At 42.6% G+C, this 266,060-nt stretch overlaps 10 protein-coding genes across 17 annotated transcripts; 5 read left to right on the top strand and 5 right to left on the bottom strand.

The window, feature by feature from the left end:
- Positions 1-32,293: 32,293 nt before the first annotated feature.
- On the bottom strand, positions 32,294-58,083 carry rrbp1b (ribosome binding protein 1b). Of its 5 annotated transcripts, none has more exons than XM_014131126.2 (29): positions 57,865-58,083; positions 53,876-54,559; positions 52,187-52,338; positions 49,991-50,113; positions 49,309-49,461; positions 48,842-48,960; positions 48,520-48,673; positions 45,143-45,281; positions 44,687-44,865; positions 42,367-42,404; positions 42,159-42,269; positions 41,685-41,762; positions 41,167-41,236; positions 40,857-40,985; positions 40,636-40,676; positions 40,328-40,415; positions 40,144-40,236; positions 39,752-39,844; positions 39,311-39,409; positions 38,955-39,044; positions 38,373-38,465; positions 38,190-38,261; positions 37,923-38,015; positions 37,550-37,657; positions 36,916-36,981; positions 35,952-36,035; positions 35,290-35,370; positions 33,534-33,677; positions 32,294-32,801 (listed from the first exon to the last, which is right to left on the bottom strand). In XM_014131126.2, exons 2-29 carry the CDS (start codon positions 54,522-54,524, stop codon positions 32,763-32,765), a joined length of 3,378 nt encoding a protein of 1,125 aa, XP_013986601.1. In that variant the 5' UTR covers positions 54,525-54,559; positions 57,865-58,083; the 3' UTR covers positions 32,294-32,762. The 5 variants fall into 5 exon arrangements, with proteins under 5 accessions (XP_013986601.1, XP_013986599.1, XP_013986600.1 ...); XM_014131124.2 differs by lacking the exon at positions 57,865-58,083 and adding an exon at positions 57,299-57,558; XM_014131125.2 differs by lacking the exon at positions 57,865-58,083 and adding an exon at positions 57,299-57,555 and having other exon boundaries at positions 37,550-37,633.
- Positions 58,084-76,943: 18,860 nt separating this feature from the next.
- On the top strand, positions 76,944-78,816 carry pet117 (PET117 cytochrome c oxidase chaperone). The gene is made up of 3 exons (XM_014131136.2): positions 76,944-77,165; positions 77,620-77,772; positions 78,251-78,816. Exons 1-3 carry the CDS (start codon positions 77,070-77,072, stop codon positions 78,254-78,256), a joined length of 255 nt encoding a protein of 84 aa, XP_013986611.1. The 5' UTR covers positions 76,944-77,069; the 3' UTR covers positions 78,257-78,816.
- Positions 78,251-86,052, top strand: LOC106564774 (cysteine-rich protein 2-binding protein). 2 transcript variants are annotated; one of them, XR_006757985.1, is made up of 10 exons: positions 78,251-78,536; positions 78,863-78,984; positions 79,296-79,417; positions 79,654-79,835; positions 80,204-80,629; positions 81,058-81,656; positions 81,924-82,057; positions 82,577-82,752; positions 84,414-84,630; positions 85,483-85,691. XR_006757985.1 is itself a non-coding variant. In XM_014131135.2 (10 exons), exons 1-10 carry the CDS (start codon positions 78,278-78,280, stop codon positions 85,654-85,656), a joined length of 2,385 nt encoding a protein of 794 aa, XP_013986610.2. In that variant the 5' UTR covers positions 78,251-78,277; the 3' UTR covers positions 85,657-86,052. The 2 variants fall into 2 exon arrangements, 1 of the variants encoding a protein (XP_013986610.2); XM_014131135.2 differs by having other exon boundaries at positions 84,440-84,630; positions 85,483-86,052.
- Positions 86,053-87,391: 1,339 nt separating this feature from the next.
- On the bottom strand, positions 87,392-103,655 carry dzank1 (double zinc ribbon and ankyrin repeat domains 1). Its single transcript, XM_014131130.2, has 21 exons — positions 103,347-103,655; positions 103,125-103,241; positions 102,789-102,942; positions 102,400-102,529; positions 101,967-102,015; positions 101,356-101,462; positions 100,863-100,945; positions 100,628-100,745; positions 100,089-100,202; positions 99,749-99,841; positions 98,636-98,758; positions 94,704-94,868; positions 93,974-94,217; positions 93,222-93,325; positions 90,448-90,531; positions 90,112-90,229; positions 89,565-89,659; positions 89,036-89,119; positions 88,633-88,760; positions 88,229-88,303; positions 87,392-87,882 (listed from the first exon to the last, which is right to left on the bottom strand). Exons 1-21 carry the CDS (start codon positions 103,384-103,386, stop codon positions 87,714-87,716), a joined length of 2,394 nt encoding a protein of 797 aa, XP_013986605.1. The 5' UTR covers positions 103,387-103,655; the 3' UTR covers positions 87,392-87,713.
- Positions 103,656-103,808: 153 nt separating this feature from the next.
- polr3f (polymerase (RNA) III (DNA directed) polypeptide F) lies at positions 103,809-109,422 on the top strand. The gene is given in 9 exon segments (NM_001146458.2): positions 103,809-103,956; positions 104,421-104,538; positions 104,693-104,760; positions 104,871-104,938; positions 105,310-105,422; positions 105,599-105,742; positions 106,097-106,204; positions 106,614-106,805; positions 109,214-109,422. Coding segments are annotated over 9 exon segments (945 nt in total). The 5' UTR covers positions 103,809-103,900; the 3' UTR covers positions 109,292-109,422.
- A 1,131-nt stretch (positions 109,423-110,553) lies between these two features.
- Positions 110,554-114,324, bottom strand: rbbp9 (retinoblastoma binding protein 9). The gene is made up of 5 exons (NM_001141870.2): positions 114,159-114,324; positions 112,548-112,590; positions 112,348-112,453; positions 112,161-112,246; positions 110,554-111,147 (listed from the first exon to the last, which is right to left on the bottom strand). Exons 1-5 carry the CDS (start codon positions 114,252-114,254, stop codon positions 110,924-110,926), a joined length of 555 nt encoding a protein of 184 aa, NP_001135342.1. The 5' UTR covers positions 114,255-114,324; the 3' UTR covers positions 110,554-110,923.
- A 2,012-nt stretch (positions 114,325-116,336) lies between these two features.
- LOC106564776 (zinc finger protein with KRAB and SCAN domains 1) lies at positions 116,337-146,696 on the top strand. 2 transcript variants are annotated; one of them, XM_014131138.2, is made up of 5 exons: positions 116,337-116,838; positions 126,772-127,062; positions 145,597-145,802; positions 146,029-146,148; positions 146,396-146,696. In XM_014131138.2, the coding sequence occupies exons 1-5, from the start codon at positions 116,583-116,585 to the stop codon at positions 146,480-146,482; spliced, it is 960 nt and encodes a 319-aa protein (XP_013986613.1). In that variant the 5' UTR covers positions 116,337-116,582; the 3' UTR covers positions 146,483-146,696. The 2 variants fall into 2 exon arrangements, with proteins under 2 accessions (XP_013986613.1, XP_013986614.1); XM_014131139.2 differs by lacking the exon at positions 126,772-127,062.
- Positions 146,697-152,885: 6,189 nt separating this feature from the next.
- LOC106564778 (GTP-binding protein 2-like) lies at positions 152,886-163,639 on the top strand. The gene is made up of 12 exons (XM_014131140.2): positions 152,886-153,302; positions 153,811-153,837; positions 154,010-154,194; positions 154,405-154,516; positions 154,906-155,103; positions 155,369-155,543; positions 157,542-157,761; positions 158,733-158,868; positions 159,229-159,287; positions 159,735-159,906; positions 160,701-160,865; positions 161,476-163,639. Exons 1-12 carry the CDS (start codon positions 153,087-153,089, stop codon positions 161,668-161,670), a joined length of 1,860 nt encoding a protein of 619 aa, XP_013986615.1. The 5' UTR covers positions 152,886-153,086; the 3' UTR covers positions 161,671-163,639.
- Positions 163,640-209,490, bottom strand: LOC106564779 (apoptosis-stimulating of p53 protein 2). 2 transcript variants are annotated; one of them, XM_014131141.2, is made up of 18 exons: positions 208,918-209,490; positions 191,356-191,503; positions 190,701-190,814; positions 185,015-185,091; positions 184,814-184,915; positions 183,704-183,881; positions 182,930-183,111; positions 181,260-181,424; positions 180,368-180,602; positions 180,010-180,126; positions 179,242-179,357; positions 178,229-178,583; positions 177,190-177,953; positions 170,179-170,316; positions 169,514-169,647; positions 168,934-169,100; positions 168,499-168,698; positions 163,640-165,931 (listed from the first exon to the last, which is right to left on the bottom strand). In XM_014131141.2, exons 1-18 carry the CDS (start codon positions 208,942-208,944, stop codon positions 165,890-165,892), a joined length of 3,261 nt encoding a protein of 1,086 aa, XP_013986616.1. In that variant the 5' UTR covers positions 208,945-209,490; the 3' UTR covers positions 163,640-165,889. The 2 variants fall into 2 exon arrangements, with proteins under 2 accessions (XP_013986616.1, XP_013986617.1); XM_014131142.2 differs by having other exon boundaries at positions 180,368-180,581.
- Positions 209,491-219,183: 9,693 nt separating this feature from the next.
- On the bottom strand, positions 219,184-229,326 carry LOC106564780 (proteoglycan 4). Its single transcript, XM_014131144.2, has 8 exons — positions 229,180-229,326; positions 228,174-228,385; positions 227,885-228,050; positions 224,886-225,830; positions 224,628-224,693; positions 223,537-223,629; positions 221,969-222,864; positions 219,184-221,823 (listed from the first exon to the last, which is right to left on the bottom strand). The coding sequence occupies exons 2-8, from the start codon at positions 228,366-228,368 to the stop codon at positions 221,737-221,739; spliced, it is 2,448 nt and encodes an 815-aa protein (XP_013986619.2). The 5' UTR covers positions 228,369-228,385; positions 229,180-229,326; the 3' UTR covers positions 219,184-221,736.
- Positions 229,327-266,060: the final 36,734 nt, after the last annotated feature.

Here is a 266,060-nt window from a genome sequence, read left to right as displayed (position 1 = left end):
ACCAGGGGAAAAAAAATCCTAGACCATCTTTACTCCACACACAGAGATGCATACAAAGCTCTCCCCCGCCCTCCATCTGGCAAATCTGACCATAATTCTATCCTCCTGATTCCTGCTTACAAGCAAAAATTAAAGCAGGACGTAGCAGGGACTCGCTCAATACAGGAGTGGTCAGATGACGCGGATGCTACACTACAGGCCTGTTTTGCTAGCACAGACTGGAATATGTTCTGCGATTCATCCAATGGCATTGAGAAATACACCACCTCAGTCATCGGCTTCATCAATAAATGCATCGATGATGTCACCCCGCTCCTCCGCTCTCTCCACTGGCTTCCAGTTGAAGCTCGCATCCGCTACAAGACCATGGTGATTGCCTACGGAGCTGTGAAGGGAACGGCACCTCCATACCTTCAGGCTCTGATCAGGCCCTACACCCAAACAAGGGCACTGCATTCATCCACCACTGGCCTGCTGGCCCCCCTACCTCTGAGGAAGCACAGTTCCCGCTCAGCCCAGTCAAAACTGTTCGCTGCTCTGGCACCCCAATGGTGGAACAAGCTCCCTCACAACGCCAGGACAGCGGAGTCAATCACCACCTTCCGGAGACACCTGAAACCCCACCTCTTTAAGGAATACCTAGGATAGGATAAAGTAATCCTTCTAACCCCCCCCTTAAAAGATTTAGATGCACTATTGTAAAGTGGTTGTTCCACTGGATATCATAAGGTGAATGCACCATTTTGTAAGTCGCTCTGGATAAGAGCGTCTGCTAAATGACTTAAATGTAATGTAATGTAAATGTAATGACAACACAGCATGGTAACAACACAACATGGTAGTAGCACAAAACAGGGTACAAACCAGGGGCGGAATTCCCGGGGGGGACACGACCCCCCCATCCTGGGAAAAATATGATTTGTCCCCCCCAATATATCGCTGAAACATAACTATGTAATTTAAATAATATTAATAATACGCAATGAAAGCAATTGTGCTGATTATAGACACTTAATAGCGCGTTTTTAAGTTTCAAAAGATTGCGACACCCCCACCCTTTGCCTCACAATGGTTTGATCCACTACCAGTTCCTTAGCTTGCTAGGTAACGTAGAGGTCGTATCTACTGTCTGAAAGGCACTCAATGCACGTAACTGACGTGAGGTTAATCCAGTCAATCGCGCATGCAGAGCTAGCGCGCAAATATTAACTATTTTAAGCTAGCTAGTACCTATTCCATTTATGTGGCCTCGTCAAAGATGGAATCTTTGCTATCGTCAATTTATTCCGAGATCAGCATGCAGATGATGTAAATTAGTGCTTCAAAGTCCCTGTGATAAGGTTAGCGATAAACTGAAATCCAAACTGAACAGAACTACACTCTCTTCTAATTTAGCTTTTGCAACGAGACCATTAAATATATTTAAGACAATGGTCTTAAATATATTTAATGGTCTCTTTGCAAAAGCTAAATTGTCGCAAGGGAACTTTTATTTATTTATTTTATTTCAACTTTATTTAACCCGGGTAAAAAAGATTATAGCAAACACCACTGAAACGGAATTGGTGCTCGCTAGCTTTGCAAATTCAGCTATTGTTGGAAGCCAGCCAATATGAAACAAACGATTAAAATTACAAAAGGTTGCAGCATATGTTGTGTAAATGGTGAACTCATACAGCTGTCAACTCTTGTCATTTTAATCCGTTTCACATTTGCTAGCTACCTTTTAGATCGTAGTCCATATATAATGATAGAAGATAAGATGATAGAAGCCCATCTCCTACTGTAAATAACCTACACACTGTGTGTGTAGCCAGCCAGCCAGGTAGAAAAATGGCAGAAAAAAGACGGACATCAGAGTATTTTTCAGTACACCAAAACGCAAAGTAAGAACCCTAGTAGCCTAATATCTCAAAGACTAGTTGATAAAATGTTAATAAGAAAGAAGTGAAATGCTAATAGAAATGTTTCACATTGATGTCATTAGGCAGAGCAGGCAACAGATGGCACACAGACAGCAGAGTTGGGGACAGATATGCAGGGACAGACTGGCAGACAGGGAGTCTCAGGTAAATTTGAGTCTTTGTTTGGCAACATTATGAAAGGTTCTATTTTTTTTTTACTTGTAAAATAGGGACATAATTGGAAAATGCCATAGATACCCCCACTCTCAACTTAAAATGGTGACTGAACTAAGATTTGTTTAAGGCAATGGTATTGCTGTTTTGATTAATTGTGTAGTTTTGGGTACCGGTAGTTAGGAGTACAGAATGAAATTCTGAACATCATGGCCAATACAGTCATTCAAGGCATTGCAGCTGAGATTAGGTCTCTTCCGATTTGTACAATTTTCAGTAATTGTTGATGGTACTCAAGATGTCTCTGGTGCTGAACAGGAGAGTGTCTGCCTGCGTTATGTTGACCATGACCTTGTCCCTCACGAGGAGTTTATTGGGCTAGACAGGGTGTCGGAGACAACAGGCGAGGGCATTGCGAAAGTGGCAACTGATGTTTTGTTGAGGCTTAATTTGCCCATGTCTGGCTTACGTGGGCAGAGCTACGATGGTGACTCTAAACATGGCAGGAAAATACACAGGTGCACAGGCAATTGTGAGGAGGCAGCAGCCTTTAGCCCTCTATGTGCATTGTGGAGCACACTGTGTAATCTGATTACACAGGCTGGCTGCACAGCCTCCCCACTGATCCGGGATTCCCTTTCTTGGGTCCATCAGTTAGGTGTCCTCTATGGCCAGTCAGGAAAGTTTAAGAGCATGTTTGAATCAATTGCCACGTCCAAAGATACAAATCTGACCACCCTGAAACCCCTATGTTCAACGAGGTGGACTGTGCGGAATACTGCTATTAGAGCTGTGCTAGGGCAGTATGAGCGGGTACTAAGCAGCCTAGAGGAGATGGCAAAAACTGCATCCAAGACAGCTTCAACTGCCAGTGGCTTATTCGAGCACTTCAGCAAAGGCAAGACTGTGTTGGGCCTCACACTTGCCTCTGCTGTTCTTGGAGAGCTTGAATGTCTAAACATTTCACTGCAGAAGAAAACTCACTGTCTCTGTCTCTGGTCCTCAGGAGGCTTTAGTACATGACAGTGCACTTACTAATTATTTCATGTTATTTTATTTAAAATTGCATACTTTGTGTGACATACTTGTCCATAGCTGCTGTTTGAAGAGTTGAGACACAGACTGAAGGATATTTTGGTTGATTTATTTGGGTTATTCATTGAAGTAGTTATTTTGCTTTTAGAACTTTACTTATTTTTAGCTTTTTGTTCTTGTAAAGCTATTGTAGTAGACTCAGGCCAGTGGCACATATTTAATGACTTTATAAATGTATCAGAAAAAGTAAAATTAAAAGGTCAATTCAATACGGAGAACAACTTTGTGATGTTACTCAATGGAGATTATTTTAGACGAGATCACACCATGTTCATTGTATTTACGAAAACTGCACCCATACAGTGTACAGTACCATTGCCACCTACTGGCCTTTCTTGGTATTGCTGGTTGTAAATACAAATACCTGCAGACATACTGGACTGATAAGGAACACTGCTATAACTATTATTAGTAGTAGTATTATGATGATTTAAACATTTGAACAAGTTGGGACAACCCTTCTGTTAACTACTGTACCTATCAATTATCCAGTAGTAGTAATTATGGTTCCTCAATATACATTTAACATATTACAACATAAACTATGTGTTACAGCACTACTTTTGGTGTCCCCCTCAGGAATTGCTCTTGAGAAAATGTAATGTAATTGTCCCCTCCAAAGTTGATGTCAGATTTTCGCCCCGGGTACAAACATTGTTGGGCACAGGCAACAGTACAAAGGGCAAGAAGGTAGAGACAACAATACATCATGCAAAGCAGCCACAACTGTCAGTAAGAGTGTCCATGATTGAGTCTTTGAATGAAGAGATTGAGATAAAACTGTCCAGTTTGAGTGTTTGTGAAGCTCGTTCCAGTCGCTAGCTGCAGCGAACTGAAAAAAACAAGCGACCCAGGGATGTGTGTGCTTTGGGGACCTTTAACAGAATGTGACTGCAGAACAGGTGTTGTATGTGGAGGATGAGGGCTGCAGTAGATATCTCAGATAGTGGTGAGTGAGGCCTAAGAGGGTTTTATAAATAAGCAACAACCAGTGGGTCTTGCGACGGGTATACAGAGATGACCAGTTTACATAACAGTATAGAGTGCAGTGATGTGTCCTATAAGGAGCATTGGTGGCCGAATGGTAAAGAACCTCTAGCCACTCGAGAGCACCCTTACCTGCCGATCTATATCCATAATCTAGAACGGGTAGGATGGTCATCTGAATCAGGGTTAGTTTGGCAGCTGTGGTGAAAGATGAGCGATTACGATAGAGGAAACCAAGTCTAGATTTAACTTTAGCCTGCAGCTTTGATATGTGCTGAGAGAAGGACAGTGTACCGTCTAGCCATACTCTCAACTACTTGTATGAGGTGACTACCTCAAGCTCCAAACCCTCATAGGTAGTAATCACACCTGTGGGGAGAGGGGCATTCTTCTTACCAAACCACCTGAACTTTGTTTTGGAGGTGTTCAGAACAAGGTTAAGGGCAGAGAAAGCTTGTTAGACACTAAGAAACCTTTGGTAGTTGGTGCGGGGCAGTCTGAAATAGACTTAACTCTAGCATTGGTGAGTGAACACTGACCACGGGAGAGGTGATGACCCAAATACAAAACCTAAGATTGGCACAACTGTAATTTATTTTTGGATGCGATGTGGCCTTTGTGTGCTAATGTTTGTAATACCTTGTGATGTGTAATACTTAATGTGTGTTTCTCTGCTCCTAGATGCCACCAAGATGTCATCCATATAATGCAAACAGGTACTGACTATCCTTGTGCACTCAAACAGAGAAAAATGCGCTACAGAGATATATTACAGAAAACCATTCTGCCTCCGGGTGAACTGATGACAGGATGGTAACTGGGTTGGGTACCACGGGATTAACTGGGATTACCACATTATTTACAGATCTCAGGTCCTGAGCCAGGCGCCACTCATTTCTTAACAGGAAAAATGGGTGTATTGCAAACACTTTTGGTTACAAGCAGTTTACCCAGTGCCAGCTGTGATTGAATAATTGGTGTAAACCCTTCTGTTGCCTCCGGTTTAATAGAAGTTTCTTCTTGGGATCAACATTACACTATCAATCCATTTTCATTGGAATGTTCTGTCCATAAGGTTTCTGGCACGTGAGACGGAATAGACTGGGAGGCAGTGTCATGACCCCACTCCTCCTGGGGGAGTGGTTCAGTTTGCCTACTTACACATTGGTTCAAGACCTCATTGTTTGAGATGTCAACGAAAACTCCATTAGGGGTACAATAAATTGTAGCATTAAGTTTAGTCAACAAGTCTCTACCCAACAAGTTAAATGGTTGAGTAGGTGAATACAGAAAATTATGTTCAACATTCAGTGGTCCTATTGAACAGGGTAAGTGTTTGGTTAGGGGCAGGCCAATTCCGGTTCCACCAAAAGTGGATGCAATGGCTCCCGTATCTACCAACATAGGAATTTATTTTCATTGTTTTTTTACCATAATGTTTGGGCCAGATTGATCTACTTTAACCTGTGGATATTGTTGTGTTAAGGGTGTTGTTTCCCCTGGGGGGCATCCCTATTGTGGCTGGTTATTCCTTTAATTCTTGAAGTAGGCTCTGAGTAACTTGGCAATTATATTTTTAGTTCGAAGGTGTTTTAAAAGCATAGAACATTTGCCAATGTTTGTCTGAGACTTTATTTACATGCAGGCTATCCAATTCCTGTTAATATACTCTTCCAACACTATTTTTCACGTGATTGTGTGTAAACCAATCCCTACTATCGGAGACACAATGTCAATCAGTTTCCTTAGACCCTCTGAACCAATTTCCTTAAGTGTTACTGTGCTGCCATTGATCAATGTTAACTCTGGATCAATTTCCTTAGATCCTCTGAACCAATTTCCTTTGGTTCCTTCGTGAACAGTTGAACCTATGTGATGCTCGAGGGGGTGCGTTCCTGCAGATGCAGGAATGCCCACATGCAGGAACGCCCCGAATTGCGGGATGTAGTTGCACACTATTGATTGGGTTGATTGATTTTAACTAGCTGAGTTAAATGCCGAAAATATGATATTCGCAATGTCACCAAGCAAAAAAACAAAACAGCAATAGCCACTACAATATCAAAACATGATAAAAGATGGTAGCGAGAAATCAACTATACAACCACTAGGTGTAATCGTATCCCCACAAATCAAATTGATTTAAACAGTACTTGACAGAGTTCACTGGCTTGATGCACTGCTGTAAAATGTCACTATTGCATATGATTGTATATTAACCAGTGGCGGTTGGTGCCGTTTAAGATAAGGGAGGACAAAAATGTTTTTTCATGAGAATGGCCTTATTTCCATTACAGCATATTGGATGACTGTCATTCATATTCCATTCACCCTGTTCAATGTAACAGTGATATGTTTAGGCTACTACATGATACTCATGAGGTTGTTACAACCTAGCCTATGAATCAACGTTTACAGGTCGAGAGAAACATTTGCACACTCTTGCTTGCATCTAGCTGATATAAGGTGTAATAATAAACAGTTGCAAACAAGAGTTTCTATTGGACAAATTCTGGTATTTTTATCATTTCGTTCCGTTTTTCAACAGAAATCGGCAGAATGAATACACCCCTGATCACGCGTAAACACAGTTCACTTTCATAGCAGCCACGTTGTATTCCTTCTCGCATCCCTCCTCTCCAATGCACAACACGTGTGAGAACAGGCGAAAAAACCTTTCCAAGCCAAACCGCTACATACAGCCTACATCGTTATCACCATATTAGCTAAAGTAACATCATAGTCAACAATCATGCAGTAACTTTAGTAACTATGACAAATTCCAAAGGACGTCCTCCAACCTATCTAACATTAGTGTACAGTCAGTAAGCAGTTTAGCACTTACACCGGCGGGCCTCAGTGGCAATAGATTAGTAAAACCAAAAGCTTACCTTGACTTGGAAGAGTTATTGTGTTGTGTTTTGGTAGTCATAGCCAGCTAGCTAACATAGCATCACTCTGTTTTTGCAGGCTAAACTAGCTGGCTGCATTTGCTAGCTAAGTAAGTGAAACTCTCTCTCTTGCTTCTCCTTCATTTTGGAATAAATTAATTTGTTCAAAACTGTTCAACTATTGTCTTTCTCTTTGAGTCAACTTTTCACCACATGTTATGTACTGCAGTGCTAGCTAGCTGTAGCTTGTGCTTTCAGTACTAGATTCATTTTCTGATCCTTTGATTAGATGGACAACATATCAGTTCATGCTGCAAGAGCTCTGATAGGTTGGAGGACGTCCTCCGGAAGGTGTCATAATTACTGTGGAAGGGGGTGAGAACCATGAGCCTCTTATATTTTGTATTGAAATCAATGTACCCTGAGGAGGACGGAAGCTAGCTGCCCTCTGGTTATACCATGGTGCTACCCTCAGAGTTCTGTTGAGGCTACTGTAGACCTTCATTGCAAAGCAGTGTCTTTTAATAAATTATTTGTTGACGTGAATATATTTCTAAAAAGGATAACTTTAAATGTTTTACTATTTTTATTTTTAGGAAATTCAATGAGGAGGATGGTCTCCCCTTCCTCCTCTGAGGAGCCTCCACTGTATGAAACAACAATCCCTAAGATTACTTTCTTGCTAATAAGTTGATAAATTGTGTCCCTACCTCAACATTGCCGTGTTCATATGCTATTCAAAAACGAACATCTTGCATGATGCTAGCTAAATAGTTAGCTAGCTACACTGGGCATGAAAGTTTGCTGTACAGTCATGGCCAAAAGTTTTGAGAGTAACACAAATATTAATTTTCACAAAGTTTTCTGCTTCAGTGTCTTTAGATATTTTTGTCAGATGTTACTATGGAATACTGAAGTATAATTACAAGCATTTCATAAGTGTCAAAGGCTTTTATTGACAATTACATGAATTTGATGCAAAGAGTCAATATTGGCAGTGTTGACCCTTCTTTTTCAAGACCTCTGCAATCCGCCCTGGCATGCTGTCAATTAACTTCTGGGCCACATCCTGACTGATGGCAGCCCATTCTTGCATAATCAATGCTTGGAGTTTGTCAGAATTTGTGGGTTTTTGTTGGTCCTTTTGTGGCAGGGCTGAAATGCAGTGGAAATGTTTTTTGGGGATTCAGTTCATTTCCATAGCAAAGAGGGACTTTGCAATTAATTGCAATTCATCTGATCACTCTTCATAACATTCTGGAGTATATGCAAATTGCCATCATACAAACTGAGGCAGTAGAATTTGTGAAAATTAATATTTGTGTCATTCTCAAAAAGTTTGGCCATGACTACACCACCGTACACCGCAAATTAGTTTACATTTTCTAATGTTAGTTAGCTATCTACTAGCCAATATTGCTACTTTGATGTACAGCAAACTCTTATGCTTGGTGTCTGCTAAATGACTGGGACATTTTGGAGCACACTTATGGATATGTTAGACACATAAATGCATCTATGTATTTCCTCTGTAAACTGATTTGCATTTCTGCGGTGAGGTTGGGCTAACTAAATGAGAAATGGCAATCCAGGAGAAATGGAAGTACAGCATTCTTTGTGATATCAAATACCTTATTTTCTTACACTTTAAGATTGGGTATGCAACCAAGCTCACGTGAAACCTGTGCAGGACCAACAATTTCAGTATGGACCTCGCTTTGTGGATGGGGGCATTGTCATGCTGAAACAGGAAAGGGCCTTCCCCAAACTGTTGCCAGAAAGTTGGAAACAGAATCGTCTAGGACAGGGGTGTCAAACGTCCGGCCGGCTGGCCGGATCCGGCCCGCTAAGGGGTTTAATCCGGCCCGCGAGATGATTTTGTAAAGTATAAAAATGAGCTGCAATTTTTCAATAAAAGAAACTGCTGTTCCAATTGCGTCCACTGGATGGCGCAATAGCAATTGTGTTAAGCAAGCAAACTGTTTATACCGGAGCAGAGCAAGTAGGTCAAGCAAGTGCAGCCAGTCCGGATGAGCTACTTTGTTTTGCCCGCGATATTTATTACGGCTTCTACTTTTAACATTATGTGCTTTGGCACCCTCATTGCCCCAATATGTCTCTGTCAAAAAAGAGAAAAGTGGACGCAGAGTGCAGTGTTCCAAGAAAAATGGTCATCCTCCTATTTATTCACGGAATTGAATGGGAAAGCTGTATGTTTGGTGTGTTCACAGCATGTTGCAGTGCTGAAAGAGTATAACCTTCGTCGCCACTATGTGTCTTCATGCCGAGAAATATGACAACTTTCAAGGACAGCCTAGAAGAGAGAAGGTGAATGAACTGTTGGCAGGTCTGAAGAAACAGCAGCCTGTGTTTACTCACAGCCGAGACATCAGTGACGCTGCAGTGAAAGCTAGCTACCTCATTGCTAATGAAATCGCAGTGGCTTCAAAACCATTTAGTGAGGGTGAATTTGTAAAAACATGCATGATGAAGGTCAGCTGAGATTGTGTGCCCTGAAAAGCGCCAGGCTTTTGCAAATATCAGCCTGACAAAACACAGTTGCAGACAGGATTTCCGATCTTTCAGTGGATTTGGACAGCCAGTTGAAGCAAAAAGTAAAGTCATTTATTGGGTTTTCAGTTGCAATTGATGAAAGCACGGACATTACAGATGTTGCACAACTGGCCATTTTCATCCGCGGAGTTGATAACACATTGACCGTCACCGAGGAGTTCGTGGAGTTGGTGCCGATGACATATACAAGGACAGCAGCTGATATTTTCACCACACTCGTCGGCACGCTGGACAGGGTCGGAGTGGACTGGTCCCGTGCTGTCAGCCTGGCTACAGATGGTGCGCCCTCAATGATTGGGAAAAAAGCAGGCGTTGTGACAAAGTTCAGAGAGAAAGTGCAATCTGCAAATGGAGGACGTGATTTTTGGACTTTCCACTGTATTTTGCACCAGGAGGCTTTGTGTTGCAAGTCATTAAAGATGGATAACGTCATGAAGGTGGTCATCCAAACTGTTAATTTCATCCGATCCAGAAGCCTGAATCACCGTCAGTTTGACAGCCTTCTCAGAGAGAAAGACCACATCTATGGCCTGCCATACCACACTGAGGTAAGATGGTTAAGCCGAGGTGCTGTGCTTAGGCGTTTCTTTGATTTACGAGAAGAAATTGAACAGTTCATGGAAGAAAAGGGCAAACCAGTGTTAGAATTTCATTCTGCAGAATGGATGCAGGACCTTGCATTTATGGTGGATGTTACAGAGCACCTGGAATAACTTGAACAAACAGCTGCAAGGGCGCAACAAAGTCGTCACGCAGTATTATGACAGCATACGTTCTTTCAAGTTGAAGCTGTCATTGTGGGAGACGCAACTCGCCGGTGGTGATGCAGCTCACTTACCCTGTCTGAAAAATGTGTGCACGACCCAACATGTGGCAGACATGAAGCGGTTCAAAGATAAAATAACGGGACTGTTACGGGAGTTTGAGCAACGCGTTCAGATTTTTGTTGAACTGGAGAAAGACTTCAACGTTTTTTGCTCGCCATTCACCGTGAATCCCTCTGATCTGCCCGTCAATATCCAACTTGAAATAATAGACTTGCAGTGTGACTCGGATATGAAGGGCAAATTTGCCGCAGCTGGCTTGGACACATTTTATCAGAATCTCTTGCCAGGTTACTCCAACCTGACAGCCCTCGCTGGAAAACTGTTGTGCATGTTTGGAACCACATATCTTTGTGAGCAAGTTTTCTCTGTAATGAGCATAAATAAAACAAAGCTGCGCTCAAGGCTCACGCACAAGCACTTGAATCACATCCTGAAGTTGGCTGCCACTCAGGATGTGACGCCTGATATTGATGCGCTGGTGAAAGCTAAAAGATGCCAGGTATCAGGAGTCAAATAAACTATGCAACCCCACTTAAAGTGCTGCATGAGACACCCTGATATAGTTCTTTGATCTATTTCTGTGAATCACTGAGGCATTGTGTGTTTGTGTGTTCTTTTTCTTTAGAATTCTCAAATAAACTTGAGGTGTTTTATGATTAATAGTGATGTTGTGCTTGTACTATTGTGGGCACACTGTCCTCAGGCTCCAGCTTTATGTTTTATGTTGATCGTATTAAAACAAAGAAAACAATCTGAAGTTGTTGTTTTTAAGTTATATATACCATGATTTTACCGGTCCGGCCCACTTGGGAATAGATTTTCCTCCATGTGGCCCCTGAGCTAAAATGAGTTTGACACCCCTGGTCTAGGATGTGACTGTCTGCTGTAGCGTTAAGATTTCCCTTCACTGGAACTAAGGGGCCTAGCCTGAACCATGAAAAACAGCCCCAGACCATTATTCCTCCTCCACCAAACTTTATAGTTGGCACTATGCATTCGGGAAGGTAGCATTCTCCTGGCTTCCGCCAAACCCAGATTCGTCAATCTGACTGCCAGATGGTAAAGCGTGATTCATCACTCCAGAGAACGTTTCCACTGCTCCAGAGGCCAATGGCAGTGAGCTTTACACCACTCCAGCCGATGCTTGGCATTGCACGTGGTTAGGCTTGCGTGCGGCTGCTCTGCCATGGAAACCCATTTAATGAAGCTCACGTTTAACAATTCTTGTGCTGACGTTGCTTCCAGAGGCAGTTTGGAACTCTGTAGTGAGTGTTGTAACCAAGGACAGATGATTTTTCAGCAATCGACGGTCCCGTTCTGTGAGCTTGTGTGGCCTACCACTTCGGGGCTGAGTCGTTGTAGCTCCTAGATGTTTCCACTTCACAATAACAGCCCTTACAGTTGAGCGGGGCAGCTCTAGCAGGGCAGAAATTTGACGAACTGACTTGGAAAGGTGGCATCCTATGAAGGTGCCACGTTGAAAGTCACAGAGCCTTTAAGTAAGGCTATTCTACTGCCAATGTTTGTCAGTGGAGATTGCATGGCTGTGTGCTCGGTTTTATACATCTGTCAGCAACGGCTCTGACTGAAATAGCCAAATCCACTAATTTGAAGGGGTTAGTGGATTTGTATAAAACAGTGTATGTAGGACGTGACCTGCAGGACTTTTTGCCACATTCAACATAAAAAAATATAAAGGCAAGTCTGTTAGTGACAGCCCTTTCACAGACTCTCCTTCACAACCAGACAACCAACCATTCCACTACTGGAGTATCCCCAGCATCATTCAGGCTGGGATAACATTTCAGTTAGTCAATAGGTCTCTGGTATGCAAGCTGCATCTATACTGACTATACCGAACACACTTAATTTTAGTGGGGAAAAGAGGGTTGAACATACAGTTGAAGTCGGAAGTTTACATACACTTAGGTTGGAGTCATTAAAACTCGTTTTTCAACTACTCCACAAATTTCTTGTTAGCAAACTATAGTTTTGGCAAGTCGGTTGGGACATCTACTTTATGCATGACACAAGTCATTTTTCCAACAATTGTTTACAGACAGATTATTTCACTTATAATTCACTGTATCACAATTCCAGTGGGTCAGAAGACTACATACACTAAGTTGACTGTGCCTTTAAACAGCTTGGAAAAATCCAGAAAATGATGTCATGGCTTTAGAAGCTTCTGATAGGCTAATTGACATCATTTGAGTCAATTGGAGGTGTACCTGTGGATGTATTTCAAGGCCTACCTTCAAACTCAGTGCCTCTTTGCTTGACATCATGGGAAAATCAAAAGAAATCAGCCAAGACCTCCACAAGTCTGGTTCATCCTTGGGAGCAATTTCCAAATGCCTGAAGGTACCACGTTCATCTGTATAAACAATAGTGCGCAAGTATAAACACTATGGGACCATGCAGCTGTCATATAGTCAACACCACAGCCACTGCTAGCTAGCCAACTTTACCAACTAGCAGTACTGTAGAAACTAAATACATTACAACAGAACGATTTGATTACTGTAATGTTAGCTAGCTACATAGTTGTCTTTGTATCAAAGATAAAGGTGTAGTACAGAGAAGCTAGCCAGCTACATTTTCAAACAAAGTCAACAACGCAGCCACTGCTAACTAGCCAACTTTACCAGCTAGCAGTACTGTATCATTTTAGTCAATACGTTTTTTGCAACGTAAGTTTAACTTTCTGAACATTCGAGATGTATAAGTCCACTTGTGTAGCTAGCAGGACTGACTTTGTGTTAGCTAGCCAACGTTTAATTACTTCTGCGTTATGAAAGGAACTAGACACGGACACGAATGATCCATTGGTAGTTTGTTGTAACCAAGTATTGGTGCTAACCGTGTGTTATTGGATGCTAGCATGCTAGTTAGCTACGGCGTCATAGGATACGGTGCACTGGGTGGGTTTCACGGAAGAATACTGTACCAAGTTATCTAGCTGAATAAACTAAGTTTGAGCCTATTCCTGGAAACATTGAACCACTGTAGTTTACATCAATTATAATTTCTAAAGTGGAAGTTGGAAGAGTTATATTTGAGAGTTTCAGTGAAAGGTTAGTGAGGGAGGCCCTGCTCTCTCGCTTCCCCAGTTGTTTAGTTAATTTTCATTCCAATCTCCTTTGCATTAGCGTAGCCTCTTCTGAAACCTGTCAACTATGTCTGTCTATCCCTGTTCTCTCCTTTCTGCACAGGCCATACAAACGCTTCACACCGCGTGGCTGCTACCACTCTAACCTGGTGGTCCCAGTGCGCACGACCCACGTGGAGTTCCAGGTCTCCGGCAGCCTCTGGAACTGCCGGTCTGCGGGCAACAAGGCAGAGTTCATCTCAGCCTATGCTACCCTCCAGTCGCTCGACTTCTTGGCGCTGACGGAAACATGTATTACCACAGAAAACACTGCTACTCCTACTGCTCTCTCCTCGTCTGACCACGTGTTCTCGCATACCCCGAGAGCATCTGGTCAGCGGGGTGGTGGCACTGGAATCCTCATCTCTCCCAAGTGGACATTCTCTCTTTCTCCCCTGACCCATCTGTCTATCTCCTCCTTTGAATTCCATGCTGTCACAGTCACTAGCCCATTCAAGCTTAACATCCTTATCATTTATCGCCCTCCAGGTTCCCTTGGAGAGTTCATCAATGAGCTTGACGCCTTGATAAGTTCCTTTCCTGAGGATGGCTCACCCCTTACAGTTCTGGGTGACTTTAACCTCCCTACGTCTACCTTTGACTCATTTCTCTCTGCCTCCTTCTTTTGACCTCACCCTCTCACCGTCCCCCCCTACTCACAAGGCAGGCAATACGCTTGACCTCATCTTTACTAGATGCTGTTCTTCTACTAATCTCACTGCAACTCCCCTCCAAGTCTCCGACCACTACCTTGAATCCTTTTCCCTCTCACTCTCCTCCAACACTACTCACTCTGCCCCTACTCAGATGGTGTTGCGCCGTCGCAACCTTCGCTCTCACTCTCCAGCTACTCTCTCCTCTTCCATCCTATCATTTCTTCCCTCTGCTCAATCCTTCTCCAACCAATCTCCTGATTCTGCCTCCTCAACCCTCTCCTCCCTTTCTGCATCCTTTGACTCTCTATGTCCCCTATCCTCCCGGCCGGCTCGGTCCTCCCCTCCTGCTCTGTGGCTTGACGACGCATTGCGAGCTCACAGAACAGGGCTCCGGGCAGCCGAGCGGAAATGGAGGAAAACTAGCCTCCCTGCGGACCTGGCGTCTTTTCACTCCCTCCTCTCTACATTTTCTTCCTCTGTTTCTGCTGCTAAAGCCAATTTCTACCACTCTAAATTCCAAGCATCTGCCTCTAACCCTATGAAGCTCTTTGCCACCTTCTCCTCCCTCCTGAATCCTCCCCCCCCTCCCCCCCTCCTCCCTCTCTGCAGATGACTTCGTCAACCATTTTGGAAAGAAGGTTGACGACATCCGATCCTCGTTTGTTAAGTCAAACGACACCGCTGGTCCTGCTCACATTGCCCTACCCTATGCTTTGACCTCTTTCTCCCCTCTCTCTCCAGATGAAATCTTGCGACTTGTGACGGCTGGCCGCCCAACAACCTGCCCGCTTGACCCTATCCCCTCCTCCTCCAGACCATTTCCGGAGACCTTCTCCCTTACCTCACCTCGCTCATCAACTCATCCTTGACCGCTGGAAACGTCCCTTCCGTCTTCAAGAGAGCGAGAGTTGCACCCCTTCTCAAAAAACCTACACTCGATCCCTCCGATGTCAACAACTACAGACCAGTATCCCTTCTTTCTTTTCTCTCCAAAACTCTTGAGCGTGCCGTCCTTGGCCAGCTCTCTTGCTATCTCTCTCAGAATGACCTTCTTGATCCAAATCAGTCAGGTTTCAATACTGGTCATTCAACTGAGACTGCTCTTCTCTGTGTCACGGAGGCTCGCCGCACTGCTAAAGCTAACTCTCTCTCCTCTGCTCTCATCCTTCTAGACCTATCTGCTGCCTTTGATACTGTGAACCATCAGATCCTCCTCTCCACCCTCTCCGAGTTGGGCATCTCCGGCGCGGCTCACTCTTGGATTGCGTCCTACCTGACAGGTTGCTCCTACCAGGTGGCGTGGCGAGAATCTGTCTCCGCACCACGTGCTCTCACCACTGGTGTCCCCCAGGGCTCAGTTCTAGGCCCTCTCCTATTCTCGCTATACACCAAGTCACTTGGCTCTGTCATATCCTCACATAGTCTCTCCTAGACACACAATTAATCTTCTCCTTTCCCCCTTCTGATAACCAGGTGGCGAATCGCATCTCTGGTAGACATATCAGTCTGGATGACGGATCACCACCTCAAGCTGAACCTCGGCAAGACTGAGCTGCTCTTCCTCCCGGGGGAAGGACTGCCCATTCCATGATCTTGCCATCACGGTTGACAACTCCATTGTGTCCTCCTCCCAGAGTGCTAAGAGCCTTGGCGTGACCCTGGACAACACCCTGTCGTTCTCCGCTAACATCAAGGCGGTGACCCGATCCTGTAGGTTCATGCTCTACAACATTCGCAGAGTACGACCCTGCCTTACGCAGAAAGCGGCGCAGGTCCTAATCCAGGCCCTTGTCATCTCCCGTCTGGATTACTGCAACTCGCTGTTGGCTGGGCTCCCTGCCTGTGCCATTAAACCCCGACAACTCATCCAGAACGTCGCCGCAGCCCGTCTGCTTCCCAAGTTCTCTCACGTCACCCCGCTCCTCCGCACACTCCACTGGCTTACAGTTGAAGCTCGCATCTGCTACAAGACCATGGTGCTTGCCTACAGAGCGGTGAGGGGAACGGCACCTCCGTACCTTCAGGCTCTGATCAGTCCCTACACCCAAACAAGGGCACTGCGTTCATCTACCTCTGGCCTGCTGGCCCCCCTACCTCTGCTGAAGCACAGTTCCTGCTCAGCCCAGTCAAAACTGTTCGCTGCTCTGGCACCCCAATGGTGGAACAAGCTCTCTCACGACGCCAGGACAGCGGAGTCAATCACCACCTTCCGGAGACACCTGAAACCCCACCTCTTTAAGGAATACCTGGGATAGGATAAAGTAATCCTTCTACCCCCCCCAAAAAAAAAAAGATATAGATGTACTATTGTTAAGTGGTTGTTCCACTGGATATCATAAGGTGAATGCACAAATTTGTAAGTCGCTCCGGATAAGAGCATCTGCTAAATGACGTAAATGTAAATATAGCTTAGGAAGAAGACGTGTTCTGTCTCCTAGAAATGAACGTACTTTGGTGCGAAAAGTGCAAATCAATCCCAGAACAACAGCGAAGGACCTTGTGAAGATGCTGGAGGAAACGGGTACAAAAGTATCTATATCCACAGTAAAATGAGTCCTATATCGACATAACCTGAAAGGCCGCTCAGCAAGGAAGAAGCCACTGCTCCACAACCGCCATAAAAAAAGCCAGACTACGGTTTGCAACTGCACATGGGGACAAAGATTGTACTTTTTGGACAAATGTCCTCTGGTCTGATGAAACAAAAATATAACTGTTTGGTCATAATGACCATCGTTATGTTTGGAAGAAAAGGGGCGAGGCTTGCAAGCCGAAGAATACCATCCCAACCGTGAAGCACGGGGGTGGCAGCATCATGTTGTGGGGGTGCTTTGCTGCAGGAGGGACTGGTGCACTTCACAAAATAGATGGCATCATAAGGGAGGAATATTATGTGGATATATTGAAGCAACATCTCAAGACATCAGTCAGGAAGTTGAAGCTTGGTTGCAAATGGGTCTTCCAAATGGACAATGACCCCAACCATACTTCCAAAGTTGTGGCAAAATGGCTTAAGGACAACAAAGTCAAGGTATTGGAGGGACCATCACAAAGCCCTGACCTCAATCCTATAGAAAATGTGTGGGCAGAACTGAAGAAGCTTGTGCGAGCAAGGAGGCCTACTAACCTGACTCAGTTACACCAGCTCTGTCAGGAGGAATGGGCCAAACTTCACCCAACTTATTGTGGGAAGCTTGTGGAAGGCTACCCGAAACGTTTGACCCAAGTTATACAATTTAAAGGCAATGCTACCAAACACTAATTGAATGTATGTAAACTTCTGACCCACTAGGAATGTGATGAAAGAAATAAAAGCTGAAATAAATCACTCTACTATTATTCTGACATTTGACATTCTTAAAATAAAGTGGTGTACCTAACTAACCTAAGACATGGAATCTTACTAGGATTATATGTCAGGAATTGTGACAAAACGGAGTTTAAATGTATTTGGCTAAGGTGTATGTAAACTTACGACTTCAACTGTATACACTACTAGAGTAGCTGACTGTTGTATTATGGTTGCTTTCCTGTGACTTGGTTACGCTACTGTGTGCCTGTGTCAAGAAAAGCATGTTATTATATTTTGTGGCATTGCCCATTGTTGATATGCTGTAAGTGTGTGAATGAGATTAAAACATGAACACACGTTGACAACTAGTTGGCTTCGGCTGTTCAAACACAGAGGCATGGCAGTGCCACTCATAGTCCTACTTCCACTGACTGTACAAAACCTTAAGACCACCCTCCTAATATTGAGTGAAGTTTACATTCATCATAAATATTCATAGTTGATATTTCCGCATATTGTATCTTTGTGTTTACAGGTCTCTGTATCCATGCTTTAAGATGTCCTTTTTTATGATCAAATTTTTATTGAATTCACACAAGACTATTTATACAAATTAAAAATAAAATCTACATAACACACAGTCAACACCACACAATGTTATACATGCAGCTCCAACCCATGAAAAATCACAGAAGTAAAATACAATTGAATGTAAAATGTGGTCAAGCCTCCCACCCATCTCCTACCAACAAGCCTGTAACAAACTTCTCAAAAAGTAGAGATAGTCAAAAACAAACAAAATGTGTAAGTAGTCCTCTGCCATAAGGGACCACTGGTAGGCTATCTCTGATCACTGGTAGGCTAAATGGTGCTATTATGCATTACAAATTAACAATATTCTGCAAAACATTCATCCAGTAAATTGCAAGAGCTAGCCCCGATTTCCACCATAACTCCACCATGACCATATCCTATCCCAATCAGAGGTTAATCCCATCCTCTCTGACTCTGTCTCCCATACAACCTCCATGTGTAATTTCTTATATTTCTTCCCTATAAGTGTGTCCTATATCTCTGCTACTGTACCTATCCAGGCTGCCATTGGGTGTTCTGACAAGGGCATATTCCAGGGTACACCATAAGCTTTCATTGCTGACCTTAACTGCAGATACAGAAAGTATGAGGATCCTGGCAGGGAATAGTCGTCTTTAATATCCTGAAATGTGCGCAAGCCAATCTCACTATGAATGTCCTTCAAAACATAAACATCTTTTGAAGACCACGAGGCCTGTGTGAAAGGATGTCCACCTGTCAATAAATGGAAATTGTTCCATAATGGAATTTTGTCTGATGACCTATGACCTTTTCCACCCTCTTCCATATATTCAAGGAGTTCAGAACTATGCTGGCAAACCTAAGATATGTTCAATCATCCTCAGCAATTACTAACTCTTCTAGTCTATGCGGTTTAACCAGAGCAGATTCAATAGCTCTTCAAGGTAAAACTGATTGACGATCCATCCACACTCATAATGCTCTTATTTGAAAAGCCCAATAATAGAAATTGAGATTCGGAACAGCTAATCCTCCTGTGCATTTCGACGCAGCAAAGTAGTGAGTTTGATCCTAACCCGCTTTCCACCCCATATAAAGTTATGCATGTGCTTTTTTTATAAACGTTGGAGGTGGCGACAAAGGGATCACGAAGAATAAAAAGTTAACCCGGGGCAAGATATTAATTTTCGCTGTGATAACTCTGCCCTGTAATGATATAGTTAGATTAGACCACCTCTGCAAATCCGCCTTCATTTTTTGCAAAAATGCCACAGAAATTCTCTCTAAAACATTTTTACAGAGTAGGATGTATTTTAACCCCCAAATAAGTAAAGCTGGTGCTTATTGGTACAAAAGAAGGTGACTGAGCATTCTTAGCTGCTTAATTTATAGGAAATATCATAGATTTGGTTAAAATATATATATATATCCACCCAGCTCTGTAGACTCAAACAACTGAAGTACATGAGAGAGAGAGAGAGAGGACCCAACATTGGAGAGGAACAGAAGGATGCCATCCGCATAAGGTGAGATAGTGTAGACTCATAAATTGCAATTGGAGAGAGAGTCATATTAAAAGCAGTGGGACATAGGACAATCCTTGTTTAGATCTGCATTTTAATGGAAATGGAGACAATTTACAGCTGCCAGTAGGGTCGTTATATAATGTTTTTATCATAGAGATGAAATTAGGGCCGAACAAAAACCATCCATAAATATCCCCATTCTAACTGGTCTAATGCCTTTTCAGCATCAAGTGACAAAACAGTGCAGTCATGAGGTAAATTGTCAGCAATGTCAATAACATGCAGTAACCTGCGTACATTATGTGCAGCCAATCTCCCTTTAAAAAAGCCAGTTTGGTCATGGTGTATTAACTTACCAAGAGATCAATACGCAAGGCCAATACTTTTGCATACAACTTTGCATCCCTACAAAATCAGGGAGTCAAGGTGGTAACTATAACATTCATGCGGGCCTTTTCCCTTCTTCAGTAACAGAGTAATTAAAGCAATGTTCTGGTCTCTATGGAGTGACCCAGTCTCAATAGCATAATTAATGGAGTCCAAAATCAGGGGACCAACTTTATCCCATAGAACCAGATATAGTTCAGGGGGGATCCCATCAAGCCTGGGAGATTTCCCTTTTTGTAGAGTCCTGACCACATCCCCTAGCTCTTCTAAGGTTATGGGTTGTTCCAGTAGCTCACTGTATAATAAATCCAATTTAGGTAAAGCCAAATTTTGCATAAATAAATTGCACCTTTGCATATCAAGTGTAGCTTCTAAAGAGTAAAGGGCACTATAAAAACGTAATTTATTGCTTTATGCTCTGTGACTACTTGCCCATCACTTGAACGTATAGCATAGCATTAAAACACTCTCCTGCAAACCGCCTCACCAATTTAAAAAATAAAAGTATTATTTACCTCAAATCTGAAATCCACAACAGAAGCTAGCCAGAGGTTAGCCAGTTCACTGGCTAACGTTGTAGTTCAGCTAGCCACGGTTAGCGGTCCTCAGCTATCCATTAGCTCGAAAAGCTATCGCCAATTTTTGTACAGCGTGACTCAGACCAGAGCTTACCGGACCTATTCTCTCTCCATATCCCCGGATTTCTACCACAGGCTCTGGACATTTACACCTGGATCTTGCAGCTAGCTTGCTGCTACCTGAGTGACTATTGGCAACGTTGGTCCCGGAGTTAACATAAATTATTCCGGAGCTAGCCAGCTGAAGCGTTTCATCAGCCACTCCTGGGCTATTCCGGAGCTAGCCAGCTGAAGAGTTCCATCAGCCTCTCCTGGGCTACAATCACCTATCCGGACCCGTTTTACTGCCGATGCGGAGCCCCACGACTGGACCACCGACATTATCTGCCCGAGGGAGTTATCCAACTGGCCCCTCCGTCGCGACGTAACCCGAATGCCCATCTGCGGCCCGCTAATCGTTAGCTGTCTTATCGGCTGCTATCTGAATCGGACACTTTTCTTGGGCCACTATAATTAACTATTTTGCCAATTGGACTGGTCCCCCCTACCACACGGAACCCCATTAATCTACAGACGGAATCGCACGAGGTGGCTAAAAACAGACCTCCATCTTCTACCAGCTTGCTATCTAACTCTCACTGGACCCTTTCATCACTCGGCTAAGCATGCCTCTCCTTAATGTCAATATGCCTTGTCAATTGCTGTTCTGGTTAGTGTTTATTGGCTTATTTCACTGTAGAGCCTCTAGCCCTGCTCATTATACCTTATCCAACCTCTCAGTTCCTCCACCCACACATGCTATGACATGTTCTGGTTTCAATGTTTCTAGAGACTATCTCTCTCATCATCACTAAATGCCTAGGTTTACCTCCACTGTACTCACATCCTACCATACCTTTGTCTGTACATTATACCATTAAGCTATTTTTTCACCCCCAGAAACCTGCTCCTTTTTCTCTCTATTCCGAACGTCACAGACAACCAATTCTTATAGCTTTTAGCCGTACCCTTATCCTCATACTTCTCTGTTCCTCTGGTGATGTAGAGGTGAATCCAGGCACTGCAGTGCCTAGCTCCACTCCTACTCCCCAGGCGCTCTCTTTTGATGACTTCGGTAACCGTAATAGCCTTGGTTTCATGCATGTTAACATTAGAAGCCTCCTCCCTAAGTTTGTTTTATTCACTGCTTTAGCACACTCTGCCAACCCGGATGTCCTAGCCGTGTCTGAATCCTGGCTTAGGAAGTCCAGCAAAAACTCTGAAATCTTCATCCCTAACTACAACGTTTTCAGACAAGATAGAATGACCAAAGGGGGCGGTGTTGTAATCTACTGCAGAGATAGCCTGCAGAGTTCTGTCCTACTATCCAGGTCTGTACCCAAACAATTTGAACTTCTTCTTTTAAAAATCCATCTCTCTAAAAACAAGTCTCTCACCATTGCCGCCTGCTATAGACCACCCTCGGCCCACAGCTGTGCTCTGGACACCATATGTGAACTGATTGACCCCCATCTATCTTCAGAGCTCGTGTTACTAGGTGACCTAAACTGGGACATGCTTAACACCCCAGCCATCCTACAATTCAAGCTTGACGCCCTCAATCTCACACAAATTATTAATGTACCCACCAGGTACCACCACAAAGCCTTAAACACTGGCAACCTCATAGATATCGTCCTAACCAATTTGCCTTCTAAATACTCCTCTGATGTTTTCAACCAAGATCTCAGCGATCACTGCCTCATTGCCTGCATCCGTAATGGGTCTACGGTCAAACGACCTCCACTCATCACTGTCAAATGCTCCCTGAAACATTTCAGTGAACAGGCCTTTCTAATCGACCTGGCCCTGGTATCCTGGAAGGATATTGACCTCATCCCGTCAGTAGAGGATGCCTGGTTATTTTTTTTTTTAATTCCTTCCTCACCATCTTAAATAAGCATGCCCCATTCAAGAAATTTAGAACCAGGAACAGATATAGCCCTTGGTTCTCCCCAGACCTTACTGCCCTTAACCAACACAAAAACATCCTATGGCGTTCTGCATTAGCATCAAACAGCCCCCATGATATGCAACTTTTCAGGGAAGTTAGAAACCAATATACACAGGCAGTTAGAATAGCTAAGGCTAGCTTTTACAAGCAGAAATTTGCTTCTTGCAACACAAATTCAAAAAAGTTTTGGGACATTGTAAAGTCCATGGAGAATAAGAACACCTCCTCCCAACTGCCCACTGTACTGAGGATAGGAAACTCTGTCACCACCGATAAACCCACTATAATTGAGAATTTCAATAAGCATTTTTCTACGGCTGGCCATGCTTTCCACCTGGCTACCCCTACTGCAGTCAACAGCACTGCACCCCCCACAGCTACTCGCCCAAGCCTTCCCCATTTCTCCTTCTCCCAAATCCATTCAGATGATGTTCTGAAAGAGCTGCAAAATCTGGACCCCTACAAATCAGCCGGGCTAGACAATCTGGACTCTTTCTTTCTAAAATTATCTGCTGAAATTATTGCAACCCCTATTACTAGCCTGATCAACCTCTCTTTCGTGTCGTCTGAGACTCCCATAGATTGGAAAGCAGCTGCTGTCATCCCCCTCTTCAAAGGAGGGGACACTCTTGACCCAAATTGCTATAGACCTATATCCATCCTACACTGCCTTTCTAAGGTCTTCAAAAGCCAAGTCAACAAACAGATTACCGACCATTTTGAATCCCACCGCACCTTGTCCGCTATGCAATCTGGTTTCAGAGCTGGTCATGGGTGCACCTCAGCCACGCTCAAGGTCCTAAACAATATTGTAACCACCATCGATAAGAAACAATACTGTGCTGCCGTTTTCATTGACCTGGCCAAAGCTTTCGACTCTGTCAATCACCACATCCTCATCGGCAGACTCAATAGCCTTGGTTTCTCTAATGATTGCATCGCCTGGTTCACCAACTACTTCTCTGATAGAGTTCAGTGTGTCAAATCGGAGGGCCTGTTGTCCGGACTTCTGGCAGTCTCTATGGGGGTGCCACAGGGTTCAATTCTTGGGCCAACTCTTTTCTCTGTATACATCAATGATGTCGCTCTTGCTGCTGGTGAGTCTCTGATCCACCTCTACGCAGACGACACCATTCTGTATACTTCTGGCCCTTCTTTGGACACTGTGTTAACAACCCTCCAGACGAGCTTCAATGCCATACAACTCTCCTTCCGTGGCCTCCAACTGCTCCTAAATACAAGTAAAACTAAATGCATGCTCTTCAACCGATCGCTGCCTGCACCTGCCCGCCTGTCCTGCATTACTACTCTGGACGGTTCTGACTTAGAATATGTGGACAACTACAAATACCTAGGTGTCTGGTTAGACTGTAAACTCTCCTTCCAGACTCACATCAAACATCTCCAATCCAAAGTTAAATCAAGAATTGGCTTCCTATTTCGCAACAAAGCATCCTTCACTCATGCTGCCAAACATACCCTTGTAAAACTGACCATCCTACCGATCCTCGACTTTGGCGATGTCATTTACAAAATAGCCTCCAATACCCTACTCAACAAACTGGATGCAGTCTATCACAGTGCCATCCGTTTTGTCACCAAAGCCCCATATACTACCCACCACTGCGACCTGTATGCTCTCGTTGGCTGGCCTTCGCTTCATAATCGTCGCCAAACCCACTGGCTCCAGGTCATCTACAAGACCCTGCTAGGTAAAGTCCCCCCTTATCTCCGCTCACTGGTCACCATAGCAGCACCCACCTGTAGCACGCGCTCAAGCAGGTATATCTCTCTGGTCACCCCCAAAGCCAATTCCTCCTTTGGCCGTCTCTCTTTACAGTTCTCTGCTGCCAATGACTGGAATGAACTATAAAAATCTCTGAAACTGGAAACACTTATCTCCCTCACTAGCTTTAAGCACCAGCTGTCAGAGCAGCTCACAGATCACTGCACCTGTACATAGCCCATCTATAATTTTAGCCCAAACAACTACCTCTTCCCCTACTGTATTTTTTTATTTTATTTATTTTATTTTGCTCCTTTGCACCCCATTATCTCTATTTCTACTTTGCACTTTTTTCTACTACAAATCTACCATTCCAGTGTTTTACTTGCTATATTGTATTTACTTTGCCACCATGGACTTTTTTTGCCTTTACCTCCCTTATCTCACCTCATTTGCTCACATTGTACATAGACTTATTTTTCTACTGTATTATTCACTGTATATTTGTTTTACTCCATGTTTAACTCTGTTGTTGTATGTTGTCGAACTGCTTTGCTTTATCTTGGCCAGGTCGCAATTGTAAATGAGAACTTGTTCTCAACTTGCCTACTTGGTTAAATAAAGGTTAAATAAAATAATAAAAAATAAATAAAAAATTAATTGATGCCTTAGAGATTGCTTGCTCTGCGGCTGAAGCAGAATGAGTCTAAGGTCTGTCCCCATCAAAAATATTTTTTCTGTTTAGTTCACTGCATAATAAATTCAACTTTTTGCAATGAGTGTGCATTGAATTTGCCTCTCAATGCTAGGAGTTTATTTGATCCGTCTGCTCTTTCTCCAACGGTCAACCTCCTACATTAAACTCTTCCACGAATAAGCGATACACAGAGATTGAGGCGAAGAAAATGCTATACAATTGCCTCTGATAAAACATTTAGTTGCTTCCCATAATGTCTATGGACTCTCACACTGCTCCCTATTGATGGCCAAAAAATCATCCAGCTGTTGATTAATCTACGTAGTAAATCCTGGGTTCAACAACAAAGAATGATTGATTGAAAAGCCATCTACGAACTCAAGGATACTTATTAAAAAGGGTTATTGTGCACATCACAGGAGAGTGATCAGATATAAAAATGAGCAAAATCTCCAATGTTGATATATTTTCGATCAGTGTAGGTGTGACAAAACTATAGCAAATTCTAGAATATGATCTATGTCGAGAAGAGTAAAATGACTTAGCTTTGACCTGGTCCTTATGAATCCACCATAGGTCTATTAAATTCAGTTCTGTAATAAATGTTCTCAGAGCAAGGGAGCAGGAAGAGAATCCTGACTATTTGAGGATCTTTCTGACGCTGGGTTAATCGTTGCATTAAAATCTCCCCCCACCATGAGATGACTGTCATGGAACTGTTGCAAAAAGTCGGTGATGGAAGCCAAGAACATGCTGTCATATTCATTTGGGCCGTAAATTGAAACTAAAATAAGTTTTACATGATTCACGGTCACCTATACATAAACAAATTGCCCCCACAAGAATCATTCCCTGGGAGCTCGACAGAGATCTGGAGTTTTCTATCCACCAAGATCAGTACTCCCTTTTGACTTATTTGCAGCACATGAATGGGCAATTAGTTTATAGTGTCTGTTTTGGAATCTGTGCTCATCTTTATCCAGCAAACGAGTTTCCTGAATCAATGCAATGGATACTTGGTTGCTGTGTAGATTTTCGAAACATCATGTTTGATTGGTGCATTCAAACCCATTAAATTAAAGCTCACCACATTCAAATCAGTCATTGGGATATGTACATTACATTGACATCAGTGAGTAGCGGGCATGGCTGTGAAAGTGAAACAGTAGCTGACCAAAAAGATAACAAAACAAAAACAACGCATGTCCTGTAATGACTAACATAGGCATGAAGTGTTGACAAAAACAACTACAATACAACAAAAAGTGCAAGCTGCCAGGGTAGGTTCCCTAAAGTTAGCAAAACACAAAATGAACTCAAGAGTTGTGGCTTTTCTTTAAGATCCTAATGTTGTTTGTTTTTGTATTAAGGGCAGACAATTGGCTACATGTATTCCACATTTTCGCAATATCAGAGCTTGCAATATTGGGTTACATGAGTTTATGTGGCCAAATCCCCCTCCAGCCAGGCACTATTCTGCACTGTTAGAGTTAAGGGGGTGTGTCACAATATCTATAATTTTAACCACATCTGCCGTAAAATACTTTGCAGTAAAATATGTTGTTTTGGCCACGAGAGAAAAATGTAACCATTTGCACAATCATCCTAAAATTTCATAAGAAATGAAGTGATGTTTATTTAATTAAATTTGTTTTACAGTAGCCTAATGTTATACTATGCTATTATATTCACTTCTGTTATGTTGAATACTCATTATGTGATCATGCTTTGATCTAACTTTATTAAACGAGCACAATTCACCAGAGTAGCCTGTTCTCTATGAGTAGAGCAGACTGCGGGATTCTCTACTTTGCGCACACATGCGCAGAAGATTTGGGACCTTTAGTTATCGGGAAGAAAGGTCTGGAAGCCACTCCAAACAGAAAATGGGGGGGTGTGAGAAATTGAAAAGAGCCCATTTCAGTTTGCTTTGACCTTTTTACTATTATGTTTCAACTTTTCTTTTATCATTTTCACTTTACAATGACCTTTATTCATTTTCATTTTCACTTTACGATGACCTTTATTCATTTTCACTTAACAATTTCATTGTGGTGCAAATCATGCCCACTGTTATGAAAATATTAATGCGTTGATCATTTTTGCATTTACATTGAGCATTTAAGCATTGCATTTTCAATGTGTCTTAAAAAATACCACAACAAATTTCAATTCCAGTGTGCAGGTAGTGCTTATGCTTTCGAAAGATAAGACAAGTAAAGTGAACATATACAAACAGGTTAAAAAAAATATTATAATAATATGACTAAAGCAAAACACAACACACACAGAATGGGTAAGATGTACAGTTTCATTCCAGTTGACCTTCAACAGTTCTCTCCATAAAGAGGAAGAGGTCATTGATCAGACACAAACCCTAATCCCACTGATTCTCCATGTTCTCAGTGAGTAGTGACCATTTGTCCACAAATTGTTCTTGCTTTAACCTGAATTTAAAACATACTTTTTTCCATTATGTAATTCTTAGAAATGACATCCACTCCAGCAATGAGAAGTATGTGTAACAAATACCATTCCATCCTATCGAGCACCATGTCCAACTTGGCTCTAAGAATGGCTAACATAGAATCTCTGGTCAATTGAAAACAAAACAAACAATCAATCATATTAACTCAAATAATTAATTCTGAATGAAAATTCAGACAGTTTGGCTAACGTTACCTTATCAATCCAGTATGACAGTCTCTGTTAAACTAATGCCAGAAGGGCTAGACCATTTTTTTGTTGGGTGTGCTTGACACACAAAAATACTTTCTTAATAAAAAAATTAAAAAGGTGAAATGGCCGGGGTGCCAAGGGGCTCATAACATAAAATATGTATATATATATATATATTTGCACAATTTCTTTGTCATACTAATCTATAATGAGTTTTTGGCTGATGAGTGGGCAATGACAGAATTGCTGCAGCAAATGTCACAAAAAAACCTGCAAAATCCTGGATGGACTGATATGCACAGGCCCTAATTTGCAATATAGCCTAAGTTGTTACCTTGGCTTTTATAACATATAAGGCTTAAGCAGGCAGAAAACAAAAGAAGCACAGAATGACAGCAGAGAAGATGCTGAGACAGATAGACAGCACAGCAAGGAGGCAAACAAAATGGCTAGAGCAGAGGCACTGCCTTCAGACATTTCCACAGTTTCTTGTGTCACAGCCTGAATTTAAAATGGATTAAATTGAGATTTTGTGTCATTGGCCTACACACAATTATGTTTTTAGACATTATTACAAATAAATTAAAGCTGAAATGTCTTGAGTCAATACGTATTCAACCCCTGTGTTATGGCAAGCCTAAATAAGTTCAGGAGTAAACATTTGCTTAACAAGTCACATAATAAGTTGCATGGACTCACTCTGTGTGCAATAAGTGTTTAACATGATTTTTGAATGATTACCTCATCGCTGTACCCCACACATACAGATAATTGTAAGGTCCCTCAATCGAGCAGTGAATATCAAACAGATTTAAACTCAGTTGCCGGAGAGGAAGAAAACCACTCAGGGATTTCATGATGAGGCCAATGGTGACTTTAAAACAGTTACATAGTTTAATGGTTGTGATAGGAGAAAACTGAGGATGGATCAACAACATTGTAGTTACTCCACAATACGAACCTAAATGACAGATTGAAAAGAAGGAAGCCTGTACAGAGAAAAAATAAATAAAAAACATGAATTTTTTGCAATAAGACACTAAAGTGAAAACTGCAAGACGTGGCAAAGAAATATCCTGAATACAAAGCGTTATGTTTGGTGCAAACACATCACTAAGTACCAATCGTCCTATTTCCAAGCATGGAGGTGGCTGATGGGTATGTTTGTCATCGGCAAGGATTGCAGAGTTTTTTTTAGGAGAAAAAGAAACAGAATAGAGCTAAGCACAGGCAAAATCCTAGAGGAAAACCTGGCTCAGTGTGCTTTCCAACAGACACTGGGAGACAAATTCACCTTTCAGCGGGACAGTAACCTAAAACATAAAGCCAAATATACACTGGAATTGCTTCATTGAGTTAGCGACGTGTACAGTGATGTGGGCTGGTGTGGATAAAATGCCAGGGACGAATTCTTGTCCCAGTCTGCCCCTGGGTTAAACTTTGGAACTCATCAGGGTAAAACACTAAGGTAATACTTTTGTTGCTCAAAATGAGTAACATGATCCGATTACTTTCACTTCAAACACCCAGATTTTTTTTAAACAATTTTTTTAGACGTGCACCTAATAGGATTATTTAATTTAGTTCAATTTGGAGACTAGTGAGAGCATGAAAATCCTATAGTTCAAATGTTCTCTTCATGGTCTGTGTGAGAGCATACACAGGGTTGGTTCCATACTAACTTTTTCCCAATAACTAATTTTGGTCACACCAAAATTCACACAATAGAAAAATTAGAAGCTTAATCGTATTATAGAGTGATTCAAAGTCCTTCATTAAAGAAGTGGTCTTTTGTACTTCAGCTGGTAGCGCATGGTGCTTGTAACGCCAAGATAGTGGGTTCAATTCCCGGGATCATCCATGTAAGCCTGCATGACTGTAAGTCACGTTGGATAAAAGTGTCTGCTAAATGGCATATATTAAGTACTACAATTTTATTTATTAGGATCCCCATTAGCCTACGGCCACCAATGGCGACAGCTAGTCTTAAGGTGCATTCGGAAAGTATTCAGACCCCTTGAATTTTTCCACATTTTGTTACGTTACAGCCTTATTCTAAAATCGATTAAATTGTTTTATTCATCAAACTACACACAATACCCCATAATGACAATGCGCTGTTCATCTTTACCTCAATCCTGACTAGTCTCTCAGTCCCTGCCGCTGAAAAATATCCCCATAGCATGATGCTGCCACCACCATGCTTCACCATAGGGATGGTGCCAGGTTTCCTCCAGACGTGACGCTTGGCATTCAGGCCAAAGAGTTCAATCTTGGATTCATCAGACCAGATAATCTTGTTTCTCATGGTCTGAGTCATTTAGGTGCCTTTTGGCAAATTCCTAGTGGGTTGTCATGTGCCTTTTACTGAGGAGCGGCTTCCGTCTGGTCACTCTATCATAAAGGCCTGATTGGTGGAGTGCTGCAGAGATGGTTGACCTTCTGGAAGATTCTCCCATCTCCACTTAGGAACTCTGGACTCCATCGGGTTCTTGGTCACCTCAATCAAATTTATTTATAAAGCCCTTTTTACACCAGCAGATGTCACAAAGTGATATACAGAAACCGAGCCTAGAACCCCAAACAGCAACCAATGCAGATGTAGAAGCACGGTGGCTAACAAAAACTCCCTAGAAAGGAACCAGGCTCTGAGTGGTGGCCAATCCTCTTCTGGCTGTACCTGACCAAAGCCCTTCTCCCCCAATTCCTCAGTATAAACCAGTGGTTGTCATGCAATATTTTACCATCAAAATAGGGTTTATTAATTTGGGGCTAATTCACCACCTGAGGAAGAGGTGAGCTAAATTCCTAACTCTAAATATAGCAATGTAATTGATGTCTAACAGTACATTTCATGTATAGGCCACCGTGAATGGCCTATACATAACTCAATGGTTCATAAATATAATGTAGACCTACAGAAAGCTGGGACTCTTCTCTTCAACCGTAACAACAGTGGTTGCTTTCAAAATGGTGTTTTCCCAGTGATTACATTGCACAATCAGAAAGTATCTTTCTCTCCTGCTACTCAGAGCACAGAAAGGAGAGTGTACTGTAAATAGAATAAACTCTGTAGGGGCCATACTTGCTTAGACAATGGTCTAAAATGGCTAGCTGCTAGCTTTTCTCATAGGCCAAACCTGGCCAAAATTAGCTATGATGCTTAGGATGGCCAGCTGAGCAGAAAATGATATCCGGTAATGAATAAACCAATCAGAGACCTTAAATGGTAGACCCACCATCCAATCGCATTTGTTCAACAGGTAAATTTGGCCACCAGAGGCAGATTGTTAAACCATCCAACTGCTTGGTGTAATTTGTTATCCATGGTTTAAATGGTATGTGCCAATATATTTTTTACATGATGTTCCTTGACTATGCTACAATAACACATTATTACTGACATCGTAAAAGTTGAAGGCGATGACTCATGCTGTTGTCAAATACAAGTAATTTACCCATTACTTCTCGCCTGGAGTGGTGGAATGATCCACTGAAGTGATGTTGACATATGGCGTCTGCGAGTTTGAATACCCTTCGGGGAAAGATTATTTTAAAAGGAGAAAGCCCTCCACTGCTGGTCCATGAGTGAAATATCACAAATATGACGAAGTAGCAGATTATCAAAATGCTTATAAAACCTTGTACAATTAAGTACTTTCACCTATATTCATCGTAGTGACATTTCTGTATTAGGCCTGTGTTTTGGTCTGAGTGACTCCAAGAAGCTCCTTTCATTATTGAAACACTACATGTTGCCTGCTCTTCGATTCACAATACAACCACAATTAGTGTAGGCTACACTAAATGTTATAGCAAGGAGGATACTATCTGGTGTGAATGTGTGCAACGTTCAACCTATATCAACACCATTTTTGGACACGATAGTTTAAATCGACGTTAGGCTAAAGTGTCCCTAAACGGTGTTATTAGCTGTGCTAGCGTATATCATGTCCGTCAATTGTAATAGACTAGGCCAGTTAGTCAATAGCATGTGTTACAGGAAAGCACGATCAGATTTACTGCATCAGCTTCATAAAATTGTGAAGCAAGGAGGCCAGGTTGGAAGAACAGCTAGCGATTTTAGATCCTCATTTAAACCATTGGTCTAAGCATGGTTCACAATTCCGTGTGGAGTCCAGACAACTGTGTGCCAGGTGGATTTGTTTTGGAAGCCTTATCTATTCATTCAACCAGTTTGAATACAAAAAGACATCACCCACCCTTGGAGGACAATATAATTTGAGTTGAAAACATGTGAGAAGTCTTGAGGGGTCACTAATGACAGCAATGCTGGAAAAGTAATCCAACTAAGCAAATTACATTACTTTCTGTGGGGAAATCAGGGTTGATTATTAGTACTTTTTTAAAATAAGATTATGTAATCCATTACTACAGTCTCCATTATGTTAGCTGGAAAGCAAACATTTAATGATTTCTCAATCACACGCAGACCAGAATGGACCCCTGCCCACGGGAACGTCTAATGTAAAATCCTGAACTTTCCCTTTAACATATAGTACAGTCTAACTGCATATTGTGTGTCTCAAATAATTCCTCTTTTCCATAACGCATTTGTGCAATAAACAGTAACACACCCAAATAGATCTATAGTTTATTTGTTACAAATTCTCACATTTGTCAGCAGCCCACTACGTAAAATATAAGGCATAACATTGTATTGCGTCTGCGTACCATGAAATAACCTCCCTTTCCAATGTCATACAAAAAGGACAGGCAAAAGGACAACAAGAAAGTGATTGCACTAGTTGCTGCACGTTTAACGCACAGGCAATTCCCCTTTTCAATAACACTGAACCGCTGCGTGTTCTGGGAATGTCAGGACAAATAAACAAAAGTTCCTGACAAAGCCAGAGACCCCTCAATTGATTGTTGGTTCCAAAATAATAATAAAAAAGGCATACAATATTGAAACGCTTCTGAACTCCCCATCCCTTAACAAAATGATCATTTTTGACTACAAACTACAGTAAAAGAGAAAAGAGGGGAAAAAAGGAATAAGTAAAATAATGAAGGCATTTTGGAAAGTTGTGGGATGTTCATTTGGTCTTAGACGGATGTCCCTTCCTTTGATTGCTCGGGCTCCTCCTGGTGGAGAGAAAGTACCAAAAACAAAGGACTTTAAATAATCACTGTCCAGAAACATTTAAAGATCATCTGATAAATAGTAACAGCCCTAACAAGTCTAAGCCACTGACAACTAGAGATGTACAGTATACCAAAATAGTGTTCTGACATGTTATTCAGCTTTTAACCACACCTCCTAAGCCTGTTATGCACCTTAAAAAAAAGGTACACTACATGAACATCAATATGGAGTTCCACTTCACAATAACAGTTGACCGGGGCAGTTCTAGCAGGGCAGAAATTTGACAAACTGACTTGTTGGAAAGGTGGCATCCTATGACGGTGCCACGTTGAAAGTCACTGAGCTTTTCAGTAAAGACAATGTTTGTCTATGGAGATTGCATGGGTGTGTGCCCAATTTTATGCAACAGGTGTGGCTGAATCCACTCATTTTAAGGGGTGTCCACATACGTGTGTGTGTGTGTGTGTGTGTGTAGGAAAGGCGTAATTTCCTAAGTCGGAATCAGGCCTCTACAGCAAAGTGCATACTTCTTGGATCTGCAGAGCATTAACAAAGGCCCATTATACTCTGTTGAATATAGCCACATACCACCAAAAGAGTTGAGCCCCCTACCCCCTATTCAGTTGAAACCCAAACATGGGAAAGGGGTTTTCCATGAAAGACCCACACAGTGTAGGTCTAGGAGCTGTGGTGGGCCTGCTAAATAAGGTGGTGCAGTGTGGTTGGCCTACCTTCCCAACAAGTTGGCCCTGCAAGGTTTTGACGGTGTCCCGCTCTTTGACGAGCTGCTCCTGGGTGGCCTTAAGCAACTGCTGGAGCTTAGTGGCCGCCTGGCCAAGGTCCTTGGTTAGCTTCTTCTCTTTCTCCAGCCTCTCCTGGATCATTCAGACAACACACAAAATAAAGTTATTCTAATTCTTAAAATATTTATTTAAATATCAAAGGAGAGTGGAGGTAGCCTAAAGATTAGATAAGTAGACCAGAAGCCAGAAGGTTGCATTTTTATTGGTAATTGTCGTATTTATTGTGAAATTACCAATTGGAAATGATTTGTACTTTCTGGTTATTACTTTTAATCATTGAACCAAACTGGTAACAATTGTGACCGAGAAGTAATTACCAGGTAATTAGTGGGGCAATACCCCAATTTCTTTTTTTTACTAAAAGCTGCCGGACTCACAATGGCAACTATGAATTTGGGATTTGGCATAAAGCCAGCAATTTCCCACCATGCAGTGGGGAACAATCACGGTCTTCAGAGAAGGCCTAGGGATCTATAAAAATGTATATTATTTTTCATCCTTACAGTAATTTTAATAATATTCTGACTTAATCACTTCAGTTTGTGTTAAAGAGAAGGCTTAATCCTGAATATAATTTTTTTATCCAAATCAGGTTTTTTGGGGTTCTCTGGATAGAAAAATCTAGCTCAGCCAGCCATTGCTTAGGCCTTTAGAAGCAGGACATAAGGCCTCTGCCATTCAACTGTATTAGAGCAGAATTTTGGAGTGACAGTGGAATGAACCAATCACATGTTGACTTGCAATGTGTGGGCCTTTTTTATTTATTTTTTGATTGAGAGAAGGCCTAGACATGTTACTACTGAGAGTGCAAGAGGTAATGAATTCATAATGGTTACGGCAATACACTAATAGGTTATCGTCTGCCAGAAAAACTTAAAGAACAGAACGAGAGAAAATAACCAGTGTTGCAAGCAGTAGTTTTCCCTCGCTAACGCTAGTAACAATGGGAAGTAATAGCTGGTTTATTCATTTCATTTGGGACCTGAAATGGTTGTGCTTTTGTATTGGTATGATTTCATGGGGCCTACTGGAGTGAATGGGCTGCTTAACCGTTAAACATTATTTGATGCTGTGTGAGACTGCTGTCGCCCGTCTGTATATGTTTGACCAAAATTCTCTCCTTCAGCGCCATGCAGTGCACAGGCATTACAGCCGCTGTCCTTTCAGCACCATGAGCCTGTCACCTTTGATTTGTCGCTATTGGTGATAGGTGTTGGCTACTATAAGTTGCGTAAACAGTGCAATATTTTATACTGTTTGTCATGTGTCCATGCTGTGTGTACGGCAGCCCAAAGCACGGCCAGGCCTGTTTGATTAATTCCTAAAGTCATCAAAAAGTATTGCTCTTCCTTCACTAGAACGGTCCGATTACAGAATATATAATGTTGGGCGCATTAAGTGATGCTATGTTTTCTGTTACTTTCTAGATTTTTTGGGTTTGATAACGTATTGGAAGATTTTTGGTCCCTCTGAAGACCTAGGTCCTATAGTCACGGTTCGCCACTGCCACCACCACACAAGCAGGTCCAGTTTGGTGTGCCATTACAGAACCATGTCGGAGTCTGTTGGTAGCATATTTGAGTCGGAAGCAGCTTTCCTAAGCCATCTAATAGGATGACCTATGAAGTCCATGTCGGTGAGAGAGGTAGAGAGTAAAGGAATAAACAAAGACGGGGGTAAGCACCTTGAGTTCACCTGTGGAGCAGTCTCCTGCTGCCTTCATTTGGTCCATCTGTGTCTGTAGGTCAGTCACGCACTTCTGAGCCTGCAAGGAGAGAGCAAAAAGATTTGAGAGCAAAGATTAAATAAACGGTCTTAGATAGAAATAAAAATGCCTTTGGCAATACATCGCAAACATAAAGACTGACAGCCAAAGGATGTTGGGAATAACATAAGAATGTCCAATTCACATTGGACAATAAAGTTGTACTGTATTGAGAGAGCTGACTGAATTAAAAAAGCTGTACGATTACTGTGCTCATCCAGATGTGATCACTGGTGCCCAACTAACGATGAAAGATGCAGCAGAAATACTGTGGGAATGCATTAAGTAATAGATTGAATCAATTAACACTTATCTAATGTTTTTTTTTTTTTTTAAGGACATAGGAATTCTAACCTTACATGTTTATTTTTTTATTTAGGACAGCACAGCTGAAAATGTAGAGATGGAGACAATAGGGGCATAGACAAAAGGGTGGCCGAGACAGGGCTATATGGGGTTGGGAGTTTATACTTCTACACCAATCTCCGGCACCTCTAACCTCATTCTTACCATGTCAGCTGTATGCTCGCTATATTGCGATTCGAACTTAGTTTCAGCAGAATGTCTTTATTATGACTTACCTGGTCAAAGTCAACGGCCAGCTGCTGTCTCATCTCTTCCTCCGTTTGCAACTTGTTTGTAACCTGCTCCAGCTGGGTTTGGACCTGAGATAATACACACAAACAGGTCAGCCAAATCACACCCCCCAGATAGATCACATTTGGGGGGGGGGTACCGTAGGACACAACGTGGTGGCGTATAGGCCAGCCCTACACCACAGTGTGCAGAGGCTCACCCAAACGGTTAGGTTAGAACAAGTAGACTCCTGAGGGGCAGTCTCTGGTTCAGGTGAAACAAGCATCAACAAAGACAACCTCACTCACTACTGAGCTCTGGCATTTTGAAAAATACATTTGAAGGGTGCTAGCGTTTGGCTGTTTCCCCCTCCCACAAGTATTACAACAGCCACTGGTGCAGCACCTCAGAGCATAGCACAACGCCAATGTCAACTCAGTAAACAAACACACACGCATACAGTTTCATGCAAGGAGGACAACAACTAGAGTTAAAATAGGCATTTTCGTTGCTGTAAAACGTTTGTTTTAGAAAGCACATACAGTGTGGTTAGTGTATAGCAAAAGCTTCTGCCTTTGAGAACTATCAGACTGAATAGGTGTGGTGTGATTCTGCTGCCTCTGATTTGAATGAAGTCAAATATGTGTCATAATATAAATATGATTTATTGTATACGGGCATAATTAGTGTGCCATCATGCCGCACATTATTATTTAAATACGGGTTGGTCTCTAATATGCGAGTGAACGGTTTGCAAGTGAACACTACATTGGTAGGGTGCCCTAGCCGAGTGCTTAAAGGGATATTACAGCCGAAAATGAAGATGAGCACCACAAATCTGAAAATTACACGGTGCTTATCGTTTCCATTCAGGATTGCGGCTTGTAGTCAGTTCAATGAATACATTCTGAGTCTGATAGTTCTCAGCTAGCTTGTGCAGGGTGCACCCCGTCTGTCAGGCACCCTGACCTGTGTTGACTCGGAGGCCTCCTGGCTCTGCACGTGCTCCGTCGTCTCGCTCAGCTGCTGTCTGACCTGCAACAGGAAGCAATCTGCCGCTCAACACAAAGGCAATGTCGCAATTCTCCAATTATCTCTCCTTCCTCCCAAAGTGTGCACTTGTTCACTTCCCTGATTTGAAAAGAAATGACTGGTATAAGAAATATGGTGGAAACTCCCACTAGCCAATGCTTTTAGATTTGTAGGATGTAGTGAACAAATGCACCCTTCAGGAGGAAGGAAATATTATTGGGACGCACCCAAAGCCCTGGGTCTCCCTCAGTAGGGTGCTTTCACTTAACATACTGAACATTGCAGATAGAAATAACACAAATTGAGCGGTCATTAACTCTACAGATCATCCTATCAGAACGTTGCGCCCTTCTGAACTCAGACTGCTGTTCACAGAGGCCAAAGATCATTGCCTCTAAGGGCGTAATACAGTTGGTAGAAGTGACCACTAATACAAGATCAGATATTTTCATAAGCATAAATGGCAAAGGTTAGTGTAATCTGATCCTAGAGCTGTGGTTGAGGGAAACTGCTGGAGTGGAAATTGCATCATTTTATGGCACTAAAATGGCGACTGGCGCGTCAAACCTACCACAGAAAGTTCCTTGGCCTGCTTCTGTGCTTCCAATTGGGCAGTCTCCAGCTGGCTCTGGGTCTTCGTTAACAAGGCCTTCAGCTGCAAAGGCATACAAGATGTAGACTGTAGCTACAAGCAATCAGTGGACAACCCAAGTAGCAAATAATACATATAGGTGGATGTTAACGATGTAAAATCTGTGTTTAGACAACTGTATTGCCACACTTGGAAGACTAGCCCCTGGTGGGCTAAAAGAGATCCTAATCCAAAATAAAAATCAATGAAAATAAAAGCTTAACGTAGGTTGTGTCCTTTAGGCACAGACGACAACGTGACAATGACAGAGTGAAAACATCATGACCCAGGTGTAATGGCGTGTTTGGCCTACCTGGGCGACCTCCTCGGCGTAAGTTTGGCTAAAGCTGATGGACTCCAGCTGTTTCTCCAACTGGGCCTCCAGAAGCATCACCTGCTCTTTCAGCTGCACAAAACACAGGATAATAAATCACTTTTTAATATCAAACTAAAACCAATCAAAAAAGGTCTTATTGGTTTACTTGAGTCTGTGACTGGAAGTAAATCCAACAAATATTAAGGTTTAGATTGAGCTCTGTATACACCCATCCCCATCCCAATACCGGTACTAAAGCTCTACCTGGTCTGTGCTTTCATTGTTCATCTTCATATCCTCTGCAGCTTGCTGCAACACCTTCACCTGATCCAAAGCCTGCAAGACAAAATAGCTTTTAACTTCATATCAAGTCATCTTATAGGAAACCATCATGTCTGCTGCTATTCAGTAAGACCAGAGAGAGAGAATTTAAGAAAAATAACTCACTGCTTGCCCTTGCTCCTCAGCCTCTACGATTTTGAGCTTCCACACGTGCTCCTCTTCCTCCACACTCTTCTGAAGGTCTTTCAGCATGCCCTCCTAAAGGAAGTGTGATAATGTGGGAATGCAGTTATCATAATACCTACTTCTAGGTGCAAAGCAGGAGTACAAGTATGTTAGTGGGGCTAGTGATTCTTGCCTGTTTACTTTAATAAAGCTTACACATTATTCATGTCACTCCATCTTCTGTATTACACATTCTATTCCATATAAAGTGCACATAGTAGGATATAGGGTGCCATTTAGGGGACACACCAGGGTTTTATCACAGACACCAAAGTCAAGCTGTGTCCCCCTCATACAGACTGAAGTTGGATGGAAAGTCAAGTGTTCATTTTAGTCATTTAGCAGACACTCTTAACCAGAGCGACTTACAGTAGTGAATGCATACATTTCATTTCATTCTTTTTTTTCGTACTGGCCCCCCGTGGGAAACGAACCCCCAACCCTGGCGTTGCAAACACCATGCTCTACCAACTGAGCCACAGGGAGGACCATGTTCACATGCAGGACCATAGATTGACTTACCGTTTCAGCCAAGACAGTTCTGTACTGCTCACACTCCGCCTGTAGTGTTTTCTGAGACTCCTCGGCTTCTCCAAGTTTTGACAAAAGCTCCTAAAGAGAAAACAAGCACACAGTCATGGCTGTCTGGGGCTCATCTGAAACACCAGGGCAGGAAAAGCTAAGATGCACTTTTGTTGTCTGTTTTCAGAGACAAACATGTAAGTAATGGTCAGCAGTAGGCAACTAAATGTCTTGTTATAGCAACAGGTGTAGAGGAACCTCTACTGGTATTTTGAAGCTGTCCAACTTTACAATAATGTTGGTCGCTTCAAAATGCAATGTATACACTATACCGGGGTAAAACACAGGGTCCTCACCTCAGAGTCTGTGGGTTGCAAATTCTCTTGCTGAACTTCTTGGCTCTGTGGAATTTCAGTAGCCTGTGCTTTCTGGATGAGTAACTCCAACCAGTTATTCTGTAAAGAATAACATGCATCTTATGGTTACAATTAGTGATTGAGGCATTTTAACTACAGAGCTGGAAAGAAAATGGCTGCTGGTATAATCATGTTTAAGGGGAATTCCATTTACAAGTTTCCAGAGTGATTTTATTTTCCAAATCCATTCCTGTTAACATAATATATTACTGACCACCCTGTTGGTAACGTTTGGGTATATAAATAAGGAATGAGCTCCAATTCAGACTAGCAAAGGGTATCCACACTTAACAAGCTTTGTGGCGGAGAATAATCATTTGAAAAACAATACACTTTCCAATTCCAAGTCTGTGTCGGCGATTGCAAACCCAACTAACTTACCTGCTCAGCTCCTAAAGAGACGTCAGGGCAGATCATCTGAAGAGCCTTTTGAGCTTCTGTCTGGAACGAGCTCAGTGCTTCCTCTGCGACGCGCTACAAATAGATGCAAAGTATCATGAAAGCCATCAACACAAACCGTATTCACAACAGTGTTTGTCAATGGGAGTGTAGCCAGAGTATTTAGCTAGAGTTCAATCAACCTTAGTGCCAGACATGTTGCTGTCTTTGAGCATTTCATTCATGAAAACTTGAATTCTAGTTCCAATTTTAGCCATTCAGATAGCCTTTTTGGAAATTCGGAAGACCCCTGACCTCCTATTGGCCAATATTGATCAGGAGGTAGCACGAAGCAGAGCGCATATATAAGACTCTGGGTGTTGCATGCCACTGACCTGCGCACCCTTCGCCACAGCCAGTCTTTCCTCATTCAACTTCTCAGCAGCGGTCAAGGCTTCCATTGCCGCCCAGTTCTTTTCGCGGAGATCCTATAGGGTAGAGCAGAATTCAGCTAAGCTAACACAGTCAAGGGGCAACAAGCATACCTCTCTTTGAGCAAGGCAAAACCCTCAAACTTACATTGCTTTTGTTCCTAACTTGTTCCATTTCCTCCTTTAGCCTTTGTAGCTCCTCTTCCAGAGATAGCATCTGGGAATCTTTCTCAAGGCTGAAAATATAACACTCATTAGCAGGGAAGTGGGAAAAGTCCATATCAATTCCAGTACCAGTTCTGGAATTGAAATTCATTCCTATGGGGAAATACCATATCCAATTCAACAGACTGGAATAGACCCCAACCCTGCTCATTCAATTAGACAATGCATGCACTATGGGGTCAAATAATACACCTCAAGTGCTTAATTAAAGACTTAGGAATGGACACATACCATTCAAATGGCTGTTCGGCTTCCGTCTCACTTCCGGACTCCTGTGTTAGGGAATTGAAAGAATATGCATAGTTCAAGTTGCCAAAGGTTAAGTTTTTCATCTGACAAAAGCACATGTATAAAACTTACATTTTACACAGTAAGACTAAATCTAGGCCTTACAAAGTAACAGTAAGGCTTAACACCAAGCACGCATACACAGGAGAGAATAGAAGACTTACAGCGTTTGCACTCTTCCCTTGCTCCATCTCCTCTCTCAGCTGTTTGAGCTCTTCCTCTAACGAGGCCACCTGGCTCTCCCTTTCCTTCAGACTGCTCTGAAGCTGCTCTGTGTCTGCTGGGCTCTCCACCTGCACAACAGATTCAATACAATTCAAATAACTTTATAATACATTTGTCCCATGAGGGAACTTCTGCTGTGGAATGGAACATATAGTACATACACAAATATAGGATTGTAAGAGAGCAATGTTGAATTTGAACTCTAAGTTGCCAACAGGTTTGCTAATTTATAGCATCGGTGATCTTCACCTCCATCTTGGCTCTCAATGTCTGCAGTTGCTCTTCGAGGGACGTCACGATGCTCTCCTTTTCCTTAAGGCTGACATGGGAAAACTGAGTTATTAGGTTGTGATACAGTAAGACAGACTTATTTAAAGCACTACATAGTAGACAGGGCTAATCAATTATTGTCCGAGAGGGCCAGAACTAAGCAAATGTTGTTGCAGATAAAATTGTCATGAATAGAGCTGATGTGATTCCTTATCCTTTGTGTGTACATAGTGTTACTATCTGAACATTACACAACATTGTGTTCTATTGAACACTGCCCTGATTTTATTCTTCAGACTTGGGACACCAGGTGAGTGAACTCACTGTCTAGTCAATGATAAACTAACCAATTAACAAACACAGGCAGTACTTCGTCCCTAGAGGGCCAATAATTGAATAATAGGCTTGTCATTGGAGATTTGTGCTTACCGGCTAAGTAAAGTGAATAGTTCCTAACAGAATTAGAACCGAATAGAAATAGCAGATTCCTCCCATACCTGTTCTGTAAGAGTTCGATCGCTGCCGTGTTGTCGAGCTGTTCTTCAACAGATGATTGCGCCTCCTCTTCCTTCACACTGATGTGCCAGAAAAACAAAACTTTGTTTTTAAACATTTTATGGAATGATTATGACTTCAGATTCTTGACCATATTTGATTGTTTTTGGTTTTGGGCAGGGCAGGGATCCTTCCCATTTGTTGGTCTACATAAGTCGATAAAGCACCAATAAACTTTATTTCCCGAAGAGTGGGAATTCCAACTTTTGTATTTATATATGTAATAGAACAGAGACTGTAGTATAGTTATAGACAGACAGCTAAGTGAGATGAGACAAGATGTGTAATAATAGCAGTAGGGAGCGGAATTGGAACCCACAAGGACACAGTTGTAGACATGCGATGAGGACTGCGGCGCTAACCACTTGGCTTAACCAACCCCAGGCCACATGGTGTCCCAGTAAAAGTGAACATACCCGTTGACCTGTGGATCCTCAGTCTGGGAAGATTTCACCAGCTCCAGTTCAACCTTCAGCTGTTGGAGCTCCTCTTCTAAAACGGCCACCTGACCTTCTTTGGTTATCAGACTGAAAGAGGGAGAGAAATAAATATCCCCATTCGGTAGAGAAAGTTGGATACGGAGATTCGATACATGGTATCTAACAGAAATATGACTCAACGTACCTGTTCTTTAGCTCTTCAACCTCAGCGGAGTTGTTACCCTGTTTAGAAACAAGATGGATAGACTAAACCTCTGAGCATGACGTGTGGTTTAACACTAGAACCTCTGGGCCACGAGGAACCCCCCTTCAAGCTAATGAGCGGTCATTCTAACAATGTAATATTTCATATACAGTATACGCAACAACAAAAAGTTAAAGGCCTTATGTAACATTGCAACACATTTTTAAAACAAAATAGCATTTTCATTATTTTATGTTACTGTAGGTAGGCGGTGTGTGTAAAAAAAATTAAGTCATTCAATTTTATTTGTGGAGTGCCTTTGTTACAACTATGAAATGGAAAGCATGTTGGAACGCGGTAACAGCTTTTTATGACAAAAAAAATGAAATAACCCAAACAGCTAGACGCACGTTCGTCGAAACTTGCTTCAATTATGAAAACATCATAGCTTGATAAAGTCGAAAATCAGCAAGCAATAATGGCATTATAATGAATATGTATTTTGCTTGCGATGTAAGGGATATGCCCTCAGTGTTTACATGTTGTGCTGATAATCGGCCCGTAGCACTGTCGCCGGCTTCTTCTATCCAAATGGGTGTGGTCCCTTACGCTCTCCTGTCTCACCGTTTTATCTGGTGGTGGCGCGCACACCTGCTCAGTGCGCACCAGTCTGGATTTTTTACGCTTAGGCGTCTGAGGTGTAGGTTCAGGCTGAAGCTCAGAATAATAAGACACGTCATGATTAATTTCTTCCACACCATAAATCGTTTTCAGATTTTGTAGCAATGCTAACGCAGCATGTGCAGCCATTCTTGGTCTTCTTGCCATTGTAAATTAAGCATGCATTTACTGTGTACTCCAAGTAGACCAGAGTAGACTGATAAGAGTGCTTGGAGTCGGTGGACTGATATTGGGTACATAGCATTTTGAGATTAGATCAACGCAATAGAATGGCCCGTCCTGTTCTTCATATACAATTGGTACATCGTACACTTCCCCTCGCTCATCAACTCACCCATTCTCCCACATCATACTTTACTTCATTTATATAATCTGTTATATGTTCGAAATTAGCGTTGGTATAGTTTAGACAGTGGAGGCTGCTGAGTGGAGGCTGCAAAATATTATTTTGAACATAAGCCGCACATGTCTATAAGCCGCAGGTGCCTACCCGTACATTGAAACAAATTAACTTTACACGGGCTTTAACGAAATACGGCTTGTAACAAAAAAATTATAATTAGCAGTAAGCTTTAGTTGTCTTTTTGCACTGAGTCAATTCCTAACGCTGCCGTTTCCAACGTCTTATCATCGACTCATTAAGACCAAGCTCCCGTGCAGCAGCTCTATTTCCTTTTCCAACAGCCAGATCAATTGCCTTCAACTTGAAAGCTGCATCATATGCATTTCTCCGTGTCTTTGCCATGATGAGGGTGACAAAATGACTACCGTAATCAGAATGATGGGAAGTTTGAGAGCGCTCGATTTAATCTAAACAGTAAACAAAAAAGTTGTTTGACCTTAACCCGTTTGGCAATTTCATTGGTCTAATGAAAGCTTCATGCCGCCAAAAAACTGAGCACGTCACAGAATGTGTTTTTTTGGAGAAATAAAATAGAAAGCGGGAAAAATCCACGCACCTGATTACACATAGAAGTAGCCTGTGCGCAAATGTTTCTGATTTCTGATTATTTTTTTCTTCACCTCAAACAGCAAGTAAACAAAGTCTGTTTTTACATCCATTGAGAATGACAATAGTTCAACATAGAATATTTGAAAAATCTTTCCAGCGATCTTCTTAACGGCAAATTACTCTGTGTAATCATTAGGCCTACATTTAAAATGTGTTTAATTAGCCAACCATTATTATAATTCCTGTGCATTAAACACCTCCATTTCCTCCAAAACAACAAAATTTGCTTGCAATACAGTTGATCAACCACCAGAAGTTGTGAATACTCATGATCTGAGATTTGCGTGGACATGCGCACACTTTCGTCCAAATTTCAAGAATAGATAAATACCAACCTTCGCGGGAAAACTGGCGCACACAAGGTTGAGTCTTTTTTGTGTGCATGCACCTTTGATAAATGAGGCCCCCGAGCATTGACAAAACAGGTAGATCTGAAAGTATCGGAATTGTAAGCAATATGGGTACAGCTCCACCTGTACTCTGACAGGTGGAATGTCGGCCATCTTGCTTACACCTATCCAAATCATTTCCGATCTACAAGACTGCTTAGGGGTTGATTTGGAATTGGGTCTACTGCCTAAATTATTTGCAGCTGAGGGAGAAAAAAAACAGGCCCTTGGAGATTACATTGGTGGCAGTGGGGGTCTCGGTAACACCGTCCGTCACAGTCTCCTGCTCCTTGGGGGGAGGTTCTATGGGAGACTCCAGTGGGGCAGACACTACTGCCTGTTGGGCCTTCAGGTCCTCCAGCTCGGCAAAGTGCTCCTTCAGCTTGGCCTCCGTGGTGGCCATGCGCTCCTGGAGCTCTGTGGAGATCAAAGTTTTATTCAATTCAAAGCCAGAGCCTAGTCAGACATTTTTATAAATCCATACAAAAAAAATGATTAAAAAAAAGAGAAATTTGCCAATGAGTAGAGAGTATGAATCTAAAAGCAAATCTAAATAATAAGGTATCAGGAACATAGCTGTCCCACTTAGTGCAAGGCTTTTCCTGTGATGTTAGGGTTAAAATAGAGGTTAGAGTGACTGGGTTAGCGAGACTAGCACGTTATATGTAACCAGTGAGAGGTGGGGTCCACTGACCGGCAAAGGCTTTGGCCTCCTGTTGAGCCTGGTCTAGTTGGGCCTGCATGGTGTTGATGGTGTCCTGGGACTTCTGGAGCTTCTGGCTCACCTCCTCCAGCCTCTGCTGCCAGGCCTGCTCGCTCTCCGCCTGGCACGCCTGTGGATGAGCATGGCAACAGCTTATTACCAGGTGCAATGCATCTATTATGCATGCATATTCCTTATATAAGATATCTGGGGCTGTTCCAGAAAGCTGTATCAATGACTTTGCCAAAAATGCCTTGAAATACCTTAATCATTGGGAAATATAGACTTAAAAATACTTGACAGCAACAACCAATATACATATTTAGATTTCTTAATCAACCAGGAAATCAAAAGTTAATTGTGCTTGCTTAGCAAAGTTAGCTGGCTAATATACCTGCTTTCTGGAATACCCCACTGTATGACCTGGGCCCAGTTTCCAAAAAGCATCTCAAGGCTAAGTTAAATCGTAAGAACATTGGTCCCAAAACCATTGTTAAAGTAGCACTTAAATGCTTGTTAATAACCGACTGCCTTAGACCACGTGTAGAACAGCTAAGTGAGCCTTTAGAAAATAAAGTATTTTCGCTAAACATAGAATCAAGGCGTTTATCGGTTTCTCGGAGACCACCGATAACTTCAGAACGAAGTGGACTACAAATACAACGCTGCAAAGGATAAAGAGATGCTTCATATTCAAACCGAGATGAATGCACTAAAATATAAATACAGACTGGTACACCACACCAGTCAGGGAGTGACATGGCCGTGGCTTGCTATATAAAGCAGGCAGACAGGCATCAAGGCATTCAGTTACGGTTCGATTGAACGTTAGACTGGGTAAAACGAGTGACCTAATCGATTTTGAACGTGGTATGATCGTCGGTGCCAGGCACGCCGGATCCAGGATCTCAGAAATGTCCACCCTCCTGGGCTTTTGACACACGGCAGTGTCTAGGGTTTCCCGAGAATGGTGCGACAAACAAAACGTCCCGTGGGCGAAAATAACTCCTGTTGATGAGAGCTCGAATTGCAATAATCTTGCAACCTAACAGGCGGGCCATAAACCTGCCTGGTGTCAACGGTACAGGCTGGGGGTGGTGGTGTACCGCCGTCCAAACTGCAGCAATTACGCGATGCCATCGCGTCAGCATGGACCAACATGCCTGTGGAACGTTTCGGAATGTAGAATCCATGCCCCAAAGAACTCAGATCTTTCTGGAGGCAAAGGGGGCCCGACTCTGTACTAGACGGGTGTATCTAAAACTGGTCAATCATATTCACATCAATTTCATGTTCATTCAAATCGGCTTCCGTTTTGCCAATTTTAGGCTACCGTCTTTCTGCCTCAACATATTTCATGACGCGTAACGTGCGCAATGAGCTGTGTATTATTATAGGGTAAGCATTAGAATAAGCTGCCTCAATATTTGCAGACATAGGTGATAATACATCTATAGGAGTTAATCCATCGTCAGCATTGTGGAATAATTTCTAATGTTAATCCTTCTAACCCCCCCCTTAAAAGATTTAGATGCACTATTGTAAAGTGGTTGTTCCACTGGATATTTTAAGGTGAATGCACCAATTTGTAAGTCGCTCTGGATAAGAGCGTCTGCTAAATGACTAAAATGTAAATGTAAAAATGTTAAGGTAAGAAACGGAGAAAGCTGAACCTTTCTTTCCATCCTATCATGCTCCAACGACGCACCTAGTTAAAGTTCTAGCCTAAAAGAAATGTGAGATAATGTCTAGATGCTTTTTATAGTGAGATAATGTCTAGATGCTTTTTATAGTGGAGATCAAGTTTATAAATTGCCTGGTTGGGTTGATGAGACAGTGGATTGTGCAGTCAGATGGAACAGAGTAAATAAGCGTTTTAACATCAGATTTAGCCGGTGGTAATGTGTGGAATAGACAGGAATACGGTTTTAACCAATCAGCATTAGACCCATCCGTTGTATAATATGTCATAACAGCTGACATAACTTGCCATAAACTGTTATACGGTCGTAACACATATAGACCTGATGTGACATACAGTATATTGCGTTATTTTATGGCTGGTTATGACACCTACATAAGAGTGTCACAACCCACAAAACCTACCACACAAGGCAAAACATTCCATTACACCATACATGTGTCAACAGTACGTTTGTTATATATACAAATTTAAAATAAATGTACCATACTAAATTAACATTGTAATTGCTCACATATTGATGTAGGACAAGACACCCTCTTTTTGACTGATGATTGACATAAGGGCATGTATGTAATAGGCCTATCTGGCTTATAGGATTCTGACAGTCATAATGCTTCTTGTCAGTGTATTTTCTTCATCCAAGTATAGTGGCACAGGACGGTCACAATATTTCATGACAGTGTCATACTTTATTTTCTACAAGTTGTTTAAAATATGAAGAAAAAAAGTGTGACTAAAGAATTCATTACAACAAAAAAGGATTTAACAAACTTTCAAATGAAATGAAACTTCTTGGCAGAAACGTTGACACTTAATTAGGTGTCATAACCCTAAAATAACACAATATATGTCTCAACAGGTGTAAAAACATGGGTAATGATAGTGTTATTACCATATTATGACAAGTTATGCCAGCTGTTATGGCATATTATGACAAGTGTTACTGCGGAAATCGACTCTAGGGGGTTAAGTAGTTTGTAGTAGTTGTAGATTAGTTGGTAGCCTGGATGTCAGTCTGTGCATGCTCAGTCAACTCAGTTGTTTGACATTACATCGACAGGAGTTGACAAAAGCACAAACAGACTGGAATCAAAGCTATAATTTTGCAAAGGAGTATAGAAACACAATAAGTGAAAAATATTTTGTCTCCATTCTAAAAGATGTATGAATAAAGTTAGTAAGGCACACTGTAGCAAAACAGAGAATGGAAAACAAAAATATCTGTAATTATGCAACACATTTAACTCACATTTTCTCCCTACTTGAACACGCCTCAGTTGTCCACATCTGTTCTAGATTAAAAAAAACTGACTGACCTTAGTCCCAAATTAATTGACACCCATGTCCTCATGTTGTCCACCACTGGACCAGAAGTGCACAGATGCATGTGAACTGAATTGACTAAAGCCAAGGTTTTCATTTTGGGCCCAAATCATGATGCCGAGTTGTTACATTCTCAACTTGTTTTGCACTCCCAACTTTTAAATCATACAATGCATACTTTTTTCCCCTTCCAACAAAACAAGATAAAACAGGAGGAATGCAAGGCCACACCTCTTGCTCAACTGTTGTCCTCCATTGTGGTTGGATCAAATGAAAGGTTATAGGTCTCTTGGGTGCAGTGGAGATTGGGGGGGGGGCAACTTCACCCTACTCCGCTCACCTTGAACTGGGCAAGTTGCTCCACTGAAGCTGCCACTTTGGCCTCCAGGCACTTCCTGTGCTCATCGTCAGCCTGCAGGGCTTCTGTCCTCTCGCCCAGGTCCCGGTTCAGACGAACACAGTCTTGCCTCAGCTTGGCCAGCTCCGCGTTCTGCCTGGAGGTGGAAAGAGAACAGTGAGAGACTTGATGACTTATTGGGAAAAGTCCAGGTAGTTCCACCCTATTTCACTCAATTTGTTTACATTGGGTGCCCACTGAACAAGACTCAGATTTCTCCATAGAATAGAGAATAGGAGTTGTATTGTCAATTTCCCCCATCTACCTGCTCTCGGCCTGGCTGGTGGCCTGATTGAGGGCGTCTCTGAGGATGGAGTTCTCCTGCTGCAAGCGGGCCAGCTGAGCGACTGGGCCATTGTCCAGCTGCTCCTGCAGGCTCACTATCTGTATGGAGGTGTTGGAAAAAAACATTTACATACATTTTTTTGCAGACAGTTAATAGTTTCTCAAATGTTTACCTAGGGGTCACAATATGTTATTACTGTCAAATTCAGAGGCTGCTGTCAATATCACACAAAAAGGAAATGGTGGTAGCAGAAGCTCCATATTCAGTCAAGCACAGGAACATTGTGGAACGTTCAGATGGAAACACTGTGTAGAACAGACATGCCTCTGATGTGGAGTCAGGACTCAAGTAAGCTCTATTCATTGCATTTCTGTCAGGACTGTTCAGTACATTTTTAATCACTTCACCTGAACACGACCCTGATGTTTATGGGGTCGCGAACTGACCTTGAGGTTGAGCTGCTGGGTCTCAGCCACGTGGTCCTGGTAGGAGGCCTGCATGCGAGCCTGGAGGGCAGTTATCTCCTGAGTGTGAGCACTCAGCTCTGAGCTCAGACGGGTCTCGACCTTCGCCGTCTTCGACTTCTCTGCACTCAGCTCCTGTGTGGACATTGGGGATCGTTAGTGACATCAGCGAAAAACACTTGGTTAATGTCGGTGTCCTGGGGTGCACATTTTTGTTCTGCCCCTTTTTTGGGGTTTGTTAATCTGTTACTCTTCCTGAGTGTTCCAACAGGCACAGTGTGAGCCAGTGGCATAAATACCACAGGGAGATAGTTACTGTAAGCACCAGCTACCAAATCCTGGCCTACTGCACTGAGGCCAAGACCTGTTTAAGATGCTACCTAGCCCAGTACTAACACAGTTAATTAAATTCATCAACTTATCATCATGCGGTTTCATTAGTCAAATAAGGTGTATTATATTGTACCCTGTGCCTGGAAGTCAGTAGGATGTTTGTTTAACCAATTATCTCTCCTTCCTCCCAAAGTGTGCCCTTCACTGATTTGAAATGGCACGACTGGTATAAGAAAAAAAGGTGGAAAGTACCCAGTAGCCCATCCAATGCTTTTATATTTGTGTACACTTCAAGAAAAATAAAGATATTATTGGACCTGTGATCTTTTACCTTGGTGAGCTCCCTCAGTCGATTCTTGGCGGCAGTGACGCCCTCCTGCTCAGTAGACAACTGCTTCTCCTTCTCCTCTAGCTGTTTCTTCAGGGCAGCTGTGGGATCCCCCTTCTGAGAGGCCTAACCAATACGACACAGGTTGATCACCATTGAATCGGCTACAGTTGATGTTAAGACAAGCCAGAGAAGGACTACACCCCAAATAGCAACCTATTTGCTATATAGTGCACTACTTTTGACCAGGGTCCATAAGGCTCTGGTCAAAAGTAGTGCACTATAATCGGGAATAGGGTGCCATTTGGGAGACAGTCAATTTAACCTCTCAGTTGGGAAATATCGGAACAAAGGTGCTTCCAAAACTACTAGGAAAATGAAACTTTAGAATATTAAAATAATGTGTTAAAGTGAGAAAGGCTAGGGTGGGGGGGGGGAAGCTACAGTGTTCTTACTTGAAATGTTGCTAAGCTTAATTAATTCAGGCTTCTGGTGTTTAGAAGTGTGTGTGATGACTGTTTAACTCAGACAAAAGATATTCCATGTACAATCATGTCGGAGTCATTTTAATCGTAGCCAAGGTTTCTCAATCTTGTCTCAGAAAACGCCTGCTCCTTTCTATTTATGCATGTATACAGTGCATTCGGAAAGTATTCAGACTCCTTGACTTTTTCCGCATTGTTACATTAGCCTTAGTCTAAAAATGATTAAATTGTCCCCCCCTCATCAATCTATACACAATACCCCATAATGACAAAGGAAAATCAAGTTTTTAGATGAAAAAAAACCCTGAAACATCACAAGTATTCACACCCTTTACTCAGTACTTTGTTGAAGCAACTTTGGCAGCGATTACAGCCTTGAGTCTTCTTGGGTATGAAGCTACAAGCTTGGCACAACTGTATTTGGGGAGTTTCTCCCATTCCTCTCAAGCTCTGTCAGGTTGGATGGGGAGCGACGCTGCACAGCAATTTTCAGGTCTCTCCAGAGATGTTCAATCGGGTTCAAATCTGGGCCACTCAAAGACATTTAGAGACTTGCCCCGAAGCCACTCCTGCATTGTCTTGGCTGTGTGCTTAGGGTTGTTGTCCTGTTGGAAGGTGAACCTTCACCCCAGTCAGAGGTCCTGAGCGCTCTGGAGCAGGTTTTCATCAAGGATCTCTGTACTTTGCTCCGTTCATCTTTCCTTCAATCCTGACTAGTCTCCCAGTCCCTGCCGCTGAAAAACATACCCACAGCATGATGCTGCCACCAACATGTTTCACAGTAGGGATGGTGCCAGGTTTCCTCCAGACATGACACTTAGGCCAAAGAGTTGAATCTTGGTTTCTGAGTCCTTTAGGTGCCTTTTGGCAAACTCCAAGCGGGTGGTCATGTGCCTTTTACTGAGGAGTGGCTTCCGTCTGGCCACTTCACCATAAAGGCCTGATTGGTGGAGTGCTGCAGAGATAATTGTCCTTCTGGAAGTTACTTCAATCTCCACAGAGGAACTCTAGAGCTCTGTTAGAGTGATCATCGGGTTCTTGGTCACCTACTTGACCAAGACCCTTCTCCCGCAATTGCTCAGTTTGGCCGGGCGGCCAACTCTAGGAAGAGTCTTGGTGGTTCCAAACTTCTTCCATTTTAGAAATGGAGGCCACTGTGTTCTTTGGGACCTTCAATGCTGCAGAAATGTTTTGGTACCCTTCCTCATATCTCAGCCTCAACACAATCCAGCAGACATTTTTTTGCTTGGTTTTTGCTCTGACTTGTACTGTCAACTGTGCGGTCTTATATAGACAGGTGTGTGCCTTTCCAAATCATGTCCAATCAATTGAAATTACCACAGTTGGATTCCAAGTTGTAGAAACATCTCAAGGATGTTCAATGGAAACAGGGTGCACCTGAGCTCAATTTCAAGTCTCATAGTCTGAATACTTATGTACATAAAGGTATGTTTTTTTTTTTGCAAACATTTCTAAAAAGCTATTTTCACTTTGTCATTATGGGGTATTATGTGATGAGGAAAAAAATGTATTTAATACATTTTAGAATAAGACTGTAAAATAAAATTTGAAATAGTCAATGGGTCTGAATACTTTCCGAATGCACTGTATGCCTGCATTTCTACTAAAGGGAATGCGGAGGTGGCTTGGCCACGGGCCACTGTTTAATGCTTGCGTGTGTCAGTCAGTGTCATTCTGGAGGGGAATACTGTACCAGTTGCCAGGAGTTGAGGCCAGCCTTGTCACTGAGCACTTCAATGAGCCTTTGGGCCTCTCCCTCGCTGAATGTCATGCTGCTCACAGTAGACAGTAGAGTCTTGTATGGCAGGAGGAGGGGAGCATCAGCAGAGTCGACGGCAGCAACCACTACAAGGAGAGAGAGTGAGTTGGATGATACGTGTGCCAGGTAGTTCCCTATGTCAGGGGTTACAGGCTGAACTACTTGCCTATCATTTGGATGACTTAATAGTTTATAAATTGAATAATAAACATACTTTCCTATAACTTGGATGGTTTACTTTATTACTTGATGAATGACCAGTTTGTAACTTTGATGAATTACTTGATTGTTTCTTACTTGTATGAGTTACTGTAGACTAGTAGTAAACAAAAAATAAGTTGGGATGGTTAGAGGGGGAGGTCTTGGGAGAATGAAGGGCCATGTGATCTTCAATTCTATACCGAACAAAAATATTAGAACGCAACATGTAACAATTTAGAAGATTTTGCTGAGTTACAGTTCATATAAGGAAATCAGTCAATTTAAATAAATGTATTAGGCCCTAACCTATGTATTTCACATGACTGGGCAAGCTACCCCATGGGTGCACCCCTCTGACGATTCCGCAGGTGAAGAAGTCGGATGTGGATGTCCTGGGTTGGCGTGGTTACAGGTGGTCTGTGGATGTACGTACTGCCAAATTCTCTAAAACGGTGTTGGAGGCGGCTTATGGTAGAGAAATGAAGATTCAATTCCCTGGCAACAGCTCTAGTGGACATTCCTGCAGTCAGTATGCCAATTGCACACTCCCTCAAAACTTGAGACATCTGTGGCATTGTGTCGTGTGACAAAACTGCATATTTTAGAGTGGCCTTTTACTGTCCACAGCACAAGGTGCACCTGTGTAACAATAAGGATAAAATCTTCACTGTCAGTGATGTAAACAAATTTGTGCACGAAATTTGAGTGAAATAAGCTTTGTGCTTATGGAACATTTCTGGGATCTTTTATTTCTCCTCATGAAACATGGGAACAACACTTTACATGTTGCGTTTATATTTTTTGTTCAGCTTAGATGACATAGGGTCTAATCCACAACCAGAACCCATTGCTTTCAATTGGCCTTTCATCATAATACCAATGCTTCACTAGAGAGACACTGAGCTAACAACTTCCTCTAGGAATGCAGTGGTTGTTAGCAGGGCTGGGGTAAATTTCTAATAGAAAAATCTGAATTTCTAATTCAATAATTGAAAAAAAAAACATTTATTTTCAATGACTTCTTGATTAACATAAAAAGGAGAATCTATTCATGTTAAGTTTTTTCATTCCTAAATATTAAATTAACTTTCTGAATTGACTTAACTGAATTTGGCAAGTATCCTAGTGGTAAAGAGTGTTGGGCCAGTAACCGAAAGGTCGCTGGTTCAAATCCGAGCCAACTAGGTGAAAAATCTGTCAATGTGCCCTGAAGTAAAGCACTTATCCAAAGCAACTTACAAGATCAATTAGGGTTAAGAGCATTTGCTAAATGACTAAAATACCAAAACATTTAAAATGTCATTCGAATTGACCCCAATCCTCATTTATAGAGTACATGAATTGCAATAGTTTTATATTAAGAGTTATCATATAAATAAAATCAAGTAAAAATGTGATCAAAGCCAATTATTTACTACCAACCTGACTCAGCCTTTGCTTTGGATTTTTTCTTCTTAGCAGGTGCCTCAGCCTTGAGCTCCTCTGCCTTGGCAACGGGTGCGGTGGGAGTGTCACTGGACACTGGAGTGGGTGCGGCAGTCACCGGGGCAACCTCAATCGCCACAGGTGGCACGACCATGATGGGCACTTCCTTGGCGATGGTCTCCGGGACGACGGTAGGCTTGGCAGGGGCCGGCGCCACTTTAGCCACCTTCTTCTTCTTCTTCGGGGAGGGGGCAGCGGCCTCCACGGCCACTGGGGCAGCACAAGCGACCATGACAGGATCCGGTGTAGCAATGGGCTCTGGTTCAGGTTCAGGCTCGGGGGCAGCGAGAGGCTCGGGTTCGGGCTCGCTAGCGGACTCTGCGACCGGTTCTGGGAGATTGCCGTTGGGCCGCTCTTCCTTCTTCTTGGCTTTGCTCTTGTTCTCCAACGCCTTCTTCTTCTTATTCTTCATAGAGAGCTGGGTCTGGGCAGACTTGCCCAGCTCATGGCGGTGCTTGGCCAGGGCCTCCTCGTACGATGTCTCCTTCATGGAGAGCGTGGAGACCAGAGCAATGCCGATGGCGGAGACTACCATGAATCCACCAAAGACCATGAAGCCGAGGGTTTGGGGGTCGTAAACGTCCATGCCTTTTCCTTCTTTATCTTGTCCCTCCGCAAAGCCTAGCACAAAACAAAGTAGAGGTCGCGATTAGCTAGGTGTCAAAGGATGCGAGCCATAATCATCAAGAAAGTCACAACATAATGTTTAGTAAATTGGTTCAATAACGGCCAGTTCACGATTTAGTTTCCCCCCCTCAATATATTTATCAACTACCAGAGTGACATTTCACAGAGAAGGATCAATGAGTTAGCCAGCTAACTTCGGTAACCGCTAAAATGTAACTCCTTTTTTCTGGTTTATCAAGAATGCTGATCTATGGCGATATAAATTAAAATATTTGTGGTTTCAGAATATTTACAAGAGTTACACAAGCAAAAATAAGTTGATGCTGGTAGCAAAACGTCCAAAAATGTGCTCGCTCATGTGTAGTAATGTTTAAAGCCTTCATTTATTTCGAAAAATGTGTTGGCTGGCTCACTGATGTAATATATTACAATGATTAGTCAAATAGGAAAATCACAAGCAGGAGTAGAGATGGCACGCATGAGTGTCTCGCAGAAGTTGAGAGGTTCATACCAGTAGGCTATTCGTCCCATGCGGTGCAGGAGATGACAGACACACGAAAGGCACTCATCACAATAAATATACATTTTACTGAATCTGTAACCCTTTGCATACTTTTCAAAATTAAGTAATTGATTATCAACCTAATCTAACAGTCACCTACCTTTCCATTGATGAATTTATTGGGATTTTATAACAGTAACCAGATTCTTATAGTTTAGGGTTAGGCTTTCTTCTTTTACTGGCTCAGTTTTGGTAGGAGTCTTCGAGGAAAGGTTAACATTGAGGGAATAATGTTGAGGATGGGCAAAAATAGGGATAGGGTTTATGCGTCTCACACACTCCGGTCACTACATTGGTAAAGGTAGACCAAATTTTTCTGGGTAAAAACAATCTCTCCATAGCTATACGACCAGCTCCTGAACTTCTAGTAGGGTTAAAGAAAAACAGATGTCTGAGAAAAGCTTCACAGCCCTTAATTTCTCCCCTGGACAAAAAGCTGTTCTCACAGAGGACAGAGAGTTCAGCATGCAACTTTTCATCCACAAGAGAACTCATGTTAAGCAACATCCTCAAAAGACACATATACCCACCCCGCCCCCCTTCCCAACTACGTTCATGTAAAAAAAAAATGCACTTTGTCTCCAGTTTACAGAGGATACACCTGTATGCAGTTGCACTGCACAAATTCCCTGTGAGTTACTTGACCAGGAACCATTCCGGAGAAGGAGTCCTTCAAGAGTGGGCTTTCAGCTACTCATAGGCCTGAGAGGCAATGCTGACTCTATACAGTCGATAAGGTCTGTGTACCAAATGGTACCCTATTCCTTATGTAGTGCTCTACTGTTGACCAGGGCCCTCTGTTCAACAGTAGTGCACTACATAACGAATAGTGTGCCATTTAGGACATAAACAAGGCCTCAGGTGAAGAAAAAAATGCTGACTCTAAAGGAGTGAAGACTTTAATGCTTTCTCCCTCTTCAATAGTCAAATACTCATAATCAAATCAGAAAGCAATAGTAGCAATCTAATGGAATACAAGCATTTGTGTATCCATTCTAAAACTGATACTTTGGGATAAAATGCTTTAGTGTTGAATTGAAAATTACTTGACAAGATGATTCGGAGGCATTCGATCAAACTGAAATAAACTCCTAAAGGAGCAAACAATTGATTTACATCAACATTAGCCTATAGATAAATAGGGTCACTGATCAATCGATCGGTTTTGTAATAGGCAACAACTAGTCATTCTAATAATGCTATGAAACAAAACCTAAACACGTGGGTGTGCACTGTCTAGCTACAGATTGTTACACCAGATAATGTGATTTAACCAAATATTTTTGGTATCCATTACTGGGAGTTGCACGGAGAATTTGACAATACTATTTTCATTCTCGATTCAGCCAAACATGCATCTTCTAAAATGTCCGTGTCCAGTTGCAGATGGTGGGTTTGAATTTAGAAAGTGCTTCGCTATTAAAACAAAAATGTTGCTCCATGAAGTCATCCAACAATATGTACGCCGCCATCTTGTCCATTTCAAATCTTCTCTTAGACCAAGACAGGTAAGTCTCATCATGACACTTTGGGGTGGACCCACCTGTCTCAATCAATGGTAGAAAAATATCGGTACTACAACAAACAGTACCTAACCTGTCACTCCCAGTAATGGATACCAAAAACCATTGGATAAATCACATTATCTGGTGTAACAATCTGTAGCTAATTATTCTAATGTAAAAATGCCCAACGTATCAAAATACACTACAGACATTTACCCTAACTGTAGATAATGCGGAATTCTCCAGAGTGTACAAGGGGCTACGTGTCTCTACAAACAATTAACCCCTTGTGATGTACCTCTCTTGTTATGTAACAAGAAGAGTACAGTTGCCCTAACGTTTCTACCTATAGTCTACTTGACCACTTGCCAGTTTCAAAGTTTATTGGCATCATACAACATACAGTACCTCAAATATGCTACCCATTACAGTTAAACAATTAATAATTTAAAAAGCGTTGTAGAGAATATTATTGAGAATAGGTTTATGCAGTGTTAAAACGTTTCACCACAGGCAGGCCTACGTTATATACTGGTCCTTATTCTCTTATGTAGTGTTTTAAGTTTTAAAACATCTAGCATCCCCTCCACACGAAATAAATGTAAATGGACAATTTGTTTTAGTTGCCTCTAGCTAAGAAAACTTAACTCCAGTGTCCTTACTTACGTGTCCTCCAGAGACGGCCTACAACCATCATTAGAGCCCGTTGATTGATCACTCATTGACCGCAGCATCTCAATGCGTTTGATGTTGAGCCCTTTAACTCAAGAATATGAGCGAGGAGATAAGGCTATCCCGATACCGTCAATACAGCCATTAAAATGCATCTCAATGCTAAACGTATGATATTTGAGACGTCACTTGGTCAGACTATTTAATATAAAACATATACATTAGTCTGGGTCTACAGATGCAGTTCATTAGAATAGGGCACCAAAAATGAGTAAAAAGTAGGCTTCCCCAAACATTAATCAATACTGTCTATTCTTTCAACCCGAAAAGATCAAGCAACATTGTATCATGAAAAGTAACAATAGTTCCGATGTCAAAGTTTCAAGAACATATTTTTTTTTTCTCGATGTGAAAAATTATCAATTCATTTTCCGACACGCATTTGTCTATTCGTACGAGGCTGGGTTACGATACAACTGTTCCTTACACTACGCTCAGTTAAGACCATTTCCTATTCTTTTTAAATGATTCATACATTTTTTATATAAAGAATCTCTTACCCCGACCACCAATGTTCACTCTTTCTGAATAGCCGCTGAGTGTGGAGTCGTGGCACTTTCTCTGAGCTGGCGAAAAGCCATCCCGTTGCCGAAAAAACTAATTTCAAAGAGCGATTTCATTGGGTAGAGGGAGATCAGTCAAAGGCATTTAAACTATCCACGTCATTTTTAGGGTTTCAACTAGTTACCACAGCCACAAAGTCAATATATCACCAAAAAAAATCATGAAAACAAAAATATATTTTTTGGTCTTAATTTAAGGTTAGAGTTAGGCATAAGTTTAGGGTTGAGGTTAGGGTTAGGTTTAATCTCAGATTTTAAAAAGATAAATGGTAGAAATAGGCGGGGTTTATGACTTTGTGGCTGTGGTAAGTAGCGAAGACTGTTTTAGGCTGCACGAGACAAAGGAGGCGTGACTGTTCAATAAAGCCCGACTTTTGGGATTTGTAGTCTCAAATCTAGGTCTCCGTATCTATTTCTGTTGGACTGTTCCATCAGTATCTATTTATCTCTCTCTCTCCCACACACACACACACTTCACTCTGTTCCCTCCTATTTAAGTGAACCTGAATACCCAAGTACTATGCATATCCACATAGCCCACATGCAAAAACACCTGTAACAATATACACATTGCAACACACACACACACCTCACCTACACCCAACTGCAGACACACACCTTCAAAGCACAGCACACATCCTTGACATGTGTTTGCTCCCAATTGTAAGGTAAACACAGTTAGGCAAGCAGGCCAGGTAGAACCGGGAAACTCTTGGCACCAGTTAATCATTATCATCGGTTTCCAAACACAACAAGGAGTACTGGCATTGGACCTTTCTTGCTGGGAAGAAAGTAGAGTTGTATTAAGAAAAAAAACATGGCAACACTTTACTTGAATAGACTATCTACAGACAAAATACTATATCCACAGATTCAGAGTCAGCTAATCAAGCAAGCCATACTCAATGTCTAATTCTACCTAAGTCAGGCGAGAGAGATGACTGTAGGCCTACTAATCAAACACAACACAACTACTTTTTGGAGTGGTAAGATATCTCTAAGATGTCTGTGACATAAATTCCTGGATGTCAACAGACTTGCAGTTAGCATTTACTTTACCAATGTTGTCCCATTGCACCATAAGTAGCATAAGCAGTGGCGGATTTAGGTACAGGCGACATGGGCAGCAGCCCAGGGCGGCATCTTGCACGGGGCGCCCGCACAAAACATTTTGGAATGGTGACAATTGCATGATCTGTTTTCTACCGCTCATTTGCACGTCACATCAATGATATCATGTCTTACACACATCGGCTGCGATGAGTGTGATCACACAGTATTCCAGAACAGCTGGTGCTGTCACGCATGTTTCAGTGGTATTTGCCTCGAAGCGAGCATAGCAAGCATTTAGCTTGTCCGGTAGGCTCGTGTCACTGGGCAGCTTTCGGCTGTGCTTCCCCTTGTAGTCTCTAATGGTTTGTAAGCCCTGCCACATCTGACAAGCATCAAAGCCAGTGTAGTATGATTCGATCTTAGTCCTGTATTGATGCTTTGCCTGTTTGATGGTTCGTAGCGGGATTTCTTATAAGCTTCCGGGTTAGAGTCCAGCTCCTTGAAAGCGGCAGCTGTAGCCTTTAGCTCAGTGCGGATGCTGCCTGTAATCCATGGCTTCTGGTTGGGGTATGTACGTACAGTCACTGTGGGGACAATGTCATCGATGCACTTATTGATGAAGCCAATGACTGATGTGGTGTACTCCTCAATGCCATCGGAGGAATCCCGGAACATATTCCAGTCTGTGCTAGCAAAACAGTCCTGTAGCTTTGCATCTGCTTCATCTGACCACTTTTTTATTGATCTAGTCACTGGTGCTTCTTGCTTTAATTTTTGCTTTTAAGCAGGAATCAGGAGGATAGAATGATGGTCAGATTTGCCAAATGGAAGGAGAGGGAGAGCTTTGTATGCATCTCTGTGTGTGGAGTAAAGGTGGTCCAGAGTTCTTTTTCCTTTGGTTGCACATTTAACATGCTGATAGAAATTTGGTAAAACAGATTTAAGTTTCCATGCATTAAAGTCCCCGGTTAATAGGAGCGCCGCCTCTGGGTGAGTGGTTTCTTGTTTGCTTATGGCGGAATACAGCTCATTCATTGCTGTCTTAGTGCCAGCCTCTGACTGTGGTGGTATGTAAACAGCTACAAGAAATATAGATGAAAACTCTCTCGGTAGGTAGTGTGGTCTACAGCTTATCATGAGAAACTCTACCTCAGGCGAGCAATAGCGCGAGACTTCCTTAGATATCGTGCACCAGCTGTTGTTTACAAAAATACATAGGCAGCCACCCCTTGTCTTACCGGACGCCGCTGTTCTATCCTCCGGTACATCGTATAACCAGCCAGCGGTATGTTGATGTTGTCATCGTTCAGCCACGACTCCATGAAGCATAAGATGTTACAGTTTTTAATGTCCCGTTGGTAGTTTAATCTTTCACTTTTATTGTCCAAAGATTTCACATTTGCTAGCAGAATGGAGGGAAGTGGGGGTTTATTCGATCACCTACGAATTCTCAGAAGGCAGCCGGACCTTTGGCCCCTCTTTCTTCACCTCCTCTTCAAGCAGATCACGGGGATTGGGCCTGTTCCCGATGGAGCAGCGTATCATTCACATCGGGCTCGTCAGAGTCATGAAAGGAAAAAGAGGATTTTGCAAGTCCATGTTGAGTAATCGCAGTCCTGATGTCTAGAAGTTATTTTCGGTCATAAGAGACGGTAGTGGCAACATTATGTACAAAATAAGTAACAAACAACGCAAATAAGCAAACAAACAAACACAATCATCTGGGGGCATGTAAACAGGTCAACATTCACAAGGATTACCGACGGATTACCAGGACGTGTACTGCTTGTATGCGCTGACCAACTGGCAAGTGTCTTCACTTCACTTTTCTGGTTTGTGTGAAATCGTTAAGAACAATATAAAACCAGTCTGCACACCACCAAGGTATATTGGTTTAGTCTTCACTCTTGGTTGACAATGTTGGGGGATGGGTAATGTATTGATGCTCAAGTGACAAATCAACACAAATTTGTTTCTATTTGTCTTTGTTACTTCTTTTTGATATTTATTAGTCTTATTTTTGTTTATATTTTTAAATGTATATAGTTTTAAATGTTAGGATTATTTATTTGTGTTGTTCCAAATGTCTGAATAAAAATTACAGTTAGTACAAGCTAGAACCGCCACTGAGCATAAGCCATCGGTTATCACCACATACAGTAAATCTGCAAGATCGGCTGTCTGATGATAGTCAGTTTTGGGCATTCAGAAATCATTTGTGGAGCACTATCCAAAGGAAGTGGGACAACATTAACTTTGAAATCCAGTACAACAACATCCCAGAACTGGATATGGTTGTGTTGCTACAGTTGCTCAAATGTTGTAGTTCTTTAATACCAGTCCAGCCTGAAGTCTGGGATTGAGTACACTGGACTGAATGACATTTTTATTATTTTTTATTTATTTCACCTTTATTTAACCAGGTAGGCTTGTTGAGAACAAGTTCTCATTTGCAACTGCGTCCTGGCCAAGATAAAGCAAAGCAGTTCGACACATACAACAACGCAGAGTTACACATGGAATAAACAAACATACAATCAATAATACAGTACAAAAGGTCTATATACAGAATGTGCAAATGAGGTAGGATAAGGGAGGTAAAGCAATAAATAGGCCATGGTGGCGAAGTTGTCCACAGGACATTGTCCTGTGCACCCTTCCCTTAACTCTAACCTTAGCCAGCTAGCTAACGTTAGACACCTTGCTAGAATACGTAACATTGTAAATTTATAATATTCGTAATATATAATACGAATTGTAATTCGTAACATAACATACAAAATGGGTGATGGACATCCAAAAATGAATACATACCATAAGAAACGTAGCATATCAAACTGAAGTACTTGGGAGTATGGCTGGACGGTACACTGTCCTTCTCTCAGCACATATCAAAGCTGCAGGTTAAAGTTAAATCTAGATTTGGTTTCCTCTATCGTAATCGCTCATCTTTCACCACAGCTGCCAAACTAACCCTGATTCAGATTACCATCCAACCCATGCTAGATTAATTTATAGATCGCAGGTAAGGTTGCTCTCGAGTGGCTAGATGTTCTTTACCATTCAGCCATTAGATTTGGCACCAGTGCTCCTTATTTGACACATCACTGCACTCTATACTCCTCTGTAAACTGGTCATCTCTGTATATTTGTCACAAGACCCACTGGTTCGGGCTTATTCATAAAACCCTCTTAGGCCTCACTTCCCCCTATCTAAGATACCTACTGCAGCCCTCATCCTCCACAAAGAACACCTGTTCTGCCAGTCACATTCTGTTAAAGGTCCCAAAAGCACACATCCCTGGGTCGCTCCTTTTTTCAATTCACTGCAGCTAGCGACTGGAACGAGCTGCAAAAAACACTAAAACTGGACTGTTTTATCTCCATCTCTTCATTCAAAGACTCAGTCATGGACACTCTTACTGACAGTTGTGGCTGCTTAGCGTGATGTATTGTTGTCTCTACCTTCTTGCCCTTTGTGCTGTTGTCTGTGCCCAATAATGTTTGTACCATGTTGTGTGGCTACCATGCTGTGTTGTCATGTGTTGCTGCAATGCTATGTTGTTGTCTTAGGTCTCTCTTATGTAGTGTTATGGTGTCTCTCTTGTCGTGATGTGTGTTTTGTCCTATATACAGTGGGGAGAACAAGTATTTGATACACTGCCGATTTTGCAGGTTTTCCTACTTACAAAGCATGTAGAGGTCTGTAATTTTTATCATAGGTACACTTCAACTGTGAGAGACGGAATCTAAAACAAAAATCCAGAAAATCACATTGTATGATTTTTAAGTAATTCATTTGCATGCATTTTTTTGCGAGTACTATTTAATGAAGTTGCCAGTTGAGGACTTGTGAGACATCTGCTTCTCAAACTAGACACTCTAATGTACTTGTCCTCTTGCTCAGTTGTAATAAACTTGGATTAGCTAACACAACGTGCCATTGGAACACAGGAGTGATGGTTGCTGATAATGGTCCTCTGTGCGCCTATGTAGATATTCCAGCTACAATAGTCATTTACAACATTAACAATGTCTACACTGTATTTCAAATAGATCAATTTTATGTTATTTTAATGGGCTTTTTTTTTCTTCTTTTAAAAAAAATGACATTTCTAAGTGACCCCAAACTTTTGAACGGTAGTATATATATATATATATATATATATATATATATATATATATATATATATATATATATAATATATATATATATATTTATTTATTTTTTCAATCCCAGCCCCTGTCCCCACAGGAGGCCTTTTACCTTCTGGTAGGCCATCATTGTAAATAAGAATGTGTTCTTAACTGATTTGCCTAGTTAAATAAAAAAAATGGAGTGTCTTGGTTTAAGTATAGACTAATACGAAATGCTCTGAGACCAAGTTGGCCTACAAGCTTTCAGAATACTAACAGCTACATTGTGCTTGTTGTCTGCATGCTTTCTTATCTGCCTATAGGCAAACTGTACCTTCTGTAGTGACCTTTTCTCTAGTTCCATTACTCTAAAATCACCCTGTATAGGTTTCATTATTAGGTTTTATGATGCTGACATGTGGTTAGATGCACCTTGTATAGTTCTATATTACATTAACTTATGTTTCATAGACATAGAGCAGAGTCCTGGACTTAATTGCACTTAAATCCAGACAACTGATTTAGATGCATGGACATGTTTTTATATACACTGAGTGCACAAAACATGACATAGTTTTCTCCTGGATTCACCTGGGCAGTCTATGATCCCTTATTGATGTCACCTGTAAAATCTACTTCAAATCAATTTGTATTGGTCACATACAGATGGTTAGCAGATGTTAATGCGAGTGTAGCGAAATGCTTGTGCTGTCACGCCCTGATCTGTTTCACCTGTTCCTGTGATTGTCTACACCACCTCCAGGTGTTGCTTATTTTCCCCAGTGTATTTATCCCTGTGTTTCCTGTCTCTCTGTGCCAGATCATCTTGTATGTTAGTCAAGTCAACCAGTGTGTTTTTCCTGTTCTCCTTTTGCGTTTCTCTTTTTGAGAGTGTTTCCGGTTGTGAACCCTGCCTGTCTCTGGACTACTTTCCCGCCTGCCTGATCATCCTGCCTGCCCTGACCTTGACTCTGCCTGCCCTTCAGTGCCTTTTGGACTCTGAACTGGGTCTCGCCTTGTGTCATGATAGTGCTTCTAGTTCCGACAGTGCGGTAATATCTAACAAGTACCTAATACACACAAATAAAGGGGTGAATGAGAATATGTACATATAAGTATATGGATAAGCGATGGCCGAGCGGCATAGGCAAGGTGCAGTAGATGGAATAAAATACAGTATATACATATGATGTGACACATGTTAACATTATTAGTGGCATTATTTAAAGTGACTAGTGATCCATTTAAAGTGGCCAGAGATGTAGGCAGCAGCCTCTGAGTTAGTGATTGCTGTTTAGCAGTCTGATGGTCTTGAGATAGAAGCTGTTTTTCAGTCTCTCGGTCCCAGCTTGATGCACCTGCACTGACCTCGCCTTCTGGATGGTAACGGTGTGAACTTGGCTTGGATGGTTGTCCTTGATGAACTTTTTGGCCTTCCTGTGACATCGGGTGCTGAAGGTGTCATGGAGGGCAGGTAGTTTGCCCCCGGTGATGCATTGTGCAGGCCGCACCACCCTCTGGAGAGCCTTGCGGTTTAGGGCGGTGCAGTTGCCGTACCAGGCTGTGATACAGCCTGACAGGATGCTCTCGATTGTGCATCTGTAAAAGTTTGAGTTTTGGGTGACAAGCCAAATTTCTTCAGCCTCCTGAGGTTGAAGAGGTGCTGTTGCGCCTTCTTCACCACAATGTCTGTGTGGGTGGACCATTTCAGATTGTCTGATGTGTACGCAGAGGAACTTAACTTTCCACCTTCTCCACTGCTGTCCCTTCAATGTGGATAGGGGGGTGCTCCCTCTGCTGTTTCCTGAAGTCCACGATCATCTGTTTTGTTGACGTTGAGTGAGAGGTTGCTTTCCTGACACCACACACCGTGTGCCCTCACCTCCTCCCTGTAGGCTGTTTTGTCATTGTTGGTAATCAAGCCCACTACTGTTGTGTAGTCTGCAAACTTGATGATTGAGTTGGAGGCGTGCATAGTCACGCAGTCGTGGGTGAACAGGGAGTACAGGAAGGGGCTGAGCACGCACCCTTGTGGGCCCCCAGTGTTGACGGTACCCTGCCACATGCGTCTCGTGTCTGAGCCGTTGAATTGCGACTCCACCATGTCCCTGTACTGGCATTTCGCTTGTTTGATTGCCTTACGGAGGGAATGACTACACTGTTTATATTCGGCCATATCCCCAGACCTCTTTCCATGGTTAAATGTGGTGGTTCGTGCTTTCAGTTTGGTGCAAATGCCACCATCTATCCACGGTTTCTGGTTAGGGTAGGTTTTAGTAGTCATAGTGCGTACAATATCTCCAATTCACTTCTTTATAAACTCATTCAACGAGTCAGTGTATAGGTCGATGTTGTTCTCTGAGGCTGACCAAAACATATTCCAGTCCGCATGCTCAAAACAATCTTGAAGCATGGCTTCCGATTGGTCAGACCAGGGTTGAATGGTTCTCTTTACTGGTACATCCTGTTTGATTTTCTGCCTATAAGACAGTCGGACCAAGATGGCGTCGTGGTCGGATTTGCCAAAGGGAGGGCGGGGGATGGCTTTGTATGCATCTCGGAAGTTAGAGTAGCAGTGGTCGAGTGTATTACCCCTGCATGTAGTGCAATCAATACGCTGATAGAATTTAGGTAGCCTTGTTCTCAAATTTGCTTTGTTAAAATCCCCTGCTACAATAAATGCAGCCTCCGGATATATGGTTTACATAGAGTTCAGTGAAGTTCCTTGAGGGACATCTTGGTGTCTGCTTGAGGGGGAATGTACACAGCTGTGACTATAACTGACGAGAATTCTCTTGGTAGGTAAAATGGCCGGCATTTGATTGTTTGGAATTCTAGGTCGGGTGAGTAGAAGGACTTGAGTCCCTGTATGTCGTTAATCATGAAGCATACACCCCCACCCTTCCTCTTCCCAGAGAGGTGTTTATCTCTGTCGGCGTGATGCATGGAGAAGCCCGGTGGTTAAACCGATTCCGACAACATATCCCGAGAGAGCCATGTTTCCGTGAAACAGAGAATGTTACTTTCTCTGATGTCTCTCTGGAAGGCAACCCTTGCTCGAATTTTGTCTACCTTGTTGTCAAGAGACTGGAGGCCGCTCCATCTGCCACTTCTGCGGCACAGTTATTTTGGGTCGGCTACTGTGATTAGATCCACTGTCCTGGTTGGTGATCCGAACAAGGGATCCACTTCGGGAAAGTCGTATTCCTGGTTGTAATGTTGGTAAGTTGCCGTTGCTCTTTTATCCAATATTTCTTCCCGGCTGCATGTAGACTTAAGATTTCCTGGGGTAACAATGTAAGAAATAATACATTAAAAAAAACTAAATACTGCATAATTTCTTAAGAACTCGAAGCGAGGCAACCATCTGTCGGCACCATCTTGAAGTGGAAGATACGGGTTAAAGAAAGATTTTTAAGCCTTGAGACAATTAAAACATGGATTGTGTATATGTGCCATTCAGAGGGGTGAATGGGCAAGAGAAAAGATGTATGTGCCTTTGAACGGGGTATGCCAGGCACACCGGTTTGAGTGTGTCAAGAACTACAACACTGCTTTCCTTTTCATGCTCAACAGTTTCCCGTGTTTATCAAGAATGGTCCACCACCCAAAGGACATCCAGCCAACTTGACACAACTAGGGGAAGCATTGGAGTCAACATGGGCCAGCATCCCTGTGGAATGCTTTCAACACCTTGTAGAGTCCATGCCCCGACGAATGGAGGCTGTTCTGAGGGCAAAAGGGGGTGCTTTCTGGGCACTTGTTAAACTACATTTGGGATGGATGAAGGATAAATAATTCAAGAACTAGCTTTTCTGTTCCCCCTTAGAAGGAAAATGTACTACTAACATAGCTATGTGTACACATTTTATAACACAGGGTTAAAGTTTACACCCAAGAATGACCGGAACAGTGAAAAGCAAATCACTTACTGTAAAAGTAATTTGCCCTTCTCAACCACACCACTGATGCAGTTATCAGTCAAGACTCTTAAAATACATTTTCTATCAGCAAAGATACAAAGAGAGCAGATTACCGTCCAGTGATTAAACCACTGTAATTTAGACCTGATTGAAGAAAAGGCAATGATTGATTTTGCCCCCCACACCCCCTTTGTCAAAACTCCCCAGTCATTGGGTGACCTCATTCATGGTGGCATTTCTCAGGTATGTTTTTGCACACGTCACAGTTTAACATAACTCCCCATATCTGACCATGATCGCAGAAGATAAATAAACAAATTTGTGCAACAGGCTATGTTTGTGTTATACTCAATTGGGTTTTTAAAAAAATGCTGTTGTATACTTAAACTATTTACTATATACACTACATATACAAAAGTATGTGGACACGCCTTTAAATTAGTGGATTCGGCTATTTCAGCCACACCCGTTGCTGACAGATGTATAAAATCGAGCACACAGCCATGCAATCTGCATAGACAAACATTGGCAGTGGAAATGCCTTACTGACGAGCTCAGTGACTTTCAACGTAGCACCGTCATAAGATGCCAACTTCACAGTTCATAAAATGTCTATGCCCCAGTGAACTGTAAGTGCTGTTATTGTGAAGTGGAAACATCTACGAGCAACAACGGATGTCGATTATGGCAGCCCCCCGCACCTCTGTGATTCAGAGGGGTTGGGTTAAATGAGGAAGACACATTTCAGTTGAATGCATTCAGTTGTACAACTGACTAGGTATCCCCCTTACCCAATGGCAGCGAGCTTTATACCACTTGCTTATGGTGATCTTAGGCTTGTGTGCGGCTGCTTGGCCATGGAAATCCATTTCACAAAGCTCCCGATGAACAGTTCTTCTGCTGACGTTGCTTTCAGAGGCAGTTTGGCACTCGGCAGTCCCGTTCTTCGAGCTTGTGTGGCCTACCACTTTGAGACTGATCCACGTCTTCAGCGCCCGGGGAACAGCAGGTGAACTGCCTTGCCCAGGGGCAGAACGACAGATTTTTACCTTGTCAGCTCAGGGATTCGATCCAGCAACCTTTTGGTTACTGGCCCAATGCTCTAACCATTAGGCTACCTGCCGTTGAACTCTGGAGCAGTGGAAATGCGTACTCTGGAGGGATGAATCACACTTCACCATCTGGCAGTCCGACGTACGAATCTGGGTTTGGCGGATGCCAGGAGAACGCTACCTGCTCGAATGCATAGTGGAAACTGTAAAGTTTGGTGGAGGAGGAATAATGGTCTGGGGCTGTTTTTCATGGTTCGGCCTAGGCCCCTTAGTTCCAACAAAGGGATGCTACAGCATACAATGACATTCTAGATGATTCTGTGCTTCCAACTTTGTGGCAACAGTTTGGGGAAGGCCCTTTCCTGTTTCAGCATGACAATGCCCCCATGAACAAAGCGAGATCCACCAAGAAATGGTTTGTCGAGATCGGTGTGGAAGAACGTGATTGGCCTGCACAGAGACCCGACCTCAACCCCATCGTACACCTTTGGGATGAATTGGAACACCAACTGCGAGCCAGGCCTTATCGCCCAACATCAGTGCCCGACCTCACTAGAGTTCTTGTGATTGAATGGAAGCAATTCCCCGCAGCAATGTTCCAACATTTAGTGGCAAGCCTTGCCAGAAGAGTGGAGGCTATTATAGCAGCAAAGAGAGGACCAACTTAATATTAATGCCCATGATTTTGGAACAAGATGTTTGACATGCTTTTGGTCATGTAGTGTATGTAAGGTAAAGTTGTGTGTAAGAAGTTAACCTTTTTAAATTGTTAAATATGTCTAGTGAGATCTATCTCTCTTCAACATCAGATTTGCAACTTTTCTGTTCACAATCAAGATCTGTCTCTTTACACTACACAAGTATCTCTCGGACCTTGTTTGTGTCGTCATAGTAGTGTAAAGAGGCCATTACTATACATGGGACAGGCCTGGCATACAGACCTACCTTTGTGCTGAGTACATTGACACAGCCTAGCTCCCTCCCTGGGCCTCCCCGGGGCCATAGTGTGGATGACGTGCCACTGCCCTACTGGGGTAGATGTGATGTTCAGGGGGGTGAAAAAACAAACATGTTTGTGGGACCATTTTCCTCCTCCCTCTCTGCTCTCTCTTCTCCTCCCTGCAGAACTGGTAAACCTTTGCACCTCAGACTGTCATTCCACTTTAGAAGAGAATCTGTATTTACACTGATAAAGAGGTAGATTTTCATTGTTGTTAAAATGAACCTGAAGGAGAGGCAGAGTGAGAAATGCACTGTATGAGGGATTGTGGGTCATCAAAAGGTTTTCTAAAGTTGTTTTACAGTAAACATCCAGGGAAAAACACTTGTGTCCTGAACAAGCGTGGTCTGCAGTTAATTTAAATGTTTATGCAATAATTATGAACTGATTCGGCACGTAGACCTCACATACTCAGGAATAGACCCAACACTCCACATTTCTCTGATAGAACCTGGGAAAACAGATCATTGGGAAGATCATTTCTATTTCACATTTCTGAGGACTTTTTTTTTTTTTGCCCAGAGGCTACACCATGGTACTTTACATGTTTGCTCAGCATGTTTGCTTGAAAAACATATTGGAGACTCCTACTAGTTTCTATAATTTTTGGTGGGTGCAGATGGATGCCAAAAGATACACATACCAACAACAACAAAAAAAATCACATAGAAATGTATATATTGCAGGTTAGTATTGAATGGAATCATGAGAAAAGAAGTTGGCCTATTTTGTAGTGTGTCATTATTTAAAAAGATATTTGCAACAGTGGAAATTTGGAGTAGGTTTATTTGTAATCAAGTTCGCCCACTCCTAAGTGATATCCTGCCAAAAGAGAAGTTTGCATAGTGCAAACATGTGCCAAGAACACAATGACCAAATACGGTTGATAAACCGGTGAAACGTCAGCCAGAAGTCCCAAATATGAGGCAGGATTTTGACTCTGTATACAGTACAGTACATGGGTCATGTTCATTATGCACCAAATGGAAAAAAACGTAAATGCTCATTCTCATGTTCTGTTGCAAAACGTTTTAAAGAGCATTCCATTGCATGCCCTCATAAACATGACCCAAATCCCTGAGGCTCATGTGACATCTGGTAATTGCACTTTTAGGAAGTTAAATAGAAGAGAGATATAGTTGGGGGCGGTCAAATATATTTGCTTTAGATGTCACAGGCGTGGATAACGCAAGGGAAAAGTTACCCCCCCAACACAAAAAAGCAAAGGTGAGCAAACCTCTGGTACATAAATTGCCCTAACATGCCAAAGGCTTGTCAAGACAAGAGAAAGTTTAAGGTCTGGTGTCATCTTAGTAAAGTGTCTACTTAGTGACTGCTTCACAATCCTTTTTGAATATTAGATCAAACTTAATCTTTTACCAACAAACGCAACAATAGTAGAGGGAACGGTTCATTTAGTTTCTGTATGAAGCACTTTAGCAACTCAAAGTGTGATTCCATCTATCAATTGGGCTACATCCAAAAACAATATTTACCAAAGTCATCCTGAAGCAAAAATAATTATTAGATGCTGCAACATCAGTCTTTGCAAGCAAAAAGTATACTCTTTCAGGAAAATGCTGAGTTCCTGTAGTAGTGTGATTTGGAACATTATGTACTGTGCTGAAACGGCCACTTAGGGTTTTAGCTCAAGACACATTGAGGGGAGAGAGGGGTATGTGGGATACATTACAGACACATTCAAGCAGAAAACTGAATTATAGGTAAAATGGGGTAAACCAAAATTACATCTCAGACCTATCCTTTCAAAATTCAGTCAGAGCAGTGTTGGATATTCTGGACGGCTGAGTGCATGAATGAACATTGTTAGATAGGAGAGGGGAGGTGCTGTACATTCTTCAACTTTTCCCCGAAAGTGAGTTGCCACTGCTGCGTTTTATGTACATTATGTACATTATGTAATGTTACATAATGTGCAGAAAGGGGAGCTCCTGTGGTTACATGTACCACTAGAAGCTCATGGGATAGGAGCAGTGATAGGCAAGAGCCAAATTTGAGGTCTTGTGAGCGGGAACTTGAACATTGTGCAAGTTTACAGTGAACACAGTCTTAGACAGTAGCTAATAGGCTATTGTGGTTATTTGAGCATAATGTAGGCCTACCAACAAAACCAATGGCGCAAATCACATATTTTCACATGGAAATTGCTTTTATAAAAGTTTTTACATTATGAAGGGCTTGATGTTAATTAACGATTTTTACTTGGTCTGTGACACCATGGGCCAAATAGGTGACTGTAAATTGTATTGTGTTGTAAGATGTAAGAAACCACTTTACAAAAAATATTTATTATTACCATACAGATAATTAGACAATGTACAGTAGGCTACCCCTCTGCCTATTGGCTTATTTGCATATTCAAGCCTGTTTCAAAATACAACACTGCTCCTTTAATTAAGACATGAGCGTTTTACCTGACTGGCTTTTCAAAGACAGCTTGAAATGTAGCCTACACGTTTTGTAGGAAGCAGTAACACCCCATTGCTGACCTATACTTATCTATAACTGGGCTAATAACTCGCTAACTAGCAAAGAATATCAACAAATGTGCACACGTGGGGCTTGTGCGCTCTGATCTGGGCCCTGTTTCAGAAAGCGGGTTTAATGTCAACTCAGAGTTGAAGGAAACTCTGGGTTTTCGGTTTCACAAAGCCAGTTCAGCTTAACTCTGAGTCAGTTACTATGGCAACATACTCCGTGAAGCTGCTCGCTCTGCTCGCTGGCAGGTTTTCTTCAACTAACCCGGAGTTTCTCCTCTTTAGCTGAAGCTTGCAGACTGAAGGTGTCAGACATGGCGTTTCTTTTTCTTGAAGAGCCAGTTGATATTGAAGCACATACACCGCAGAAATCTCAGTCGGGAAAGGGTGATCAGACCCCGCTTGGAGGTTCTATCATTCCCCGACGATTATCCGTTTGAACGTTTCTCTGCACAATCGATCATTCATCTGAACAATATTCTCAGCCCTCATATCGTTCATATGACACATCGTGGACATGCTCTCAGTTTGGAACAAATTCTTTGTGTTGCACTTCGTTTTTTTTTGCCAACAGGAGTTTTCTATAACATCGGTGACACTGAGCATGTTTCCAAGGCAATCAATCGTCTGTCGGGCTGTCAGAAATGTGACTCTTGCACTGAAACGTTTACTATACACTTTGTGGTGTTCAAGTCACAGACCCACAAGACTCTCAAAGAAGAATTCCACAGAATTGCAGGCATCAGTCTAATCAATTATTTATTTAGTATGAAGCTAATCAGTTAATTTTATATATTTTACTGCTTCCATGTGTGATTGGCTGCATAGATGGCACTCATATTCCTATCACAGCTCCCTCAGCAAATGAAGGAGATTATGCGATAAGTCTTTCCACCGCATTAATGTGCAGGTAGGCCTAAATAGTAGCCTTTAGCATTCCAAATGAAAGATACTTCACAATACCACTACTGCAGCTAATTACTGTTCTGCACTGTGAAGATTATATGTGATGCAGCCCACATCATCAGCAATGTGGAAGCAAAGTGACCTGGGTCTGTGCATGACTCGCAAATGTTCTGTGAGTGTACACTGAGCGCTAGATTTGCCCATGGTGAGTTATATATATATATCCTATGATAATCAATATTTTTTCCCCACCTATTGCAACTGAAAATGTACACTCGTAATATCATAGGAGATTGATGGTTACCTGCTCGGTGACCGAGGGTACCCCTGCCAGCCCTATTTGCTGACCCCTTACCCTGATCCCGGCCCGCAGCAACATTATTTGCCTCACTGCAGGACATGAGCCAAGGGTAGAGATGACCATTGGGATGCTCAAGGCCCGGTTCCAGTGCCTTCATAATCTCAGGGTCACCCCAGAAAGGGCATGTGACATTATTGTGGCATGTGTGATTCTCCACAACATTGCCACAATTAGAGGAGAACAATGTCCTACTCAACCAGTGAACGATAATGAGCCTGACCACCCCACGCACCAGATGGAAGAGCAGTCAGAGACACAATATGCTACCATCATTTCTGATGGACCCATCACCTCCCCAGTGTCAAATAAAGACAATGCCTTTCTTTTTATGAAGGCGTCATTATTTCCTGCCAGTGCAAATGCAGTACAGTAGTTAATATTCATGTTGTTCAACCAAGTAAAATCATCCACCTGTGGGCACCTCACCCACCTAACTGATGTGCCACCTGTTGTATTTTTAAAAAAATTATCTGCAGCCTTGTGGTCAATTTCTAAATTACATTTTTTTATTTGTTTCTCTAAGTACAGCTGTTTCACAGGGAACTATAGGAACACAAAAAAATGACATTGAATTTCACAGTGCCAGGTCTACTTAGTTTCATTGTAAGTCATGGGCCAATGCGGAACAACATCTTACTGAGGTAAGTTGTACTGTGGAGGTAGATGGACCCTCTTCCTCATTGTAATTTCCAGCATTGCTCTGTTAGAGAAAAAGGTGCACGTTTTATTATGGTACAACACTATCATCAACTGTTAGCTGTTATTTTTTTTTACCTCAATAGCCCTCTCTGTAGCTTCCCACTCTGTGGCAGCTGACAAGGTGTCTTCATCATCCTCCTGTAATGAAAATGAACAATGTTGGTGTTCTACTCTAACCCATTATGAAAAATCTGTGGAGTACTAAGAGTACTTACAACTGCATGGAGGTCTGTTATGGTTACACCATCAGTAGCTGGTAAAATATGAAAATTAGACAGTTAACTTCTTACGGCTGAAATCCCGTTAACGCGATCGATATGACAACAGCCAGTGAAAGTTCAGAGCGCCAAATTCAAAACAGCAAAACTCTCATAATTAAGATACCGCAAACATACAAGTATTATACACCATTTTAAAGATTCTCATTAATCCAACCACAGTGTCCGATTTCAAAAAGGCTTTACAGCGAAAGCCCACCTAACGATTCTGTTAGGTCAGCACCTAGTCACAAAAAAAAACCAGCCATTTTCCAGCGAAAGAGAAGAGTCACAAAAAGCAGAAAGAGAAAATGAATCACTAACCTTTGATCTTCATCAGATGGCACTCATAGGACTTCATGTTACACAATACATGTATGTTTTGTTCGATAAAGTTCATATTTATATCCAAAAATGTCAGTTTACATTGGCGCGTTATGTTCAGTAATGTTTTGCCTCCAAAACCTCCGGTGACTTTGCAGAGAGCCACATCAATTTACATTAATACTTATCATAAACTTTGATAAAATATACAAGTGTTACGCACAGATTTAAAGATGCACTTCTTCTTAATGCAACCGCTGTCAGATTTCAAAAAAGCTTTACGGCGAAAGCAAACTTTGCAATAATCTGAGTACAGCGCTCAGACATCAAAACAATCCATTCAGATACCTGCCATTTGAGTCAACAGAAGTCACAAATACCATTATAAATATTCACTTACCTTTGATGATCTTCATCGGAATGCACTTCCAGGAATCCCAGTTCCACAATAAATGTTTGTTTTGTTCAATAAAGTCCATCCTTTATGTCCAAATACATCCTTTTTGTTCGCGCGTTCAGTCGAGTAATCCAAATGCACTGTGCTCGCGCAGTAAGTTCAGACGGAAAGTCAAAAAAGTTATTACAGTTCGTAGAAACATGGCAAACGATGTATAGAATCAATCTTTATGTTTTTATCATAAATCTTCCATAATATTCCAACCGGACGATTCCTTTGTCTTCAGAAATGAAAAGGAACACACCTCATGGGAGCGTGCACGATTGAGCTCATGTCATTTTCTCAGTCATCTGACTCCATATGCTCTTATTCTCTCCCCATTCACAGTAGAATTATGAAACAACCTTCTAAAGACTGTTGACATCTAGTGGAAGCCTTAGGAAGTGCAAAATGACCCCACAGACACTATACTGGATCGGCAATCACTTGAAAAACTACAAACCTCAGATTTCCACCACTTCCTGGTTGGATTTTTTCTCAGGTTTTTGCCTGCCATATGGGTTCTGTTATACTCACAGACATCATTCAAAGTTTTAGAAACTTCAGAGTGTTTTCTATCCAAATCTACTAATAATATGCATATCTTAGCTTCTGGGACTGAGTAGCAGGCAGTTTACTCTGGGCACCTTCTTCATCCAAGCTACTCAATACTGCCACCCATCCATAAGAATTAAATAACTTTACCCAGAAAAGCGCCCCAACTAATTTGAATTTTGTTTTTACAACAGTGTGCAGGCCACATCCCAACTTCAAATATATAACTCGGAGTTACCTTAAAATAGATTGATGTCTGAAGGACAACTAAGAATCTGAAATAGTAACAGCAGTCAATTACAAAGAATTGTACCGCTACAAGAAAATCAGTGTGCCAAGTAGTGTCTAAGATGGATGGGTGGGAATCACTGAGGTAACACTGTGGCAAAAGGATGAATGTACATAGATTATTAATTTGAATAACTAACCTCTTATGTAGGCCCTTGTGTCCCTTTTCAGCCCTCAGCCTTTTTTCTATTGGCTATAATGTCCAGTAAGCACAACATTTGGAGACTTGTATGTATGAAGGAATTTAGGCGTTACTTTTAAATAGACAATATTAAAATACTGGCAGTGTTGGGACGGCTGCAAAATCGAACTTTTTTTTGCTTAGAAAATTTCACTAACTACTTAAATATATCACATGTTGAATGTAGCCACTGAATGCTGTTTAATTAGGTAGGGTAGGCTAAACAACATCACAATTGCTTGTAATGAAATTATACCTTACCTGTTTGAAGTATATTTTTATATTTCATCTTCAGTTGATGCCAAGTACGTTTTCTGCCTGTTGGATTGCACCTGCATAAATATTAAACACACACACACACTATATAAAATGTTGAATAAGTGGAACACTCGAGATACAACTTCTTTTTTTTTTTTCAATTAATACTCACGCATTGACTCGGTCAGCAATTTTCTGCCACGCCAGCTCACGTTCTTTGGCTGCTGCTACTGTATTGCTTTTTTTCTTAAATATATATTCATAATCTGCATACGCATTCATTAATATTGATAACTCCACTAGGGAGAAGTAGGAGGTTCGAGCCATTTTTTTCTTCTGTGATGATGAATCATGTTATCTGCGTTCAATTGATGAGGGCTTTTTATCTCCTCATGCACGTGCTTTACTCAGGGTTAATTTAATTCAGTTGATTGAACTAATCGTTATCAGCTGTTCTGAAACCGAAAACTCAGAGTTTGACAGCTCAGAGTTCGTCAACCCAGAGTTCAGGTTTAAACTGAGTTTGTTAAACCTGCTTTCTGAAACAGGGCCCAGGTGCGACAAAACCAGGGCCTGTTGATAGTGTTAAGGCAGAGCAGTGCTTTATTATGGACAGACTTCTCCCCATTTTAGCTACTGTTGTATCAATATGTTTTGACGAAGACAGTATACAATCCATGGTTACTCCACGCAGTTTAGTCACCTCAACTTGCTCAATTTCCACATTCATTACGACCTTTCCCAAATACAATGTTTATAGTTTTGGAAATATTTAGGTCTAACTTATTCCTTGCGACCCATTCCCGAACCAACTGCAGCTTTTTAAGTGTTGCAGTAATTTCAGTCGCTGTAGTGGCTGACGTGTATAGTCATCCGCGTAATATCGACTCACTGGCCTTACTCACAGCCAGTGTGGATCACATTTAGCCACTTATGCAACTTATATTGAAGACTTAACACATTTTGTATGATATTTTGCATGACTTAATTCGTGTTTTATGTCCAGAATATTTGCAAATTATTATTAATTGCATAAATGTTTAGAAAGTCTATTACATCGATTTGTTCGACTATCTCCAGATTCGGTACTCCACTCTACAGCCTAAACTCGTCGACCTCGACATAACTGAGATGTCCTGTGCTAACGTTATCCAAGTCCTAGTTTAGCAATTCCCTTTGTCTCCCCAACTACATGCAATACTAGATAGCTAGCTATGTCTACAACCTCTAAAGTTGTACTGGGCGTTTCTGTGATACTTACGGTGAGCACCGTTGCAGGAGTGCATCTCAAGCAAAACTGGGACCAAGAGGTAACCAATTAACGTTAGCTAGCTAGCTACTAGCTAGCCTACGGACCAGCTCAGTTATTGTACACTCCAATTCCTAGATAACGTTAGCTAGCTAACTAGCAAGAAGTCATAGTAGGGTACAGTGTGGCCCATTCAAAAGTCCGGTGAAACTTAGCTAGCTACATTGAGAAAGTTGTAAGCAGAAACATTACCTTTAGCCAATGTTAGCTAACTAGAGTTAGCATCTTCATACTTTTCTGCTAGCAGACAGCTAACGGTAGATGGCTACATGCAATACTAGATAGCTAACTATGTCTACAACCTCTAAAGTTGTACTGGGCGTTTCTGTGATCCTTACGGTGAGCACCGTTGCAGGAGTGCATCTCAAGCAAAACTGGGACCATGAGGTAAACAACACCTCTAGCCATAATTTTAGACAGCTTTTACAGTGGTCTTTTTGTTTGTTCTTCATCAGAGACTGCATGCGGGAGTACTTAGAGACATTGAACGTTTGGAGAGGAAGAGAGAGAACCTGCGAGTGCTCGAACAACAAAGGAGTCTGACCAAGGAGCTCAAGGCAGAGCGCGACAGGAGAGAATCAGGGCAGCAGGGCTCAGACCAACCCCAGGCATAACAACTTCTTTGACAGCCTTCACAATTGTTATATAGCCACGTGTAGTGTAGTATGGTTAATGTACGTGTTGAAATATTGATAAAGCAATGTAGTACACCATAGTTTGTTTTCGAACTGGGCTGGGCTGTTTTTATGCAAATTGCCTTTTACAATAGACATCTTTGTAGATTCTCTGGCCAATGATTAATCAATTACGGGTTTGGAGGAAACGTAAACTAGCTGACACTGCAGAAGCCATTGCCACCCTTCTGGATAGCTATTGATTGTCACTGGTTTTGAAAAACATATAGGGCTATGCGTGGCATGCAGTTCGTTCCCTCAAGGTAGGCTATACATAGTGTTTAGTTAGGTAGTAGGCAACGCTATGATTTCTCTCATAGATTAAGGAATCCCTGAATCATACTGCTTTTATTAGAAAATGTCCTTACCCAATTGTTGCTGGTAAAACTAAAGCTCTTCACTCTCTACCCAGGAGTAGACTGTCTGACTCCACCTGGTTATGATGGAAAGTGGTGGTGAGCAGAGGGGCCAAGTGGAAGATGAGGCAATGTGCACCTCTGCCTCGGAGGGGCTAGAGGAGGGTGAGGTGGAGGGCGAGACGCTGCTCATCGTGGAGTCGGAAGACCAGGCCTCGGTGGACCTCTCGCACGACCAGAGCGGTGACTCGCTCAACAGCGATCTGGGGGAGGATGCCGAGGGTGGCTGGAACGAGGACATGGCCTTCTACTGCGACAAGTGCCACAAATGGATCCCCATCGGTGAGAGGAGGGCCAGGCAGCCCCTGGGGGAGAGAGCGACCTTTCCCTGCGACGGGGCATCGTTCTTTCTCAATATCATTTAACAATTGCAAATTTGTCACTACAATTTGGACAGAGTATATTTTACGCTGTTATTTCTTCTGTAATTTCAGTGGGGTTGGCCTTTTCTGTCCATCCATAGATATTATAAAGGGCTGCTGTTCAATATTTGGATGTCATGTCGTGTCCTGTTGCACCGTACATGCTTTTCAAATAAAGAATGAGAATGAAATGAACAGAATGCCTTGTCTCTTAGCAGTCTTTTTATTCTCATCCCCACCATTCAGCACAGCTGCACGGAGAGCAACCCAGCTACCTGAAAGGAGACAACTTCTTCAAGTTCACCTGCTATGACTGTACAGAAGATGTCAAGGAGACCTTTGAGAGGATGAGACTCACCTGGCAACAGGTACATGTGCCACAATGAAGCACTTTGGCAGTTTACAATAAAGAACTGATTTGCAGTGCAGCTTACGTAAGATAATAAGAACATGAACAGGGTCAAAAGAGGAACACCTTAATACAAACGTATGGGGCAAGATCCTTATCTAAAGTATGAACAAGTATAAAATTGCAGAGTACTATATAGTATATTGCTGTAGACTTATTCATTGATTATATTTGTTCTGGGCAACAGCCCTCTGAAATGAGTACTGAACGAATGTCATATTATTTTCCTGGTTATCACTGCAGTTCAGTGTGTTTTCTGTTTTATTTCAGGTTGTTATGTTGGCCATGTACAACCTTTCGTTGGAGGGCACGGGGCGTCAAGGCTATTTTAGATGGAAGGAGGACATCTGTGCCTTTATTGGGAGACACTGGACCTTCCTACTGGGCACCAGGTAGAAAGAAAACAACCTTAATTAGGTTGTCAGTTGGTAAGGTTTTGATAACAGTTTGCATACAACCCTAAAAATGTAAACAGAAAACCTGATAATTCTTCAGTCAATTATCAGAATATCAAGAGCGGAAATATTGGAACTTGACCCAACCTTTGTGGAAAGAAGGGCTATGTTTGAGTTATTCTTTACAAGTCTAGTATTTTGTAAATGGATAGTTTTTGATGCTTCACCTGCAGAAAGAAGACTTCCACGTGGTGGAGCACGGTGGCGGGCTGTTTGTCGGTGGGGAGTCCCACGTTCTTCCGCTCAGGGGCCCAGGCGTTTGGCGAGCCAGGCTGGTGGAAGCTGGTGCAGAACCATCCACCCACCCTGCGCCCAGATGGGGACAAGTCCTCGGTGGCCTCCCTAAAGTCTAAAGGTGAACTGCAGAACACTCATAAATAACATACGTTTTCACATTTTAAGACACAACCAAAGGATTATTTTATGTGTTAAATAGACTTATTTAGGAAAAGTCAAGGGGGGACATGACTTTAAAAATGACAGGGATATTACAAATGTTAAATTATTGTTAGAGGTAGTTAACCCTAAGCAGTTTGCAGAATTATGCAAAGTCTGTTGTGTGAATCAATTACATGTTTTTGAGGGATAACCAGCTACTGTTGAAGTGGAGTCCAAATAAATTCACCCCTCCAGGCGACTGTACATGCATGTGTTTTTGATTGAGCATTTAGAGCCCTTTTTGTTTAACCATTTTTGCTTAGCTGGCGTTTGTTACTTTCTCAGCCGCCTCCAAGCCAACCCTGGAGCCCATCATCACGGTGGAAGGCTTACGGAAGCGCGTGGGCCGTAATCCGGTGGAGAGTGCCATGCAGCTGAAAGAAAAGCGCTCACGCACCCACGAGGCCAAGGACATCCGGCGGGCGCAGAAGGAGGCGGCGGGGTACATGGATCGCAGCACCTCCTCCACGCCTGTCAAGTTCAGCGGCCGTGGCGGTGGGAGGCGACCCGACTTTGTCCTGGAGAAAGGTGAGGTGGTGGACTTCTCCTCAATGAGCTCCTCGGACCGAACGCCACTCACCAGCCCCTCGCCGTCGCCCTCTCCGGACTTCTCTGCACCCGGCACCCCCGCCTCCCACTCAGCCACGCCCAGCCTGCTGTCGGAGGCTGACCTCATCCCTGACGTCATGCCACCAATGGCGCTCTTTCACGGTAAGAAGTTGGGGTCCCTTGATATTGGAATTTTTAGTCTAGATAGAAAATGAAAGGAACCATTCAAAAAAACAGTTACTGTTTTAGTGGTAAGTAGTCCAAATTTGGCCCACGTGCAAGATGAGAAATGGTGTCAGATAGCATTTAATACCACAATGTAAGATTCGTGGGTGGGCCAACCAACAAAAAACGTCAACAATGGAGCAATATTCCAAGGTGCATTCCATGCCAATATCAATTTATTTCTAGGATATACAGTATCTGTCTGTAGTGCTATAGGAATGAATTACTTTCTGTGAGAACAACATTTCATAAATCATATTCCTCAAAAACGAAGTGGTATTTAATTAGTTGAAATGATCAGTGAATGGCTGGAAATCTCACAGAATGTATTGTTAATATTTCCCATTTCTGATTTGAAACTCCAGATGACGAGGAGCTGGACGGCGAAGGCTTCATCGATCCCGGCATTGAGTACATCCCCTCACCCAGCATGTCCCTGGGCACTGGCACCCTTGTCGTTCGCAAGAAGCTGCGACCAGGGGCACACATCAAGCAGGAAGCAGAGAGTGATGAAGAGGAGGGCCGTGGCCGGGACGATGAAGACAACGAGAGAAGGGGGCACAGCAAAGGCCAATCCAACGTGGCCAGGGGGGCGTGGGGTGGTGGGGAGAGGAGGAGGGGAGTCCTAACAGAGAAGGGGGAGGGTTTGCCTCCCTCAGAGCCCCGGTTTGCCCCCCTCAGCCTTTATGAAGAGCGCGTGCTGCTGCGGTGCCTGGAGGTCTGTCCGCAGGCGCTGGCAGTGACTGCGCAGGCCAAGCGGCTGCACAGGAAGCTACTGGTGAGGCATGCTAAACGTCAGAGAGGGCTCCCCCTGTTGGACATCGATCAGGCGGTCAGCGCCACCCTCAGTCTGGTGGGAGGGGTGTACGGAGCCCAGGAGGGGGGACAGGGCCGCTACGGGGGCTCCGGCACGGGGAAGTACCGCACCACCAGCCAGGACCTCCGAATCCTCGACCGCTTCCAGGTACACCTTCACTACCACGAGCACAGATGGCAAATTCGTTCACAGATCACACACACATGTATGCACGCTCTGTACTCTTGGTCGCTTTCGATAAAAAGTCTGCTTTGTGGCATTTATTATTACAATTATATTCCGATTTGTTATGAGCGGTCACGAACTAGAAGAACGAGAGGAATGGTTGGAATATTTCCAAACACATTACATCACATGCGTGATACATCTTTTGCTTCGATCACATGTCTATGGAATGCATTTGATCCCTTTTAGACAACGGTGTCCAGCAGAAGAGGGTACCACCAGCCCACAGTGTCCTTCTGGCACCGGATCATGGGCTTGGACGCCAGCGTAGACCAGGGCATCATCAGCCCGTACACCTCCCGCACTCTCAAACCCTTCATAAGGTATGCCACACGCCCTTACCTCCTTCATGAGGCACACCACATGCAGCCTTATACCCCTAATATGGTAAAAGACAGTTGTGACAACCTGACCTATGACATTAACCTGTAATTAAACCCTGATACTCAAGGTGAGGTATAACAATCACAGCATGGAAGGAATCAATATTATTGTGGCTCTATTCATGCCGTTATTCTCTGTTACGTGCAGTATGTAGCCCTCCTGAACATGCCCCTGAATGTGCCCAATATCTTTATTACATTCAGATTGAAATGCATTGTGAAGAATAGTCATTCCTCTCTGACACACAAATAAAAAGATCATGTCGCCTCTATTCATGGCATTTGTTTTCTATCCAATCTCCTGGGTCATATTCACTAGACACCACATCGAGAGAAAAAAATGGACTGAAACGGAGAGTGACAATTTGAACTTCTCCAATAAGAAACTTGTTTTTGTTGCGAATTTTTTTCCATTGCAAAACGTTTTGCTACGGTGTGCACTAATGAATCCATCACCAGGAGGGACTACGAGAACAAGCCTATGAAGCTGAAGCTGTTGACGGAGATCCGTGCCTACCCACACAGGAAGGACCCCCTCTGGGACCCAGATCCAGAGGCCCCCATCGACTACTGTTACGTCCGGCCCAACCACATCCCCTCCGTTAACTCCATGTGCCACGACATCTTCTGGCCAGGTAGGTGACTGAACAGGGCCTTACTATCATGTTTTATTTTTTATTTGACTTTATCATTTTTACATTTCAGACTAGGGCTGGTCGGTATACCGTATTTTACTAGATACAGGTATTTATGCACATACCGGTTTGGGTTTTTACTTTACCTTGTATAACGGTATTTGAATGTTTGGTTTGTTAAATGTGATACGCGGTGTGTAACATCCATTTTTATAGTTTACTCTGCTACTTGAGTCATCCCTCTCCTCTCTCTCTCCATGCTGCTTTCCACACAGACATAGTCCCAACCCCTGTCATTCAAGGAACATTTGTTATTGCTTGACCACGAGACACTTTCGTTCAGTCTGCATGGTCAATGCAGCACATGCAACATGTTGATGACAACGATGTTTTCACTTTGATCTTAATAAAAATCCACAAGTGTTCTATAATTACAATATTAGTTTCTGTTTCTGCAAACAGCTAGGTTGTATTTTCTTAGCAAGTTAAGCTAAATCGTGTTAGCAACTAATGCTAATCGCTAGCTAACTATTTAATAAAAGTACTGAGTCAGCGCAAACGTAGCTAGCTAATACAGCATGATACCAGTACTGGTGGAGGCTTAAATAAGCATGTTGTTTGTGCAACAGTATCTTTAAATCAAAGAGGAATAGGCAACGCATGAATATGTTGGCTATATGAATGAAGATTTAATGTAGCCAAAGATTATAGGGTCCCCTAGAAAACACTGAACATCACTTTGGTTCCTTCCTACCATATCACAAAAACTCGTAAATGGCATTTTCACTCGTTGTCATGTCAAACAACACTGTATTCAAAGTGCCCACTATTATTTATATTGTAACTATAGAATTATAATAAACATCATATTTGCATGAATCCAAAAGTTCACCCAAATGTTTTGCTCTAAATCGCAATTGCAACATTTGGTTAAAAATAAGGCCTAGTATTTTTGCCCATATTGCGGCAGTGTGGAAAGGATCTCAAATGAGGGTAGTAAATGCAGAAATTGATGGAAATACAGGAAATTATTTTAGGGTGAAGTTGAATTGAACAGTATAAAACAATCCGAATGGAGATAGACCCATTGAAATAATTTAGAATATATGTGTTGCCACGCACTACTCATGAAGCAAATTTAGAAATTTTATTCATCAAAAACATAAAATACCGTCCAAAATTTGAGAAATACCTTGATGTGATATTTTGGCCATGTCTCCCCGCCCTATTTCAGACTGGGAAATTAAAAAAAATTAAGTCTGTCAGATGTTTCCAGACCTCAAGTTGGCTAGTGTTGCGTTATGTTCATGTTCCAGGCCATTGGTTGTGTAGATCCAGCTATATGCCTCAATGCCAAATGAATGGAAAAGATGAGCACCATCTAATTTCCAGAGTTTAGTCAGTGCTTATCTTTTCCATTCATTTGGGGTTGAGGCATATTGCTGGATCTTCACAACCCATGTTGTGGGACATGGAGTCATCTTGACATTAGACTACTTTTAAAACATCTGACAAACATTGATTTAAAGTGTTGAAAGTGTAATATTCCTTTAAATATGTTCGTGTGAATGCAGATGGAAACATTGTCCTTGTAAAATAAATCACATGGAAGCATACAACATTGTGCATATTTATTCTACTTTAAAATATTTCCCTCAAAGTTTTAGCTTGACGGCTCTCTTATCAGGCGTGGATCTCTCCGAGTGTCTCCAGTACCCAGACTTCAGCGTCGTGGTCCTTTATAAGAAGGTGGTGATCGGCTTTGGGTTCATGGTGCCGGACGTGAAGTACAACGAGGCCTACATCTCCTTCCTGCTGGTGCATCCCGAGTGGAGGAGGGCTGGAATCGCTACGTTCATGATCTACCATCTCATTCAGGTATGATAACACAATAATAATAACTAAAAACAGCAATTAAAGGGTCACTATACTATTGTCTACATAAAAAGTGGTGAAGCACAGCTTTTATAGAGACTCTAAGCCACATTGTGTAGAGCCATACTGCCATCATATACATGTCATTGTAATATACACTGAGTGAACAAATCATTAGGAACACCTGCTCTTTCCATGACAGACTGACCAGGTGAATGCTATGATCCCTTAAGGATGTCACCTGTTAAATCCACTTCAATCAGTGTAGATGAAGGGAAGGAGGTCAAAGGAGGATTTTTAAGCCTTGAGACATGGATTGTGTATGTGTGCCATTGAGGGTGAATGGGCAAGATTTAAGTGCCTTTGAACGGGGTATAGTCGTAGGTGCCAGGCGCACCAATTTGAGTGTGTCAAGAACTGCAACGCTGCTGGGTTTTTCATGCTCAACAGTTTCCCATGTGTATCAAGGATGGTCCACCACCTTAAGGACATTCAGCCAACTTGACACAACATTGAAGCATTGGAGTCAACATGGGCCAGCATCCCTGTGGAACACTTTTGACACATCAAAGAGTCCATGCCCCAACGAATTGAGGCTGTTCTGAGGCCAAAAGGGGTTGCAACTCAATATTAGGAAGGTGTTTTGTACACTCGGTGTAAAGTTGCTGTACTGGCGCTTAGCTTTTTAGACCAGAACTAACTTGACCCTACGGCTAGAAATAACTATAAATAAATAAATAAATAAATAACCGTAAAATGAACTTAAATTGTTTGGATTGATCTACAACAGCACAGGTTAAGTGGTTGAAAAAAGGGAAGATGTCTTTTCAGGCAAGGTTCTCTTTTCCCCCACAGACCTGCATGGGAAAAGACGTCACTCTACACGTCTCGGCCAGTAACCCCGCCATGCTCCTATACCAGAAGTTCGGCTTTAAGACTGAGGAGTACATCTTGGACTTTTACGACAAATATTACCCGCTGGACAGCAAGGAGTGCCGACACGCCTTCTTCCTGCGGCTACGGCGGTGAGACAGGAAACAGGACAGGCCAGTATTCAAGCCATAGAAATATAATTACTAGAATGGACAATCCCAAGTAAATGAACGTTCCATTGGTGAACTGGTAGCCATATTGAGTGTACTAGTCAAATTGTCGTTGTCTATTGTAGGGTTTGTATTTCTATACAGGCAACCAGTCAGAAGGAGTAAAAAATACATCTGGAAGTGCCTGTGCTATTCAGTGTAGCCATTGTATGTTACACCGTTTCTTTGGTCATTATATTTGTGAGAATCTATGGTGAGGTGTATTTTTGTTGATCCACAGAAGAGACTGAAGGACGATATTGTATTGTAATTTTGTACACTCGCATTTCTGAATAATTCTGCAGCCCAAGTGGCAATTATATAAAGAAAAAAATCACTCACATTCCGAATTCTGTCTTCATTTGCTTGCTGGAACATACTGTACAGTGAGATCCAAAAGTATTTGGACAGTGACAAATGTTTTGGTTCTGTATTCCAGCACTTTGGATTTGAAATGATACAATGACTGAGGTTAAAGTGTAGACTGTCAGCTTTAATTTGAGGATATTGTCATCCATATCGGGTGAACTGTTTAGAAATTACAGTACTTTTACTCCGTAATACTAACATAATTGACAGAGTGAAAAGGATGCCTGTACAGAATAAAAAAGTATACAGCAAAAAATGTGGCAAAGCAATACATTTTTTGTCCTGAATACAAAGTATTATGTTTGTGGCAAATACAACACATGACTGAGTACCACTCTCCAGCATAGTGGTGGCTGCATCATGTTATGGGTATGCTTGTTATCATTACGGACTGGGGATTTTCAAGATAAATATAAAATGGAATGAAGCTAAGCACAGGTAAAATCCCAGCGGAAAACTTGTTTCACTCTGCTTTCCACCAGACACTGGGAGATGAATTTACCTTTCAGCAGGACAATAACCTAAAACACAAGGCCAAATCTACACTGGAGTTGCTTACCAAGAAGACAGTGAATGTTCCTGAATGGCAGAGTTACAGTTTTGACTTAAATATGCTTAAATCTATGGCAAGCCTTAAAATGGTTGTCTAGCAACAACCAATTTAACAGAGCTTGAAGACTTGTATAAAGAATAATGGGAAAATATTGTGCAAAGCTCTTAGACTTACTGAGAAAGACACTCCGTTATAATCGCTGCTAGAAGTGATTATAACATGTATTGACTCGGGTGTGAATACTTATGTAAATTAGATACTTCTGTGTATATTTTTCAATAAATTTGCAACAATTTCTAAAAACATGTTTTCACTTTGTAATTATGAGGTATTGTTTATAGATGGGTAAGAGAAAAATATGTAATCTATTTTAAATTCTGAGTGTAACAAAATTTGGAATAAGTCTACAGGTATGAATACTTTCTGATTAAGTGAATTTGTCAAAATACTTTTGGTTCCTTAAACTGGGGGGGACTATTTACAAAAAGTTATGTCATTTCTATGGATGAAAATACCCTAAAATTAAAGCTGACCGTCTACACTTAAACATCAGTTATTGTTTTATTTCTAAGCGCTGGAGTAGAGCCAAAACAACAACAAAATGGGTCACTGTCCAAATACTTTTGGACCTCAGTGTACATGCCTCTTAGAACTAGTGTTAGTTACTATAGCTAGTAGTATGTGTACCATTATTATTATCATCAAGTACTATATTGCGCATCTGTATTCAAATCTGTCAGTGAAGGCATTGGTTCAATTGTTTTGTTGGTATTAACAAATTAGCAATTTACAAGAAATGGGTGTTTTTCCTCAAAGAGTTGTAGATGTTTGTAGCACTACAGTACATAAAGTTGGGGTAAATTCCTTATCAATCACATTTCTGGAAATTATAATTGATTAACAGAGATTCAAGATAATTGATGAAGGGTCAATTCAGAAAATAAGGCCACCATGGAGAAAAGGGTGCATCCCAAATGGGACCCTGTTGCCTATTCAGTGCACTACTGTTGAGCAGGGCCCATAGCAGTGCGCTATAGGGAATAGGGTGCCATTTGGGGGCCGCACACAATTCTCTCTTGTCATTAGAATGCATCTAGGCTTGGGTGAGTCCTGGGTTTGACCAGTCTGTCTAGCATGCCCTGACCCATCTTAGCAGCTAGTAGAGACACCAAAGGGCTGCAATCTGAAGTGACCGCCAAGTCATAGGCCGTCAGACCTCTGTCGTTCTTCTTCCGAATGCTGGCGTTGCATCTGGAAGGATTGGGATGGGATAAATGAATTGACCCTGGTTATGTACAGCAGGGTTTCCCAAACTCAGTCCAGGGGCCCAACCTGGGGGCACATTTTGTTTTTTGCCCTCGCACTACACAGCTGATTCAAATAACCAACTCCTCAAGCTTTGATTATTTGAATCAGCTGTGTAGTGTTAGGGCAAAAAACAAAATGTGGCCCCAGGACCGAGTTTGAGAAACCCTGATGTACAGTATTTTGGAAATAGTAAATTCCTGATATGGGCTATGAAATGGCTTGGGGCTGTCCTACGTGCGTGCACTAAACCGGAGCATGCAGATAAAGTATATAGCTGGTAGTCTCTTACCCTAATAGTGTCTCTGCACACCGTAAGCCCTTACTCCCAAGAGCAGCAGCCTCATGCAGAGCGGTGTTGTTCACCCTATGAAAGAAGAAAGAGAGAAACGTAACCTTTTTTAAAGTGGAAAGACACGAGAACGACAATCCCAGGTCCAACACCTTAGAGTATTTTCAGCATGAAATTTATACCGGTGCGATTAATGGTTGGATGCAGCTCATGCACATGTAAAGGCTGCTACACACTACGCAGACGGAGCTTAGTTTGCGTAGTTTTTGTGCCGCTGAATTGTTTAGAATGGACATTATACGGCGCTCCGTTCGCGTAGTGTGTAGCAGGCTTAAAGTAATAGCACTTCGGGAGACAACTTCTGACAAGATTCTCCGGGGAACTGTAGGTGCAGCACTACTTACGGCCCAGACTGCAGGTTGACGTCAGCTCCCCTTTGTACCAGCACAGGGAGGACCTCGTGGTGCTCGTGCAGCACAGCAACAACCAGGGCAGGGTGCCCATCGCACCCCTGGCATGAGGGATCTGCACCCTGGCACAACATCGCAATGTTAGGGGCAATACAAGCAGGGAAAATTAGATTATTTTTTTACCATGCTGACCCAAAAGCTGCAGTGCTGGCTGTGATATTCCTTTCACATGGATGTAACAAGATTCCAGCAACTCTGGAATCTGTGCAACCAGGTCAGCGTAGTACAGTTCGGTTCGGCTATATCAGTCGGTGTAGTTATTTCATGGTCCTTCGAGAACGAATCTTAACTAGCATCTCAATATGAACATTCCTTTTACCAGCTTTGATTAAGTTACCACATCAAGCAGTTGCTGGACCACAGAGATCTCCCCCCTCCCGTCTGGGCCAACTTCCCTCAGAAGCAGACTGTCTTTGGATGGCTTGGAAATAAAAAATAAATTATTGTCATAACAAATTAAGCTCATTGGACATTAACACCATTCACTTACAGTTAGATATGCAGTGACCTAGCAGTATTGTGAATGTGTGCATTGAAACAGATCATGCCCGTGAAATAATGCAGTTGGATTAAACTGAACTGCACTGCGGAAGGTTTGCACTTTTCCAAGGGCACAAACGACTGTAAACAAAAGTATAAAGCTATGGCTCGGTCCAGAAACAACCCCAATCCCTTAAACCCTCGGTACCTGTGGGGATCTGAAAGGATTTGACAGGGAAAAGCAATATGCCTAAAGTCCTACCAAGCCTATTGGAGAGCCGGATGGACCATATGTGATCCTCTCAGATCTCCACAAGGGCTTGGGGTTGTTTCTGGGTTGTTCCAAGTCCGAGCCAAAGCCTCAGCTAAGAAAATGTCCAACTCACAGGCGGTTTCTGTGCAACGTCAGAGGTCCAGCTCTGACTGAGGTTTTTCACTGTTCTCCTGGAAGCTGCAGACTTTGAGGTAGCGTTCTCACTCCCTAACAGCAACATCACAGCCAGACAACATGAATATACATAAAACTGTACCTAAAATAAATTCACATGAATATAAAGAATGATCTAAAACAAATAATAAACCGATACTTCTGAGACGTCAACGAATAACTATGGGTAGTATTCTGGCTTAAGAGTCAAGCATTTAGTGTCGGATTCTGGTGTATTGGTCTACACATGCCCCATGGCGACGGGGGTCAGGCATGTAAATTTAGTAAGTCTCTTGTAAAAAAGTCCTCTAAAGTAGAATAAATAAAATATTGCGTAATTGCGTCAGATGCTCAATTAGGGTCTGGCAGGAGAGGTTGAGAGAAAGATATTAGCGAAGTCTCCACCCCCCTAAACAGAAACGTAGTCTGTCCCCGAGAGATAAGTATAAGATAGACAGTAGATGGTATTAATATCTCAAGTTGAAATAAAAAGTAGGTAGGTTTACCTTTCTCACCCAGGCTGGTCTGTCTGGCTGATAGGCCGCTCATGCCTTCCGTCACACTGCTGAGGTTCTGGTTCTCTGATAGGATAAGGGGCTTCTCAGTCCCGTCTAACTGACAGGACTAAGAAAATATTTGTTGTGGGCCTTATGTTTGGCCTGAAATATGCTCCAGACAAGACAGAAGAATTTACTAAAGGAAAGATTTTACACAGGACAAGGAATCCCACAATATTTAGCAAATTAAAAGTGATTGACGGGTGACATGTTACAATGTATAACAGAAATGCCAATTTAAATATGTCCATTTCAAAGTGTCATAGCATAGCAAAAATGAAAGACCTTAGTTTTTTCAAGTCCGGCAGAGACAAAGTTGATCCTCAAACTGACTTCATAGTTGTCCTCCTGGATCACAGCTGAAACCATCTGAACCGAGGAAAAAAAGAAAACAAGAAGCACATGAACATGAACATACATCAAAGATCTTTTTTTCCCCCATTGTCCTGGGGATAAGGAATACTTTTATGAATACCTTCTTAGGGACATTTGCATGAATTGGAACCAATGCTACAGATAGTGTTTGGTTCCAGATAATGAAAACACCTTACAGATATAATGTGTTGTAAGACTTGTCATAAACATCTATGACACCCCTCCATACAATTTTGTCATATCCAATTGGTAGTTAGTCTTTTTTATTTATTTTCTTATTTAAAAAACACTTTTTTACTGAATATTTGAAACATACAATATACTTGCAGTGAATCCGCTCAATAACTACATCATACCAGTCATCCAACAGATTCCCATTCAGAGCGATACACAGAAGCATCCAGAGTCAATGCCCTGCTCAAGGGCATGTTGACCAATCTCCCACCAGGCCAAAAAACGTGAACCCGAACCCTCCAAGATCCCCCCCACAGTTCCCCAATAGCTGTCCCTCAACCATTCGAGACCTCTCCCACAGTCCCCCCCCAGGAAGAAAAATAAATAAAAAATACAATTAATTACATTCCCCATCCCCCAATGCACCAATTACAGTCCAATTACAATCCAATTACAGTTTTGTGCCATCGCTGCAACTCCCGTACGGACTCGGGAGAGGCAAAGGTCGAGAGCCGTGCGTCCTCCAAAACACAACCCCGTTAAGTCGCACTGCTTGACACAATGCACTCTTAACCCTGAAGCCAGCCGCACCAATGTGTCGGAGGAAACGCTGTACACTCGACACAGCCCTGTATCGAACCAGGATCTGCAGTAACGCAGCTAGCACTTCGAAGCAGTGCCTTAGACGCCTGTGCCACTCGGGAGGCCAACACCCTTTTTTAATGTCTTAGTGACACTAATGATCTTATGATGATCCTGTCTAACTTACAGTTATAGAAATACAGTTGATGTCGGAAGTTTACATACACTTAGGTTGGAGTCATTAAAACTTGTTTTTCAACCACTCCACAAATTTCTTGTTAACAAACTATAGTTTTGGCAAGTTGGTTAGGACATCTACTTTGTGCATGACACAAGTAATATTTCCAACAATTGTTTACAGCCAGATTATTTCACTTATAATTCACTGTGTCACAATTCCAGTGGGTCAGAAGTTTACATACACTAAGTTGACTGTGCCTTTAAACAGCTTGGGAAATTCCAGGAAATGATGTCATGGCTTTAGAAGCTTCTGATAGGCTAATTGACATCATTTGAGTCAATTGGAGCTGTACCTGTGGATGTATTTCAAGGCCTACCTTCAAACTCAGTGCCTCTTTGCTTGACATCATGGGAAAATCAAAAGAAATCAGCCAAGACCTCAGAAAACATTGTAGACCTCCACAAGTCTGGTTCAGCCTTGGGAGCAATTTCCAAATGCCTGAAGGTACCACTTTCATCTGTAGAAACAATAGGTCGCAAGTATAAACACAATGGGACCACGCAGCCGCCATACCGCTCAGGAAGGAGATGCGTTCTGTCTCCTAGAGATGAACGTACTTTGGTGTGAAAAGTGCAAATCAATCCCAGAACAACAGCAAAAGACCATGTGAAGATGCTGGAGGAAACAGGTACAAAAGTATCTATATCCACAGTAAAACGAGTCCTATGTCGACATAACCTGAAAGGCCGCTCAGCAAGGAAGAAGCCACTGCTCCAAAACCGGCACAAAAAAGCCAGACTACGGTTTGCAACTGCACATGGCGACAAAGATCGTACTTTTTGGAGAAATCTCCTCTGGTCTGATGAAACAAAAATAGAACTGTTTGGCCATAATGACCATCGTTATGTTTGGAGGAAAAAGGGGGAAGCTTGCAAGTCGAAGAACACCATCCCAACCGTGAAGCATGGGGGTGGCAGCATCATGTTGTGGGGGTGCTTTGCTGCAGGAGGGACTGGTGCACTTCACAAAATAGGAAGGAAAATTATGTGGATATATTGAAGCAACATCTCAAGACATCAGTCAGGAAGTTAAAGCTTGGTCGCAAATGGGTCTTCCAAATGGACAATGACCCCAAGGATACTTCCAAAGTTGTGGCAAAATGGCTTAAGGACAACAAAGTCAAGGTATTGGAGTGGCCATCACAATGCCCTGACCTCAATCCTATGGAAAATTTGTGGGCAGAACTGAAAAAGCATGTGCGAGCAAGGAGGCCTACAAACCTCACTCAGTTACACCATCTCTGTCAAGAGGAATGGGCCAAATTCACCCAACTTATTGTGGGAAGCTTGTGGAAGGCTACCCGAAACGTTTGACCCAAGTTAAACAATTTAGGCAATGCTACCAAATACTAATTGAGTGTATGTAAACTTCTGACCCACTGGGAATGTGATGAAAGAAATACAATCGGAAATATATCCTTCTCTCTACTATTATTCTGACGTTTCACATTCTTAAAATAAAGTGGTGATCCTAACTGACCTAAGACAGGGAATTTTTACTAGGATTAAATGTCAGGAATTGTGAAAAACTGAGTTTAAATGTATTTGGCTAAGGTGTATGTAAACTTCCGACTTCAACTGTACTTAAAGGTTCATACAACCTAATAAAACATTCTGTATCTGTTTGTTTTTAGTAAAATATTACCAAGATTATAGCCCGGATTAGTTATGAGAGAGGCTGGTCATACCCGGCCCATGCGAGGCTCCCCTATGAGAGCTCGAAAGTCAGTGTTGTTCTGAGTGTAGCTGCGCAGGTGAGCACACACATGGTCCAGCTGCTTCCTCCAGTACCCTGGAGAAGAGTGAGAGAGCGATAAAAGGGAGAACGAAAGTGTCAGAGACAGTTTCTAAAAAAAGAGTCCCCAGCATTTATTTTACTACTTCGTGGTGCAAGCAATAAAACAATAGAAGAGGTTCCTGCCTTTCCAGGGAGTTTTTCCTAGCCACTGTGCTTCTGCATCTGCATTGCTTGCTCGTTGGGGTTCTTGGCTGGGTATCTGTATAGCACTTTGTGACAACTGCTGATGTGAAAAGGGCTTCATAAAATAAATGTGATTGATTGAGAAAGTGGTCAGCTCTGTAGCGTTGGTTAGTGCTTGTACTGTATAACCTTCGTTTTTGCAGTTGTCTTACTAACCCTGCCGGGAGGCCTGGGCTTTTGGGGCACAAAAACATTTTCTCGCCCTGTTCTTTTGCCCTGTAACCACATGGTCGCCAGTTCAAGCTTCACTGCGGCTTTTCTCCCTCTATCGCTACAGTAGGGTTAGTTGTGCTCTGGGATAACGTTTTCCCTAGGAACAGATCTAGGATCAACTTCCTCTCCCCCAATCCTAAACTTAACCATTAGTGGGGAAAATGCTAAATTGACCCAAGGTCAGTATCTAGGGGCAACTTCACCCTACACCAGTTAGCAGTTATTTATGCACTGGCAAGCGGTCACCTCTGCCTGGGCTTATAGCTGTGAGCAGTGGTCTGCGGTCCCTCATCTGCTCCTGTCTCCTCAGCTCCAGCGCCACCTGCTGGCCCTTCCTGTGGACTTCAGTGCCCGACGGGTAGAACAAGCCCACCGTCTGAGTCTGCTGGTCCGCCCGTGCTGGTGCCAGGGCCAACGCCACACCGGGGGAAACGGAGGAGGGCACAGCCTGCCAGGTGGCAGTGGCACCGTCAGAGGTGTGAGTGGACATCTGTTGAGAAAGAAAGAAAGAAAGAAAGAAAGAAAGAAAGAAAGAAAGAAAGAAAGAAAGAAAGAAAGAAAGAAAGAAAGAAAGAAAGAAAGGGGGAGGAAGAGTGATAGACAGAGTGAGGGGTGTGAGAAATAAGGAGAGATTGAGAAAGATAGAAATGGAGAGAAATGTTTATTTATTTAATTGTGGGAAGGATGGCTCTAACAAAACACTCAGAGAATGTACCACTGTATCACATTTGGTGACTAAGAGTGCGTGCACACACGTGTGCCCTTTTAACAAGGGTTATTAGAATCAGGGTGGGGCTCAATATCATTTCAATTCAGGAAGTAAACTGAAATTCCAATTTTCCTCAATGATTCTCTGTGAGAAGAATATAGAATTGGAATTTAAGTTTACTTCCTGAATTTACTTAATTGAAATGAAATTGACCCCCCCCCCAACCCTGTTTAGATATGAGTAAATATGGTAAGGTGAGGGACATACTCGCTCCAACTCCAGTTTCCCCCCCATGGAATAGGCAAGGCTGGCACGTGACTCCCCCCTAGGTGGCCCCTCGAGAAACACCCCACAGGAGCCACAGAAGTTGGCATAGGGGTGGCTGCTCGCTCCGCACCGGGAGCAGATCAAACAGCTGACTGAATGGCCAGGCTGGCAGGGATGGGCACCAGTTTACAACAGAGAATAAAATGGACAGAGGATAAAAGGTACACTTGTGAAGAAAATGTGTGTGCTTGCTTCAGCTGTCTAAAAGTATGTTTATTGTAGTGGAAGAAGTTTAAATTGCTAGAGGCTAATGTTAACCTGGTGGAACCAGTCTCATTTCGGTGGAAATCGGAACTCCAATTTGAGCAGCAGCAGCTGAAAAATGAGCTCCTACAAATATTGAAATTTACATGGTTTTTAGAGTGAAGTACATCGGAAAAAGCTAAAGAAAACTGCAAGACTGAAGAGGAGAAAAAACAAGCAACAAACAAAGAAGATAGGCTTTTGAAAAATAACTATTTTTCATAAAATTGTAGTTATCTTAGCTAGCTGAATTGTTTACCAGTTGCTAAGCAGTTGCTAGGGACTCTTTTGGAAGAAGCTAGCTAGCTAACGAAGAACAACAAAGAATATCTAGTTAACAGAAGAAAAGAAAGAGAAAATCAGGACAGAAGAAAAAGGATATCAAAGTGAAACAGTTCTCTAAAGACACGAGACAATAATACAAGAAACAACACTTCTGTAGCTTGTCAACTATGTGTCTGTCTATCCCTGTTCTCTCCCCTCTGCACAGGCCATACAAACGCTTCACACCGCGTGGCCGCTGCCACTCTAACCTGGTGGTCCCAGCGCGCACGACCCACGTGGAGTTCCAGGTCTCCGGCAGCCTCTGGAATTGCCGGTCTGCAGCCAACAAGGCTGAGTTCATCTCAGCCTATGCTACCCTCCAGTCCCTAGACTTCCTGGCGCTGACGGAAACATGGATTACCACAGATAACACTGCTACTCCTACTGCTCTCTCTTCGTCTGCCCACGTGTTCTCGCATACCCCTAGAGCATCGAGCCAGCGGGGTGGTGGCACTGGAATCCTCATCTCTCCCAAGTGGACATTCTCTCTTTCTCCCCTGACCCATCTGTCTATCTCCTCATTTGAATTCCATGCTGTCACAGTCACCAGCCCTTTCAAGCTTAACATCCTTATCATTTATCGCCCTCCAGGTTCCCTTGGAGAGTTCATCAATGAGCTTGACGCCTTGATAAGTTCCTTTCCTGAAGATGGCTCACCTCTCACAGTTCTGGGTGACTTTAACCTCCCCACGTCTACCTTTGACTCATTCCTCTCTGCCTCCTTCTTTCCACTCCTCTCCTCTTTTGACCTCACCCTCTCACCTTCCCCCCCTACTCACAAGGCAGGCAATACGCTTGACCTCATCTTTACTAGATGCTGTTCTTCAACTAATCTCATTGCAACTCCCCTCCAAATCTCCGACCACTACCTTGTATCCTTTTCCCTCTTGCTCTCATCCAACACTTCTCACTCTGCCCCTACTCGGATGGTATTGCGCCGTCCCAAGCTTCGCTCTCTCTCTCCCGCTACTCTCTCCTCTTCCATCCTATCATCTCTTCCCTCTGCTCAAACCTTCTCCAACCTATCTCCTGATTCTGCCTCCTCAACCCTCCTCTCCTCCCTTTCTGCATCCTTTGATTTTCTCTGTCCCCTATCCTCCAGGCCGGCTCGGTCCTCCCCTCCTGCTCCGTGGCTCGACGACTCACTACGAGCTCACAGAACAGGGCTCCGGGCAGCCGAGCGGAAATGGAGGAAAACTCACCTCCCTGCGGACCTGGCATCCTTTCACTCCCTCCTCTCTACATTCTCCTCTTCTGTCTCTGCTGCTAAAGCCATTTTCTACCACTCTAAATTCCAAGCATCTGCCTCTAACCCTAGGAAGCTCTTTGCTACCTTCTCCTCCCTCCTGAATCCTCCTCCCCTCCCCCCCCTCCTCCTTCTCTGCGGATGACTTCGTCAACCATTTTGAAAAGAAGGTTGACGATATCCGATCCTCGTTTGCTAAGTCAAACGACACCGCTGGTCCTGCTCACACTGCCCTACCCTGTGCTTTGACCTCTTTCTCCCCTCTCTCTCCAGATGAAATCTCGCGTCTTGTGACGGCCGGCCGCCCAACAACCTGCCCACTTGACCCTATCCCCTCCTCTCTACTCCAGACCATTTCCGGAGACCTTCTCCCCTACCTCACCTCGCTCATCAACTCATCCTTGACCGCTGGCTACGTCCCTTCCGTCTTCAAGAGAGCGAGAGTTGCACCCCTTCTGAAAAAAACTACACTCGATCCCTCCGATGTCAACAACTACAGACCAGTATCCCTTCTTTCTTTTCTCTCCAAAACTCTTGAACGTGCCGTCCTTGGCCAGCTCTCCTGCTATCTCTCTCAGAATGACCTTCTTGATCCTAATCAGTCAGGTTTCAAGACTGGGCATTCAACTGAGACTGCTCTTCTCTGTGTCACGGAGGCTCTCCGCACTGCTAAAGCTAACTCTCTCTCCTCTGCTCTCATCCTTCTAGACCTATCTGCTGCCTTTGATACTGTGAACCATCAGATCCTCCTCTCCACCCTCTCCGAGTTGGGCATCTCCGGCGCGGCCCACGCTTGGATTGCGTCCTACCTGACAGGTCGCTCCTACCAGGTGGCGTGGCGAGAATCTGTCTCCGCACCATGCGCTCTCACCACTGGTGTCCCCCAGGGCTCTGTTCTAGGCCCTCTCCTATTCTCGCTATACACCAAGTCACTTGGCTCTGTCATATCCTCACATGGTCTCTCCTATCATTGCTATGCAGACGACACACAATTAATCTTTTCCTTTCCCCCTTCTGATAACCAGGCGGCGAATCGCATCTCTGCATGTCTGTCAGACATATCAGTGTGGATGACGGATCACCACCTCAAGCTGAACCTCGGCAAAACGGAGCTGCTCTTCCTCCCGGGGAAGGACTGCCCGTTCCATGATCTCGCCATCACGGTTGACAACTCCCTTGTGTCCTCCTCCCAGAGTGCTAAGAACCTTGGCGTGATCCTGGACAACACCCTGTCGTTCTCCACTAACATCAAGGCGGTGACCCGATCCTGTAGGTTCATGCTCTACAACATTCGCAGAGTACGACCCTGCCTCACACAGGAAGCGGCGCAGGTCCTAATCCGAGCACTTGTCATTTCCCGTCTGGATTACTGCAACTCGCTGTTGGCTGGGCTCCCTGCCTGTGCCATTAAACCCCTACAACTCATCCAGAACGCCGCAGCCCGTCTGGTGTTCAACCTTCCCAAGTTCTCTCACGTCACCCCGCTCCTCCGCTCTCTCCACTGGCTTCTAGTTGAAGCTCGCATCCGCTACAAGACCATGGTGATTGCCTACGGAGCTGTGAAGGGAACGGCACCTCCATACCTTCAGGCTCTGATCAGGCCCTACACCCAAACAAGGGCACTGCGTTCATCCACCTCTGGCCTGCTGGCCCCCGTACCTCTGAGGAAGCACAGTTCCCGCTCAGCCCAGTCAAAACTGTTCGCTGCTCTGGCACCCCAATGGTGGAAAAAGCTCCCTCACGACGCCAGGACAGCGGAGTCAATCACCACCTTCCGGAGACACCTGAAACCCCACCTCTTTAAGGAATACCTAGGATAGGATAAAGTAATCCTTCTAACCCCCCCCCCTTAAAAGATTTAGATGCACTATTGTAAAGTGGTTGTTCCACTGGATATCATAAGGTGAATGCACCAATTTGTAAGTCGCTCTGGATAAGAGCGTCTGCTAAATGACTTAAATGTAAATGTAATTGCTGCTTTCAACATTCTGTTTTAGTGAAATGGATGGAAGGTTGAATGGATGGAGGAACAGATGGTTGGGGCAAGTAGTATGCTTACCTTGGAACCGCACCAGTCACAGAAGCGTGCATCCGAGTGGTTGACCCGGCTGCACTTAGAACAGGACATCATCTTGCCTGCTCCAGATGGAAGTGGCGGGGCACTCTGACCACCAAAAACAGCCTAGACAGAAAAACGTCAAAAAACCTACGGTAGCACCTTGACTTCTCAAGAAATGAAATGAAATCTAAATGTGTACAATCACAACATGTAGGCCAACATCTGATAATGCACAAGAGTCCCTACGTCTCTCACAGAGTGGGTGCTGGAGAGCTACTGGATGTGCAGGGTTTCGTTCCAGCCCATCACTAACACCACTGACACCACTAGACCAAACTGAAACCATGACTAGATCATTATTTGAAACAGGTGTGTTAGTGATGGGATGGAACAAAAGCCTGCAGACCCAGTGGCTACGTACTAGTAATAGTAGGAGCGGAATGGGAGAAACCTGGTTGTATAAACTCCTCATGGTAGTTCACGCTCTCAATATGTTGAGAGAGATACTTCTCAGAAGGTAAGTGTGATATTCAACTATAAAATGTTCGGAGTGTAGTTACATTAAACTGGCTGTCTGGAGCATATTATACAATAACTAATGTATATATGTACAGTATATATGTTTTATTGTCACATACACCAGATAGGTGCAGTGAAATGTGTTGTTTTATAGGGTAGGGTCAGCCATAGTACAACGGCGCCCCTGGAGCAAATTAGGGCTAAGTGCCTTGCTCAAGGGCACATCGACAGATTTTTCACCTTGTTGGCTCGGATATTCCAACCAGGCAGCAACCTTTCGGTTACTGGTCCAACGCTCTAACCGCTAGGCTATCACGAAAATCTTATGTCTCGCAAACTAATGTGACCGCCCTCTTGAAACGCCCTCTTGAAACGCTAGCTGCGCCCTTGAAAGGCTTGTAATTATATGCTGCGGGTGGAGGTTTTTCAACTTGAGAAGAGAGTTTACCCAATTCAACTTGGTTACATTTTTTCGTAGTTTGCTTGCTTTCTGACTGATTTCATACTACAACAAAAACCTAGGCATTTATACAAGTCTAAACTAAGCCTAATAAGGATAATTAGGCTACTATAATACAATCAATGAGCTCTTACAGTGGGTGGCTGCAGTAGTTTAGTTTCACAGGTGACACAATTTGAGATATGCGGAGGGTTTCCGGTTCCACATGACGGACAGATCACCTTGTTCTACAGCACAGAAAAAGGAAGCGAGTGGACAGGTGTACACACACACACACACACACACACACACACACACACACACACACACAGAGAGAGTGCAAGTGAAAAAAACAATCCATTTACACTGCTTTGGATTGAAAAGGTAAATGTTAACACACCTGCAAATAAAGTATTCTATATTCAAACATGTAAATGTGCAAAGTCACAAGGTGTTTGAAAGCAGAGTGTTTGTGGCAGTAAACTTGATATTTACCTGGAGTCTTAAGCTGGCCTGAGGCTGGAGCTGGGGGCTCATGGGGGCCTCACATACCACACATGTGGGGGTGTTGACAGGCACCATTGTTTTACAGTGGACACACAAGCCCATCTAAAAACAAAAGAGATCCCCAAACCTGGGCTGGTAAACATTGAATTGAAATGCCAGAACGAACACACAGGCCAAATTGAACAAATAATTGAAAGGCCTGAATGAACATACAGACCTGTTATCCTTGGGTGACTTAAGGGGGGAAAACTACTTAAAACACTGAATAACACTAAACTGCATTTCAATTTGCAGCTATATACTGCAATATTCAAAAGTATATCCAAATCCTTTTTGTGATTTTCCCTGAAATCATATTATTTTGTGGTGGCATTTTTCTGCATCTTAAAACAAACACAGTAATATTAAACTAATGTTAAATGCCACACTGTAAAATGTGCATACAATCAAAGAGTAGGCCATCAACAAAATGTTAACAATAGTAGCAGTATCAATAGTAGAAGGTGGTTTTAGGACTGGGGTGATACCTGTCCACCCTCTGTGGGTGGCAGCCTCTGGCCTGGCACAGGCAGCACAGCGGTGCCACACTGCAGACAAAAGCGGGCAAAGGGGTCTGAGGGGCGATGGCTCAAGCACTTCACACACCTGGGGAAAGGTAGAAGTTGCGAGAGATCATTCGCTTCTCCATTAGAAACAATCTTTGTCTCATGCTTTTTCGCTTTCTTTCTCTCTCTCTCTCTCTCTCGCTTTCTGTTCACTCACCTCAGAAAGTCTGTCTCCCTTTGGATTCTTGACATTTGAGTGCTGGTTAGGTTTTTGAAGGGACTGTCTTCCAAGCTTGCATTCTGAAAGACCATTTAACACCAAATAATTAATGTTCTGTGGCGTTCTAAGTAAGGAGCTGTATTTGCTCATATCATTTGATAATCTATGGAAGGTATGACAATGACCATAGGCTAACTTGGAACACCAGGGTTGTGGGTTTGATTCCCGCATGGGTCACAATGTATTTGTTAACTCTTAGCAGATTCTGATAATTGACTATATTACAACCAGTCACCATCATCACCGTAATAATGATATAATATAATTGATAATATAAATATAATTATAAACCGGGTGGTTCGAGCCCTAAGGGCTCTGCGTTGGGTCGTGCCTAAGAACAGCCCTTAGCTGTGGTATATTGGCTATATAACACACCCCCTCGGGCCTTACTGCTTAAATAATATTCACAATATATTTTTGGTGAATGTACCAGTGTCTGAGAACGATGTGAAGACATGGGCTCCGGAGCAGGGGACACAAGCCCTAGACGGCTGCTGAGGAACCGTGGACCTTTAGGGGGCCAGTAGGTCTTTGGCACTAAAGAGGACACACACAACTATTACCAAAACGTACACGCTCTTACACTGCATAACATTCATAAACTATCAAGAATCCACTTCATATTATAAAGGGTATTACTGATAGCTTATGAATGTTATAACGTTTATAAGAATTATATGAATCTCCATATATATAGTAAATGTCCGTTTGACTGTGTTCGCACCACAGAGATCCTATTCTAATTCCCAATTCTATGGTATGCACTGACACAGCAGCTTACACTTGTTGAGATAAGCATTTAGAAATGCTGATATTGAGTTTATAACAGTGTTTCACATTGCACATGAATATGATATTTAGCACTTACATTACAGTATGACAGTTGTATGGTCAACTGTACACAAATATTTTTGTGACACTAATATTTTTATAGGGCAGGGGGAAATAGCTCTTTAGAGGAAATTGGTATTGAGCTATCTTTGTGATGTTGTTTAGGCAGTGTAAATTGCTCATTAGTAAAGGTTATTAAATTAGACATACCTTGAAGCTTCAGTGAGGCATCTCCAGAACCGTTCGCTGTCCCCATCTCCTGTGAGAAACAGTACAATACAATAGACCCACAGTAACAGTATACTCCGCTTCCCCTCAGCTTGTTCAGAACACATATTGATACAGATGACAACACATTTGTTTGAATGATTCATCATTGTAATGTATACAGTTTTCATGAGAATGCCTTAGCGCTTGATGTTGCCTAACATGCAATAACAGTTGTGTCAGTTATGTCACGTCATTGCTAGGCTTCCCCAGAAAATCTGTGAAGAAGCATGACGTTTTAGTAAAGTTTTAGAGATTCATAGCAAATTTAATGCAGACTGGCAATGTGACATATCTTGTCATAAGCTGTCGTTACATGTCAAACTTCACACGACATTGAAATGAAGTGTTAGCATGCAAATATGCCTGACTATACCTGTCTAGGGAGGTCTCGTTCGTACTCCTTCAGAAAGTTATCTTCCTTGTCCTCAATGGAAGGTGGCTCGTTTGAGGGCACATACTCCACCAGAAATAGCTTGGTGACAATGGCACTCTCTCGACCATCCCTAAGGCAGATGAACATAAGGTCATTTGCAGTCATCAATTATCCATAATAGCAATTATTATAACATAACAGCACCAGACCTCAGTCAAATAAGCATTTAGGGTACCCTTGATTTTGCTTGGAGTTTGCACTTTTGGGACTATTATGTTGATTCAATTGTACAGGGAAAACTAAATAATATTTGACCCAAGACTGAATGGCAATGAAACAATAAATGTCTTTGTGTGATTTATTTTTGTAGAATCCTTTCACAATCCAACCTGGTGATAGCCAGAGCTTTGACTGACACTTTGCCCTCAGGTAAGCGTATTGGTCCGCTATACTTCAAAGTGCTGTTCTCTCCAAACCCTGGTCTCTTCGTCACCTCTGGTTTAGTACCATCCAGAGTGTAGTAGATAGTGACATCTGGGGTATCTAGGCAGCAATATATGTTGTTTGTCAAAAACCTTTGAATATAGGGCAGGTGTTATCTATCAGTGCATTGTGGATCTCATTTTTTTAAATGAAACAATGTTCAAACATAAAAGTGGTACATAATATATATTAATGTTTACTCTAGCAACATCCACACATTATGGATACTCGCATGTTTTCACCTGATTTGAGCTCAACAGGAGTTGTGGTGTCTATCTCATGCTTGGCTTTACCAGGAGGTGGGATTCGAATCGGTATGATGAGAGGCACCACAATGCAACCGGCTGCCATATTCGGTCCTATAATAAAAATGCATTCGGCTATAAAAACCTTTTCATCAGTCCATTGCAAAAGTGATATGTTTTATTATAAAATGTTTAAGCGGGATAAAAGCGTTTTTCTACCTGATATAGATGCGTTGATCAGTGACCGCTGATGTTTCATTTCCTACTCGAGGCAGCAACGGAGAAACATTCTCCTTAGCAACCACCACAGCAAATGGCAGGATTCACAATGTTTTCATTGTTTATTCTCAACTTTCATTATATTTGTTATCATTTTGCAATTCCTGAAATACTTGTTGAACTTTGAATGCTCGCGCCATAGAAATGTAATTCACTGCATTCTATGCATGTCTTGCAGGCTCTTTCATTATATTCAAGTCAACCATTATCTTAGCCTCTTTGTTATTGTTACAAAATACACCGACTGCTTTGCTATCACTCACTAAATGCAAAAATACTGATGACAATAGGCTGAGGAAAGAAATCTAATTACAAATGTATTGAACTACAGTGAAAAGTATTTTCTACAGGCAATTTCCGGCCTTCTAAATAGCCAACCAAATGCGACTTGGACCCAAAGTCACATGTTCAAATGTTGATTAATTGCGTTGCATTGCTAGCTAGCTACCTACCTAACTAACTAACTAACATACAATATTTTACAATTCTCCACGATGGCGGATGTGAAAGTAAAGAAAGAATCCACAGATCCCGTAGACATTGAAAACAGGTTTGTCGCTGTCAAGAAGGCCCTAGCATAGGCTAGCTCGCAACCTAGTTAGCTAGGTAGCTGTATATTTTCACTTGCTCAAATGGGCTACATTTGACCAACTATAGTAGCTAGCAAGACTTAGACCAAGGGACTTTAGCTACTTTTAAATATGCCGTATACAACTAAACAAAGCTGCTAAAGAAGGCGTTTCAAATAATTCAACCATGTTTTTAATCCTAAACTCCTAGACCCACAAGTTTGACAATGACAGTTTGATTCATGTAGCTAGCTAGCTAACTACTGTATAATACATGAACTAGCTACTGTAATGCTCGTCATCTACTAGTTAGACTAGCTATCTAGCTACGTCAATCATTATTTCTGAGTAAGCAGTAAGACATAGTTAGTTGAATTTATAGTAAATCTGATGTCCTGACTACCTAGGTTCCTAACTAACGTTAATGTTATCCTCTATTATAAAGGATAAAGGCACTCTGTCAACAGTTCCCTCATGGAATAACAGACCAGGTGATCCAGAATGACATGCCTCATTTGGAGGCTCAACAGAGAGCCATGGCCATCAACAGACTACTGTCATTGGTAAGTGGCACAGGTGTAGCCGTGGTGCCAGTCCGTTTCTGCTCTCTTAACGACTCCTTATGAAATTGTCATGCCAATAGGCTCAATAGTTCTGGTTGATAGCGCAATGCTGAGGATAAGAATAATGTAAACAAGTTTGTTTTTGTGCACAAAGGGTCAGTTGGACCTTCTACGAAATAGCTCAGGACTTCTATACCGCATGAAGGATGCCCAGACAGCAGGGTAAATGTCAGCATCATCATTTAACAATGTTTTTTAAAGGAAGCCTTTAGGAATGACTTTTATTTTTGGATGATTGGTGACATTAACTGTGTTTTTATTATGTCCCAAAGCAAAATGAAAGGCTCCGACAATCAAGAGAAGCTGGTGTATCAGGTCATTGAGGATGCAGGAAACAAAGGTAGGAATTTCAGAGGGGTCCTGTCCAGACAACCCCTAGCCCCTGTCCCCTTAGGTAGCCTACTTGGGTAGATCAGACGGAATTGGATAGGTATAAGCTAGTCTAGGTGACTAGGCTAGGTGACATTTTCCCCATATTGTTTACATCTATCCAATCCTCTCAGATCTACCCGAGTGCTATGGGGTAAGAGATGGGTGTTGTCTTTGGATGGGGCCATCAAGTCCATTCAACCCTGGCCAACTCACCGAGTTCACACTTGACATTTCACACTTCACAGTATCCACAACCACATTATTTTCCGTTAGTGTATTTCTTTGTGAAATGTTCTTTCCATTTGTATATTTATGAACGGTCCTCTTGCATTTACACAGGGATCTGGAGCAGGGACATTAGATATAAGAGCAACCTTCCTCTGACAGAGATCAACAAGATCCTCAAGAACCTAGAGAGCAAGAAGCTGATCAAGGCTGTGAAATCAGTGGCTGTGAGTCGCGCTTCAAACACAAAAATATTCTGAGATGCATGTTTTAAAAACCAGCGATAAATAATTGAATCAAGAAAAGCACCACTTAATAATATGAATGCATCCAGCAGTCATGCCATCCAAACTCTGTATAATTGTTTAGTCTCACTTATGAGTTATTATTGTTGTTTATCCAGGCGTCAAAGAAGAAGGTTTACATGCTATACAACCTGCAGCCAGACCGCTCGGTGACTGGGGGAGCCTGGTACAGTGACCAGGACTTTGAGTCTGAGTTTGTGGAGGTTCTCAATCAGCAGTGTTTCAAATTCCTTCAGAGTAAGGTGAGGGGTCCACTGAATGGGAGTGGGACAACTGTCTTACAATGTACAAGTCACTGAAATTAAAAGGGTGTGTTCTGTACTGAACATTTTTGGAAATAAGCTACTAATTACACTGATTTTATATGAGCACATCAACGTTGGGAACAGTAGATTATGCCTTAAAGAAAAACTTTACGGCTTCTGGGGCACTTGCATTTGTTTTGGAATGCACCCTACAATTATTCCAATTCCAAACGGAGTGCTGGTTGACATAGCCAGAAACGACTCTGGCTCTTAGTTATAGGCTATCTGGTAACCAAGAGTTTACTAAGACATAATTTCTACGGTCATTTTGGTTTGTTTGTCACCCTCTAGGCCGAGGTGGCGAGGGACAGCAAGCAGAACCCCATGGTGCAAAGAAACAGTTCCTTTGCCACCTCTCACGAAGTGTGGAAGTATATTTGTGAACTTGGCATCAGCAAGGTGAGACTGCTGCTGGCTACATTCTGTTTGGTTTTGACTGCAATTTTGTCAAGTTTTTACAGGTAACGGACAAAGTTGTCAAGACTAGGGTGAAATCCTCCACTGGTTGGTTAGGACCGGGGCATATTTGTCCATACTTAGTACTATTTTCACACTATTGACCAAACAGAGCTGTACTGTCTGCACTGGCCTGGTTATGAATCTGCTATAGTTGCAGGAAATGGTCCGGAAAGGTCCATGCAAAAATAAAATGTCAGTCAACAAAGTATGGTTGGTACTCTGTACAAATAAGGTGAAAAGGGTACAATGTGAGGGGGTCAAATGTAACAACTGTCTCACCTCTTTAGCATACAGTTGCGATGTATTTCCTATGGAGGTTGTAAGTCTGAATATTGCACTTTGTGTACAGGTGGACCTGTCTATGGAGGACATTGAGACTATTCTGAACACACTCATCTACGACGGCAAGGTGGAGATGACCATCATCGCGGCCAAGGAGGGTACTGTGGGCAGTGTGGACGGCCAGATGAAGCTGTACAGAGGGGTCAACCCCATCATCCAGCCCACGGGCCTGGTCAAAGCGCCCTGTGGCCTCTGTCCGGTGAGCCCCCCTTCACAGGCAACAGCAGCCAAGTGGCTCAGTTTCAATATACATACCAGCATATCACTTGGTATTAAACATCGCATTGGGGATATACACTGAGTGCACAAAATATTAGGAACACCTTTTCCGTGACTGACTGACCAGGTGAAGGCTATGATCCTTATTGATGTGACTTGTTAAATCCACTTCAATCAGTGTAAATGAAGGGGAGGAGACAGGTTAAAGAAGGATTTTTAAGCCTTGAGACAATTGAGACATGGATTGTGTGTGTGCCATTCAAAGGGTGAATGGCAAGACAAAAGATTTAAGTGCCTTTGAACAGGGTATGGTAGTTGGTGCCAGACGCACCGGTTTGTGTTAAGAACTGCAACGCTGCTAGGTTTTACACGCTCAACAGTTTCCTGTGTGTATCAAGAAGGGTCCACCACCCAAAGGACATCCAGCCAAGTTGACACAACTGTGGGAAGCATTGGAATCAACATGGGCCTCTGTGGAATGCTCTTGATACCTTGTAGAGTCCATGCCCAGATGAATTGAGGCTATTCTGAGGGCAAAAGGGGGTGCATCAATATTAAGGTGTTCCTAATATTTTGTACACTGTGTATACCAGTGGTCGCCAACTGGTCGATCTTCATGGCATTCCTAGTCGATAGCTAAATATTTCTGTAGAAAAGCCAACGAACGATAAAGGCTTGCGCTCCTTTTTTAAAATTGTGTTGAGCTGTTGCCGGTAGGTGCACTTGATTCAAAAGTCCTGTGCACCGGGTAAGCAAAGTGTTCCCGTGAGACAAACTCCGCCTACCCGGCGGACTGGCAAATCTGTGACTAAATTGAGTGTACCTACTGCACTGCCCAATCGGATAGCTCAAATCACCGTGGCTACAGAGCTTCCCTGGCCATAGCCAAGTTTAATAGGCTGCTAGCCTACGTAAGATTGAATCACTTTTAAAACCATGACCACAGAGAGACTGTCAACGAATTCAGCAAAAAGCTGCTGTTTTTATGAGTGAGTTCATGTTTAAGTTTATATTCAGCACTGTCACTGTTTTTATTCAACACTATTACAAAACGCGCTTCTCGATACTTCCGCTCGGGCTGCAGCTGCAATGAATGAGTAGCCAAGTATTGATAGTCCTGCGTTTTTTTTTATTATTATTATTATTATTATTAGCAGCTCGTCGTGTCGATTTTAAGATTAGGGAATATTTAACTTTCTCTGGTCATAGGAACAACATGAATTTGTGCATGAGGCAGATGCAGTGCGACTTGAGTTTTGCCATCTGGTGGAAGACTGTCCCCTCTCTCTGGTCAGTCTCACCGGAGGAAAGGAATGAGAGAGCAGGAGGTTGGGAAAAATCTTTTTGAACGGTCATCCAACTCGGAAACTCGGGCATCTTTCTTGAGCTCCGACTTTTCGACCTGAAGATCACTGACGTCGTGATTTGATCTCGTTGACCATCAGATGCAGGTATCATCAGTCCAGTAAAATAAAAAAAGCTAATTATTTCAATTCATGCTCCAGTGCCTCACAAGTGCTAAACCAACTGATCTCTTTTGTTATCAAAGCTCGAGTTTTGAAATATAATATAGTCTGATTAACAGTATTGGCAGGCCAATCATATAGCCAATATGCTGTGATAATGTATTAGGCCTACTGCCCAAACCTCATTCTTACAAAACTGTTTGTGAGGTTAATGTAAAAAAAAAAAACATCTGAGGAGTAGATCTCAGTTTGCTTTTTGACTGCGAAAGTGATCTTAACTCAGAAAAGGTTGGTGACCACTGGTGTATACTAACACTGAAACTACATCACTAGTGTTACGTTTTCCTTCATTAGCGTTGTTTATAGTTTGCTACACCAAAAGCAGCAAACGGAGGCACAAATCAAAAGCGCCAGCCACTTTATCAGTTGAGAATGCTTCAGAGACACGTAAACACACATACACTGTATAGTTTGGCTGTAAGTGGTATGCTAGTGTGGACATTGGAGTGCCCAGTCCCTCGTCATACTAGAAAGGCATGTTTTGACCTTGGGCTGGGCAGAAAGAAAGCAGACCTGCAGAGTTCTGATCCTAAATGTTTTACTATTTCTATTCAAAGTAATTCACCTGTAGCCAGATAGCCAGCAGGAAATGCTAGAAAAAGGTAAAGTAAGTATGGTGATGCAGGAGCGTACTTTTTTTTGAAACCTTTATTTAACTAGGCAAGTCAGTTAAGAACAAATTCTTATTTACAATGATGGCCTATCTGGGAACAGTGGGTTAACTGCCTTGTTCAGGGACAGAATGACAGATTTTTATCTTGTCAGCTCGGGGATTCGTTCCCGCAACCTTTCGCTTACTGGCCCAACGCTCTAACCACTAGGCTAGCCCCTACTAAATGTATTTCTCTCCCTCTTCTCTTAGGTGTTTGATGATTGTCATGAAGGAGGCGAGATATCCCCCTCTAACTGTGTGTATATGGCAGAGTGGCTGGACTTTTGATCAGTGACTTGGCTTGTTTAGTTTTTTTTCCTCTGTGTTAAAGTTTCATGTATAATTTTTTTTTCTAGCAACTTTTGATGCATCTGAAGATATTTTTATTTATACAGGGCTTAATAAATATTTTAAGACTGACTGAGAACGTCTACTCTCCTTGGGAATGTAACAAGCTCAATTGTGTCCTGCCGCTACATTTATCTATTCTTTAAAAAAAATATATATATATTTAACCTTTATTTATGTGGCACTCATGAGTGGTGAAGATGGACAAGTTTTGCAAAAGCATTCCTTTTGCTCTGGGAATAAACAGAAGTTGTTTAACTTCTTCAGCACACATCTTATAACATAGCATTGTTATATTAGAAAAAGCCTAAAGCATTTTGTCAGACACATTTTTAAACCCCTTGTGCCAATGTGAATATTACCTGTAGCAATAGCAATCATACAGCTGCCTACATTGCAGTTATGTAGATATCATATTGATGAGCCTTCTTAGCTTCAAATGTCAAGTCAGTCATTTTAGTATCTATAGCAACTATAGGGCATTTCATTAAAAGTAAATCACAATTGCAGGTAAAACTTAGAATTATCTGCAAAATCGTGTCAGATGCTCGATTAGAGACTGGGTAGAGATGTAAGAGAAAAGTCTCTACCCCCTTAAATGGAAACTCTCAGCCAAACACCTCAAACCAAAGCTGTTAGTGTAATGTATTCGCAATCAAAATGTGTCTGCAAGAACAAATCACTCGAGGCAACTCTTAAATAGACTGAGCGTTATGACGTTGCTACAAAGCCCTTGCTTACAGGTTGAAAGGTCGTGCTTCAGACAATCCCATGCTTGTAATCTTGGAAGATTGTTGGGAATATGAAGTATTTCAGAGGGGTTTTGGCTCGGTGATTGGAAAAAGGGTAGAGGGGAATGCTATCAGGGATCTGGTAAGGCTGACTGGTATGTTGCTTCATGTCTGAAGGCCTTAGGTGGATCTCAATCTGATTGAAGAAAATGAGTGGTATGATGTAGATCATTTGGGTACACTAGATCACTGTAATCAGTTTTATTTCTGTTTGGCAATGTTGGATTGAAGGGTCCCAATAGCATGTGTTTTTATACCAGAGTTCAATGTTAGCCTGTGCAAGTGATTACCCTAATGTTTGTCTGTAAATTCTGTTTGAGCGCAAGCGCCAAGACCAGAGTGGACACATGCTGTTTGTCACAGACTTTTTGTGCCAAAACCATCAACATAGTTAAGGGATGGAAACACATTGTCTTTTCGCACAGCATTTTATTTACAAGAAGCCAGTTTGATGGGAACTCACGACTGTCAGTAAAATGTGCATTTGTGGGTGAATCTTAATATTTGCTGAGCTCTTTCAACAAACTGCTGGAAACACAGGTGAATCAAAACTGGCGAGTCTTCCGTAGAGCACTCAAAGTAATGCAGCAAAAGATAAGCACATTGATGACTTTGAACTACACTTGATAAATTGGAATCTCCATCATATCGTAATTATAAGGGCCACATGAGGATTCCCCAGAGGGACACAGAGTGAAGGGAGCAACTTAACAGATATTCGTATTTGGGCTATTGTCTTCGTTGCTTGTCATTTTCCAATGGCGGACAACTCCGCTGCTTTTTAAGCAGCTGCCATCAGCTTTCGCACTGCGTCAATGAGCTCAGGGAATTGTTTGTTCTGGAAGTGTCCTCGGTCTGTGTATTTGTGCAGCACCGCGCCCAGGCCCTCGGCCACAGCTTGCTGCTCCTCCCAAGGCAGGAAGGGGTCATCCGTGGAGCCAAACTGAACGATGTGCCCAACGTTTCTTCTCATTTGCTCCCACTCCCATGGTCGGCCAAAATATCCTGAGTGAAGAGATACACAGGGAGACATAACGGTGTGCTCCAAACTCTCTACATTGCATTCGCATACTATCAGATCATTAAATTATATTGATGGGGTCTCTGCAATGTCAAAAACTACTTCCACATTTGCAGGGATCGGATACAGATCTGATTGGTCTCATATCTCTACAAATGAGAAAATGGAGTTGTACATTAAACCAGTTACTTTACGATATGATAATCTGCACAACCCGACTGCAATATAGGCATACTGGGATGCAGCCGCTGTTTCAGTGACTTGAGGTGGGGGATGGATAAACAAGTGGTGATTTACATTAAACTGGATTTAGGGACACTTGACTGCAGCTTTTCTGTGGCGCTCTTGTATCCCAATTCAGAAATGAACACTAGGCTAGTCTAAACACCTGGGTCCAGTTTTTCAGAATCAGAATGATCTGGATTCTGTAACCCCCTATTTTGCTTTCCAGGATCAGATCAACCTGGGTGATTTGGAGCCAGAAAATGGTTGGATAGGGTTATTCTGATCGAGACATGAAAATGTCAACATCACAGAATCTGTATTTTCAGTGCTTTGAATAGGCCTACACCTTGCCATGTACTGGACAGGCAATGTTACTACAGATGACTAAACTACATGAATAAAGATATTCATATAAATTATGGAGCTTGCTTCTCTTATCACTTGTAAGTACATGCTTTTATTTGACACTGCTCAATACAACAACTGACCACATACCTATACTGCAGTCAATTTAACATAATGGAAATATTTAATGAAACCTTTTTTATTTCTCTGAAATTCCACTATTGTAATGCCTTTCACCTTTCTAAATCTACCCTTCTAGTGAGATCAAGATTATCCAGATTTTCATCACTACACACCGAATGATCAGAATCACATTTTTCAGTTTTGAAATACCCAATTTAAATATTTAATCCAACCTGAATCCAATTAGAAAAGTGGTTGTTGTTGTTAATTGGAAGTGACACTGGTAAGAAATCTGTAAACTCACCACTCTCTCTCTCATTCTCATCTCCCAGGTCAGAAGTATAGGCACCCACCAGAATGAGGCCATACACCTTGTGTGTTTCTGCATACCTGCATGGTACCACAAAGTTAGGTATAGTAACTTTCCAACAAACAAAAAGGAAGAGTTTGCATGAGGAATATCCTCAAATTCTTTGTAATCACGATCCTACCTCATGGCTGCAGCTGCCCCAGAGCTGTGGCCAATGATGACAGTCTCCTCATCACATTGGAGCTCCTCCTGTATGAATGGCAACCATATGCTCTCTCTGGCTGTCACTAGAAAAATAAAAATACAGTACTAGCACCTCACAGTAATGACATTGGAGGCCCAAAATGAATGGGTTTAAATACTGAACTTCATTCTACATACCTGGGTCAGGCATGTTGCTCAACAGGCAGGTCATATCTGGAATCTACAGGACAGCAAGTTTACTATTAATACCAAATGAAGTATCAGTAAGTAAAGGTTGAAAATGGGCAATTCCACACCAGGATAGCCCAAAAAATGTTTGGTATTTCAGATTGTTATGGCAATTCTCACATAGAAACTTCTTTGGTAGGAAGGATGTTATGATTTTTCCATTTGCATCACAAACCATTTCGGAGAAAAGCATGATGAAGAAAGTGGCAATTTTAGGTCCTTTTCGACCTATACCGCTCATAAGACCCTATGATCCGTGAACTGCACATGATACAGACATCTTGGTTTCATTATACTCCATATTTTAGAGCATACTATAAGGAGTATGTGGAAATTCTGAAACGCAATTTTTCACATTAGTTTATTCAACATTGGAAATATTAATATCTCAAAAGTACCCTTTTTGATATAGCTAATTTTTTGTTTGAAACAATATACTCTTCAAACACGTCACATTTCCAGAGTGGGTGCTTTGCTACTCTTAAAGATATGACCCATTTTATACATAGGTCATTAACCAATGTCAATTTCTATCATATTTCAGCAAATCACCAGGAAGTTCCCTTTGAATTCATTCAATGCGTCATAACTTCAAAAGTAGCTGAGCACCCACTGGAAATGTGATGTACTTGTAAAGTATATTGTTTTAAACAATAATGTCTAAAAAAGTACAAAATCAAAAAGGGTACTTTTGAGATATTCAAATTTTTTATGTTGAATGTATTCAGGTGAAACATTTTATTTCAAAATCTAGGACATACTCCATCATACTCTTCCATCATATAATTCTCAGAAATTATTTGGGATACAAATGTAAAAAGCATATCAAACATTCTTCCTCCAAATGAAGTTTCTATGGAATAATTTCCAGAACAATCATAGACCATATCTCTTCCATGCATTGCACTTGTCAATTAGAACCCTGTATGAAGGATATCCTCCATCCAAAATGCAGGGCTCTGTATAGAGCTAGCTTATAATGTGATATCTGAGAAATCTAGGCTAGTTTACAATGTGATATGTGAGAAATATAGGCATTTGTGGTAATCTGTCACTGAATATAATAATTCATTATTTGGTGTGTATTAATACGCATGTGTGAATTTGATTATTATAAATGTTTTAATCCCAACTCCCCTAGACAAAGCCACCTTGCCATTCCATAATTGCTGCTGTGGCTACTGCTGGCTAGCATGAGGATGATTTTCAGGAAAATTAAGTATTTCAATCTTTTCCATGTACCATATCTCGCACTGACACAATGCTGTCTTAATGTAACCATGATTGCGTACCGACGCCCATGAGCTCAGTGTAAAGATATCTTCATCCGAAAGTAAAACAAGTGGTTCCTACAGTTTAAAGTTCATGAGCCATTTATAAGTTATATTCTTCTTGATGTCTACATATCATTACTGTAAAAGTCCAAAAATGTATGTAACAAGCAGAGTAACCAATACATAAAACAGTTGTCAAAATCATAGGAGCCACTGTACGCACATCCCGTGTTGGGAGCATGCGGGCGCAAGCTCTTAGACTTTCGCATACTTTAGCAGTGCGCACCTTATTTATCTGTTTTTTGGCCCATCCATACCAATTGGACCGCTCTACATCTCCAGCTCCATTTCCTGGGACAATTATCGCTTTCGTCAGTGGCATTTTCTCTTATCCACGTTGTCTTCTGTCGATGTTTGAAGACACTTCCCTAAACAATGCTGACTGAGTAGTCATATGACTTTAATCAGTGCATGTTCGAGTGAGTCAATTTTGCGCAGCGAATGGTTGCGTTCCAGATAGTCCATAGAAATATTAGAGGACTCAACCAGATTTAGCATGTACATGGCCATTGAGGGCTTCCACCATTGAGGGAGTTCGACTAAGTGCACCCGAAGACTTCGCCGTCGGCCAAAATGGGGAACCTGGCTCATGCCTGGGAGGCAGCCCGGTTCTGAAACCTATGCAATCAACGGTCTGGGGCATTAATCGAACCCCTTCATTTTGAAGTAGTCAACTGGTTGGGAGCGATCAGCCATTGATCCAAGCATCGTCTTAATCTTCAAATGGTGTGCTATGGTTTGTAAATGGATGTAAGCTATATCAACGCCATTTTGTGGCCACAATAAATTAATGCCACACAAGATTTGGTTCAGGACTCCAGCACTGCAGGTGGCCATAAATCACCAATATTAGCTTTACACTTTTTTCAAACACAAAATAAGAAAATGGGCCAATGCAGCCGTTTTTATTTCAATATCCAATTATTTATAGGCAACAATTAAGTACCGTACTGTGAGTGTTTTCAAATAAAATTGTCAAAAAGAAACAATTTAGCAAAGAGCAATTTCTCAAGCAAATATTTTAGCTAGGACTCTCTGGGAGTGGTCTGAGTGGGGAGGGGAAAACTGAAAACCAGCTGTTATTGGCAGAGAGGTTTGGAACTCTTTCATATTGGTCTATTAACTAATTTACTGCCTGGTGACATCACCAGGCATGCCAAAACCACATCCCACCAAAATGGACAGACATTTTAGGTTGTCTTTTCAAACAGCTCTTACACTAAACTGGCATTATCCACATTTTTACAATGTCACAGTATTATTCCAACCTCATAGTGTGGAAATGTATATAAAACATAGGTAAATCACATTTTTGACTGCACTGGGCCTTTAAAATGGACACTCAATGGCGCTGCCCATGCTGTCACAGACACAATAATGGCACAGATACAGAGATAAGACCTCTTTCCATCAAATGACAAAATAATTATATAATTCCATCACAAATTACCAATTATTTCAACCATACATTATGGTAGTCATACAGTAGATCTAGAATACATTGGTATAGGTTCAAATAAACTAAAAATTCCTGTAAATCGGCTATTCATATGGAAGTTTAGTTGCTAATTGTTTGTGTCACATTTGGACTTGATTTTTGGGCTGTATTTATTTTTATTTAACTAGGCAAGTCAGTTAAGAACAAATTCTTATTTTCAATGACAGCCTAGGAACCGTGGGTTAACTGCCTTGTTCAGGGGCAGAACAACAGATTTTTACCTTGACAGCTCAGAGATTCAATCTTGCAACCTTTTGGTTACAAGTCCAACGCTCTAACAACTAGGCTACCTGCCACCCCTGTATTTAAATAAAAGTAAAAATATGGTCACATTTTGTATAGGGAACACATCTTAAGGTACTATGCCCTTATTAATCCAACATAGAGACAACATACTAAGAGTCTGTTTCTTGTGTAACTTGCCCTTTATTAACTATTAGTACACCTTTATTATGGCTATAAGGTTATTATGGATTGACCAATAAATACATTACTTATAATGTTTGAATAAGAAACACTTAATTAAGGTATACTAATAATACATAATAAATGCCTTATTAGCTATATACACACTTGCAAATTAGAAAATAGAGGCGAATATATATACCTTTTTTAATCTTATTTGATGTATCATCATCTTATATTAATTCCATATGTTTTAACAATGTAATGTGTGTTTAAATGTATCAATCGAATTTGCATTAATCAACACATGTGTCTATATGTACGGAGTATGCTTCATAATGTCATATTAATCTTAGAAAAATAAGTATTTGAAAGCAATATACTTTTCTGTCTGAAAATATAACGACTTTCCTCCACTGCGTTATGCACTCCAGTCAGCAGATGGCGATGTGTGTCTAGTAGTGGACTGCACTGTTCTTTTGGCTGTTTCGAATACAACAACAGATCCCACCTCGGTAGCTTGCTGCTATCCGTCATTGCCGAAACTTTCTAAGCTTTTTAGACTATTTCGGTATACTAGTCGCTGTGTGTTTTAAATACACTTTTGTCATATCTAGTAGTTACCTCGTGATTTCATATGTTCATATTAATCAGCAAGCTGGCAGACACCTATCGGTTATCTTCAAACTAGATTAGCACTAGCCTAGTTGCTAATGATAGCTAGCTAGTTAGCTAACATCCCCGACCATGAGCTCACTGAGCTACTTCCCCCCCTTGTTAAAGAAGAGGATGTCTACTGGACAGAGAGACGCTCTCGTGAAAAAGGAGAAGGAAGAGCAGGCTGTCACAGTAAAAACATTTTTTGAAGAATTTACAATGAAAGAAGAGGAAGAAGCTTTCAGAGTGAAAGAGGAGGAAGAGAATGAGGAGGAGGGTGAGATGACTGTCTCATTGAAAGAAGAGGAGGAGGGTGACAAAGAGGAGACTGGAGATCTTAACACCAGTGAGTACAGTCTTAACACGGGTAGAGTATTAAACTGATGTGGGTTTTTAAAGTGGCATTCCGTTGAAGTTCTACACTTGAATATGTTGTTCTGTACTGTAGGAATTGTTAAATCCACACACTTGTGCATTTTGCTATTTGCCTCATGACTCCACTTACTTTGTTGACTATGAACTTTCTTGTTTACCCTACCGTGGGACAGACTATGTTCGTTCCCACACTCGAGACTCTGACTCTCAATTGGTTACACAGACTTTTAGCCCCCCCATCCTATTCTAACCACCTCTCGCTGGCTTTGGATTCATGTTACCTGATGAAATTGCTGTCTAATATGATCCTAATGCACATTCAAATGTCATAAATCAACACTACAGAGCTCTCCCTGTCCTCTGCCGTGCCTTGATTGTATTACTGTGCATGTACACCCTGGCCCATCTACTGTTGCTAGCCCAATTCGGACTTGTGCTCTGATATGTTTCACTGATTTCTGCTCTCGTAAAAGCCTGGGTTTTCTGCACATTAACACTAGAAGCTTATTACCTAAAATTTATAAATTGGAAGTGTGGGTTCACAGCTCCAAACCAGATGTGTTGGTCGTTACTGAGACGTGGTTAAGAAAGAGTGTTTTGAATACTGATGTTAACCTTTCTGGCTATAACCTTTTTCTGCAAGACAGATCTTCCAAAGGAGGGAAGTGGCAATCTTTACCCAGGATCACCTAGAGTGCTCGGTTGTCTCCACCAAGTCTCTCCTCAAACAATTTGATTTGCTGGTTTTAAGTATTAAACTTTCAAATAGCTCATTGTTGACTGTTTCGGGTGTTATCGTCCTCAATCAGCACCGGCCTGTACCCCACCTGCTCTAATCTCTCTCCTGGCCCCTTACACTAAGTCTGAATTTGTCCTGCTAGGTGACCTAAACTGGGACATGCTTAAACCACTTGACCAAGTCCTAAAGCAATGGGACTCCCTAAATCTCAGATTATTACCAATCCTACAACGTATGACTCCAAACACCCAGAAAAGGCTACTCTCCTCGATGTTATCCTCACAAATAATCCTGATAGGTACCAGTCTGGTGTTTTCTGTAATGACCTTAGTGATCACTGTTTTACAGCCTGTGTTCGTAATGGCTGCTTAGTGAAACGTCCTGTCCTGATTTGTCATACACGCTTGCTAAAAAACTTTAATGAGCAAGCTTTCCTTCATGACCTGGCCTCTGTAAATTAGTATAGAATCAGCCTGATCCCCTCTGTCGAAGATGCTTGGACCTTCTGTTTTGATATCTTCAGTGATCTTGTTAACAAACACACCCTCATAAAGAAAATGAGAATTAAAAACAGGATCAGCCCCTTGTTCGACCGTGATCTTGCAGTTACTCCACCTCAAGAATTGCATTTGGCGAAAGGCTCGGCAAACGGAAACTCAGGCTGACTGGCTCTCATTCAGGAAAATGAGAAATAAGTGCACTCAGGCTATCCGGAAGGCCAAAGTGAGTTACTTTAAGGAGCAGTTCTCTCTCTCTGGGTTTAACCCCAAGAAATCCTGGAAAACAGTTAGATCTGGAGAATAAACCCTCCTCACAGCGGCCCATGTCCCTGAAAGTTGATGTGGTTGTTACTGACAAGAAGCACATGGCTGAACTCTTTAATCACCACTTCATTAAGTCAGGATTCCTATTTGACTCAGCCATGCCTCCTTGCTCGTCCAACATTTCTTAATCTCCCACCCCTTCTAGTGCGACTAGCCCCGATGCTCCTCCCTTTTTTCCCCCTGCCCCGCTTCAACGTTTCTCCCTGCAGACAGTTACTGAGTCTGAGGTGCAAAAGGAGCTCGTTAAACTTGACCCTAAAAAAACATCTGGGTCAGATTAAACTTTCTTCTTTAAGGTTGCTGCCACTATATTCACCAAGCCTATTTCTGACCTTTTTAACCTGTCTCTCCTCTCTGGGGAGGTTCCCATTGCTTGGAAGGCAGCCACGGTTAGTCCTTTATTTAAAGCAGGAGATCAAGCTGATCCTAACTGTTATAGGCCTATTTCTATTTTGCCCTGTTTATCAAAAGTGTTGGAAAAACTTGTCAATAATAAACTGACTGACTTTCTTGATGTCTATAGTATTCTCTCTGCAATCTGGTTTCCGCTCAGGTTATGGAATCTTAACGGTCCTCAATGATGTCACCATTGCCCTTGATTCTAAGCAATGTTGTGCTGCTATTTTTATTGACTTGGCCATAGCATTTGATACGGTAGACCATTCCATTCTTGTGGGCTGGCTAAGGACTATTGGTGTCTCTGGTATGCTAACGACCTCTCTCAAAGAGTGTATAAAGCCAGAACATCTGCTGATTCATCCACTGCCTGTCACCAAGGGTGTACCTCAAGGCTCGATCCTAGGCCCCACGCTCTTCTTAATTTACATCAACAACATAGCTCAGGCAGTAGGAAGCTCTCTCATCCATTTATATACAGATGATACAGTCTTATACTCAACTGGCCACCCCCGGATTTTGTGTTAAATGCTCTACAACAAAGTTTTCTTAGTGTTCAACAAGCTTTCTCTGCCCTTAACCTTGTTCTGAACACCTCCAAAACAAAGGTAATGGGGTTTGGTAAGAAGAATGCCTTTCTCCCCAAAGGTGTGATTACTACCACTGAGGGTTTAGAGCTTGAGGTAGTCAACTCATACAAGTACTTAGGAGTATGGCTGATGGTACACTGTCCTTCTCTCAGCACATATCAAAGCTGCAGGCTAGAGTTAAATCTAGACTTGGTTTCCTCTATCGTAATCGCTCCTCTTTCACCCCAGCTGCCAAACTAACCCTGATTCAGATGACCATCCTACCCATGCTAGATTACGGACACGTAATTTATAGATCGGCAGGTTAGGGTGCTCTTGAGCGGCTAGATGTTCTTTACCATTCGGCCATCAGATTTGCCACCAATGCTTCTTATAGGATATATCACTGTACTCTATACTCTTCTGTGAACTGGTCATCTCTGTATACCCGTCGCAAGACCCACTGATTGATGCTTATTTATAAAACTCTCTTAGGCCTCACTCCCCCCTGTCTGAGATATCTACTGCAGCCCTCATCCTCCACATACAACATCAACGGAGAAAGCTGAACCTTTCTTTCCATCCTATCATGCTCCAACGACGCACCTAGTGAAAGTTCTAGCCTAAAAGAAATGTGAGATAATGTCTAGATGCTTTTTAAAGTGGAGATCAAGTTTATAAATTGCCTGGTTGGGTTGATGAGACAGTGGATTGTGCAGTCAGATGGAACAGAGTAAATAAGCGTTTTAACATCAGATTTAGCCGGTGGTAATTTGTGGAATAGACACCGGCTGGAATACGGTTTTAACCAATCAGCATTAGACCCATCCGTTGTATAATATGTCATAACAGCTGACATAACTTGCCATAAACTGTTATACGGTCATAACACATATAGACCTGATGTGACATACAGTATATTGCGTTATTTTATGGCTGGTTATGACACCTACATAAGAGTGTCACAACCCACAAAACCTACCACACAAGGCAAAATATTCCATTACACCATACCCTACATGAGTCAACAGTAAGTTTATGTTATATATACAAATTTAAAACAAATGTACCATACTAAATTAACATTGTAATTGCTCACATATTGATGTAGGACAAGACACCCTCTTTTTGACTGATGATTGACATAAGGGCATGTATGTAATAGGCCTATCTGGCTTATATGATTCTGACGGTCATAATGCTTCTTGTCAGTGTATTTTCTTCATCCAAGTAAAGTGGCACAGGACGGTCACCATATTACATGACAGTGTCATACTTTATTTTCTACAAGTTGTTTAAAATATGAAGAAAAAAAGTGTGACTAAAGAATTCATTACAACAAAAAAGGATTTAAACTTTCAAATAAAATGAAACTTCTTGGCAGAAACATTGACACTTAATTTATGACCGGAGATAATCCGTTCTGCCAGTCACATTCTGTTAAAAGTCCCCAAAGCACACGCATCCCTTGGTCGCTCGTCTTTTCAGTTCGCTGCAGCTTGTGACTGGAACGAGCTGCAACAAACACTCAAACTTGACAGTTTTATCTCAATCTCTTCATTCAAGGACATAATCATGGACACACTTACTGACAGTTGTGGAGGCTTTGCGTGATGTATTGTTGTCTCTACCTTCTTTCCCTTTGTGCTGTTGTCTGTGCCCAACAATGTTTGTACGCCATGTTGTGCTGCTACCATGTTGTGCTGCTGCCGTGTTGTGTTGCTACTGTCATGACATGGCCCTTTCTGGGTGTAGAACGCCCCCCCCCCCACTCTCTCTCTTACACCCAGGTTCTGTTATCTCCGGTCATAAATTCCTGGTGGAGACTCTCCCCCCTGGTCATGCAGAAATTGAGAGCACAGAGAGAGAACGATGGACTTCACTTGGAGACGCCTAAATCCACAAAATGGGAGAATGAAAAAATTCTGTTTATGAGAATGGGAATAGTCCGTGGACACTTAAGGGACAGTTGTGACGAGTGTGTTTCATTTGGTGATCTCATGAAGTATAGGAAACACGCATAACTGTATCTCTTGAAGTGTACATTTCCCAGCTGTTATGTTTACATCTAAATATTGTGAAAAGTATGTGATTAAGCATGAAACTATTTGTGAAAAGATGTAATGTGCTATTAACTGTCTAAATGAGAGTATGGATTTTCATATAAAGATTAACTAGTCAGTGGCCACACCCCCGTGAGCCCAGACATCACATTTGGCGTCATGGACCGCCCTTTTCTACCATTACATATAAAACACACTCCTGATGAAATTCACTTAAGACTAAGCAAACCCCAGGGTGAGCTGTGGTGGCGAATAGTTAAGATGAAGTGTGTGTGAAGTGTTTGAAACTACAACTCTACCAAAGGACAAGACTAATCCACGTGGAGCATTGGCTACACGGCTGGAAATGGTTAAACTCTGAGACTATCGATCCCTACAAAATAAGAGCAAATCTTAGACACAAATTACTAGTCTGCAGCTATAAATTATGTAAACCGAGGACGAGAATACAGACAACCGCCGAAACATCTATCTATGAGGACATTTTTGAATGGTACTCTGAAGTATTCATTCTAACCACAAAGTACTTTGATCTTCAGGGAAACGCAACGAGAGAGACTCTGAACTCTCCAGCAGATGGCCCGGATTCCAACAGAGAAGACAACAATATCTACAATTGAAGTCGGAAATTTACCTACACTTAGGTTGGAGTCATTAAAACTCGTTTTTCAACCACTCCACAAATTTCTTGTTAACAAACTATAGATTTGGCAAGTTGGTTAGGACATCTACCGTGTGCATTACACAAAAAAAATTCCAACATTTGTTTATAGACAGATTATTTCACTTACAATTCACTGTATCACAATTCCAGTGGGTCAGAAGTTTACATACACTAAGTTGACTGTGCCTTTAAACAGCTTGGAAAATTCCAGGAAATGATGTCATGGCTTTAGAAGCTTCTGATAGGCTAATTGACATCATTTGAGTTAATTGGAGGTGTACCTGTGGATGTATTTCAAGGCCTACCTTCAAACTCAGTGCCTCTTTGCTTGACATCATGGGAAAATCAAAAGAAATCAGCCAAGACCTCAGAAAAAAAATTGTACACCTCCACAAGTCTGGTTCATCCTAGTGAGCAATTTCCAAACGCCTGAATGTACCACGTTCATCTGTACAAACAATAGTATGCAAGTATAAATACCATGGGACAGCGCAGCTGTCATACCGCTCAGGAAGGAGACGCGTTCTGTCTCCTAGAGATGAACATACTTTGGTGCGAAATGTGCAAATCAATCCCAGAACAGCAGCAAAGGACCTTGTGAAGATGCTGGAGGAAACAGGTACAAAAGTATCTATTTCCACAGTAAAACGAGACCTATATCGACATAACCTGAAAGGGCGCTCAGCAAGGAAGAAGCCACTGCTCCAAAACCGCCATAAAAAAGCCAGACTACGGTTTGCAACTGCACATGGGGACAAAGATCGTACATTTTGGAGAAATGTCCTCTGGTCTGATGAAACAAAAATAGAACTGTTTGGCCATAATGACCATTGTTATGTTTGGAGGAAAAAGGGGGAGGCTTGCAAGTCGAAGAACACCATCCCAACATGATGCACGAGGGTGGCAGCATCATGTTGTGCGGGTGATTTGCTGCAGGAGGGACTGGTGCACTTCACAAAATAGATGGCATCATGAGGTAGGAAAATTATGTGGATACATTGAAGCAACATCTCAAGACGTCATTCAGGAAGTTAAAGCTTGGTGCGAATGGGTCTTCCAAATGGACAGTGACCCCAAGCATACTTCCAAAGTTTTGGAAAAATGGCTTAAGGACAACAAAGTCAAGGTATTGGAGTGGCCATCACAAAGCCCTAACTTCAATCCTATAGAAAATTTGTGGGCAGAACTGAAAAAGCGTGTGCGAACAAGGAGGCCTATAAACCTGACTCAGTTACACCAGCTCTGTCAGGAGGAATGGGCCAAAATTCACCTAAATTATTGTGGGAAGCTTGTGGAAGGCTACCTGAAACATTTGACCCAAGTTAAACAATTTAAAGTCAATGCTACCAAAAACTAATTGAGTGTATGTAAACTTCTGACCCACTGGAAATGTGATGAAAGAAATAAAAGCTGAAATAAATAATTCTCTCTACTATTATTCTCACATTTCACATTCTTAAAATAAAGTGGTGATCCTAACTGACCTAAGACATGGAATTTTTACTAGGATTAAATGTCAGGATTTGTGAAAAACGGAGTTGTATTTGGCTAAGGTGTATGTAAACTTCCGATTTCAACTGTAAATATATACTTGCAATTATTTTTGAATGAGGATTAGCATTTCAATGCATATAATTATAGACTGTTTGTAAAGAATCCATTTGTCTTTCCTGCTCTTTGTCATTCCCACCCCTTTCCCCTTGTCCACCAAGCACTCATATCGGTTTAGCCCACTAGGGTCTCTTTTAGAGGTCAACCAATTAATCGGAATGGCCGATTAATTAGGGCCGATTTCACGTTTTCACAACAATCGGAAATCGGTTTTTGGGACACCGATTTGGCCGATTTTTAAATGTTTTTTTTTTTTTTTTAGACCTTTATTTAACTAGGCAAGTCAGTTAAGAACACAATCTTATTTTCAATGACGGCCTAGGAACGGTGGGTTAACTGCCTTGTTCAGGGGCAGAACGACAGATTTTTACCTTGTCAGTTCAGGGATTCAATCTTGCAACCTTACGGTTAACTAGTCCAACGCTCAAACCACCTGCTTTACATTGCACTCCACGAGGAGCCTGCCTGTTACGCGAATGCAGTAAGAAGCCAAGGTAAGTTGCTAGCTAGCATTAAACTTATCTTATAAAAAACAATCAATCATAATCACTAGTTAACTACACATGGTTGATGATATTACTAGTTTATCTAGCCTGTCCTGCGTTGCATTTAATCGCTTATGTACACGTTGCTCCAACCATAAACATCAATGCCTTTCTTAAAATCAATACACAAGTATATATTTTTAAACCTGCATATTTAGTTAATATTGCCTTAACATGAATTTCTTTTTTCACTTCTCTTGCAAACAGAGTCAGGGTATATGCAGCAGTTTGGGTCTCCTGGCTTGTTGCAAACTGTGAAGACTATTTCTTCCTAACAAAGACAGCCGACTTCGTGAAACGGGGGATGATTTAACAAAAGCGCATTTGCGAAAAAAGCACAATCGTTGCACGAATGTACCTAACCATAAACATCAATGCCTTTCTTAAAATCAATACACAGAAGTATATATTTTTAAAGCTGTATATTTAGCTAAAAGAAATCCAGGTTAGCAGGCAATATTAACCAGGTGAAATTGTGTCATTTTGCATTCAATGCACTCAGTCAGGGTATATGCAACAGTTTGGGCCGCCTGGCTCGTTGCGAACTAATTTGCCAGAATTGTACATAATTATGACATAACATTGAAGGTTGTGCAATGTAACAGGAATAACGTTTTGTTTTCGAGATGATAGTTTCCGGATTCGACCATATTAATGACCTAAGGCTCGTATTTCTGCGTGTTATTATGTTATAATTAAGTGTATGATTTGATAGAGCAGTCTGACTGAGCGATGGTAGGCAGCAGCAGGCTCGTAAGCATTCATTCAAACAGCCCTTCGCAATGCATTGCGCTGTTTATGACTTCAAGCCTGTCAACTCCCAACATGAGGCTGGTGTAACCGATGTGAAATGGCTAGCTAGTTAGCCGGGTGCGTGCTAATAGCGTTTGAAATGTCACTCGCTCTGAGACTTGGAGTAGTTGTTCCCCTTGCTCTTCATGGGTAACGCTGCTTCGAGGGTGGCTGTTGTCGATGTGTTCCTAGTTCGAGCCCAGGTAGGAGCGAGGAGAGGGACGGAAGCTATACTGTTACACTGGCAATACTAAAGTGCCTATAAGAACATCCAATAGTCAAAGGTATATGAAATACAAATCGTATAGAGAGAAATAGTCCTATAATAACTATAACCTAAAACATCTTACCTGGGAATATTGAAGACTCATGTTAAAAGGAACCACCAGCCTTCATATGTTCTGAGCAAGGAACTTAAACGTTAGCTTTTTTACATGGCACATATTGCACTTTTACTTTTTTCTCCAACACTTTGTTTTTGCATTATTTAAACCAAATTGAACATGTTTCATTATTTATTTGAGGCTAAATTCATTTTATTAATGTATTATATTAAGTTAAAATAAGTGTTCCTTCAGTATTGTTGTAATTGTCATTATTATAAATAAATAAAAAATATATATCGGCCAATTAATCGGTATCGGCTTTTTTTGGGTCCTCCAATAACCGGTATCGGCGTTGAAAAATCATAATTGGTCGACCGCTAGTCTCTTTCCTATCATTGTTAGTAACCAATATCTTTGTTATTTGTTTATGTATTTCTGTGATTAGTTAGTTAGTTAGTAAATAAATAGTTGAGCCAGTTGGTGTATGGATGATTCATAGCAGACACTGGGTTCGTGCAGATAACCAACAATTTATGATGTTCAGATGAGACTGACGAAGGTAAAAAATAATAATTCATTAATAGAAGACTAATTGGTCAGATATAAAAATATCTGAAGAGTTATATTCGGAAAATTATAGCTTTGTAATCTTAACATTTTCCGTGGTGCCCCGACTTCCTAGTTAATAAAATGTACATGATTAGTTTAGTCACGTAATGATAATTACAGAGAATTGATTTGATAAAGTAAGTCTTCACATATAATGATACGTAAGACATGACACTGTCATGTGTTGCTGCCATGCTATGTTGTAGTCTTAGGTATTGCTTTTTGTAGTGTTGTCTCTCTTGTTGTGATGTGTGTTTTGTCCTATATTTTTATTTCATTTCTTTTTGTTTTTAATCCCAGCCCCCATCCCCGCAGGAGGCCTTTTGCTTTTTGGTAGGCCGTCATTGTAAATAAGAATTTGTTCTTAACTGACTTGTCTAGTTAAATAAAGTTTAAATAAAAACATAAACGTAAATAAGATGTTTAGCCTATACCATCAGAGGGCTACCAACAAAATATTAACAATGGATCAAATGCATCCTATGCCGTTGATTTAAATATTGTAGTTCTCAATATCCATTTCTGCTCAGCCTAAATACATGACATTTCATGAAAGAACGATTAGATTTGAAGCTCTACATCTTTTGTTTTTGAAATCTCAATGGTGTTGCCACCAAGTATAAAAAAAAATTAACCTAAATGTTCTGAAAAGACAGGTTATTGAGGGATCTGATTTGGATTGAACCTAATAGGAAGACGGATCTATCATGTGGAGTTTTCATTCAGGTCTCGCTGTTTAACTGAATTCTCTGTTTGTCTTTGGCAGGAGAGAGACCAGACTCTCGCTCTGAGAGTGGGAAGAGTCCTTCAGAGGAACCAGACGTAAAGAAGCCCAAACCAGCCAAACCACATCAATGCTCCCACTGCGGAAATAGTTTTACTTGTTTAGTGGACCTGAAAAAGCATAAGAGTATACACACAGGAGAAAAGCTTTACCACTGCTCTCAGTGTGGAAAGAGGTTTTCAACATCACAGTCATTACAATTGCACCAGAGAGTACACACAGGTGCAAAACCTTACCACTGCTCTGACTGTGGGATGAAGTTTGCGCTGTCAGGTAATTTGAAAAGACACCAACTGGCACACACAGGAAAGAAGTCTTACAGATGTGATCAATGTGGGAAGAGTTTTACTACATTCAACTCACTGTTAAACCATCAGCGAATACACACTGGAGAGAAACCTTACCACTGCTCCGTCTGTGGGAAGAGTTTTAATCAGCCAAGCAACCTGAAATCACATCAGCGGAGACACTCAGGACAGAAGCTTCACCACTGCTCAGATTGTGGAATGAATTTTACTACTTCTGGGGAATTAAAAAATCACCAGCGAACACACACAGGAGAGAAACCTTACAGCTGCTCTGACTGTGGGAAGAGTTTTGCTAGATTAGATGGATTGATGGTACATCAGAGAATACACAGAGCAGAGAAACCTTTTATCTGTGATCAATGTGGAAAGACATTCACTCAGTCAGCACATCATGCTATACACAAGAGAATACACACAGGAGAGAAGCCTTACCACTGCTCAGACTGCGGGATGAACTTTACTAACTCGAGCCACCTGGCAGCACATCAGAGAATACATACAGGAGAGAAGCCTTATGGCTGTGATAAATGTGGGAAGAGATTTGTTCAGTCAGGATCCCTGGTTAAACACAAGCAAACCCACACTGGAGAGAGGCCTTTCCATTGCTCTGAATGTGGGAAGTGTTTCATTAGGTTGTCGCATTTAAAATTGCACCAAAGGATACACACAGGAGAGAAGCCTTACCACTGCTCTGACTGTGGGATGAATTTTACTCAGGCAAGCAACCTAAACAGGCACCAGCGAACACACACAGGAGAGAAGCCTTACTACTGTTCTGACTGTGGGATGTGCTTTACTTTCTCAAAAACCCTGACCATACACCAGAGAACACACACAGGAGAGAAGCCATATCACTGTTCTGACTGCGGGAAGCGATTCACTCAGTCAGGAACCCTGGTAAAACATAAGAGAATACACACTGGAGAAAAGCCTTACCACTGCTCAGACTGTGGGATGAGCTGTACTTCTTCTAAAGATTTAATAGTTCACCAACGAATACACACCGGAGAGAAGCCTTATGGTTGTGATCAGTGTGGGAAGAGATTCACTCAGTCAGGAACCCTGGTTAAGCACAAGAGAATACACTCAGGAGAGAAGCCTTACCACTGCTCTGACTGCGGGAAGGGATTTGCTCAATCTCAGCAGCTGAAATCACATCAGCGAACGCACACTGGAGAAAAGCCTTATTGTTGTGATCAGTGTGGGAAGAGATTCACCCAGTCAAAAAGCCTGGCTGAACACAAGAGAAAACACAACACTTGTGGGTAACCTTCCCACTTTTGTTAGCTCAAGCAAGTTGATGGTAGACCAACAGACACACATAGGAGAGAAGCCGTGCCTTGCTGTGACTGGTGGGAGTTTTGTTACCTTAAGCTTTCTTAAAGTGCGTCATTGTGGCCTTCATCGATATGATCTAATGCAGGGTTAACAAGGTGCCAGTCCTCTCAAAACTTGTCAGCCTTTAAGAGTTACAATATATTGCACATTGAGTAATAAACTGTACATGTACAGAAGTTTACATACACTCAATTAGTATTTGGTAGCATTGCCTTTAAATTGTTTAACTTGGTTCAAACGTTTCGGGTAGCCTTCCACAAGCTTCCCACAATAATTTGGGTGAATTTTGGCCTATTCCTCCTGACAGAGCTGGTGTAACTGAGTCAGGTTTGTTGGCCTCCTTGCTTGCACATGCTTTTTCAGTTCTGCCTACAACTTTCTTATGGGATTGAGGTCAGGGCTTTGTGATGGCCACTCCAATACCTTGACTGTGTTGTCCTTAAGCCATTTTGCCACAACTTTGGAAGTATGCTTGGGGTCATTGTCCATTTGGAAGACCCATTTGCGACCAAGCTTTAACTTCCTGACTGATGTTGCTTCAGTATATCCATATCATTTTCCTCCCTCATAATGCCATCTATTTTGTGAAGTGCACCAGTCCCTCCTGCAGCAAAGCACCCCCACAACATGATGCTGCCACCCCCGTGCATCATGGTTCGGATGGTGTTCTTCGGCTTGCAAGCCTCCCCCTTTTTCCTCCAAACATAACGATGGTCATTATGGCCAAAGTTCTATTTTTGTTTCATCAGACCAGAGGACATTAATCCAAAAAGTAAGATCTTTGTCTCCCATGTGCAGCTGCAATCCGTAGTCTGGCTTTTTTATGGCGGTTTTTGGAGCAGTGGCTTCTTCCTTTCTGAGCGGCCTTTCAGGTTATGTCGATGTAGGACTCGTTTTACTGTGGATATAGATACTTTTGTACCTGTTTCCTCCAGCCTCTTCACTATGTCCTTTGCTGTTGTTCTGGGATTGATTTGAACTTTTCGCACCAAAGTACGTTCATCTTCAGGAGACAGAACGTGTCTCCTTCCTGAGTGGTATGACGGCTGCGTGGTCCCATGGTGTTTATACTTGCGTACTATTGTTTGTACAGATGAACGTGGTACCTTCAGGCGATTGGAAATTGCCCCCAAGGATGAACCAGACTTGTGGAGGTCCACAATTTTTTTTCTAAAGGCACAGTCAACTTAATGTATGTAAACTTCTGACACACTAGAATTGTGATACAGTGAATTATAAGTGAAATAATCTGTCTGTAAACAACTGTTGGAAAAATTATTTGTGTCTTGCACAAAGTAGATGTCATAACCGACTTGCCAAAACTATAGTTTGTTAACAAGAAATTTGTGGAATGGTTGAAAAATGAGTTTTAATGACTCCAACCTAAGTGTATGTAAACTTCCGACTTCAACTGTAGGTCTAGAATGGGACACAAAGTTACGTAACTTTTCGTAATCAGGAAAGACCACATGTAAAAGCCGTAGTGGATCTTTGACATAGGGAACCACTTAGATTGCCTGATTCTGGAGACTGGAGGAAATTTCCTCCCTCAAAATGGTCACTGAGGCCTCAGGAACAGTCGACGAGATGGTCAAGCAATCAAATGTATTTATAAAGCCCTTTTTAAATCAGCTGATGTCACCAAGTGCTGTACAGAAACCCAGCCTAAAACCCCAAACAGCAAGCAATGCAGGTGTAGAAGCATGGGGGCTAGAAAGAACTCCCTAGAAAGGCCGGAACCTAGGATGAAACAGAGAGGAAGCAGGCTATGAGGGGTGGCCAATACTCTTCTGGCTGTGCCGGGTGGAGATTATAACAGAACATGGCAAAGATGTTCAAATGTTCATAGATGACCAGCAGGGTCAAATAATAATAATCACAGTAGTTGTAGAGGGTGCAACAGGTCAGCACCTCAGGAGTAAATGTCAGTTGGCTTTTCATAGCCAATCATTCAGAGTATCTCTACCGCTCCTGCTGTCTCTAGAGAGTTGAAAACAGCAGGTCTGGGACAGGTAACACGTCCGGTGAACAGGTCAGGGTTCCATAGCCGCTGGCAGAACAGTTGAAACTGGGGCAGCAGCACGACCAAGTGGACTGGGGACAGCAAGGAGTCATCAGGCCAGGTTGTCCTGAGGCATGATCCTAGGGCTCAGGTTCTCCGAGAAAGAGAGAAAAAGAGAGAATTAGAGAAAGCATACTTAAATTCACACAGGACACCGGATAAGACAGGAGAAATACTCCAGATATAACAGACTGACCCTAGCCCCCTGACACAAACTATTGGAGCATAAATACTGAAGGCTGAGACAGGAGGGGTCGGGAGACACTGTGGCCCCGACCGACGATACCCCCGGACAGTGCCAAACAGGCAGGATATAACCCCACCCACTTTGCCAAAGCACAGCCCTCACACCAGTAGAGGGATATCTCAACCACCAACTTACCATCGTGAGACGAGGCCGAGTATCGCCCACAAAGATCACCCCCACGGCACAACCCAAGGGGAGAATTTATAGCACGGCTTTTGATGATCCTTGGTTGGGGTCTGAGCAGATTCTTTGTTGTGATTGCAAACGTAATAAAATGGTGGTCCGATAGTCCAGGATTATGAGGAAAAGCATAAAAATCCACAATATTTATTCCACGGGACAAAACTAGGTCCAGAGTATGACTGTGGTAGTGAGTAGGTCCGGAGACATGTTGAACAAAACCCACTGAGTCGATGAAGGCTCCGAAAGCCTTTTGGAGTGGGCCTGTGGACTTTTCCATGTGAATATTAAAGTCACCAAAAATGTGAATATTATCTGCCAAGACTACGAGGTCTGATAGGAATTCAGGGAACTTAGTGAGGATCGCTGTATATGGCCCAGGAGGCCTGTAAACAGTAGCTATAAAAAGTGATTGAGTAGGCTGCATAGAGTTCATGACTAGAAGCTCAAAAGATGAAAATGCAGTGTTTATTTTTGGTAAATTGACATTTGTTATCGTAAATGTTAGCAACACCTCCGCCTTTGCAGGATGCGCGGGGGATATGGTCACTAGTATAACCAGGAGGTGAGGCCTCATTTAACACAGTAAATTCATCAGGTTTAAGCCATGTTTCAGTCAGGCCAATCACATCAAGATTATGATCAGTTCATTGACTCTAACTGCCTTGGAAGTGAGGGATCTAACATTAAGTAGCCCTATTCTGAAATGTGAGATATCACAATCTCTTTCAGTAATGGCAGGAATGGAAGAGGTCTTTATTCCAGTGAGATTTCTAAGGCGAACACCGCCATGTTCAGTTTTGCCCAACCTAGATCGAGGCACAGACACGGTCTCAATGGTGATAGCTGAGCTGACTGCACTGACTGCTAGTGGCAGGCTCCACTAAGCTGGCAAGCTGGCTAACAGCCTGCTGCCTGGCCTGCACCCTCTCATTGTGGAGCTAGGGGAGTTAGAGCCCTGTCTATGTTCGTAGATAAGATGAGAGCACACCTCCAGTTAGGATGGAGTCCGTCCCTCCTCAACAGGCCAGGCTTGGTCCTGTTTGTGGGTGAGTCCCAAAAAGAGGGCCAATTATCTACAAATTCTATCTTTTGGGAGTGGCAGAAAACAGTTTTCAACCAACGATTGAGTTGTGAGACTCTGCTGTAGAGCTCATCACTGCCCCTAACTGGGAGGGGGCCAGAGACAATTATTCGATGCCGACACATCTTTCTAGCTGATTTACACGCTGAAGCTATGTTGCGCTTGGTTACCTCTGACTGTTTCATCCTAACATTGGTGCCGACGTGGATAACAATATCCCTATATTCTCTACACTCGCCAGTTTTAGCTTTAGCCATCACCATCTTCAGATTAGCCTTAACGTTGGGTAGCCATGCCCCCTGGTAAACAGTATATGATCGCTGGATGATTCATTTTAAGTCTAATACTGCGGGTAATGGAGTCGCCAATGACTAGGGTTTTAAATTGGTCAGAGCTAATGGTGGGAGGCTTCGGTGTCTCAGACCCCGTAACGGGAGGAGTAGAGACCAGAGAAGGCTCGGCCTCTGACTCCGACCCGTTGCTTAACCTCTCTAGGGTAGGTGGCACCAAATTGTCCCACCTACGTAACAGCCAGTGTAATCCCGTGGCGCGTTATTCAAAAACCTCAAAAATGCAAAAACTTCAATTTTTCAAACATATGACTATTTTACACCATTTTAAAGACAAGACTCTCGTTAATCTAACCACACTGTCCGATTTCAAAAAGGCTTTACAACGAAAGCAAAACATTAGATTATGTCAGCAGAGTACCCAGCCAGAAATAATCAGACACGCATTTTTCAAGCTAGCATATAATGTCACATAAACCCAAACCACAGCTAAATGCAGCACTAACCTTTGATGATCTTCATCAGATGACAACCCTAGGACATTATGTTATACAATACATGCATGTTTTGTTCAATCAAGTTCATATTTATATAAAAAACCAGCTTTTTACATTAGCATGTGACTAGCATGTGACTAGCATTCCCACCGAACACTGCCGGTGAATTTACTAAATTACTCACGATAAACGTTCACAAAAAGCATAACAATTATTTTAAGAATTATAGATACAGAACTCCTCTATGCACTCGATATGTCCAATTTTAAAATAGCTTTTCGGTGAAAGCACATTTTGCAATATTCTCAGTAGATAGCCTGGCATCACAGGGCTAGCTATTTAGACACCCAGCAAGTTTAGCACTCACCAAAGTCAAATTTACTATAAGAAAAATGTTATTACCTTTGCTGTCTTCGTCAGAATGCACTCCCAGGACTTCTACTTCAATAACAAATGTTGGTTTGGTTCAAAATAATCCATAGTTATATCCAAACAGCGGCGTTTTGTTAGTGCGTTCAAGACACTATCCGAAAGGGTAAATAAGGGTGACGAGCATGGCGCAATTCGTGACAAAATAATTCTAAATATTCCATTACCGTACTTTGAAGCATGTCAACCGCTGTTTCCGACCGGGAATCTGCGTTTAGGTAAACAGACGAAAGGAAATAAAGCATTCGGTCGACTCGGGCACGCACCTAAGCCCATAGTACTCTGATCGGCCACTTGCCAAAAGCGATAATGTGTTTCAGCCAGAGGCTGCCTCGATATCGTTCAGCTTTTTCCCGGGCTCTGAGAGCCTATGGGAGCCGTAGGAAGTGTCACGTTAGAGCAAAGATCCTCAGTCTTCAATAAAAAGAGCCAAGATGAAACACAACTTGTCAGACAGGCCACTTCCTGCATGGAATCTTCTCAGGTTTTGGCCTGCCATTTGAGTTCTGTTATACTCACAGACACCATTCAAACAGTTTTGGAAACTTTAGGGTGTTTTCTATCCAAAGCCAATAATTATATGCATATTCTAGTTACTGGGCAGGAGTAGTAACCAGATTAAATCGGGTACGTTTTTTATCCGGCCGTGTCAATACTGCCCCCTAGCCCTAACAGGTTAATGGGGAGAACCGGTTGAAAGTTTCTGTCGGCTGAATGAGCGACACCGGTGGAGCATTCCTACTGCATTTCCTTCCAGAAGCCATGAGAAAATTGTCCGGCTGCGGGGATTGTGCGAGGGGAATTAAACTACTGTCTGTGCTTACTGGTGTCACAGATGCTGTTTCATCCTTTTCTACACTTAAATTACCCTTACCTAACGATTGTGTCTGAAGCTGGGCTTGCAGCACAGCTATCCTCGCCATAAGGCGATCGTTCTCCTGTATATTATGAGGACATTGACTGCAATTAGAAGGCATCATGTTAATGTTACTACTTAGTTTCGGCTGGTGGAGGTCCTGACGAACCACTCCCAGATAAAGCATCCGGGGTGAAAAAGTTTAATGAAAAAAGTTGAGTGAGGGAAAAACAAAAAACAGGCCCTGACCCCAGTGATCTGCGTGAAGAGGAGGGAGAGAAAGAGGCCGGAGGGCAGGCTGCCTTTCTGAGGAGTCGGAGGCGATCAAATAAACCCCCACTCCCCTCAATTCTGCTTGCAAACATGCAATCTTTGGACAATAAAATGGACAAGTTATTGGGAAGATTAAACTACCAAGGGGACATTAAAAACTGTAACATCTTATGCTTCACAGAGTCGTGGCTGAATGACAACAATATCAACATACAGCTGGCTGGTTATACGATGTACCAGCAGGATAGAACAGCGGCGTCTGGTAAGACAAGGGGCGGCGGTATATGTATTTTTGTAACAACAGCTGGTGCACGAAATCTAAGGAAGTCTCGAGCTATTGCTCGCCTGAGGTAGAGTTTCTCACGATAAGCTGTATTCCTTGTAGCTGTTTACATACCACCACAGTCAGAGGCTGGCATTAAGATTGCATTGAATGAGCTGTATTCCGCCATAAGAAAACAAGAGAACGCTCACCCAGAGGCCGCGCTCCTTGTGGCCGGGGACTTTAATGCAGGGAAACTTAAATCAGTTTTACCAAATTTCTATCAGCATGTGAAATGTGCAACCAGAGGGAAAAGAACTCTGGACCACCTTTACTTCACACACAGAGACGCATACAAAGCTCTCCCTCTCCTTCCATTTGGCAAATCTGACCATATTTCCATCCTCCTGATTCCTGCTTGCAAGCAAAAATTAAATCAGGAAGCACCAGTGACTAGATCAATAAAAAAGTGGTCAGATGAATCATATGCTAAGCTACAGGACTGTTTTGCTAGCACAGACTGGAATAGGTTCTGGGATTCCTCCAATGGCATTGAGGAGTACACCACATCTGTCATTGGCTTCATCAATAAGTGCATCGATGACATCATCCCCACAGTGACCGTACGTACATACCCCAACCAGAAGCCATGGATTACATGCAGCATCCGCACTGAGCTAAAGGCTAGAGCTGCCACTTTCAAGGAGCGGGACCCTAACCTGGAAGCTTATAAGAAATCCCGCTATGCCCTCCGACGAACCATCAACCAGGCAAAGCGTCAATACAGGACTAAGATCAAATTGTACTACACCGGCTCTGATGCTCGTCGGATGTGGCAAGGCCTGTAAACCATGACAGACTACAAAGGGACGCACAGCCGAGAGCTGCCCAGTGGCACAAGCCTACCGGATGAGCTAAACTACTTCTGTGCTCGCTTCGAGGCAAATAACACTGAAATAGGCATGAGAGCACCAGCTGTACCGGAAGACTGTGTGATCACTCACTACGCAGCCGATGTGAGTAAGACCTTTAGACAGGTCAACATTCACAAGGCCGCAGGGCCAGACGGATTACCAGGACGTGTACTGCGAGCATGCACTGACCAACTAGCAAGTGTCTTCACTGACATTTTTAACCTCTCCCTGTCCGAGTCTGTAATACCAACATGTTTTAAGCAGACCACCATAGTGCCTGTGCCCAAGAACACTAAGGTAACCTGCCTAAATGGCTACCGACCCGTAGCACTCACGTCCGTATCCATGAAGTGACTTGAAAGGCTATTCATGGCTCACATCAACAATATCATCCCAGAAACCATAGACACACTCCAATTTGCATACCGCCCCAACAGATCCACAGATGATGCAGTCTCTATTGCACTCTACACTGCCCTTTCCCACCTTGACAAAAGGAACACCTATGTGAGAATGCTATTCATTGACTACAGCTCAGCGTTCAACACCATAGTGCCCTCAAAGCTCATCAATAAGCTAAGGACCCTGGGACTAAACACCTCCCTCTGCAACTGGATCCTGGACTTCCTGACGGGACACCCCCAGGTGATAAGGGTAGGTAACAACACATTCGCCATGCTGGTCCTCAACACGGGCCCCTCGGGGGTGCGTGCTCAGCCCCCTCCTGTACTTCCTGCTCACTCATGACTGCACGGCCAGGCACGACTCCAACACCATCATTAGATTTGCTGATGACACAACAGGGGTAGGCCTGATCACAGACAACAACGAGGCAGCCTATAGAGAGGTCAGAGACCTGGCAGTGTGGGGCCATGACAACAACCTCTCTGTCAACGTGATCAAAACAAAGGAGATGATTGTGGACTACAGGAAAAAGAGGACTGAGCATGCCCCCCTTCTCATCGACGGGGCTGCAGTGGAGCAGGTTGAGAGCTTCAAGTTCCTTGGTGTCCACATCACCAACAAACTAACATGGTATAAGCACACCATGATAGTTGTGAAGCGGGCACGACAAAACCTATTCCCCCTCAGGAGACTGAACAGATTTGGCATGGGTCCTTAGATCCTCAAAAGGTTCTACAGCTGCACTATTGAGAGCATCCTAACTGGTTGTATCACTGCCTGGTATGGCAACTGTTCGACCTCTGACCGCAAGGCACTACAGAGGGTAGGGCGAACGGCCCAGTACATCACACTGGGGCCAAGCTTCCTGCCATCCAGGACCTTTATACCAGGCGGAATCAGAAGAAGGCCCTAAAAATAGTCAGACTCCAGCCACCCTAGTCATAGACTGTTCTCCCTGCTACCACACGGCAAGCGGTACCCGGAGCGCCAAGTCTAGGACCAAGAGACTTCTAAACAGCTTCTACCCCCAAGCCATAAGACTCCTGAACATCTAGTCAAATTGCTACCAAGACTATTCGCATTGCCTCCCCCTACCCCAACACCACACCACTGCCACTCTCTGTTGTCATCTATGCATAGCCACTTTAATTAACTCTACCTACATGTACATACTACCTCAACTAACCAGTGCCCCCGCACATTGACTCTGTATACCGGCACCCCCTGTATATATTGTTATTTTTTACTGCTGCTCTTTAATTACTTATTTCTAATGCTTATCCGTATTATTTTAAACTGCACTGTCGGTTAGGAGCTCATAAGTAAGCATTTCGCTGTAAGGTCTACACCTCTTGTATTCAGCGCATGTTACTAATATAATTGGATTTGAAACAGTAGCTATAAAAAGTGATTGAGCAGGCTGCATAGATTTCATGACTAGAAGCTCAAAAGTTTTGCCCAACCTAGATCGAGGCACAGACACTGTCTCAATGGGGATAGCTGAGCTGACTACACTGACTGCTAGTGGCAGGCTCCACTAAGCTGGCAGGCTGGCTAACAGCCTGCTGCCTGTCCTGCACCCTATCTCATTGTGGAGCTAGGGGAGTTAGAGCGCTGTCTATGTTCGTAGATAAGATGACAGCACCCCTCCAGCTAGGATAGAGTCTGTCACTCCTCAGCAGGCCAGGCTTGGTCCTGTTTGTGGGTGAATCCCAGAAAGAGGGCCAATTATCTACAAATTCTATCTTTTGGGAGGGGCAGAAAACAGATGCTGCAGAAACGTGGGGGATACACAAGAAATGGTAGCCTGCACCCTGAGTTCACTGATCGCATGATCCAGGGCGACACTGTGCATGCATGCCATTGGTCGAAGCAGGCGGCGAAACTCCCGTGAAGTGCCATCTGAAGGGGCAGGACACCACCTTGGGTAATGGGAGAGGTTCTTCGTCCACTTCCACCACTCTTGACAATTGTGTTTCTGAATGTGAAGAAGGAAACACTTTTCATTGAACTCACATGTGGGAGACGCAACACTTTTGACAGCCGTGAACACTGTGGAACTCAGTTGAAAGGGTTTGCCTAAAATTCGTCCCACTCTGGGTACACGGGGCTACAGCAATCAGTGACGTACCCCGATTGGCAGTGCCACTTTTGGGTACTGTTGTCACAACAAGCCTCACTCGTTTAAGGCTGTAAGATGCGTACCGGTAACCATCTGGCACCCAGCGCAGTACCACATGCTTTAAAAAATGTTATTGTGGAGGTTACCCTACCAACCAGTCATAGGTACTGGCGACAAAGCGCCTTGTAACCTAGCTGAGAATGGGACAGACAACTCTGGAAAACTGACCCCTTCTGTGGTAACAGACGGGTGATTTGTGATTGAATCTAATTCCCAGGAATGAAATACATTGAGCTGGAGACAGACAGCTCATTTTGGGGCTCATATGAAACATAGAGACTGTGGGATAATAGCGTGGTCGTGTCCAACCCTGCTCGTTCCCTTGACTCCGCTACCAACAACTAATACGTCTATAGAGCCCATAACCGGTATCACTAGACATCTTATAGGGACTAGTGAGCTACAGGCAGGAGTCAGCAATGAATCACATTAATGAGCCACCTATGGGGGAGGGGCGTCCCCTTGTGGACAGAGACCCAACTTTTTACTCTCACCCTGGGGAGATTGATATACCATTTCATACCGAGGTGAATAGCGGAATAATTAAAGGAATGAATCCGAGCCTCAGCGGGATTGTATATCCTTCAACCGAAGTTGCGAGAGTGCTTCTCCCCCATAGTACACAACATGACCAAAAGTATGTGGACACCTGCTCGTCGAACATCTCATTACATGGCATTAGTATGGAGTTGGTCCCCGATTTGCTGATATAACCACCTCCACTCTTCTGGGAAGGTTTTCCACTAGGATTTGGAACATTAATGCGGGCACTGATGTTGGGCGATTAGGCCTGGCTCACAGTCGCCGTTCCAATTTATCCCAAATGTGTTTGATGGGGTTTCGGTCAGGGCTCTGTGCAGGCCAGTCAAGTTGTGCAGGCCAGTCTCAACAAACCATTTCTGTATGGACCTCGCTTTGTGCATGGGGGCATTGTCATGCTCAAACAGGAAAGGGCCTTCCCCAAACTCTTGCCACAAAGTTGATAGCACAGAATCGTCTAGAATGTCATCGTATGCTGTAACGTTAAGAATAGTTTATCTATCAACAGCAACTAGAGCTGCAAAGCAAGCAATGACATTAAGAATCACAGATAAATCTAACATGCATTGAAGTAAAAATCAAAGGCCTAAAGTAACTTTACATTACATACAAAAAATATGCCAAACAACCAGGCTTACATGAGGGAAAACCAATGAGTTTTTCATTTCTGGTATGGCAGCCAGGGCCATAAAGGTTGTAACTTACCATTTAGAAGAGCTGCAGCCTCCTCGATGATGTGCTGAACATCATGAGAAGTTTGCCAGCTGAACAAGCTATGTCTGTGTTCACTGAATACGTTCTTTATGATGGAGAACACATTTTTACACATTGCTGTAAATGCCCCCAAATGTTAATCCATGTTGCAGTACCAACAGCGCAGTCTGCATTACTGACAAAGGCCCGCAATATCTTTGAAGAACACTTGAGTGTTGTACATTTGTTTTGTTGCTGGCTGTGATTGCAATTTCACTTCACAAGAATGTGCAAGCCACAATAAACTCCTCTTCCACTGGTTCAGTTTTGGTTAGATCCAACAATGGCTCGACCATGTTCACATTCAAACAGTTTGGGCTCTCAGGATCCATGGCACATAAGAGCTTCCCACCAGTTGACAATTTCTTTCGCTAAATCGTGATGACATTTCCCCCAGCATGGCATCTAAAGTGCTCAAGAAAAGTCATTTACACTCCCTCTCTTCTCTATCATCATGCTGACCCAGTGTTCTTTCAACTACATAGTCTTGCAGAGTTTTACTCGTGAGGCTCTGTCGTTTGCTTGGAGATGGTGTGCTTGTGCCTCCTGGCATGCCTCCCAAGGATTTTTCAGCGCACTCATATGTACTGCGGACAAGTTTGAAACCAGTGTGCAGATCAATAGCTTCATACTGCAGTAACGTGTTAGGAAGGTCGAGGAGCCCCAGGATTGTGTGAGTCAACTTAAAAAACTTGGCTCTGTCACTGCTTTCAATAAGCCTGTGGCCTCAAGTCTCACATCTGTGCCATATGCACAAGTAGATTTGATTTCACCCAGCATCTCTGTGATATTGTCACTTGATTTCAAAATGACTGACACCGTGGCCAGTCTATCTCTGATCAAGAAATATTTTACATTTTTTCCCAGTGTACTGTGCAGCCATCGTGGGTTTCCTAAAGAAATTGTACTGGGAGCTACACACATTGAAAAAGTATTGAGTAAGTGTCAAGACAAACCTGTACTGGCTCCTCATCACCGAGGTAGTGAGGTGCTAGTGGCTGGGGTAACAGAGGTGCAGGTGCTTGTTGTGATCATACTCTCGTGCTGCTGGTGCTGGCTCTTCCTGTTCTTGTTGGTCAGCAGGCAGCACGGGGGGAAGGGTGGGTATTGCATTGGCTGCTAGGCTCCTCGACCTCTGTGGTCGGGCTAGCAGGCTGCTAGGTGAGCTCAGCATCAGCTGGCTAAAACCGGCACTTTTACTGAAACGTTGATTACTGTGCACTGTCCCTGTAAAAATAAAATCAACTCAAACCTAATGAAGCTAGCTGTAGCTGTCTGTGAGAAAAAAAACTTAATTTGACAAATTCTATGTGGGGGGTCCATTCCCAGCTTTGCCGTCCCATAAAGGCGGTCCTAGTGGAGACAAAGAATCAGTGAAACTTATTCTTAGTGACATAACATCACTGAGACTTTAGTCACAAACATCTTGTAATATTCTAGTTATGTTCTTATCTACACACACACACACTTGCTCTCTCACACAAACACAGATGCACACATTCACTCAGGACCTCCTCCCAAGCTTACTCAACCATCAAATCTTAAGAAAACTTTGTCAAAGCAAAGGAACTAGGGCTTTACAATGATGGTAAAAAAAAAATTGGCGACATTTTTATTTTAAGTGGATTAAAATCTTACAGTGGGGGAAAAAAGTATTTGATCCCCTACTGATTTTGTACGTTTGCCCACTTACAAAGAAATGCTCAGTCTATAATTTTAATGGTAGGTTTATTTGAACAGTGAGAGACAGAATAACAACACAAAAATCCAGAAAAACACGTCAAAAATGTTATAAAATGATTTGCATTTTAATGAGGGAAATAATTATTTGACTCCTCTGCAAAACATGACTTAGTACTTGGTGGCAAAACCCTTGTTGGCAATCACAGAGGTCAGATGTTTCTTGTAGTTGGCCACCAGGTTTGCACACATCTCAGGAAGGATTTTGTCCCACTCCTCTTTGTAGATCTTCTCCAAGTCATTAAGGTTTCGAGGCTGACGTTTGGCAACTCGAACCTTCAGCTCCCTCCACAGATTTTCTATGGGATTAAGGTCTGGAGACTGGCTAGGCCACTCCAGGACCTTAATGTGCTTCTTCTTGAGCCACTCCTTTGTTGCCTTGGCCATGTGTTTTGGGTCATTGTCATGCTGGAATACCCATATTCAATGCCCTGGCTGAGGGAAGGATGTTCTCACCCAAGATTTGACGATACATGGCCCCATCCATCGTCCCTTTGATGCGGTGAAGTTGTCCTGTCCCCTTAGCAGAAAAACACCCCCAAAGCATAATGTTTCCACCTCCATGTTTGACGGTGGAGATGGTGTTCTTGGGGTCATAGGCAGCATTCCTCCTCCTCCAAACACGGCGAGTTGAGTTGATGTCAAATAGCTCCATTTTGGTCTCATCTGACCACAACACTTTCACCAGTTGTCCTCTGAATCATTCAGATGTTCATTGGCAAACTTCAGACGGGCATGTATATGTATTCTTGAGCAGGGGAACCTTGCGGGCACTGCAGGATTTCAGTCCTTCACGGCATAGTGTGTTACCAATTGTTTTCTTGGTGACTATGGTCCCAGCTGCCTTGAGATCATTGACAAGATCCTCCCGTGTAGTTCTGGGCTGATTCCTCACCGTTATCATGATCATTGCAACCCCATGAGGTGAGATCTTGCATGGAGCCCCAGGCCGAGGGATATTGACAGTTCTTTTGTGTTTCTTCCATTTGCGAATAATCGCACCAAATGTTGTCACCTTCTCACCAAGCTGCTTGGCGATGGTCTTGTAGCCCATTCCAGCCTTGTGTAGGTCTACAATCTTGTCCCTGACATCCTTGGAGAGCTCTTTGGTCTTGGTCATGGTGGAGAGTTTGGAATCTGATTGATTGATTGCTTCTGTGGACAGGTGTCTTTTTTTTACAGGTAACAAGCTGCGGTTAGGAGCACTCCCTTTAAGAGTGTGCTCCTAATCTCAGCTCGTTACCTATATAAAAGACACCTGGGAGCCAGAAATCTTTCTGATTGAGAGGGGGTCAAATACTTATTTCCCTCATTAAAATGCAAATCAATTTATAACATTTTTGACGTGCGTTTTTCTGGATATTTTTGTTATTCTGTCTCTCACTGTTCAAATAAACCTACCATTAAAATTATAGACTGATCCTTTCTTTATCAGTGGGCAAACATACAAAATCAGCAGGGGATCAAATACTTTTCCCCCCCCACTGTACTATAAGTTGGAAAAACATGAGGAGTGACATGTCAAAATGCAGATTTGAGTTTTCTATGTGGGCTTTTAAAAGTTAAATATTGGTGCAGAATTTCTACTTCAATTATCTAAGTGGACCGACCATTCAAGTAAGTTGTATCCACAGGGAATGGTCACTGGAACCTTCAGTATTTTTTATTGTTTAATTTAACCTTTATTTAGCTAGGCAAGTCAGTTAAGAACAAATTCTTATTTACAATGATGGCCTACTGGGGAACAGTGGGTTAACTGCCTTGTTCATGGGCAGGACGACAGATTTTTACCTTGTCAGCTCGGGATTCGATCCAGCAACCTTTTGGTTACTGGCCCAATGCTCTAGAGCTCTTACCTGCCACCCCAGTAGATCCAGATAGATTGAAAAATGGATCAAGTCTATGGCTTCTGCCATGTTGATACACAAACTAACAGTCTGAGCAGCAGAATGTCAGTATAAGTTATAACTGTTTGTTCTGAGGAGTAGGAGTGGCTTCCACTGAGCTCACCTGTATACTGTCAAAGGTCACCTCCTGGTTTTGTGAAACCTAACCCCGAGGACAGAAAGTAATTGCGTTGGGTTATACAGTAAATAAAGGACTCCTGAGGCATCATCCAGCAAGAAATGTGTTGTTCTGCTTTCTCTCTCGATGCAAACTGGTCAAGGGATACATACAGAAACAAGTTGCAGTCTGCTGCAGCAGTAGCGGTGAATCACCTCTGTGGAAATGATTAATCATTGGAATTCAGGGCCAGCTGAACACAATAGATGTGAAAGTGGAAGAGAGTCACTGATGCTATGTTTCGCTTGAGCAAAGAGGAGGACGGCATATTCTCACCAGGGTAAACTAGAATAGCTGCTAGAAGATGACTCAGCAGTCAGGCAGCTTGCAGGTGAGCATGTTTTTCCTGTTTTAAAGTCTCTCTTAATCTCAAGGCAAAGGTGTCAACTTAATGTATCTAGATGTACGGTAGCATATGGTTTCTGTTAAGACATTTCTAAACAATGTTATTATTTGACACAGAAAATATATTACACAGCAAATATAGGATATTTCATGCCAGTTTCTACATGCCAGCTTGTTTGTATAATGCCTAGGTCTGGTTTTGACTGGAATTATATCCAACAACCTTACCACCTGCAATCATGTGTCTCATAATAAAGGGATGTCTTATCTGGGCTGAGTATTTTGTTGATTATTGTGCTCAACGTACTGCACACATTTTTACAATGTCGTTTTATCATAAAATATGCTGAGCTCTCAGACGATATTCATATATTGAAGATAATCCTGTTCTCAACCTGCCCCATTGTTCAATACGTGCTCTTTCAAAACCTGAAGGTTAGCTAGTCCTGATGCCTCTAATATGCTTAGTTGGCCTTTTATGCTATCTTAAAACCTGTCTGGGGTATGTGGGACGCGAGCATCCCACCGGCGGGACACTGCCAACAGCCAGTGAAATAGCAGGGCGCCAAATTCAAAACAACAAAAATCTCATAATTCAAATTTCTCAAACATACAACTATTTTACACCATTTTAACCTCTATGGGCTAGGTGGGACGCTTGTGTAAAAAAGCTGGTTTTTGATATAAATATGAACTTGATTGAACAAAACATGCATGCATTGTATAACATAATGTCCTAGGGTTGTCATCTGATGAAGATCATCAAAGGTTAGTGCTGCATTTAGCTGTGGTTTTGTTTTTTGTGACATTATATGCTAGCTTGAAAAATGGGTGTCTGATTATTTCTGGCTGGGTACTCTGCTGACATAATCTAATGTTTTGCTTTCGCTGTAAAGCCTTTTTGAAATCGGACAGTGTGGTTAGATTAACGAGAGTCTTGTCTTTAAAATGCTGTAAAATAGTCATATGTTTGAAAAATGGAAGTTTTCGGATTTTAGAGGAGTTTGTATTTCGCGCCACGCCCATCATTGGATAATGGAGCAGGTGTTCCGCTAGCGGAACGTCTAGATGTAAGAGGTTAATGCAACCGCTGTGTCAGATTTCAAAAAAACTTTACAGCGAAAGCACACTTTGCAATAATCTGAGTACAGCGTTCAGACACGAAACCAAACCCGCCATTTTGTGGAGTCAACAAAACTCAGAAATAATATTATAAATATTCACTTACCTTTGATGGTCTTCGTCGGAATGCACTCCCAGGAATCCCAGTTCCCCAATAAATGTTCATTTATTTTGATAAAGTCCATATATATCTCCAAATACCTCCTTTTTGTTCGCGCGTTCAGTCGAGTACTCCAAATGCGCTGTGCTCGCGCATTAAGTTCAGACGAAAAGGCAAAAAAGTTATACTACAGTTTGTGGAAACATGTCAAACGATATATAGAATCAATCTTTAGGATGTTTTTTATCATAAATCTTCCATAATATTCCAACCGGACGATTCCTTTGTCTTCAAAAAAGAAAAGGAACACAGCTAACTCTCATGTGAGTGCGTGCCACTGAGCTCATGTCATTTTCTCTCTCATCTACTTCCAGGAGCTCTTATTCTCTCCCTATTCACAGTAGAAGCATGAAACAACGTTCTAAAGACTGTTGACATCTAGTGGAAGCCGTAGGAAGTGCAAAATGAACCCTAAGTCACTGTATACTGTATAGGCAATCACTTGAAAAACTACAAACCTCAGATTTCCACACTTCCTGGTTGGATTTTTCTCAGGTTTTTGCCTGCCATATGAGTTCTGTTATACTCACAGACATCATTCAAACAGTTTTAGAAACTTGTGTTTTCTATCCAAATCTACAAATAATATGCATATCCTACCTTCTGAGCCTGAGTAGCAGGCAGTTTACTACGGGCATGCCTTTCATCCGGACGTCAAAATACTGCCCCCTACCCTAGAGAAGTTTTAAAGAATGAAAAATAGAACAAATCTCTAATGGCAAAATATGTAAAAGATATGCTCTCTTTCTTCCACAGACTTGAATGGTGCAGAGATGAATGCTTTTTGCACAATTCTTGCGGCACTCACCATGATCTCTTGTGTGTTGGGGGACAATTCCGGACAGTACTCCTATGGCTCTGATATCACAGAGGCAGCCAACTTTGCCATTGCCTTCCATAATCGCATGAACAAATATGCTTTTGCATACAAGGTCGTCGACATTCTATCTGCCACACCACAGGTCTGTAGACTGCACACTTGCACACCACTTGCAGTAAAATATTATTTGTTTTATAATAGTTATAAATACTTCAGAACTAACTGAACTGAAAAAATACTTAATCACTAATTTAACAAAAAATTGTAATTATGTCCTTGGATTTGGCACTAGACTTGAATGAGAATATTTAAAGTATAAACGTAGATTAAAGTATTCACCTTACGTAAATATTTCTGTTGACTTTTAGATTTACCCTCCTGCTCGGGTGAAGCACACCATGACTGTCAAAGTGGGACAGACTGTGTGTAAGAATGAAGCCAATGTAAACTTGGCTGATTGCAGCCTGCAGAATTCTCTGGATCTCAAGGTAATGTATACTTTACCTGCTAAATCACCATTCACCTTGAAGTAAATAGTTAGCCTACAGTATATATTAATAAGATTACCTGAGCTCTTATGATATACACAGTATTCGCCAGTTTCCCAGACCAAGATTAAACCTAGTCCTGGACTAAAAAGCACTTTCAGTGGAGATTGGTCCAGGCTCATCCGGGCCACGGAAACTGGCCCTAAAATATTTAAGTATCTGATGATGTCTGTCTCTCTCTTTTCAGACAATGATCTGCCATTTTGTCGTGCTTGAGGTCCCACATTCTGCCTTTCCAACTCCAAGCTACCTTCTGGTGGACCAGTGTAATTGACATGGACTTGGAATTTCAGTTTGTCAAAGCATTCTGGAATGAACTAACCCTGCTGCTGCATCACCATACATCTACAATTCTTTAAAAGCATTTTATTGTCAACACAAACACAATATTTGAAGCTTGACATTTAAACTTTGATTCACAGTCTTTGAACTCCACAGTCAAGTTCTACTGATTAATTAAGAGGTTAATAAATTACTTTAAAAAGGGAGTTTTTGTGTTTTACTTGATTTAATTTATTTTTAATTTGTCATATTTCTTAGTAGTAGGAACACATTGGTATACTTTATTTCACCATGGTTTTAAAAAGTGTCTTTGATGTAGGCCTATAAATGTTTACATTTAGAATGGCAGAGAAACTATTACACATACTACACGATTACACAATACACATAACTTGCATGACCTATATACAGAAAAGCCATTCTTCATTACCATGTAGTCTACCTTTATGAGCACTGGAAGCAACACTTGTCAATGTGTTTGAAAGTTGGCTTGCTTCCCTGCCACACAGGTCAGCCTGCCACACAGGTCAGAGCAGGAAGGGGAGAGACCAAACACAGGTGCACTTCTTCCACTGCTGTAAGGAACATCAGATATAAGAGACATGAGGTCATCTTCGGCAATGTTCTCTCAGGGTGTTCTTTCTGTCACAGACGTGTTAAATTCTCATGCAGTCGATACCCAAGTTGTGTATGTATAAAAAAGGGCACTGAGCCCTGGACTACATCATTTCAGTAGAGGTGTTCTTTTAGAATGAGGGGTGCTGTAGCTCTGCTGGTGTTGCTGTTCTGTCTGGGACATGGGCTCAGGGAGAGAGTGGAGGGTTCAGAGATAATTACATTACTCAACAGTGTCACAGGGAAGGGGGCGATAGCAGGGTGCAAGAGGTTCAATGCTTGATGATCTGAGCGCCCCCCTGAGTTGATGAGTACAATTTCAGTAGATCACTGTTGGGCTAGTAGATCAGACAGGAACTTTGGGACAAGGTCATTTAGTGCTTTGAATGTGGTTCATATTGCCTTATTGAGGATTCAGGACTTGGACAAGGAGTCAGTGAAGCTTAAAGACGCAAAAATGATTTGGTCAAATTCGTAGTGAGTCAACACCCTTGATGCTGTGCTCTGAACATATTAGGAATTTTGCTCAGGCTTTTGGAAGTGAAAAGGGTATTGCTATAGTAAAGTTTGGAAAATGCTAATTTGATGTAGGCCTACTTCGCACACTCATCTGGAGAGAAGGTAAAAAAATATATATGTTTTATTGTCACACAGTAGATACAGTGGTGGAAAAGGTACCCAACTGTCATGCTTCAGTAAAAGTAAAGATACCTTAATAGAAAATGACTCAAGTAAAAGTGAAAGTCACCCAGTAAAATACTATTTGAGTAAAAGTCTAAAAGTATTTGGTTTTAAATATACTTAAGTATCAAGAGTAAAAGTAAAAGTATACATTTCAAATTGCTTATATTAAACAAACCAGACGACACAATGTTAATGTTTTTTGTTGTTGTGGATAGCCAGGGACACACTCCAACACTCAGACATAAATTACAAATGAAGCATTTGTGTTTAGTGAGTCTTCCAGATCAGAAGCAGTAGAGATGACCAGGAATATTCTCTTGATAAGTGTGTGAATTTGATCATTTTCCTGTCCTGCTAAGCATTCAAAATGTAACAAGTACTTTTGGGTGTCAGGGAAAATGTATGGAGTAAAAGGTACATTATTTTCTTTAGGAATGTAATGAAGTAAGTAAAATTAAAAGTTGTCAAACATATTAATAGTAAAGTACAGATACCCACCAAAACTACTTAAGTAGTACTTTGAAGTATTTTTATTTAAGTATTTCACACCACTGAATAGGTGCAGTGAAATGTGTTGTTTTAAGGGGTCAAATAAAAAATCAAATCAATCTTTATTTGTCACATGCGACGAATACAACAAGTGTAGCCATTAAGTTTGCTGACGACACATTAGTGGCAGGCCTGTTCACCGACAACGATGAGACAGCCTATAAGGAGGAGGTCAGAGAACTGGCAGTGTGGTGCCAGGACAACAACCTCTCCCTCAATGTGAGCAAGACAAAGGAGCTACCTTCTGTAGCGCCTTATGGTCAGATGCCGAGCAGTTGCTATACCAGGCGGTGATGCAACCGGTCAGGATGCTCTTGATGGTGCAGCTGTCTAACTTTTTGAGGGTCTGGGCACCCATATCAAATCTTTTCAGTCTCCCGAGGGGAAAAATGTTTTGTCCTGCCCTCTTCATGACTGTCTTGGTGTGTTTGGACCATGATAGGTCGTTGGTGATGTGGACACCAAGGAACTTGAAACTCTTGACCTGCTCCACTACAGCCCCATCATTGATGTTAATGGGGGCCTGTTCGGCCCACCTTTTCCTGTAGTCCACGATCAGCTCCTTTGTCTTGCTCACATTGAGGGAGAGGTTGTTGTCCTGGCACCACACTGCCAGTTCTCTGACCTCCTCCTTATAGGCTGTCTCATCGTTGTCGGTGATCAGGCCTGCCACTGTTGTGTCGTCAGCAAACTTAATGATGGTGTTGGAGTCGTGTTTGGCCACGCAGTTGTGGGTGAACAGGGAGTACAGGAGGGGACTAAGTACACACCCCTGAGGGGCCCCAGTGTTAAGGATCAGCCTGGCAGACGTGTTGTTTCCTACCCTTACCACCTGGGGGTGGCCCGTCAGAAAGTCCAGGATCCGGTTGCAGAGGGAGGTGTTTAGTCCTAGCGTCCTTAGCTTAGTGCTGAACTTTGTGGGCACTATGGTGTTGAATGCTGAGCTTTAGTCCATGAATAGCATTCTTACATAGGTGTTACTTTTGCCCAGGTGGGAAAGGGCAGTGTGGAGTGCAATTGAGATTGCGTCATCTGTGAATCTGTTGGGGCGGTATGCAAATTGGAGTGGGTCTAGGTTACCCGGGAGGAGGCTGTTGATGTGAGGCATGACCAGCCTTTCAAAGCACTTCATAGCTACCGACGTGAGTGCTACTGGGCGGTAATCATTTAGGCAGGTTACCTTCGCTTCCTTGGGCACAGGGACTATGGTGGTCTGCTTGAAACATGTAGGTATTACAGACTCAGTCAGGGAGAGGTTGAAAATGTCAGTGAAGACAATTGCCAGTTTGTCCGCGCATGCTTTGAGTACATGTCCTGGTAATCCATCTGGCACGGGGCTTTGTGAATGTTTACCTGTTTAGAGGTCTTGCTCACATAAACTACAGAGAGCGTTATCACAGTCATCCAGAACAGCTGGTGCTCTCGTGCATGCTTCAGTGTTGCTTGCCTCGAAGCGAGCATAAAAGGCATTTAGCTCATCTGGTAGGCTCGCGTCACTGGTCAGCCATTGCTTTGAGGTTGCTGATGACCTCCCTCAGGGATTCTCGCTCTTTCTTCGGAGCTAATTTATCCCACATTTCAGTGAATTCGCCGTGGGTGGCCAGGTTTTCCAATATATCATGACCATGGTGCCTGTGGACAAAGATTTTGTATTATAACTTGCACCCAACCAAATATTTCCATTTTATGATAAAAATCGTACACAATTGATTTAACTGTAATCTATAAATAATCTCAACTATCTAACAGCTGGGCATTAACTCTTGCTTATTATGAAAACAAATGAATGAATTTGTGCAGTGCCTGGCTCAGGCGACCATTGCTATCAAGGAGGGTTGTGTTCATTTGGCACCAAATAGAAGAAAAGGGACTGACACAGGGAGGGCAACTACCTGGACTTGTCCAATAAGAAACACTCATTTTTGTTTTCCGTTGCAAAGTTTTATAAATGTTTTTCATTGTGTGCCATCATGCACATGACCCAGTTCAATTAGCTGGAGGCTCTTCCCACCTGACTTCCAGTGCTGGGTCCACACACTGAGGTATAAAGAACTGGAGACTGCAATCAACATGCCTGACCGTTGTTGGTGATCTACTCACGTTAGTATAAGCAGATTCATGGACCGTCTAAATAACATCTGATTTACACAGACAAACATCCAAGACCAATCTTTGCCATTCTGCCACCATAGGCGAGATCCCCGGATGTTGAAATTAGGCTCAATTTTGGTTCTGAATGAAAGTTGAAAATAAGTAATTTAATCCTTGGCCCAAATCATAGACGACGATTGGTTCAGATTTGGTCTAGACCGAACCAAAAACCAATGTCTGTGGATGTGGAAATCAAGGCCAGTCCTGAACTGCACCAAAAAAAGACGTCCAAAAGGCGTCAGCATCAGTCAGTACATACTGAGGTGTAGCCTTCAGTGTTGTCTGAAATTAAATTTTATGAATGCCCATCTGTGTGGAGAACCTACCATTTGTAAAACACCAAAAAAAGACAGAAGTCAGCTCATGCTTACTGGGGTGTAACCTACCATGGCCCACCCTTTGTAAAACAGGCCATTGCATTGCATTTATTAGTCCTGATTCCTGTGAATAATCAATTTGGCTATTTAAGCTCTGAATATCAGCTACCCAACTTTATCAGGAGTTATCGTCAGCCTATTTAGAATGTGTTTACTCAGCAGGATATGCAGAAGTATTTTCTTTTTCGGTATGATCAGTTCGTCAAAAATGTATGGATACAAATTTGAAACCTCTGATCATGACATTGGGGTGAAATTCCTGGACAACAGTTGTGATTGTCCATTCTATATTGTCCATTTTACTTTGACCTGTCCTGTTTTAAGGATATGTTGTTTGTTAATATTGTCCCTCTCATTACATTGTCATACATTTAATATCCAGCCTGTAGGCTACAGAAAAGGCCACATACTCTCTTTACCATATCCTATATGTGCTACATGATTTAAGTCAGATACGGAACGTTGGTGGAGCGCTGCAGAGATGCGTCTCTTCAACAGCACCCTGGAGAGGCGCCCTGGGAATGGACAAGCAAAATATTTTGTCCCTTGCCTTTGACAAAGTGGGCACTGTTTATCAAAGGGCGGCGTCAGAAGCGGCTTGGTCAGTTTAGCTCAGAAAATGGCGCCCTCGTCAATCTGCCCTATGGCGGCTGCCTAACGAGCGGGTAGGGAGTGCAAACATCACATACATGCACACTAGCACCCAGTGCGCACAGGGAGCAACGCAACATGGCAGGCATTGGATGAATTTAAAATGTTCATATCTTCGGCAGTGAGTGATGGAGAAAAATTCTTCCTCAGCGACAATTATTTGAATAATTCAATGGATGTTTTGTGCACAAAGGTGGTGACTGAAATGTCTTATTAGGAATTTTCAAATCGGACTCTGGCAGTCTATAGAAAATGTCTTTCTAGACCGGACGTCAGTCAAACTGCAGTACAGAAGCAAAACTGTAGGCGCAAACACCCCACCCAACAGACTGTCGACCAATCGCGTTCACGTTATCATGCTGCGTCACGCGGTTGCTAAACTAATCGTCACGCAATCCCTTCTCCAGGCTATGAGTCGAGAAACGTGCGTATTTTCCTCGAAAGTACCTAATGTCACGATTCCAAAGCTATACAATATTACAGATAGTAAGTTAATTGTCTCACATCTTGGAAAATATTTATAATGTCGTACTTCTTGTTGACGAAATTCATGCTAATGTTGGGTTTTTGAGCTCCTAATTGACTCCCATTCACTCCTTGGAGGAGAGCTCTTCTTATCCCTTGAATCACCCAGAATGCACCTTGCGACCGTTGACTTATCACGGGAAACATACACAATGGGGGTATTTTGATTTCAATGGAGTTTCCCATCTCCTCAAAAGTATCTCTGACCTGACACCATCTGTGAGGTGCTTCCTTCCGGTCGTCACTAGTTACCACAGCCACAAAGTCATAAACCCCGCCTATTTCTACAATTTATCTTCTTAAAATTGCATTTTAAACCTAACCTTAACGACACTGCTAACCTTATGCCTAACCTTAAATTAAGACCGAAAACCACATAAAAAAGGTAATCATTTTTTACTATATAGCCAATTTGGACTTTGTGATTCTGGTAACTTTTGCAAACCCTGACAGAAAACCTCAGATCACACGGATACTAGTGGTGGAGGTTCGTTTGAGTCAGGAGCGTCAACCTATTTTAACAGTCCGCAGGGATCATCTGCATGATTTGATGGTCGGTGACCAGAACATAATTTGAAAACTGCAAATTGACTGCAAGAAGCCCAATCATATATTATATTTGACAAAAAAATGAATAATTTCAAACCTTGCTTACATTTGTTTGATATCAAGTTACCTCTTTATTATGTGTGGTAATTTGGGAACAGAATTCCAAAATTAAAATCACTTGAAGCTGATTTCCTAGTGTTTTCAGTATTGTATGTCCAACAATTTGAACAAATAATAATAATATTATTATATAATAATTTGTAACATAAATAATATAATATAAATCGGGCCGCGGGCCGCCAGTTGGGGAACCCTGGACTAGTAGAAGGCAAGTGATGGAGAGAAGGCCAGCCTCAGTTGGACCGATTGCGTTAGTTACCCACTCTGAGCCCATATGTATGTGTATTGATTCATTTGCAGACGTACAACGTTAAATCCGTTATATTCTTACTGACAAAAACAGTGTGGGTTCGCGTTAGCTAGATCATTCTCGTGATGGATGCGCGAATATCAGGTGGGACCGGTGTTGTTACAATCGCTAACGTTAGATCAAATTTGCCTAACGTTAGATCAAATTTGCAAGGACCCAGTTCAGGTAATGGGAGAAGGATGACGTCCAAAAAGACGCGTTCAAAAAAAGGGAAAAGAAGAAAGAGACGGAGGAATAAAAAGACAAAGACCAACAAAACCCCACCATATTTACCACCGGAGGTACGTTGGCTAGCTACTACTGTAGCAGATGTACAGTTACTGCTAGCTGGAGCTTGCTATCAAGTTCATGTTAGTTAGCTAGCTAGCGATATTATCCAATGCTAGACTAGCCAGAGCCTAGCTATTTACAAATTCTGACATTATTTTAGCTAGCATTTGGCAGATGCTGTCGTCTGAGCTTTTTCCATGGTAAGAAACTTTTTGGCCATATGTAACGTTGTTATAAGCAGGGAATGAACATGTGTTTGTTTGTTGACAACAACAGCTGGCGTACGCACATAACAATGTTGTGACTAGCTGCAAGAGAGACGATTGGCAGCTCCTTGATGTTGCAAGATAAATTGTTTCCCTGGTGGTGCATAGATGTAAAATACTGTAGTGATAGCTTGCTGTGGTGTGGGTAGTTTTTATTCAGTAGTACATTAGTCAACAGGGGTGTGTGCTTGTCTGTCAAAATACAGTACAGGCACACCTTTTCAAAACATGTCCTTCCCTCTGTTTCTCTCAGGCTGAAGAAGGAAACATTGAATATAAGGTACTAGTATACATTTCTTTCTTTTTGCATGTCATCTTCCCTTTCACCTGTAGCTAGTAATCAAAAGTCAAAACACATCCATGTATATGCATGCATCCTCTCAAACACGAGGTTCACTTGTTGGACACTTCTTGGTGGTGAAGTGCTGTCCCGTGCTCTACCTTCACTGCAGCTGAAGCTGGTGAACCCCACACAATACCGCTTTGAGCACCTGGCCACCCAGTTAAAATGGCGTCTTCAAGAGGGACGGGGTGAAGCGGTGTATCAGATTGGGGTGGAAGACAATGGCCTGCTTGTCGGACTGTCAGAGGGAGACATGAGAGCCTCGCTGAAGACCCTACGGAGGATGGCAGAGAAGTATGTCACTACCTTGTTTGCAATAGTCACCAAAGGCACAATCTGGGATACTTTCTTCAGCTCCATGGTCATTTCAATTATACCCATTGATTCTTGAAGAAACTAGTTTATAAATGTCTAATTTGACAGTTTGCCATTGTTACTGTATTTAACAGTTGCCCCTCAGTTTGGTGGGTGTTGGTTATAAATGTGCTATCTCTGCCTCACCAGGGTTGGTGCTGACATCACACTTTTACGAGAAAGAGAGGTGGATTACGACTCGGACAGAAACTGCCGGAAAATCGCAGAGGTTCTTGTCCGAAAAGTTCCAGACGACCAACAGGTGAGATTAAACAGCACCGTGTCTTATTTAAGAGACAATTCACCCAAATTACAAATCTCAAAAGTAAGGCTAGCCTATGGACTACAGAGTGAAGTAGAGTAGAAGGGCTGACTGGTGGTCCAGTTGTAACACTCCTGGCTCCTTGCACATATGCGACTCCCCCCTGGAGTCTGTGGTTCAATTCACTTCTCACTGTCTCCTCACCTATCATCCGTTGTTTATTTTCTGTCTGTCAATTAAGCATTAAAATGCAAAAGGAGAGTGACTCTCTTGTTTTGCACTCAATTATATAAATGGTCAATGGTAAGCTGTACATACAATGAAGGATTTCTGCCACGTCAATCTGCTGTAATTTCACTGCAGTGTCTCTTGTGTGTGTATGAGAGCAGTTCTTGGACCTGCGTGTGGCTGTACTGGGAAACGTGGACTCAGGGAAGTCCACACTGTTGGGCGTGCTGACGCAAGGCGAGCTGGACAACGGGCGAGGCCGGGCACGCCTCAACCTCTTCAGGCACCTTCATGAGATCCAAACAGGCAGGACATCAAGCATCAGCTTTGAGATTTTGGGCTTCAATAGCAAAGGGGAGGTGGGTAACAGCGTCTTATAGGTGACAATATAAAGAAGGAAGGATAAACACGCACGAGTTTCCCTTCCTTTGAGCAAAGACTATAAAATAACAAAAACAACTTATTCCTCAAAAACTACACTGATATAACAAAAAAGTGTAATTACACAAAAAAAATGTGTAGCAGCACACAAATGTTTTGAACATCTTCCATTTGTTACTAACCCATAAAAACAGTGTAACAACACACAAGTTAATCAAACTTCCTCTCATGTGGCTTTTGAAGGTGGTGAATTACAGTGACTCCCGTACAGCTGAGGAGATTTGTGAGAGCTCTTCTAAAATGATCACCTTCATTGACCTGGCCGGCCACCACAAGTACCTGAAAACCACCATCTTTGGCCTCACCAGCTACTGCCCAGACTTCGCCATGCTGGTGGTCAGCGCCAACACAGGCATAGGTAAGCCCGATGATATAGCTATAATAACAGTGTAGATTGTGCCGGCCTTTTTGACTTTTACAAGATTTGTTTGGCCCAGCAAGCTATGAAAAGTGATGTGCGTTTGACTACTTACAGTTGAAGTCGGAGGTTTACATACACTTAGGTTGGAGTCATTAAAACTCGTTTTTCAACCACTCCACAAATTTCTTTTTAACAAACTATAGTTTTGGCAAGTCGGTTAGGACATCTACTTTGTGCATGACACAAGTCATTTTTCCAACAATTGTTTACAGACAGATTATTTCACTTATAATTCACTGTATCACAATTCCAGTGGGTCAGAAGTTTTACATACACAAAGTTGACTGTGCCTTTAAACAGCTTAGAAAATTCTAGAAAATGATGTGATGGCTTTAGAAGCTTCTAATTGGCTAATTGACATAATTTGAGTCAGTTGGAGGTGTACCTGTGGATGTATTTCAAGGCCAACCTTCAAACTCAATGCCTCTTTGCTTGACATCATGGGAAAATCAAAAGAAATCAGCCAAGACCTCAGAAAATAAATTGTATATTCATCCTTGTGAGCAATTTCCAAACGCCTGAAGTTTCCACGTTCATCTGTACAAACAATAGTACGCAAGTATAAACACCATGGGACCACGCAGCCATCATACCGCTCAGTAAGGAGATGCTTTTTGTCTCCTAGAGATGAACGTACTTTGGTGCGAAAAGTGCAAATCAATCCCAGAACAACAGCAAAGAACCTTGTGAAGGTTCTGGATGAAACAGGTACAAAAGTATCTACATCCACAGTCAAACGAGTCCTATATCAACATAACCTGAAAGGCCGGTCAGCACGGAAGAAGCCACTGCTCCAAAATCGTCATAAAAAAGCCAGACTGCGGTTTGCAACTGCACATGGGGACAAAGATCAGACTTTTTGGAGAAATGTCCTCTGGTCTGATGAAACAAAAATAGAACTGTTTGGTCATAATGACCATCGTTATGTTTGGAGGTAAAAGGGGGATGCTTGCAAGCTGAAGAACACCATCCCAACCGTGAAGCACGGGGGTGGCAGCATCATGTTGTGGGGGAGCTTTGCAGCAAGAGGGACTGGTGCACTTCACAAAATAGATGGCATCATGAGGTAGGAAAACTATGGGGATATATTGAAGCAACATATCAAGACATCAGTCAGGAAGTTAAAGCTTGGACGCAAATGGGTCTTCTAAATGGACAATGACCTCAAGCATACTTCCAAAGTTGTGGCAAAATGGCTTAAGGACAACACAGTCAAGGTATTGGAGTGGCCATCACAAAGCCCTGACCTCAATCCTATAGAACATTTGTGGGCAGAACTGAAAAAGCGTGTGCGAGCAAGGAGGCCTACAAACCTCACTCAGTTACACCAGCTCTGTCAGGAGGAATGGGCCAAAATTCACCTAACTTATTGTGGGAAGCTTGTGGAAGGCTACCTGAAACATTTGACCCAAGTTAAACAATTTAAAGGCAATGCTACCAAATACTAATTGAGTGTATGTAAACTTCTGACCCACTGGGAATGTGATGAAAGAAATAAAAGCTATAATAAATCATTCTCTCTACTATTATTCTGACATTTCACATTTTAAAAATAAAGTGTTGATCCTAACTGACCTAAAACAGATCATTTTTACTAGGATTAAATATCAGGAATTGTGATAAACTGAGTTTAAATGTATTTGGCTAAGGTGTATGTAAACATCCAACTTCAACTGTATGTGTAACTAGTGTTACAAAGAGGGCGTTAATTGCAAATGAGGTCATTGTTGATTAGATGTTTTTCCATAAATCTTTTCCTGAACCATATGGTCTGTTTACTAGAAACTCATGGACAACATGGACACCATTTTTTTTCTTCTCAAGTATAAATTACCAAAGTTACCAACGTTTCTGAAGTCTGGTAACTTTGGTAAATTACTGGGAGTTTTGCGACCCTACCGCTGACCTAACCAGATACGATTTTCTCCCCCTTAGCTGGCACCACCCGGGAGCACCTGGGCCTGGCCATGGCACTAAAGGTACCCATCTTTATCGTGGTCAGCAAGGTGGACCTATGCGCCAAGGGCACGGTGGAGCGCACAGTACGCCAGCTGGAGCATGTCCTCAAGCTGCCTGGCTGTAACAAAGTGCCCATGGTGGTGGCCAGCCCGGATGACGCCGTCACAGCCGCCCAGCAGTTCGCTCAATCCTCCAGGTAGCTGCTGAAAAGGAGAAAAGACCTATAAGGAAACTAGAATTGAGATTCAGAACCCAATATACACCACATAGGCCTTAGTCCAGAGTGACTAGAAGGGAATTAGCAAGCATGTACGGCAACGTTGTTTGTATTGGTGGGGGGAAAAATCAATACAGTTACATATTGGGATATTATTGTTGACGATCTGTCATATTGTTTTGACAATATCTCAATATTATTTTTTGCGATAGCTGCACCAAAACTCCAGTATTTTTACTTTTTTGTTCTCCATCTTCTTTTTAAATAGGGAGCCAATTTGTTTTCAGCACTTTTATTTCCATGATTGATCAAAACTTGTTTTCTCATGGCTCTCGCTTGTCCCTCTGCAGCAGACATATGGTGAGCAATATGTTTGGAACATCGAATCACAATAAAATTGCTGCATCAAATCGCAATACATATAGAATTGTGAGAATCGCAAAACATATCGTATCGGCACCAAAGTATCATGATAATATCATATTGTGAGGTCCCTGGTAATTCCCAGCCCTAGTTGGGTGTATACACCCATTTAAACATCAAAGGACTAACTAACTTAGTGGGCAGAATTTGGCATGGGAAATCATAATGACGCAATTTTCCCAGGTGTAAACAAATTTTATGGAAATCAGATAACCAAGTGAGAAGTTATTTAGACATATTTTGAGCAACCATTATAATATGTCTATCTGGTTATCTGACCAGATAACATCCAAAATAGGACATCTTTATGACTTGATGTAGCCATGAAAAACATGTCTTTTACCTGGTTGTAATCTGGTTATCCGATGTCTCCTCAACCAGAAAACCAATTGACATCCAGAGAATGATGTTACGATCACCCAAGCCAATTTCTTTACACTAAATGACACCATTACGACACCTTTTCTGACGTTATGCTTAGGTTATATACTGTAAAAGTCACCTCATGCCCACTTTTTATGCCGTAGCATCACACCCATCTTCACCCTGTCCAGCGTGTCTGGAGAGAGTCTGGACCTGCTTAAGGTCTTCTTCAACATCCTGCCTCCTCTCAGCAACAGCAAGGAGCAGGAGGAGCTCATGCAGCAACTCACTGAGTTCCAGGTACTACACCTGCATATATACACACGCAACCAGACACATTAACGGATACAATTATTGTGTGAATGATGTGTGTGCATGGACATTGTGTGTGTCCACACACACTCACAACTAACACAATAATACACATGCACACGCGTTTGTGCACGAACAACTAATATATTACCCACATACACACACTCTTTACAAACACATCCAAACTCATATATGCATTCATGCACACGCATAACAAAACATACACCCACACATACATTGCATACATACGAGATGTGAACATGCACTTTCACACATTCAGATTCGCACCCTTATTCTGCATCAACGCTTGCAAAATATACTTCCTAATTCCTCTGCTTGTGAATATAGGTAGATGAGATATATACCGTGCCAGATGTGGGGACAGTGGTGGGAGGAACTCTCTACAGGTCAGTTGGCCATAAGTCATATTGGTACTCATGAATGGAATGATAATGGATTTATTTAGCGCTGTTCACCCAAATTACAAAATGACATATTGGTCTCCTTACCCTGTAAGCTGTCTATGGACAAGGTCTGACAGCAATCGTGCTTTGGGTTAGTTTCCCTGGCACTGTTTCCAAGTGCTAACGTTTTAGCATTCGTGGCACAAATCCCATTCATGTCATGGTACCAATTATTATCATTTTTCACGCATCATGTTCATATCGATAGGTGTTTTTTTTTTGATATTTTTAGAGGATTTGCTCAATTAAGCTTTTAGCTAATCAAAAACCAATAGAAGTCAATGTACTGCAAACGGTGTAACCCTGAAGTGCTGCTAAAAATGATTTGCACTGGAGAGTTCCACTTTGACATATCATAATATGTTTTTCCTCCCGTTGTTCCGCGGACAGTGGGGTGTGTCGCGAGGGGGAGAGGCTGGTTGTTGGCCCTACGGACGAGGGCCGTTTCCTGAGGCTGAAGGTGGGCAGCATCCATAGGAACCGCTCGGCCTGCAGGGTGCTGAGAGCCGGCCAAGCCGCCACACTGGCCCTCGGCAACTTTGACCGCTCGCTGCTCCGCAAGGTCAGAGGGTTCAGCCACAACACAACCGCAGCACATGTGCCCAGATGTGAATTTTCATGACTTTTATCTATAAGATACTGTAGTTTCCCCTCCCATTTTCTATGTTCTGCCAATCACATCCCTTAATATGACTGAACATTGCAGGGTCACATTTGGAAACAGGACGACTGCACAAACTGCTCATGGTTATGATACTGTCATCTGTCCTCTGTTTTGTTGCTACATGTGAAATCTCAAGTATAGGTAGGAGGTCTGTGTAGCCTACTATGTTTTCGTTAGTTTCGTTTTGAAGCACTCCATACAAGAAGTTCCCTCATGGGAAAAATACATCTCTTCTATAAATAAAGTTTTTTTCTAAATTGATAGCTATCAGTGAAAAACACATTTTGGTCCTTGAAACAATCTGACACAATGTCCATGCACACTCATAACACAATATAATACACACACAAACAACTCAGAAAACATATGTAGTCAAAATGCAGTATACTGTTGTTATAAAATCACTTCCACAATGGTTGTTCCTTTCCCATCTCCCAAAGTACTTATTGGTGTGTGTGTGTGTGTGTGTGTGTGTGTGTGTGTGTGTGTGTGTGTGTGTGTGTGTGTGTGTGTGTGTGTGTGTGTGTGTGTGTGTGTGTGTGTGTGTGTGTGTGTGTGTGTGTGTGTGTGTGTGTGTGTGTGTGTGTGTGTGTGTGTGTGTGTGTGTGTGTGTGTGTGTGTGTGTGTGTGTGTGTGTGTGTGTGTGTGTGTGTGTGTGTGTGTGTGTGTGTGTGTGTGTGTGTGTTGAGTAGGGTATGGTGATGGTCAGCCCGAAGATGAACCCCACCATCTGCTGGCAGTTTGAGGCTGCCATCGTCCTTCTCTTCCACGCCAAAACATTCCATCGGGGCTTCCAAGTGACCGTGCACGTGGGGAACGTAAGACAGACGGCCACCGTGGAGTGCCTGCATGGAAAGGTTAGTTTAGTAATAATAATTATAAACTGGGTAGTTAGAGTCCTGAATGCTGATTGACTGATTGGCTGACAGCCATGGTATATCAGATCGTATACCACAGGTATGACAAAACATTTATTTTAACTGCTCTAATTACGTTGGTAACCAATATATAATAGCAATAAGGCAACTCAGGGGTTTGTGGTATATGGCCAATATACCACGGTTAAGGGCTGTATCCAGGCACTCTGCGTTGCATCGTACATAAGAACAGCCCTTAGCCGTGATATACTGGCCATATACCACACCCCCTCGGGCCTTATTGCTTAAGTATACACTCCTTTTTCTTTTATACAGCATCCTTCATACATTGTAGTATTTAGACAAATTTGTACAAGGTCAATATTTGTTTTTATGCCAGAAATGAAACCTTGTGCAATGTTCAGATAGAGATTTTATTATATAGAACAAACATGCCACTCTGCCATGTAGAGGAAGAGGAATCAGGTCAACTCTATCCATGGCATTTCTATCCGCAACGTTCCACAACGTCTAGCTACTGATTGTGGCCCTGCTGCTTTACGAGTCAACACAAACTGTTTTGTGTGCCCTTCCCTGTTTTCACCACCAGGAGGAGCTGCGCACAGGAGAGAGGGCCGTGGTCTGCTTCCGCTTCATCAAACACCCCGAGTACCTCCGCATGGGCGCAAAGCTGCTCTTCAGGGAGGGCGTGACCAAGGGCATCGGCCACGTCACCAGCCTCCTGCCCGACTCGCATGACCAAAACCAGTTCCACGACCAGAACCAGAGGGAGATAGAGAAATAGAGAGGAGAAAGGAGGGAAGGAGAGGAAATTATAAGCTCTCCTGAACATGCCTCCCCCCCCCCGAGTAAGTTTGTGTGAACTGCCGGTACCGGATGTCATCCCAGTAGATTGGTATTGAACCACACACTGGTATTTTAATCACCATTTATTTGTATCTAAGTGTGTCTTTACTGTACTTTCCTCATCTACCCTTCGTTCCATGTCAAGATGTAAAGCCCTATTGAACCCTTGATCCTTCTCAGTGGTGGCTCTGGGGCGACGCTTTGATGAGTGTGGGTTCGGGCAAAGGTCAGCGTCTTTAGTCGAAGCTGGGTGACCTCTTCGAAGGCAGGCTAAGCTTTCATCTAATCTGCTGTGGATTGCTTGAAGGAACCATTCCCATCCCTCTCTGGCTCCAAACACCAGAGGGTCATTTCATAACAGATACAATAGATCAAATGCATGCTCTCCCTGTTTTACTTGGACTGGACGATGTGGAACATACTCAGCATACCCATCCTTTGGAGGTTTAAAGGGATAGTTGGCTTTTTAAACGTTTTAGCTCATTGTCGACTTACCTAAGGCAGACACATTACCTAAACTCGGTCCTGCCCCCCCCCCCCAAGGGGCCAAGTATCGGCAATACACAGCTGATTCAATTAAACAACTCATCATCAAGCTTTGATTATTTGAATCAGCTGTGTAGTGTTAGGGCAAAAAACAAAACGTGACCTAAGGTGTTGTCATTTTTAAGTTTGTTAGCTTGTTATTTAGCAATGTGCAGAATGGCTAGCATTTTTGGAGCATGTAGCGATGCTTGTGTAAACAGGTTGTATCAGTTAGCATTGCTTTCAAAAGCATGTGGAAAGCAGGAAAGTCGACCAGTGGTGGTCCTGTCTGCAAAAGGAAGAGCTCTTTTACCATGCTTTTGAATGCAAGTTTCCTTCCATACTTTTTCTAAAATATTGTGGTTTACTCTCCACTTCATTCGTCTTGATTAGTATTAAGGAAAAGTAGACTACGTGCTGCCCATTTTGGTGATGCAAATAAGTGGCAACCGTAAATGCTGCCATGCTAATTTTCTAAATGTTAAATTCAACTAAGTCTGTGTAGGGCAGCAATAATGTGTGAGGGTTGAGAATGAGCAGAGTCAAGATGCTTGGCGTAGTCAAGTGAATGTTGCATTGCAAACCTGTTCTGAAAGAAATGTAGGGGCAAGGATTAAGTGATGTGATGTTTTTCATAGTAGAGACACCGCTTTTGTTACCCTGTTATGTCAACCCATTGAACCTAATGCTGTATATGTCATAGCTTCAGGCTTGTCTGTGTACAAGGCAGCTTTGTGCAGCTAGATACCCATTTGGAGTCTGCATGCTTAATAGGGACTTGTGAAAATCTAAATCAGACTAAATGGACTCCTAAATGACAAATATTTATTGAACTCTAGACTTTATCCCTCACCCTTTACGAGGTTGTGTGCAATTATAACTAAAGCATTGATTGTAATGTACATCCACTTCTAAATACCATTTTGAAGCACAAACATTTGTGAGAGTTGTCGATTTTGCACTTTGTATTTTTGGAATAGCTTCTGCATGTTTGTGTACGCCAGAGGTTACCGAACCTAGTCCGGGAGAGCTTTAAGGTGTGCAGTAGTGAAACACGGGATTAAATTTATCATGGTGTTGATTGCATATTGAGGTCTTGGTGACCACTGATGTATGCCGCTTATTCAAGTATCAGCTGATCTTTACAGTATCTTATATGTTTACTGTCGTAAGAAATATACAAATTTAGTACAGAAAGCATGCAGAGTGCTTTTCTTTTAGATTGTATATTAAATATAATATTACAGGTATTATTAGCTTCTTTGATTGAGACACATGGTAAGTTTGCAGTATGTGTATGCATTGCATCAAGGTTGTGTAAATAATATTAAACATGTTTTATCGTGACACTTTCTTTCCCCATAAAAACATCAAAAGACAAATATTTTTGCATATTTTTATTGACTTTTTAAAAGCTGAACTTATTTGGCTTGATGGTCAACACAGATTGTTCACAGAACACATTTAATGTGAATTTTGCAGCTTAGCTAAAAGCAAAGTTTTGAAATGTCACTGATTTAAATTACTCAGTTCCATTAATAAAATGTGTTTACACTTTTATAAATGACTTTCATGAATAGGCTAAACATGTATAAATAGTTAAAGGGTCTACATATTATTAATATGACTATTTACATAGAAATTATTAGGCATTTATAAAGGATTATAATGGCTTAATCATGAAAGTTATAACGTGTAACCAAAAAATGCTGGTCATATTCTGTTTGGTCCACGTGCAGGGCTGCCCAACCCTGTTCTTGGAGAGCTACCCTCATGTATGTTTTCGCTCCAACCACAGTTGTAACTAACCCGATTCAGCTTATCAACCACCTAATTGTTATAAATAGGATGGGCTAGATTATGGTTGGAGCGAAAACATACAGGATGGTACCTCTCCGGGAATAACGTTGAGCAGCCCTTTAAGATATGAAGGATTGGATAAGGAGGTGATGTTGAGCGAGACCCTTGAAGCTTGTGCTTTCAACATTCATTACTAGCACAGCATGCCAGGCTACATACAGTACTTACACACACACAAAATGTTCTACAAAAACATTGAAAAATAGACATTCATAGGAAAACAAAGTAACTCAACCACAACATTACAGAGCTTCAAACCTAGGTGGAACTACAGTGCCTTTAGAAAGTGTTCATAGTGCCTTTAGAAAGTGATCACACCCCTTGACTTTTTACACATTGTTGTGTTACAGCTTGAATTTAAAATGGATTAAACAGATTTTGTGTCACTGGCACGCACACACACACAAAACCCCATAATGTCAAAGTGGATATAATTTTTTTTAAATGACAAATTAAATGAAAAGCTGAAATGTCTTGAGTCAATAAGTATTCAACCCCTTTGTTATGGCAAGCCTAAATAAGTTGATATTTTTTTGTGGCAAAGAAATTAACTTTATGTACTGAATACAAATTGTTAGGTTTGGGGAAAATCTAACACATCACTGAGTACCACTTCATATTTTCAAGCATGGTGGTGGCTGCATCATGTTATAGGTATGCTTGTCATCGGCAAAGACTAGGGAGTTTTTTGGGGATAAAAATAAACAGAATAGAGCTAAGCACAGGCAAAATCCTAGAGGAAACCCTGGTTGAGTCTGCTTTCCAACAGACGCTGGGAGATAAATTCACCTTTTAACATGACAAAAACCTCAAATACAAGGCCAAATATACACTGGAGTTGGTTACGAAGACAACATCAAATGTTCCTGAGTGGCCTAGTTACAGTTTTGACATAAATCGGATTCTAAATCTATGGCAAGAATTGATAATGGCTGTCTACAAATGATCAACCAACTTGACAGTGCTTGAAGAATTTTTTTAATAATAATGTGCAAATATTGTACAACCCAGGTGTGCAAAGCTCTTAGAGAGAGATTTACCCAGAAAGACTCAGCTGTAATTGCTGCCAAAGGTGATTATTTCATGTATTGACTCAGTGGTGTGAATACTTATGTTAATTTGATATTTATGTATTTCATTTTCAATAAATTTGCAAACATAAAAAAAAAAAATCTCACTTTGTCATTATGGGGTATTGTGTGTAGATGGGTGAGAAATAAACAAATGTAATCAATTTTGAATTCAGGCTGTAACACAATAAAATGTGGAATAAGTCAAGGGGTATGAATACTTTCTGAAGGCACTGTATACCCACAGAAAGATTGTTTGTGATAACCTGATAGAAAGATTATGGAAAATGCCATGACGTAGAAAAAGCTTTACATTTCCAACTGCCACAGTTACAAACCCTTACAAATTGATTCTGCTCAGAAAATCACACGTCTACAAAAAACACTGTTCAGAAGTCTCCATTATAAATGTTGCACGGTGTATACATCCCTGCAGTGAAAAGGAAACAGCATGACCATGTGTATATTATCCATACATAGGTTGAAAACCATTTAGCATGATATGGTCCTTCACAGACAGGTCCAAAAGACCAAAAGATTGAAGTGTAATGCTTGACTTTGACATCCAAAAGACCAGAAGCGTGAAATGTAGTGCTGGACTTCTTGTTCTTCATTCGCCTTTCTAAAGTAACTTCTTGTTCTTCAACTTCTTCAAGTCGGAGTAGTTTTCAGCGAGTAGGGTGGAACGTGAGCCGATATAATTTAAGCCAAGCTCCTCTGCCGTGGCTTGATCCTCAGATACAGCTAAGAAGAAGAAAATAAAATTTGAAATATCATACAACTATGGTAAGCAGGGGGCTGAGATTCTCATTTAGATTCACCATTATTACATAATATTCTTAAGTGACAGGATTTCCCCCACTAGTTAAAGAAATCTATTAATCCTTGCCAGATAAGGGATTATCTCCGTATGTGAAATGGCATAAAAGTTTTTTCAAGGGGGTTACGCAAGGAGCTGGTAGGTCTTTACAAGGCATGTGTGACTAAGAAATGTTAGGTCTTCACCAGTCTTCTGATCAGAGAAGTAGACCCTCATGGGTAATTTCTTCCCCAAATAGATTGAAAGTTGCACTTTTATACTTTTCCCCAGGGGCACAATTTTGGTTTTAGAAGTGGGGGTAACATAATTATTATTATATATATTTTTTCCAATCGAATGAACACTCCAAATAGCCCACCGGACGCTCCGTGAAAGTTGCGCCCCTGCTTTTCACTGAACATATTGTTTGACCTCCAGCACCGGGGCCAGTATTCACAACATCTCAGAGTAGGACTTTAGATATTTAATTTCCCATAATGGATAACTTTAAGCACCCAGGCGTTTATTTGCTTAAAACGTAGAGCTCACACTGTTATAATCAAGTTTCCTGCTCTACAAGTTGATCAAAAATGCTACTGTCATTAATAAGTTCACCGACAGTCCTGTTTGCTAATTAAAACACTTACATTTAGAACACACTGCAAATGTTAGGCTACAAAAGCGGCAAAGTGGATTGTGGTACAGTTAGTTTGAGGTTGGAAGTTGGATATACAGTACCAGTCAAAAGTTTGGACACACCTACTCATTCCAGGGTTTTTCTTTATTTTTAGTATTTTCTACATTGTAGAATAACAGTGAAGACATCAAAACTATGAAATAACACATATGGAGTCATGTAGTAACCAAAAAAGTGTTTTGAGATTCTTCAAAGTAGCCACCCTTTGCCTTGATGACAGCTTTGCACACTCTTGGCATTCTCTCAACCAGCTTCATGAGTTAGTCACCTGGAATGCATTTCAATTAACAGGTGTGCCTTGTTAAAAGTGAATTTGAGGAATTAATTTTCTTCTTAATGCATTTGAGCCAATCAGCTGTGTTGTGACAAGTGTGTGGTGGTATACAGAAGATAGCCCTATTTGGTAAAAGACAAGGCCATATTATGGCAAGAACAGCTCAAATAAGCAAACAGAAAAGACAGTCCATCATTACTTTAAATTTAAAGAACATTGAAAGTTTCTTCAAGTGCATTCGCAAAACCCATCAAGCACTATGATGAAACTGACTCTCATGAGGACCGCCACAGGAAAGGAAGACCCAGAGTTACCTCTGCTGCAGAGGATAAGTTCATTTGAGTTACCAGCCTCTGAAATTGCAGCCCAAAATAAATGCTTCACAGAGTTCAAGTAACAGACACATCTCACAACTGTTCAGAGGAGACTGTGTAAATCAGGCCTTCATGGTCAAATTGCTGCACAGAAACCACTACTAAAGGACAGCAATAATAAGAAGAGACTTGCTTGGGCCAAGAAACACAAGCAATTGACATTAGACTGTTGGAAATCTGTCCTTTGGTTTGATGAGTCCAAATGTGAGATTTTTGGTTCCAACTGACGTGTCTTTGTGAGACGCAGAGTAGGTGAACGGATGATCTCCACATGTGTGGTTCCCACCGTGAAGCATGAGGGAGGAGGTGTGATGGTGACACTGTCTGTGATTTATTTAGAATTCAAGGCACACTTAACCAGCATGGCTACCACAGTATTCTGCAGTGATACGCCATCCCATCTGGTTTGCGCTTAGTGGGACTATAATTTGATTTACAACAGGACAATGACCCAACACACCTCCAGGCTGTGTAAGGGCTATTTGAACAAGAAGGAGAGTTATGGAGGGCTGGGAACTCCTTCAAGACCGTTGGAAAAACATTCCATTTGAAGCTGGTTGAGAGAATGCCAAGACTGCAAAGCTGTCATCAAGTCAAATGGTGGCTACTTTGAAGAATCTCTAATATAAAATAAACATTTTTGGTTACGACATGATTCCATATGTGTTATTTCATAGTTTTGATGTCTTCACTATTATTCTACAATGTAGAAAATAGAAAATGCGAGAAAATGCGTGCATGCATAACCTACTGGTAATTACCCGGTTTTGACCCTACATTTAATAGAGACTGGCATTTATTTTGTGATGCCCGGCCATTAGAAGAGACTGGGGTTTGTTGGAGGCTCTGCACTTAATGGAAGTTTTACGGTATATGGACAGATCCTAGATCAGCATTCCTCCTTTTAAACCAATGGATATGTGTATGTCCACTTTTCCTATACTAAACCACTGTTCTGAATGCAATATGGAGCTGCAGCCCCCAGACAGACACTACTGCTGAATTCCAAATTGACTGCTCTTCACCCTGCTACATTTCTCTTCATTTTTGCCACATTTCTTACACCGACCCCATCATTTCAGATCTACAGAATTGCCTAGGGCTTAGGAAATAAGGGTGGAGCATATGTGTGGCCAGGCTAGTGTCCCTCCCCTCTCTCCTGCTCACCCCTAGCAGGTTCCTTGGAATGTAGCCCTCTCGGTCTCCGCAGCGGGCCCACCACCACTCTATCTCGTCCTTGTCCTCGCGCCGCAGCACCGTCATGCAGTCGCCTTCCTGGAAGGCCAGCTCGTCGTCGTCCTCGGCCTCGTAGTCCCACAGGGCGTACACCACCCCACGGTTCATGATGCCTATCTTCTCCTGTACACCTGCATCAACACAAAATCACACCCACCTTGTCAGGAACAAGCTGTTAAAATTCAATTTCCGCTAAAACATGTTATGGAAGGCCGAACGTTAGTTAGAGTAGGTGAGGGTAGCTACATTTTGTAAACAAGCGGAGGGGTCGAGTGCATAACGGAAAAAGAAAAATAGGCACACTGAGTGTTTTGAGAAAATAATGTTTGTGCTTTGTCTCCAGTCAGAGTACACTAGCGGTCTCACCGTAGAGGAACTGGGAACACTGTGCGTAGCCCTCCTCCATCTCCTCGCACTTGTCTGCCGCTGTCTGCATGTCACTGTAGGTGGTGGCGAACACAGCAGCCCCGGACTCCACCAGGAACTTACACACCTGCACGTTGTTACAGGAGGCCGCGCAGTGCAGTGGAGTCCTGGGAGAGAGACAGACAGACACGGAGAGGTAGAGTGAGGTAGGGATGGAAGAAAGTAAGGGAGGCAGGTAGAGAGGAGGGCAGAGGGAGAAAGAGATAAGAGAGGGAACAAGGTGGGAGAGTTGGTGGATATGAGAGCAAGATGATGGGTGAGGGAGAGTGGGGGAGTGAATGAGGGGATAAATAAAAAGAGAATAACTCTTTAGTAATAGTGGGCGACTGGATAACATCAGCCACATGAACACATTGGATGTGACGTGCTACTGGTTGCTGGGGGTGACAACAGCTTTGATAAAGCTACTGTCAAGTCACATTGGCTACTGTAAAGTGACAACAACCACTGTAAAGTTACTGTAAAGGGACAAGGGAAACTGTAACGTGACAATGGCCACTGTAAAGTGACAATGGCTCACCAGCCATCGCTATCGGCGGCGTTAGCATTCACGCCAAACTGCACCAGGAACTTGACGATCTCGGTGTGGCCGGCGCAGACGGCGTTGTGCAAGGCTGTGATTCCCTCGTCATTGGGCAGGCTGGGGTCATCCACCTATAAGGCACAAAGTTAATAGGCTTCAAGACATTTCCTAGACAAGGTCAGTTATCCGTCTTTACCCCTTACGGTTGATGTTAGGATTTGGGGAGGGATTAGCTAATCTTAAATCTGTGCCTAAATGCAACATGGTTGAGATTAGGATTTGGGGAGGGTTTACCTGATCTTAGATCTGTGCCTAAGTGCAACATGGTTGAGGTTAGGATTTGGGTAGGTTTTAGCAGGTCCTATAACTGTGCCTAAGGGCAACTTCTAAGCTAAGCGTTTTGACGGACGTAAACCAGCGTTAGTAGTTGCTTAAGAGTACTACTCTAGCGGCATTGCAAAGCCTTTGCTTATGGGACGTCTGCTTGGAAGAGACGTCTGAGGTTATCCAGTCTGTGGTATTGACATTGAAATTAGCAGGGCTAATGATGTAAAACTCACATCACTGAGTTCGAATCCAGCCAACAGCCCTTTGACTCCCCACCCTACTTATCTTCCCAACACTATACTATCTCTTCAATTAAAAGGAGTGGGATTACTCACGTCATAGATGACTCTCTGCACCAGATCATACTCGCCCTCCAGAGATGAGTCCAGCAGCAGGGCCAGGGGGTTGAACTTGACCCGCATGCCGTGGTCGATGCGCTCCGAGTCGACCTTCCGCAGGTTGGTCCTCTTGCCCTGCAGGAGGGGAGTAGGAGGAGAGGAGTGAGGGCTGTAGGTGTTTCACAATTACAATATAATGCAGTGACATCTGTTAGCTATGGTCATCGAAATTGCTAAAAGGTTTTAAAATTAATTCTAATAAATGTAAGAGTTGGACAATGGATGAAGATCCTCTAAACTTTTTTGAATTTGTATTATCCATCAGATATTGACTGAATTGAAGCACAACATTTTTTTTACTGGCTCAGACAAATAATGAATGCAGTTCAGTTATTCAATTTGTCCAATATACATTTTCTTATTGTATCAGGTATTTTTTTGGGGGGGGGAATGTGTTAAAAAATGTAATGATATGTGCATAATTTGCATAAATACACTGGGTGTACTTGCAAATATGTAACATTAACATAAAGGGGTGGAGCCTACCTGCACTGTCTAGACTGCTTCATTAATTACTGTTGTCACGTTCTCTTGCATAATTCAACAAGTGTGTCAATAGCAGGATACCCTCGTATAAAAAATAAACACGCTTGGCTTTAGAATGCACCTATCTAAACATACTTTACATTGCTTGCGAGATCGGACATAATATCACTAGAATCCAAATGTTCATTTTCGGAAGTTTCTTTCATTTCAGTGCATCTTATTTGTAATCATTTAAACTTTATTTTCACCCCCCAACTGCATTAAATGATTACTTTTCAATTCCACAAAAAATGAACACCCATCAAAATAAAGTTATATTTCTTCTCTTTATTGTGATGTAAGTGTTGAGATGGTGTGTTAAATCCCAGACGAAGCTTTAGTGTTCTTATACAGTCAACAGAAAGCCAATGTATTCCATTGAGCCCATTTCAGCCATTACCGGGGTGTAGGAGGTCATTACAAACATTTCCACAGTCGTAATGTTAACGGGAAAAAACTACAGGCACAAGCAAGAGTATGAAAGAGTTGCAGGAATAAAATGAAAACAATCAATCTGTCATGTTCTGACCTAGGAGAGCTGTGTTTTTCTGTTTAATTTAGGTCAGGGTGTGATAGATGGGTGGGCATTCTATGTTTTGGCCAGGTATGGTTTCCAATCAGAGGCAGCTGTCAATCGTTGTCTCTGATTGGAAGCCATACTTAGGCAGCCTGTTTTCCTGTGTTGGTGTGGGTAGTTGTTTTCCATTTTGTGAGTATCACCTGACGGAACTGTTGGCTGTCGTTTTGTTTTGTTTAAGTGTTATCATTAAAAGTCAAGTATGAGCACTCTACACGCCGCACCTTGGTCCCCTTTATACGACCCTCGTTACACAATCCAACAAGATTTAAGTGACAAGTAGGGCTGTGGCGGTCATGAAATGTTGTGAGCCAGTTATTGTCATGCAAAAGTCTGCAGGTCTCACGGTAATTGATAGTTAATTAACAAACAAGTTTAGCATCTCCAGGCCTCCAAGCATACAGCCGCATACAAGCCACTGATGCGCGCCTTTGGAACATCTACATTTAAAAAAGTCTAAGAAATCCATTTAATATACACCATCACAATAAATCCATTATTTATTTTAGGCAGGCCTAAAGAAACATTATGATTATGAAGAAAATGTATTTCAGAAGAACAGAATGAGTTGGCCTATGTACGTTATCTGGCTATGCGCCATAGGCTGTCATTTAGAAAACAAGATATGCTTATAATTCCCGTGCTATTATTTTATACAGTATTTCATGACTTTACAGTAAGAAAATGTAACTTACAGTGCCTTCGGAAAGTATTCAGACCCCTTGACTTTTTTCCACTTTCTGTGGAATATTTTTACTTAATTTATTTTTTTAATATATTAGCAAAAATGTCTAAAAAACAGTTTTTGCATTGTCATTATGGGGTACTGCGTGTAGATTGAAAAAAAAAGTATTCCATTTTAGAATAAGGCTGCAACTTAACAGAATGTGGAAAAAGTCAAGGGGTCTGAATAGTTTCTGAATGCACTGTAGCTAAATAAAATAGAAAGGATATTTGTCCTATTCCGCGCATATGAAGGAAGTGGCTATGTTGAGCATAGAAGTGAATTTGAAACAGGTCCTATACACTACATTTAGAGTTATTTGGTAACTTTAGTTGTGAATGATACAAACCATAATGTCTTAGCAATCAAAACATAGATGGGCTGCATGATAGGCTATTGATGATTTGAAAAAGTCGCAAATAAAGCTTGCGCTCTGTTCCTTGCCTCAGACAGCACATGCTGTTCTCTCATCAAGTGATCATATTTTCACCCACCAGACTATTCTCAATTTAATCTCGTCTTTACTAATACAGTACTAGTCAAAAAAGTTTAGACACACCTACTCATTCCAGGGTTTTTCTTTATTTTTACTATTTTCTACATTGTAGAATAATAGTGAAGACATCAAAACTATGAAATAACACATATGGAATCATGTAGTAACCAAAAAAGTGTTTGAGATTCTTCAAAGTAGTCACCCTTTGCCTTGATGACAGCTTTGCACACATTCTCTCAACCAGCTTCATGAGGTAGTCACCTGGAATGCATTTTAATTAACAGGTGTGCCTTATTAAAAGTTCATTTGTGGTATCTCTTTCCTCCTTAATGCTTATGAGCAGTTAGATTCTGGGTTAAACATGGAACATTGTTATACTAGAGACATGATACATCAGGAGTAATACTATAGTATCTGAGGAGTGAAAGAGACTGGTTTTTACATCAGAAGTTAATGGTTATCTGTAGGAGCCAGATGGCTTTGGAATGTGCTGAATAGAGGGGAGGCAGTCACGAGAGTGCTATAGGTGATACGGGTGGAGAGTTTTGGATTAGGCATCAAGGGGGTTGAAGTCAGGTCACCTTAAGGGAGGAGGAGCGGTTTATTACCCCATCACTTTGTCTTCCTGTTGAACCGTAACAGATGTAGGGGTTGGAGAGAAGGAGGAGTGCATCTAAATTGCAGTATATATATGTATATATATACACTTGTGTTGGTGGAAACATGTTTTGTCTAATGCAGCTGTATTGATCCTCTTGGAAGAATTAAACTTGGTTAAGCTTTCATAGTGTCCGTAGAGTTTTTTACTCTGAGAATTAGAACCTAACAGAGTCAATCAGTTGTGTTGTGACAAGGTAAGGGTGGTATACAGAAGATAGCCTTATTTGATGAAAAACCAAGTCCATATTTATGCAAGAACAGCTCAAATAAGCAAAGAGAAAGGACAGTCCATCATTACTTTCAATTTCAAGAACTTTGAAAGTTCATGAAGGTAGAATAATAGTGAAGACATGAAGGTCAGTCAATCTGGAAAATCTCCATTTGTTTAACACTTTTTTGGTTACAACATGATTTCATAGTTTTGATGTCTTCACTATTATTCTACAATGTAGAAAATAGTCAAAATAAAGAGAAACCCTGGAATGAATAGGTGAGTAGGTTTCCAAACTTTTGACTGGTACTGTATGTAAAATTAGCTTAGATTTAAAATGGCCCCAAATGGCCAGGTACAGGGGCAGGGAAAAAAACATACGTGCTCGAATAGTGAATGTAGGCCGCTTTCCTGCTATGGTGGGCGGGTAGACTACTCTGGATTTATAGTGGAGCATGTGCTTAATATGAGCAGCTGAAAATAAATATAGTAGCAGCTGGGATCCTCCTCTTTTTAGTGGCAACCATCAAAACTCTGCTTTCACATGGGACTGCATATAGAAAAGTCTGGGCTTATAACAACACTTATTTCGGTCCACGCATCAACCACTATTTGAGGAGCATGCAGCCTCTCGCTGCGGAACAAGTAATATTCCGCCCAAACTCTGTATGCCATGAGCTCTCCAACCCTGTTCCTTCACTTGGGAAACCAAGCGAAATATGTTCAGGAACATAGATAGTAACATGTTTTCACACTAAACACATTTCTGTTGACAGCCCCTCACTATTGACAGCCCCTCACTGCACGCTCGAGAAAGGAATGAGGGGAGATGAAACGCACATTGGTGAGATATTCTGTAGCTAAAGTTAATGTGTCAGCCTTTTAATTATGACCTATTAAAAAATGCACTATTACTAGGCTATTCAAAATCCATCCCAGACTCATGGATAGAACGTTTGGAGTATAGAATAAAGGTAACCAGTCCATCCAGTATGGATAGTAATACAGTCCACACTCAAAGGGGATTACTTGAATATGTTTAATTTTGTAGTATAGGCTAGCTGGACCAATTATGTACCAAAGACATCTTAAATCATTTTTTTGTTTTTATGTTTTTGTGCCGTGTGTAATATGCGGTAGGCTATGTATTACAGAATGACACAACCATTATTTAAATTCCTTTTTGGGGGGGGGGCTTGGGTTCATATAAAGGTTATGTGTATACAGTCGAAGTCGGAAGTTTACATACACTAAGATTGGAGTCATTAAAACTCGTTTTTCAACCACTCCACAAATATCTTGTTAACAAACTATAGTTTTGGCAAGTCGGTTAGGACATCTACTTTGTGCATGACAAGTAATTTTTTCAACAACTGTTTACAGACAGATTATTTCACTTATAATTCACTGTATTCACTTCCGACTTCAACTGTACATAAGCTCTAATATGCATACGGGGGTTTTGAATTAATCATCACCTCAGAAAGCGCTGTCGATTTTGTTGTGTTAGGCTTTGAAACTATCCAGAATGACCATGTTTTCTAGTCAATTTGACCTGTTGTTGAACTTCTACAAATTGATCATCACAGTGAGGTGAGTTTTAAAAGCATGATACTGTTTTGATGATAAGTGTTTGATGTGATTTTCCATTGTATTTGCATTGGTGTCAGAGTGGTTAGAGGAACAACAGAGCGCTGAGTACTAGGCCATTAGGACTTGATGGTCGTTAGTGAGTTGGGTACTACCAAAGCATGTCCAGAGTGCATAAGAGGTGATTACCGTGACTCAACGGTCACATGGAATTTTACTGCCGTCATGACTCATGACTGCCAGTGTGGAGGTAATATGGTCACCGCAACAGCCCTAGTGACAAGTGGATTTTACACCATTCAAACACAGATGGCTGAAAAAGACAGATCCTCAGGTGGGCATATACAGTTGAAGTCAGAAGTTTACATACACCTTAACCAAATACATTTAAACTCAGCTTTTCACAATTCCTGACATTTAATCCTAGTAAAAATTCCCTGTCTTAGGTCAGTTAGGATCACCACTTTATTTTAAGAATGTGAAATGTCAGAATAATAGTAGAGAGAATGATTTATTTCAGCTTTTATTTCTTTCATCACATTCCCAGTGGGTCAGAAGTTTACATACACTCAATTAGTATATGGTAGCATTGCCTTTAAATTGTTTAACTTGGGTCAAATGTTTCTGGTAGCCTTCCACAAGCTTCCCACAATAAGTTGGGTGAATTTTGGCCCATTCCTCCTGACAGAGCTGGTGTAACTTAGTCAGGTTTGTAGGCCTCATTGTTCGCTCACGCTTTTTCAGTTCTGCCAACTGATTTTCTATAGGATTGAGGTCAGGGCTTTGTGATGGCCACTCCAATACCTTGACTTTGTTGTCCTTAAGACATTTTGCCACAACTTTGGAAGTATGCTTCGGGTCATTGTCCATTTGGAAGACCCATTTGCGATCAAGCTTTAACTTCCTGACTGATGTCTTGAGATGTTGCTTCAATATATCCACGTAATTTTCCTCTCTCATGATGCTATCTATTTTGTGAAGTGCACCAGTCCCTACTGCAGCAAAGCACCTCCACAACATGATGCTGCCCCCCCCCCCGTGCTTCACGGTTGGGATGGTGTTCTTTGGCTTGCAAGCCTCCCCCTTTTTCCTCCAAACATAACAATGGTCATTATGGCCAAACAGTTCTATTTTTGTTTCATCAGACCAGAGGACATTTCTCCAAAAAGTGTGATCTTTGTCCCCATGTGCAGTTGCAAACCGTAGTCTGGCTTTTTATGGCGGTTTTGGAGCAGTGGCTTCTTCCTTGCTGAGCGGCCTTTCAGGTTATGTCGATATAGGACTCGTTTTACTGTGGATATAGATCATTTTGAACCTGTTACCTCCAGCATTTTCACAAGGTCCTTTGCTGTTATTCTGGGATTGATTTGCACCAAAGTATGTTCATCTCTAGGAGACAGAACGCATCTCCTTCCTGAACGGTATGATGGCTGCGGGTCCCATGGTGTTTATACTTGCGTACTATTGTTTGTTCAGATGAACGTGGTACCTTCAGGCATTTGGAAATTGCTCCCAAGGATGAACCAGACTTGTGGAGGTATACAATTTTTTTTCTAAGGTCTTGGTTAATTTCTTTTGATTTTCCCATGATGTCAAGCAAAGAGGCACTGAGTTTGAAGGTAGGCCTTGAAATACATCCACAAGTACACCTCCAATTGACTCAAATCATGTCAATTAGCCTATCAGAAGCTTCTAATGCCATGACATCATTTTCTGGATTTTTCCAAGTTGTTTAAAGGCACAGTCAACTTAGTGTATGTAAACTTCTGACCCACTGGAATTGTGATACAGTGAATTATAAGTGAAATAATCTGTCTATAAACAATTGTTGGAAACATTACTTGTGTCATGCACAAAGTAGATGTCCTAACCGACTTGCCAAAACTATAGTTTGTTAACAAGAAATTTGTGGAGTGGTTGAAAAACTAGTTTTAATGGCTCCAATCTAAGCGTACGTAAACTTCCGACTTCAACTGTATATTATATATGTCACACAAACAATGCATCAATCGAAATGGTTTCCCAATACCAAATATCTCACCATCCATGTACCCCAATATCCCTACCAGCACACATTTTAGTATGTTTGGCTAAAACATGAATTCATACTATGTAGTATGCTAGTATGGGGCATTTGGACATAGAGTGTGGGTGTGGCTACATACCGGAGGCAGAGTGACTTGTCCCGTGACCTCCGGAGCCTGCATGCTGAGGGTGTCCTCCCCCAGGTCCTGCTCCCCCGCGCTGGGGTATGGAGGGGGCGGGTAGGGCGGGTACTCCTCCAGGTAGGCTTCTGTCTGATGGGGGGGCGGGGGACAGGGCTCTGGCTCTTCTTCCTCCAGCGACTGGGGCAGTGTGTGGCTGGAGGAGGAAGAGGGCTCTGGGATGGGCGAGCGGGGCGGCTGAGGTGGAGGCACTTGTGCGTCTTCCTCTGTCTCAACGAGGGATGCTGCGGCGGCAAAAACTTGGGACGTAGCCGTGCGGTCTGGAGCTCCAATGGCACTGGCGCCCTCCTTCCATGTTCCTCCACCTTCACCCTCGTAGGGAGACGCCACAACAGTCTCCATGGCGGCCAGTGTGGTCTTCTGGTAGAGCAGCTTCTGGATGTTGGGCCCCGCGGGGCCCTCAGGCTCTGTAATGGAGCTGCGCTTCTTGAGGGGCCGCGGGGCATGGTGAAGCCGGCGGCGCAGGGCCTCCAGGTCGGCGTCGCTAGGGTGCCGGTGGGGGTGCGAGATGAAGGGGAGGAGCTTGGTTGGGCTGAGGGGACGAGGGGCCCGCTCTGTCTCTTGGCCCCCCTGGCTCTCAGGGGCCGGAGGCGCCAGACCGGGACCCCCCTGGTCCACTTCGAAATCGCCGGCCCCCGAATAGATGGAATCCTGAAGGAGCGACTGCTGCCCCCCACTGCCTGGGATGACTGGCTTTCCATACACTATCAGAGAAAGAGTGAATGGTCAATGCGTGTGAATGGGATCAAGCAAGCTGCTTCATAGCAATAAAACAATCTAGCACGATAACACAATCCCCATTACATCTTTTAAAAGAGTAAGGCTGTAAGTAGGGACATTTAAGGCAGGTAATTTTGCAAAACAATAACAGAAAATGCAGAATGATTTTAACAAATTACTCAGTTTAGTAACAGAGTAAAGATCCAGGAGTCACAGGAGTAGCCAAGACACTACAGTAGCCCATGGCTCTTTCTCTCACCTCTGGGCTGTGTGCGTGTCAGAGTGCCCCCGCCTGTCCTGGGCTGTTGGGTGTACATGGAGTAGATGGAGGAGGCCGCCACCGTCTGTGGCTTCTGGAGGACAGGCACTGCCACTGTGGACTCTGGAGGATCGGGGGTGAAGGGGCGCACCGTGGCCGCCGGAGGAGCCTCCTGCTTGGGGGGCAGAGGCAGGGTGTGGCTGTGGATGGGGATGGGCGGAGGTGCACACAGATGGAGGGAGGCGGACGGTTTTGCCTTGCCCGGGAAGGTGCCCGTGCTGTAGGGCGGTTTGCCGAAGGTCGGGGGCTTGGTAGGGATAGGAGGTGGCACCTTGCCGAGAGCCTTACCACCAGCCTATTGGGTCAAGAAGACCGTAACATACATAGTATGATGAAAATGAAATGCATAGTAATATCACTGCAACAAATGTCAGTTAACAGCTGGTTTTATCCAATGCAACTGACAGTTCACACACATATCCAGTATTAAATATGTGGGCCATTAGGGAATTAAACCACCAACAAAAAACAGTGCAACCCTGTATATCAAAAATACATTGAAGCTGCTTCATTGACTAATCAGGCATTTTTGGAAAAAGCTAAACAATGGAGAGCGGAATAATCTATATCTCTCTGACCACATTCTCTGTGGGTCTGTGATCACATCTAGCAAGAAAGGAAGTCCGGTAGGGAGGAACATAGCAAGGGAGCATATTTGAAGTATACTGAATGACCTTTGAGCCTCTGTGGATACCGTATGGGCTCCCGAGTGGCGCAGCGGTCTAAGGCACTGCATCTTAGTGCAAGAGGAGTCACTACAGTCCCTGGTTCGAATCCAGGCTGTACCACATCCGGCTGTGATTGGGAGTCCAATAGGGTGGCGCTCAATTGACCCAACGTTGTCTGGGGTTTGGCTGGGGTAGGTCATCATTGTAAATAAGAATTTGCTCTTTACTGACTAGTTATATAAAAAGAAAGGTTCCTAAAATGCTTCTGAAAATCAGTAGCAGTACCTGGGCATCCCTCAAGAGGTCCTCGCTGCTCTGATTGTTCCGTGAGGGGACGGGAGGCGGGGTGTCAAACATAGAAATGTGACGCCCCTTTTGGTCCTTGAGGGTCTCGGCATCTCCTGCAACCACATCATTTCCATTTCCATTTTAGTCATTTAGCAGACGCTCTTATCCAGAGCGACTTACAGTAGTGAATGCATACATTTCATACACTTTTTTTTTGTACTGGTCCCCCGTGGGAATCGAACCCACAACCCTGGCACATCAGAACATCATCTGAACCATATGACATTTACATGATCAAAACCAGATAACATCCATGTCATATTAGAACATTATCCAAACCTTATGACATTTACATGATCAAAACCAGATAACATCCATGTCATATTAGAACATTATCCAAACCATATGACATTTACATGATCAAAACCAGATAACATCCATGTCATATTAGAACATTATCCAAACCATATGACATCCACATAAGAACGTTAACCGAACATTACCAAGATGGTCAGAATCATAAACATATCAAAATCAGTGTAACCTGGAGCCAGTCTTTATTTTGAATATATTCCCAGCATCAGTTTAATAAAACACTATGCTACATCTCAGGGGGTGACCTGACACTAATTTCGAAATAATATGGCCTTAGCAAGAATTCCCTTCATTAATTCAAAATTGCCCATTCTTTTCTATTCGGATTTGTTCATTCATGCAGTGGAACTGACCCCAACCCTGGTTCCTAGCCAAGTCGAAGGAAGATACCTGAGCCCTGTGAGGAGAGGCTGGACATGCGAGGCAGAGTAGAGGACATGCCATGATGACTGCCGCTGGACTCCGCACTGGAGCTGGACCAGTCGGACAGCTTGGATGGCTGGAAACCTGTCAGAGCGTGGAGAAGTGTTAACACATGGAAAGAGCAATTGAATTGCAAAAGGCAAATAGATGTACACAATCTACTACTGCACAGTTACACACATGTACACTAAGACACGGCCAATGCATTCACTTTCACACACACACACACACACACACACACACACACACACACACACACACACACACACACACACACACACACACACACAAAGTAAAATCATCCATAACGAAACAATGTTTTTACCTGAGTAGGGTTTAAGCGGTCTAGGAGGGGCCTTCATGGAGGAGTCTGGCATGGGTAAGGTGGTGGTGCCGTCGGGGTAGGCAGGCTTGATCAGGAGCTCCTGTCGGCTGGGCACCGGAGGCCCTGGGGCCGCGGTGGAGGACAGGATATAAGGGCCTACGGCCGCCACTCTGGAGGGGCCACACGGCTGCAGGGCCTGGCTCTTTGTGGGGACCTGGAGAATGTTTGGGTAACACTTTATCTAAAGTTAGCAGGTATGATGCTTTATTAGTATGAGCCTTAATAATATCTTATTATGAGTCTTATAATATGTAATGTCACCCTATGTAGGCCAGGGATGGGCGGCCCGTGGTTTTGGAGGCCCGCGGATCAATTTCCATTAAAAAATATATATATAATAATAATAATAATAATAATAATAATAATAATAATAATAAACAAAAACAACGTTTTTAGGAACTCAGTCGGGGTCTCAACTTACTGCTGAGAGTTAAAAAATGTTTTATCTCTGCTGTCAAGAAGGGAGCTGCTTAAACGTTTTACTTGCATGGTGAGGGGGGGCCAACAAAATTTCACTTAAGTGCCCCCAAAAGTGTGGATTTGGGTACTCAGACACTTGAGCCACTGTGGACCCTCGTGATAAGTTCGGATTTTCTGTGGGCCCCACGCCCATCAAAGTTGCCCATCCCTAACGTAGGGACGAAGGAGTAAAAGGTTACTCCTGCACACATCACATTGATCTCATGGACTGCTCTGTCTATGAATTGGTGATACATTTCCCTGGCACCCCTCCTCAGCTTAGTTCCAATAAACGTGGGGCTGATGTAGTCTGATGAACACTGCCTTAAGGGAACAATAACGTTTTTTAACTTTGAACCTCGTCTTGACTCACGGGCAGGTTCTCCTTCTGCTGTAATGCTGCCTTCTTCTTCCACAGCCGTTCGCGGAGTTCGACCACTCGCTTGTCCATGGTGGCCACCTCCAGGTTGCGCTTGCTCAGGCTCTCACGCTGCTGTTGCAGCTTGGCACTCTGGTCCTGGTTCAGCTTATTCCTCAGCTTAAATCGGGAGGAAAGTGAGAAAGAGCTAGACTCAGCTTTGTGTGTGTATAGAGCTTTTCCCACTACTGGGCCGAACTAAGCCGAGGCAAACCAAGCTCTACTGAGTTCTAATAAAAGCTCTAAGAAAACTTCAGAGACAGCAGTTTTATTCAGGGGTATACACTATATATACAAAAGTATGTGGACACCCGTTCAAATGAGTGGATCCGGCTATTTTAGCCACACCCGTTGCTGACAGGTGTATAAAACCAAGCACACCACCATGCAATCTCCATAGACAAACATTGGCAGTAGAATGGCCTTACTGAAGAGCTCAGTGACTTTCAACGTGGCACCGTCATAGGATGCCACCTTTCCAAAAAGTGATTTTGTCAAATTTCTGCACTGCTAGAGCTGTCCCGGTCAACTGTAAGTTCTGTTATTGCAAAGTGGAAACGTCTAGGAGCAACAACGGCTCAGCTTCGAAGTGGTAGGCCACACAAGCTCACAGAACGGGACCACCGAGTGCTGAAGCGCGTAGTGTGTAAAAATCGACCGTCCTTGGTTGCAACACTCACTACCAAGTTCCAAACTGCCTCTGGAAGCAACGTCAGCACAAGAACTGCTTGTTGGGAGCTTCATGAAATGGGTTTCCATGGCCAAGCAGTCACACACAAGCTTAAGATCACCATGTGCAATGCCAAGCGTCAGCTGGAGTAGTATAAAGCTCGCTGTTGGTATCTGGAGCAGTGGAAACGCGTTCTCTTGGGTGATGAATCACGCTTCACCATCTGGCAGTCCGACCAACGAATCTGGGTTTGGCAGATACCAGGAGAACGCTACCTGCCCGAATGCATAGTGCCCACTGTAAAGTTTGGTGGAGGAGGAATAATGGTGTGGGGCTCTTTTTCATGGTTTGGGCTAGACCCCTTAGTTCCAGTGAAGGGAAATCTTAACGCTACAGCATGCAATGACATTCTAGACGATTCTGTGCTTCCAACTTTGTGGCAACAGTTTGGGGAAGGCCCTTTCCTGTTTCAACATGACAATGCCCCCATGAACAATGCAAGGACCATACAGAAATGGTTTGTCGAGATTGGTGTGGAAGAACTTGACTGGCCTGCACAGACCCTGACCTCAACCCCATCGAACACCTTCGGGAATTGGAATGCCGACTGAGAGCCAGGCCTAATCGCCCAACATCAGTGCCTGACCTCACTAATGCTGCATCAGTGCCTGAACTCTTGTGGCTGAATGGAAGCAAGTCCACACAGCAATCTTCCATCATCTAGTGGAAAGCCTTCCCAGAAGGGTGGAGGCTGTTATAGCAGCAAAGGGGGGACCAACTCCATATTAATGACCATGATTATAGAATGAGATGTTCGACAAGCAGGTGTCCACATACTTTTGGTCATATAGTGTATGTTTGTCGTCCGCTGTGTTCATGTTATTTTGCAGAGTCTACCTGTAAATGCTGCAAAACTAAACTTCTGTGGAAGCAGACAAATCTGATATTTTCTTACCTGCAGCTCCTTGTAAAGACGCTCCAGCTCGCCGGCGGAGCTAGGGCCGTCATGAGAGGACTCCATCTTGACGCTTTTCAGGGTCTCCAGCTGCCTGCTCAGCTCCTCCACTCTGGAGACGGCCACCAGGAGCTCGCGCTGCTTACTCTGAAACAGCCCGTTCATCTGCTCTATCTCCTCCACTATACGGCCAGGCACACACACACGCAAATCAACAAACACATGCAAGCACGCACACACACACACACACAGACAGAAAGACACGCATGTTAGTCAAATTTGAAAAGTAACATTTAGAGAATGCTAATGACGTGTTAGTTCAAACCAAAATCGAATGTTCCGTTAACGTCAAGATTTTATCTTACACCTAAACATGTTCTGTGAACGTCTGGTATGGCAAAGAAAAATAAATAAAAAAACATTCCCCCAAATTGCACCTTCGGGTTCAATAGTTTTTTGATGTCAAAATAAATAACCTTAATACACAACGTTCCCATAACTGTCAGGTGTACATTCTTGGAATACACAGAAAAACTGGACAAAATAATATTCTGGAAACTAAAACCTGGAATCTTCTTTTGAACCAAAAGTAGTTAGCTGGGTGTATGCTGTAGGACTAAGCCAACCAGCTAAAACAGTGGCATTTCGTGTGAAGCAATGTCGAGTGCGTCAATTTGGAAAAAAACATGCCACTCAGAAATCCCTACTCAGCTCCTTCCCCAAACCCCTCTTCATCGAGTTTCCTCGACTCCTCCCTCTCCCCTTGGCACTGACCCAGTTTGCTGTTGCTTTGGCGTTTCTGCTCCACTTGACCCTTGAGGGCCCGCACACGCCGCAGCTTGGTCTCCTGGTTCTCAGCGTTCTCACGGAGCTGACGTAGTCTCTCCTGCTCTGACGCCTGCTGCTGCTGCTGTCGCTGCTCTTGCAGCCTCAGGTAGCGCAGACGCTGCTCCTAGCCGACCAAACAAGAAAACATTTTTAAGTTCAGATTAAAGTTTTTAATAATACCCACGGTGTATTAAAGTAGTCAAAGTAGTAGTATTTGGTCCCATATCCCTGGCACACAATGACTACATCCTGTTTGTGACTATATAAAACTCAGCATTTGCAGTTTGTTTTTGGGTGTCTTTTGTATCATGTCTTGCCCAATAGTAACTAAATACAGAATAATGTATTGTTATTTTGGAGTCACTTTTAGTGAGAATAGAAGGTGTTTCTGAACACTTATACATTCATATGGAGAAGCGCAAAGATGATACCCCCCCTCGCTCTGGATAAGAGCATCAGCTTAATGACTAAAATGTACATGTAAAATGCTAACCTTCACTGTTACCGGTAATGGCGACAGGTTAGCATTCTCTATTGTAGCCTTTGTAAACTTCTAACTCAGTGTAGGAGGTCACACAGACCTTCCCATGTCTTTAAAGAAAAAGACTTGCCTTTATTAATAGACCTTAATAAAGAGAATGCAGAGGGGACAGTGTGAAGAAGAACTGTCTAGGAAGAAACCTTGAGAGGAACCAGACGCTAGAGCAGGCCTATTCAACTGGAAGCCTATGTCAAGCTAATAAGCACTGGTAAGAAAGGGAAAGAAACAACTTTTTTTATTGGACATTGTCTCATCTAGAGCCCTGCCATACAGGCCTATCTGCCTCACGCTGGCCTCGGCATGAGACAAGGTGAAGAATTACATGTCTTGACCTTATTTAGTGGCTGTACTCCTCTGCCAAACGAGTCAATGGGCTTGTTTGACATCGACTGCACTGATCTACAAATCCCTTTGCATCATAAATAACTACTGATTATTATTTATAGCCAAGTCGGTCAGTCACAATTTACCCACAATGTATCATGCTCTCCAACATGGCCAATGTCTTGCCCTACCTTTGAGGCCAGGAGCTGCTGCTGCGAATTGATCTGCTGCTGTTGCCGTGACGCCATCTCCTGCAGCTCCGAGAGGGTGATGTCCATGCGAGGCGGTACCACCTGGGGGGTCAATAATGACAAAGAACGTGTCACACCACACCATTAAACCATTGGCTTCCACCTTCCTTCATTTTAATGTAATACAATTCTTTCACTCACCCCATTTTCCATGCATCGGTCCACAGGGACCATGACCATGTTCCTTTTGGATGAGTGATCGGAAACCCTTGATCCGCCTATACAAGACAAAATACAGCGGTCTTGTGAGTGTGTGTGTTTGTATCTAACTGTTGGAGAGGGACATGCATTTGCTTCACAACTGATCATGGGAAGTATAAAGAGGTGAGAAGCTAATTGCTATTTGGGGAAAATTCCGCATCCGGAGGAATCTCTGTTAAAAGGGGGCTCCAATTTGTTTGTGTACTTCAGTCTGTTTATGACCAAAGACGGAACAAACATGACCCGGAAAACCGACACAAGACCCGAGCACTGCACCATGAATAGGGGTCATACTCTGAAGATACGGGATGAAAAGGACAAGCATGAGTTGTAGAACTGCTCATTATGTAACAACTGGTGGAGCAGCCAAAGAACCAAGCCTCGTCCACACAGTTGCTCTTCCTGTGCCAGTGTCTGACGGTTATGCAATGCTGTTCTACGAACAGCTTATATGGGTAACCAAAAAAGGCTGAACAACAAGGCTGATCCCTTTAATTAGCTCTTTGGGGGGCCACAACACAGGATTATTAGTTATACAACCAAAATCCTACACCTTATATGGTAATAACAGCACAAGCAAAACAGGGAGCCAAGCCAGACTGGTTGTAATTGACTACAATCGTGTCCTGAGAACAAATAATAAAGCCTTTGTGCTGTGATATCCCTTGCACTGTTCTGTTGCGTAATACGGATTAGTCCTGCGTAGGGGGCCCGTCATTCCAAGCAACTAGATACCCAAACTCATGGACCTACACAAGGTTCTCAAATGAACAGAAAGCCTTGGGTTAAGAAAGAAAGGGCTTTCTGTTGTTTTCAAGTAACATAAAGGACTAAGTTATGAGGGGGCATCACATAGTGGTACCATTGAAAAGAACATGACCTTGGCTAATCGTCTCATGAAAACGCAACGCAGATATTCGCAGAAAAAATAACAAGCACAAAACATAAATCACAGCAATGAAAGTAAAGTGTACTGTTCCCTATGGGCTCACTTTAACCATGAGCATGGGCATTTTCATGACACCATTTCTGTTGCAAAGCGGTTCTTAAATGGAAGCAAACGGAACAAAAATGGGGAGGGACCTACCTGAATTTGTCCAATAAAAACATGTTTTACTCTGTTTGCTTCCGTTTGGTTCTTAAATGGTAAATGGTTTCCATAATGAATACACCCCAGCTGAGAGGGCGGTGAACGGTTAGCATGCTACCTAAGACTACAAGGTGCAGTTGTTTAAAAGGTGCTTACACATGTGGAAGCTAGGTGAATTGCAACAGCACTGGGCTGCATTCAAAACAAATGTCCCCCCTCCCCCGTAACATGGCGGAGACTCGCGCTTGAGCCTTTTACTTTCGGTCGTGGTCCACCAGCTTCGAACAGCTGTAAAAACTAGATTTTTTCTTATGAAATATATTTTTTGTTATGAAATATATTTCACAGCGATATAGATGGTACAGTGATTCCCTACACTATTCAGTGCTTGTTTTCTCACATAAACTGAAATTGAGTGAACAGTGTAGAATTTTAGCACCCAGGAAATGACAGAGCAATTTCTACATTGGCCGCTTGACCTGATTTCCGATAAACACAGCCACAAAATCAAAACAGCTTTCCCATTTTGTCAACAGATGCCGCCCTGTCAAGAGAAATCAATAAGCGAATATCACAGTTAGGGTTGCAAAGGGTCGGAATCCTTCCGGTAAATTTTGGCAATTTTGCTTAAATTCATCAAAAAGCTGGCTTATAACAGTGAACTTTTTTGTGGGATACACATAAGGCAATTCTAGGTCTTGTGGCATATTTTGGTTTGTGGCATATTGTGGTTAAACTATCCCCAAGTCAATGGAATTGCAACCCTCTGCATGCACAGTGCACTCTTCAATCACATGTACAGCTGATTCTCAAGATCTTGCACACTAATGAGATGCTATTGAGCCCGCACTACTACACTGTCTGAGCCTAGGAATACTTGCTTTCTGGTAAGTTTTGATTACAATACTGGGTGGGGTGAAAATATTTTATGACAGACATGATTTTTTGTTAACTAGTAAATAGTTGCCAACAGCAAAGTGTGTTTAAATCATTTCTAACATGTTAACAATTTCTGCTAGTTAGATTTTGCTACCATGTGGGTTTTAGCTTGCTTGAGCCTGCTAACTGAGGAATATTAATTCACCTGTTTCCATACATGTTTAATTTTAAAACATTTATCTTACAAAGGAGTTGTTTAATCAAACTACTTAACTATTTAAATGTACATGGAATTCTATTTGTCGTTTTTTTACGAATTTTTTCTAATCTTTCCCAGAAAATTCCACGGGCACTATCTGAAGTGTGGAGACATTTCACTGCAGCTAATGTAGAAGGAAAAGCTGTGTACTGTGCCAAATCATATGTGAAGTATGCAACAAAGATGCAGAATCATCTGGCCAAGTGCATAAAGTTCCCTCAGTGCTCACAACAAGCAACCTCTGACAAAAGTCCCTCTACTTCTATTCGAGGTGAAAATGATGAATCAGACACCTTCTCGATAGAAAAAGTTTGTAAGACTAAATGGAGGAACGTAGTCAGAGAAATGCTGTTTATGCAACTGGTTCACCTCTGATGCTCACAGGCAATGTGTATTGGAAGAGATTTCTGAATGTTCTACGCCCAGCATACACCCCTCCAACCAGACATGCTTTATCTACTCATTTGCTGGATGCAGAGTTCAACAGAGTTCAAGTGAAGGTCAAGCAAATCATAGAGAAAGGAAACTGTATTGCAATAATCTGATGGGTGGTCGAATGTTTGTGGGCAAGGAATAATTAACTACATAATCTCCACCCCTCAACCAGTATTCTACAAGAGCACAGACACAAGGGACAACAGACACACCAGTCTCTACATTGCAGATGTGCTGAGGGCAGTCATCAATGACCTTGGACCACAGAAGATATTTGCACTGGTGACAGACAATGCTGCGAACGTGAAGGCTGCTTGTTCTAAAGTGGAGGAGTCCTACCCTCACATTACACCCATTGGCTGTGCGGCTCACGCATTGAATCTGCTCCTCAAGGACATCATGGCACTGAAAACAATGGATATACTCTACAAGAGAGCCAAGGAAATTGTTAGGTATGTGAAGGGTCATCCTATATCATATATATCTATATCATATATATCATATAGCAGCAATCTACCTCACCAAGCAAAGTGAGAAGAATAAGAGCACCACATTGAAGCTGCCCAGCAACACCCGTTGGGGTGGTGTTGTCATCATGTTTGACAGTCTCCTGGAGGGGAAGGTGTCTCTCCAAGAAATGGCCATATCACAGTCTGCCGATATGGACAGCCCCATCAAGAGGATCCTTCTGGATTATGTATTTTGGGAGAGAGTGGTAAGCAGCCTGAAACTCCTGAAACCTATATCAATAGCCATTGTACAGATTGAGGGAGACAATGCCGTCCTGTCTGATGTTCAGACTCTGCTTGCAGATGTAAGAGAAGAAATCCGTACTACCCTGCCCACTTCACTGTTACTCCAAGCAGAGGAAACTGCAGTTCTGAAATACATCAAAAAGTGTGAAGACTTCTGCCTGAAGCCCATACACGCTGCAGTGTACATGTTGGACCCCAAGTATGCTTGCAAGAGCATCCTGTCTGGTGCAGAGATCAACAAGGCCTATGGTGTCATCACTACCGTGTCTCACCACCTTGGCCTGGATGAGGGCAAGGTTCTTGGCAGTCTGGCGAAGTACACTTCCAAGAAAGGGCTTTGGGATGGAGATGCAATAAGGCAGTCGGGCCAACATATCTCATCAGCCACCTGGTGGAAGGGACTTTGTGGATCTGAGACTCTTTCCCCTGTTGCCTCCATCATCCTCCAAATCCCACAAAAATCAGCGGCCTCAGAGCGCAACTGGTCCTTGTTTGGGAACACACACACCAAAGCACGCAACAGGCTGACCAATACAAGGGTTGAAAAATTGGTGGCCATCCGGGCAAATTTGAGGCTTTTTGAGCCTGACAATGAGCCATCCACAACAAGGTTGGAAAGTGACAGTGAAGATGAGGCCTCAGTGTCTGATGTTCAAGAGGCAGACATTGAGGAGGTCCAGGGAGAAGACATGGAAGCCTGAGAGGAAGACAACCAAAACATACAGATGTATGTTGAAAACGTTATGGGAGATGCGATGGATCATTGGGGATCATTCAATATTCCCTTTCTTTTGTTGTTCAGTGAAATCATCCCATGTGAAGAGTACTCATTTAATTAAAGTTCAATTCATAACTAAATTGTTTTTTTTATTTCTATTGGAAGGATTGAATCATTTGTGATTATGTCTACTTATGATAAGGTAAAATGTTTATGTTTCTGTCTCCATATGATACGGTAAATATATCCAATGCAAAAAACATCTACATTTAAATGGTATTAGTATTAAATTGCATATATTTCCGTTAATTCCCATATATTCCCGTTAATTCCCACAGAAAGTTTCCACCTCTGAATATTCCCCAAAATGTGCAACCCTAATCACAGCCAATCACAACACTGGTGGGTCAGTAATACTGCAAAACACTATCATTACACTATTACTGCAGATATACTATGAACATTTTCTGAAATTACAATGAAAACATAAAATACAAATCCTATGTGTAGCACCTTTAAAGTGTGTTAAAGTGATCTATATTCTACATCATATGGGGGTGTGTTCAAAAACTGGACTGTGTTTTTACAACCAACAACCACAACGGATGCTGTGACAATAGTGCCACTGGGTTATGGTAAGTTCATATAAAATATACAAAATATAGAAGAAAACGCAAAAGAGGCAAAAGAAGGATTAAGGATGGCTGAAAAATCTTTCTGCCAGGCATTTACTTAAGTCTTAGTATGTGTGGGCCATGTGGCACACGGGGTGGCATGGCATTGCTTAGGTTAGTCACAGACAGTGCCCGTGGCATATCATCATCACCACACACAGGCTGCATCATGAATAGCATCCTATTCCTTATAGTGCACTACATTGGCCAGGGCCCATAGGCCATGTGGGACGTAGTCAGTCAGAAAAATCCTGGGTGACCTTTAGGCCTGAGAGAATGCAGGCAAGACATAAAATGAGAGTGTACCCTGTTAAATAACTATGTTCCCAGCAGCCGCAAGAGATCACAGAGATTTTAATTATCTCAGCAATGTTTAGAATGCTTGGCATTGTGCCATGGTCAAAACCGCATGCGTCACCAAATAACAGGAAGATATACAATCTTTTCACACATTCTTTCTTTATCATTTTGAGTTTTTACTTCACATGTGACATAGTTAAAATCCAATTGTGGCCATGGAGTAACTCTAATATGGTAACAATTGTATTGAAATCATCATCCCAACAATGGGGACAATGAAATGTGTCTGCCAGTTAGAATAGTAGCCGGCTGTATGAACTTTGGCTCAACTGTAACGGAACATAGGACGAATAGAACATTGTGTACACCACACACATAACAGCCAGTAAACACACCTGCCTACCCAGGCTTCCCCATTTTTCAGGCTACACTTGACACATTCAGTTACCACACTATTTACCATCCAGGGTACTGGTGGGGGATGGGCATTGAAAAATGTGTGTTTGTGGCTCTCACCTGACTCTCTGTAGGGTGCCCGTTCGTGGCGCAGGAGGAAGCGAACCTCACCCCTCTGCTGTCCCCAATGCTGGAGCACGTCCAGCATTCGCTCTCTGTCACTAATGGCGCGCTCTGGTGTGACAAAGAAAGATGCCTGAGTAAGCGGTTCTTGAGTCCAAGGCACGGTTCCATTTTGGTCCCTTACCCCAACCTTTACCCTTCAGGTGTTCACATCTGACGGGATAGTGGTACTGCTTTTTACCTATGATGTCACTTTTAAGATTAGTGAACACCGAAGCTGTAGGGGCTAGGGAGTGAAATGGAACAGTTTTTGTTGTTGTTGTTCCTCCTACCCACCACTGAAAACTTTGGCCTTCGATTGGTTTCATTCAGTTCAACACTTTGATGAGTGCAGCCCTCCATAACATTAACCTAGAGTAAACACTGCCGTTAAAAGTTAGTCAGGAAGTGTCCTGGCTGGTCTAGCAGTAATACCACAGTCTCACACGTGACTACGGTGAAGGGCCCATGCCCTTCTAGCACACCTCTCCTACTTACTTTACTGTCTCTTTTTACTGTCCAATAAACTTGATCCTTAAGTAGTTTGCACTTTACGTCAAGTTTAAAAGGTATACAATTGAGAAGACTGAGTGAGAACCGTTCTGAAACCCACCTGAGCCTCGCCACATTTCAGCTAGGTAGCATTCTCCCTCCCCGGGCTCCTTGCACAGCTCCACCACATCACGACACAGGGTTTCCGGGGTAACGGGCACCTCTGTGAAATGCTGGTCATTGTTGCTGAGGTACACGGTGAGGAACATCTAAGACACAGACAGTGAAAAATAGACCATTAGAACAGTGTTACTAGACATTGGTGCTGTGTACAATATGATAGAATAAGAAACCCTGTTATAGAACATCTGGGTCCAACCCCAGACAAAGACTGAGCCAATTCAGAAAAATCCATCGCAGTGGGGGACTCGCAAAAATAGTGAGAACAGAATAAGTAGCACATTAGGTACCTGTTCTATTCGAAAACAAACAGATGGTCAATGTCTATTTTGGATCCAAAAATCTTACAGGGAGTCATTTGTCAGTGTGGACTTTTTTCTAATAGGGTCAATTCCACAGAATTGCGCTGAGACTCGTATTCTTTACTTGAAATGTATGCCAAACAAAAACCACTGATTTAAAAGATTACAAACCATACAACTCTATGCACAATGACTACTTTTAACAATTTACAATGAACATAAAAATTAAAAAATACATTTACTGAAAGAATTGTGCAGATGCAAAGTTTGGTAACAGAATTTCAGTTAAATCTCCCTCAGTTTATGTCACCACATTTCCAAACAATTAAAAATCTGCTCCGAATGAAGATTCAGAGATGTCTGCAGAAAGAATGGGATGTCAGCTGACATGACACCTTTTGTTTGAAAAAAATCTATTTTGGTTATTGATCTACAGTAAGTGAAGTGGATTTACACCGGTAACAGAATTGAGGCAACATCATGGGTCTTTGATCTACACTACACAGTAATGCATAATTTTGGATATGAATGTCATTCATCCTAAATACGTATACAAAGGCGCAACATCCTCGTTTGCATATTGAGGTATTATTCTACACAATGGCTATTATTTTATTGAGCTACACCACCAAACAAGACCAAATGTGGTTGGTTCAGATTTGTTCCGGACCAATCAAAGACGTCTATTTTTCACCCGTTTGGACATCAAAGTACAGCACAGTAGAGATATGTAGAGTACAGTACAGTATAGCACAGAACAGTAAATATAGTTCAGTAGAGTATAGTACATTATAGTGTAATGTACCTTACTCTACTGAACTATATTCTACTTTTATTTACTGTACTATGCTGAACTATTCTCTACTTTTGTTTACTGTACTGTGGTGTCCAAACTTATGAAACATAGGTGTCCGTACCAAATCTGAACGTCTATGTTTGGGCCGGTCCAGACGTCTGTGGAAGTTGAAATCAAGGCTGGTCCGGACCAAGAAATTACGTCTGTGAACGATGAAATCAAGGCCAGGGTGGACTGACCAAATAAAGAATTTAAAGAGAGGGGGCTCATGGGTAGGTGTCAGTAAGAGCCGGGAGAGGTTACGTTAATTAGGGATAGAGAAGAGAGGTTGTCCTGACTTTCCACCCTCTTTCTCTGACAAGCAGACAACAGAAGGAGAAAGGAAAACATTTATCAGCTGAACATAATCGTACGCCAGCAAAAGGGAGAACAGTAGCATCTGTTTTTTGTGACTACTATGATTTCCCATTGTAGCCATTTCAAATGCAGACATTCCGTTACCAATTTGTCTGAAATTCTGTTACCGAATTGGTAACAGAATTGAGTTTCATCCCCTTAATAATTCATGAAACAAAATTGATATCAGTAAAAACACTAATTAACTATATAAAAAACAAAGCCTATGATTTCTTAATCTGTCCCTGCTCATGAGGGAGAGAAATTAGAAAATATCTTAACGATATGTGGATTTTTGGTAACGGAATTTTAAAGCACATGGCAATGTTTCTTACATTTACAGAAGACAGAAAAGGTTATCCTAAACTACACGCAACATGTAAAGTGTTGGTCCCATGTTTCATGAGCAGAAATAAAAGATCCCAGAAATGTTCCACATGCACAAAAATATGTTGTTCTCTCAAATTGTGTGTACAAATTTGTTTACATCCCTGTTAGTGAGCATTTCTCATTTGCCAATATAATCCATCCACCTGACAGGTATGGCATATCAACAAGCTGATTAAACAGTATAATCATTACACAGGTGCACCTTGTGCTGGAGACAATTACATTTTAGCAGACACTCTTATCCAGTGCGACTTACAGTAGTGAATGCATACATTTCATATATTTAATTTCATGCATTTTTTTGTACTGGCCCCCCGTGGGAATCGAACTCACAACCCTGGCGTTGCACACACCATGCTGGCATTGCAAACACCATGCTCTACCAACTGAGCCACAGGGAAGACAATAAAAGGCCACTCTAAAATGTACCGGTTAAACAACAGGTATTTCTGTCTGTAATAAAGCCTATGCCCTCCCAGGCCCACCTATGGCTGTGCCCCTGCCCAGTCATGTGAAATCCATAGATTAGGGCCTAAGAAATGTATTTCAATTGACTGATTTCTTTTTATGAACTGTAACTCAGAAAATCATTAAAATTGTTGCCTGTTGCGTTTATATTTTTGTGTTGATATCAGTTGGCAGGGGTCTAATTCAACATTATTGTATTTTGATGTATTTCTAATACCTTTTAAGACTTGTTCTGGTAGATGTTTTGTAAGGCCCCTTTTCCATCTGTTTGACAATTTGTTTATTCCTCATTTTGAGAATGGAAAATGGTTGAAACGCATAAATGCCTTAATTTCTCAAAAATATAGACTCGTGGCTTTCATTTGTCACCCAATTTGACATGGTTCTATGAACTTCACATGTGCTTATGGGTCCTTTTACTTAGAAATTACCACAGGGAATTCCACGAATAATAATGCCGTTGCTTCAACATCTGGAGTGAGCCAGCCCAAAGACAGAATGGGGACAGTCTGGGAACTACTCCAGAACCCCCTCTGGAATTATAAAGGGGTGAATGCAGTTCTGAACATTTTTTCAAAGAGAAAACTGGGTCTCAAATTCCAATAGAGCCAAGCTCCAATCTCTGAAAATGAAAACATGATGAAGAGGCAACACTGTCAAGGACACTGGTCCTCGAGAAAAGGGGGCAGGCTCTGTGAATTTGACCTTTCACAAGATTCTACATAGGTCAATGGTTTCCTTTCAAATGCGCAAACGCTGCAGCCAGCCACTGTGACAACTGTATATGGGGGACAATAAAGGGTTATAGAGCCAAGTGCAAGTCAGCAATTTCTTTGCACCATAAATAGCAGGCCAAGCCAAACACGCTCCGCTGCCCAAAGGTATAGAGGATGCAAGAAGCGATCATTGACTTGTTGCTTCATAGTGGTGGTCTGGCATGGGGCCTGAAAGGTCTATACCACTGAGGTAACAGATGGGCTTTAGACTGAAGATGCACCCCCAAAATGGCACCCTTTTCCCTAGTGCATTACTTTTGACCAGGGCCCATAAGGTGCCATTTGGGACACATCCTGAGAGTAACATGGAAGCTGTCCTGTAGACTCTGCCACCATTGCAGCACTACGTTCCCACTAACAACCTACAGAACCTACCATTCCGGAAACCTCTGCCTAAAACCAGTTATAATTTGGAGATAATCCATATAAATCAGGAGACTTCGAACTTACTAAGCTATCGATCTGATTGATTTTCAAATTCTTTGTCAAACTGAGCTGTCTACCAATTTCCTGAAATTTGTCGAAGGTGTTCAAGCCTGAACCCATTCATGATAAATCTATGATGTCAAGCACAGTTGGATTATGGAGAGAAACATAATTATGTCGAGGCAACAGTATAAAATAATAAAGCCTTCCACATCCGCCACAAACATCTGGCATTTAACAGAAGTGGCTGAGAGACACCTAACAATGCTAAACCACTCATAATGCTGACTGATCCTACATTTGTGAGACCGTGGCACAAGCTTGCCAGCTGACACTCCACGCACCAATTCAAGTATCCGGTTTGAAGCAGCTGTGCACTAAAGGTTTAAAAAGAGCCTTTTTTTGTCCTCTTTTAAAATATGCTCTCAATCTGGGCACTGGATCGGACTACAGCTGGGGATATGACTGATTGCCTTTCTGTCCTAGTCACGCTACAAGTATAAGAAATCCACAGACTGGCAATTAGAGTTAGGATAACATCATGGCCATGTGCCCTCTTAAAGGTAGACTCCGCCATATGACATCATCATGCAAAGCTAGGCGACTTCCTGTTTGCAGAAAACAAGATAATTAATATCCGCAAAAAGACTACTACTTCCCAACTTTCGGCCTCCCTTCAGACATGCACACATTGGGGAGTGGCAAATAGAGGCCAATTCTGAGTTTGTTGTTGTTGGTTTCTTTAAAACAGGAAGTCACCCCACTTTGCATGACAATGTAATTTTGTCATGCAAGTCTACCAACAACATTTTAAATGTATTTCTCTCCTAAAACTCTTATGGTGAGGAAGGAACTTCAGAATGAATAAATGTTCACCTATTTTTGCATACAATTCCAGGGGTAAAGCTAAACTCTTTGCCATTTCACCATTGCCATTTTTTGTTTGTTTTATTCAATTTTCTGGTGACACTTAGCCTAGGTGAGACCTGTATACCTTTCTGAACAGCTGACTTTTCCAGTTTCTCTGAAGGGTCTGTCTTTAAAGAGCCATTGAACATGTGTGTTTTTCTGTTGCTCATCAGAAAAACGGGATTTCATCTTGGAGGTGTGTTTCCTGACCACTTCTGCGTTTGGTTAATGTTTGTCCCCCATTTCACTTCTTCAAAATCCTCAGAATGAATCTAAAACATTTTTACGTTTCTGCTGAGGATGTTTTACTTGCACAATTTTACATCTAGCTATGTTGTTTGGTGTAAAAAAATTAAAAGTTAAAACTAAAGCAAAAAGTCATAAAATGTGTGACGTGTTGTCTTATGTAAACAACGTCGGGCTGCTGGGCAGTCTGTCTCACTGTCTATGCTATTGGATAGAGAGCAATCACTGCAGCTGTTCACCCCATGTTAGTGGGCAAATGTACATCGTCAAATCAAAACCCAACCTTCATTTACCCATTGTGACGCACAGATGTTCCATACTCAGTTTTAGACGAGACTGACTTTATGACCAAAATCTGCCTATTTACATTTTGTAGTCAATTTTGACACTAGAATAACTGTTTCTGACTCCTATCAATGCCACATAGGGATTTTCAAGGGGATCTGTTGCTTTTTAAAGGCAGTCACTCTTTAACAGTATATAGCTGATTTGAATCCTATTTGTATCTTGTAAAGCTGCTTAAAAAAAATATGGACCCCAGCTTGTTTCTCTGTATACAGCACACTTCTCAATGCTGTTCATCAACCAAACCACACTAATGTATTCATTTATTGAGTGGTAATAGGAAAATGTTGGACTAAATACATGTCTTTAAGGAAGCCCATGCATCAACCAGTACAGAAGTGGGGCATGGTGTCAGAGGTTGATAAAGTGAAGAGAAGTAGGCTGTCATTTTCTATTTCACTGCACTGGGCCTTCATTTTATCACATAGGGCAAGGGCTATGGGAAGCAGTAGGCACATTGGGAGATCTGAGTGAGCCTTGAGGCCATCTAGGACAATCAGAAATGAACTGCACCCTACTTGGTAAGGCTCATATAAAAGTTGATGTCTAAAAGGCCTAAAAATGCTGCGAAAATTCCCAAATATAGCCTTATTAAATAATGAGCAAAAGATAATTATATTTTATTTACAACTACAAAAAAGGGGCCGCGAACATTGGGGGCTTATGCTAATTCCTTGGCATGTCCCTGTTTGCTTGGCACCACTCACTGAATGCATGGCGTGTAAAGATATCTTTAGTGCTTTTGTAAGACTTGTCGAATACAAATCGACCAAATATCAAATTACATGCAAAGTAACACACTTGTATTTCCATACACAAATGTATAAGGGAGCTATCATTGCTGGCTCATGGTCTGTATCTGAAATTGCACCCTATTCCCTATGTAGGGAAATACTTTTGACCAGGACCCATAGGGATCTGGTTAAAAGTAGTGCACTATGTAGGGAAAAGGTTACCATTTTGGATGCACCCTTGCAGTGGATGACCAAGCCTTTAACAGAATAGGGGAATGTTCTTTTCCCCTCAGAGAATAATCAGCCATTATGGAAATGTGGCTTTTTGTATATGAGCTCCAATGACAGCCCTTGTGCTATCCCCCAAGGCAGATGTTCAATTGATCTCGTATTGTATGTACAGTGGGGTCTGAAATGATTAACACCCTTGATAAAGATGAGCAATAATGACTGTATAAAATAAATAATTCAAATACTGAGCTATATTGTGTGCAACAAAATAGTTTTTTGCGAAATTATATAATTGTATACATTTGATTAAAGAGATTTTGTATAACAAGTAATATAAAAAAGTCTCAAAAAGGTAGACCCCTAAAGATTCTTAGAAATAAAGTAGTCAGAAGTGTAGTATTTTGTCCCATATACCTAGCAAGATATGACTACATCAAGTTTGTGACTCTTCAAAGTTGTTGGATGCATTTGCAGTTAGTTTTGGTTGTGTTTCAGATTATTTTGTGGCCAATAGAAATGAATGGTGGGGCCTCCCAAGTGGCACAGCGGTCTAAGGCACTGCATCGCAGTGCTTGAGGCGTCACTACAGACCCGGCTTCGATCCCAGGCTGTGTTACAACCAGGCGTGACTGGGAGTCCCATAGGGCGGCGCACAATTGGCCCAGCGTCGTCTGGGTTAGGGGAGGGTTTGGCCGGGGGGGCATTACTTGGCTCATCGCGCTCTAGCGACTCCTTGTGGCAGGCCGGGCGCCTGCAGGCTGACTTCGGTCGTCGGTAGAGCTGTGTTTCCTCCGACACATTGGTGCAGCTGGCTTCCGGGTTAAGCGGGCATGTGTTAAGGAGCCCGGTTTGGCGGGTCATGTTTCGGGGACGCCTGACTCGACCTTCACCTCTACCGAGCCCGTTGGGGAGTTGCAGGGATGAGACAAGATCGTAATGACTTTGGGTGAAAAAAAGTAAAACAAAACATAAAAGATAGTCATTAATGTATTGTGTCATTTTAGAGTCACTTTTATTGTAAATAAGAATAGAAAATATTTCTAAACACTTTTACATTACCGTGGATGCTACCATGATTCTGAATAATCAAATCAAAATCAAATCTTATTGGTCACATACACATGGTTAGCAGATGTTAATGCGAGTGTAGCAAAATGCTTGTGCTTCTAGTTCCAATGGTGCAGTAATATCTAACAAATAATCAAACAATTCCCATCAACTACCTACAGTTGAAGTTGGAAGTTTACATACACCTTAGCCAAATACATTTAAACTCAGTTTTTCACAATTCCTGACATTTAATCCTAGTAAAAAAATTCCCTGTCTTAGGTTAGTTAGGATCACCACTTTATTTAAAAATGTGAAATGTCAGAATAATAGTAGAGAGAATGATTTCTTTCAGCTATTATTTCTTTCATCACATTCCCAGTGGGTCAGAAGTTTACATACACTCAATTCGTTTTTGGTAGCATTGCCTTTAAATTGTTTAACTTGGGTCAAACATTTCAGGTAGCCTTCCACAAGCTTCCCACAATAAGTTGGGTGAATTTTGGCGCATTCCTCCTGACAGAGCTGGTGTAACTTAGTCAGGTTTGTAGGATCCTTGCTTTTTCAGTTCTGCCCACAAAGTTTCTATAGGATTGAGGTCAGGGCTTTGTGATGGCCACTCCAATACCTTGACTTTGTTTTTGTTAAGCCATTTTGCCACAACTTTGGAAGTATGCTTGGGGTCATTGTCCATTTGGAGGACCCATTTGCGACCAAGCTTTAACTTCCTGACTAATGTCGTGAGATGTTGCTTCAATATATCCACATAATTTTCCTCCCTCATGAAGCCATCTATTTTGTGAAGTGCCCCAGTCCCTCCTGCAGCAAAGCACCGCCACAACATGATGCTGCAACCCCCATGCTTCACGGTTGGGATGGTGTTTTTTTGGCTTGCAAGCCTCCCCCTTTTTCCTCCAAACATAACGATGGTCATTATGGCCAAAGTTCAATTTTGTTTCCATCAGACCAGAGGACATTTCTCCAAAAAGTACGATCTTTGTCACCATATGCAGTTGCAAACCGTAGTCTGGCTTTTTTATGGCGGTTTTGGAGCAGTAGCTTCTTCCATGCTGAGCAGCCTTTCAGGTTATGTCGATATAGGACTCGTTTTACTGTGGATATAGATACTTTTGTACCCGTTTCCTTCACCATCTTCACAAGGTCCTTTGCTGTTGTTCTGGGATAGATTTGCACTTTTCGCACCAAAGTACCTTCATGTCTAGGAGACAGAACGTGTTTCCTTCCTGAGCGGTATGACAGCTGCATGGTCCCATTGTCACAGGCGTCGTAGTGAACAGACCAAGGCGCAGCGTGTAGAGTGCTCATTCTTAATTTATTATAGGAGAACACTTAAACAGAAAAATAACAACGACCAACAGTTCCGTAAGGTACAAAGACTAATACGGAAAACAGGCTGCCTAAGTATGGCTTCCAATCAGAGACAACGAAAGGACTCGTTTTACTGTTTTGGCCGAGTATGGTATTGGAAACCATACTCGGCCAAACATAAAAACGAAACATAGAAATACAAAACTAGAACAAAATCCCCTAGAACCAAAAAACCCCAAGACACACAAAACAACCCCCCTGCCATGCCCTGACCATTCTACTATGGCAAAATGACCCTTTTCACTGGTCAGGACATGACACCCATGGTGTTTATACTTGCGTACTATTATTTGTACAGATGACCGTGGTACCTTCAGGCGTTTGGAAATTGCTCCCAAGGATGAACCAGACTTGTGGAGGTCTACAATTTTTTTTCTGAGGTCTTGGCTGATTTCTTTTGATTTCCCCATGATGTCAAGCAAAGAGGCACTGAATTTGAAGGTAGGCCTTGAAATACATCCACAGGTACAGCTCCAATTGACTCAAATGATGTCAATTAGCCTATCAGAAGTTTCTAAAGCCATGACATAATTTTCTGGAATTTTCCAAGCTGTTTAAACGCACAGTCAACTTAGTGTATGTAAACTTCTGACACACTGGAATTGTGATACAGTGAATTACAAGTGAAATAATCTGTCTGTAAACAATTGTTGGAAAAATGACTTGTGTCTTGCACAAAATAGATGTCCTAACCAACTTGCCAAAACTATAGTTTGTTAACAAGAAATTTGTGGAGTGGTTGAAAAACTAGTTTTAATGACTCCAACCTAAGTGTATGTAAACTTCTGACTTCTACTGTAATACACAGAAATCGCGGTGCAGTAGATGGTATAAAATACAGTATATACATGTGATATGAGTAATGTAAGATATGAAACATTATTAAAGTGCCATTATTTAAAGTGGCATTGTTTAAAGTGACTAGTGATCCATTTGTTAACGTGTCCAGTGATTGGGTCTCAATGTGGGCAGCAGCCTCTCTGAGTTAGTGATGGCTGTTTAGCAGTCTGATGGCCTTGAGATAGAAGCTGTTTCTCAATCTCTCTGTCCCAGCTTTGATGCACCTGTACTGACCTCGCCTTCTGGATGATAGCGGTGTGAACAGGCAGTGGCTCAGGTGGTTGTTGTCCTTGATAATCTTTTTGGCCTTCCTGTGACATCGGGTGCTGTAGATGTCATGGAGGGCAGGTAGTTTGCCCCCGGTGATGCGTTGTGCAGACAGCATCACCCTCTGGAGAGCCTTGCAGTTGAGGGCGGTGCAGTTGCTGTACCAGGCTGTGATACAGCCCGACAGGATGCTAAGGTTGAAGAGGCACTGTGGTGCCTTCTTCACCACACTGTCTGTGTGGGTGGACCATTTCAGTTTGTCTGTGATATATATGTCCAGGAACTTAAAACACTTTCCACCTTCTCCATTACTGACCCTTCGATGTGGATGGGGGGGATGCTCCCTCTGCTGTTTCCTGAAGTCCACGATCATCTCCTTTGTTTTGTTGATGTTGAGTGAGAGGTTGTTTTGCTGAAACCACACTCCAAGTGCCCTTACCTCCTCCCTGTAGGCTGTCTCATTGTTGTTGGTGATCAAGCCCACTACTGTTGTGTCATCTGCAAACTTGATGATTGAGTTAGAGGCGTGCATGGCCACGCAGTCGTGGGTGAACGGGGAGTACAGGAGAGGGTTGAGCACACACCCTTGTGGAGCCCCAGTGTTGAGGGTCAGTGAAGTGGAGATGTTGTTTCCTACCTTCACCACCTGGGGACGGCCCATCAGAAAATCCACTGAAGTGGGTCTAGGGTAGCTGGTAAGGTGCCGGTGATATGATCCTTGACTAGCCTCTCAAAGCACTTCATGATGACAGAAGTGAGGGCTACGGGGCGGTATTCATTTAGTTCAGCTATCTTTGCCTTTTTGGGTACAGGAACAATGGTAGCCATCTTGAAACATATGGAGACAACAGACTGGGATAGGGAGCGATTAAATATGTCCGTAAAAACACCAGCCAGCTGGTCTGTGCATGCTCTGAGGACGCGGCTTGGGATGCCGTCTGGGCCTGCAGCCTTGCGAGGGTTAACACGTTTAAATATCTTTCTCGTGTCAGCCACTGACATGGGGGGGGGGGCTGTCTTTGTTAGCAAGCCACGTTGGTGGCACTGTATTATCCTCAAAGCGGGCAAAGAAGGTGTTTAGTTTGTCTGGAAACGTGGCTGCTTTTGTTTTTGTAGTCCGTGATTTGGTGTAGACCCTGCCACATACGTTTCGTAACTGAGCCGTTGAATTGCGACTCCACCTTGACCCTCTACCGGCATTTCGCTTGTTTGATTGCCTTGCGGAGGGAATAACTACACTGTTTATATTTAGCCACATCCCGAGACCTCTTTCCATGGTTAAATTTGGTGGATCGCGCTTTCAGTTTTTCGCGAATGCCGCCATCCATCCACGGTTTCTGGTTAGGGTAGGTTTTAACAGTCACAGTGGGCACGACATCTCCAATGCACTTATTTATAGTGTATAGATCAATGTCGTTGTCTGAGGCTGACTGGAACATATTCCAGTCCGCGTGATCAAAACAATCTCGATTGGTCAGACCAGCATTGAATGGTTCTCGTTACTGGTACATCCTGTTTGAGTTTCTACCTATAAACCGGTACTAGCAAGATGGTGTCGTGGTCGGATTTGCCGAAGGGAGGGCGGGGGAGGGCTTTGTATGCATCGCGGAAGTTAGAGTAGTAGTGGTTGAGAGTATTAGCCCTTCGTGTCATGCAATCAATATGCAGAAAACATTTAGGTAACATTGATCTCAAATTTGCTTTGTTAAAATCCCCAGCTACAATAAATGCAGCCTCCAGCCCCTCTAACTTTCTCACTCATTATTCAGGATTTATTCAGGATTATCCATAATCATGGTAGCATCCACATTAACGCAGAAGTGTTTAGAAACATATTCTATTCTTATTTATAATAAAAGTGACAATACATTATTTACCATTCATTTCTATTGGGCACAAACTAATCTGAAACACAACCAAAACAAACTGCAAATGCATCCAACATGTTTGTAGTCAGGAGCTTGATGTAGTCATCGCGTGCTAGGAATATGGGACCAAATACTAAACTTTTGACACTTTATTTATAAGAATCTTTAGGGGTGTCAATAAATTTGACCCCTACCTAAAAATAATGTATGACTTGTTAAACAAAATCTCTTTCTCTAAGCAATTGTATTAGTATGAATTATTTTATACAGTCATTACTGCTAAACTTTATCAAGGGTGTCAATAATTTTAGACCCCACTGAATATCTTGGAGAACCAGAAGTAGAATAGAATACTTTACTTCCTTTGAGAGAATTTGTCCTATAGGCTACACTGTATTCCAGGTAGCCCCCACATACAGATAATTCCAGTCTTCAGAATAAGACATGTGCATAGGCAGTAGTTGTATTAATAAAGCCACGATAGAATTGAAAACAATCCATTCTAATTCTATGGATAGATTCTATATAAACACTTATGGCAGGCGGCTTGAATGAATACAATTCCCCTGATTCACACAGGGGAAATGCAGAGCACTTTGACTTTGCGTGTGGGAGCAGCCCTAATAACACAACATTTCCCTTCTATTCAGACAGATCAGACAGCTTGGGGGTGAAGTTTCCCCTAAGTACATATCTAGGATCAGCGTCCCCTCCCCCAATCCTAGAAATGCAAAACTGACCCATGATGTGTCTGGGGCAACTTAACCCTACTTCGATCAGACATTGGCCTGCGAGGTCTAGTCTGTGGTAAAAATGTAATAATGTTTCACAGTGTGGGGCATCTAATGAGATCGGTTAGGCTAAGCTTCTCATTAATGGCGCATCAGTGTGACTGAGAACAAACCTCATTAGCAATAGGGATTCTAATTGGTGGAGGATAAGGTGATGAGCTAAGTGCCATGAGATCTTTGGAAAGATCTGCTGTAATTGCAAATTGTTCCTCTGTTATTAGGTGACATAAACATAGGCTTCGGGCATTTGACCACGATGACTCGGACTAGAGAATCTATAAGACATTCTATTAACAAATTTCAACTAAAAGGTTGTGTATTTTATCATGTAACCATGAATAAATCACTGTTGATAGGGGTAGACCAAATTAATCGTGGATGGTGGTCTTAATCCGAAATGTAATTACTGACAAAGCCCTTCTTGCGCCTGCAAATTTCTTTCCAAAAAACAACTTTGCATGAGACGCCTTGAGGAAATCAAAATAAACTTTTTTGTGACATTCATTCTTGGTGAATTATTGTGCTGTGGTGCTAAAAATGCTAAAGTGCTCAAAAGTAGGCATGGGAAGGGAACAAGTTGAAATGATACACACAAGTTGTTATAGGACCAACTGACCATTACATTTGGTTAAACAGGTTGAGTGAATTGTCGATATACCATGACGGACACAAATTGAAAGCTAATTAATTGGAAATAGAGTTAAGTTTGATGTGAAGGCAGTTACAAGCTACAGGAGTAATCCAACCCACTGGAGTCATTAATTATTCATGCCAATAACAGCATCCAACAAATAAGCATCTGTCGATACATGCATCATCGGGGCAAAGCCATCCTACGGAGTCCAACCTCAAAGAACTGTTGTGTTCCCTCTTGAAACAAGGACCTTTTCAGTTAAAGCGGTATCATTCTCTCCATTCCATGTTTTAAAAAAGATATTAGCACTAACCCTTGACTTGTGGTTGTGTGGATCTTTAATAAATGTTGGCAGATTGGGATAGGCTTGCGAGCCGCCCCCGCCAGTCAGCTCCCAATGTTTTTAAGCTGCGGCCTGGACCCAGGCCATATGGCCAGGCTCACGTGACTTTACTATTGAATCAGCGTAGCAGTAGCAACCCTCCCCCGTTCCCCACCCCCACTGTGCTGAGTTACTCTGGGAGCAGAAAAACAGTACTGGGTGAAAGCAAACACAACCCAGTCGCTCAAATGTTTACATTTTGACATAGGTATTTGGGACAATGGGAAATGTAATTGTAAATCTCCACCACAGCCATGGAGCAGTACTTTTGAATAATCGCCTAAGGAATGTATAAATAGCCTAAATGTAGCAGCAGAAAGATTGTGTGTATGTGTGTCTGACTGTGTGGTTGCTACTGGTCACAGTGGTAGTAACAGTTGCAAAGGCACTCTGTAACCTCAGGTGTGAGATGAGTTTAACAATGCTAATCAATGATATTTGGAACCAGAAAACAAAGTTAGGTCTAGCCTATAAACTAATCTATTATTTACCCCTATCTGTATAACCCCTGCCCATGCTAAATAATCACTTGTAGATAGGAGGTCCTTGCAAGTTGAGTAAAAATATATTCTCCGTTCACATAACCACATGATGGAACAGCCTGAAATAGATTTAACCTAAGCACCACATTTATGAGTTCTACCAGGGCTAACACTAATTTTCCAGGATCTCGACCTATATAAAGAAACACAAGATGTTGGGCCAACACCATAGGGCTCCCAAGAGGAACAAACAGGCATGCTGAGTTATATTTCTCTCACCATCATTACAGTTTAACAATGCAGGGTCATTGTTCTTCAAATAGCTGTACTTCTTGTTTTGTGTCTACTTTCCAACCCATGTTTAACTAGCAAAATTACACAACTGAGAAGGCAACTATCTTCTTCTTCACTAGGTTCAACTGTTGTTGTCATCCACTCATTAGTCAAGATTGTTTTTAAAGATCAGTGTCTGGCTGAACAAGAAAAGGGAAAACGTTTAGATGTTGTTGAGGATGACATGTTGGCTCTAATTTACACATCATCACTAGGGTATATTGTTACACAGTAATAATCATGTACACTACCATGTCCAAGGTCTATAAGGACAGTAAATCCTCACTTGGAAACACCGGACCACAAGGGAGCCAAACAAGTGACACACTCAAGAGCTAAGATAATATCTTGATTTACCATTCTGCAGACCAGCTAATAATAGAATACCATTGTGCCCGTGTGGAAGCCTGCACCCACCTCATGGATAATCTAAACATAGAACCCTATCCAGGTTACGACTGACAAAGATTAGTGCAATGCAGGAAAGCCTGTTCAAATTTGTAAGAAGATTAGTTTGTATTTTGTTTCGCATAGTACAGTTTTATAAACAAATTCAGTTACACTTTCTTGCAGCACGCAAAGAGGATCTTGTAAGTCTCTTACCCAAAAGTGTTTTTTAATTTTTTTAATTTAACCTTTATTTAACTAGGCAAGTCAGTTAAGAACACATTTTTATTTACTGGTGACATCAGTCGTGCTCTGGGTGTGGGTTAAGATTTGAGGCTCACACTACCTCTCATATGACTATGCATGGTATACATTCTGGGCAGATTGAACGATTGGGGAGAAAAAAAGCACAAAAAAATAAACATTTGAAAAACTGCTTGTGCCCAGTGAGAATAGCCTATTTCACTTATGGAAAGTCATTATTCATCATTACATGCTGACCACACCGCTCGCGTCGCAAAAATAAATGTACACATACATGTTATTCAATCAATGCACCCACACTGCTCGCGCGCGCCAACGAGCATCAGCGTTGCCAAGCGCTAAAATAGAAGTCAGTTCTATTTGTGACGCTGAATGCGGTGCAAGTCCTCCCCTAACCTGGGCCAATTGTGCTCCACCCTATGGGACTCCCAGTCACGGCCGGTTGTGACACAGCCTGGGATCGAACCTGGGGCTGTAGTGACCCCTCAAGCACGGCCTTAGACCACTGCGCCACTCGGGAGGCTGTTGTTTTTTTACGAGATTACAATCAATCAACTTGACACTCATTGGATTTACACACAAAAAGGCAATGGTCAAAAACATTATCACCATTTCATCCAACAATGTTGTGTATGGACAGAATACACTTAGTTTGTGTCAGACAACCACAAACCTTTAAATTGGGATTTTACTTGTGTGTGGTCCATTGAAGTTTTTCTGGCTAAATAAGGTGTAGTAGCCTAACTGGCAGTTAACCTCATATGCATGCTGCATGATTTTAAACCATTCTTTAATTTCGGAAATGTCATGAGTCATGAGATATGATTTAAAGAAAGCAGAACCTGATAGCTAGACATTCAGAGAACACACGGAATTTCTGAACTACATTAGCATGAGCAACAATAGTGGAATTGGTGGTTCGCCTTCAAAATAAAAGTCTGCCATTGAAACTGATGCAAACAGATGAAACTAGTGAAAATAAAGTCCCGTGATAAGAGCTACAACACTAATATTTGTGCAAACTCTTTAGAATTGTAATCTGTGGGTGTCACGGAGTAGGCTGGAACCCCATTTCATGAACCCAGGATCCATAGGTAAGGCTGTACATGTTCAATACACATACAGTAGGTTGACTGGTGAGATTGGATGGAAAAATCCACTCCAAACCACTCATTCCTTCAAAATTTACAGTGTTAAAAAAAACGAATATGTGAGAACAATATTTTTGTGAACAAATTTCTAATTTTGGCATTATAATAAGGTTGGTAGGAATAATGAAAATCATTGTGGAAATCTGTTGTAACTCAAGTCGTTTACAAAATCCATAATGCAATGCTTTCTATGGGCTGGCTGTTTGGCTAGATAGCTAACTAGCAAACTTAGCTACACACAATAATACCAAAGAAATATCAGCATGTAAAGAAGCTAGTTTGCTGTGAAATTGCCTAAACAAACTGCACTATCAATTTAGGAGTTTAAAATCTTAACCTGCAGATTGATGTGCCTCACAGAGTGGAGTTTGACATTCGCAACGGCAGATATACTTTTGAGATGGGAAACATTGCCCATGCTACGTCAATGGGCCATGAGGTGCATTCTGGGCGATTCTGGGACAAGGAGTGCTCTCAGTCAAGGAATGAATGAGAGTCTATTGGGTGGTAGCTCAAAAATTTAACATTAGCACAAATTTCGTCAACAAGAAGTACAACATTACACATCCTTTCTGAGATGTGAGATAATTAACTTGCTATCTGTAGTATCGTATAGCTTTGGAAGCCTAACATTACAGCAGGTAGCCTAGTGGTTAGAGTATTGGACCAGTAACCGAAAGGTTGCTAGATTGAATCCCTGAGCTGACAAGGTAAACATTCTTCCCCTGAACGAGGTGGTTAACCCACTGTTCCTAGGCCGTCATTGTAAATAAGAATTTGTTCTTAACTGACTTGCCTGGTTAAATAAAAAAGTATATGTATGCCCCCAGTGCAATTCTGAAGTCTATACATCCGCAGTGCAATTTCAACAGATTTTTACTTCTGTGTAAAATTAACTAGTTATCGTATTTTGTTGAATTTATATAACACCCCATCTTTGTTTAGCAGTAGCTAGTACAATTGTGACATGATTCCACAATGTTAATCGGTTTTCATCTGTTTCAATGGGGTCTTTTATTTTGAAGGCAAACCTCCGATTCCACTATTGTTAATCACGCTAATATTGTATACAACACTCTGGTCAAGGAAGCCCATCATTGGCCAAGATGTGGGGTATTCAAACGTTATAAGTAAGGTTACAAACAGTTAATAGCCCACTGTCCTGTATTATTACCCTGGATTGGAAGACTGGGTTTACTGAAAGTCATTAATGCAGCCAGTGATCAATTGAAAATTGAAGGCTACAAGCGCGGCAGGTAGCTTAGCGGTTAAGCGCTTTGGGACAGTAGCCGAAACGTTGCTGGTTCGAATCCCGACATGACTAGGTCTGAATTCTGTCGACGTTGCCTTGGTACTTAACCCTAATTGCTCCTATAAATCTGCTAAATTACAAAAATATACAGTATTTACAGAACCTGCTATTGTTGCCACTGTTGCCAGCAACATGTTGATTGTCCGTGTGCTAAAATCCTACTCAGATTTTGTGTGGACATCCTGCCTTTGTCTCAATATAATAGAGAACTAGATGCTGAGGAACTAGATAAAACATAGCCTAAGGAGTGAGGGCACATTCTAAACAATTCTGTATTGTCTAATCAAAATCATAACACGCACATCAAAGGAACATGTAGTCTGTTACAATAACTCACCGGCATCATATTGGCTCCGTATCGCATGCAACGTTGGCTACTGCTATCTTCGATTCGAGGATATCAAATCCCTCACGTATTCGATAACCCAACAGAGCAGTGACATCGGATCAAGTTTATTCCTTTTTCTGTCGCCCCCGTCTATTATACGCACGAGCGCCTCTCTAATTTACATTCTCCTGTTCCACAATTATTGATGTTGTCTTTACTGGAGACCTGTTGCAGTGGTATTGTAACAATGCCCTTCTCAATGACAACGATCTACCCCTTGAAATCATTTCTCAGGATTAGTCCGGTGGCCACCTGATCGACATGGCCATTTGGCCAAACAAAGGTTTTGTACAAATGTGCAGCCATGAATAATAGAACGGCAGAAATAGCCTACTGTACGTCCACTGTTAAAACCAATTTTCAATCCATATTTAATCTATCTATTAAAGACTAACATTTTTAGACGAATGTGTATCTTTAAGGGCATTTACCCACTAGGAAAGCTATCAGTTGAATTAACAAACGACTGCAACCCAACCCAAAATCGAGTGACGCGATCTGCGAATATAATAATGCTGCGTTCATAACCAAGTGGGAAGGTGGTAATCATCAGTTGTGAAGCGGTAAATTGGAGTTGTGTGCGTTCACATGCGTTCAACTCGTTGAGAAACGCTGATTGGCTAATGGCAAACAAGCTGCGTCAACCATCATTTAAAAGTATAGCTATCATGCTCATAAACAAATTGGACTACAAAAATATATTAATAGATTCGTTTTTAATGAACACTGTTTTGTTGTTGCATATAACTGCCGAAAATACTGTCATAGCAGCCCGGTCTTATAAAACTATCCGTAACATAGTAAACTTACAGTCAAATGAGTATGATATGTTACGTTTGGTATATATGGTTGAGTAAGACTTTTTTGGCGACCAAACCAAATTCAAATCAAATCAAATGTTATTTTATAGTTGCTCTTTTATTTTTTACTTTAGTTTATTTAGTAAATATTTTTCTTAACTCTCTTTTTTTCTTAAAAACACATTGTTGGTTAAGGGCTTGTAAGTAAGCATTTCACGGTACGGTGACAAATGTGAAACATAAAATTTGATTTGATTTTTCACGTGGCGAATACAACACCTTACCGTGAAATGTTTACTTACAAGCCCTTAACTCTTATTTTTCTTAAAACTGCATTGTTGGTTAAGAAAATATTTACTAAATAATATATTTTTTAAAAGTAACACAATAAAATAACAATAACGAGGCGATATATACAGCGGGTACCGATACCGAGTCAATGTGCGGGGGTGACTATGCATAGATAAAACAGCAAGTAGCAGCAGCGTGAAAAGAAAAAGGGGTGTCAATGCAAATAGTCTGGGTAGCCATTTGATTAGCTGTTCAGGAGTCTTATGGCTTGGGAGTAGAAGCTTCTAAAGAGCCTTTTGGACCTAGACTTGGCACTCCGGTACCGCTTGCTGTGCGGTAGCAGAGAGAACAGTCTATGACTAGGGGGGCTGGAGTCATTGGCAATTATTAAGGCCTTCTTCTGACACCGCCTGGTAAACAGGTCCTGGATGGCAGGAAGCTTGGCCCCAGTGATGTACTGGTTCGTACGCACTACCCTCTGTAGCACCTAGCGGTCTGATGCCAAGCAGTTGGCATACCAGACTGTGATGCAACCAGTCAGGATGTTCTTGATGGTGCAGATGTGAAGCTTTTTGAGGATCTGAGGACCCATGCCAGATCTTTTCAGTCTCCTGAGGGAGAATAGGCGTTGTCGTGCCCTCTTCATGACTGTCTTGGTGTGTTTGGACCATGATAGTTTGTTGGTGATGTGGACACCAAGTAACTTGAAGCTCTCGACCTTGCTCCACTACAGCCCCATCGATGAGAATGGGGGCGTGCTCGGCCCTCCTTTTCCTGTAGTCCACAGTCATCTCCTTTGTCTTGATCACGTTGAAGAGATTGTTGTCCTGGCATCACACTGCCAGGTCTCTGACCTCCTCCTTATAGGCTGTCTCATCGTTGTCGGTGATCAGGCCTACCACCGTTGTGTTGTCAGAAAACGTAATGATGGTGTTCGGGTCGTGCTTGGCTACGCAGTCGTGGGTGAACAAGGAGTACAGAAGGGGACTAAGCAAGCTACTTAGCATGTTAGCTAACCCTTCCCATAACCCTTTAACCTATCTCGTAACCTCAACCTCTAGCCTAGCTAACATTAGCCACCTACCTAATGTTAGCATTAGCCACCCAGCCACCTAGCTAACGTTAGCAACAACAAATCAAAATTCGTAACATATATGTTTTGTGAAACGTAACATATCAAATGAATTGTAACTTCTAAGATATCATACGAAATGGATGATGGACATCCACAAATTAATAGATTACATACTAAACGTAACAGATAATAATCGGAATGTTCCGGATTTACATTTACTATGTTACGTCTACCCCTGAGTGCAGGTTGGTTATAGAGGTCCTTTTCCTTTTCCTTTGTCAACAACATCAGAGTTGAGCATGTTTATTGTATTTTTTATTTAACTAGGCATGTCATAGAAGTGGGAAGAAGTGTCAAAGAAGTGCTTATGCCGTGTTCATATGCTAGTCGGAACTAGAAAACACTGACATTTCCGAGTTGCTGATTCGTTGAAAGCAGCATATGTATAACTACAACCAGTTAGCAAATCGTACATTTCAGTGTTTCCTAGTTCCGACTAGCATGTGAAAGAGGCATAAGCATCCACCCACCCATTGGCGATGATAGACGAGTTTCCCAGTAATTACCAGTTGGAGGGCCGTTCAAATAGATTCATCCAATCATATGTTTAATACCACCTTCTCACTTAGTTGTGACCGCAACTTATTCCCCCCTGGCAACAATAAACTCCTCCTTGTCTCACCATGCTGGGATGTGGCTGCTACTACCCCCCTAACAGCATGTTGAAAAGAGGGATGTCCACAGTAGCATCGAAATCCAGGTACAATGTAATGTAGTTAAGGGAAGTTCAATCAGAAAGGCTGGTCTGAATGCTTGCTATAACTTAATACAGTTAACACAATATATTTTACATCGTTTCCTATTCTATATGCATAGTGGGAATGTATATGTTAGATGTTACAAACGTTATCATCAGCATAGAGCCCCACAGTGGAGGTGTCATAATACCCATAAAAGTTAGAGGTCAAACAGGGAAATGGTTCCACCATTCATTTTTCCCATTGGGAATTTTAAAAACACTTGAAACAAGTGCTGTGTTTCGTGTAGGCTTACCCTGGCGTGTCGTTTTGATAACCATGGAAATCTCTCTCAGACAAGGTGACTTTTATGGATATTATGACTCACGCTGTGGTATAGTGTCATATCTCTCCTCGTGCTTAATATCATGCGGCATTCAGGTGCTAGTTGGAACTAGGAAACTCTGAAATGTTCGACCTACTAACTGGATGAACACGGCACGAATATACAGTACCAGTCAAAAGTTTGGACACACCTACTCATTCCATGGGTTCTCTTTATTTTTACCATTTTCTACATTGTAGAATAATAGTGAAAACCTCAAAACTATGAAATAACACATGGAATCATGTAGTAAACAAAAAATAAATTGTTAAACAAGTCAACATATATTTTATATATGAGATTCTTCAAAGTAGCCACCCTTTGCCTTGATAACAAGCTTACCTATGTTCTCTTACGTGCTGTGTTACAGCAAAAGTGATTGACAATTCATCCACATCGTCTCGTTCATTTACAGTACACGGAACAAAAATATAAAACGCAACAACTTCAAAGATTTGAGTTCAAATCAAAATTTATTTGTCACATGCACCGAATACAACAGGTGTAGACCTTACAGTGAAATGCATTTGTAATGTAGTGAAGCCATCTCTATAGTAAAGCAAAGGTCTCTCACAATCATGTGAAACGTCAATTGCTATGGAAATGCTGGGATGTGTTTTTCTATGAAAATTATGTTTAATGTAATGATGCAACTATGCTGGTGATACGATATCGATTACAATTATTAATCTGAATATTAAGGCTATACTCACTTCATGTTACACACATACACTCAGCCACGCAAATTGGCTGGGTTATTTATTCAGACATCACACATTATATAGTCTTACTCTTATCCAGAATTCATACACACTCTCACTAAATCACATCCAATATCAAATCAACCTACTCAGATCTACTACACACATATCTTGACTTAATTTTCTAACATCTGTGGCATTGGCTCACAGGCAAGGGCATTAAAATATATATATATATAGCTTGAACCTGTTTCTTGAATTCTAAACATCAGACATTTGAAATATCATACCTCTAATGGCAGTAACTTTACAAGCACTAATTATGGTAAATGTAGACTGAGAATAGTATCTAGTTATGGTAAGGGGTGAAATAAGTATAGCCAGTTATAACTGTAATGGCTTAGCACATAAGAAAAAAAGATCAGTCTTTACGTGGCTAAAAGAAAAGGAATATAATATACTGTTTACAGGAAACCCACTCTACATACTTAGATGAAGTTGCGTGGAAAAAGGAATGGGGTGGTGAAAATGTTCTGTCATGGACAAAGGAGCTCGAAAGGTGTGATGATATTAATGAACAAAAATGTCGATCCGAATGTGCAAATAGTCAGGAATGATTCGCAAGGAAGGTGGATCCTTTAGAAAATTAAAGTGGATGAAAAACTGATTTGGCTCATTAATCTATATGGTCCAAATCAGGATGATCTATACTTCTTTGAAAATATTTATACAAATTTATTGAACTTACAGGCAACAAACAATCAAATCATTATGGTGGGAGACTATAACACAGTGTTAAGTACCTTAATGGACTGTAAAGGAAATCCCTGTACCCTCAAGGAAATCACAAATATTATAGACACATTAGAAATAGGGGATGTTTGGAAACTAAGAAACCCTTACCTAGTGAGATATACATGGAGACTTAATCATGCTAGTCATCTTGACCACATTCTTGTCTCTTTCGCTCTTGCATCAAAGGTTAAAATAGCATTGATAGGAGACAGAATGCAATCGGATCATCATCTAATTGGCCTTCACATAACTCTTACAGAATTTCCACGTGGACAGGGATATTGGAAATTTAATTAAAGTCTACTGGAGGACAATGTTGTTAACTAAGACAAAATAATTTCTAACTGAATTTTTCCCGGTACAGTAGTGGTTCAGCAAATCCACTTATTGTTTGGGATACCTTTAAAATGTACCTTCAGGAGGTCATTCCATTTAACATTCATCAATAATAAAAAAGCAGTTTCTGTCTAAAGAGACAAGACTAACAAGGAAAATACATTAACTAATAGTACAGGTACTGTAGATAGCAATAAAAACGATACTACAGAGATACAAAATAAGTTAAAGGGGAAAAAAAGAACTGCAGGAACTTATCCGGCCGTGATTGGGAGTCCCATAAGGCGGCGCACAATTGGCCCAGCGTCTTCCAGGTTTGGCCGGGGTAGGTCGTCATTGTAAATTAGAATTTGTTCTTACCTGACTTACCTAGTTAAATAAATGGTTTATATATATATATATATATATATATATATATATATATATATATATATATATTTTTTTATTTTTATTTTTTGAAATAAGAATTATTATTCAAGAACGATCTAAAGTAATCTATTACAAAAATAAAGGAAACTGGAAGGAATATGGAGAAAAATGCACCAAATTCTTCCTGAATCTCCAACACAGGAACACTACCAAACATAATTTGCAGAAACTCGTTACTAAAGACTGAGTCATCTATGATTCTCTGAATTATATTTCAAGAGGAAGCGAAATATTTTAAGCAGATGTTTTATTTCCCCATCTCATCCTCACCCTCTGAATGACAATTACTGTAAGGAATTGTTTTCAAAAAATTGAAAATTAACAAAATATACAAAAAGATCATAGTGAATACCAAATTACAGAGGAAGAACTTAAGGCTATTAAATCCTTTCAGTCTGGAAAAACCCCAGGGCTTGATGGCATACCGGTACAGGTATATGAAGCCCATACAGTTAAAGTCAGAAGTTTACATACCCTTACGCTGGAGTCATTAAAATTGTTTTTCAACCACTCCACAAATTTCTTGTTAACAAACTATAGTTTTGGCAAGTCGGTTAGGACATCTACTTTGTGCATGACACAAGTAATTTTTCCAACAACTGTTTACAGACAGATTATTTCACTGTATAACAATTCCAGTGGGTCAGATGTTTACATACACTAAGTTGACTGTGCTTTTAAACAGCTTGGAAAATTCCAGAAAATGATGTCATGGCTTTAGAAGCTTCTGATAGTCTAATTGACATCATTTGAGTCAAATGGAGGGGTACCTTTGGATTATTTCAAGGCCTACCTTCAAACTCAGTGCCTCTTTGCTTGACATCATGGGAAAATCAAAAGAAATCAGCCAAGACCTCAGAAAAAAAATTGTAGACCTCCACAAGTCTGGTTCATCCTTGGAAGTGTTGATCCTAACTGACCTAAGACAGGTAATTTTTACTAGGATTAAATGTCAGGAATTGTGAAAAACTGAGTTTAAATGTGTTTGGCTAAGGTGTATGTAAACTTTGACTTCAACTGTATATAAACTCAGGGAAAAAAAATAAATGCCCTCTCAATGTCAACTGCATTTATTTTCAGCAAACTTAACATGTGTAAATATCTGTATGAACATAAGATTCAACAACAGACAAACTGAACAAGTTCCAGACATGTGACTATCAGAAATGGAATAATGTGTCCCTGAACAAAGGGGGGGTCAAAATCAAAAGTAACAGTCAGTATCTGCTGTGGCCACCAGCTGCATTAAGTACTGCAGTGCATCTCCTCCTCTTGGACTGCACCAGATTTGCCAGTTCTTGCTCTGAGATGTTTCCCCACTCTTCCACCAAGGCACCTGCAAGTTCCCGGACATTTCTGGGGGGGGAATATCCCTAGCCCTCACCCTCCGATCCAACAGGTCCCAGATGTGCTCAATGGGATTGAGATCCGGGCTCTTCGCTGACCATGGCTGAACAATGACGTTCCTGTCTTGCAGGAAATCATGCACAGAACGAGCAGTATGGCTGTTGGCATTGTCATGCTGGAGGGTCACGTCAGGATGAGCCTGCAGGAAGGGTACCACATGAGGGTGGAGGATGTCTTCCCTGTAACGCATAGCGTTGAGATTGCCTGCAATGACAACAAGCTCAGTCCGATGAAGCTGTGACACACCGCCCCAGACCATGATGGATCCTCCACCTCCAAAAAATTATTTAAAAAAAAAAAAGGTTATGTACAGGCCTCGGTGTAACGCTCATTCCTTCGACGATAAAACGCAAATCCGACCATCACCCCGGGTGAGACAAAACCGCAACTCGTCAGTGAAGAGCACTTTTTGCCAGTCCTGTCTGTTCCTGTGACGGTGGGTTTGTGCCCATAGGTGACAAACCCACCGTCGGTGGTGATGTTCGGATGTACCGATCCTGTGCAGGTGTTGTTACACGTGGTCTGCCACTGCGAGGACGATCAGCTGTCCGTCCCGTCTCCCTGTAGCGCTGTCTTAGGCGTCTCACAGTACAGATATCGCAATGTATTGCCCTGGCCACATCTGCTGTCCTCATGCCTCCTTGCAGCATGCCTAAGGCACATTCACATAGATAGGGACCCTGGGCATCTTTCTTTTGGTGTTTTTCAGAGTCAGTAGAAAGGCCTCTTTAGTATCCTAAGTTTTCATAACTGTGACCTTGATTGCCTACCATCTGTAAGCTGTTAGTGTCTTAACGACCGTTCCAGAGGTGCATGTTCATTAATTGTTGATGGTTCATTGAACAAGCATGGGAAACAGTTTTTAAACCGTTTACAATGAAGATCTGTGAAGTTATTTGGATTTTTACAAATTATCTTTGAAATACAGGTTCCTGAAAAGTTATACACATACATACATACATACATACCACACAAAGCTCCATTATTAGCTTGTTTTAACTATTCCTATAGAAACTGCCATCTGTCAGGTACTCAGCAGGAAGGTCTGATTTCACTATTATTAAAACAAGACCCAGGTGTCAAATATAAAGTTCCAGTCCATCTAAAAAAAACTGGAGGCCTCTTACACGTCAATGTTGTGATGCAAAAATACTAGCGACATGCATAGCACTCAGAATTAAAAAGGTTTTACCAGGTATTGTGCATGCTGATCAGGCATTTGTTTTACATTGACGATACATTGGAGATAATACACAACAACTACTAGAAATAATAGAACATGAAACATCTAAGAATCCAGGCAAGGTATTTATAGCGGAGTTTGAAAAGGCCTTCGATAACTAAGACTGGATTGTATTCATAAGTGCCTGGATTTCTTAGATTCGGTTGAGTCTCTTACAAAATGGGTAAAAGTAGTGTATAACAACCCTAGGTGTAAAATAGTAAATAGTGGCTACTAGTTTTGAATTGTCAAGAGGAGTTCAACTAGGGTGTCCGCTGTCTGCATATCTATTCGTTATGGCCATTTAAAATGCTAGCTATTAAAATCAGATCAAATAAGAGAGGATTAGAAATTCAAGGATTAAAAACAAAAGTGTCCATGTATGCTGATTTACTCAAGTTTTAGATTAAGCCCACAAGCTAGATCCCTGCAATGACTCATTGAAGATCTAGATAAGTTTTAGTCCAGAAAAGTTAAGTGTACAATAAATTCAAATCATTTGAGCAAAAAAATATTTTGCTTTATCTGAGATGCCAAACCAGACAAGATAAAGCGTGCCTATCTATATAATAAATATCAACTGGCTGGGTTGAGATGAGTAAATATAAAAACACTAAACCACTCTAAAAGCTTCACTTACACAAAAGTTTTACTTGAACCCTAAATAGTTCTCAAGTAGAACTATGAAAAGCTCATCCATTGTTTAAAAAAGGCATTTTGTGCAGATTGCCATGTCTCATTTTTGATTAATTGAAAATGTAACCTTTTTCAAAGTATCTCTCTTTTTCAAACAAGCATTGCAGAGCTGGTTACAATTTCATCCCCCTGAAAAGATAGTTGTTCTATCACAACAAATATTATGGTTGAACTCAATTGTGCTGGTTGATAAAAATACCTGTATTTTTGGAAAAGGTTATTTTGTTTTTAAATGATATTGTAAATTGCAATGGTAGAGTAATGTCTTTCATGGAGTTATCAGAATTGTATGGGAAGGTCTGCTCAATCCAAGACTACAACCAATTGATTACAGCATTACCCCCAAAAATTGAGGTGGCAGGTGGCAGCGGGAGGAGGTAGGGAAATGGTCTGTCTGCTCAATTTAAATCATCAAAACTGGCAGAGGAATAAAAATAATCATAAATAGGAAAGTATACCAGTTTCATTTGAGGACCAGGATGTTGACAGCTGTGTCATACAGACAGCAAAATAGCTGGGAAGAGATTTTTGATGTACCGATTTCATGGTACAGGGTGTATGAGTTGATACATAAAACTACAAGATTCAAGACGTCATGCTTTTCAGCTGCAATTATTATATAGAATGGCCTGTTTCTTGTCTCAGATTCAGGAATGGCCGAAAAAGCATAACAATCTAAAATTGACTCTAGAAATATCATTGTTGGGAGATCTGGAGAGACCAGTCAATTACTAATACTCTTAGTAAAAGTATTTATCTTCAACGCGCAATCTGTGGATTCTATTCGATTACATAGATTCAAATTGTATGTTAAACATCACAGCATAGATGAAAGACATATGGCGCGTAGAAATCAGAAGAGGGTGGCCAGCAGAGATAGGTGGGATGGGCTGAGGGAAGCCGAGGGTTGGGATGTGAAATTGGAGACAAGTGGGAGTAGAGTTGCTGGACGGGGGATAGAATGACGGTCAAAGATAAAAGTATGTTTGAATAACAATGAGGGGCAACGTTGTTACATGTAATGCCTGGTTGCCTGAGGCTGATGCCACGCAGGTTTTGTACGTGTGTACACATGCATATACACACACTTGCATTCAAACCCACACACACACGTAAATGGGGGGGGGTTCAGATGGTTGAGGGGCAGCTCTCGGGGGAACTGTGGGGGATCTTGGAGGACTGGCAGTTGGGAGCTTGGGCCGGTGGCTGATAGGTCACTGGTTTGGGTCCCCGTTTTTGACCTTGAGCAGGGCGTTGACACAGGTTGCTTCTGTGGTTCGCTCTGGATGGGAGTCTGTTAGATAACTGAATGTAATTTAAAATGCTGAGCGGCTTCACTGCTAGTAGATTATATATGTTTTAATATTCAATTATGTTTTTATTATATAATAAAAATAAAAACAAAAATGTCTAGTGTCAAACTTTCTTTTGCAGGAAGTGCACAGAGATACATCCAAATCTTTAGATAATTAATGCTTAGATCGATCTGAGACATTCATAGTTACTCATTGTCACATTCTTTAACAGTCTGCATGCAAAGCATAGGCCTATTGATTATATTATAGCGCATCGTAATATAACACTGTCGGTGTGTTACATGAATAAATTCTTCAATACAACTTCAAATCACAACAATTATATTTCCATGTTGAGTGCAAAAGCCTAAAGCTAGCTAGATGAATAATTACACTTGAACTTGGATCTTTCGTTTCTACATTTCCTGACACTCCATTGCCGGCAAGCACGGATCAGTATTGTATAGCAATCAGTAAAACATGAATCCTGAAGTCTGCAGGCATAGCCATTCAGATTTTACATTCTAATGTTAGCCTACATGCATAATTGTAGCCTACTTCGCAATATCACTGCCATTTTATTAAAGGATTCTTCAGTGATGAAAGAAAAGTTTTCATCCATGCTTTATGAGCTCAGTAGACCTGACTGCCTAACTCATCACTCTCGGGATTTCATTCATTCTCATAAACAAACGTTTTTCTACAAAGGATATTGACGTTAGGTCTGTCCTTGCCATCACAGTTCCATCTTGTATAACGGTTCAAACACACCGACATTTCACAAAATAGTACGCAGCGTCATCTGGATATATATGCAACAAAGGTTCAACATTTTGACACATACGTTCGATATATCCAATGTACGCACCACACTGAACGCACTGCAACGCAGCGTTTAATTGGAAATGAACGTAATTCTGGTGTACCAAAATGCAATTACACTGTCGTTGCGTTCAAAGCGTAATGGTTATATTCTCCTCCCAGTAGCAAGTGGGATATATAAATTCTGATTTGTGGTTTTCAACTTCAAGATATGGTTGCCTGTAGCCCATTAATGATAATTTCAGTTTGTGTGGTCATTCCAACAATTTTGTTCATGGTTACAGGTGGTTTAGAATGTACAATTATTCATTTTGTTAGACAGTTTATCCTCTTGAGTCCGGGCTTTACTAAGGATTCTTCTCATCCGTGTACTTCTGGCCGATTATCAGGTTTAGTAGTTTGCAGGCCTTTGCCCTACCTTACTGAGAAACGGTAAACCTATAGTGGGGCAAGTTATTTCAATTTATGCTCCAATGTGCCTCGCAAATAAAAGGCTAAAACAGTGGCTACCAACAGGTCGATCGTGATCTCCAAGCATTTCTGTAAAAAACAACAACGATAAAGCCCAAGACAATACAGTTTGGTTTGGAAACTCTGATAAAGCCTTGCGTTCCTATTTATTTTATTTATTTCGCGCTGTTAACGGTAGGTGCACTTGATTCAACAGCCCTAGTGCAGGGAAGGAAAAGTGGGCTACAATTATGCATGTAGGCCAACATTATAAATGTAATCATGTTCACTATGCCTACAGACTTTCGGATATATGTAGTTGTTATTACTCATATTCTACATCAAAATGCTCTCAGCCCTCAGATGAAGTTGTTTCACCCCGTATGTCCTCTCGGTGCGGTCAATTCCTGGTTCCCTATGGTTTACAACTTCTCTTGGGCCTTTTGTCCCTTCCCGAAACATATGTTTGGCTCATCTGGTTTTCCACGCTTCTTGTTACTACCTTCACTCTTAACAGGTTCTGCTGCACTACCATTATAGCTTGCAAAATTGTTTTATAAATTCAATTTCTTTCTGAGAAAGAGGTATACATTCAAAATCTTGAATTTAAGGGGATACAGGTAATTTTAGATAGTTGGTACATAACCTTTAAACAATAGATACAGTAAATAAGAGAAATATCACTTCTATGTGAAGGGAACAATTAATTTGTTAAAGAGCTGTAAGTATGACCATTTTCCACAACAGATGGTCTACAAAGTGGTGTAGACATGTTTTTTTCTACCAGTGTAAAAACAGATCTAGGAAGTATAACGTCAAATTGCTTCCAGTCACCCCAACAATTATTTTATACATACAAAAATCTATTCCCCCTATTATCCGGCGATTGCTGCGATTGTTTTTCTAAACGTTAGATATTCTAAATGGATTATGGTTAAACAGTTTCCAGTAGAGTAAAACTTGTTGATGAAAAGAAAGCTTAAAAGGCTTTACAATTCTGAAAAGTAAAGTCGCAGCGCAAAACAAAATCTATACCTAAAACATAATCTAAATTCAAAAGGTTAAATTCTGGACTGTCGCCTCATTCATCTTAAATACAAAATGCTGGAATATAGAGCAAAAAATGTCAATCTTAGCCTCAGTGTCAAAATACATAGTCCAAATAGATATGGTGAGGACTGTATATCTTGTCAAACTCTCCGTGTGTGTATAAGACCAAAACAATGTCGCTGGTAGGAAGTAAAACTGAAGTGTGTCACTGCCTTGACTCACAGTGAGCCCATTTGACATCTCTTTCTGTTGTCCATTGAAAGTTTTCAATAACTGTTCAAGGAACTATCAATCTGCTGACAGACATGATCTCGCGCAAAGATCGTAAGCAGTTGTTTGTGTACTTTTCCAATGTACCAGCCTCCTAGAGAGAGAAAAAGAGAGCGAGTGATAGAGAAAAGTAAGCCAAGTATCAACAACAGGTTGAGTTATGAGTACAACTTAGCTATTTAGCGAATATTAAAATGTTACGTAATTATGTTACGAAATTTGCTAGAAAAAAAGCAAACCTGGCACAGTCGGGGCAGCATTGATGAAAGGTAATTGAACCCCATTGGCTCCTGGCTATACCATATGCTGTCACTGGTGATGACCATCTTCTTAGGATGGAGGTAGAGGGCGGTGGCATCTGATGGGATCTTGCTCAGATACTTCTCCAAGGAGGCGACTGGACAGAGGTGACTACCAGGGTTCTGAAACATGATTCCACAGCGATTCTGCCAGTTCTGCTCTTCGGCATCTTTGTGGTTCGGTCTTTCCTCGTTGGAAGTCATCGTTGCATATTTTGCTCCGTTTTCATCGTACTTTATTACAAACGACTGTGGCGTTAGCCGCCTATTGCCCTCCTTTCCTCTGGGGCCAAAGTGTAACTGGATATCAAACCACACTTTGTTGACTAGCCCTCTGGGTGTGTAGGGGCTTAGCACAGTAGAGTTTTGAAGAATCTCAAGGTCTTGTGCTTTAATCACCTTAGGATGGGTAGTTTTGTCCCTGCCCTCTCGTCTGATTTTCTTTAGTACCCCAATAAATACATTATTAGAGGAGGTAAACTCACTGTCCTTCATCAAGCACCAGGCTCTGCTAAGGGGAGGGAGGTTAATGAATCTGTTCACGCCAGCCCGGATTCCGATATAGCTCGGGATACAATACTCCCCACCTTTACCCCTTCGAACAGAACAGTAAAAATCTCGCAATAGCACATTCATTTCAGATTTCTCAATGGTTGAAAAATCCACTATCATCTGTTTCTCTGACAGCCAGTCCTTGAAGCAGTTTATAGCCCACAAAGTTTGCTTGTTGGTTGCTTGTACAATGCTGCTCTTTTCTAGTTGATCTAATACTTCAGTGTCTACCTCTGCATGTCTTGACACCGTGGGCCTATCCGTATCCATGTTCAGACACTCTTCTATGAACAGATCAAATGAATCAAATGTTATGTTCGCAAATTCATCCATGGGATAACTCTGACAATGTTTTGTTAAGGCATCAGCATGCTTCAGTTTGGCTAGTGGCTAGGCGAACCGAATTAGTGTGCTCCCTTAAAATGACCTTTGCTTGAAAAACGAGAAAAATACTGCAACAGTACTGTTCATCCATTTTGAGACGCCGTTGCCAGTATACGCTTCCTAAAAACAGTCAGAATGAATCTAAAATAACGCTGTCATTCATTTATGTTTTTGCAGAGATCTTAGTCTCACAATTTTACATCTAACTTAGACGTTTGGTGCAGTATTTATTAATGAAAAGATTTGCATCAAAACGAGTCGTCTCTCGTTGAATGACAAAAAAAATACTTTATTGAAGAATCCCTATTGTTGACCAATCACCGAAGGGGCGTAGACTTCAGCTACAAACTTCGGCTTGCCTTAAGAAATAAAAAATGTGTGCCCGAACAGCCGAAAAAGAACCTCACCGAAGTCCAAAAACAAACAAAAAATGTCAAACTCATCCAAACTTTTTGGCTGGGAAGCATGCGGACGCCTTTACAATGTTGCAGAACGTAAATAATGCACACAGTGATAACTTTGAGTGAAAGTGAAAAGGTAGCCATGAGGCTATCCCATATTAAATCAATTACCTTTGTGTTTTTCTAGCTGATCTAATACTTCAGTGTCTACCTCTGCATGTCTTGACACCGTAGGCCTATCCGTATCCATGTTCAGCCACTCTTCTACAAAAACAGATCAAATAAATCAAATGTTATGTTTGCAAATCCATCTATTGGGTAGCCGTTACAATGTAACAGAATGTAAATAATGCACAGTGATACCAAATATACTTTTAACTAACCCAAGAGTCTTCATCCGCGTTGGTTACAATGAGAGTAAATGAAGCACAGTGGGCAAAACAAGCAAGGAGATGGGCAGAGCTAAGCACGAGCTAGCAAGATACTATTTGCGCATTTTATTTGCATATTTCTGTTAGGGAAGTGTGTGTGTGTGCACGCAAGAACTCAATTCGCCCTTGGACTCCTTCTAAACAACGTTTTTTGATTTATTCCACCAGTGACGTATCTGGTATATTTTGTCTGTAGTGATACTTTTGAGAGTTAAAGTGATGAAGTAGCCTTGAGGTTATTTTTTTTAATGCAATCAAACTTTCTATACATGCTTATAGTATAAATTATGAGGACGTGAATCTTGGACCTGAATGACCAACCTCAGTGGATAGAGGTGCTCAGTTTGCCCATTTTGGACCCCCCAGTCTATCATGAAATACCTATATCTCTGTCACTAATAAAGATAAGTTTGTTTTTAATATAATTTGAAAGCTTAAAAACACAGGACCGTAAAACTATTTAATATTGTTGTAAATTAAAAATGCAATTTTATAATCTACATCGCAAAGCTAAATAATAGCAAATTATTGATACCATCCTTATTTTGTTTCAGCTCCAGTTATAGTATTAATTGAATAATCCACTCAAATGTTTAGTTGCCTTTTTTCTTCTTCATTAGTGCACTGTTGATACAGTTCCAAAATGTTTTGCATGTCAGCAATCAATTTGTCAAGATATAGCAAAGTGTATTGTGCCACATCATCATGATGATGCGTTTTGCAACATATGATGCATTTTACATCACCATGACAATGTGGCAAAATACAAAAATGTAGATTTTGATTGTACAGAACCTTAAGCCTAAGTAAATTAAAATATACCAGTTATACCTGTGGTTTTTATTCTCTTTTGCGCTTGAGTGGTTGCACTGTCTTCAGCTTCGATTATATCTCCATCTGTGTGATAAATGGCACACGGGTGAGAACTGCAAATATACAATGTGACACAGATTATATATATTTTTCAACATAAAAAGAGCCTCTTTCTTTATCCAGGACTAAAAAGCACTTTCATTAGAGATTCCCAATCGAGCATGCTTTTTAGGCCCGGATTACTCTGTCTCAGGGAAACCGGCTCCTAATGCTTACCTCTCCACATTTTTCTTTTTGGCCTTTGCATTTCTTGGTCCTGGGGCTCAGAGGAGTCAGAGGATTCATCCATTGGTGTAGGGGTTCCCACTGGATTGTTTTGTGTGGAGGGTTTGCCTGGCTGTATTGGTGAGGGGATTTTTGGCTGTATTGGTCTGGGGATTTTGGGCTGTATTGGTCTGGGGATTTTGGGCTGTATTGGTGTGGGAGTTCCGTTCATGCAGATGGATGTGGGGATTCCGTTCAGGCAGATGTATGTGGGGATTCCATCTAGCTTGGTTGGTGTGGCGGGTTTGCCTGGGTCTGTTGGTGTGGGGAGTCTGTCTAGTTCGGCTGGTGCAGGGGTTCCCACTGAATCCATTGGTGAAGGGGTTCCCAATGTTTTGGTTGATGTGGAGTGTTTGCCTGGCTCTGTTAGTGTGGCGATTTTGTTCAGGCTGATGGATGTGGTAATTCCATCTGGCATAGTTGGTACAGGGGTTCCTGATGGATCAATTGCTGTAGGAGTTGCCACTAGATTGGTTGGTGTAGTGATTCCCACTGGATTGGTTGGTGTGGAGGGTTTGCCTGGCTCGGTTGGTGTGGGGATTAGGTTCAGTTGTAAAGATATGGGGATTCCGTCTCGCTTGGTTGGTGCCGGGAATCCCACTGGATTGATAGTTGTAGGGGTTCCCACTGGATTGATAGTTGTAGGGGTTCCCACTGGATTGATAGTTGTAGGGGTTCCCACTGGATTGATTAGTGTGTTGGGTATGCCCGTTTCTGTTGGTGTGGGTATTACGTTCAGTTGGATGGAGATGGGTATTCTGTGTAGCTCTGTCGATAGAGGGGTTCCCACTGGATCGACTGTTGTAGGTGTTCCCTCTACCTCGGCTGGTGCGGGGGTCCCTTCTGGCTCTGGAGACACTGGGGAGCACTGAAATTGGGACTCGGTGCCGAGTGTGACTGCATTATAAAGAATGATAGTTATTCAAATAATCACTACAATAAGCATCAGAAGCTTTTATTTGCATGACAAATAAAGAAACATGAGATACACTACCGAGAAACCCAAAGCTCATCTTCAAGCAAAACTACAGTGAGCTGGTTACAAAGACTAACAAAACATAGAGATCTGGAGAATACTGACTATACACGGGGTTCATTAATGCCATAAAAAATGGTTTCTCTTCCCAGGTTCCTTTAATCTTTTCTTACCTCTTCATTTTTTAATTTTAAACATTGGACTCCAATCATGTAATTTGCCTGGGCTAACAAAACCCATCGTATTTGTAAAGCTCACTTACAAAAGCCCAAGGAAAGTGTCGGCCTAGGCCTACCAATCTTTAAAACATTAATACTGGGCCGATAAATTTCCCTGATAAATTGGACACTGATGCCCCCCTGTGGGTAAATATTGAAGTCAAGACCGCAACAAAATCCTCTCTTCCAGCCATGCCTTTTTTTTTTTTTTTAACTAGGCAAGTCAGTTAAGAACAAATTCTTATTTAAAATGCCGGCCTACCACAGCCAAATACCTCCCTTAACCCGGACGACGCTGGGCCAATTGTGCGCCGCCCTATGGGACTCCCGACCACGGCCAGTTGTGATACAGCCCGGGATTGAACCAAGAATCGAACCAGGGTCTGTAGTGACACCTCTAGCACGAAGATGAAGTGCCTTAGACCACTGCGCCACTCGGGAACAAAGCAGAGTGCCTAAACAAACTGACAGGCAATACCTTTCTTTTGAGAAATGTGTTTATGGTGCCTAATACCTCTGTATACACATCAATATGTTTTAATTATTATTTTGCTCCATCCAGGTCTGATAAGGTATTTGTTGAGTGGGGGGAGAAGGGACTGGCCACATTAGAACATATTGATAAGCAATTTGCATCATTCAACCAGTTACAGAACACATTTGAACTCTCCCATTTCTTATGCTATCTACACGCAAGACACTGAAGGAAGATTAAACATTTTGAAACTCTCCCCTCCCTGTACAACATTTATTTTATTACCCGCTAAAGTTCCCTCCCAACTCAAAACACCTCATCTCACAGTCTGTCTCCTTTTTCTATAACTATATGGAGGCCTCTACTAGTCACCCCAAGGAGACCTAGGGTAGCTAAAGAGTTAAATATTGAGATCTCAGACGATATCTGGGGAGAAGCCCTGTCTAGAATTTCACTCTTGTTCCATCAATGTCAGATATCAATTGATATAAAGTAATGCATACTTTGCAAAGCCAAACTACATAGAATTTACCCTCAGGTCTTCCCACTGTGTGACAGATGTAAAGCCCCAGAAGGGTTCATTACGTTTGTGGTATTCAAAAGGTATGAGAGGGCCATTGAACCTGACCCAGAACTTGCTCTCTTCGGCAGCTCAGAGACTGTTTTAAAATCATTCTAAGGAGGAACAACAGGCTCTGATGTTTGGTATGGTGGCTGCCCCCCAAAAATTTTTTTACAGAATGCAAGTCACCCACCCCCCCTTGCTTCCAGAGATGGCTATCAAAAATTATTAACACCATAAACATGGAAAATATTAGTTTTTACAAGACTATTCCTAAGTATTTTGTCTGTAATGTCTTTTTCGTTATGTGTCGGATCCCAGTAAGACTAGCTGTCGCCATTGGCATCAGCTAATGGGGATCCTAATAAATCAAATCAAGATTTAGTTTCCGTTTTTGGATAGAGATTATGAACGCTTATTGTTGTTGTAACTATCATATTGTTGTCACTTAAAGAAAATATTCACAGATTTCTAACGTTATATCGTCATATTGCATAGCTCAGATACACATGAAAACATGAAATGATCACGGGAATTGATAAAACGTCACTCAAAGATGCACAAATACAATATAACATTCAAAATGGGTGAATCTTTCCTTTATGCAATATTCTACTTTATGTCTGGCAGCTGAGTTTGAGTAATACATTGTAAAAGAAAATCCTCCTAAAATAAAATATTTAAAAAAGAAAAAAAACATGGAACTCGAGGTACACTTACCATTCAGAAGACCTAAATAAATGTTTCTCAATGTTTCAATAGAGCCCGTTTCTTTTATGACTTGGGGGTGAGGGCAAAAGGAATCCATATCGATATGTTTTGTTCCCCGTCTCCTTTTTCCAAGCAGGAGAAGGGGAACAAATCCTAGAGTGTGTAATTTGTAGAGCTGAAACACAGAATCAGACATTCAGATTTAAAGTAGTAGCTAGCCTAGAATTTGAAAAATATTATTATTATTATTATTATTATTATTATTTAACATTGTTATATGGGGAGGGGGAACACTTACCAATACTTTTGTGGAAGTCAATATCTGAGAGCTATTATTATAATGGGTGCAATCATTGTGGCCCCATTCGTTATCATACTTCTTCATTGCTTGTAACATCTTCTTCTCTTTTGGATGGTTAAAGAAACAACTGTTGCAGGTCTTACTAAACACAGTGGTTTGTGTCTGACACTGTATACACAGTGAGCCTGACATTTCATCCCTTTTAAAATCTGAAGAGAGAAATGATAAGCAGTTTAGTCATGCCAACTACTACAATCAGCTAGATAGCTATCTAGCTAACAAGCCAGGTAAATACCGTGAAAGGCAACACAGTAACTGGGCAGGGGATTCTAACTTCAGTCCAGGGGAACGTTTGCTAACTAGCAAATATAAAACTACACATTAGCTAGCAAGTTTACAAGGTATTTGGTAGCTGGGCAGAGCACTGACATTCAACTGAACCAGCAAAGGTACACATCACATAGGTCCTAGGATTAGATATCCTAATAAAATGGCAATGGAGAAAAATCAAACAAACGAAAAATGAAGAAGACTGCTAGCAGCCAGCAACATTTGGGGTGTATTCAAGCAGTCATAACTGAAAAAAAACGTTTTGCAACGGGAAACTTTTTGCAACAAAAACTAGAGTTTCTATTGGACGAATTCAGGTAGGCCCCTCCCGTTTGGTTCCTAGTGAAAACATCCCATGCTTTTGTAGCATAGCAACAAGGTCTTTGTTTTGAACAGTTCTTGGTCTAGCAAACGCGCTCTCCAGTGTGCAGATTAATTTAAAAAATGAATATTCGTTTTTTTAAATTGTAATTTTTAAGCTAGTTGCTGTAAACATTTCATAGCAGTACACATACGACCGTGCAATATGATGAATATAGTCACAGGTAAATGGGTTGCCCGACGCCATTTTCCTGTGACTATATTATTGATATAGCACGGCCTTTCTTAACGTTACTGCTCTTCTAAAACCTTTAGAACATGTATAAAACGCAACATAATCAATATTTCTTACCGTCTCGAAATGAACGTAGAGCTAGTTACTAGCTCAGAGATCTCGCAGTTGACTTTGCCCCTCTACTGTTCTTGCTGAAATGATTCGAATTTTCTAAACGTTTACTGCCTGCTGCTGCTGCTGGTAGTAATAAAACAATGACTTCCGGTTTTGTGCCTTCAAAATAAAAGCGCTGCTTTGAATAAAAGTTTAAAACATTGTTCAAATTCAATACATTTTCTTTATTGGCCATTTTAACAAGCTACTGCTGCAGTGCTACACAGTCAGTGAGCACGGTTACATGCACACTATAAAATGTGCATGTGACTGTGGATAGTCAGATTAATATTGGGTAATATAGAGTAATATGGGGTCACTAGCCCCCCCCAAAGAGCAATGTCCAATTGTTGACACAAAAAAGCACATTTTGGTAAAAAAAAAAAAAAAAAAGATCGGTATGTGGATGATGGTAATGTTTAGGCAAACAAACTATGAAGGGAAATAAGTAGCTACAGTTTACACCCCCCATAGATTAGTATGTCCAAATCTATTTTATATATTTTTTGTAATTAACTCTTAAAAGCAAAAGTATGGGTATCTTATTTTAATTAAATAAATAAAATAATGAAAGAAAATAGAATTGCACATCTCACTATTACAGTGGTGATTTTAGCATGTACATTTCGGTGGGGCAAATGCCCCTTTTTTTTATGCATGGCAGCAAAGCCACTAAACAACACAACACAATATATGAATTGCACTATAACAGTGACAAACGGTGCCCAATCACTGCTAGGGCCTACATAAAATTGTCCCAACAGCAGAGCTTTCTTTTCAGCACCATGGAATGAATCCTTACCATTGCTACACCTGGCTATCAGCGGAGCCTGATAGCCAGGTATAGCTGATATGGCTGACTTGCTTAAACAAATGTGGTTTCCACTGACAATTGAGATGTACCAACTATGGCATAACGGGACAACGAGCGGATAAGAGGCAATCTGTAATTTTGATTAAAATATTAATGAGCGAGCTAGGACGGGCTTAGTCAAAATAACTATTTTTCCAGCACTTTTGAAATGTACAGTGACAGAATTCAGAACATGGGCCGTTCTTACAGTGTTCTCCCAGTACACCAAGTCAGAACCGTAGGATAAATGAAGGGGCCATACAAGCAGACAATGAAAGCTCTTACAATATTTGATGATTACATTTCTCTAAAACAGGCTAGAGGCTACATGTGCTCCACCAAATCAGAACAGTAAGCTAAGGTATGAGGGGAAAAGGGACCAACTTATTAGGGGGAGGCACATGGGCTACTAACAGCTTACTACACAACATACACTTTGTATTACTTTTTTAGCTACAGTATACACTACCGGTCAAAAGTTTTAGACCACCTACTCATTCAAGGGATTTTCTTTATTTTTACTATTTTGTACATTGTAGAATAATAGCGAAGACATCAAAACTATGAAATAACACATATGGAATCACGTTGGCACCAAAAAAGTGTTAAACAAATCAAAATATATTTTATATTTGAGATTCTTCAAATAGCTACTCTTTGCCTTGATGACGGCTTTGCACACTCTTGGCATTCCCTTAACCAGCTTCACCTGGAATGCTTTTCCAAAAGTCTTGAAGGAGTTCCCACATATGCTGAGCACTTGCTGGCTGCATTTTCCTTCACTGGATTGACAGCATGGCCAATGTATTCAACCTTCTCTGGCACATGGTGTTGAATGTTTATCCTTTTAAGCTTGGAAAAGAGACCCTTAAACCCAGACTTGGATCACACATACTCATCCCACTGAATAGCAGGCTAGTGATTGCTTTGCAACGCTTACAGTTAGCCACTGATTCCTTCCAAACCACTCATTGTTGAATTTGCAATTTCCAACTTGTTGTGTAATGTTTATGTCCAATGGCAGATGAGCACTGATATGTTTTAGCTATAATTTTTCTTCATATGACAAGGATTGAAAAGGATTTGCCAGTAGATTGTTGACGTGATTCGTGATGATGACTGCTTGTCTAGCTTGCTAGCTGAGATTTTGAAAGTATGATGTTGACATGACCAGTCCAATCAAGCTACGGTAGATATAATGTGATTTGACGTAATTTTATCTGTGGCCAATGACCATGAGCCTTCTTGGATGGGCCCTTCTAATGTAACACTATGGCAGCACTCAAGGCGCTTGGATTTTCGAGCTCTCCCCATAGATTTTGCGGTGAAGTAGTGTCCCCATGAGTGACAGAACACTGAGCCAATCACGGCGCAACTAAAGAACTTTACCAACCCCTACACTCTGTATTTTCAGCTGGCTGCGCCACCACCACAGAAAGCACTGAGCTAGGCTGAAACAACTGCATTTTGGAGCTGCCTTACTCAAGAAAACAAATGAGACCATGTTTGTATGCGGCTTTAGTGACTTTTTTTTTAACATTGTATATGTGACACGTATTAATGCCAAAATAACATGCAAAACAGGTAAGCCCCCCCCTCCCCCAAAAAAGGTCTGTTCTTAAGACATAGCCCTTCGCTGTGGTATATTGGCCACAGTGTTGACCCGTCATTCAGGCCAGGTGGGGCAAAGCTGTCATAGAGGCAAAGGGTGGCTATTTGCAGAATCTCAAATATAAAATATGTTTTGATTTGTTTAACACTTTTTTAGTTACTACATGATTCCATATGTGTTATTTCAGAGTGTTGATGTCTTCACTATTATTCTACAATGTAGAAAAGAGTAAAAATATGTGTTCTAAAACTTTTGACCGGTAGTGTATATATGTGTGAATTACATGACATGTAAAACTTTAAAACGGCAACATTTACTCTATGCCCCATGCCAAAATGAATAGAATTGCATCAAATTAACTCTAAAATGTAAATTGTTTTCTTCTGAAAAATACAATACTGAGAAACACTTAGGGCCCCCAAAAGCCTCTGACTGCATATGTGGTTATAGAGCTCGTCAGCTTGTAGTCCTAAAAAAACGTAAATGAGTTACCTTGTCATACCCTGATCTCTTTCACCTGTCTTTGTGCTTGTCTCCACCCCCCTCCAGGTGTCGCCCATCTTCCTCATTATCCCCAGTGTATTTATACCTGTATTCTCTGTTTGTCTGTTGCCAGTTCGTTTTGTTTCATCAAGCCTACCAGCAGTTTTCCCGTGCGCCTGTCGTGCTTTAGTTCTGTTCCCTAGTTTCCCCGGTTCTGACCATTCTGCCTTCCCTGACCCAGAGCCTGCCTGCCGTTCTGTACCTGTCTGGCTCTGACCCGTTTACGAACCTCTGCCTGTTCTGACCCCAAGCCTGCCTGCTGTTCTGTACCTTATTGACTCTGCCCTGGATTATGGACCTCTGCCTGCCTTTGACCTGTCTTTTGTCTGCCTCCTGTTTGGGTCAATAAACATCTGTGACTCTAGCTGTCTGCATCTGGGTCTTATCCAGAGTTCTGATATACCTCTGGTTCATTCAGCGATTCATACGGGGAAAATGAATGGCGAAAGAATAGGGTTTTGGGATAAATGCCAAAAATAGGGTCTGTGGTTAACACAGGCTTAGGAGATCTGTGAGTTGATATCAGTCAGTTAACATCATTACATAAATGCTTCAAAATTCACAAAAAGTGACGTTAGCTAATGAAGATTATCTCATAAGACAAAACGTATAAGATCTCCTAAGCCTGTATTTACCACAGACCTTATTTTCAACGTTTATCCAAAAACACTCAATAACGAGATTAATTTCCAAATAGGCTTTGTCCAACTAACCATGGCAGAGTTAGTGCCTACAAAAAGACACCATTACTATTTCTCTCTATAGTTGTGGACATGCAGACCTGTGAGCCACTACCGCCCCTCGTGATGAACTCAGATTTGTTGTGGCCCCCACCCCCATCAATGTTGCCCATCCCTAAACTGTCCAGCAGAGGGCAGAGTCTTGCTGCTTGCCTGGTTCCGGCCTTACTGAAAAATATTGCAAAACATATTTACTTGAAGAACTGTGCAGATGCAAAGAAGGCAAGTGTCAAAAGTCCCTACGGTATTAGGCACAGTTAGGGGCAGAAGTTTTTTTACCCAAATAATAATACTAATAATTTATTCAACTTCTATAGCACTTTTCATTACAAAAATAATCTCAAAAGCACTTGAAAAAGTGAAAAACAAACAAGAATCGAATAAAACTCCATGATAACAGTGACACTGAGACTCAGATTTTTCTCTTTAAAACGTATACAAAAAACAATGATTGCAAAGTTGAATAAACCATACAACTCTATGCACAATGACTACTTTTAACAATTTCCACTGAAAACTGAAAATATTTACTGAAAATATTGCAAAACATATTTACTTGAAGAACTGTGCAGATGCAAAGTTTGGTAACAGAAAGACAGCACAAACCGTCATTATGTTACCGATCTTTGCATCGGCACTGTTCTTCAAGTAAATATGTTTTGCAATATTTTCAGTAGAAATTGTTAAAAGTAGTCCTTGTGCAGAGAGTTATATGGATTGTTTAACTTTGCAGTCATTTGTTTTGTTTAACATATACACTACCGTGTAAATATTTTTTATTAGGCTAATTGATCATTAGAAAACCCTTTTGCAATTATGTTAGCACAACTGAAAACTGTAGTCCTGATTAAAGAAGCAATAAAACTGGGCCTTCTTTAGACTAGTTGAGTATCTGGAGCATCAGCATTTGTGGGTTCGATTGCAGGCTCAAAATGACTAGAAACAAAGGACTGCCTTCTGAAACTCGTAGTCTATTCTTGTTCTGAGAAATGAATGCTATTCCATGCAAGAAATTGCCAAGAAACTGAAGATCTCGTACAACGCTGTGTACTACTCCCTTCACAGAACAGCGCAAACTGGCTCTAACCAGAATATAAAGAGGAGTGGGAGGCCCCGGTGCACAACTGAGCAAGAGGACAAGTACATTAGAGTGTCTAGTTTGAGAAACAGACGCCTCACAAGTCCTCAACTGGCAGCTTCATTAAATAGTACCCGCAAAACACCAGTCTCAACGTCAACAGGGAAGAGGAGACTCCGGGATGCTGGCCTTATAGGCAGCGTTGCAAAGAAAAATCTATATCTCAGACTGGCCAATAAAAAGAAAATGGGCAAAAGAACATACATTGGACAGAGGAGTGGCCAACACGATCAGCAGATCTCAACCCTATTGAGCTGTTGTGGGAGCAGCTTGACCTTATGGTACGTAAGAAGTGCCCAGTCCAACTTGTGGGAGGTGCTTCAGGAAGCATGGGGTGAAATCTCTTCAGATTACCTCAACAAATTGACAACTAGAATGCCAAAGGTCTGTTAGGCTGTAATTGCTGCAAATTGAGGATTCTTTGACGAATGCAAAGTTTGAAGGACACAATTATTATTTCAATAAAAAATCATTATTTATAACCTTGTCAACGTCTTGACTATATTTCCTATTCATTATGCAACTCATTTCATGTATGTTTTCATGGAAAACAAGGACATTTCTAAGTGACCCCAAACTTTTGAACGGTAGTGTATATTTAAGCAATAAGGGTCGAGGAGGTGTGGTAAATGGCCAATATACCACGGCTAAGGGCTGTTCTTATGCACGACGTATCACAGAGTGCCTGGACACAGCCCTTAGCCGTGGTATATTGGCCGTATATCAAAACCCCCCGATGTGCCTCATTGCTATTATAAACTGGTTACCAACGTAATTAGAGCAGTAAAAATAAATAAACCTTTACAACGTCAGTCGTAAAATGTCTATGCCCCGGTCAACTGTAAGTGCTGTTATTGTGAAGTGGAAACGTCTAGGAGCAACAATTGCTGAGCCAAGTTCACAGAACAGGACTGCCGAGTGCTGAATCACGTACTGAATAAAAATCGTTTGTCCTCGGTTGCAACACTCACTACCGAGTTCCAAACTGCCTCTGGAAGCAACGTCAGCACAAGAACTGTTCGTCGGGAGTTTCATGAAATGGGTTTCCATGGCCGAGCAGATACACATGAGCCTAAGATCACCATGCGCAATGCCAAGCGTCGGCTGGAGTGGTGTAAAGCTCGCCACCATTGGACTCTGGAGCAGTGTAAACGCGTTTTCTGGAGTGATGAATCACACTTCACCATCTGGCAGTCCGACGGACGAATCTGAGAACGCTACCTGTCTCAATGCATAGTTCCAACTGTACAGTTTGGTGGAGGAGGAATAATGGCTGTTTTTTATGGTTTGGGCTAGGCCCCTTAGTTCCAGTGAAGAGAAATCTTAAACCTATAACGTACAATGACATTCTAGACGATTCTCCATTCAGAAATCGTTTGACGAGATTGGTGTGGAAGAACTTGACTGGCCTGCACAGAGCTCTGACCTCAACCCCATCGAACACCTTTGGGAGGAATTGGAACGCCGACTGCAAGCCAGGCCTAATCGCCCAACATCAATGCCCGACCTCACTCATTTTCTTGTGGAAGCAAGTCCCCACAGCAATGTTCCAACATCTAGTGGAAAGCCTTCCCAGAAGAGTGGAGGCTGTTATAGCAGCAAAGGGGGGACCAACTCCATATTAATGCCCATGATTTTGGAATGAGATGTTCGATGAGCAGGTGACCACATACTTTTGGTCATGTAGTGTATTTTGAAACACATTTTGATGCCACATTTTTTTTCGCATTCATAAATATTAGATAAATGTTTTTTTTACATAGTAAAATAGTGATTTCATTTTAATTATAAAAACATTTTGGTTTCTGTGGGGTGTATTGGAACAAATACCACAACCGTCTGGCACCAAGTCAGTGATGGTAAAAAAGGTTGTTTATTTTAGACTGTCTTGCCTCAATTGTTACTCCTAAATCAGAAGAGCCGAATCCCACCCTTGCGTGACAGGGCCGCTGGGGGCTCAAAAACATACACTCCCAAGAGACTACGCTCTTCCCCATGGCTGAGGTATCATGCTGGGACTCTCAGAGCCCCTGATCCTAAGTACATTGTGTGTGTGTGTGTGTGTGTGTGTGTGTGTGTGTGTGTGTGTGTGTGTGTGTGTGTGTGTGTGTGTGTGTGTGTGTGTTTGAGTGTAACAATAATGGTGAGTTCACCACTGCTGTGGAGAGACTGTCCATTACAGTAGAGAACTTCATGGCCATGCGAGAAAGCCCACATAAAAAAATACTACAGTTTACTATAGAATACTATAGTACTTACTATAGAATTCTGTAGTAAACTGTAGAATACTGTAGAATCCTATACTCTACACTGTAGTATCCCTCGATCATGTAGTGCTTACTATAGACTTTTGTAGTATACTATAGAATACTACACTACACACTGTACTATTCCTTGATCATGTGTAGTACTTACTTTATAATTTTATAGAATACTGTAGAATACTATACACTGTAGTATCCCTCGATTGTTTAGTGTTTACTATAATAAGTTGTAGCATACTACAGAATACTATACTACACACTGTAACATTCCTTGATCACGTAGTGCTTACTTTAGAATTTTTTTATCGATTTACTACTATCTTTGTTGATGCCGTTTTGATTTAAATGTGCTGTCCTTGGGGAGCTCATGTCGGGGATTTCCTCTGAGGTTCCCCCTCGATCGTGTAGTGCGTACTATAGAATTTTGTAGTTACTATACTTAACTTCACACTGTAGTATGCCTTGATTGATTGATTTTATTTGACCATTTAAAAATAATACATCCACATCTGGATAATACATTTAGAATATTTGTTGAGAATAACAATTTATTTCCATTGTGGTCCTAGTTTAAACATGTTACACATTTACAGCTAACCCACATGAAAAATAAATATTATAGTATACTATGGTCTAAATACTGTAGTATAACTATATTTATATATTATAGTATTCACTGTAGTGTTTTTGCAGTCTTCACTGTAGTATTCACTGTAGTGTTTTTACTGACATGACTAGTATACTGTAGTATTTACTGTAGTGTTTTTGCGGCCATGACTGTAGTATATTGTACACCAACAGACTAGGGTTAGCAAAAATGACACAACTACCCGATTACACCAGTTACTGTTAGATGAGTGGGAACACCTCAACTAGAACAGGTTGTGCCAGTGAATACTATAGTATAATACAGTAAATTCCGCAAAAACCCTACAGTGAATACTATAGTATAATACAGTCATGTCTGCAGAAACACTGCAATGAACACTTTAGTATATTACAGTGAATACTGCAGTAAAGTCTGCAAAAACACTACAGTAAATACTACAATATACTACCAAGGTTATTATCGTTTTGTCATTTTCTATTCGTTTTGATTTTTCTTCATTTTCAGATTTTTGTTTGAAATTCAGTTTCGTTTCAGTTAGATTTCTGGTCTGCTTATTGCCCCCGCACCGACCAGAAAAAAATTGCCAGTGAGATGTTTTGCACTGGGGCACCCCCTCCTTGGGGCGGGGGCAATAAGCAAACCAGAGTGGGCCCGCCCCGATCAGATTTTTTTTTGCGGGTGTCTCGCTTTCTCTACTATCTCTGCCTTGGATTTCTTCCCTGTTGTTAGCTGGTAAAAGCAAAGATGATCTACTATATTGACGATCGAACAATGAAAATGCTGTACATGTCCTCAAAGCAGGCGGGAGGAGACATGATCAGGTGGGACCATTCTAGCCAATGAGAGGGCAGATATATGTGTGAACAATAGGCACAATTAAGTTGTTTTTCTCAAAGTTGCAGAATGCCACGTGTGTCCACTTATTTACATTTTATTAATTTAGCAGACGCTCTTCTCCAGAGCGACAGTTAGCGCATTCATCTTAAGATAGCTAGGTGAGACAACCACATATCACACTCATAGTAAGTACATTTTTCCTCAATAAAGTAGCTATCAGAAATGTCAGAACTAGTAAGGGGAAAAAAAAGTGTGAGTGTTCGTTCATGAAAGACTTTAAAAAAATTATTATATTGAATTTTTTATTTAAGGCCAAGAGACCATAGATGGCAGAACGGAGAGCTCGGGTTGGGGTGTCGGGTTTGAGCATAGCCTGACGGTAGGGAGGGGCAGTTCTTCTTGCTGCTCCGTTATGGTGTCAAATCCGATCCAGAAGTTGAACGTGCACTAGATGGCGCGCGCGAGCAAGATAAAACATCATTGCGCGAGCAAACACTGAGTCGAGAGAGAGAGAAGAAAACAGTCGCGCGAGCAGAGAACTGGTCCCGACCTCAGCCAAGAGTGCAAATTACATTTGGGAGCTTGCAAGTGTGGATTTGATTGAGCAGAAGATCATTGTCACAGATCCAAAATAAAAATGTCTTAAACAGTACATATAGAACTGTTTGAACACATTAAATTGTCCACCAGCAATAGTCACTTGTCATTGTCAAGCTCTCAATTTCTCAAATTGCTCTCTCTCAAGTCTTAGAACCTTTGGGTTTGGATTTCAGGCAGATGGTGGGCATACAGGCGTTTGCGTGTCTAGAAACCTAAGATTAGTCACTTTTACTGGAGTGATGGACGAACTAACAAATTCCTGCCATTGGCCAGTCCAGTGTTGCGATTGGCTATTATGAGTCTTCTGTTTGCTGTTTAGCTAGCTAGCCGGGTTGAGCAGTAAGCGCCGAATGACTTGGGAAACCCAGCAGCTTGATACTATACCTTGTGTTGAGTGGAATGTACTTGCTAAACTTAGCTAGCTTATTACTTGTTAGCCAGCAAAACGAAAAGTAGACAGTCAGCTCTAGCAAACACCATAAAACGAGTCCGCTAATTGCAGGCAGGAGCCAATATTTAGGGGGTGAAACCCCCACACACAGCAAACTGGAGATTTTGTATTATATGAAGACACAAAAGGGAGAATCAGCTACTTGCTACCATTCATCCAATACATAACCAGTCCAAAAATACAAAAAAATATAAACTGACATATGATAAACCAGCTAAACACAGGTTGTGTCAGAATCATCTTCATTCACCAAATACATTTGCATGTACAGGAATTTCACTGTGAAATGGTGCTGCCACAATAAACAGAATATACAGACCATAAACACAATATATAGACAAAAAATATATATAGATGCAGAATTTCCACAGAACCACATATAGTATGTGTATACACTATGAACGACAGGTAGCCTGGTGGTTAAGACCATTGGTTAAGTAACCGAAAGTGTCAAGCCCTTGAGCAAGGCACTTTACCCTAATTGCCCCTGTAAGTCACTCTGGATAAGAGTGTCTGCTAAATTACTAAAATGTAAACAAATAAGCTAAATTATGCATATAAGAGATGTGCAAAGAGTAATGTGCAGCTTTGGGACAATAGTGCAGGGTGCATAGTACATGTATAAGAGGACCAGGTGGACAGTTGGTGAGGGCTATGGCACAGGGGAAGAAAGTGTTCGGGTGGCGGGAGATTTTGGTTGTGATTGACCTGAACCGTTTGCCAGAGGGGACTCTTTGGAAGAGGGGGTAAAGGGGCTGTCGATGATCTTTCTGGCATGCTTCCTTGCCCTGGAGTCGTACAGGACCTCGATTGAGGGCGGGTGGCGGCCAATGACCCTCGCAGCTGACCGGACAATCCGTTGCAGTGATGGAGGAGGTGAGAATGGACTCGATGATGGTCATTTAGAACTGAATCAGTACACACAGAAATCAAAAGAGGACTGAAGACAAAACAACACCTTGCATTCACCAAACATTGCACTGAGGAAAACAGATTTTTTTATCGAAATTGTCTGATTGGGAACTACTAGCGTCTATCAAGTACAAAATCCTAATTATTTATATTTGACATTGGACGTTTTATTGAATACAGTCAGAAATACAGGAGTCAAATCGCATATGGAGTCGCATCAGATCAGATGTTATCAGCAAGCCAGAGCTATCTGTGGAAAGAGTACAAGTAGAACAAAGATATAAGTGCAAACAGAATAAATGTATCATTCAACATAAGATTTCACCTTAAACAATGACATGAGCCCTGCCCCAATGAATCAAATCAAATTGTATTTGTCACATGCTCCGAATACAACAGGTGTAGACTTTACCGTGAAATGCTTACTTACAAGCCCTTAACCAACAATGTAGTTCAAGAAAGAGTTAAGAAAATATTTACTTAATAAACTAATGTAAAAATAGGAAAATAAAAAGTAACACAATAAAAATAACTATAATGAGGCTATATACAAGGAGTACCGGTACCAAGTCAATGTGCGGGGGTACAGGTTAGGAGAGTTATTTTGTACATGTAGGTAGGGGTAAAGTGACTATGCATAGATAATAAACGGCGAGTAGCAGCAGTGTAAAAACAAAGGGGGGGGGGGGGGCATGTCAATGTAAATAGTCCGGGTGGCCATTTGATTAATTGTTCAGCAGTCTTATGGCTTGGGGGTAGAAGCTGTTAAGGAGCCTTTTGGTCCTAGACTTGGCGCTCCGATACCATTTGCCATGAGGTAGCAGAGAGAACAGCCTATGATTTGGGTGACTGGAGTCTTTGACAATTTTTTTGGGCCTTCCTCTGACCGCCTAGTATATAGGTCCTGGACTGTAGGAAGCTTGGCCACAGTGATGCCTTACGGTCAGATGCTGAGCAGTTGCCATACCAGACTGTGTGACAATGGCGCTGAAGGAGATGGCTGCTGTTTTACGATCCCGTAACCAATTGTGTTATTGCGTATGTTTTTTCGCGTTATTTGTAAAATGTTTCTGCCACCGTGTCTTATGACCGAAAATAACATATTGATATCAGGACAGCGATTACTCACCCCGTACTCTAGGAATTCTTCTTCTTCAACGAGTTGGATGGGAAGGATTTACTCCAGACACCCGACAAGGCCCTCATCCCCGTCATTCGCAGGAGGAAAAGATGGAGGTATCGTGGACGACGGTCCAGGTGCCTTGTAAGAATCCATCGGTGAGAGGGTAATCTACCTTTACCATCGGTCCTATTAGCCAACTTACAATCAATCGATAATAAAATAGACGAACTACGAGCACGTATATCCTACCAACGGGACATTAAATGTTTAATATATTATGTTTCACTGAGTCGTGGCTGAACTACGACATGATTAACATACAGCTGGCGGGTTTTCAGCTTTTTCGGCAGGATAGAACAGCGGCCTTGTCATGTCCTGACCAGTGAAAAGGGTAATTTGCCATAGTAGAATGGTCAGGGCGTGGCAGGGAGGTTGTTTTGTGTGTTTTGGGGTTTTTGGTTCTAGGGGAATTTGTTCTAGTTTTCTATTTCTATGTTTCGTTTTCCATGTTTGGCCGAGTATGGTTTCCAATCAGAGGCAGGTGTCTTTTGTTGTCTCTGATTGGAAGCCATACTTAGGCAGCCTGCTTTCCTTTGGGTTTTGTGGGTGGTTACTTTCTGTTTAGTTGTTGTACCTGACGGAACTGTTGAGCGTTTGTTATTTTGTTGTTTGAAGTGCATTCATTAAAATCTAAAGATGAGCACTATACACGCTGCGCCTTGGTCTAATCCTTTCGACGCCTGTGACAGGCGTCTGGTAAGACAAGGGAGGCAGCCTATGCATATTTGTAAACACCTAGTGCACAAAATCTAAGAAAGTCTTGAGGTTTTGCTTGCCTGAGGTAGAGTATCTCATGTCAAGCTGTAGACCACACTATTTACCATGAGAGTTTACATCCTTATTTTTCGTAACTGGCTATATACCACAGCAGACCCATGCTGGCACTAAGATCGCACTCAATGAGCTGTATACGGCCATAAGCAAACAGGAATATGCTCATCCAGAGGCGGCGCTCCTAGTGGCCGGGGACTTTATTGCAGGGAAACTCAAATCAGTTTTACCTCATTTCTAAACAGCTTGTTAAATTTGCAACAAGAAGGAAAAAAAACTCTAACCTATTCTTCACACACAGAGACGTGTAAAAAGCTCTACCTCGCCCTCTATTTGCCAAATCTGACCATAATTCTATTCTCCTGATTCCTGCTTACAAGCAAAAACTAAAGCAGGAAGCACCAGTGACTCGGTCAATAAGAAAGTGGTCAGATGAAGCAGATGCTAGCTACAGGACTGTTTTGCTAGCACAGACTGGAATAAGTTCCGGGATTCTTCTGATGGCATTGAGGAGTACATCACATCAGTCACTGGCTTCATCAATAAGTGCATTGATGACATCGTCCCCACAGTGACCGTACGTACATATCCCAACCAGAAGCCATGGATTACATGCAACATTCGCAATGAGCTAGAGGGTAGAGCTGCCGCTTTCAAGAAGCGGGACTCTAACCCGGAAACCTAGAAGAAATCCCACTATGCCCTTCGACGAACCATCAAACAAGCAAAGTGTCAATACAGGACTAAGATTTAATCGTGGCCAGGCACGACTCCAACACCATCATCAAGTTTGCTGATGACACAACAGTGGTAGGTGTCACGATTCCCACCGACGGTGGCGCCCCCTCCTGCTCGGGTGGCGCTCGGCGGTCGTCGTCACCGGCCTATTAGCTGCCACTGATTCCCTTTTTTGGTTTTCCCTTCCTTTTGGTTTTGTGCACCTGTGTTTAGTTTGGTTAATTAGCGGGGCTATTTATGTTAGCTGGTCCGCTTCTGTGTTGTGCGGGATTATTTCTATTGTGACGGTTCATGTTCGTGTCAGCGCTATTTTACGCCGTGTGTATTTTCTCCCCTGTGTGTGGGAGTATTTTGTTTAATGAGTGAGTGTACATTAAATACGCCACTACCCTGTGCTCGCTGCTTCCTGTGCCTCATTCCTTCACCACGACTGCCAATCCGTTACAGAATCCCGCACCACGAAAAGGCATGGAATCAGCAGGAGCAGCGGCCACCCCTGTCCCCTCGATGGAGGAACGCGTCCTCCACCACACTACGGTCCTCCACCGCATAGGATCCGCGATGGACCAGATGATGGAGAGGATGGACCGATGGGAGAGAAGTGGTCTCCTCTCTCCACCTCCGGCTCCTCCGATGCAGCCACCTCCTACTCCCACTACGCCTGGCTCAGGCGCGCTTCGTTTGGCGCTCTCGAGGGAGTATGATGGGGCGGCGGCTGGGTGCCAGGGATTTCTGCTCCAGCTCGAGCTGTACCTGGCCACCGTCAGACCTGCTCCCTCAGGAGAGGAGAGCGTGAGTGCCCTCGTTTCCTGCCTGACGGGCCGAGCTCTGGAGTGGGCTAATGCGGTCTGGAATGGCCCAGACTCGGCGAGGGACCATTATCCAGATTTCACCCGCCGCTTTCGGGCCGTGTTCGACCACCCTCCGGAAGGAAGAGCGGCGAGTGAACGGCTGTTCCACCTCAGGCAGGAGACGAGGAGCGCTCAGGACTTCGCGTTGGAGTTCAGGACCTTGGCTGCTGGGGCGGGGTGGAACGACAGGGCCCTCATAGACCACTATAGATGCAGTCTCCGGGCGGACGTCCGCAGGGAGCTGGCCTGTCGAGTTGCCGCTCTATCCCTGGACGAGCTCATCGACATGTCCATTCGTTTGGACAATCTGCTGGCTGCCCGCGGGCGTTCGGAGAGGGTCCTGCCCGTTCCACCTCCGTGCACCCCCGCCCCTACCCCTATGGAGGTAGGGGGGGCTGTGCCAAGGGGCACCGGAGGAGCTGGCTCCTCCTGCACCAGCTGTGGTCAGAGAGGACACACGGCCGACCGGTGCTGGAGGAGCCAGTCTGGGAGTCGAGAGGGCAGGCAGAACACTTCTCGGTCACCCCAGGTGAGTCAGCACCAGATTCACCCAGAACCCCCTGTTGGTCAGGTGTTCTTACCTGTTTTGTTTTCTAAATTTTTTCCGTCTTCCCAGCATAGGGCGCTAGTCGATTCAGGCGCAGCTGGGAACTTTATGGATCGTGGACTTGCCATTAAGCTGGGCATTCCGCGGGTGCCGATAGACCCCCCCTTTCCCGTGCACTCCCTAGATAGCCGACCATTAGGGTCAGGGCTAGTCAGGGAGTCTACGGTGCCACTGGACATGGTAACGCAGGGGAATCATAAGGAACGCATTAGTTTTTTCCTTATTGATTCGCCTGCGTTTCCGGTGGTGCTGGGGGTCCCCTGGCTGGCTGGTCACAATCCCCGTATTTCGTGGAAACAGGGGGTTCTCCAGGGGTGGTCAGAGGAGTGTTCAGGGAGGTGTCTAGGAGTTTCCATAGGTGCCACGTCGGTGGAGAGTCCAGACCAGGTGTCCCCCGTGCGCATTCCCCCTGAGTACGCCGATTTGGCGATCGCCTTCTGTAAAAAGAGGGCGACTAAATTACCACCCCATCGACAGGGGGATTGTGCGATAGACCTCCAGGTTAACGCTGCGCTTCCCAAGAGTCACGTGTACCCCTTGTCACAGGAGGAGACAGCGGCTATGGAGACATATGTCACTGAATCCCTGGGACAGGGGTACATTCGGCCCTCCATCTCACCCGCCTCCTCGAGTTTCTTTTTTGTGAAGAAAAAGGAGGGAGGACTGCGTCCGTGCATTGATTACAGAGGTCTAAACACTATCACGGTGGGGTTTAGTTACCCACTACCTCTCATCGCTACGGCGGTGGAATCATTTCACGGAGCAAAGTTCTTCACGAAACTGGATCTCAGGAGCGCGTATAACCTGGTGCGTATCAAGAAGGGAGACGAGTGTAAAACCGCCTTTAGTACCACATCGGGCCATTATGAGTACCTCGTCATGCCGTATGGGTTGAAAAATGGTCCAGCCGTCTTTCAATCCTTTGTTGACGAGATTCTCAGGGACCTGCACGGGCAGGGCGTGATTGTCTATATCGATGACATTCTGATATATTCCGCCACCCGCTCCGCGCATGTGTCCCTGGTGCGCAAGGTGCTTGGTAGACTGCTGGAGCATGACCTATACGTTAAGGCTGAGAAATGTGTTTTCCAAACGAGCCGTTTCCTTTCTGGGTTATCGCATTTCCACCATGGGGGTGGTGATGGAGTGTGACCGCGTTAAGGCCGTGCGTAATTGGCCGACTCCAACCACGGTGAAGGAAGTGCAGCAGTTCTTAGGCTTTGCCAATTACTACCGGAGGTTTATCCGGGGTTTTGGCCAGGTAGCGGCTCCCATTACCTCACTGCTGAAGGGGGGGCCGGTGCGTTTGCGATGGTCGACGGAGGCGGACGGAGCCTTCAAGAAGTTGAAGACCCTGTTCACCGACGCACCCGTGTTGGCGCACCCGGACCCGTCTCTAGCATTCATAGTGGAGGTGGACGCATCCGAGGCTGGGGTGGGTGCCGTGCTATCACAGCGCTCGGGTACGCCATCGAAACTCCGCCCCTGCGCTTTCTTTTCGAAGAAGCTCAGTTCGGCGGAGCGTAACTATGATGTGGGAGACAGGGAGTTGCTAGCGGTGGTAAAAGCTTTGAGGATGTGGCGGCACTGGCTTGAGGGGGCTAAACACCCCTTTCTCATCTGGACCGACCACCGAAACCTGGAGTACATCCGGGCAGCGAGGAGACTGAATCCGCGTCAGGCAAGGTGGGCCATGTTCTTCGCCCGGTTTAGGTTCACTATCTCCTATAGACCGGGTTTCCTTAACACTAGAGCCGACGTGCTGTCCCGTCTCTATGACACGGAGGACCGGCCCATCGATCCAACTCCCATCATTCCAGCGTCTAGGCTGGTGGCACCGGTGGTATGGGAGGTGGACGCGGACATCGAGCGGGCATTAGTGTTGGAACCTGCGCCTGCGCAGGTTCCCGTGGGTCGCATGTATGTGCCGCTCGGTGTTCGTGATCGTTTGATTCGATGGGCGCACACGCTACCTACTGCGGGTCATCCTGGTGTGGCGAGGACAGTGCGGAGTCTCAGGGGGAAGTACTGGTGGCCCACCTTGGCTAAGGACGTGAGGTCCTATGTCTCTTCCTGTTCGGTGTGCGCTCAGAGTAAGGCTCCTAGGCATCTACCGAGAGGGAAGTTACAGACCCTCCCCGTTCCACAACGGCCATGGTCGCACCTGTCTATAGATTTCTTGACAGATCTTCCCCCCTCTCAGGGGAACACTGCGATTCTGGTGGTTGTGGATCGGTTCTCTAAGTCCTGCCGTCTCCTCCCATTGCCCGGTCTCCCTACGGCCCTGCAGACTGCAGAGGCCCTATTTACCCACGTCTTCCGGCACTACGGGGTGCCGGAGGACATTGTCTCTGATCGAGGTTCCCAGTTCACATCCAGGGTCTGGAGGGCGTTTATGGAGCAGCTGGGGGTCTCGGTCAGTTTGACCTCCGGTTTTCACCCCAAGAGCAATGGGCAGGCGGAGAGGGTGAACCAGGAGGTGGGCAGGTTTCTGAGGTCGTATTGCCAGGACCGGCCAGCGGAGTGGGCGAGGTACATTCCCTGGGCTGAGTTAGCCCAGAACTCACTTCGCCACTCCTCTACTAACATGTCACCCTTTCAGTGTGTTTTGGGTTACCAGCCGGTCCTGGCACCATGGCACCGGAGCCAGACCGAGGCTCCTGCGGTGGAGGACTGGGTACAGCACTCCAAGGAGACCTGGAGAGCCGTCCAGGACTCCCTGAAGGAGGCCAGTGGACGGCAGAAGAGAAGTGCTGACCGCCACCGCAGTGAGGCACCCGTGTTCGTACCAGGAGACAGGGTCTGGCTCTCGACCCGGAACCTGCCCCTCCGCGTGCCCTGCCGGAAGCTGGGGCCGCAGTGTGTGGGGCCCTTTAACCTGTTAGGGCTAGAGGGCAGTATTGACACGGCCGGATAAAAAACGTACCCGATTTAATCTGGTTACTACTCCTGCCCAGTAACTAGAATATGCATATAATTATTGGCTTTGGATAGAAAACACCCTAAAGTTTCTAAAACTGTTTGAATGGTGTCTGTGAGTATAACAGAACTCAAATGGCAGGCCAAAACCTGAGAAGATTCCATGCAGGAAGTGGCCTGTCTGACAAGTTGTGTTTCATCTTGGCTCTTTTTATTGAAGACTGAGGATCTTTGCTCTAACGTGACACTTCCTACGGCTCCCATAGGCTCTCAGAGCCCGGGAAAAAGCTGAACGATATCGAGGCAGCCTCTGGCTGAAACACATTATCGTTTTTGGCAAGTGGCCGATCAGAGTACTATGGGCTTAGGCGCGTGCCCGAGTCAACCCCATGCTTTATTTTCTTTCGTCTGTTTACCTAAACGCAGATTCCCGGTCGGAATATTATTGCTTTTTTATGAGAAAAATGGCATAATACTTGATTTTAAACAGCGGTTGACATGCTGCGAAGTATGGTAATGGAATATTTAGAATTTTTTTGTCACGAATTGCGCCATGCTCGTCACCCTTATTTACCCTTTCGGATAGTGTCTTGAACGCACGAACAAAACGCCGCTGTTTGGATATAACTATGGATTATTTTGAACCAAACCAACATTTGTTATTGAAGTAGAAGTCCTGGGAGTGCATTCTGACCAAGACAGCAAAGGTAATAACATTTTTCTTATAGTAAATCTGACTTTGGTGAGTGCTAAACTTGCTGGGTGTCTAAATAGCTAGCCCTGTGATGCCGGGCTATCTACTGAGAATATTGCAAAATGTGCTTTCACCGAAAAGCTATTTGAAAATCGGACATATCGAGTGCATAGAGGAGTTCTGTATTTATAATTCTTAAAATAATTGTTATGCTTTTTGTGAACGTTTATCGTGAGTAATTTAGTAAATTCACCGGCAGTGTTCGGTGGGAATGCTAGTCACATGCTAGTCACATGCTAATGTAAAAAGCTGGTTTTTGATATAAATATGAACATGATTGAACAAAACATGCATGTATTGTATAACATAATGTCCTAGGGTTGTCATCTGATGAAGATCATCAAAGGTTAGTGCTGCATTTAGCTGTGGTTTGGGTTTATGTGACGTTATATGCTAGCTTGAAAAATGGGTGTCTGATTATTTCTGGCTGGGTACTCTGCTGACATAATCTAATGTTTTGTTATCGTTGTAAAGCCTTTTTGAAATCGGACAGTGTGGTTAGATTAACGAGAGTCTTGTCTTTAAAATGGTGTAAAATAGTCATATGTTTGAAAAATTGAAGTTTTTGCATTTTTGAGGTTTTTGAATAACGCGCCACGGGATTACACTGGCTGTTACGTAGGTGGGACGATTTGGTGCCACCTACCCTAGAGAGGTTAAAGTCCTGAGGAGGATAAACGAGGTGTGTTATCGGTTACAACTCCCTTCCTATTACCGTATTAACCCCTCGTTTCATGTGTCTCTCCTCAGGCCGGTGGTAGCTGGTCCCCTGCAGGAAGGTGAGGTACCGGAGGTCCCTCCACCCCCTCTGGACATCGGGGGGTCCCCGGCGTACAGCATACGGCCATTCTGGACTCGAGACGCCGGGCGAGGGGCCTGCAGTACCTCGTGGACTGGGAGGGGTACGGCCCGGGGGAGAGGTGCTGTGTGCCGGAGGAGGACGTCTTGGTCCCATCCATGTTGAAGGATTTCCATCGCCTCCGTCCGGATCGCCCTGCGCCTCGCCCTCCGGGTCGTCCTCGAGGCCGGTGTCGGCGCGCTGCGGGAGCCGCGCGTCAGGAGGGGGGTACTGTCACGATTCCCACCGACGGTGGTGCCCCCTCCTGCTCGGGTGGCGCTCGGCGGTCGTCGTCACCGGCCTATTAGCTGCCACTGATTCCCTTTTTTGGTTTTCCCTTCCTTTTGGTTTTGTGCACCTGTGTTTAGTTTGGTTAATTAGCGGGGCTATTTATGTTAGCTGGTCCGCTTCCGTGTTGTGCGGGATTATTTCTATTGTGACGGTTCATGTTCATGTCGGCGCTATTTTACGCCGTGTGTATTTTCTCCCCTGTGTGTGGGAGTATTTTGTTTAATGAGTGAGTGTACATTAAATACGCCACTACCCTGTGCTCGCTGCTTCCTGTGCCTCATTCCTTCACCACGACTGCCAATCCGTTACAGTAGGCCTGATCACCGACAACGATGAGGCAGCCTATAGGGAGGAGGTCAGAGACCTGGTTGTGTGGTGCCAGGACAACAACCTCTCCATTAATGTGATCAAGACAAAGGAGATGATTGTGGACTACAGGAAAAGGATGACCGAGCTCGCCCCCATTCTCATCGACGGGGCTGTTGTGGAACAGCCCCAAACTATCACCAACAAACTATCATGGTCCAAACACACTAAGGCAGTCGTGAAGAGGGCACGAAAAGCCTATTCCCCCTCAGGTGTCACGCCCTGACCTTAAGAGATCCTTTTATGTCTCTATTTTGGTTGGCCAGGGTGTGAGTTGGGGTGGGCATTCTATGTCCTTTTTTCTATGCTTTGTGTTTCTTTGTTTTGGCCTGGTGTGGCTGGTGTGGCTCTCAATCAGGGACAGCTGTACTTCGTACCGGTACAGAGTCAATGTGCAGGGGCACCGGTTAGTTGAGGTAATTGAGGTAATATGTGCATGTAGGTAGTGTTAAAGTGACTATGCATAGATTATAAACAGAGAGTAGCAGCAGCGTAAAAGAGGGGTCGGGGATGCCCTTTGATTAGCTGTTCAGGAGTCTTATGGCTTGGGGTAGAAGCTGTTTTGAAGACTTTTGGACCTTGACTTGGAGCTCTGGTACGGCTAGCAGAGAGAACAGTCTATGACTAGGGTGGCTAGAGTCTTTGACAATTTTTAGGGTCTTCATCTGACACCAGGCAGGGAAGCAACCAGTCAGGATGCTCTCGATGGTGCAACTGTAGAACCTTTTGAGGATCTGAGGACCCATGCCAAATCTTTTCAGTCTCCTGAGGGGGAAAAGGTTTTGTCATGCCCTCTTCACGACTGTCTTGGTGTGTTTGGACCATGATAGTTTGTTAGTGATGTGGACACCAAGGAACTTGAAACTCTCTACCCGCTCCACTACAGCCCCGTCAATGTTAATGGGGGCCTGTTCGTCCCGCCTTTTCCTGCAGTCCACGATCAGCTCCTTTATCTTGCTCACATTGAGGGACAGGTTGTTGTCCTGGCACCACACTGCCAGGTCTCTGGCCTCCTCCCTATAGGCTATCTCATTGTTGTTGCTGATCAGGCCTACCACTGTTGTGTCGTCAGCAAACTTAATGATGGTGTTGGAGTCATGTTTAGCCATGCAGTCGTGGGTGAAAAGGGTGTACAGGAGGCGACTAAGCACGCATTCCCTGAGGGGCCCCAGTGTTGAGGATCAGCGTGGCAGATGTGTTGTTGACTACCCTTACCACCTTGGGGCGGCCTGTCAGGTAGTCCAGGATCCAGTTGCAGAGGGAGGTGTTTAGTCCCATGGTCCTTAGCGTAATGATGAGCTTTGTGGGCACTATGGTGTTGAATGCTGAGCTGTAGTCAATGAGCAGCATTCTCACATAAGTGTTCCTTTTGTCCAGGTGGGAAAGGACAATGTGGAGTGCGATTGAGATTGTGTCATCTGTGGATCTGTTTGGGCGGTATGCGAATTGCAGTAGGTCTAGGGACATTATCATTATCTCTGCTCATCTTCGTCCAGTTCGAGGTGAGTTCGAGGTGAGTAATAACTGTTCTGATTTCCAGAAGCTCTTTTTGGTCATAGTAGACGGTAGCAGCAACATTAGGTACAAAATAAGTTACAAACAATGCAAAAAAACAACAAAAAAATTGCACAATTGGTCAGGAGCCTGTAGAACGGCAGCCACCCCCTCCAGCGCCATTATCATTATCTCTGCTCAACTCCTCACTTCCTGTCGCATCCTTCGCAAAATCCATTGGAGGGGGTCTTAGGCGAGGAACCTTGGGTCGTCTCCTACAATGGGGTTTTAGGAGGAGGCGTGATGGTCAGTCCTTGTATCCATAGCTCTGTCTATGAATTTGAGAGTGGTTACATTTCTCCAGCCCTGTCCCCAGCTTTTTACGAAATAGGGGTGAGGAGAACGCTTTATTATTGTTTCAACTGCCGATTGTCACTTTAAGAAACACATGAATTAGCATACAAGTACGTTTAAGCATACATGACTGTTGGGAGTGCGGTGCCATACCTTTAGCTCCCAGGTGCAGCAGAGCTGACACACGAAAGATGAAGTTGCGGCAGATGTCTTGACCAACCTCTGGCTGTTCTCTAGACAGTGGTAGCGCTGGAATGCGTCCCGGGCACTGTTTGTGGCCACATCACCTCCCTCAGAACCAGTGAAGATCTCCAAGTTTTTACAGTCGGGCATCAGCATAATCTATAGAGAGGGCAGAACAATACAGGAGATGCAATTAGATTTAGTATGAGTCAAAGTCCCATATTACAATCCTTGTACAATCCATAGACATTGTTAAAAAGGTAAACAAAAGTATGGCACTTGAGTTTGAGGAAGGTGGAGCGATACGTACAGTACCAGTCAAAAGTTTGGACACACCTACTCATTCCAGGGTTTTTCTTTATTTATACTATTTTCTACATTGTAGAATAATAGTGAAGAACACTATGAATTAACACATATGGAATCATGTAGTAAACAAAAAAGGGTTAAACAAATCAAAATATATTTAGCCACCCTTTGTCTTGATGACAGAGCAAGATGGCGCTGACAGAGAGGGTCACCTCGCTTTTAGTCCTTAGGAAACTATGCAGTATTTATTTTTTTATGTATTATTTCTTACATTGTTAGCCCAGAATATCTTAAGTGTTATTACATACAGCCAGGAAGAACTATTGGATATCAGAGCGACGTCAACTTACCAGCTCTACGACCAGGAATCCGACTTTCCCGAAATGGATCCTTTGTTCGAACCGCCCAAGGCATTCAAACTGATTCCAGAGACTGACCCAAAACATTGTCGCCGCAGAAGAGGTAGACAGAGCAGCCTTCTGGTCAGACTTCGGAGGCGCTCACACCACCCACCGCTTCTGAGTATATTACCCGCTAATGGCCAGTCTCTAGATAACAAGATAGACGAAATTAGGGCAAGGGATGCTTTCCAGAAAGACATCCGGGATTGTAACATACTCTGTTTCACACAAACATAGCTCTCTGGGGACATACTGTCGGAGTCGGTATAGCCACCGGGATTCTTTGTGTGTCGCGCCAACAGGAATAAACATCTCTCCGGGAAGCAGAAGGAGATTTCACCACGACTCCATTTTGCTTCTCCCCTCCTATAGGCGGAAACTCAAACAGGATGTACCCGTGACAAGAACCATTCAACGCTGGTCTGACCAATCGGAATCCACGCTTCAAGATTGTTTTGATCACGCAGACTGGGACATGTTCTGCGTAGCCTCAGAGAATAATATACATTTATATGCTGATCCGGTGAGTGAGTCTATAAGGAAGTGCACAGGAGATGTTGTACCCACTGTGACTATTAAAACCTACCCTAACCAGAAACAGTGGATAGATGGCTGCATTCGCGCAAAACTTAAAGCGCAAACCACCGCATTTAACCATGGAAAGATGACCGGGAATATGGCCGAATACAAACAGTGTAGTTATTCCCTCCGCAAGGCAATCAAACAAGCGAAATGTCAGTATAGGGACAAAGTGGAGTCACAATTCAATGGCTCAGACACAAGACGTATGTGACAGGGTATACAGACAATCACGGACTACAAAAAGAAAATCAGTTACATCATGGACACCGACATCTTGCTTCCAGACAAACTAAACACCTTCTTTGCCCGCTTTGAGGATAACACAATGCCATCGACGTGTCCGCTACCAAGGACTGTGGGCTCTCCTTCTCCATGGCCGACGTGAGTAAGACATTTAAACGTGTTAACCCTCGCAAGGCTGCTGGGCCAGACTAGCAGACTAGCTGGCTGGCGTGTTTACGGACATATTCAATCTCTCCCTATCCCAGTCTGCTGTCCCCACATGCTTCAAGATGACCACCATTATTCCTGTACCCAAGAAGGCAAAGGTAACTAAACTGAATGACTATCGCCCCCGTAGCACTCACTTCTGTCATCATGAAACGCTTTTAGAGACTAGTCAAGGATCATATCACCTCCACCTTACCTGTCACCCTAGACCCACTGCAATTTGCATACCACCCCAATAGGTCCACAGACGACGCAATCGACATCATACTGCACACTGCCCTATCCCATCTGGACAAGAGGAATACATATGTAAGAATGCTGTTCATTGACTACAGCTCAGCATTCAGCACCATAGTACCCTCCAAGCTCATCATTAAGCTTGAGGTCCTGGGTCTCAACCCCGCCCTGTGCGATTGGGTCCTGGACTTCCTGACGGGCCTCCCCCAGGTGGAGAAGGTAGGAAACAAAATCTCCACTTCGCTGATCCTCAACACTGGGGCCCCACAAGGGTGTGTGCTCAGACCCCTCCTGTACTCCTTGTTCACCAATGCCTGCGTGGCCATGCACACCTCCAACTCGATCATCAAGTTTGCAGATGAAACAACAGTAGTAGGCTTGATCACCAACAACGACGAGACAACCTATAGGGAGGAGGTAAGGGCACTCGTAGTGTGGTCCACCGACAAAGAAAGTGTGGTGAAGAAGGTGCAACAGCGCCTCTTCAACCTCAAGAGGCTGAAGAAATTTTTCTTGTCACATAAAACCCTCACAAACTTTTAAAGTTGCACAATTGAGAGCATCCTGTCGGGCTATATCACAGCCTGGTACGGCAACTGCACCGCCCACAACCGCAGGGCTCTCCAGAGGGTGGTGCAGTCTGCACAACACATCACCGGGGGCAAACTACCTGCCCTCCAGGACACCTACAGCAGTCACAGGAAGGCCAAAAAGATCTTCAAGGACAACAACCAACCGAGCCACTGTGTAAACGGTGCATAACTGGCTGCAGGGAAGTCAGGCGCAGGAGAGCAGAAATGGGTAACAACCGGAGCACTTCAATGAGGCAAAACAAACTGCACCCAGAACAACAAAATACGGGTTGAAATAATCCGTCGCAAACCAGTCCGAAGTGCACATACACTTTACAACAAACAATTCCACACACAGACATGGGGGGAACAGAGGGTTATATGCACGTCAAGTAATGAGGGAATGTAAACCAGGTGTGCAGGAACACAAGACAAAACAAATGGAAAATGAAAGGTGGATCGGCGATGGCTAGAAGACCGGTGACGTCGATCGCCGAACGCCGCCCGAACAAGGAGAGGAAACGACTTCGGTGGAAGTCGTGACACACTCCCTGTTCATCCCGCTACCCTCCAGAAGGCGAGTTCAGTACAGATGCATCAAAGCTGGGACCGAGAGACTGAAAAATAGGTTCTATCTCAAGGCCATTAGACTGTTATTAAACAGCCATCACTAACACAGAGAGGATGCTGCCTACATACAGACTTGAAATCATTGGCCACTCTAACAAATGGATCACTAGTCACTTTATTAATGCCACTTTAATAATGATGTTTACATATCTTGCATTACTCATCCCAAATGTATATTTTGTATTTTATACCATCTATTGCATCTTGCCTATGCCGCTCAGTCATTGCTCATCCATATATTTATATGTGCATATTCTTATTCCATCCCTTTACTTCGATTTGTGTGTATTAGGTAGTTGTTGTGGAATTGTTAGATTACTTATTGATATTGCTGCACTGTCGGAACTAGAAGCACAAGCTACACTCGCAAAAACATCTGCTAACCATGTGTATGTGACCAATAAAATTTGATTTGATTTGATATGAGCGCTGCACACTCTTGGCATTCTCTCAACAAGCTTCATGAGGTAGTCACCTGGAATGCATTTCAATTAACAGGTGTGCCTTGTTAAAAGTTAATTTGTGGAATTTCTTTCCTTCTTAATGCGTTTGAGCCAAACAGATGTGTTGTGACAAGGTAGGGGTGGTATACAGAAGATAGCCCTATTTGGTAAAAGACCAAGTCCATATTATGGCAAGAACAGCTCAAATAAGCAAATAGATTAATCAAATGGCCACCAGACTATTTACATTGCCCCCCCTCCATTTGTTTTGTACACTGCTGCTACTCGCTGTTTATTATCTATGCATAGTCACTTCACCCCTACCTACATGTACAAATTAACTCAACTAACCTGTATATAGCCTCGCTATTGTTATTTTGTTGTGTTAATTTTTATAATTTTTTACTTTAGTTTATTTGGTAAATATTTTCTTAAATCTTCTTGAACTGCACTGTTGGTTAAGGGCTTATAAGTAAGCATTTCACGGTAAGGTCTACACTTATTGTATTCGGCGCATGTGACAAATAAAGTTTGATTTGATTTGAGAAACAACAGTCATCATGACTTTTAAACATGAAGGTCAGTCAATCCGGAACATTTCAAGGTAGGATGTATACGAAGGGTATGGGGCAGCAGAAGATGAACAGCAGAGGGGCTAATGACTTTGGAGATGGGAAACGGGCCGATAAACTGGCCGGAGAGTTTGCGGGATTCCACCCGGAGGGGCAGATCCCCGGTGGACAGCCATACCTTCTGCCGTAGTCGATACAGGGGAGCCATGGTCTGGTGGGGATCTGCTTGTCATCGATACCTGCAGGTGGTCTTGAGGAGGGCCGACCAGGCTCTCCTCCAAGTACGACATTTAAGTCACATTTACATTTAAGTCATTTAGCAGACGCTCTTATCCAGAGCGACTTACAAATTGGTGCATTCACCTTATAATATCCAGTGGAACAACCACTTTACAATAGTGCATCTAAATCTTTTAAGGGGGGGGGTTAGAAGGATTACTTTATCCTATCCCAGGTATTCCTTAAAGAGGTGGGGTTTCAGGTGTCTCCGGAAGGTGGTGATTGACTCCGCTGTCCTGGCGTCGTGAGGGAGCTTGTTCCACCATTGGGGTGCCAGAGCAGCGAACAGTTTTGACTGGGCTGAGCGGGAACTGTGCTTCCTCAGAGGTAGGGAGGCGAGCAGGCCAGAGGTGGATGAACGCAGTGCCCTTGTTTGGGTGTAGGGCCTGATCAGAGCCTGAAGGTACGGAGGTGCCGTTCCCCTCACAGCTCCGTAGGCAAGCACCATGGTCTTGTAGCGGATGCGAGCTTCGACTGGAAGCCAGTGGAGAGAGCGGAGGAGCGGGGTGACGTGAGAGAACTTGGGAAGGTTGAACACCAGACGGGCTGCGGCGTTCTGGATGAGTTGTAGGGGTTTAATGGCACAGGCAGGGAGCCCAGCCAACAACGAGTTGCAGTAATCCAGACGGGAGATGACAAGTGCCTGGATTAGGACCTGTGCCGCTTCCTGTGTGAGGCAGGGTCGTACTCTGCGAATGTTGTAGAGCATGAACCTACAGGATCGGGTCACCGCCTTGATGTTAGTGGAGAACGAGAGGGTGTTGTCCAGGGTCACGCCGAGGCTCTTAGCACTCTGGGAGGAGGACACAAGGGAGTTGTCAACCGTGATGGCGAGATCATGGAACGGGCAGTCCTTCCCCGGGAGGAAGAGCAGCTCCGTCTTGCCGAGGTTCAGCTTGAGGTGGTGATCCGTCATCCACACTGATATGTCTGCCAGACATGCAGAGATGCGATTCGCCACCTGGTTGTCAGAAGGGGGAAAGGAGAAGATTAATTGTGTGTCATCTGCATAGCAATGATATGAGAGACCATGTGAGGATATGACAGAGCCAAGTGACTTGGTGTATAGCGAGAATAGGAGTGGGCCTAGAACAGAGCCCTGGGGGACACCAGTGGTGAGAGCACGTGGTGCGGAGACAGATTCTCGCCACGCCACCTGGTAGGAGCGACCTGTCAGGTAGGACGCAATCCAAGCGTGGGCCGTGCCGGAGATGCCCAGCTCGGAGAGGGTGGAGAGGAGGATCTGATGGTTCACGGTATCAAAGGCAGCAGATAGGTCTAGAAGGATGAGAGCAGAGGAGAGAGAGTTAGCTTTAGCAGTGCGGAGAGCCTCCGTGACACAGAGAAGAGCAGTCTCAGTTGAATGCCCAGTCTTGAAACCTGACTGATTAGGATCGAGAAGGTCATTCTGAGAGAGATAGCAAGAGAGCTGGCCAAGGACGGCACGTTCAAGAGTTTTGGAGAGAAAGGAAAGAAGGGATACTGGTCTGTAGTTGTTGACATTGGAGGGATCGAGTGTAGGTTTTTTCAGAAGGGGTGCAACTCTCGCTCTCTTGAAGACGGAAGGGACGTAGCCAGCGGTCAAGGATGAGTTGATGAGCGAGGTGAGGTAGGGGAGAAGGTCTCCGGAAATGGTCTGGAGAAGAGAGGAGGGGATAGGGTCAAGTGGGCAGGTTGTTGGGCGGCCGGCCGTCACAAGACGCGAGATTTCATCTGGAGAGAGAGGGGAGAAAGAGGTGAAAGCACAGGGTAGGGCAGTGTGAGCAGGACCAGCGGTGTCGTTTGACTTAGCAAACGAGGATCGGATGTCGTCAACCTTCTTTTCAAAATGGTTGACGAAGTCATCCGCAGAGAGGGAGGAGGGGGGAGGGGGAGGAGGATTCAGGAGGGAGGAGAAGGTAGCAAAGAGCTTCCTAGGGTTAGAGGCAGATGCTTGGAGTTTAGAGTGGTAGAAAGTGGCTTTAGCAGCAGAGACAGAAGAGGAAAATGTAGAGAGGAGGGAGTGAAAGGATGCCAGGTCCGCAGGGAGGCGAGTTTTCCTCCATTTCCGCTCGGCTGCCCGGAGCCCTGTTCTGTGAGCTCGCAGTGAGTCGTCGAGCCACGGAGCAGGAGGGGAGGACCGAGCCGGCCTGGAGGATAGGGGACAGAGGAAATCAAAGGATGCAGAGAGGGAGGAGAGGAGGGTTGAGGAGGCAGAATCAGGAGATAGGTTGGAGAAGGTTTGAGCAGAGGGAAGAGATGATAGGATGGAAGTGGAGAGAGTAGCGGGAGAGAGAGAGCGAAGGTTAGGACGGCGCAATACCATCCGAGTAGGGGCAGAGTGAGAAGTGTTGGATGAGAGCGAGAGGGAAAAGGATACAAGGTAGTGGTCGGAGACTTGGAGGGGAGTTGCAATGAGATTAGTGGAAGAACAGCATCTAGTAAAGATGAGGTCAAGCGTATTGCCTGCCTTGTGAGTAGGGGGGGAAGGTGAGAGGGTGAGGTCAAAAGAGGAGAGGAGTGGAAAGAAGGAGGCAGAGAGAAATGAGTCAAAGGTAGACGTGGGGAGGTTAAAGTCACCAAGAACTGTGAGAGGTGAGCCATCCTCAGGAAAGGAACTTATCAAGGCGTCAAGCTCATTGATGAACTCTCCAAGGGAACCTGGAGGGCGATAATTGGTAAGGATGTTAAGCTTGAATGGGCTAGTGATTGCGACAGCATGGAATTCAAAGGAGGAGATAGACAGATGGGTCAGGGGAGAAAGAGAGAATGTCCACTTGGGAGAGATGAGGATTCCAGTGCCACCACCACGCTGGCTCGATGCTCTAGGGGTATGCGAGAACACGTAGTCAGACGAGGAGAGAGCAGTAGGAGTAGCAGTGTTATCTGTGGTAATCCATGTTTCCGTCAGCGCCAGGAAGTCTAGGGACTGGAGGGTAGCATAGGCTGAGATGAACTCAGCCTTGTTGGCCGCAGACCGGCAGTTCCAGAGGCTGCCGGAGACCTGGAACTCCACGTGGGTCGTGCGCGTTGGGACCATTAGGTTATAGTGGCAGCGGCCACCCGGTGTGGAGCGTTTGTATGGCCTGTGCAGAGGGGAGAGAACAGGGATAGACAGACACATAGTAGACAAGCTACAGAAGAGGCTACGCTAATGCAAAGGAGATTGGAATGACAAGTGGACTACACGTCTCGAATGTTCAGAAAGTTAAGCTTACGTTGCAAAAATCTCATTGACTAAAATGACGAAAATGATACAGTACTGCTGGCTGGTGGAGTAGGCTAGCTAGCAGTGGCTGCGTTGTTGACTTTGAACGTGTAGCTTGCTAGGTAACCTCGATAGTTTCAGTACTACACCTTGTCATGATACAAAGCAACTTTGTAGCTAGCTAGCTAACATAACACTAATCAAGACGTTCCTTGTAATGTATTTAGTTTCTACAATGCTGCTCGTCGGTAATAGTTGGCTGGGTTAGGAAAAATGGCGTCGCGGGGGACGGAAATAGCTGGCTAGCTAACCTCGATGGCTGGCTAGCTAACCTCGGTAATTACTAAACTACACAATTATCAAGCTATGACAAAGACAACTAAGTAGCTAGCTAGCTAACACTGCACTAGTCAAATCGTTCCGTTGTAAAGTATTAGTATCTACAGCGCTGCTAGTCGGTAACGGTTGGCTAGCTAGCAGTGGGTTAATGATGACTAGGTGTGTTGACTAAGTCTGGCGCAGCGTCGCGGCTGGCTAGCTCACCTCGATAATTACTCAAACTACACAATTATCTTAGATACAGAGACAGCAAAGACAACTATGTAGCTGGCTAACTAACACTAACACCACACTAATCAAGTCGTTACGTTCTAATGTAATAGTTTCTGCAGTGCTGCTAGTCGGTAGAAGTTGGCTAGCTAGCAGTGATGACTAGCTAGCTAGCAGCTAGCAGTGTTGACTACGTTAGGAGGACGAAGATAGCTAGCCTCGATAATTACTCTAATTACTCTAAACTACACGATTATCTTTGATACAAAGACGGCTATGTAGCTAGCTAAGAAGAATTGCTCAGATCAAACAAATCAAGCCGTTGTAATGTAGTGAAGTGTAATATTACCTGTGGAGCGAAGCGTAGTGCGACTGCTCGCTCCAAACCGGAAGTTCATGTAACGACAACGGCAGACAAACATCTGGGCAGAAGGTATGCCGACCTCTTCTTCCTGCTCAGGGAAGAGTGGGGGCTTATATCCCAGGAAACACTCAAAAGGTGATAGGTCCGTGGCAGAGCAGGGAAGGGTGTTGTGTGCGTATTCAACCCATACAAGCTGCTGGCTCCAGGTGGTGGGGTTGGCGGAGACCAGTCAGCGCAGAGCAGTCTCTAGGTCCTGGTTGGCTCGCTTCGCCTGGCCGTTGGACTGGCGGTGGAATCCGGAGGACAGGCTGGCCAACGACCCAATGAGGGTGCAGAACACCTTCCAGAATTGGGACCAGAACTGAGGACCCTGGCCGGAGACCATATCTACTGGTAGACCATGGATCCAGAGGCTAGGCTGTCTCTTTGGCAGAAGCTAGTTTGGGGAGAGGAATGAAGTGGGCGGCTTTGGAAAACCTATCCACCACGGTCAGGATGGCAGTGTTGCCATCAGATCGGGAAAGACCCGTGACAAAGTCCAGGGAGATGTGAGACCAGGGACGTTGAGGGACCGGTAGAGGTTGGAGGAGACCAGCTGGAGCTTGCAGAGGAGTCTTGTTCTGTGCACAAACCGGCGACGAATGCGGACACGTCAGGGACCATGGTAGGCCACCAAAAGCGCTGTCGTACAAGAGCCAGGGTCCGACGGGAGCCCTTGGTGGCAGGCAAGCCTGGAGGAGTGGGCCCAGGAACGAATATCCGGTTATCAGCCCCCCCCCCGGGTTCGGCTGGGAATGCTGTGCCTCAGAGGTTGGAGGAGGAACACGTACTTTGGTGGAGCGGGAGAAGATGAGCATGTCATCTAGGTAGACAAAGATGAACCAGTTCAACATGTTGCGGAGAACATCCTTAACCAGAGCCTGGAAAACAGCAGGGGCGTTGGTAAGGCCAAATGGCATGACCAGATACTCGTAGTGACCGCTGGCTGTGTTGAAGGTGGTCTTCCACTCGTCCCCTTCCTATATCCGCACCAGGTGGTAAGCGTTCCATAGATTCAGCTTGGAAAACACGGTGGCCCCCTGGAGCGGCTCGAAGGCTGAGGAGATGAGGGGTAGAGCGTAGCGGTTCTTCACCGTTATGTCATTGAGACCTCAGTAGTTGATGCACGGGCGCAGCTATGGAGTCCCCAATGTAGGTCGCCATTGCCTTGGTCTCTGGTCACGACAGAAAGTACTGTCGTCCCCGGGGCGGAGTAGTGCTAGGGAGAAGGTCAATCCTGCAGTCATATGGTCGGTGTGGAGGAAGTGAAGTGGCCCGGGCCTTGTTGAACACCTCCCGGAGGTCCTGGTACTCCGCGGAAATGGTGGAGAGGGCAACTTCCGAGCCCCCAAAAAGACGTCCCGGGGCAGGTTGTGCTGACTTCAGGCAAAATCGAATCTCCTCTCCCTCCGTCGTTCCCGTAGGCTCCCATCGATCCTGATGGTCAAGGTGATGAGGGAATCGATATCCTTCGGTAATTCCTGGGCTGCAAGCTCGTCCTTGACCTCCTCCGAGACTCCATGTAGGAACATGTCAAACAGCACTTCCTGGTTCCAGGCACTCTCAGCTGCCAAGGAGCGGAAATCAACTGCATAGTCTGCCACACTGAGGGAGTCCTGCCGAAGCTGGGGTAGCTTCCAGGCAGCCTCTCTCCCGGAGAATGGTCAACTGATCAATCTCCAAGGCATTCCTAGTCGATCTCCAAGGCATTCCTAGTCGATCACCAAACATTTATGTAAAAAACAAACAACGATGGATAAAGCCTTGCTTTCCTATTTTTTTTATATAGTTTTGTTCTGTTAGTGGTAGGTGCACTTGATTCAGTAGCCCTAGTGCCGGGATGGAAAAGTGTTCCCATTTTGAACCATTTCATATGTCTGAAGGTAGACCTCCGCCTACCCAGCAGGCACAGAGAGCAAATAAAGTGCACCTACAGGCCCACCGCTGGCTAATCAGATAGCTCAGATCACAATGTATCCACAGCTTCCTTGAGCCGTAGACTGTAAAAATAAGGCTTGAGCGCACAGCAAAGTCGATAATGTGAGTTTTCAAATGTTTTAAAACCATGACTAGAGAGAGACTGAATGAATACTGCAAACGCTGCTGTTTTTATGAGTAAGTTCATGTAAATAGTTTTTCAGCACTGTCAACACGTTGTTCAACACTTTTGAAACCATAAAATGCACTACAATCAGCACTGCAGCTGCAATGAATGAGTAGCCTATAGCAAAGTGTTTCGATATTGCAATGTTATTATTAGGTGCTTGTCTCTTTTATATTGAGTAATATTTCACTTTATCTGGACATCGGATTAACAACATGAATTGGTGCATGAGGCAGAAATAATGCAGTGCGACGTGAATTTCGCCATCAGCTGGAAGACAGTGTTCCCTTTTTCTATGCGGAGGGAGGGAAAGCGAAGAGACTGTGAGCCGGGTGCAGCCCCACCCATGCTCTCTCCCTTCTCTCAAACTGACCGTCAGATCAGTCCAGTAAAATAATACAAATAGCAAATGATTATGCTTATTCAGCTGTGCCTGAAAAGTAATACAACAAATGATCTATTACAAGTATGATCATATAGGCTACTACATTTTTTAAAAATGGTCTGAACAACACAGGCAAGGAAATTCAAGCATAGCAGATATGCAGTGATAATGTATTGGGCATATAGCCTAATACAAACTTTATTGCTACAGAACTGTTTTTAATAGGTTAATGTTGCATAGGCTAAAGTAAAAACTAAAATCTAAGCAATAGATCTTGGTTTGCATTTTGACTCAGAAAGTGATCTCGACTCAGAAAAGGTTGGTGACCACTGTTGTAGAGCATGAACCTGCAGGATCAAGTCACTTCTTTGATGTTTGCAGAGAACGACAGGGTGTTGTCCAAGGTCACGCCAAGTTTCTTTGCACTCTGGGAGGGGAACACCGTGGAGTTGTCAACTGTGATTGAGAGGTCTTGGTGCGGGCAGGCCTTCCCCGGGAGGAAGAGCAGCTCCGTCTTGTCGAGGTTGAGCTTGAGGTGGTGGGCCCACATCTAAGCTGAGATATCTGCCAGGCACGCAGAGATGCGTGTCGCCACCTGGGTGTCAGAAGGGGGAAGGAGAAAAGTAGAGTGTCATCGCATAGGATTGATAGGAGAGACAATGTGAGGATATGACGGAGCCAAGTGACTTGATGTATAGAGAGAAGAGGAGAAGGCCTAGAACCTAGCTCTGGGGGATACCAGTAGTGAGAGTATCTGGTGCAGACACATATCCTCTTCATCACTTATATCAGTATGTTTGTAACATGCTAAACCTTACTCTATTTGATCAAATAAGCCTTACGTAATTTGACACTCTCATAGAACCCCATGCAAAAAGGTCTGCTTATCTCAAGGGGAAAGATTTTTGGGCACAGGTAATAATCTCGCTTCGCCTCTTCCTCTCTGGTGATAGCTAGTGATAGTGATGCACAAACTAGGTCTATTTGCCATCACCTGGCAGCATTTACTCACCAGAATCAGAAGCTTGAAAACCCCATTACAAAAAAGTTAGAAAACCACATTAGATTTAAAAATGAACATAATTTATTATGTTTTTTATTTTAGTTAGATTTGCAGTCATATATAATAGTTTCAGTATTGTTTTAGTTGTTCAAATGTTTTTTTTAGGTTACTAAATTGTTTTTCCAATTTTAATTTTAATTTTAGTTTTAGTTTACTATAATAACCTTGTATACTAACTACAGTGATGTCCACAAAATCACTACAGTAAATACTATACTTATGTTAGCACAGCAGAAAACTGTTGTGCTGATTAAAGAAGCAATATAACTGGCCTTCTTTAGACTAGTTGAGTATCTGGAGCATCAGCATTTGTGGGTTCGATTACAGGCTCAAAATGTCCAGAAACAAAGTACTTTCTTCTGAAACTCATAGTCTATTCTTTTTCTGAGAAATGAAGGATATTCCATGTGAGAAATTGTCAAGAAACTGAAGATCTCGTACAATGCTGTGTACTACTCCCTTCACAGAACAGTGTAAACTGTCTCTAACCAGAATAGAAAGAGGAGTGGGAGGCCCGGTGCACAACTGAGCAAGAGGACAAGCACAATAGACTGTCTAGTTTGAGACAGACACCTCACAAGTCCTCAACTGACAGCTTCATTAAAAAGTACCCACAAAACACCTGTCTCAATGTCAACAGTGAAGAGGTGACTCCGGGATGCTGGCCTTCTAGGCAGAGTTGCAAAGAAAAAGCCATATCTCAGACTGGCCAATAAAAATAAAAGATTAAGATGGGCAAAAGAATACAGACACTGAACAGAGGAAGATTGGAAAAAAGTATTATGGACAGACAAAGTTTGAGGTGTTCAAAAAGAAGAACATTTGTGAGACAGAAAAAAATGAAAAGATGCTGGAGGAGTGCTTGACACCATCTGTCAAGCATGGTGGGGGCAATGTGATGGTCTGGGGGTGCTTTGGTGGTGGTAAAGTGGGAGGTTGTACAGCGTAAAAGGGATCTTGGAGAAGGAAGGCTATCACTCTATTTTGCAACGCCACGCCATACCCTGTGGACTGTGTTTAATTGAAGCCAATTTCCTCCTACAACAGGACAATGACCCAAAGCACAGCTCCAAACTATGCAATAACTATTTAGGGAAGAAGCAGTCAGCTGGTATTCTGTCTATAACGGAGTGGCCAGCACAGTCACCGGATCTCAACGCTATTGAGCTGTTGTGGGAGCAGCTTAACCGTATGGTACGTAAGAAGTGCCCATTAAACCAATCCAACTTATGGGAGGTGCTTCAGGAAGCATGGGGTGAAATCTCTTTAGATTACCTCAACAAATTGACAACTAGAATGCCAAAGGTCTGCAAGGGTGTAATTGCTGCAAATGGAGGATTTTTTGCCGAATGCAAAGTTTGAAGGACACAATTATTATTTCAATTAAAAATCATTATTTATAACCTTGTCAACGTCTTGACTATATTTCCTATTCATTTTGCAACTAATTTCATGCATGTTTTCATGGAAAACAAGGACATTTCTAAGTAACCCCAAACTTTTGAATGGTAGTGTACATTTAGGATTTGTGAACAGCCATCCACAACAACCACAATCTGTAAGGCACAAATAGCTAAATGAGAGAGCTGCAGTGTGATTCATATCAATGCGCTATGTAGATATCAATAATAAGGGATATTCGTATCGCCGTAAACTACATAACTGCTGTCATCCTTACCTCCAAGCGTTTATTCAAATTGGATAATCTTTGGATGCCAACAGCAGTCACACCATTGGAAAACATAGCTTGGACTGTAGCCTACAAAAGCCTATTCCTGCTCTTTTCCCGCGATCCATCAAACACATTTGGTGTGTCATCATAGTAGTCTCTGACTTGGGGTCACACTCGCTCAGGTGGAACAAATTTAAACTTGCGCCTTTTTTCAATGCTGATTTGAATGTCATTGAGAAAACAGTGGCAAAGATTTATTTGGCAAACCTTCTTTCTGAATTTAAAAGTAATCCTTGAAGTAATCATCTAGTTTTCAAAAGTATCTGTAATTTGATTACAATATTTTTGCTTGTAACATAACAGATTACAGTTATGTTTTTTTAAAAATAATCCCTTACACGTTACGCCCCAACCCTGACTACAGTCATGTCCTCAAAAACACTACAGTGAATACTATAGTATACTACAGTCATGTCCACAATAATACCACAGTAAATACTACAGTATACTACAGTCATGTCTGCTAAAACACTACAGTGTATACTATAGTATACTACAGTCAAGTCTGCAAAAACAGTAAACAATATATTGTATAAATATAGTACTACGTTATTTAGATCATAGTAAACTCTAGTATATTTTAATGTGGGTAGTCAATTACTATCTGCTGCTTGTCTTTACACAGTGTACAAAAGTGGCAGGAGTTCTCTCTTTCAATACGTTTTGACGGTGCGTTGCCTTCCATTGGCGTTGTAGCAATGCCAACGCTAACTTGTTATGTTCAATATCGGTGTAAAAAAACACAGAAGTCCAATTGATGATTTAACTATTCGAAGTCTATTGTTTCAAAGCAAAACCTGCAAGTCCGGTGGTAGTGACCCTAATTTACAGATTACAGAGAGGAATTTTTAGCAAAACAGTTGTTAACCCTTGATGAAGCATCTTAATCAGACTAACTGGATGATGAGCCTCAGGGGGAGACTAGAGAAACAGAGTAGTTAGTCCCAAATTGCACTCTATTCCCTGGCCCTGGTGAAAAGTAGTACACTATCTAGGGAATAGGATTCCGTTTAGGTCATAGTCAGAGAAGAAGAAGCG

The sequence above is a fragment of the Salmo salar genome, chromosome ssa12 (assembly GCF_905237065.1).
Source record: "Salmo salar chromosome ssa12, Ssal_v3.1, whole genome shotgun sequence".
NCBI lineage: Eukaryota > Metazoa > Chordata > Actinopteri > Salmoniformes > Salmonidae > Salmo > Salmo salar.
Note: the sequence above shows the minus strand (reverse complement) of the source record. Positions and strands in the feature narration are given on the sequence as shown.

Bases quoted from the DNA above. Each gene is read 5' to 3' on its own strand.
- LOC106564774 (XM_014131135.2), top strand. From the start codon at position 78,278: ATGATGGAAAGTGGTGGTGAGCAGAGGGGCCAAGTGGAAGATGAGGCA. The intron at 80,630-81,057 runs GTAAGAAGTTGG...TTGAAACTCCAG, and splicing joins ACCAATGGCGCTCTTTCACG to ATGACGAGGAGCTGGACGGC. The intron at 81,657-81,923 runs GTACACCTTCAC...GATCCCTTTTAG, and splicing joins GAATCCTCGACCGCTTCCAG to ACAACGGTGTCCAGCAGAAG.
- rbbp9 (NM_001141870.2), bottom strand. From the start codon at position 114,254: ATGCCACTGACGAAAGCGATAATTGTCCCAGGAAATGGAGCTGGAGAT. The intron at 112,454-112,547 runs GTATGTAGAATG...TTATTTTTCTAG, and splicing joins GAGCAACATGCCTGACCCAG to TGACAGCCAGAGAGAGCATA. The intron at 111,148-112,160 runs GTGAGTTTACAG...CTCTTCACTCAG, and splicing joins TGAGAATGAGAGAGAGAGTG to GATATTTTGGCCGACCATGG.
- dzank1 (XM_014131130.2), bottom strand. From the start codon at position 103,386: ATGAAACATCAGCGGTCACTGATCAACGCATCTATATCAG. The intron at 101,463-101,966 runs GTATGTCTAATT...TGTCCTCTTTAG, and splicing joins TGCCTCACTGAAGCTTCAAG to TGCCAAAGACCTACTGGCCC. The intron at 100,203-100,627 runs GTATCACCCCAG...TTTTGTTTTTAG, and splicing joins CACCCACAGAGGGTGGACAG to ATGGGCTTGTGTGTCCACTG.
- rrbp1b (XM_014131124.2), bottom strand. From the start codon at position 57,329: ATGATGGTTGTAGGCCGTCTCTGGAGGACAC. The intron at 42,405-44,686 runs GTAATCTCCAAG...GTTTCTAAACAG, and splicing joins AGACCCCCACTGCCACCAAT to GGTAACAACTCCGCTGAGGT. The intron at 41,237-41,684 runs GTATGGGAGGAA...TTCCCATGTCAG, and splicing joins ATCGAACTCTTACAGAACAG to CCTTAAGGAAAAGGAGAGCA.
- LOC106564778 (XM_014131140.2), top strand. From the start codon at position 153,087: ATGGATGCGCGAATATCAGGTGGGACCGGTGTTGTTACAATCGCTAAC. The intron at 153,303-153,810 runs GTACGTTGGCTA...TGTTTCTCTCAG, and splicing joins CACCATATTTACCACCGGAG to GCTGAAGAAGGAAACATTGA. The intron at 157,762-158,732 runs GTAGCTGCTGAA...TTTATGCCGTAG, and splicing joins CAGTTCGCTCAATCCTCCAG to CATCACACCCATCTTCACCC.
- LOC106564779 (XM_014131141.2), bottom strand. From the start codon at position 208,944: ATGCGATACGGAGCCAATATGATGCCG. The intron at 185,092-190,700 runs GTGAGAGCCACA...TGTCTTGTATAG, and splicing joins GGCACCCTACAGAGAGTCAG to GCGGATCAAGGGTTTCCGAT. The intron at 183,112-183,703 runs GTCAGTGCCAAG...CTGGCCGTATAG, and splicing joins CCAAAGCAACAGCAAACTGG to TGGAGGAGATAGAGCAGATG.
- LOC106564776 (XM_014131138.2), top strand. From the start codon at position 116,583: ATGAGCTCACTGAGCTACTTCCCCCCCTTGTTAAAGAAGAGGATGTCT. The intron at 127,063-145,596 runs GTAATTTGAAAA...TTTCTTCCACAG, and splicing joins GATGAAGTTTGCGCTGTCAG to ACTTGAATGGTGCAGAGATG. The intron at 146,149-146,395 runs GTAATGTATACT...CTCTCTTTTCAG, and splicing joins AGAATTCTCTGGATCTCAAG to ACAATGATCTGCCATTTTGT.
- LOC106564780 (XM_014131144.2), bottom strand. From the start codon at position 228,368: ATGTCAGGCTCACTGTGTATACAGTGTCAGACACAAACCACTGTGTTT. The intron at 228,051-228,173 runs GTAAGTGTTCCC...TCTGTGTTTCAG, and splicing joins TGACTTCCACAAAAGTATTG to CTCTACAAATTACACACTCT. The intron at 224,694-224,885 runs GTAAGCATTAGG...TTTATCACACAG, and splicing joins AAAAAGAAAAATGTGGAGAG to ATGGAGATATAATCGAAGCT.
- pet117 (XM_014131136.2), top strand. From the start codon at position 77,070: ATGTCTACAACCTCTAAAGTTGTACTGGGCGTTTCTGTGATACTTACG. The intron at 77,166-77,619 runs GTAACCAATTAA...GTTCTTCATCAG, and splicing joins AGCAAAACTGGGACCAAGAG to AGACTGCATGCGGGAGTACT.